Genomic DNA, 288,358 nt, shown 5'->3' with positions numbered 1-288,358 from the left:
ATTTAAAAGCATAGCCTTTAAAAATGGACACTGTGAATTGTAATTATAGACTCTAAAGCCCTTAATGTAAGATATTATAAATTGTAAATTACATACTCTAAAGCCTTTACCTTGAGCTATTATATACCAGTAATTACATACTCTAAACCTTTATCCTAAGCTATTACAAATTACTAGAATGTAAATTATAAAATTGGGGGCCCAAAATTTGTTAACACACATGTTCACACATATAAAGCTCCTGCGCTCCCCTCAAAATTTGTTAACACACATGTGCACACACATAAAGCCCATGTGCTCCCCTTAATTACACATCATTCATCACTGTAATTTCTAAAAAGAAGGAATATGTCAAGAATCTCAAAATTTAGCATGCAAAGTATGGGATGTGTATCTCAACTTCACTTAGTAATAAAAATTAAACACACTCAAATTTTATCATGCACAATGGTCACTCAATCCCAACCTCAACTTGATTGGTTATAAAAGATATTGATATTCTTTAGGTTTCATTAAAGGGACTAGTGATTCTGGAATCATGAGACTCTAAAAGAATCTTGAGTGATCACTTTCTACCATGTAGGCTGTCCCATATAGAACACTATTATAATTTGACTGGATAATATTACCAGCTAAGGAGAAACATATGGTTTAGGGGTGTGATGAGATGGGTCCTGTTTGTAGACTTGTCACCACAATCTTGATGGGGGAGTCCTTAATCCAATGATCAAAGGCATTGGTCTTGGAAACCTCATTTCGTTCTCCTAGGGCCTCACACACTTGATCAAAAACTTCCAAATGTCTCCTAGGATCACCATTGCTAGTGAACTTGTGGATTAGCTTGGCTATCAAAGCAACCTTCCCATGGCTTTTCCGCCCGCTACCGTTCTTCCTAAGGCCTGTGCAAAAGCAACTGGGTCTATGGGTAGAGTTGGTGCTGGCATAACTAGAGCAATGATTGGAGTAGGTGGAGGTGTGACACATGGCACTACATGAGGATGCATTGGTCTAAACCCTGGTGGGGGTAGATATGCGACATAAGGCATGTGTCCTACTGGTGCCCCAATAGGTGCTTTAGCCATGTGTCCTACTGGTGCCCCAATAGGTGCTTTAGCCATGTGGGCATTAAGTGTAATCGGTCTCACAAACAGGAGTTAGTAGCACACTCACTCTAGGAAGTGCACTAGAATAAGATGTGACTCCTCTAGGAACGGTCATACTAGATATGCCAGGTGCAGGGGGCTCCATGTGTGAAGTGGTGTTGGCTACCGGTGGTAACTATTGGCATGTGGCTCAAAGGAAATTCTACATCAGTTAACATAGGTGCCATAGTTGATGTGATGCCATCCACTAAAGGGGCAGTGAATTAGTATTATCTTGGGTAGGGGGGCAGCTCTGGGATCTAAGAAAGTGAAGCTCATGCTAGTCTACCCTTGAGTCCCTATAGCATAGCCTTGTGGGTTAGAGGATGTGGGTTGGTGTTCCATGGTATAGCCAAGTGATACGACAAAGGTAGGATCCATTGGGCTCACAGAAGGTATTACCATTTTGCTCATTGTGGGCATCCTTGCTTTGGATGTCCCAACTTGCACCATGGGTCTTTGGATCCTTTTATGTTCAATGACCCTATATATACAATCACAACAGATATACCCTACAACCGTTCCTCCTTTGTTGTGGCCCTGGATATGGATTGGACAATCCCTTTCCCAACTAACACCATATGCTTGGCCTATGATGAAATTTGCAAGAGTCTATGTGGATGCATCATACTCCTAAACATTTGTGAGAAGACATTGATCCATGATTTTCAAGCCTAGCTCTTTTCCAGAGGTAGATGCAATGTTATTGCTTGTATCAAGACTATCGGGCACTACTTGTGCAGTCTTGAAATGGGACTACGTAATCCTGGCATGGGACTCGTTTTGGGTGTATTGGGTTGTTAGTCGTGGTTGTGCCAATTGTAAGGTCTCTTCTTCCTTTGCTCTAGCAGCTTGGATCAATGCCTCTATCGCTTGCACTTCTTCTAATGTCCTCCCATAAGGCATAAGCACTTATGTAGGGGGTGGTTCGATGGTCACAGTTGTCGTAGAGGTGCAACAGGAGCTGTATGGACAGGGATATCAATACGAACGCTCCCTGTTTGCAATGATGAGAGTACACCAGGCGCTTCTCTAGAGTTAACCTCAACTCCTTCATCATATGGCTTGTAGGTCGTAAGGTTTTGCTCAGAGGTAGCGGTTGAGGCCGGATGTCTGAGGTAGCTAGCTAAATAGCCAAAAGACTGGTAGTTGGCTTGGCTGGTGAGACCTGGTTAGGGTTCTCACTTCTTGGGGCTAGGGATCCTTCCATTGAGTCGAAATCTGAAGATGTCTCATTGGTCCCTAGTAGAGATCCTTGTACAATGCTAAGCTGGGTTCCGATCAAAAGTCTTGAGCCTAGTGTACGATGTTGGTACATACCTAGTTTGATAAAGGCACTATCGTCTATTTCGGCCTCTAATACACACCTAGATCGTAGGTGCATGTGATTATAGGGTGCAAGAAGGTCATATAGGTGCCCTGGATAAGTATGAAAAATGTTTCTTTTTTCATTTTAAAAAATATATATTTTAAAAAAAAACTTCAATTTTTTTTGGATTGGCCAAAGCTTTTCCAAAACATGTGTTTTGTGTTTCTTTCGGGTGAGGCAAGCGCTGCAAGTGTTGGCTTCCATAATCTCAACTATGTAAAATTATATATATTTTTTTGGATGTCACACAAGTTGCGTCAATGTGATCGCAACAGCCTAAAACATATAATAGTCAAGCTTGTGCGAGCACTTTTCGAAAAAATTCTATGTTTTTCGCTCCCCCCAACCTTTTACTTCCCCCCTCCCCCCTCCAACCTTTTACCTTTCCCCTCTTACCTTTTCCCTTTTCACTTTTCAATTTTTATTTTGTATTTTTTTATGTTTCGCTTTAAATATTTACTCTTTACAATTTCACTTTTTGCTTTCACCGAAAATAGGGTTTCCCTAGAATCTTTGACTTGGGATTTGCATGCATTAAATGTGTCCAGTCACACAAAACAGAATTTAGAAATTTGTGGCTAGTGGCCTAAAAGCTTGCACGTATTAAATGCGGTCAGCGCATCAAGATGCCATGAATTAGGAAGAGGATTAAGTGTAATTAACCTGTGTTAATTACACTAATGCAAAATTATAGAAAATGTAAAAAAAAAACAAAAAATTTATGTGTGTGCCAAATCCTCCTCTAATTTCTAGTATTATCCCAATTTATCTGCATAATAAGGAGTCAAAATTAGGATAAATCCTATGTTAGGAAACTGATTCTATGTTCTATCTTACCCAATTCTTTCCATTTGATGCTTAATTTGATTGTTTTTAATTTCAAAATTGAAAAAACATGCAAAAACCAAAAATACAGAAATCAAAAATTGGACTTGCAATTGAAATATGGAAGAAGAATTGATCTAAATGAACTAATTGCAACTCACGAGACATGAAAAACAAGCAAAATTTAAACAATATGCGAGAATTCGCACAAAATGCAAAAATTGTAGGAAATTGCAGGAATCAACTAGAATGCAAACATTGCCACAAAATGGACACATTTCCATCTATTCATTTCTAACCCTCTTGCAAAAATAGAAAATAGAGTTAAAACAGAATTCCTTCATACTCACACACACATTCAAAATGCATTCTGGCTATGCAGTAGGATTATTCCCCAATAGCAGTGCCATTTATGGGAAGCCCTTGCACCATAGAAAAAGTGAAAGAACTAGCCAATGTCATGGGGCCTTGCCTCATCGCACTCGGGAGTATAAAATAGCTCAAACCGAGAGGTTAATCTATGTTCTCTCCCCATTCCATAATTAAACATAATTGGAACAAGGCGGCATCTGGTAAATCGTCATCAACTCCCATTGGGGATGCGTGACATATGGTCTGCCAAGACATGCTATGAGCCCTTTCACACTGTAATAGTGAAGTCAAACTCAAGTAAGATCAGCAACCATCTAGTGATTCTTCTTGTTGTGCACAGCTTGTTTACCAGATATAGAAGAGCTTGATGGTCTACAAAGAAGATAATGGCAAAACCTCTTAGCCGTGTAAACCATGGCCAACCCTTCGCTCTCAATTTTGGTATAATTTCATTCTACCTTGTTTAGTTAGAAGTTGGCAAAGCTGATGGGGAAATCCATCTTATGTTTGCCAAGTTGGGCCAGCACACCCAATAGCAAAGGCGGAGGCGTCGATGTGGACATGAAAGATGATGTCCCAATTGGGGGACCTCAGAATCGAAGCACTTGCCAAGGCTTTCTTAAGGGTGGTATAAGCATGTTGGCATTCCTTTGTCCACTCAAAGAGGATCAAGAATTTGTAAAGGGGACGAGCTATATCGGCATACATGAAATGAAACACCGATAATAGCCAATGTGTCCCATGAAGTGCTAGACTCCCTTAAAGTTGGTTGGTGGGGGCAACTCAAGAACGAGCTACACCTTGCTATTATCAGTGTGGAGATTCCTTGTTTGGAGACAATGTGTCCCGGGATAACTCCTTGCCTAGCCCAGAATTGGCATTTGAGAGGGTTTAATGAAATACGGTCAACTTGCATCTTTCTAGCACCTTTCGTAAACATTCGAGGTTTTCTTTCCACGTGGAATTGACACAGAGATCATCCATAAAGACCTCAAGGAATTTTTGAAGATACTCCTTGTAGGCTGTGCATATTAGACGCTGGAAGGTGCCGAGGGCATTGGTTAGCCCAAAAGGGATGACGCGGTATGCATAAGTTCCCCATTCGGTAGAAAAAGCGATTTTGTGGTTATCCTTGGGGTCGATTAGTACCTAATTATAGCCATAGAATCCATCCAGGAAGCTGTAGGATTCATGCGACTCGTTCGAGCATGTGCTTTGTGAAGGGTAAGGGATAGTGATCCTGTATAGTGGCGGCATTGACCTTTTTGAGGTCCACGCACACTCGCACCTTCCCATTCTTTTTGATGGGTGATACCCATTCTGTGTGCTCAATTTCACAGATGAATCCGCCGGTGATGATGAGTCGATCGATTTCTTCTTGGACCATCTTGGAGTACTATGGATTCATAGGGTAAGCTCTTTTCGTGACCGGTCTCGCTCCATCAACCATAGGAATGGTGTGTTTAACTACTTCAGGAGGTACACTCTTCATATATGTGTACTTCTAGACGAAGCAATCCTAGAATTTAGTGAGTTGAGCAATGATTTCAATCTCTTCCTCGATTGAGAGGTCATCCCCAATGTATATTGGCCTTGAGTCTTCACCTGGGGCTGCCAAGTTAATTTCCTTCACCTTGGCTGTTGGACTGTCTCATAAGAGGTCCTGGCTCTTTGTTGTCGGACCTTTGGACCGAGTCATATTGTACAAATCTATCAGCCATCTGGAAGGTCGTGAAGTGTTTGGGCACTTGTTTAGTCTCTTCTACCCTAGCGCTTTCCTCTTCTATCAATTTTTTGGCTTCTTTTTTCACCAGCGCTAACTTCTTGTTGTGTGCTTTGTGCGTAGAGCTACAAAGCTTTTGGGGTTTGGGTTGGGGGTCAATGGGTTCCATTGGCTTAGGGAGTTACTTGTGAACTCCTTTTGCCATATTTGGTTGAAGTGTTGATGTGCTTCAACTTCCCCTACGTATTTTAGCCTATGGGTGTCTGAATCAGTAGGGACGGCATAGCGTTCTTGGCCACGAAATCCATCGGGTTTGGGAGTTCTATGTGAGCGTGTTTTCCGTTATGGTTCCGCCTTCTCGGCCTTTTCAGGTTCATGAGTGGCGACATTAGGCAAGTATGCAGTGCTAAGCATGTAGAAAGATGTAATCTCCTACCCGTCGTGGCTCACTCATAAACGTGGTTCTCGTGCGCCTTGGAAGTATGTCCAAGGTAGCAAGGATATGCTTCCAATTCTTAGAGTCTTTTGGCTTGGGAAGAGGTGCACATTCCTCGCTATACTTTTCCTTGTCTATTTTTTATGGCATGTTTTAACACAGGTGGATTGCACTGGATCACGTAGTTGTTACATACTGAGTCCTTTGCGAAGGGTTGGCCACTCATGGGATGAACTTTCCATGTGCGTAGGTTGATCTGAACTGTTTGATCTTTCCTTTGAATTTAGATGTGGTCGGTATCCTGGTCATGGATCTTTTTTGTTTCCCTCATGAAGGGTCGTCCAAGGAAGTAGTCGTATGAAGGGATGAACCTTCCATGTGTGTAGGTTGATCTTAACTATTTGATTTTTCCTTCGAATGTGGATGCAGTATGTAGATGCGGTCGGTATCCCAGTCATGGATCATTTTTTTGCTTCCCTCATGAAGGGTCGTCCAAGGATGTAGTCGTTATGAAACTAGCTGTCGTCGGCGGCCGAAGTTCATCTCCACAAACGTGTGGTGGAAGGTGGTTCCAAGGATATTTATTTTTAAATCCTTCAAAAGACCAATGGGTTTAGTAGTGGCTCCAACGCGTTTTACCAATAATGCTGTGTCAAGGCTGTGTCATCCATGGGTGGTGACCCCCATTTTTCCCAACATTTTTTGGTGACAATAGTCACTCCCGCCCCCCCCCATCTAGGATCGTAGTGACCTGGAGGCCGTTGAAGGTTGTTGGCAATGCATCATTGAGTTCATCGCCTTCAAAATATTGTCCGAGTTTATTGACTCGAACTGTGGGGGTGCCAATGATCTCGTGGTTTAATGAGTTCATCTTCCTCAGTCTCATTAGAGCTATCTACCTCCACAGATTCCTGCATTCCTTCTCGAGGCGTCTCTCCATCCAATCTTTTAGAAATTTCTGTAAGCTTGGGCTACCTTGAAGCAAGGTGCCAATGGGAATCTAGATCTGAGAAGAGAGGAAGGAAGAGAGACCTGCTATGTCTGTTGGAGCAGATCTTGTTCCCTGAGGAAAGTCACCTTGGCTTTTCCTCAAGCTCTTATTCGTTAAGGTATTTAGTTTGGGACCTCTGTGTCTATTCTTTTGAGATGGTCATCCCCTAGGTTTTTGAGATATTCAGCTACCCGGTTTCCGTAGTGGGGGGTAGTTGGTAGTGGGTGCTGCTACTTTTGTTTCCCTATTAGGGGGTGACTACTTTGGGAGCTCTCTATTATATACCTGAGCCTCTTCAGTAGGTCGCATGTTGGAGACCGAGGGGCATGGCTCTAGGTAGGCTTTTGGAGGCTCATCTTCTATCTGAGCTTGGCAGTCCCTAACCAATTCTTGGGCTGCCAAGAGCCTTTCCTTTTCTTCAATGAGATTAGGGTATTCGGCCAGCTTTTTAGGGAGATGGTTAGTGTCAATTGGCTCCCTGGACGGGTGGCTAGAGGTAGCAGATGTTCCTATTCTCTGATGAAGAGGTTGATGCATGGGTGGTTTTGCCATATTTTGAACCACTTTTAATAACTACTCGGATATCCCCTTTGCCGATTTTCATGGTTTATTTTCTCGAGCATCTAGTTGTGCGTGCTTGTTTTCCAGGACATTCTTTGAAGATAAAACCTTTGCGTGTCCCTAGTTTTGCGAGTTCGATGCCTTTGCTGCAGTGTGAGCTGTAACCCTCTGCCTGTTTTGCAATCTGGTCATTGCGTTGAGAGGGACTGTATGGATGAAGCCGCCTCTTACACTCAGCAAGTTAATGTTGGTGCTAGGATTAGCTTCACGAACTTTTCGTGTTGACCCTGCTCTGAGCGGACAATCCTTCTACATGTGGTCTATCCCAAACCCAATGCATAAAGGGGTTAATGCAGAATCGCCTATAGAGGTACTTGCCATCCCTTTTTTGATTGGACACTCAGCTACTCGGTGAGGTCCTGCGCAATGGTAACTTGCATAGGTGGTCGTTTAGCCATAGTATTCATGTCCCGGTCCCGTGGAATCGGGGTGGCTAAGTATACAGGGAACATGTGGTCACTCTCCATCACATAGTGGGCTTTTTGGCTCCAAAGGCTCATAAGTGGGACCTTTAGAAACTTCTCCCTCGTCCCCTTCTTCAAAAATTTCCGTTAGGGTTAGCTGACGAACATGTGTGACTTGTGGCAATGGGGGTTGAGGTGGGAGTACTGGGGGTTGTACGGGCATCTCTGGTACCATAAGGATTCCTCTTTGGGCCACTTCCTAGCTTGGTTGAGGTGTGTTGTGAAGCACAGGTGCTGGCAAGGCCAAAGGTTGCCTTGGGTTAGTTGGCAAGGCTTGAGGTAGGGCAGCCCTTTGTTGATAGCAATTTGAGATTTTATGATTGCCATATCTTTGGCAATATGTACAGTAGAGGATGGGACGGGGTCGTAGATGTGGACATTCTGTGCTAGTGTGATTAGCTCGACAAATAGGACACCATACTAGCTCCCTCTCAAGGTAGAGATGGGGTTGACCAACCTGATCTCGGCCTTGGCCAGTTCTCCAATGTTGGGTCATTTGCTGCATTAATGTAGCTACCAGTTGTTTGACCTGTTGTAGGTGGACTCCTTGCTTTTTTCCTCAAATTTGGTGCTTGTGGTTTTGAATGAGACTTCAAATGTACCATTATGGAGTTCTTGGGAATGCGTTTCCTTGAAGTTATCCTCTAAGTCCATAGCACTCCTATAGCATTGTTCAAAGGAGGTATGGGCCAAGGTATACAAAGAATTGTATAAGGGTACGTCATCTAGGCCTTCCAAAAATATCCCAATTAGCCTTTCATCAGAGTATTTATCTCTGGCACCACAATGGGAGTGGAGATATCTTACCCTGTTGATGTAATCTCGGATGGTTTCAGCATCCTTTTGTTTAACATTGTGTAACTGCTCAACAGGACTCCATCTGGTTCCTTGACGGAAATATCCAACCTTGAAGGCCTCTTTCAAAGAAGGTGGCCTTATCTTCTCTCTTCAAAGACCTAAACCATTGGATGGCTTTCCCATCTAGGGTGAGGCCAAAGGCATTCACTTGATTTGGTCATCCACATGGCCAAAGGCTTCGCAAATCTGATTAAACATCTCTAAGTGCGATATGGGGTCTCCCGTCCCATCGAACTTAGTGATTAGTTTAGAGATCTTAGCGGGTTTTTTTTGCTCTTGTCTGGATCCTTGTGTAGTGAGCTGGTGTTGGGGGTGTGATGCTATCAGCTACCCCCTCCCTATTTCTATGGCTATCCTTAACATTTAAGGGTTAGCCTTGCCATGGCTAGAGCGGGTGCTGGTTGGGGAACAATAGGTGGAGGAGCTGGGCCAAGTGGATAGTAGACCATCGGGGGTCCTTGTCTCATGGGAGGATTGGGACATGCCTCATGTGGCGCCATATGGTACCTTGGATATACTCCCCAAGGTGGATATTGTTGGTATATTGGTGCCCCAGGCTAATATGACGGGGCCGAGTAGGCCCTTTCACTCATAGGATGTCTCAGGCCCTTTGAGAGTTGGTTTTGGCCTTGGGTTTAGTATTGATATCTAGGCTCATTATGAATTGGCCACCTCAGGTGGGCATGGCCCTCCAGACTGGTGGATGAGTTGGGGTTTGATTACTCTCACTTTGCCCGATTTTCACTCTAGGATCTAGAGGCGGCGTGGGCTCTGTTTCTTGTTGGTTTTCCATACCTCTGTCCTTTTGGGATGTGGCTCGTGTGACTGTGTGTTTCCCATGATAAAATTCTAGAGCCTCTAAGCAAGGCTTCTTTGTGAATGGGTAGGGAAGGTAGAGTCTTGCTCTAGGGCATGTGGTCTATCCATACACTGAGCCTCTAGTCCTCTTGTCTCTAGGTCAGGAGTAACTTATCCTATGTTGGGATGATCTTCACTCTCAACGGTGCTCTCAAAGACTAGCACCGTTGGCTCCAAGATGTGCTGACCGATGGGTATGACCTTATTAGAGAGGGAGTGTTACCAGAGTTTATATCATCAAATAGAGGATTGTTTTGCACCAAATTTCTTGAATGTAGGTGCGTGAATGTGTGGAATAGTAGTGTTGGACCTCCTTGTGAACAATGTGTTTTTTTATGTGTGTGTTTTTTTTTTGGGAATGGTATGGCCGTATGCTTTCAAGATGGTATGAGCGTACGCTTTGTTGAGGAGACGGGCATACGCTTTAGAAGGAACGGGCATGGTAGAGATGACACGGGCGTATGCTTCCTAAAAGACACGAACGTGGCTACAGGAAGGAATGAATGTGTGCTTGTGAAAGATGAAGGAACGAGCTTACGCTCCAGAAGGTACGAGCATGGAGAAGTTGCACGGGCACGGCAGAGTAGATGGGCACAGGCGTGGCAAAGTTGACACGGGCATACGCTTGCTGGGGCAGGGAAGAAGGAATGGGCGTGGCAAAGTTGCCACGGGCGTGGCTTCAGAGAAGGAACGGTCGTACGCTTCAGATGGTACTACCGTACGCTTTAAATGGTACGCTCGTATGCTTTTAGTTTACAGAGATTTTTAATGGTATAGGTGCTGATAGCCACCTACTGAGATTCCTTGACAGTGTAGCTGTACATCTTGTTTAATGCACTTTATGTCCAATTAATGCAAATTATTCCCTTTTAAATGCCCTTTGCCAAATTGAATGCTGGAGATATCAAACAATTATATTGGAGAAAGGAACGGACGTGGCAAAGTTGCCACACGGCCATGGCACTGAGAAGGGTATGGGCGAACGCTTCAGAAACCCTTCTAGAGTGAAAATTCTGCCTACTCTTCTCCTCAGATTTCTACTGATCCAGGTGCTTCACAAATGTTTTTTTGAGTCTTTATTTTTATGGGGGGCTAGAGCTAGTCCCTAGCTACCTAATGATACCTATAATGCTTAAGGAAATCTAGTTAATTGAGATTAATTGGATGATTAAGCTATTTGTGCAAACTTAACAAATGTTGAACAAAAATAAAAAATTGAATGAATCTCAAGAGCAAAATCTACTTGTGTCTCCCGCATCCGATGAAGACTTTGACGTTCCAATGCTCCATTGATCTCCATAGCTTCATAAACAAAATCAACAAACAAGAAACAAGCACATCAACGGGTGGACTTGCACTCCAACCGGGCAATGTAAAGGCTCTAGTAAATGAAATGTATGGAGGACCCTAAGCTAAATACTTATCCCTGCTGCCAGTAGTGCCAAAGATGTTAACCTAAGTATACTACCTTACACAAGAGAGAAGGAGAGAATGAAACCATGCAAGGGTCGCATTTAGCCAACCCTAAAGAGGGTTAACTCACCTATGTGAGGCTGCTAGGGGCTCACTCCACCACCACTTGTGTCACCCAAATGGAGATTCACAAGCTAGGTAAAGAGCAAAGAAGAAGGGAGCCTCCACTCAATGCCAATGTGCATGATGCAAGAGGGATCTTGATAGAAAGACAAGAGACAGGAGAGGAGAAGAGAAGCTAGATTAACACCATCCTCTCCATGCATACACAACAATCAAGCAAGCAAGCATTCACAAGCAACCATAAGCTCAAGAGAGTTAGTGAGTGAGAGAGAGAGCAAAAGTGAATTGTGAGACAAGTGGGATTGTCCCTTTCCATATTCCATAAAATGACTTATATACATGAGCTCACTTTTTACAATGGTCGACCGCCCATTTACAATTGGGGGCCCAAAATTGGCTTTCTAGCTCTATGTACATCTAGCTCATTCTTATGATCGGCATTACACAAGCCATAAGCTCGGTCATCCCATATATCTTTTATCGATAAGCGCTTTGCATGGTTACAAAAGAGGATAAGTTACAAGAAGCGTGACCACACTTGAAAAATGATGTTAACCGGAGTGGTTAACAGTCATGGACATCTGCTTGCATCGCTTCAACTCCTTGCCATCCTGAGTAAGCCAGCCGTCTACACCAAAGTACGATGTGAAATTCTGATCTATATTATTATGTCCATTCTTTTCCATTACAACCTCTTGTATATCGGGATGTGGATGTATGGATGTGAATGTGGATGTGTATGTATGGATGTATGCATGTAGATGTGGATGTATGAATGTGGATGTGGATGTATAGATGTGAATGTGGATGTGGATGTTGATGTATGGATGTGAATGTGGATGTGTATGTATGGATGTACGCATGTAGATGTGGATGTATGAATGTGGATGTATGGATGTGAATGTGGATATGTATGTATGGATGTATGCATGTAGATATGGATGTATGAATGTGGATGTGGATGTGGATGTATGGATGTGAATGTGGATGTGTACGTATGGATACTTCCCCAACGCCTTGGGCGTTGGGGGCTGGGTGCAGCCATGTCATAGGTTGGAACCCTTGTCACCAATTAATTAATAGTGAAAAGAATTTGGCACCCATATTTGATTGGATATAATTTTTGAGATTTTCTAACCTTGTGTTTTTCTTGCTCACTTCTTTGTTATTGTCGTGAAAATGCTTGCTCTAGTAGAGGGTGACACTTAGAGAAGCATTGATATGTCTGTTTGAACAGATTCTACCTCGAGTCATCAATCTATGAATTGTTTTATGACGGATCGACAATCTTATTTTTTGGTGTTCCAAGATTTGCTCCGCTCGGTATACCAGTGTTCATATGCCTTGCTTTATGCATTGTGACGGATGTAGCTCAACGAGGTGTGAAGATCATTGTAAAAACAAGAGAGAATAAAATATTTAATTGAAAGAAGATGTACATAGTTGTGCCAGAGGCAAAAAAGAAAAAAAGGTCCCCAATGTCTATTAATGTAGAGATTGTGGGTTCAAACCCATTTCTAATGTATGTTGTTTTGTGTGGTGACGGGGTGAACCAGCAGCAAACCCCCGGGTGGGAACAGCCTCTACTAGTCTCGGGTTCGGTCATTAGCGCGGCGGCGGGCGCCTCGGGATATGAAAAGATCACGAACTAAGAGACAAATAATGCATGTGAGGCAGTGTTCGAAAAAAACTATTTTCCCAAAAAGTAAAAAACCTTCATCTAAAAATTGTGAAATTATTTATAAAGAAAATTTTCAAATTTTGAAGGTTTTTGTTCTACAACCCCTCAAAATCTGTAGGTTTTTATACCCTTAAGTTTCAAATTTGAAGGTAATTTTAAAAATCTGCAAGTGCAAATTACACTATACCCCGGTTTTTTTCGAACACTGATGTGAGGGCAGAGCCGCGCACCAGCGGCCGCCCAACGCCGCAGCTTTTTAGGCGGTCACAACCAAATGCGACAAGGCGGCAAACACGCGGTTAATAAAAAGTTAAGAGCATTAATAAACGCCGACCCGGTGACGTCGCCGGTCGGCCACCGTGGGGGGGCTTGACTCGGTCGCACGTCAGTGTTCGAAAATAATTAAAAAAAAGTTTAAGATGGTTTGCCAGAAAAAGAAATGAAAAAAAGAAAGTATTAATATTAGTTTATGAAGAAGAGAGAGAGAGGGGGGGGGGGGGTATTAACGTCAGTAGAATGGAAGAGAAAGAGAAAGAGAAAGGAAAAGAAAGTAATTAAATAACTAAGGAGAGTGAAAAGAAAGTAATTACATAACTGAAATGATGAAATGAAAAGAGAGAAAGAAGGATGAGGATAACCCTCAATAATCCCCCTTCCTTGCAATGATAAAATACCCTCGGGAGTTCCCCTAGAGAATAACTCACCCGTGTGACAAGGTATCATGTTTTTTCCTTAGGGAAAAATATGAAACCAAACACTAAGGCCTTTGCTAACTGACAGGCCAAAAAGTATTTTCCTAAAAAGTGAAAAACTTTTATCTAAAAATTGTGAAATTATTTATATAGGAAAATCTTGAAATCTGAAGGTTTTTGTTCTATAACTTCTCGCAATCTGAAGGTATTTGTACCTCCAAGTTTTAAATTCGGAGGTATTTTTCAAAATATGCAAGTGTAAACTACGCTCAACTCGGGTTTTTTTCAAACAGTGTTTGAAAAAAAGTATTTTCCCATAAAGTAGAAAACCTTTATCTAAAATTTACGGAATTATTTATAAAGGAAAATCTTGAAATCTTAAGGTTTGAAGGTTTTTGTTCTATAACTTCTCAAAATGTAGAGGTATTTGTACCTTCAAGTTTTAAATTTGAAGGTATTTTTCAAGATATCTACACTAAAGTAGGGTTTTTTTCAAACACCGCTTGAGCCTAGAAAAAACAACTCCTAAATTTAAAAAATACCCACAAATTCTACAGTTAATAGTTGTTCTCATCGTTGATGGAGTGGGCCTCAGTAGGCCCATTATTTATTTCGCACGCCCCAAATATTGCTGAGCAACCCACCATCTTTTCTTCTCACAATGGGTTAGTCACACCACCAAAGCCACCGTTGGGTTTGAAAAATTACTTCCAAATTTAAGAATTAAGGTTTGCAAATTTTAAGATTTTGGTAGTTTTAGATATAAATGTATTTAAATTATAATAAATTTATAAAAAGTACCGCCAATATTTGGAGATGCCACTTGGTGGAGAAGTTTTTTTTGCATGTTAATCCGAACCCTCGTTGCTCCTCAAGGCTATTCCAAGTCATGATGCCACAATCATATCTTTTGAAAATTAGACAAGTTTGGATTTTTCCATGAGCCAACCCTTCCTTGTGCAAGTTGAGAGTTCTAGGTTTTTTTTTTTCACAAATGCATGAGTTGATACGATCAAACTCACAAAGCAAGAGATTTTGAAGTTTAGCATGTAGAAAAAAAGAGAAGTTGACAAGAATGAGCGAGGGCTAGGATTAGGGTACACGAACGTCACTATCGCCTTTGTCAAATCCCATGTCACATCAAGAAGCATAGCAGCTCTAGCTCTAGCCCCAATGGCTACAAGGCCAGGGGAGTGTCAAATGGTACTTCACCTAAGCACACAAAGCCACACAAAGAAACCCATTGAACAATCAGCATCCGGGTGGCTAGAAACATCACATCCAGTGTGAAAAGAAGAGCCCCTCTCCGTTAAAAGATACAACAACCCAGTTTGAACAGGCTCTAGGACGAAGCTCTCTGTTGCCCTCAACAGAGCAGACTAGTGTGTCCTCAGGTCCTCAGGGTGCACGAGTCCCCTAGGGGTTCCTAGAGAGGATGACCTCTTTGGAGTAGGAATGGCTTCATAATACGGCGCTGCATGCAAAAGGAGAATGGTAGATGCACATAGCATCCATGCATGATGCTAGACTTCCATTTCAGATCTCAAGTGAGTTTGGTGGGTAGTTGTCACACGTGGCTATGGTGCGTGTGGCCACCTTGCCCTTCCTAAACTTTGACTTTCCCCTGCTCCCGCAACACTCGTCTTCTCCTCTCCATTATTCTTCTCTCCTTTGCAACAACAAGAGCCACAAGTCCCCAATGAACTATGGAAAGTAGTGCATATGCAAGGAGGTGAAACCATATTACATAAAGGAGTCAGAGCTAGAACATCTAAAAGAGGTGTTGAAGAGGCCCCCAACCTATCCAAGGAAGAAATCAGCCCCAATCTATGTAGAGCGGATGTGATTAGCATGGTGGAGGAAGCCCTTGATGACGACAAGGTGGACATGGTAAGATTTTGGTCTCCCTCCTGGTTCAACTTGTACATGGTTTGGCAAAATATACTGAGGGAGAGCCCTAGTAGGCTTGTGTTATGGACCTCGTCCCCCCCCCCCCCCAACAAAGGTCCTTAGAGCTTGGATTAGAAACAATTGGGGCACTCAATGTCTGGTGGTCAAGCAGACAAAGTACCTCCCCAATAATTAGTTATGTTTCCTTTTCAAGGAAGAAGGAATGGTGGTGAATGCTCTAGGAGCAAGGCAATGGCTCCTTAGAAACTCTCCACTTTCTCTCTTTAGATGGACGACAAAATTTTCCCCATCAGGTTTGAAACCTTTGCTCTACCTAGTGTGGGTGGAATTCCCAAACCTACCCCTTAATAAAGGTGGAAGGGCCCCATTGTGTCCGAAACCTATTGCTAGGAGGAATTCCTAACCTACCCAAGCTTCTAGTTGAACACATAGGAAGACTCCTAGGCATACCATACAAATGTCTAATTTAAACCTCCCTAAGCTTTGGTAAAAGTAGATATTAGCAAGGATCTCCCCTCCTCCCTATGCATTAATGCGAGAGAAAGATGGTCGTTTGAATAGGACATCATTTTCAAAAACATCCTCGACACGTGTTTTCCACTATGGGGCTAAGGACCACTTTATTCAGCAAAGCTCCCTCCCTCCACAACAACAAAGGGAAGAGAAGCCCCCAACTGAAAATAAAAAACAAGATGATAATTAGATCTTTTAGATGGTAGGAAGAAAATCCAGAATTAACAACAAAAACCGAATAACTTCGGGTGAAAAAACCCTATAGGTACACCCCTTGCTGTGGTAGACCTATCAGGTCCTAAATATGCCAATGACTCCACTGGCACAAGTAGTGAAGGAGAGGAGGAGATGGTACCTAGCTCCCAACCTCAGGAAAACATGCTAGATAGAGAGATAGAAGATATGGACTTTCAAGAGGCTTGTGTAGAGCTAACCTTGAGGGTGGTACTTCTCAAGCAGATGAAGATTCCTAGAGGTGGCACTTCTCAAGCAGATGAAGAATCTCTTCTCAGAGAAAAGAAGAAATCGCCTTCATTGTATGCTCTTAAGAGTGATCTTAGGAACACCGTGTCCCAAATCACCTTCATTGTCTACTCTTAAGAATGATCTCAGGAACACCCTCGCCCAACAGGCCAGGGTGTTCTACTCTTAAGAATGATCTCAGAAACACCCTGTCCCAAACCAGCTTCATTGTCTACTCTTAAGAGTGATCTTAGAAGCACCCTGTCCCAAATCACCTTCATTGTCTACTCTTAAGAGTGATCTTAGGAGCACCCTGTCCCAAATCACCTTCATTGTCTACTCTTAAGACTGGCCCAACGGGCTAAAGACAATAGCATTTAAGAGAAGGCAGCCACAATAGGTTGGGGGAATCAGAAAAGGGACCCTAGGATAGCATTAAACCCACCCCCCGCCCCCCAAAAAATCAAAATAAATGAATGCTATCTCTTTCATTTCATTCAACACAAAAGGTCTAACATAATCAAGCAATGGTTATTACCTCACAACAGATTTCATTTGCCTACAAGAAATCAAGGCAACAAGATCCCAATATTTGCAAAAGGATCTTGAGAAGATATTAAGCAAGCACACATGGTTCAAACACCCAAGGGAGTGGGGGCACCATGGTGGGAGTTTTGGACAAGCGCGTATGCTATTAAACATGATTACAAAAACCCTTGGTACCAATGGGCAGCAGTCTAGAGGGACACATGTTTGGAAAGGGTGGGTCTAGTCTTAGTGTATGTGCAGTCCTGATAGTTCTAGACTAAACCTATCGGACTCCCTTTTGTATTTTGATGACCCGGCCCCATTAATTGTATGCGCAGTCCTGATAGTTCTAGACTAAACCTATCGGACTCCCTTTTGTATTTTGATGACCCGGCCCCATTAATTGTAGTGGGGAGTTTCAACATGGTGAAGTCTCTATCTCATAAGAAAAGTAAGACTAGACAGGTGCTACATATCCTCGGGCCTTAATAATAACTTCCTAAATTCCAAGGTCAAGTTGTTGAGAACACTTGTGCTTTCTAACCACTTCCTCATCTGGTGCATCTTGGAGAAAACCACCCAAAAAGTTATTCAAATATCAAGCTCAACTAGTGCTGTGGACATTGATCACCCGCCTAGGTGATAGCTTCCACGTTTACACTACTAGAACAGTTGATCAGATTATGGTTGATATGTCACCAGTGGATGATAGGCTGTGTAATAGCGCTTTGGAGTACTACAGTTATGGCATAGTTATAGACCTAGCTCATATAGTCAAGTTTACACTATGGCCTGACCATTGTAATTTATAGTAGGAGAGTACTTTCCCTCATAGAATGTACTCTTCCCTTATAGCATGTACTCTTCCCTTATAGCATTCTTATCTCTTTAGTTTAGAAGAAAATTCAGCCATCCATTTCTCTCTTGTGTCTTGCTCTTTCTTTTGTGTGTGCATGTGTGTTTGCTTGCAAGGAACTCAAGATCTCCCTCCTTTTGCCCTCTCCCCTACATTTTCTCTTTATGGTATGAGAGATCCGGTTCGTGTGAGAGCTAAGAAGGAAAGAAAGAGGCAAGAAGAAGGCAAGCAAGGAAGTGGTACATGGGTAAGGGTATTTTCATCTCTCTCCCTCTTTAATTTTGGAGCAACACCTTTGGTAGTTGTGAGAGCTACAGGTAGATAGGGAAGTCACTATCTCATATTGAGGGGCATCCTCCTACGTGAAGGAAGAAGACCATATATTGTGTGTAGTTAACTATATTAGCTACATTTTTGTGCGTTTCAACATGATTGAGGCCTTGTTTTGGATCTATAAGTTTTTCGCAAAAGCACTACGTGAAATGCCAATTTTGACTATGTATGCCCAATTTCTGGTTCGGTGGAAAGTTGTAACAAAAATTTGCTTATAGGGTCAGTTTGTGTAGAGAATCTAAGTGTTTTACAAGTATTAATGGATGAATGTTTATTTGACATACAGTGGCATTATAACAGGTTTACGGTACCGATGTTGAAGATTGCAGATTTGTTACAAAGTGTAGAAATTTTTTATAAGCATTGTTTGGTAAGTTCCATATTTTCTACAAGTGTAGAAGGTTTTTTATAAGCATTGTTTGGAAAGTTTCAGATTTGCTACAAGTGTATAAGGTTTTTTATAAGCATTGTTTGGTGAGTTTCTGTAAGTAAAGATGTCTATTAGATTGTCACAGATTGTGAGCGAGAATGTAAGATTCCTCCCTCTAGCTTTTGAGGTGTGCAGGTGTAAGAACCTTCCCTTCTGATCTTATAATTATTCCCCTCTTTGAAATAAAAGAAAGATCTTGTTTTACCCTGTTTTGGCTTGGAGAGAGAAAATGTCTAGAGGGAGATAATTCAAAATTGAGATATTTTTTTATATAAAAATCCTCCTAGTGTCTAAAATGGTTTCCCCTGAAACAAAAATTCAAAAAGAACTTTCCAATGTGCAATTGGAATTAATTGAAAATAGGTATAAAGGACCTTAGCCTAAGGGTCCAGATTTTTAGAAATTTTTGGATTATGGTCCAATTAAGGTTCCTATGGGCCAATAGGATCAATCCAAGTGTAGAGAGGAGATAAATTGAAGAATAAAAGAAAAACCCCCAAAAAATGAGTAAATGCTCACATAAGATGAAGAGTGGACTAAGAACCAAAGAAAAGAATTAAAAACTTAATTTTGACGCCTTAGTGTGGGGATCTCCCCTCATGAAGTAGGCGCCTTTTTCTCATCATTATCCCCAATTTTTAATCAATAAAATGAGATATTTTCATCTCTCCTCTCTCCTATTTCAAAACTAGATACAAAAAGTAAGCTGAACTGACCACCCAAAAATGGTAAAAAAAATTGACCAAACTGATCTGGAAAATTCTAGAATCAGTTTGCTTGGTTAGAGGATCACCTTTTTCTATAAATAGAAGCCTTCCCCTTCGTGAAAGCTTAATGGTGTTTATGCACTGTTACTCTACTCCTGTCCTGAGCCATCTACATTGAATTTTTTAATAATTCAATTGTTTTTGGCCTAATCCTCTCCAAAGTAAATTGGTGGCCACTACGGCTTCAAACAATAGTAGAACCCTCAATCCCTCAAGCCAAAAGAGAGCTTACAAGCTCCATGTAAGCTAATTTTCTTACTTTGTTTACAAATTTTAATGAAAAATCTATGGTTTTCTTGATTTTTATGAATTGCATTCAAATGCTATGCCTTTGATGAAAAGGCCACCCCCTTCTCTTCTTTACATTCCAACCCTTCTTAATCCTAGAAAGATTAACTAAGTGATTAATTAAACTCTTCTTATTGTTTACTCTCTTGAATTTAGAAAATTGTATAGATTAGAGTTCTATAATTCTAAATTGGGTTAATTAAGTTAATTGTAGAAAGATAAAAAAATGAGAAATGGTCAGCCATATAAAGGAGGTTATGGTTAAATTTTCCAGAATTTTGTGAAAAAGAAAGTTTGTTTTTATGTTATTCCAAAAGAGCAATTCCCATCATTTTGCATCTAAAAGAAATATTCTAATTACTCCATGTACATATTCAACTATGAATATGCATGGAGATCACTGATATTAATTATCAAATTTGATTTCTATGCATAGAAAGATGTATAAAGGAATTTTTTTAATAAAACTGTTATTCTTATTAAATTTGATTTCTATGCATAGAAAGATGCATAAAGAAATTTTTTTATTATAAAAGTGTTATTCTTATTAAATTTGATTCTATGCATAGAAAGGTGCATAAAGGAAATTGTTTTATTATGAAAGTGTTATTCTTATTAAATTTGATTTTTATGCATAGAAAGGTGCATAAAGGAATTTTTTTATACAAAAGTGTTATTCTTATTAAAATTGATTTCTATGCATAGAAAGATGTATAAAGGAAATTTTTTTAATTATAAAAGTGTTATTCTTATTAAATTTGATTTTTATGTATAGAAAGATGCATAAGAAAATTTTCTATTTATTACAAAAGTGTTATTCTTATTAAATTTGATTTCTATGCATAGAAAGTTGCATAAAGGAATTTTTTTAATTACAAAAGTGTTATTCTTATTAAATTTGATTTCTATGCATAGTAAGATGCATAAAGGAAAATTTTTTATTATAAAAGTGTTATTCTTATTAAATTTTATTTTTATGCATAGAAAGATGCATAAAGGAAAATTTTTTATTATAAAAGTGTTATTCTTATTAAATTTGATTTTTATGCATAGAAAGATGCATAAAGGAATTTTTTTATTATAAAAGCGTTATTCTTATAAAAATTATTTTTTATGCATAAATAGATGCATAAAGAAATTCTTTTTATTTTAAAAGTGTTATTCCTATTAAAATTGATTTTATGCATAAAAGAATTTTTTAATTATAAAAGTGTTATCCCCATTGAAGTTGATTTTTATGCATAAATAGATGCATAAAGAATTTTTATATCAAAATTAGAATTCTCTTAAATTCTATGAGTATTTGATAAATGAATAATTAAATACTCTAAGAGAGAAATTTCTATTGTTTTATATTCACACGGATTGTAAAAAAAAAATTCAGGAAATCTATCGAGATCGAAATATTCAGATAAATGATTCATTTATTCCTCATTGGAATTCGTAACTATTTTAGAAATCAGTTAAGTAAATATTCAAAGAAAGAAATTCAGTAAAACAGTAACTGAATTACCAAACCTTTTCGAGAAAGATAGTTCAGGAAAAATCTTATCCGACTCGAACCTTGAATCAGACTATGACCAAGACCAAACTCTTTCGTCAGTTTCGAGGAAAGAAGGTGTGACCAATTTAGAAAATACACTCAAAACTTTGCCAAAACTGAAACTAAGTTTGAGACCCTTCAAATTGATATGTGGATCAAGGTTATAGAATTCGAGGAATTCTGGTATAAAATTCAGAATTTCAATTAAGAAGTTTTAGGGATACCGATTCAAGAAATACTCCTTGTATTCAAAAGAAAATCAAACTGAAAACTTGCATAGAAACCCTGTTTTCTTAAAGGACGAGATATAATGTGATGTAAAGAGATGTGATGTGACATGAATATATGTGGATGTGAAGTGATAGATATGAATGTATGGATAGAGGTGGGTAGTCGTACATGTGAACGATTGGATGGATGTGGATGTGTATGTGATGAAAATGGATGTGAATGTGTATGTGAAAATGGATGTGAATGTGTATGTGAAGAATGGATATGGATGTGCATGTGATGAAAATGGATGTGAATGTGTATGCAAGAATGGATGTGAATGTGTATGTGAAGAATGGATATGGATGTGTATGTGAAGAATGGATGTAAATGTGTATGTGAAGAATGGATATGGATGTGTATGTGAATGTGTATGTGAATAATGGATGTGAATGTGTATGTGAAGAATGGATGTGGATGTGTATGTGATGAAAATGGATGTGAATGTGTATGTGAAAATGGATGTGAATGTGTATGTGAAGAATGGATATGGATGTGTATGTGAAGAACGGATGTGAATACAGTGTATGTGAAGAATGGATGTGAATGTATGTGAAAATGGATATGGATGTGTATTTGAAAATGGATATGAATGAATGAATGTGATGTGATGGATGTAAATGAATGTGATGGACGTGAATAGATGTGATGTGATGTGAATTGGGATGTGAATGAATGAGATGTGGTCATGTGAATCAGGATGTGAGTGAATGAGATATGATGTAAATTGGGATAGATGTGAATGGATGATATGTGATGTGATGAGATGTGGATATGGGTAGATGCGAGTGGATGAGATCTGATGTGCAGATAAATGCGGAAAGATGTGATGAGATGGAAAATGACGTGACGAGAATGGGAATACATATGAAATAAATGAGGATTTATGTGGAACAATGTGGAAAGACGAGAGTTCGTTATAGAAACTATATTTATGACCTATTTTTAAATGACTGTTTTATGTCAAGAATGCTGGGGAAGCATTTTGACCGTCTTGTGAACGAGGTCATGGGGTGAGACCTAACTGATAAAGTTGCAACAGCTGACGGAGAGTCCATGGAAGATGTCTCGCGTAGCAAGGTCATCGGCCGAGGTTTTGACCAGCCTTGGTTCGATTTAAATGGTGAGCTTCCGGTACGGTGGATGAGGGACCAAGGAAGCGCCCTATGAGTGAAGCGCTAGGTGACCTGCGAAGGATCCTAGAGGGTGCTAACCATACAGCGCTCGGGCTTTGGGTCACCGCTCGCGAAGATATCCACACGTGCGGCGAGGAAGATATTTTGGATCAAGGAGTAAGAGTTGTTTTCTGAATTCGGGCATGGATCTGGTTGATTGACCTTGCTGGTCCTCAACGAATGAGTCCATAGCTCTTTTATATGGATCTGTTGGTAGATCTTGCTGATCTTCAACGGAGATTCCATTTTGATTTTTATAAGTGAATATATTGCCGGGTACTATGAGCTAGGAACTATCAAAAAGGCCCTTGAGTGGATAGGTGGTGAGCGTTCTGGTTGCCCCAATGATGCCATAGGTACACCGATGAAGGAAAAATTGGAAATTAGGATTCAACCGGATATTTTGGAGGATTCAGCCGGATATTTTGGAGGATTATGATCAGTGATACTATAGTTTCATTAAAAGATTGTTTTAAAGACAGCCGAATATGTGAAAAAGGCAATTTCATATTGGGTGTGTAAGTGGTGTGACTAGTTTTAAGTTTGCATGAATATCCGGCTAGGGGACCTAGGAACTCTTTTCCCTTGTACCCGAGATAAAACCTAACCAAATTCTTAAATGGATCCCATCACTACAGTGGTTGGGCGGTTGGCTAACCCACGGGACTGGATGGGGATGGGGTTAGGTTGGACTGATGGATCCCTAAAATGAGACTCAATTATGTTATGGTACGATAGATGAAGTAAATCTTAGATAAAAATTATTCTATGGAAAAGAATCAACAGCTGTGCCTCTCAATGAGGAAAAAAGCGTTGGTCTCTATGATCCAAGTGCAAGTCTTTTCCTTGATCTGACTATGGGACTTACGGGTTTGGTCAGATCAGTTCAGTTAGTTAAGGCTCTTGGTTACGTTAGAGTAAAAATATATCTCAAAGGAATCGCCCGTGCTTTCCGGGCAAGGGAAGTTTTTCGGGTTCGGTTTTGGAAGAACCGAGGGATTAGTCTCTTGTCCAGATATACGTGGGCGAGGCCTTGAGAGTGAGGGACCCTGCCCCGCGTAAGAAGTGCTACTTCCGCTACTAGCACCCCAGAATTCGTTGCGTTTGTGAGGGGATAGGGATCTTTCAGAGAAGCTGGACAGTATAACTTCCAAGCATGGAAGTTTAGGATGACCAATTTCCTTATGGGGAAAGGATATTGGGAGTTCATCATCACAAGTGATGTGAAAAGTATCCAGAGATTGGTAAGGAAAATCCCACCCCTCACCCAAGCTCAGAAGATCTCGGGGGGCTCACTATATGTAAACTCTATATCACGTGCGTTCAAGGCCTAATTAAAAACCCCCTTATCTATAAATTTTTCATGAATAAAACACACCCTTTTTCTATTCAATCTGTAAATACCCCCTTTGGATGGTACCCTTCTGTATGTAAAAAATGTGTCAAAAAAGAATTTAAAAAACCCTTCTGCTGAACCCACATGCTATGCTTACATATTTATGAGTGACCCCTCCCCCCGCGAGCAGCTCAAGGGTGTTTTGTGGAAGACTTCAAAACTCAATGTTGCTTGGTTTTGCAAATGGGTAACAGAAATGGCAAGATGTTTCCTTTGGATGTAAACATGCTTGAGGTGAAGGCAACCATGTTTTCGCATGGGACATGTGTTATTGCCAATATTAACATATGGCACAAGTGTATTGGTCATGTGAATATATAGTGGCTAAAGTCTATGTAGGCCCAAAATATTGTTGCAAGTTTATCGAAGTTAAAAGTTGATGGTATGAACAAAGGATGTGAAGTATGCCAACTTGGTAAGTAGGTCAAACATGCTTTCACATATATAAAAAGCATGTTAGTGCAAGGCCATAAGATGTTACAGATGTATGGGGAATGACCAAAACTGCAACAATTGTGGGTACAGGTATTATGTTACATTCATTGATAATCACGCTAGGAAAGTCTGGGTTTATTTTATGGAAGAGAAAAGTGAGGCATTTGGTCACTTTTAGAGATTTAAAGCCTTGGTCACAAGTAGGAAAAAGGTACGTAGATCAAATACCTAAGATCAGATGGTGGGGGAGAGTATTTATCTAATGAGTTCAGTGATTTCTTGAGAAAGCAGGGAATCAAGAGAGAGTTCACATACAAGTACACTATATACCTATGCCATAACTTTAGTACTCCAAAGTGGGTGTCACATAGCTTGTCATTCATCTCACTGGAAGCATATTAACCATAATCTCACCAATCATGCTAGTGGCATAAGTGCAGAAGAGCTATCACCAAGGTGGGCCATCAATGTTCATAGACTAGTGGACCTTGATATCTCAACACCCTCTCTCAAGCTCAACTCCACACTCCAAGTAATATCCTAAACCTTTGAAGCTTCTTTGTACCACGTTCCTTTGTGAAGATGTCAACCACTTGATCCTCTATATTGACATATACCAAATCTACATCACCTGCTGCTAGAATTTTCTCCATCACAAAGTGATAATGCACCTTAATGTCCTTTGTCCTAGCATAGCATATACATGGTTACTGGCCAGCACTATGCTACTCATGTTGTCACAAATGACAATGGTTCTATCCACGGGCTCACCCATATCACCAAGTAGCTTCTAAAAATAAGCTACCTCAAAAGGTATCATAATAGCAGTGCCCCTGTACTCTTCTTTAGTACTCGACAAGGCAACTGTTAATTGTTTCTTGCTACTCCAACTCATAGTAGTACTCCCAACAAGAAAACATAAAGCTGTCTTGGTAGATTTCATGTCTACGACACTACTAGCTCCATCAATATCTGTATTGTGTACCCAAGTAGATGTATCTCTCATAGAAAAGTCCATAATCAAATATGGACTTTATGTACCTGAGAACCCATCTAGTCATATCCAAGTGTGGCTTCCTAGGGGCCTGTAAAAACTAACCCACAAGTCCAACAACATAACTCAAGTCTGGCCTAGTAATGGTCATGTAGATCAAGCTATCCACTATGCACTTGTACATAGTGGGATCCTCTAAAAGCTCACCAGTATCTATGAAAAGCTTTGTGTTCTGCTCCAATGGCACTGAAATAGGCTTACATCATGTCATACCATACTTGGACACATGTCCAAGACATACTTCATCTATAAACAACAAAATGCCATGAAGTGATCTCACCACCTCTATGCCCAAGAAATACCGTAACTCACCCAAATCATCTCAAAATTCTACTTCAAAATTGTTTTGACATCATGCATGTATGTCATCATCACTATCACCAGCCAGTCATCCATGTAAATGACTAATAGCATGATCCATCTATCTGTCTTTTTCACATAAAGTGAAAAATTTACGTTGGATATTTGAAATCTAATGGTAACAAGATACTCCCTGATCTTCTTTGACCATGCTCTGGGTGCTTGTTTCAAGCTATACAAGGCTTTGTGTAACCTACACACAAAATCTACATCACTCTCATAACCCAATGGTGGCTGCTGCATCTGTATACTTCTTCATTGCAAATAACTATGCCATTCTCATAATCAAGCTGAATGTCTCCTTATAATCAATGCCATAGGTGTGCGCTTAACCTTGGCAACCAATGAACAGGGTTGAAGTGGGGATCCTGTTTATAATGTAAACAACAGTTGTTGCTGCTTCTACCCAAAAATAATCTCTTTAGTTTATGGTTGTAGAGAAGAGGAGAAGATAGAAGAAAATTCAACCATCCATCTCTCTCTTATGTCTTGCTCTAGAATGGAGTGACCATAAGCTGAGATTTGGGACAAGTCATTATGTTGATTTAATATACAATTAGCAAGAAATCATACACAATGCCTTAGTGATTTGGCCTTTCACCAAAGGATGGAAATAGCTTGCAAAAGCATGGTAGCTCTAGGTTCCAATGTACATTCCAAAAGTCATATGATCAAAAAGTATCAAAGGTACAAATGAAGATCCATGAGCCCTTTTATAATTGAGCCCATGCCCATGCCCATGCCCTAACTAAAGTTCCTACTTTATTATAAACCATCCCTTCCCCAAAGCTTTTGTCCTCAAAATATATATACTAGATACATCCTCCAATATACATCAATGGAGAGGATGGTAATGATCTCATAATAGGCTGCAAATGCATCAATCAAGTAGCCAACATTCTCCTCAATGTATACACTCCTCATGATAACCATCAAAGTCCAATATCAAATGAGAAGAAGCCTTCAAATCAACTTCTACAAAATTTGTCTAGGAAATTCCAACATGTATACTTCCTCATGAAACCCTTGTAAATCCAAAGAAAATCATGACACATGGTCAAGAAACATCCTCCATAGATGAATCTTATTGTTGCATGTAAGAAAGTGGTTGCCATGTAGCCTCATCCAAGGGTAAATTCTTGAATTCTACGATCCTATTCCTCAATTCTCTTGTTCTCTTCCATCGAGATCAAAAGGAAATTCCCCATCTTCTTTTATGAAGGAGTGATTCTCAAGTGACTCATCATGTGCTTCTTTGTTGCAATCCTCAAATTCTTCTTCATCATGAGAGTCCCTGGTATGTTCCTCCTCATCTATGAGGATCATAGTAGCCACAACATTATTTGAATTGCGTTTGTGCCTGGGTGACCACCTTTCTTTGCATTTGAAACATAGACCTTTTCTCCTCAACTCTTCAATCTTAGGGTCATTTAATCTTTGAGTTTTATTGAAGGTCCTAAACTCTTCAATCTTAGGATCATCTACTCCTTGAGTTTTATCATCATGATGGGCTCCATTCTTGGGCTGTCCACCTCCATAAACTGTAGGGAATCTTGGAATGGATAATTGGGTTGAAGGAAGAGGGCTTTTGCCAAAGTAGGAAGGAGTGATGGTTGGCTTAGAAGATTCCTTTATGGTACCCATAGGTTGGGATCTCCTATATTTGGGTTTATAAAGCTTTGCCAATATCATGGCCTCTTTGATAGTGCTTGGTCTTTGGGTTGAAACATCTGCCTTGACATTGAAATCCAAACCATGTACAAACTTTTTCATCTTCACGTCCTCATTCAATCTGTCCATAAACATTGAAAGCTTCATGAAATTCTTGATGTACTCTCTCACAACATCCCTTTTTGAGATAGATCATACCACTCCTCATGGTATCTATTTATGTCTTCTGCCTGGCCTCTGGATCTAAGATTAATCATAAAAAATAGGGATAAAGTTCTTGATCCACTAGGAACTCCCTCACTAGTTGTTGGAGCAGGGCTGCATGACCATTCAAGAAGGCCAGGTATTTTGACTTTTGGGTATCCCCATACTCTTTAGAGTCACACTACACCAAATATGGATCTCGGTGATGGACAACGTCCATAGAAATTTTGACCAATGGAAGGGGTACTAGCAGGGCTTGCTGGTGTTGTTCTTAAACACATTCTTTTCCCTTCCCCTACTCTAGCTACTTCCTCTCCTACTGGAGACCCTCAGCTCTAGGGAAATGAAAGGGTTAAATACAATGTGTAGAAACTTCTTGATTAGTAGATATTGAGGTGTACAAAATCCCAAAAAGTGGTCTAGCAAACCCACACATCATCAGAGAATGAAGGGGGCCTAGGTGTGCCAAACATAGAAGAGGTTGCTAACAAGATGACAATGAAATGGATTATAAAGAAGCCTACAAAACAAGGAGGAGGAGTGGGCCATTCTACTTAATTAGAAGATTAGCAACTTTAGAATCGTAAATTGCCCTAAATGGAAGGAGATCCTGGTCATGGCCCTCTGTGTGGAAAGTCTAGTGGATATCAAGCCAATTGGGTAAAATCAATGTGGAGCGGCTTGGAATAGATGCAAAAAAGAGCTCTCCTACACTAGTAACCTCAAAAGGTTTGGGGGAACTATCCACCTAGAATCAATTTGGTTCTTGGTTGTCTTGAAAATTTACATCCCCAGAGAAAGAACGTGTCCAAGTGCATAAGCTTTCCAAAAAGGGGATAAGATGTTAGGGAGACTTATGGTGTGGCTCCTTCCAGGCCCACTAAAAGTAAAATTTTACCTAGATAGAAGGGATGAGAAACTTGTTAAGAGCCAAATCAAGCTATGGGACCCAGATATTGCTCCAATGCTACAAAACTAGGGGCCCTTTTTTATCATAGCCTTTTCTTGGAAAACCCAACGTAACCTACTCCCCATCCCCCAACTATACCTTATTAGGGCCCTACCTTGTGCACTGCAAGATGAATGAGAGATGGCACATACTATTTCAAGTCCTCCAAAATTTTCTCTTATTATTTTGCCGAAGAAGTCCCCTCTCCTATGGTTAATAATGCATAAAGCCCTATGGACCAATGGAAGAGCCTCTTGAATTAGCGTTGGGAGTGGATTATGTCCTAGATGTAATAAGGAGGTTGAACCAATTGCTCATTTGTTCATTACCTGTGTAACGTGGATATGCTGAGGCTTTTACATGAGTGCTTGAGTTGCCTAGTCGTGGACATGGAACTCACCTAGAAAGTGCTACTTCTTGGAGGGAATATTGAATGTTCCACAACACTATAGAATAGCATAAGAGTAGATAACTTTGGACGGTATGGGTGGATAGAAATGAGTGGTTATTTAACAAATAAAAAATTAACATGCAACATTATCTAAGAAGGGATTTGTCTGTGTGAATAAATATGACAATCAAAGCACATTTTAAGATATGCAAGTTTCAGTACACCATTGTCTGTGTGTGAATAAATATGACAATCAAAGCACATTTTAAGATATGCAAGGCTCAGTACACCATACACGATGCAGATGAGATGATTATTGAGACCAAAGATGATTTTGAGAACTGGATCGGAAGCATTCAACATGGGGTCTAATGAAGAGTTTGACCTAATGAGATAAGATTGAGAACAGGTAGGTATATCCAAAGCCTGCTGGCCCTAAAAGAGTATATTGAGTAGATTATTGCTAGGGCTTCTTATCCAAAGCTTGCTTGCCCTAAAAAAGTATATTGAGTAGATTATTGCTAGGGCTTCTTGGTTCTTTTATGCAAAAGTTATGCTTCTTTGGTTAAAATCATGATGTAATGGATGATCCTCTTTTTTTTGCTTTCTTAATATAATAAAATCATCTTTATAAAAAGAAAAGTTTCACACAATTTTAAAGTCAATCCTATTAGATATTTGGTAGTACTACACTGTAAGGAGATGTTCTTATGCCATGGGAGCTTTTATTCCATTGGCTTTTTTCCCATGACAAGCCCATGGCCATCCAGGTGTGAATATCTACCTTAGGGCTAGCTAGTATGTAAGCAACCTCATCCTCTATTTAGGGTTGCTGTTTATTTTATACTTCATTGTACCTTGGTCTCTTGCTCCTAGTAGTGAACTAGTCTTCTACACTCTCTCTCCCTCCCCTTGTGTTGTCTTTGATCTATGAGCATTGAGTGAGTGAGTGAGTTTTTGTAGCTTTGCTTCCATCAAAGGTAACTGTGGTATCAGAGCAAGGTTTTTTTCCATAGTTTACTTTCTGGTGTTTTTCTATACAATGTGTCCAAGGATTTTTCATAGCTTATTTTTCTCATTTTTAAGCTTCACATTTACTCCAAGCTTTCCATAGCTTTGGTTCCTATTCCAAGCTTTCACTACAGGAGGTACTCTATTTTGTGGGCTTCAGGTGGCTTTAATTTGAGTGTAGATTGTAGCATATAGTCGTGTAAACACACTATGAGGCAATAAGCTCTTCAAGGGCTACATCTATAATCAAACTACAATCCCATCAAATAGTTCATACAGTCAGGTGGTGTAGCTCAAACGAATGGGACTAGTGCAGTTCCATTGCAACATCGAGATTTTTGTCCATTAATTGATGAGACTGCTATCAATTTTTATTGAGTTATCCCCATCAACACTTGATGGTAGATAAAATTTGTCAATAATTTAACTATGCAATCACCTAGTTCTCTCTAATCACTCAATGCAGACAATGTAATCATTTTCTTGGTTCTCTAATTGGATAGCTTTTCCAATCATTGCTTCTTCCAATCATGACTTCTTCAATCATCCGATTGTTTTTCCAATCATATGATCAATGTTTTTCAATCACATAATTGATGTTTTTCAATCAATCGATATCACATAATTGATGTTTTTCAATCAATCGACTGTACATTTTTTTTAAATCATACTTCTCTAATAATCTGATCATGCTTCACCAATCGCCAAATCATCTCCAATTGTCTGATCGATGATCTTCCAGCTGTTTGATGTCACCTTCTCCAATTGATGATTCCTCTTGGAGTTTAATAGGTCATTCTTAATCTCTAATTCGATCAAAGCCTCCAATCGTGTGATCAGTGCCTCCAATCAACAATCTGATTGATATTTTCTAGCAACTTTCCAAAGAGTTCAATAGCATATCTACTGCCATCAGTTCAAGCTTTCTTTTAGCATATTTCTTTCTCAAATTCTCAAGCAGTCATGTATGGACAATAACTCTACAAATTATTTGCTTGGCATTCTTTCTAAAGAAGAGAAATTGGATGGGTCGAATTACTCCCTATGGAGTTTCATGGTTAGAAATATCCTCGTGGCCAAGGGCTTATGGGATCATGTCAGTGATGACAACCTTTGCCCTGGCACAATCGCTCTTGTTACCCCTCAAAGGGATTAGGGCCAACATACCTAGCAATAAGCTCTTCAAATTATTGTTGACTAAAGAAGATGGGATTCTCATGATGCTTAAGCTTTGGCATTGATTGCCTTGTCAGTTTAAAGGTCTATTGTTTTGCACATTCTCTCTTATAAAATATCCATGCTTGTACACTCTGTACTCCTCTAAGTTGTAGGCAAGACATAGCTCTTAGTTTTCACCCACAAGAAATTTCTAACTAGTTTCTACTTTAGGTAGCTATTTAAGAAGTTAATACTAAAAGATAAATGAGCAACCTTGTGGTTATGAACTCAACCATTGCCTTGGGTTGAGTTTACAACCAGTTGCCAGAATTGGTGAGCATCAATGCTCATAGAAAACCCTAAATAGTGACAACGAAATTGTAAATATTTTGGAGCTCACTTGTAAAAATTAAATTTGTAATTTTTTTAAAATTTCATAATTTGAGACCTAAAGTGAATCTCCTACAAGAATAGGTAGGTTTAAGGTTTCTTATAACACTAAATTTAACTACAAAGGTTTTACATGGCATAATATCTTTTAAAGAGGTCTTCTAGGAAATTTTTATTATTGAAGTTTTAAATTTAAATTCAAATCAAGTGGAATGTTAAATTATAAAATGATATTTTTTCTAAAGTTCATGTCAAGGATCAAATATTGTGGATTTTATTCAAAATATTCACATATAAAATTGGAAATGTAAAAAGTTTAACACACTGTGCATGTCAAGAACAAAAAAAGAAAAATTATTCAAAATCATATTAACATGATAAAATATCAATTAACGAACGAGCAATTTGCTGAATATTAAAAATCACAAGTATGTTAAGAGCAATCTCATTCCAAAATACACCTACGATCTTCATCACCTATGACCCTAAAAGAATGGTGAAAATGATAAATAAATTGGGACCACACATGGACACATTCTCCCCCTATCTGCATTCTTTTGTTCACCATGAAGCGTATCCCCATGGCCCCATTCATGAGTGCAAGTGCAATTGGGGAAAACCAAAAATAAGAGGACAAGATATAGGCATGGGAAAGGCTAACCCCGAGAGTTTATGTGGGCTAGGAATTTCTTTTGAAAGACATCCACACATGCAAAAGCCCATGACGGTCTATGTTAAAAGCTTATGATAGACCCTTAATAAAAATCTGAGAAAAAGAACTCACAAAGCTCAAAATAGATGAAAACTCTTGCATGCGACACAAGAATGGGTTAAATCTCCCCCACCATGAGAGTGGCTCACATCCTCTTCATGGTGTATTTAAATATATTTCCCTTGTATAAAAAGCAAGAGCCAAAAATACATGGTGCCAAAAATATGTATCTCCACTTTGGGCTTGCATAAATCTGAATACAAAAGTGTGAACACTCTAAGGTTCATCCATGGAATAAAACCATGACTATTGTATATAAAATGTTGCACACTAATGTGCACATAAAATATCACTGTCATTGCTGATCATAAATAATCACCACGCACCATGAGTCAATAAATATCTGTCAATATGCAAGCCCAGTGGATCCATGCACACCCCGCACACTAGCCTACCACTGATCTGCACTGACATGCACAATATAAGCTCAAAATATGTGACAAGTTATAGGTGATCAATCTCACTTGCACATAAAATAAATATCCATCAAATAAATCCATAAATGCCAAATAATTCCACAAACTATCCTCAGTTGCTAAACATGCAATACCTCAAAGTCGGTACCTTTGCATATTTAAGAAACTACATGCAATACCTCAATTTAGTGACCTTTGCACAAAAGAAAATATCAATTTCAAAATATCCACCAAAAAATCTGATTCCACAATATCAAAACCTTGTGCAATACCTCAATTTGGTGACCTTTGCATGGAAAATAACCATGTGTGATACCTCAATTCGGTGACCCACACATATCAATGCTAAATACTAAAATAAAATTCCAATCGTGTGATACCTCAATTCGGTGACCTTCACACAACTACACCGGTCTCAATACCAAGTGTAATATTCACTGCTGCTGCAACTGTCTATGAAAGGAGTCGATCATGGTAGAGTGTGTAACAAGGGAATGGTCTGGAATTCACTCATATTCTTCTACAGGATGATTCTTGTACTTTACCAAAATATCGAACATAAACATTACCTTTGTGAGTTGTAGTTTGCTCAAGAGTTGCTTCATGAACTAAAATTTATGTATCACTCTCTAGGAGAGGAGGGTCATATAAACTGGAGTAGAGGGGTGGTGCATCTTTAAAGGTCTAAGTAGACTAATGTGAAAGGAATTATGAATATTCCAATGGTCAAGAAGGGACAAACGATAAGCATTGTCATTGATCTTACCAATAATTCTAAAAGGCCCATAAAATCATGGAGATAATTTAATGGCTAGATGTTTCTCAATAGACTTTAATATGCGCTTTGCTATGCGAAGCTAAACTAAATCATTTTCTTCATCAAAAGTCTTTGGTCTTCTATGCTTGTTAGCCTGTCTAGTGTAAGCTTGTTGAGCCTTGAAAATAGACTCACGAGCTTCGATCAAAATACGGTTAAGTCACCACAAACTTCATTAGAAATTCTAGTAATTGGAGTAGGTAGTTTCTTACCATAGACAATCTCAGAAGGAGCTTTGCCAGTGGTTGTATGAGGTGTGTTATCATATGCAAATTGCGAAAGATGCAAATACTAATCCCAATTTGCAGGAGAAGAGATAGTGTAAGACCTTAAAAGATTCAAAATAGTGTTGTTTGTGGCCTCACTTTGTTCATTACTTTTTGGATGATATGCATGACTAAAATCAATCTTAGTGCCTAAGTTCGAAAACAATGCCATCCAAAAATGATTACAAAAATGAGAATCACGATCTGAAATAATAATTTTAGGTAAACCATGATTTGTTAAAATAGTTTTGATAAACAATTGTGGAGCATGTGAAGCATTCAATGTTTTACGACATGCGATGAAATAAGCTTGCTTACTAAACCTATCAACAATTGTCCATATCATATCATTTTGAGAAGATGTGACAGGTAAACTAGTTATAAAGTCCATAGAAATTTCTTCCCATGGTGCCGTCGGAATAGGTAAAGGCATTAGTAGCCCATGGATACGGTTTTCCTTGGCATCTTTTAACTCGTTGACATGTCACATATTCCGATACAAAAGAAGCAACGTCATGTTTCAATTGTGGCTGGTAAAAATATTCTTCTATGGTGCGAAGAGTGGGGAGAATGCCACGATGACCAACATATGGGGGACGATGCATCTCTTCAAGACCACATCGAAAAACTATACCTTTCTTAAGCAACATTGTCAAAGGAAGTGCTATCAATGAGAAATTACGAACAAAATTCCTATAAAAATAGCCAAATCAAGAAAAGATCTAACTTCTTTAACACATGTAGGAGTAGGCTAAGTCTCAATTACTTTTACCTTTTTCGGATCAACTTTGATACCGTCACTTGAAACAATGTGACCTAAGTATTGAACTTCATCTTGAAAAAAGAGACTTTTGTCCGGAATGGCATAAAGTTGATTTTCTTTAAGAAGATTAAACACTAATGCAAGATGCTCTTCATGTTTTGCATGATTTTTACTAAAAACAAGCAAGTCATCAAAGAAAACAATGACACAATTCTGATGGTTAAGAAATATACGATTCATCGTGTGTGCAAATGGAGCAGGTGCATTTGTTAGACCGAAAGGCATAAGAAAAAATTTATAATGATTAGTTTGAGTACGAAAAGCAATTTTATAAATATCAGAACTAGTCATTTGAACTTGATGATATCCAGATTTCAAATCAATTTTACTAAATACAGATGCACCTTTAAGCTTGTCTAGCAAATCGCCAACACGAGGGATGGGATATCTATTCTTAACTGTGACCTTATTTAGATCCCTATAATCAATGCACATTTAGTAAGTCTTATTCTTCTTTTCAACAAGAAGAACAGGAGCACCAAAAGGAGAACTACTAGGTCGAATAAGTTGCTTGTCTAATAATTCTCTAATTTGGCATTCTATTTCTTTTTGTTGAAGAGGATTTTGATGATAAGGAGCTCTATGAGGCGGTTGACTACTCGGAATAATCTATATAGAGTGGTCTTTAGGATGGGAGAGAGGTAAAGTAGGGGGTAAATCATCTGCAAAAAAATCATGAAGCCTAGCCATGAATGCTTGCTAAGAAGGAGTGAGATTATTTTCATATGCTTGTACTTCATTAACTAAAATCATGTATGCATGTGATTGCTTCCTAGGTGCACATTTAGCCTGGGTATGGGATAATAATGGGTACATCTTAAGATAATGATCACCAACTAATTTCATGAGAGTACCATTATGTGTGAAGTCCATAGTATGCATGGAATAATCAATATGTGGATTAAATTCATGTCGAAATGGCATACCAAGGATGATGTCACTAGAATGAAAAGGTGCAATGAGGAAGTTTTATTTTTTTTATAAGGTCCAATTTGTATCTCAAGGTCCAATTTGTATCTCAAGGTCACGGACTTCATAACAAGTACCCATGTATCGCATGCCTTGAAATACAGATTTAACCTTATAACATGAAGGATGAGTCAATAAACGCAACCTACGAACAACCTTTTCAAAAATAAAATCATGCGTACTACCATCATCATGCAAAATAGTAATATATTTTCCATTAATAATAAATCCTTTCATACGAAGCAAAGGGTGAGGAGCGATCAAAGTACCTGCTGATTCGCTTTGCATACCCACTTCTTCATTGTTGAGTTGATCTTCCGTCTAATCCAGAGCCGGATCACCATCACCATCATCGTATGCGCCTTCTTCTATATTGTGAAGTTGGACCACTTGAGTAGGACAAGAAGTACACTTGTTGGCGCGCGATGTCCCACTCGATGGCACTTGAAGCATGTAGGCACATTACCTCCTTGTTGACGAGGTTGGGAAGGGGTAGGACGAGGAGTGGGTGCATTACTAGTGTGACTAGAATTGGGTTTGGGGGCTACATTACTTGGGATAGTAGCATTAAAATTGTTCTTTACATTTGAATTTGAGAAAGTGCGTGTATTGTTACTACCATTACCAAATTTACCATTATTACCATTTCATAGATGTCGTTGTTGAGAAGAAGATTGATAAAATTGAGGGCGTTGAAATGAAGATCTAAAACTTTGATTCCCCACGAAAGAAGATTGCCAATCGGGTGGAGAAGCATACTAACCATTGTGAAATCGACGAGGGAAACCTTTCTTGCGCTCGAAATCATGAGCAAGAGAGATTGCATCATCAAGAGAAGTTGGCTTGAACATGTTCACATCCGCTCTTGAATGGTTGTCTCAAGGCCACCTTCATACTTTTGTTAAAGTGACTCTTCAGGAACATCCTCAAGCATACGAAGTATAAGAAGTGATTACCAAAATATCTCCGTGTACTGAGAAATAGTATCGTGATCCGCATGCGGAGAAGATTCCATGCTCGACAAGTGTTGAGGTGGAATTGTGGAGAAAGAAAAGAAAATTTAAATTTGTCTTGGAATTGATCCCACGTCAAAGGCTTGGTAGGACCCATGCAAAGTGCGTTCCACCACAATGAAGCTCAATCACTCAAATGATTAGTAGTACACTTTATTTTATCTTCCTTCGAGAAGTGTTCCACCAGCAAAATAATCATCAAATTGAGTCAACCAAGAAAGAACTAAATGACCATCTTTTTTACCGTAAAATTTAGAGAACGTGAATGTACAACAGCTGATCTTGTACTCCTTGTGTGTCCATCCATTGTTGCGAGTCGAAAACGGACTTAAGTATCTTGCTCAAGCGATCATCTTCGGGAGGCATGTCATCAGAGGATACTTCTTGAATGCAGTGGCATTTGCGTTGTTCTTCAAGTTCCATGTCGAGTAAACGAATGCATTCCTCAAAAGTAGGAGTGGGAAGAGGTGACACATTTAAGGTCGTCGAATGTTGAGTGCCATCATCGAAATCCATGGCTAAAAATGTAGATGTTGAAAATCCAAAATGCTGCAGAAAAATAAAGGCTCGCTATTGTTGAAAGTTGGCCTGCACAACGTGCTAAAAATAATTATGTTGAAGAAGCCGCAAAACCTTGGAAAAAAAACCTTAAAGAAGAGGCTCCAAAGCAACCTTGAATAGTAGGTAAACCTTTGAAGAAAACTTATATAAGGTGAAAAACAAAGATTTGAAAAGTCTTTCAAAAAGACTCTTCAAGCATAACAAAAGAACATAAGGCACATGATTCTATCCTGTTTGCAAGCAAAACAGAGTGCACAAGCCCAAGATGTAATGAGATGCATGACAACATTAGTTCAAGCATAACCAAAGTGTTCCGATGTGCAAGCTAGAAAATTAGAGAACATTTTTCATTTTTTTTGTGTTCTAATGGAAAAAAATACAGTCTCAAAAATAGCAGCACACATTCAAAGCTGTGTGTTATATAGCATGGGAATCATGGAGGCGTACGCGTTGTCGCGATAGAAAAAGATCATCACAAGAGATTGTGGGAGGAAACTGACCTCGTGTGCCATTTGTAATGGTGCGAGCCATGAATGAGGCGTACTTCTTGATGAGGCGCAGAGATCATGGTGCAATAGGCTGGAATGGAGCTCGAGATCACGGGGTGAGAATTAGTGTCAGAAATAAACTTTTTTTTCTAACCAGTGAAAAAAGGGATGACCTACAAGGCCAATCGATTTTTATTGAAAAATGCATAGATTAATCGATTTTATAACTAAAACTTAAAAAATTGAATCTTTAAATTCAAGGCTAGGCAAAATTATAATCGTTTTTTCTCAATTTCAACCGTGAAAATTACACTAAAGAATGGTTTTTTTCTAACACAAGTGAGAATGGTAGCTTGAGGCAGACCCTTCTTCCCTTGTATGTGCCAAACAATCGCGCAAGTTGCATGCAGTGACCCCGAAACGCTAGTAAATAGACAAGTGGAAATCGATTTTAGGAAGTGAATGTTCTAGCGCTATTTTTTGGGTGTGGGACTACGTTTAAGAATCGTAGTCCCTACCCACTAACGATACGTGGGTCGCGGCTCTAATATAAAGGTGGTGTCACTGGTTTACTAGTTGAAGGAGAAAAGACCGCGCAAGGAATGGGAGAGTTGGCGGACGACGCGTGTGAATAGACTCTAAACAGACCTCTGAATTTTAGCCTCTTCTGGGACAAGGTGTTTTCACCATTTCTGCCAGACCTTTATTTGTTGGCACACTATAATAATAATAATAATGGTGAAGTCATCGAGACCGGCTGCGCGGCGCTAGGTGGCAGGGGCAGGGGCATTTGAAGCTGGCGTGGGCCCGTGCGTGGGGGTCGGGACTCGGAAAGCGAGGTCTATTCAATGCGATTCGGTGGCTGCAGGCTGCAGCTGATTTATTGGTGGGTGTTTTGGGAGGAAAAGAGAATTAAGGCCCGTGTAAATTCAGATAAGTCGAGATATAATTTAAGAGTCGTGTACGCGCTTTCGCTGGCCACAGCCTACACTGGCCCTACAGGCCACAGGAACAGGAAAAGCGGCCGGCCCGCGGGGGATTGTACAGCGCTACAGTCTATTACTTATCCCTGCCGGTTTCTCGCTGACAGCTGGTGGTGGCCCGGTGGGCGGAGCCGCGGGAGGCGGCGGGACCAGCGAGTTGCGCGGGCGGCGCGCATTGGCAATGTAGGAAGTGGAGGGAGGTCAAATTTTCAAAGCTGTAGCGGTCGCAGGGATGGCGACACGTGGGCATGCACGAGTGCAATCCCGCGCGCCGCGAGTCCGCGACGCAGAAGTCGCACCGCGGACAAAAAGGACAAGTGGGAATAGGGATGCGTGCGGAATCGTTTGGCCTGTGGGCCCGGGGCCGCGGTAGTCTAAGTGGGGTCCACTGGTGCCGGCCCCAGCTACGTAGCCGGCGCCAGCACTCTCGAGATGCGCCCGCAGCGGCGGCGGGGCCCACGGCACAGTGGCACACGGATCTGTGCTGCTGAGCCCCTGCGCCGTGCGGCAGATGCGTGTCCACGTGTGGGGTAATGAGTGGATGACAGCGATACGGCTATCAAAAAGGGCGGATGACACTGCCCATGATCCGGAACCGGCAGCTGGCACTGCGATACATTTTGGTTATTTGTTGCCGCGTAGGGAGGCTACCGTCCGCCGCCAAGGTGGGTCCCTAGTTTGCACGCCGCGTTGTGTGAGCAAGCGGTTTGCTTCGACGTCGGCGGTCGGCCGGTTGCCGTGGATGGACCGTCACTGTGGACGGGTTTCACGAGGGGTGCCACTGAGTATAAATAGTTAAGTTCGGCCAACGTTCAACAGCGACCACCATCTCTGTGTCGAGCCTTTCCTCCCCAACCTTCTACACATCCGTTTACCATCTCCATCCTAGCCAAGTATGGCCCTAGACAGCCAACGGATCTTCGCAACCCCCCTCCCTTCTAGCCTTTCCTTGCTCCACGATGATATGACTGCAGCGCCCCTGCCATCTCCCCAGGCCAAGGAGCCCCACTACAGAGGTGTCCGCAAGCGCCCATGGGGCCGTTTCGCCGCGGAGATTCGTGACCCGTGGAAGAAGACTCGAGTTTGGCTGGGCACCTTCGACACAGCCGAAGAGGCCGCCAAGGCCTACGACAACGCTGCCCGAGCCCTCAGAGGCTCCAAGGCAAAGACTAATTTCGGCGGAGAAGACCAGAATGCTAGCACAACAGATCGCTCCTGGGCCGCCCCTAGCACTAACCCGGCTGGGCAGGCTCTTCCTGTGGTAACCCCGTCGGAGCCTTGGAGCGCCCTTCGTGCATCCAACAAGGCTTTCAAAAGGGGGCCTGTAGATGTAAATCAAAGCGGTGCCCATGGTCTTGCCTCGAACGGCGTTCGGGAGGAGCCGGCAAGCATGGTGCTGTCTCAAAGGTCCAATGGAAAGAATGACTTCGTCTCTGCTCTAGAGGGCAGCTTTGGGTCTGTTGCGTTGCCCTCCAGCAAGAGAATTAAGATGGAAAACTCCCTACCACAGTTAGATGGTAGGGTCATGGAGAGCTCTCTCAAGAGCTTCCATACAGAGAAGAGGGGACAAGGCTTTGTCCAATGGCTAGATACTACCCCTTCTAGCGAGGGCTCAGACTGTGATTCCTCTACCTCTGTTGTGTTGAACTCAGACGCCCCCCCTCCTCACCACCAAGTCATCAAACCCGTTCCTAGAACTGTGGCTTGGTTCGATCTGAACTTTCCCCCTCCCTGCACAGAGCAGCAGCTTAAAGGGTTGGTGAGCTTTAATCTAACCTTAGGACAAGCTCAATTGTGCGAGTAGAAAAAGTTAACCTTTATGCTCCACACCACAAATTTTACACCAATTCTAACATTTTTCAAATCCTATCGGCTCACGCCTACTATCTGCAGCCGTGCGTGTGTGTCCTTGTGTATACACCCCCCCCCCCCCCCCCCCCCCGGATGCTTCAATGATATCAAAAAGATGTCTTTCTATTTTATTCTGCTCCACTGTTGCGTGTCTTTCATACTCTCAATCTGCACCTTTTTTCTGGTTTTGTGGGATGAAGACGATTCTGTGGTAATCTAGTTTAAGATTTTGGCTCTGATTATTTAATTATGATTTACCTCATTATTTTTGTTTAGACATGCTCCCTCTTCAAGGTATCAGAGTGAAATTCAATTATAGCAAATGGAGAGGCTTTGGAATCCATTGCAGCCTTCAATTTTCATCAATGACCATAAGAAGGGGCTATCCCTTCCCAAATTTGAGGGTGGGAATCGACCCCATAAAGCTCATGGTTGGCCGAAAAAAAGCTTGTGGATGCGGAAGTGAAGCTTGTGCAGGAGCTTGCACTGCAAAAAAAAATTCCATGTCATATTTTGTAAATCGATGGTGCTTGGATGTGAAGCTGGAAGGATTGGTCAAATACCACCTACACCCACCAATTATATTGGCCTCATTGGTTGTCTTCAAACGTCAAAAAGGAATTGGGAGGATAAAGAAGCTGATTAAGAGAGGCCTACAAAACCCATGGAAATGTGGGGGTAGAGGGTTGGGTTTATTGATCACTTCAAAAGCTAAGGACCCGGGGGAAGAGGGTTGGGTTCATTGATTACTTCAAAATGCATTGAACTGGCATTGATCACTCAAGGCATGGAGTGATAACGTGGGTGTAGGAGCACCATTCATGAGCAAGAAGAAGGGCAAAACAGCCATCAAAGCTTGTTAGCTTGTAATTTGGATTAGTATAAGTTAATTGTGATCAGCAGTACACATTGGCCTATATACCATGGTCCCCTTGTCACACAATTGGCCTATATACCATGGTCCCCTTGTCACACAATTATTAATGTCCACCCTACTTGGCCTTTGGCCCATACACATGTGTCCCTCACTTACACTTGGCCCTTTGGCCCAATACAACTTAGGGTGTTTACACACTTGACTGGAAGCCCACGAAAAAGTGTTGCCCAACCAATAAGATCACCACAATCACCCGCCCGTCTGACATTTCTTACAGACTGTGATCACGTCCTCAACGCTGATGTGTTTGATAAATGGAGCCCAACAACCACCATTCCAATTTCGGGCGAAATAGCCTCCCACAACTCACTTGGCAGGACTCCTTTTCCGTGGGCAAACGAAACCATCCACACCCAAATATGTTTCATCCTCGAAACATGCACAAAGTAAAACCATAGTATGGATGGTTTGCATAAGCATCAACATGAACCACTTCACACTTCTTTGCCAAAGTTATTCACCAAAGTTATTCAAAAGAGCATGATTTGAGCCTTTGAGACCTCCAAAACTTCATGTAATGCTTCCCAACTCATTGTCAATCAAGGCTAAGAAGTGTATATGTCGATTGCATCCATTCGAACCTCTTTTATGCCTCATAACAATAAATTACAACAAACTATTTTTTTACTGTTTTGACTTAAGAATGCACCTCGGATGCATCAAAAAGGTGTTCCATCCTCTCCAACACAGAGGCGAGCTGCCATGTTGCTTCATCTTGAGGTAAACCTTTCCACTTGACAAGGTATTCACACAAAGTGCGGTTGAGTAACACCTTCTCTTTTTCTCCCAATGCCTTCTCGGGAATATACTCCACCATGCCATCTTTCTCTCATGGGTGAAAGCTCATCCAATACTTGCACCTCTGACCCACCATATGCCTTCAAATGTGATACGTGGAAGACATCATGTATCCTTGTAGTAGATAGAAGTAGCAATTGATAAGCCACTTCACTAACCCTTCTCAATACTTTGTATTGCCCATAATAACGAAGTGCAAGCTTTGTGTTGGTACTACCTTTGAGAGATCCATATCGAGTCTTAGGTATCCTCAAGAACACAAAGTCCCCTTCTTTGAATTCCAATGGCCTTCGATGTGCATCTTCATAATGCTTCATCTTCTCTTGAGACTTCTTGATGTTCTCTTTGCATGTTCGCAAAAGAATTTACATTCTTTCCGCTTCCTCCCTTGCATGTGGATTTGCATTCTCTTGCTTGAATGCTACGATCGGTACATGCACCTTGTAGCCATACATAGCCTCAAAAGGTGACATTCCAATACTACTATGATAGGTACTATTGTAGGCAAACTCTACCAAAATGCAACCAATCGTCCCATGCATGTTGCATTTCATAGCAATAATGCCTCAAGTAAGTCTCAAGCCACTTATTGACCCTCTCGATTTGACCATCGATTTCCAGATGATAGACCATGCTAGGAGTCAACTTGGTGCCCATGCTATCAACAAACAATGTACGCCAAAATGTGCCCATAAACTTCATATCTCGATCACTCACTATTTGCTGCAACATACCATGCAACTTAAACACCTTTTCCATGAATTGGTGTGTGCCACCATAGATGCCGAGTGTCTCACTTTTGTTGGTACAAAATGGGTAGTTTTTGTCAAATCGGTCAACTATCACGTAGATGTTATCCCATCCCTTATTGATAGAAGGCAAGCCGGTAATGAAATCCATAGCAATATGCGTCCATTAACCCTCCAGAATAGGTAAAAGATGAAGCTAACCACCGGGCTTGTGTGTGGGATCCTTGTTGCATACACTTAGCAACATACTCTTTGGCTTCCTTCCATTGGCCTTTCCAATGAAAGCTCTTCCTTATGGCATCATAAGTTTTGAACAAACCCAAATATCCCGCCATGGGAGTAGAATGCATCTCATCCATGACCTTTTTCTTGAAGGATGAGTGGGGTACAAGATACACCCTTTCCTTGTGATAGAGGAGACCATTTTCTAACTGGAAATGAGGTAAATCATCACAAACACCATGTTGTAATGTTTGCACTATTTGTGAAGCCTTGTCATCAAGCATATATTCCTCTTGAATCTCTTCAATCCAATCGTTATGCACTTCCGTGATGGTCGATAATGAACATGCCCACATTCTAGAAAGTGAATCCACCACCCACCACATTTTCCTTTCCCTTCGTATATGTGATGTCAAAATCATATTGTTGAAGGGTAGCCAACCACCTTCTTTTCTTAGGTGAAGGATTTGATTGTGATAGGAAGAATTGAAGAATCCTATGGTCACTTTACACATAAAACTTACTTTCATAAAGATAGTGATGCCATTTCTTGATTGCATGTAAAGTAGCAATCATCTCTTGGTCATACACATGCATTTCCATCTCTTTGTCATCAAGTTTGTGGCTTTCATAAGCAATGACCCCATGGTCTCGATACAACACGGCACCAATGCCTCTTCCACATGCATCCACTCTAATAGTGAAAGGCTTGGAGAAATCCAGGCATACCAAGATAGGTACCGAAGTAAGCATTCTTTTCAGCTCATCAAAACTCTTTTGTGCCGTTATATCCCAAAAAATTCCTCCTCCTTCAACTTATCCATCAAAGGAGCCGCTATATCTGCATACTTCTCAATGAACCAACAATAGAATGATGAGAGACCTAAGAATCCCCTCATTTGAGTCAAATTGGTGGGAGTATGCCAATTCTTCACACATTCCACGTTCTTGGGGTCCACCTTTATGCCATCAATGCTCACTATGTGACCAAGTCATTCCACCTCTTTTGCCCATGAATGTACACTTGGTTTCTTTGGCATACAATTGTTTGGCTCTCAATGCATCAAATAATTCCTTCACATGAACCAAGTGCTTCTCTTCACTCTTGCTATACACCAATATGTCATTGAAAAACACCAATATACAAATTTGAATTGGAATGGCTGTAGCACTTTGTTCATCAATGCTTGAAAAGTGGCTGGTGCATTACATAGCCCAAACGGCATCATAATGAAATGATAGAGACCTCTTTTAGTATGAAATGACGTCTTATGCTCATCCCCATTGTCATTCTTATTTGGTGGTAGCCAGCAAGTCAATCTTGGTGAAGAACTTGGCACCCTTCAATTCATCTAAGAGATCATCAATTCTTGGGACTGGGTACCTATTCTTGATGGTGATTTTATTGACATCCCGATAATGTATGCACATTCTAAAAGTCCCATCCTTCTTCTTCATCCTTCTTCTTCACCAATAAAACGGGCGATGCAAATGGTGATTGACTCGATTCCACCCAACCTATATCAATGAGCTCTTTAACGTGCTTTGCCACTTCATCTTTCTCCACTTTTGATAATCTATACAGAGGTTTGTTGACCGGCCTTGCATTCAGCTCTAACTCAATGGCATGATCTACCTCCCTCATCGGTGGCAAGCACTTGGGCATATGGAACAGATCTTCATACTCCTTAAGTAGCTTCTCCATACTCAGATGTGTAACTTTTCTCTCTTTTTTATTGTCCTCATCCTTACAAAGCTGCAAAATGTACATATAGCCACTCCTTTTCAATTCTCTCTTGAGTTTTGTGCTATTGATCAAGGCTAACGGGGGTTAAAGGCAATAAAAGGAATAGTTATCATGAAAAGTTCATGCAGCATTATTGTCATGCTGACTACGTGCTCTCTCTCTCTCTCTCTCTCTCTCTCTCTCTCTCTCTCTCTCTCTCTCTCTCTCTCTCTCTCTCTCTCTCTCTCTTCTCATATGGTTGTCTCTTGTAGATCTATGGAGATGACAGGTGAGCTCTTGTTTCTCTTGTGCTTGGCTTCTTCATCTCCGTCCTTGTGGCTCACAAGAGTTTTGCTATATTCATGAGATCTTTCTCTCTCTGCTACACACACACAAAAAAGTGTGTCTCCCTCCACTTATCTCCTTGTGCTCTCCTAATGTTTTCAGGTCGATGAAACTTGCAAAGTATAGTTGGTCAGGGTCAAAAGGTCCAGTAGTACTTTAACCTCATTTCAGGATGAATATTGATGGGCATGCAATGGGACAAGATCAGTTTTTGCACAAGTAAAGGGAGGCAGGGTTATTCTTGGTCAAGAAGGCACTAAGAAATTTAGGCAATATTGGGCTACAAAGCAAAGGGAGCATCGACAAAAATCCAAGGAGAATCCTGAAGAGAATAGTTCCATCGATGAGAAGGAAAGAAAGAAGATTTGTAGAGTTATAGCTAACTCCTAGTATGAGCAGACGAAGGGCCTCGACAAAGCTACTGGTACGCAAATATTTGAAGAACTCCTCCTTCTCAGGGATGTTGAACCTGAAGGAATGGATTGCAAAGGAGCTATGCTGGCCAACATTCACAACACTTTGACACAAGTCAAAGTGCCCCAATCAAAAGATGAGATTTTCTTGAAGAGGTCATCTCTAAGGATGGTACTTAATGGTAATGGTTTCAATGGACATGGTGGCAACAATAAATCTATTAGCTTCGCAAAGGTAGCAAAGGTTATAGGTATCCACCAGAGAAACCTTTGTGCATCCAATGCTCGCCTACAATTAGAAGAGGACGGAGTCTTGCCCGTGGAAACATGCTAAAGACAGCAGCCTCAAAGGAACAACATCACACACAAGGTTAAAGATCTTGTTTTTGAATTTTAGACACTAGAGACACGAGTCTCCCCCAACAAAAAAGATGTTTGTAGAAAGAGGATGGGGAGATGTGATATAAAGCACCCCATACATTTGCTTGATGAGCCTCAGGTTCGTACTCTACTTTTATCAAAGCAAAATCAAAAGCAGTCCTAGAGCACTTTAAGACACTCTCAAACTTGTATAAAGTAGACTTAAAGTAGTTTACATTGGCCCTAAAACACCTTTAACAGATTTGAAGCATTTTTTGGTGGTTCTACAGAACTTTCAATAGTAGAAAAGAACTTATAAGTATTTTAAAATAATACTGAAGTACTTCCAAGTTATCTTAAAAAACTTGTACATGGTTCTAAAGTACTTTACACTAGCCCTAAAGTTCTTTTAATAGCTCTGAAGCACTTTTAGGTTGTCCTGCAGAACTTTCAATGGCACAAAAGAACTTGAAAAAAATCTAAAGTGATACTGAAGTACTTCGAAAGTACTTTAGTACCACTTGGAAAAACTTGAGTATCACTTGAAAATACTTACAAGTACTCTTGTGCCATTGAAAGTTCTGTAGGACCTTCTAAAGTGCTTCAGAGCTTTTAAAAATACTTTAGGGCTGATGTAAATTACTTGAGGAGCATGTATAAGTACTAATACATGATCCTTAAGTAGTTTGCAAAGTCCATGAAGTACTTTTAATAGCTCTAAAGCACTTTTAGGTGCTAGGTGGTCCTAAAGTGTTTACAATATCAGAAAGAACTTATAAGTACTTTAAAGTGATCTTGAAGTACTTCCAAGTGATCTTGAAGTACTTCCAAGTGGTCCTATAGAACTTATACATGATCCTAGAGTACTTTGCAAAGGCCTCTCTACTTTTAATAGCTCTAAAGTACTTTTAAGTCATCCTAAAGTACTTTTAATAATAGCTCTGGAGAACTTGTATGATTTTCAAGGTGACCCTTTTCTATCAAGTGGTCCTAAAGTACTTATATCTAATCCTAAAATCTTTTGCAAAGGCCATGAAGTACTTTTAAGGACTGGTCCTAAAGTATCTTTTCCTAGTCCTGAACTGCTTTAAACTGGTCCTAAACTTCTCCTAAGTGGTCCTAAATGTTGAAAGAACGGTAGAGGGGAAGGAGACACACACACAGGAGAAAACCCTAATGTATATTGCAAACCCTAACCATAGAGGGAAGCCATGTCCACTCTCACACAAAGCATAATGCACTAATCCATAATCCACACAACACACAATGAGTTGTGTCCACACTCTACTAACCCTAGCTAATGTCCACACACTATGACCAGCTGGACACGCGGTCATTTATGTCTCACACATGTTCCTACCTAATCTGCCAGCACATAGCATAGCTGGCTCACACTGACATCGAGCTTGAATCTCAACAGCCCCTCTCAAGCTCATGATGTACTACCGATGAAGATGTAGATGAGCTTGGGATATCAAGACTCTCAACACTCCGTAGAGGGGAAGGAGACACACACACAGGAGCAAACCCTAATGTATATTGCAAACCCTAACCATAGAGGGAAGCCATGTTCACTCTCACACAAAGCATAATGCACTAATCCATAATCCACACAACACACAATGAGTTGTGTCCACACTCTACTAACCCTAGCTAATGTCCACACACTATGACCAGCTGGACACGCGGTCATTTATGTCTCACACATGTTCCTACCTAATCTGCCAGCACATAGCATAGCTGGCTCACACTGACATCGAGCTTGAATCTCAACAGCCCCTCTCAAGCTCATGATGTACTGCGGATGAAGATGTAGATGAGCTTGGGATATCAAGACTCTCAACACTCCCCCTCAAGCTCATCCCATGTACTCCCAACATAGTCCGGAAGTACTCGAACTTCTCCCTGCTAAGTGGCTTCGTGAAGATGTCTGCCACCTGCTCATCAGTCTTCACATAGTGAAGATCAACTGTACCATCCAGCACCTTCTCTCTGACAAAGTAATAATGGACCTCTATGTGTTTGGTCCTCGCATGAAACACTGGATTCTTTGCCAACTGTATACTGCTCATGTTGTCACAATGAATGACAACTTTCCCATCAAGAGGCTCACATAAATCTGCCAAGAGACTCTTTAACCATATAGCCTCACAAGTAGCAATGGCTGCACCCCTGTACTCAGCCTCTGTACTGGATAAAGCAACTGTAGGTTGCTTTTTGCTACTCCAACTCACCACAGCACTTCCAAGTGTAAAAGCATATCCACTAGTAGACCTCCTGTCATATGCACTACCTGCCCAATCAGCATCTGTGTAGCCATGTATGTCCAAGCTTTTACCACTCTCATAAAATAAACCATAATGTGCTGTGGTCTTCACATATCTCATGATGCGTCTCACTGCATCCAAATGTGGTTTCCTGGGGCTCTGCATAAACTGGCTGACTAGCCCCACAGCATAACTCAAATCCGGGCGTGTGATAGTCATGTATATGAGACTACCAACCATCTTCCTGTACATAGAAGGATCATCCAATTCCTCGCCATAATCAGCCCGCAACTTCACATTTTGCTCCAATGGTGTACTCACAGGCTTACACCCTGTCATGCCATACTTTGCCAACATATCCAATGCATATTGGCGCTATACTAACCAAGTACCTGCATGATCTTTCACCACTTCAATGCCAAGGAAATATCTCAACTCACCAAGATCTTTCATGTCAAATTTCCCACTCAAAGCTTTCTTGACATGCATCACATCTGCACCATGATCACCTGTGATAATCAAATCATCCACATAGATGACTAGTAAAACAATCCCATGCTCTGTCTTCTTTACATAGAGTGAAGAATCTGCTGTAGAAATCTGAAAACCAAGTGAGATAAGATATCTGCTCATCTTATCACTCCAAGCACGTGGTGCTTGCTTTAGACCATACAATGCCTTTTTCAATCTGCATACGTGAGTGGGATATCTAGGGTGTACATACCCTTCTGGCTATGCCATGTACACTTCCTCTTGTAGATCTCCATTCAGAAATGCATTCTTAACATCCATCTGATGCATTTCCCAGCCATTAGCTGCAGCCATAGCAATGACTGCTCTCACTGTGCCCATCTTAGCCACTGGACTAAACGTCTCATCATAATCCAATCCTTGGGTCTGTGCATAACCCTTTGCTACAATCTTGCTTTGTGTCTCTCAATAGAACCATCAGATTTGCACTTCACTTTGTAAACCCATTTACATCCAATAACATTCTTGTCCTTTGGTAGTGCAACCAAGTCCCATGTATCATTATGGACCAATGCGTCCATCTCCACATCCATTGCTTTTTCCCATACATGCTCTCCAATAGCCTCTGTATAGCATGTAGGTTCCACATGCTTTACCATAGATGTCATATATGCATAGTGCATAGCAAAATCTCTATATGTCAACCTGTCAACAGGATATCTGACTCTCTGGGATCTCCGCAATGCCTGCGGGTCACTCTGTACACCTGTAACTCTAGCATGTGGTGGCACATATCTGTCCTGTCTAGCACCAGGTGTGCGTAAAACAGGTATGCCAAGCTCCTCATCCAAACTCTCGGAACTAGATGACTCATAACCTGTGATTCCAATTCCTTCGACTTTCTTCTTTCCTTTGTCCATAGCACTACTCCCAGTGCTTACACTCTCATGCCTCAAACGTCCTGACCATGGACGTACACTGCTACTCTCAGCTTCTGTTGCTGGCCCAGACATAGTAGTAGAACTAGAACTTGCTTGTGGTGGCAAGTTCACATGAACATCAGCCTCAAGTGACTCAATAACACCCTCATCTTTTGCTTTGTACCAACTAGCAAGCTCATCAAACACCACATCACGTGAGATGACCACTTGTCTAGTTTATGGATTATAACATTTGTATGCCTTTCGATCCTGTGCATATCCAACAAATACACATTTCTCTGCTTTAGGATCCAACTTCCTTCTTCTTTCATCAGGCACATGTACATAAGCTATGCATCCAAAAACTTTAAGATGTCCAATGTCTGGCCTGTAACCTGTGAGCCGCATCTCTGGCGTGCTTCCATGAATGGCTGCTGTAAGTGTTTTGTTCAATATATACACTGCAGTAGCACATGCTTCTGCCCAATAGTAATCTGGCATGCTCTTTTCATTGAGCATCGCCCTTGCCACTTCACATATAACTCTATTCTTTCTCTCAGCCACACCATTCTGCTGAGGTGTATACCTGCAAGTCAATTGTCTTCTTATTCCATGCTTCCTCAAGAAATGCTCAAAAGCTTTTGAGGTGTATTCACCACCTCCATCTGTCCTCAGACATTTAATCCAACAGCCATACTGCTTTTCTGCAAAAGCTTTGAAATCCATGAATTTTTCCAACACTTCACTCTTCTCTTTCAGAAAGTATATCCATGTCATCCTGCTGAAGTCATCTATGAATGTAACATAGTATAAACTGCCTTTGATAGATGGGTTTTGTGCAGGACCCCATACATCACTGTGTACTATCTCAAGTGGCCTGTTACTCATATTTCCTTCTCTAGGAAACCTCAACCTTGCCTGCTTCCCAAACATGCATATGTCCATCATATTTGAACCTAGGCAATCCATTGACAATGCCTCTTGTTTGCATGTTCTTTAATCTCTGTATATTGACATGGCCAATCCTCTTGTGCCACATATCAATGTCCTGTACCACATTCCTTGTTACATTCCCGTAACGCCGCTACGGGCATTACCACAAGAGGGGACGGCCTCTGGCTCACCACCCAGCCATAGAGGAAGAATGAGGATTGCCCCTCATCCCCCAGGCTATATAGTGTGTGGCCTGCCGTCCACACTAGCCTGGTCGCCCATGACTCTGCATGGGCGTCCTCTCCCACTGAACCCCGGACATGGCCATCCGGTTTGCCGTCGGTCCACAGGCATTACAGCCTACGTGACATTACCCCCCCCTTAAGAAGAGTTTTTGTCCTCGAAAACAAACTGGGGAAACCTTTTGGAAATTGCACTACGGCGTTCCCAGGTTGCTACTCCTCATCCCTATCTGTCCATTTAACAAGTACCTCCTGGTACACTTTACGTCGGGTTTGTCTGTCACGATACTATAGAATCTTTTCAGATTCATGTGGTATCTTTGGTGGCTCTATCAAGTCCACCAAAATCTCTGGAGAAACTGCGTTCTCTAACCCGTGAACTGATTTCTTCAGTTTACTGACATGGAAGACAGGATGAACTTGAGAACTCTCCGGTAACTCAAGTTTGTAGGCTACGTCCCCAATTTTCTTAAGGATTTTAAAAGGACCACAATATCTCGGAGAAAGTTTATCAAACTTTCCCGTTTTCATGGTTTCTGACTGCGCAGGAACCTTGAGAAATACAAAGTCACCTTCTGCAAAGGTCACCTTTCTTCGTCCTTTATCCGCATAAGTTTTAGGGCGATCCTGACTGCTACAGATGCTCTCGCGTGCAGCTTTGAGCATATCATTCATTTATTCAAGGAACTCCTTGACAGATTGAATCTTCTCCTTTTCCAGGCCTACAGCCATCGGAGATCTCGGCTGGAATCCATACATTAACATGAATGGTGTAAATCCAGTCGCTGAGTGTTTGGAGCTGTTATAGGCAAACTCCAATAAGGGCAAGTACTCTTCCCAATTAGATTGCTTCTTATTAACATAAGAACGCAACATATCCTCGAGTATTTGGTTAACTTTTTCAGTTTGACCATCAGACTCCGGATGATCTACCATACTCATACTCAGAGTAGTATCCATTTTTTTTTTGAAGACTTCCCTTCAAAAATGACTGTTGAACTTTCTATCTCTATCCGACACTATATCTGCGGACAGGCCATATAGCTTGTAGAGATGTTCAATAAAGAGTTTTGCCAACTCTGGCGTTTTTACAGTTTTCTTTGTGGTAATAAACTTTGCCAGTTTAGTTGTCCACTACTACCCACACCGAGTCATTCCCTCGACTCGTCTTGGGTAAACCTGTAATGAAATCCATGGAAATGCTTTCCCATTTCCCTTGAGGAATCTCCAGCGGATGGAGTAGTCCTCCAACTTTAAGACGTTCTGTTTATTGACTTGGCACTTACTGCATTTCAGCACATAAGTCTGGACGTTTTAAACAAACTAGGCCAATAAAACTGTCTTTTTACTAGTGCATAGGTCTTCTGAATCCCAGGGTGACCCGCACTTGGACTATTAAAACTATACCCCGAAGACTCGGCTAGCCTCTCCGGACTAACTCTCGCTTCGCTACCCGTCGCACCTACGGCCAGTCTCTCCGGACTAGCATTATGTGCCGGCGAGGAAGGTGGGCGAGGCTGTGACAAAGTGCGTACGCGTACAGCACACCAGACCTCTGTAAAGACAGGATCATGCTCACACAAGCCATGATTTGGTATTTCAACCAAAACCTTAAGGCAAATTTCATGCCTTGATTTTGCATCATGTCATTAGCACAGAAGCTAATGTACTGGAGAGCACTCTAGTAGCGCAATTTCTCAGACCATGCTACTAGATATTTGTAGACTACGCTACCATGTTGCATCACCAACTTGTTAAAACTTCTCGTTGGAAAGCTCTACGGCCATAGGAGAAATAAAGTAGAGCCAATTTAATCATGCATCACAAGGATTAGTTCCAAAGCTGAGAGATACTTTTCTCTTAGAGTAACATCTTTGCACAAGCATATGCTCTAGAATCTTGTTGAGTTTCTAACTACCATCAATCTACGGATGGTTAAACTCCACTCTAGCTCAGAGTAAATGTAAGTTTTGAAGATTTCCCTTCAAATATAACAATCAAACTTCCTATCTCTTATGCCATACTACATCTGCGAGCAAATCATATAGTATGTGGAGATGTTTGATAAAGATTGTTGCACCACTACGGGTGTCTCGAGTTACATCCAATCACTTACAACTCTTTGTTGCTATTACCAGACACATCCCTTCAAGTATTGTCTGGACTCACACAACTATTCAAGTTTATGTGATATTTGAGGATATCCCTCCTTTCCCTCAAGAAAGGTTTTTGTCCTCAAAAACTCTACTGTCAAGCGGACTACGCGCTAGTGTCATAGGTCCAAGAACAAATCTAGACCATGTTTAATATATTTTTATTCTTGAGTCCTTCCAAGAAACTTTTAAACGTCTTGCACCGAAGATGTGATATAGTGTCTACGCACATATGGTGGTACTATTGATAAACTGCTTTGCAACAGATCAGTGGTTTCACACTTTTAACAAAGTGCTTATTGTTGCATATTATTACCCTTCATAAGCGGTTACACACTTATGAATCATTTGGGTGGGTCGTACCATCTATCAAGAAAAATTTCAAACTACTAATAACCACATTATCAATCCACAGATAATGACTGAGCTTGCTGCAAAGCCATAAGTTGCTAGATAATTGATGGTAATTACACAAGCCCAATGTCTCATTACATCATACATTCAATATAAATGCAAACATCACAGTACTTCGTGATGATGAACTTAGGAATTTCATCTTATCCCTGTTTGGTGTTGGTATGAAGTATAACTATGAGAACATTATTTGCTGCCTCCTCATTATAGCGGCAAAGCTACCTACCCATCACAGGTGGCAATCTCTACCAAGCTATAACCAATGACAAGCAAATAAACGAGTACTCTTGTAAGAACTTCATAACCATATATCACACCCAACTCATAATCACTACGGATTAAATGCCAAGGCTTGCAAATTGAATGTTATCTGATAGGTAGAGGGGATCATCAAACTACGGATGACCTCGACAACGCACTAGCACTAGTGATGTGTAACTTTTAAGTTACTCCACTCTCCTTGCTTATTCCATACCATCGAACAAATCGGTCCCTCGATTTGAGCAACGTCAACATATTTATAAGTACCTCGATACTCATGTATTGTGGTTCGGTAATTTAAAATGTTGATCTAGAGTATTTTTACTCGAGGATCTTAATTATTAGCAGTTATATAGTAGTGAGTAACTACGTACCCACTATCATCACACTAGTAGCTCCATACTAGTCTGTGAGTAACTCCGTACCCAATGGCGTACCTCCCCCGAGTGGGAGTACCATATACAACCATGTATAACAAGATGCTTAAGTCACTTGCTGCTAAGAAGTGACTACACAAATTGACCCCTCCATTGCACATTGCAGTACAATTTCTGGTATTACAACACGAATTTTTGGACGTCCTTATCATAGAGGTCAACTTAAAAACTAGTGCATAGGTCTTGTGGAGTCTCGACTGACCTAACCACACCACTGGTGACTTCCTACAAAAATGTGGTGCCGAAGTCACCACCTATGTACTTTAACTCCGTAAAGTACATGGTCTTCAAGTTGTAAAACATTCCTGCGATGGAATTTTATCACCCTAAAATTATTGTGCACTATTTTAGTGTGAAGAGCTTTTTTCCTGGGTACCATGGTTCACCCCAAGCTCATCTTTTGCTAAATTCTCCGATTTAACAAAAGATATGTCTGCCTCCGAACACTCCGGTTCAGCCCCCCCAGACTTTGAGTTTACTTCTTAACACTCCGGTTAAGATAAAACTCACCAGATACAGTAGGATTTACCACTAAGCTCTCTAGCTTAGCCTTCTATCCTAACTCAGCCCGAGTTTATGTACACCTCATATGTCGGATCCGATACTAACAACAACCAGGCTCATCTGGAGTGAGATACTACTCACTATTGCCATGTAAAACCTTATTAAATCCTAGAAATGCTCCACTCATTCCCAGGGGTCATACGACTTATAGGGTTTACACGAACATGAACTTGTAAGCAAAATAGCCGGTCATGCAATATTACAATTGCTTATGTAGGAAAGTAATATATTTTCCAAATTCATATGGTAGCAACTAAAATGTGCTCACAATCGCACACTTATGTTGAACATAGGCAAGACTACACTTGCAAAATGCTATAGGGCGTCCCCCATTCATGAAACTGTCCAACCAAACTAGTCTTACTGCTAACCTCTAGATTTAGATCACTCCGGAACTAAATCACTCTGTTAGAACTAGTACACCATCATGGTCTTGCTACCTAGAGCTTCTCCGAACTCTGTAACTGGGTTTTATCCCAAGTCATGGCTATATTTGTAATTGTCAAAGTTCAAATTTTATCTTGCACACTTTATCACTACGGACAAGTGTACATACAACCTGCCAAAGAGTCAAGTGACATGCACAAGCCTTGGCGTCCCATTCCACCCAGACTACAATTGATTCCGTGAGAATTTGATGTCCCATACCATCAAATTACCACCCAACCAACTGATGTGACATATAAAAAGGCTCTTTCCCCCCTCGAAAGATCACCACAAACTCTCGAGCAGTGGGATGTCAACGCATGGCAATAAAAAGAAGAGAAAATCATGCTAGTAAGTTTAAGAACAGTTCTCTTCGATCAAATTGTATAAGGGCATTGAGCATTACATCTCAAGACTATACCCCTTCAGATTTGTTTGTCACTACAAAACAAACACAAATTTGTCCGAACAAAACTTTAACTCTAGCAAGACGACGCTCGCAAAAGTGGAAATTGAAATCTGGCGAGGCTATGCTCCCAGAGTCTAACACTAGTCATGTCTAGAGAGTACGTTGCTAATGGGGTCATGTGATCAAGGCTACTAGCAGAAAACGCGACCTCAATCCCAACTATCTTAAATGCCATTGACCAATTTTAGAAGTCATGACCATGGCAAGACTGCGCTTGCAAAAGTGTCTCTACGGACTACATTTGTTCGTCACAATGGACCACATCCAAGTAGACATTTTTCATTGGGTCTAAGCACATTGGAGCCACGAACTCTTCTTGTGGACTTTCAACAAGAACAATGTGTCTGATCTGCTCTCATATTTACTTTGTGGTAAACCACATGGTTAAACCACTAACAGAGAGAATTTATATCATGTATTTATGTATTGTCAACAAATACTTCTCAAACTACGCGAGAACATTACCATCGATTTCCCTCTTGCCACCTTTTTTAAAAAAAAAATTCTAGTGCACTACGGCACAATGTGGGTATGAGTGCACTTACGACGTGACACCAACATGTGCACGCCATGACATGACGTGTGTGCAAGACTGTCAATGGTTCAGCAGACATGGGCACGCTACGGCACCCTTAGACGTACGTGCACCGCACGAGCAAGTGCGTTACGCCACAAATGGCCAGGGTGCACTACGGCACGACTGGGTTGGACTCTACCAATGCGTCCACAACTGGTACCAAACATTGGAGGATGCAGGCATTGCGCATATTCTCGCGGGCTACGGTCATAGACGTGTTCAATAGGCACAACGGCCATAGAACGGCTTTGTCTTGAAGGACTCGGCACTACGGCCGTGGGATTTGTCTCTCTCTTAGCACGCGGTGGGTCTCTTTCGTGGAAAACGGGCAATACGGCCACACGGCGCGACGGCCGTGTTGGGTTTGTTTCGTGGGGTGTACCGTTGTTTTGTGTGTTTTTTTAAAATAATAATAAAATAAAATAACGGGCCGGGCCGGCCCTCGCCGCTTCGGGCGTGGCCGCCCGCCCGTTGGGAGTGTTCACAATAGGCCCTATTCTGGCCGGTCGTCCGTGTGCCAGCTCGCTGGGCATACCCATATGTGGTATCAAGGGTTGGCCGCCTATATTTTCATTATTCATAAAAATGAATAATTAAAAATATATTTAAAAAAATAAATGGTTTTTTTTAAAACCCTTTTTTTTTCTCTTTTTTCTTTTTTCTGTTGCTGTCGCTGGTGCCTGCAGCGCTTGCTGGTTGGTGGCTGGCCTGGCCGCCCAAGGCTGGCCGTGGCCCTGGCCGCCCTCTGGGCGACCGCCGCCCACTGGCTGGCTTGGCCTGCTGCCTGGGCGCCGCCGTGGGTGGGGTTGGCTGCCGCCGCCCTGGCCGCCCGCTGGCATGGCCGCCCACCACTGGCTGGCTTGGCCTGCCTAGGCGCCGCCGTGGGTCGCCCCCCCCATTTGACGGCTTGCACGCTTCTAAGGCCAGTATTCACAGTCGAGGCTGGGGGCTGCGTTCGCCCCCCCACACTGGTCAAATCATTTCCTCGCTTACTGTCAAGTCTTCGCCCCCTCCCACAGTGCTCTTACGTGAGGCTGGGGGCTGCGTTCGCGTTTCCAAGGCAAGCCTTTACTCATTTTCAACTTCTTGACAGGCAATGGGGCTGCTCTTTGCCCCTTCCACCTCCCCCGCACACAGTTTATGAAACGAATTTCAACGCAGATATTCAATTCAGAAAAAATTCAATCGCTTACAATAATTGCTTACCTGCGATACTCCTTCGTGTGTGTGACGGGGAGAGAGAGAGAGAGAGAGAGTTCTTCCCCTCCATTCTTCCATGGCTGCCTCCCTCCACACCCTCCATTCGAGATAAGGATAAGGAGACGAATGGTCGAAAACCATCGAGTGGGCTCCGGTCCCCCGGTCACGCGCGGGCTCTGACAATCCCATCGAACCACGCTCTGATACCAGTGTTACATTCCCGTAACGCCGCTACGGGCATTACCACAAGAGGGGACGGCCTCTGGCTCACCACCCAGCCATAGAGGAAGAATGAGGATTGCCCCTCATCCCCCAGGCTATATAGTGTGTGGCCTGCCGTCCACACTAGCCTGGCCGCCCATGACTCCGCATGGGCGTCCTCTCCCACTGAATCCCGGACATGGCCATCCGGTTTGCCGTCGGTCACAGGCATTACAGCCTACGTGACATTCCTGCTCTTTGAGAACATGGCTGATTTTAGCTCAGGAATTCCAGCATCCAGCTTAAACAATCTTCCTTCTTTCTTGCCTTTAGCAATCACTCTACATCCATGATTGCCTTTAGCAATCACTCTACATCCATGTTTGAAATCTTCAACGAAGCATCCATGCTCGTTGAAACAAACCTGTAATCCCTGTTCCACCATTTGACCAACTGAGGCCAAGCTTTTAGTGATTGAAGGCACATACAGCACATCTGACATAGACTTTGTCTGACCATTATGCATGACCAATGGTACACTTCCAACATGTGTAATGACATGCTGGGTATCATCACCTGTTTCCACATAGCCTTTTACATCCATAGGTTTCATATGCTCAAACCATTCACCATGACATGTCATATGGTTTGATGCTCCTGAGTCCATGTACCATGTATCATCATTCTCAGCATTTGTCGTCATAGAACCCACAACATGCTTCATGGCAAACAAATGATTTGCAGTTCCATCATTGCTACTTGATGCATAGTTACCACCATGTTGTGCATAGTTTCCACCATAATGACCACCACGCTGTGCTCTTTCCCCTCTCAAATCATTCTGTTTGCGGAAACAATCTCTCGCCATATGACCATATTTGCCACAATAATGGCATTCCACATCTTGCATAGAATTTTGTTGGCCTTGCCAACGTCCTCGACCACCACGGGGGTACCTCTACCTCGCTGAGGTGCATATCCACAACCACCTCGAGCACCATATGAAGGCTGAAAATTCTGTTGTGGAGGCCTGTCCTGCCATCCACGACCATTACCACCACGTCCACGTGATGCAAATCTCCCCCTGCCTCTAAAGCCTCTCTGCGAGTAGAAAGCCTGATTTCTGCCATCATCATGGCTAGTAGATGCATCCAGAAATGAATCACTGAGCTTGATTTCCTCAACCAACAAGAGGGAAACCAACTCATCGAAGTCGGGTAAACCTGTACTCCTCACTGAGATAGATGTATCAAATGATTTGTATTCCTTGCCAAGACCACGCAAGGTAATATCCACCAAATCATCATCAGGCATAGGGGCATTTATTGTGGCCAATGCATCTGCAAACTTCTTGATTTCTTGCACATAATCATGTATGCTCCTTTTATTCCTTTTCACATTGTGTATCTGCTGTCGCAATTGAGACTTGCGAGCACTCGTATCTATATCAAACATTTTGACCAAAGTATCCCATGCATCTTTGGGATTCTCAGCATCCTGAATGTGTATGAGCATAGCATCAGAAATACATATAGACAAATAATGCAGCACTTTGAATGCTCTCTCTGACCATTGCTTATGAGCAATAAGCTGCTGCTGTGTAGGTTGCCGAGGTAACTCAGGCTCTGGCTCAGCACCTGTAATGAGATTCCAAAATCCTTTTCCTTTCAAGAAACTCTTTATCTTGTACTTCCATGCCTGGAAGTTCTTCCTATCCAGCTTTTCACCAACAATCTGAACTGGATTATCCGACATGTTGCTCAATGCGTACACCTTCCGCACTCGTCCAAATCTAAAACCGAGCCTTCCTCATCTCAACCACACTCCAATGAATGTTCCAGATACTCCAAGATAGCCAACAAACTCCAAATTTGATGTAGAAAATCAACCTGTAATCATCCAAGATGAACTGACTCACTCAGTGCGGGATACCCTGAATTGACACGCCTTCCAAGGCTCCAAATCGCAATGTAATGGTGCAATCAAGTCTAGGCAACTTGCATTGACACCTAATGAACCTCAATGTTGAGTATCAACTCCATCTGACATGTGTAATTATCAATTTTTGAAAACCCCTTTTTCTGTTTTTGGAAAAACCAGAAAAACCAGTAATGATTTGGCTCTAATTTCTTCAATATTTCACCAAATTGAGCAACCAGGCATTCATTGGCTTAGCAATAGTGTCCATCAACTCCGTGTAAGAGGAATTTGTCCAATTGTAAAACACCAAAGATTAATTACTCAATTAAAATGCTCTGTTTCTCTGCAACCAGTGGACAACCCGTTTTAATCAGCTCATTCCCAGCTCAATTAAGCATCATTGACCAACCAAATCACATAGCCCTCTTCTCCAAGGTGTAAAGCATCCAATTGCTAAAGTAAACTTGAAAGGTATCAACCAACCAATGAGAATCGGATCTCCTCGTAGGCAAAATGATCAAAATCTGCACAGTTTCCTCTGTTCTGGCTGCGCCGCCTGCTGTAGGGGGGTTTAGGAGGGTTTGTGATGCTAATTGAAGATGGTTTTAAGTCCCCAAGACACCTAGGCATGTGTGTGACCCATCAATGCTTTGATTTTTACCAAAAATGTGCTCCAAATGCTTCAATTTTTGACTTGTTTTTCTCTGTTTTGTGTGAGCTCAAAAACCAGAGATTTCCATACATTTAAATGCTTCCAAAATGCTCCAAAATCACAATAGGGCTTGCATAAGAGTTGCCATTACATCCCTCATTGTCAAATACATATGTCTTTTGCCAGAATCACTTATATTTCCACCATACATCAATGTTCCCAAGCTTTAATGGAAAGCTTCAAAAACCAGAATTTTGCTTTGCTTTGATTTGCTCTATTTTGCTTTGCTTTTGCCTGTTTCACCTGCAATCCGCTCAAGGATGTTTAGAAGACCTTACCCGATAGGCCAAGCTCTCAGATCTAATAGTATTTGGTGTGCTCCAAGCTTCACAGCTCCAATGGCAAGCTTCACAGCTTCTTCTTCTCCCTCTTCACTCACTCACTCATAAACCCTAATAAACAGCACAAGGCTCTGATACCATGTTGAAAGAACGGTAGAGGGGAAGGAGACACATACACAGGAGCAAACCCTAATGTATATTGCAAACCCTAACCATAGAGGGAAGCCATGTCCACTCTCACACAAAGCATAATGCACTAATCCATAATCCACACAACACACAATGAGTTGTGTCCACACTCTACTAACCCTAGCTAATGTCCACACACTATGACCAGAGCTGGACACGCGGTCATTTATGTCTCACATATGTTCCTACCTAATCTGCCAGCACACATAGCATAGCTGGCTCACACTGACATCGAGCTTGAATCTCAACACTATCTCAGTGGTGCTATTAAGTGGTCCTTAAGTGCTATTAAGTGGTCCTTAAGTACTATTAACTGGTCCTTAAGTACTTCTAACTGGTCCTTAAGTACTTCTAAGTGATCCAGAATTACTATTAAGTGGTCCTTAAGTACTATCAAGTGGTCCTTAAGTACTATTAATTGGTCCTTAAGTACTTCTAAGTGGTCCATAAGAATTATTAAAGTGGTTTGAAAGTATCATTAAGTGATGCAAAAGTACCATAAGTGGTACAAAAGTACTTTAAGACTTAAAAACAACCTTTGCATTAACAATGACCTTGTTTTGTGGTAGGTGGATTCTTTAAAAGATTCAAGGCCCGCTATCCACAGCTCAAGATTTCTCAAAGATGCTTTGAGGGCCTCAAGCTCTTTTTGTGCACAAGTTAAAGGATTGGTACACTTCTTACTGTATTTCACACGTGCAAATGATATTTTTGAAGGAATCATTCAATTACATGCGGTAGAAACAGTTCGGGCTTCATGGGACAACATGCACATGTGCCTGCTCTGTTTGTGTTCAGTGCACAAGAAATTTTATGTGTGAAGCTGTGTAGTCTAGTTACAACAGTGTCACAAATCTTTGGAAATCCTTGCTATGCCTAAAGCCAGTAGACTCATTGTTCCCATAGTTATAAATGCATAATGGGGCTGTGTGGTGAATGTGGCATAAGAAGAATGGTGCTATGTCCTTGCTACGAGACAATAGATAATAACTTACTCCTCCCTATGTGGAGGTATTTCAAGATATAGAGACAGGAAAACTTAATGAAGATGGTGGAAAGAAAAAGAGAAAGGATCTTGTGGTGCAATAGATGAAACACATTGAATTTTTATCCTTGTTTACACAGCAGATCAAGAGTTTCATTCAACGCAACTTCATTTGTAGTGGCAGGCAACAATACAGAGATTGTATTGAGAACTTTCCAAATGATGTTGTGGTCTCAAAAATTGACTTTGCTGAGAATTATTCCTTTAAAGAGTAGAATGAAATATAGTCCATGCACTAGTATTGTAATCAGGTTACCATCTTAGTGCACCACATATGTGCGCACTGATTCAGGTGATGTTAGGAAAAGTCTCCATTTCTATATTTTAGATGACAAGACACATGACACCCTCTTTGGGAAACATTTCTTTCTCTTACATGACCAACGGCTTAAACATCAGGGTCTTGCACTAAAACATCATTGGGTGTGGTCCAACGGATGTGTAGTCTAGTTCAAAGCCAAGTGCCCTTTCTACTTTATTGCTAGGCACTTTAGCCTAACTGGTATAGAAATGTTATGGAGCTTTCTAGCTTCAGGCCATGGGAAAGGAGAACACAATGGAGCTAGGGCTATCATTAAGAGAGAGCTTACACATGAGCAACTGAAACCAAATGGATGGACTTTAAAGTGTGTGGCTGATGTCATGAATTTTCTAGTGGCCAGGTTTTGTGGTAGTGAGGTGAACACAGTCTTTTGGGAAATCAAAGAGGATGAAGTACAAAGAGATAATTAGTGGGGATGCAAGCATGGGGGAGATGTGTGGGAGCTGCTTGTTGTCAAACGAACCTCCTATTCTCATGTACACACACCTAGTGCGGGACATCAAATTTCATATGGAGCCCATACTAGGAGAGGAAAATCTATTCAAGCTATCACCTGAGGTTGAAGAAAATATATATAACAGCATGCCTTTCATCAACTAGCTAAGTGCAAATTTGTGCAGCTGTCTTCTAGCAGGAGAAAAATTCTTCAATTTTGTGACATCATAGATTAGAAGTTCCACACTTACAGCTGCAGCATGATGTGTCTTTGACATTGGGTAAATGAATGTCCAACTGTTCTGAGTCTGTGAAGCTTTGAATATTTTGACAAGTTTGTCCAAAAATATGTATGATTTTGGGATATCAATGGATAAGTGAGTTGCGGTGATTGGTTTTGGGTATATGATACCTGATGTTTCTCATGTTCTATGAATGGTTAACATGTGGGTTAACTGGTTACACTCTAGATATGGGTGAGTCTGTACAAGAAACTTGGGCTCTATGGATCTAGCTAGTCTTCACTAAAAAAAGAACTTCCAAACTTACAAAATCTTATTGTGTGTGTCCATGGAAGTACCTTATAGCACTTGACTAATAAACTATAAAACACTTTCCACTTTTTACCATTGCATTTTAAGAATTTCACATTAGTTTACACATTAAAGTACATTTGCAGTACTCATATTAATAACATCAAATTATGCAAGAAAAAACATTGGCACCAAGAAGTCACACATTAAAGTACATTAATGCCAGCAACTTCTTGTATTGATACCAGCAAACTATAACAAATTACATTGTAAGTGTTTACATGGTCAATGTAACATATTTACATAAGGTATAAGGAGGGGTATATAAATTTATCTTCACCTCCTTCTCTTTCTTCTTTGACTAGCATGTTCCATGTTGCACCATTCTTCATAAGGCATAATATTTCCTCCTTTGAGCAGAGACTCCTTGTACTCTTCTTCAACCGTACCCCGCACATGAAAGGTGTTCATTGATGCCCATTCCACATGATCAATAATAATAGCCACTTATACAACCATGGCCCAAGCTCTTTCATCATGAAACTTTTCTGTTGTGCTTCAAATTGATCCTCCATCTTTGATACTATCACATACGTGCCATGACTATTTCGGCTACACTTGTATGGAGAGTCATCCAACAACAGAGTGTTGGACTCATTGAACTGTAGGTACAACTACCAAAACTTCCTGAGGTGCTTAAAAAAGACAGGTTTCCCTATTGGAAATGTGAAATCTGTAACCAAGCAAGTTTCTTGCACCATCCAATCAGACAACAAGCCTATAGCTCTTGGAAAGCACTTTCATATCTTACGTTCTACATTAGCAAGCATTCCAATGCTCTAGATAAACACATTGGCGTACGTACTCGCTCTATAGCCAAAAACAGCTCTGCATCCTTTCGCACAAAGTACTTCACCATGTGTTCTTCGATAATCTTTACACAATTAATTCTCAAATCTACAGGATCACCCCTCCTAGGGTCAAAAGTCATCATCAACACATTGCTCATGTCAATGATGAGGGCTAGTTTTCCCTTCCAATCATCCTCTCTAAACTTTCACGTACCGTTTGGCAGCGCCCTATCAATCTCTATCTTTTCCAATTTCTATCTTTTCAATTTCTGGGGCTTGAACTTGTGCTTTTTTTTTGTGCCCTGAGCCCTATACAAATGTACCATATTAGAAAATACACATGCTTAATAATGTATGTTTATATACTTTTAAAACAGTCCTTTAAAAGAAAACAGAGGTTCTATACAAGTAAAATTCTCGGTTTGAGATTGGTTCCACAAAACCCTTTTTCCTTAATCCATAATTTCTTAATGAGAATCATTGATCTCTCATCAAGGTAATCTACCCATCATTTGACTGAATGTCCAACTACATTCTTGGTGATTTCGGTCAAGGGAAAACTAGGTTAATTCAACGGTAGTCTATTCTTTCTATTAAGAACTGGAATTGGTCACACGAAGTTTTTGCTTGATTTAGATCGAGAGATGGACAACTAGTTTACCGACCGTCCCTCTCATAGTTGTGGTCTAACCAAAATCATTCCGTTTAGTTCTAACAAGGATTTTCTTCAGATAAACATCTACTAAACTTCTAACCATAAGAAAATTCTAACTTTATGAATTTCAATCCTTCTTAACCACCATAATAGATTAAGAAATGGTTTTATATGAGAATATCGGATTTTTATGAAAATACTCTTCTTCCATTTAATCTAATTTTGGGAAATATCAATTTGGTAAATTATTCACATAAATATCTAAAGATATTCTTTCTACTCTTTAAATTCAAATTAAAATATCCATTAATTCAATTATGCCAAGAATTCCACTTTTACCATTTATATAATTGAATTCCAAATGTCATGGGAATTACTCTTTTATCATTTAAATTTTCTCATGCATAAAATAAATTTATCTAAAATTTCTCTTTAAATTTAAATAAAATATTTATTATTTTAATATATCAAATTTTCTCTTTTTTCATAAAAATAAAAATATTAAAAATTCCTCTTTTCTCGAATGAATTATTTATGCATAAATACTAAAAATTAGTTTTCCATGAATGTGATGGAAATTATTCTTTTAGCATAGGATGTCCAATCCTAGAATATGGTAGGAAGTTCTCTTTTCACATTATGCATAAAAATGAGTTATGTATTAATTTCTAAAAGTTTTGCCATGCTATTACTAATAATTTTTTATATTTCTAGAAAGAATAAGTCTTTGTAATACAATTATGATAGAATAACTATCTTTAGACTTAAATCCAATCTATGGAATTAAATCATAAGTTTACCATAATTTTATTAGCATAAAAGCATAAAAAATCCATTTTCTTAACCTCTAGCTTAACTAGCATAGAGTTTGATTTTTGAATTGAGAATTTATCAATGAGAAGCATCCATTTGAATAAAGAATTAGTCATAGAAATGACTATTCTTTTGGGAGAGAGAGATTCTTTTGGGAGAGAGAGAGACATACATAAAAAGCATCCTAATTAATCCAATATCAAAATTTGATTCACAAAAGTCATTCTTTTTAGTCCATCCGAATCTTCCTCGACGCACGCATGGGTGTTATAGCAACAGAAAGCGAGCCCGTGCATCACCTGGTCAGAAAGCTCTAGGATCCTACTTAGGTGTCCTAGCACTTCACTTAGGGACCGCTTCGTCGATCCTTGCCCATCGTACCGAAAGTGCACCATTTTAACCATACTACCGAGGTTGGTCAAGACCTCGGCAGCCTTTGCCGCGAGAGTGATCTCTCATCAGGGTAATCTACCCATCATTTGACTGAATGTCCAACTAGTTTCTTGGTGATTTCGGTCAAGGGAAAATTAGGTTAATTCAACGGTAGTCTATTCTTTGTATTAAGAACTGGAATTGGTCATGAAGTTTTTGCTCGACTCAGATCGAGAGATGGACAAGTAGTTTACCGACCGTCCCTCTCATAGTTGTGGTCTAACCAAAATCATTCGGTTTAGTTCTAACAAGGATTTTCTTCAGATAAACATCTACTGAACTTCTAACTGTAAGAAAATTCCAACTTTATGAATTTCATTTCTTCTTAACCATAATAGATTAAGAAATGGTTTTATATTAGAATATTAGATTTTTATGAAAATACTCTTCTTCCATTTAATCTAATTTTAGAAAATATCAATTTGGTGAATTATTCACATAAATATCTAAATATATTCTTTCTACCACTTTAACTTGTCAACTCTAATTCTCTAGGTGCAATTTTGGTGAAAATTTCTCTTTTGTCCAAAAATTAATTCAAATCTTTCTCTACTTAAATACCATAAAAATTCTTCGTTTAACTAAATACCAATATCCATTTTTTTGAATAAGCTTAAAATTCTTCTTTTTCTCATTTAATGATTGGATTCCAATTGTCATGGGAATTATTCTTCTATCATAAAATAAATTTATTTAAAATTTCTCTTTAAATTAAATAAAAATATTCATTATTTCAATTATATCAGAAATTTCAATTTTACCATTTAAATGATTGAATCCCAAATGTCATGAGAATTCCTCTTTTATCATTTAAATTTTCTCATGTATAAAATAAATTTATCTAAAATTTCTCTTTAAATTTAAATAAAAGTATCTATTAATTCAATTATGCCAAAAATAACACTTTTACCATTTGAATGATTGAATTCCAAATATCATGGAAATTCATCTTTTATCATTTAAATTTTCTCATGCATAAAATAAATTTATCTAAAATTTCTCTTTAAATTTAAATAAAAATATTCATTATTTAAATATATCAAATTTTTTCTTTTTTCATAAAAATAAAAATATTAAAAATTTCTCTTTTCTCTAATTAATTATTTACACAAAAATACTAAAAATTAATTTTCCATGAATGTGATGGAAATCGTTCTTTTAGCATAGGATGTCCAATCCTAGAAGATGGTAGGAAGTCGTCTTTTCACATTATGCATAAAAATGAGTTATGTATTAATTTCTCAAGCTTGAGAGGGGTTGAGAAGTGAAATCTTTTGAGAATATTAATGAAAACCATGAAATTACTTTCTTACCTCTAGATTTGGCTTGCTTCTTTATCTTAGAAGGAAGCCCCCAACAACCAATCAATTGGTTTAGTGTGCTAAGAAGAAAGCTCCAAGGATTGTTGAAGAGAGAGAGAAGCTCCAATCTCTCCAAAAGTAGAGGATTTTTAAGGGATAATAGAAAATATGAGTATTTTAATGTAATACTGGCATGGTATAGTTCACAGATGAGAATACAAAAGCATGAGGGTCTATTTACAGGTGAGGGAGGCTGATAATTGAGTCCAACTAAGTTCTAGAATTTTCCAGTGTCAGTTTGGCTGAATTTGAACAAGATTTAAACCATTTTAGCTCCCATTTTGACCCAGTTTGATCCAGGAGAGAGGAGAGATAAAAATATCTTAATATTTTTGAATTAAAAACCCTCACACATATGTGAAGGAGGAGCCTACCTCAAAGGTTTCCCCTTCCTTACCAAGGTGTCAAAAATTCATCATTTCTCTAAAATATTTCATTTTCTCATGTGTCCTAAGTTTTCTGGATTCATAGGCTGCTGCATGATCTTCATGCATAAGAGCACCGGCCTAAGGCAATGGCCTAAGGTAAACCCACTAGCATCAGTATAACTACCTCAAAAGGTTTGGTAAAATCTGGCAATTTAAGGACAGGGTTAGTGTAAGATTCCTCCCCAGCCCCTCAAGATATCTAGTTTCTTCCCCTGTAATCAATCCCCTTTTTAAAATAATAAAAGATCTTGTTTCTACCTGTTTAGGCCTAGAGAGAAAAAATATTCTAGAGAGAGAGGTAATTCAGTTTTTAGATATCTTTGGATGGAATAATATCTCTTCTTATTAAAATAAATTCCTCCAAAATAAAAGTTTAAAAAGAAATTCCTAAGGTGCATTAAAAATAAATTATAATGTGCACAAAAAAAGACCTTAGCCTAAGGGCCCTCTAAGAATATCTTGCATAAGACGATTAAATGTCGCCGGGACATTAGTCAATCTAAACGGCATGACTGTGAACTCATAATGCCCATATAGCGAGTATTGAATGCTGTCTTCGGGATGTCATGTTCCTTGATTCTGATCTGGTAGTACCCGAATTTAAGATCTATCTTTGTGAACATTTGGGTTCCACTTAACCGATCCAGAAGTTCATCAATCCTAGGGATAGGATATTTATTTTTAATTGTTAATTGATTTAATCCTCTGTAGTCAATACAGAGTCTTAACGTTCCATCTTTTTTCTTTTGAAAGAGAATGGGTGCACCCCAAGGTGAGACACTGGGTCTGACGAATCCCTGCTCTAACAGTTGTCTTAATTTCTCCTTAAGTTCTATGGCTTTAGGGACTAGCACTTTGTATACACGCTGGGCTACTGGCTGAGCTCCGGGGGTTAACTCGATCTCATAATCTACTTCGCGAGACAGAGGCATCTCAGTCAGCTCTTCGGGGAATACATCTGCATAATCACTTAACCACTCTGGTCCTTTAGCCTTTCATTTTATGTCTACCGGATTCATCTTAACGACATAAACAGCTTGCCTCTTTCTGAGCCCATTTAATAATTTAGAATTCATTAGGAATTTTTTGGACCCAAAAAGGGCCTCCTAAGGATTCTTAATTTTAAGGGATTAGAGCTTAAAAAGTTGGGCTTAAGGGAGACAAAGGCTATGATGACCCCTATTTTTTGCCTTGCCACATCAGCCATACCCCCCTAGTTTCACTTTTTAAAGGAAATATTCTCATACTCTCTCTCTTACTTTTTGACTTTTCTCATACTTTCTCTCTTACTTTTTGAATTTTTTATCTTCACTCTATAAATTGAATCTTTCTTGTCAGTTTGAAATCTCCTTTCTCATTAACTCCCACCATATCTCCCTTCCACATCAGCAAAACATTCTCGTATGTAGGTGGGCCCCAAAAAGTGAAAATTTTTTATTTATTATTTTTTTTACATTTTGAGGTGAAAAAAACACCACCCAACCAATATGTATGATGAAAATAATTTTTTTCCTCCAAAAATCTTGTAATTCAAGGGTCACGTCAGAAGCCTGTCATCAGGAGCCAATACATCTATAACTGTCAGGTCCCCACAACCCCATAAACATAATTAACTGTCAGATCTCGAAATTGTGGGGACCCCAAAAATTATTATTTTTTATTTTTCTCATAAATGTAATTTATTGATGGAAAACTCCATGTTAGTATATTTGTATATCAAAAATATCATTTTCTACTTAGAAAAACGGATTTGTGTTAAACCTGTAACAACAAAGCTTTAATAGTCTCTCTCACTCACTCTCTCTCTCTCTCTCTCTCTCTCTCTCTCTCTCTCTCTCTCTCTCTCTCTCTCTCTCTCTATGAGGATCTCTCTGCTTTAGCTTCTTCCTCTACTTAGCTATGGAGCCTTTGCAGCAGCTGTGTGTGTAGCCGCTTGTGAAGCTAGAAAACGGAAGGTTGATTTACACATTCGTATTCCTTAAGAGTATGGAAGCTCTAAAAAAACCCATCCTACTGATGCACCATCTGTCCAAGCTCATAGGATAGCTAAGGAGAAAAATGTAGATCTTTGGGTTGATGGGCATCTCTATCCAGTTGACCCTCCATTAAGAGCAAACCCTCTTTTCCGTAATTTATCATCTTTTATGCAATTTGTTGGTGAAGGAGAGCTTGGCTTGTTAGGATACTGCAGAAGATTGACTACAAGTGGAGCTTGGCAAAGCCATATTCTCCAATCTCAATTGTAAGCATCACAATTCAGCCATCATCAGATAAAATGAAAGAGATCCTTGCAGAGAATGTGGAGAAGGATGCAAAGATTCAAAGGCTAGAGGAACTTATCAAACGACTCAAAGCAATGCCAAATGGTGCTCGTGAATGCAAAAAGACATTGGCTAGTATAGAATCTCTTGCGTTTAAAGGTGGAGCATGGAAGAAAAGGATTCGTACAACAAAGTATGTAACATAAACTTTCATTATGCACTCAGTGATTTAAACAAAATAGTCATGATTTGTGTTCTGCCAAGAATTTTCTGCAACAAGAGGTGTGTGGTTCTAATGAAGAGGGATGGAAGGATTCAGTCAAAGCCATTCTGAATACCAAGGATATTCTCTCAATTATTACTGACCCTCATCATCCTAAAATACGCCAAGGTATTGTCAGCAATGTAGTGAGCGAGATTACCACCTCCATCGATTCAGTCAAAGCCATTCTGAATACCAAGGATATTCTCTCAATTATTACTGACCCTCGTCATCCTAAAATACGCCAAGCTGTTGTCAGCAATGTAGTGAGCGAGATTACCACCTCCATCGATTCTTCATTAATTCAACATGCTTGTGATGCGGCTGAAATCAGCGTGAAAGGGTACCAAGCAATCTGTCAGGTTGTAAAAGATGCATTTCTAAGACAAGGAATCACTAGCACTTTATTTCCTACACTCAAGGTGATTCACCATGTCAAGAGCGTATCAATAATGATGATGTGCAGCGAGCTATAGGACAGTTTTATCACGTTGAGGGCACACTAACATTAGACACAGGGTCGAGCAGAAAGAAAATCAAGACAACAAGTACAGAATTTCACTATGATGTTTACAATAACGTCTTTGTTCATATTGAGAGACTACAAAACAACAAGCTATGGTGAAGTTCTATGGTCTTTCACCCCACAGAAGGTGAGAACTTGCAACTGCTACTATTCATGTTTTTCAGTAGAAAATGAAGACGATTATTTTGTTTTGAATATTGTAAATTACCGTTTATTTGCAGTTTTGGGGAGCACAATTTAATTTGTGCTCAAGCTAGATGAGTGTCAAACCAAGTTTTAGTGTGCAATCTGAGAAAGAGGTCTGGTGGCTTGGTGCATTTGAGGTACCGAAGGAGACACATGAGGTATTGACATGGATGTTTGAAAGGACTCCCTGGATAACAGATGTAATCAAAAAGCAAATTGATGGTCAACTTTTAGATGTAGAAAACATCGGAAAGTTCAAGGTGGATTGGCATCTTGGGGGAGATTTGAAGACAATTAAATGCATGATGGGTTGTGCTCAAGGCGCAACATCAAGATAGCCTTGTCCATACTGCAATGCTCAGATTGATATTCCTAAGCAGAAAAAGACAAATGGAAAAGGTATACAGAAGGTTGGTTCTATTGGGAAGGATGCCTTGAAAGGTCCCAAGAAAGGGAAGAAGCAACAAGAAGATGCAGTAGATCCAACCGAGTCAACTGATGTGATGAAGATGAGGAACAACCAAATGCAAGATGGGTGGAAGGTCTCATGTCTCGTGATATGCTAGGAGAACCAAACAGGAATTCAAATTGGAGCCCCATCATTAATTTTTCACTAAAGAATATTCACTTTTGCACACTTCATGCATTCATGAGAATCTTTGATCGATTGCTTGAGTGCCATATCGATTATGCATTCACAATGCCTACACAAGAGAGGAAAGTTGAAACCCTTGGTAAATTAAAGCATCTTTTGAATTCTCTGGGCTGCCATGGCGAAAACGTGAAAATTGAAGTGAATAAGCAGGCCTCTGGTATGTCACACGAGGTTTCTCAAAAGGTCTCTATGACTGGATCAAAGGCAAGGAGATTTTCGGAGAAGCCAGCAAACATAGAGAATTCAAAGAAGACTTGGGGACTCTGGAGCGACCTGTGTACAATCACCACAAATGTAGATTGTCCAATGCCAGCTCTTGTAAATATGCGCAAACAGCTTTGGATAAATTTCAATAACATGGTTCGCATTATGAATCAAAGTAGCACAACTGCCCAAGAACGAGCATCATTCCAACAACATATCATAGAATTCACCAAAAGTGTGCTAGGTGCTTGGGGAGAGAGTAAAGTAACACACTATATGGTGAGTTGTATAGTAAAAAAATAAACTGGTGTTTTAAACTTGACTTTTTCTAATTAAATTCTATTGTCATGTGTACAACACATAGTTTATGTGCATGGTGCGTATTTCATGAACAAGTATGGATCGCTCGACATGTGGAGTACCCAAGGGATGGAGAAATCACATTATAAAGCAAGAGGGGTTTATTTCAAAAATACAAGACATGGAGGTGGAGCTTCTGCAGGAGGAACACGTACAAACTATCTACAAGAGATGTTCAATTGGTTTTATTGCACAACCTTTGGAAGGGTATTGGTTAGGGAGCGGGCCCAACAATCTAAGCTTGCACAAGAGGCATGCAAGGTTGCAAAAAATCATGCTTGGCTTGAATGGTTGCAGACCAATGCTCCCCATAGGCATGGTGCTTGGCATGCACGAATGAGGAGACAAGGGAGGCATTGGGTTATGCACGCACCAGCATAAATCTAGATGTAATAAGGCTAAGAAAATAAGTTTATTTAGGTTTTTTTTCCCTTTAAAAAACTATTAATAGTTCCTTCTCTCACTTCATTTTCATTTCACTTTTTTAGAGAGCTTAAGCTCAAGATCTACGTAGACACCCACGTAAGGACACTAGCACATCACCACGTTAGCATAGTCGTACATGGATATGGCATGCACCAAGAACACCACGTGTGTTACCATGCCTTCACAAAACACAGTGCAAGGCACCCAACGACCACATACTCGGGGCGACACCATGGAAGAGAGTGACCCCTTAGATTCTAGGACACGCCCAATGGGATCACCAGAGACCAACCCTCCTCCCATAGCAACACTAGCGCACACACATGCAAGCCCTTCTAGTGGGAGAAAGCGTGTGAAGAAGAACCCACAATGTAGCCATCCCAGAGATCAAGACAGAGAGGCCGATGATGAGCAATTCGACTGGGTTGGTGAAAACATTCCTACATTGCGCAGCACCATAGGTGGCAAGACCCTACTACCAGGATAGGGTCCCCTAACTACCCGGGAGGAACTTGATACGCAGGTACCACAGCAACAAGAGGAGGAGGATTCAGACTATGAGAGAGACCAAGAGGAGGTTCCTGCAAGTGCGCGTAAGCGTAGAAAGGTCAAGCTCTTCAAGCTAAGGAAGTCTCAACCTCGCCAACGCACTAACATAACACAGAGAGCTGCAAGGAGAAGGATGCGCCAAGGGCATAGGGCTCTACAAGAAATCAAGTTTTATCAGAGCAACACTCAGTTGCTGACAAGAAGAGAAGAAGCCTCCGAGGCTTACCTTGTTGGGCTTTTTGAAGACACCAACCTCCTTGCAATACGTGCAAAGAGGATTACCATATCTGCCAAGAACATGCAACTAGCTCGGTGCATTCGAGGCGAGCGAGACACGATCTAGAGATCTTAGATGTTAACCTTTTTTTTGAAGCAACTCTTTTGTTTCAAACCCCTTTTTTTGTAACAAGCCTATCTGGCTTCATTTGTAACCTTTTGATAGTTAAAATTTTAAGTTTCTCTTACAATGTCTCGATGTCATCATGTTTGTTTAACATGGAGTGTCTATCATGTGCCAGTTTGTCACCCAAGGCATCAAAAATACTCCTAGAGGACTAAGGAAGCTCTGCCAGAACAACAGTGCGAATTTGGCCTCTGCAAAGGCGATGTAGGCTCAAAATTTGCACTGTTCTGGCACTTCTCCCCTAGCCACTCAGGATCATTTCTGATGCATTTATAATGAAGTTGAGCACACTAATTGTGAGAAATAGTAGTTTATAAGATAAAAACACCTTTAATCATGTGTAAAAATATAGTGTTTATCATCCAATGCATCAGAATTGCTCTTGGAGGAGGACTAGGGAAGCTATGCCAAAACAGTGTGAATTTAGGCTCTGCAGAGCGGCGGTGCAGGCTCAAAATTCGCACTGTTCTAGCACTGCTCCCAAGATCATTTCTGATGCATTTGTAATGAAGCTGAGCACACTAATTGTGAGAAATAGTAGTTTATAAGATAAAAACACCTTTAATCATGTGTAAAAATATATTGTTTATCATCTAATGCATCAGAATTGCTCTTGGAGGACTGGGGAAGCTATGCCAGAACAGTGTGAATTTAGGCTCTACACCGGCGGTGCAAGCTCAAAATTCACACTGTTCTAGCACTGCTCCCCCAGCCACTGAGGATCATTTCTGATGCATTTATAATAAAGTTGAGTACACTAATTGTGAGAAACAATAGTTTATAAGATAAAAACAGCTTTAATCATGTGTAAAATTACATTGTTTGTCATCCACTGCATCAGAATTGCTCCTAGAGGACTGGGGAAGCTATGCCAGAACAGTGCAAATTTAGGCTCTGCAGCCGGCGGTGAAGGCTCAAAATTTGCACTGTTCTGGCACTACTCCCCCAGCCACTTCAGGATCATTTATGATGCATTTATAATAAAGTTGAGCACACTAATTATGAGAAATAGTAGTTTATAAGATAAAAACACCTTTAATCATGTGTAAAAATATAGTGTTTATCATCCAATGCATCAGAATTGCTTTTGGAGGACTGAGGAAGCTATGCAAAAATAGTGCGAATTCAGGCTCTGCAACGGCGGTGCAAGCTCAAAATTCGCACTGTTTTGGCACTGCTCCTCCAACCACTCAGGATCATTTCTGATGCATTTATAATGAAGTTGAGTACACTAATTATGAGAAATAATAGTTTATAAGATAAAAACAACTTTAATCATATGTAAAATTACATTATTTATCATCCAATACATTAGAATTGCTCCTGGGAGGACTAGGGAAGCTATGCCATAACAGTGCGAATTTAGGCTCTGCAGCGGCGGCGGTGCAAGCTCAAAATTCACACTCTTCTGGCACTGCTTCCCCAGCCACTCAGGATTATTTCTGATGCATTTATAATAAAGTTGAGTACACTAATTGTGAGAAACAATAGTTTATAAGATAAAAATAGCTTTAATCATGTGTAAAATTACATTGTTTGTCATCCAATGCATCAAAATTGCTCCCGGTGTGGAGGACTGAGGAAGCTATGCCAGAACAGTGCGAATTTAGGCTATGCAGCGGCGGTGCAGGCTCAATATTTGCACTGTTCTGGCACTGCCCCCTTGCCACTCAGGATCATTTTTGATGCATTTATAATGAAGTTGAGTACATTAATTATAAAAACAGTAATTTATAAAATAAAAATATCTTTAATCATGTATAAAAATACATTATTTGTCATCCAATGCATCAGAATTACTCCTGGAGGGTTGGGGAAGCTATGCCAGAAAAGTGCGAATTTGGGCTCTACAGCAGCGGTGCAGGCTCAAAATTTGCACTGTTCTGGCACTACTCCCCCAGCCACTCAGAAACATTTTTGATGCATTTATAATCAAGTTGAGTACATTGATTATGAGAAACAGTAATTTACAAGATAAAAATACCTTTATCTACATTGCACTTGTACACATCACCTTGATGTGACCCCTCATTAACCTCCCAACCCTCTCCTAGTAATCCTTGAATGAGGTCAGACCGTACCTCCTTACAAATATACATTGTTTTTGTTTAGTGCATTGGCATGGAATTGAACATGTGCACAAAAACATGTAAAGGACAAAACCAATTTAGCCCTACTGACCTAGATGCCATTGAAAACTTGAGTGATATCTTGATATCACTTACCATCTTAAACTTTAAGCATAAGATGGTCCAAGCATCAGGTTTGGGCCATTCGGGATTGTTAAGAGGGGGGTTGGGGATCTCTTCTAGCTTGCCAAATAAACCTGGTTTTTTATCTACAAAATATGAGTGAGAAAAGAAAAAGATATTGTTCTGTACAAGATCACTTGGGCTTTGAGATACAAACATTGCCTCTCCAATGGATGCATGCATAGCATAGAAAACTCCAATGAGGCTTTGGAGTGGTTGTTCCTCAACATATTTAGAGGGGAAAATATCTGCAGAGAGAGACATAAGAAAATGGAGAATCATAAGAAAATTTGAAACAAAAAATTCAATATTAGCATGTTGTTAAAGCTGTGTTTATGTTACACTGACAATTTGAAGGAAACCTTGGTCGTTGGCCTTGAATGTGCAAGTCTTCAAGGGTATACACATGTTGCACTATGGCAACCAATCCTTCCTTCTTAGTATGCTTGAAGCCTTGTAGCCACCCCTTCCAATGATGTAGCATATTCCCGACTTGACGTACTCGATGTGGTCCCTAAGAGCTTGGCTGCATGTAGACCCAAGCCCCAACCCTAAATCTTGTTAGAGCCCAAACTCCATTCTCATCTCTTGTGTTATGCAACACAAGCTCTTCCACCTTCTCCCTAGGTCTTCTCACATTACTGGAAGAGGCCATGGTGGTAAGAAAAAAGAAGAAGGGAAAAGAAAAGCTTGTTTTACAACAGAAGAGTGGAGAGGAGAGAAAGTTCAGTGTAGCAATGGAAAGCTTAAAAGCGGGTTAGAGTTTGAGAATAGGCTTCCTGAACCTAGAGCAGACTAAAGAGGGATAAAGTTTTTGTAGCAATGGAGAGGGAGGAATCTTGAGAGAGAGAGAGGGAGATTGAGAGGGAGGGAGCTTGAGAAGGAGGGAGAGCTTGAGAGAGGGATGGAGTTTTCGCAGCAATGGAGAGCTTAGAAAAGGAAGAAAGAGGGAGAGGTAGCTTGAGACTGAGGGAGCTTGACAAGGAGGGAGAGCTTGAGAGGTATGGAGTTTCTGCAGCAATGGAGAGCTTAGAAGAGGAAGAAAGGTTCAAAATGAGCTTTCCAAACCTAGAGTATGTTGGGGGGAAGTTTGAGAGGGAAAACACACTTTTGGGAAAATATTGAAAATTTTCAATTTTTAGGGTTTTTAATCTGCATGATTCTAGGTGGGGGGGACCTCTAAGTTTGGGCCCAAGAGGTAGGAGGACAAGAGTAGTAATTAGGCCCCATTAGCAAACCAAAGCCTAGGCCCCATAGGGTCAAAGAAGTCAAAAATGTGCACCCAACCCTCTTCCCAACCATTGGTCCATTCCTAATCAAAAGTTAATCCAAGAGGCCCTCTTTGGGTCCAAAAAATTCCTAATGTGCAGCACTTGGGATCCGAAAATTCAAATTCCTTGAAATTTATTCCCGTGAAGGTCGAGGAAAGAGATGATTCCTTTGTGACAATGAATATCAGCTTGATTCTTATGGAGCCAATCCATTCCAAGGATTCCATCATAGACTCCCAAGGGTAGGACTATGAACTGGTACTCTGTTACGTTCCCATCTAGACTAAACTGAATAAGGTTTGTCTCAAGGTGTGTGAAAAGAATCTTTCCACTGGCCAATTCCACTTGCATAGGTTTCCATGATTTTTGATTTAGGACTAATTTACGTAGGCATCCTGGGGAAATAAAAGAATAAGTACTTGCCTGAATCAATCAAAAGCTTAAATTACTTACCCTGGTACTTTGCTGGAGTCTGAGGACTAAAAATTGATGATTATTTCCCTGATATTCTATTGCAACATAGATCTGTCCTTTTTCTTCCTCCACTTCCTTAGCTATAGTGACGGCTCTAGCTGCTGCAGTCTGAGGTGGAACTATCTCTCTTTGGTTTCTTCAATTCTAGGAGGGAGTTCGGAGACTGCTTTGCATGGAGGTTGTAGGCTGAGCTGGCACTCTTTTGGGGTTGCCCTGATTTTTGCGCGGGGAACCCTGATTGGATTGATATGAAGGAGTCTGTCTTTGAATTCTGGGACCCTAGCTTCCTTGGTCCACAGAAGGAGATGGGCAATCCTTGAGCTAGTGTCCAAACCCCTGACATTCGAAGCACCTATTCTCACTTCGAAGCTCTTCCCTTTGCATTCTTGAAAGGGCCAGAGTTCCTGAGAAAGTACTTTGAGGAAAAGGTCTTCCTTCATTCCTAAGACTTCCCGACTCCAGATTCTGGTTGGGACCTTGGTGTCTCTTTGGAGGCGGAAGGTTGGAAGAACTTCCGGGTGTCTGGAATCTCTTGAAGGATGAGAGGGTTGGCTTTGGCAGGACTCTTACGATGAAAGCTTTGGCGAAGTCCTTTGCCATTCTTACAACTTCTGCCATCATGGAGACTGGTTTGGCATTCTTGACCAGTGTGTCTAAGGGTTTGTTCATTTCCTGAATGAACCTGGCCATGAGTTGCTCTTCGTCTAGCGGTGGTGAATACTTGAGGAGAAGACCAAATGCCTGATCATATTCTTCAATGGTTTTTCTCCCCTGGTTTAGCTCTAAAAAATCATCTTGGTTTCTAAAAATCCGAGGGGACAAAATATCTTCCTTAGATAGGCTTTAAGATCATTCCAAGACTAGATATTCCTATCTAGATGGTTAGTGTCGCAATGGTTTCTCCATGCCACTGTTATATGCACATTTTATGTACATATACTAGGAGGCTAACCCATGTTAGGCTTGTGAGCATGGAAGCATGGGAACAAGCTCTAGTGTCGCAATGGTTTCTCCATGCCACTGTTATATGCACATTTTATGTACATATACTAGGAGGCTAACCCATGTTAGGCTTGTGAGCATGGAAGCATGGGAGCAAGCTCTAGTGGAGCATGGGTTAGGACTAACCTTAAGGGTTAAGGTTAGGGCCAGGCATCCAAGGGTCACACATGGGAAATGGAGAGTCAAGAGTCACTTGAGGGCCCTCCTATATAGTAGGGGCATGGGGCACACTCAAGGGAGGCTTGGAGGCTTGGAGCTTGTGAGGCCAAGGCTATGTTATGCTCTCTTGTGTGTAGAGGATCATATCTACTCACCTACTATTTCACACTATAGCTACATGCTATTGGATTGGAGTTATACCTCTTGATGGTATGGGACATCAAGGTAGAGGTATGATGTATTTCATTATATTTCATGTGTGCATCCCTTGGGCTCAGGGGTGGTTAGATGGATGAGTATATGCCTGATTTATGCATGTTTATGCATAACAATTATCTAGAGAGATCTTAGGTTTTAACAGTGGTATCAGAGTAATCTCTAGTTAATTATTGTTATTTTTCTTTTTTATTGTAATATTTAGTTTTTTTAAGTAAATTTTAATATTTACTAAATAAAAATATTATTTTATTAATTTTTGTTGATAATTTACACGTGGATCATCGATATGGCGATTGGAACGCGTGTTACTACTATTCAATGGATAAATCGACGTTGTGAGAGAATTCTGTGCGTTTAATGCTTTTTTTTTCTATTTTTTGTGGTTTAAAATAAGCATTAATGGAATTTTTTACAAAAATACCACATATTTTACTGTGGATATTTTTGGTAGAATGGATTCCCTAAATTTCTAGAATTTTTAGAAATTTTTTCCTAATTTTTTAGAGCATTTTTATTGTTAAAAATGTAGTTTTATACATTTTTGCGGGTTTTTCCACGGGTATGCGATCAAATTTTTGTCGATTTTCTGCTAAAATTCAGTATAGGGGCAGCATGTTGATGCATGGAATGCTCTCCCATGTGCATGGGATCCTCTTCCTCTCTCAATTCTGAATTTTCCTCTCACGTGTATAAACCTCTCTTAAAAAAACATATTTTTTATTAATATTAATCATAATTATGATTAAAAAGGTTAATTAGAAGTTAATGAAATGTTAACCTCTCTGATTAACAGAGAGAGAAGAGATGGGAGGAGAGAGAATGGAATGGAGAAGAAGGAGAGGAGAGAGGGGAGAAGGGAGAGAACTCCATCTCTCCCTCTCTTGGTTTTTGGCGCACGCAGGGGAGGTGGGGGGGGCTGCGCTGCCGTCAGGGGAAAATCGCCCCCCCCTCCCCCCAACTTTTTTTTTTACATAAGCTTTTAGCTAGAGCTTATTAAAGTTATTTTCTTTGTTTTTTTAAAATAAAAAATGAGTTTTTTTAAACAAAAAAGCTTTTGATTTTTTTTCAAAAAAAGCTTGGAAAAAAGCCTTAAAAATAGAGAAAATTTTGACATTTGAGAAAAAAAAATCTCTGGAAATTTCTGAAATTTTTTCTCTCAAAAACTTTTGGCTTTTCATCCTCCGGGAAACCTTTTGGCTTTCCGCTTTCCCAAAACCTTTTGGCTTTCTGAATTTTGGAAAAACTTTTGACCTTCCGTATTTCGAAAACTTTTGACCTTTTCACATTCCTTTTTTTTTTGTCTTTTTTTTTCCCAAAACTGTTGGCTTTCCGTATTCTGGGAAAACTATTGGAATTCTGAAATTTTTTGACCGTTCGTATTCTAAATGCGTTCGGGATAAATTAAAAATTTTAAAAAATTCCTAAAAATTAGTGGAAAATTAGACAAACGTTATTTTAAATTTCAAGAAAATGTGGGATTGGTGTTTGGCATGTGGTGTGTCCATTTGGGCGCCCGTGACCATTCAAATTCCTTTATAAATATATTTTTTAACCCAAAAATTTAGAAAATCCATTAAAATTATAAATTTTCATTGGATTTCAGAATTGTCGGGCAGAATTGAAAATTTTGTGAACGATGGGATTCTCAAGAAAAATAAGAAATATTTTAGAAATTATTTTTAGAAATCCTAAAAATTGGTATTTTTAAAATATCAATGGCATTTTGGCAAATCTAATTGTTAAAATTTTTTTGGAAAAATATAGGTGCTCTATGTAAGCAAATTCTTACTTATTTTGAATTTTTAAATTTATGGTTTTCTCAAATTTTATGCTTTGTAAATGTTGAATTAAAATCTGATGCTATGCCTTGATGGAAAGGCCACCCCCTTCTCTTCTTTATAATTCAGTCCTTCTCAATCCTAGAAAGTTTAATTAAAAGATTGATTAAACTCTTTTCATTGTTTACTCTCTTGATTCTTGAAAAATGGAGTAGATTAGAGATATTAGAATTCAAATTGGATTAATTCAAGTCATAAATTGAATGATAAAATTGAGAAATGGTCAGCCATACAAAGGAGGTTATGGAAAAATTTTCTTAAATTTTGTGAAACTAAAGTTTATCATTAGGTTATTCTAAAAGAGTAATTCCCTCCGTTTGTGCATTCTAAAAGATTTATTTTTATTTCAAAAGTGTCATTCTCATTCAAATTAAAATTATGCATAGGAAGATGCATAAAAGATTTATTTTTATTTCAAAAGTGTCATTCTCATTAAAATTAAATTTATGCATAGGAAGATGCATAAAAGATTTATTTTTATTTCAAAAGTGTCATTCTCATTAAAATTGAATTTATGCATAGGAAGATGCAAAAAAGATTTTTTTTAATTTAAAAAGTGTCATTCTCATTAAAATTGAATTTATGCATAGGAAGATGCATAAAAGATTTATTTTTATTTCAAAAGTGTCATTCTCATTAAAATTGAATTTATGCATAGGAAGATGCATAAAGGATTTAATTTTATTTTAAAAGTGTTATTTTCCTTAAAATTGAAATATGCATAAATAGATGCGTAAAGAATCTTTATATCAAAAATTAAAATCCTCTTAAATTCTATGTTTAAATTCTGTGAATAGAAGTGATGAGAATGTGAGGTGAATAGATGTGATGAGATAAGATGTGAATAAGATAGATGATTGGATAGATGTGATGTGAATAGAACTGATGAGAATATGAGGCGAATAGATGTGATGAGATAGATGATTGGATGGATGGGTGTGATGTGAATAGAGGTGATGAGATGTGAGGCAAATAGATGTGATGAGATAAGATGTGAATCAGATAGATGATTGGATAGATGTGATGTGAATAGAAGTGATGAGAATATGAGGTGAATAAATGTGATGAGATAAGATGTGAATTAGATAGATGATGATTGGATGGATGGATGTGAGGTGAATTAGATAAATGCGAATGGATGGATGAATGTGATGTGAATAGAAGTGATGAGAATATGAGGTGAATAAGTGTGATAGGAATTAGATAGATGAGAATATGAGGTGAATAAGTGTGATAGGAATTAGATAGATGAGAAGAATGGATGGATGGATGTGGTGTGAATAGAGGTGATGAGAATATGAGGTGAATAGATGTGATGAGATAAGATGTGAAACAAATAGATGATGATTGGATGGATAGATGTGATGTGAATTAGATAGAGCATTTTGATTGTCTTGTGAATGAGGTCGTGGAGACCTAATCTTAAAGTTGCAATAGCTTATGGAGAGTCATTAGAGGATGTCTCATGTAGCAAGGTCGGGAGGTCTTGACCATTAAAATGGTGAGCTTCCAGTGTACGGTGGATGAGGGACCAAGGAAGCGGCCTATGAGTGAAGCGCTAGGTCACCTGTGAAGGATCCTAGAGGGTGTTGACTATACGGTGCTCGGGCTCTAGATCGCCGACGATACCCACACGTGTGTCGTGGAAGATATTAGAACAAGGAGTAAGAGTTGTTTTCTGAATTCGGGCATGGATCTGGTTGATTGACCTTGCTGGTCCTCAATGGATGAGTCCATGGCTCTTTTATATGGATCCATTGGTTGATCTTGTTGATCTTCAACAAAGATTCCATTTTTGATGTCTGAATATATTACCGGTTCCTATGAGCTAGGAACTATCGAAAAGGCCCCTGGGTGGTGAGCGTTCTGGTTGCCAATGATGCCATAGGTACACCGATAAAGGAATGATTGAAAATAAGGATTCAACCGAAGATTTTGAGGATTATGATCAGTGACAAAGTGGTTTTATTAAAAGATTATTTTTTTTAATAGTTGATTATGTGAAAAAGGCAATTTCATATTGGGTGTGTAAGTGGTGTGATTAGTTTTAAGTTTGCATGAATATCCAGCTAGGGGGCCTGGGAACTCTTTTTCCTAGTACCCGGGACAAAACCTAACCAAATTTTTAATTGGATTCCATCACTACAGTGGTTGGGCGGTTGGCTAACCCACGGGATTGGATGGGGTTAGGCTCAACTGATGGATCCCTAAATTGAGACTCAATTCTGTTATGGTACGATAGATGAAGTAAATCCCGGATAAAAATTGTTCTATGGAAAAGAATCAACGGCTGTCCCTCTCAATGAGGAAAAAAGCATTGGTCTCTATGATCCAAGTGCAATCTTTTTCCTGGTCTGACTATGGGACTTACAGGCTCGGTTAGATCAGTTCAGTTAGTTAAGGCTGGTTTTGGAAGAACCGATGGATTAGTCTCTTGTCAGGATATCCGTGGGGGCGAGGCTCCAAGTGTGAGACCTTGCCTAGCGCAAGAAGTGCTACTTCGGCTGCTAGCACCCCTGAATTCATTGTGCGGTGGGGACGGGGATCTTACAGCTAGTATCAGAGCAAATTGGCTAATGAGGATCAACCAAGAAGCCAAAAATGTCAAAAATTTATGAAGAAGCAGTAAAAGATTGTAATTGCATGATAAAATTCATACAAATTGTTATTTAGGCTGAAATTCATAAATTAGTAATTGGGTCTTCAAATGAAAGTACCGCAATTGCATGCAATCCTTGACTTGCTTGAGGCCTAGACATAATGGTACTTACCTTATAATTCCAATGATCGTGACTACTCGTATATATCGAGGGTATAACTGCAGCTCTTTACTAGTAGTATATACGGAAAAAATCTCAGACTTGAAATTATAAGCATTAATGCTTTCCAAATGATGAATTCGAATGTGGTTGATATGATTTTTTAAATTCTGGTTGAGAACTGATGAATTGAAGTGGATTCTGATTGAAAAATAATGATTCCTGAATTTTGATTGAAATGTAATAAGCTGAGCAAAACCATAATGAGGATGAATGGGACGAGTCCCTGATGATGTTCATAACTGGAATGACGTTAATGACTTCAGCAAATCACTATGAGATTAGTGGATTGTTCTTGACAGATTGCTGCTGTTAACACTTGACCCAGTAGATCAAGTTAAGGGATGCCAAATCAAAAATCTGTATAATTGAAAATTCCCATGGAGGACTGTTCAGATAGAAAGTTCGCTCTAATGGACCATTATTGTGATAAGGATTTGAATGTTATAATCTGAGTGAATTGTTATCTAATGAAGAGTTCTATATAAGGGATCTTTATCCCAGGATTTTGTTGGGTTCACCAGACTATAAGGAACCCCAGGATCAGTCGGATCTTAAGGAAAAGAGTTATCCTCTAATTTTGCGAGATGAGGATATCTCGCGTTTTTTAAGTGGGGTAGGATGTAAGATTCCTCCCTCCAGCTTTTGAGGTGTATAGGTGTAAGAACCTCCCCTTTTGATCTTATAATTATTCCCCTCTCTAAAATAAAAGAAAGATCTTATAATTATTCCCCTCTCTAAAATAAAAGAAAGATCTTGTTTTGGCTTAGAGAGAGAAAATGTCTAGAGGGAGGTAATTAAAAATTGAGATATTTTTGGATATAAAAATCCTCGTAGTGTTTAAAATGATTTTCCCTAAAACAAAAATTCAAAAAGAGATTTCCAATGTGCAATTGGAATTAATTAAAAATAGGTAAAAAGGACCTTATCCTCAGGGTTGAGTTTTTCTGAAAATTTTGGTTTAAGGTTCCTATGGACCAATAAGATTAATCCAAATGTAAGGAGGAGATAAATTGAAGAATAAAAGAAAATCTCCCAAAAATGAGTAAATACTCACATAAGATGAAGAGTTGACTAAGGACAAGGTTTATTAGTTAAAAAAGAAGAGATATTTAGAGGAAATGATGCATTTTTGACACCTCAGTGTGGGGAATTCCCCTCATGAAGGAGGCACCTATTTCACATGTGTGGATGAGTTTTAAACTCACAAAAATAATGAGATATTTTCATCTCTCCTCTCTCCTGTTTCAACTAGATCCAAAAGTAAGCTAAACTGACCTAAAAATGGTCAAAAAGTGACCAAACTGATCTGGAAAATTCTAGAATCAGTTTGCTTGGTTAGAGGCTCACTTTTTCCTATAAATAGAAGCCTCTCCCTTTTTAAAAGCTTAATGGTGTTTATGCACTATTACTCTGCTTCTGTCCTGAGCCATTTAACATTGAATTTCTTGATAATTCAATTGTTTTTTTTGGCCTAATCCTCTCCAAGTGAATTTGGTGGCCACTCTTGCTGCAAACAAGAGTAGAACCCTCAATCCCTCAAGCCAAAGGAAAGCTTACAAGCTCTATGTAAGCTTAATTCTTACTTATTGTGAATTTTTAAATTTACAATTTTCTCAAATTTTATGCTAAATGTTGAATTAAAATCTGATGCTATGCCTTGATGGAAAGGCCATCCCCTTCTCTTCTTTACAATTCAGCCCTTCTCAATCCTAGAAAGTTTAATTAAAAGATTGATTAAACTCTTTTCATTGTTTACTCTCTTGATTTTTGGAAAATAGAGTAGATTAGAGATATTAGAATTCAAATTGGATTAATTCAAGTCATAAATTGAATCATAAAATTGAGAAATGGTCAGCCATGCAAAGGAGGTTATGGGAAAATTTTCTTAAATTTTGTGGAATAGAGGTGATGAGATGTGGTGTGAATAGAGGTGATGAGAATATGAGGTGAATAAATGTGATGAGATAAGATGTGAATCAGATAGATGATGATTGGATGGATAATTGTGATGTGAATTAGACAGATGTGAATGAACGGATGGATGGGTGTGATGTGAATAGAGGTGATGAGATGAGAGGTAAATAGATGTGATGAGATGTGATGTGAATTAGATAGATGTGAATGGATGGATAGATGTGATGTGAATAGAGGTGATGAGATGTGAGGTGAATAGATGTGATGAGATAAGATGTGAATCAGATAGATGATGATTGGATGGATAATTGTGATGTGAATTAGACAGATGTGAATGAATGGATGGATGGGTGTGATGTGAATAGAGGTGATGAGATGAGAGGTAAATAGATGTGATGAGATGTGATGTGAATGGATGGATAGATGTGATGTGAATAGAGGTGATGCGATGTGAGGTGAATAGATGTGAGATGTGATGTGAATCGGATAGATGGGAATGAATGAATGGATGGATGTGAGATGTGAATAGATGTGAGATGTGATGTGAATCAGATAGATGGGAATGAATGAATGGATGGATGTGATGTGAATAGAGATGATAAGAATGTGAGGTGAATAGATGTGATGAGATGTGATGTGAATCAGATAGATGGGAATGAATGGATGAATGGATGTGATGTGAATAGAGGTGATGAGATGTGAGGTGAATAGATGTGATGAGATGTGATGTGAATCAGATAAATGTGAATGAATGGATGAGATTTGTTGTCATGTGAATCACAATGTAAATGAATGATATGAGATGTGAGTGAATGTGTATGTGAAGAATGGATGTGAATGAGTATGTGAAAGAATGGATAAGGATGTGTATGTGAGGAATGGATGTGCATGTGTATGAGAAGAATGGATGTGAATGAGTATGTGAAAGAATGGATGTGGATGTATGTGAAAGAATGGATGTGGATGTATGTGAAAGAATGGATATAGATGTGTATGTGAAAGAATGTGATGTGATGTAAAGAGATGAGATGTGACATGAATATATGTGGATGTGAAGTGGTAGATATGAATGTAGGGATAGATGCGAGTAGTCGTACATGTGAACGATTGGATGGATGTGGATAAATAAGATGAGATGTGTATGAATGAGATATGTGGATAGAAGTGATGTGATAGAATGGTGATGAGAATGAATGTTGGATATGAATGAAAGTGAATGTGATGGATATGAATGAATGTGATGTGAATCGGGATAGATGTGAATGAATGAGATGTGAGGTAAAATGATTGAGATGTGATGTGAGTGAATGTGATGTGGTCTGAATGGATGAGATTTGAGTGAATGTGATGTGTTTTGAATGGATGAGATGTGTTCTGAATGGATGAGATGTGAATGAATGTGATCTGATGAGATGTGGTTATGGATAGATGTGAGTAGATGAGATCTGATGAGGATAAATTGAGGAAAGATGTGATGAGATGAAAATGATGTGACTGGATGAGAATAGAAATACTTATGAAATGGTTGTGGAATTAATTAATGTGGTTTGATATGGAGTAATGTGGAAAGACGAGAGTTCGTTATAGAAACTGTAATTTTGATCTGTTTTTAAATGACTATTTTATGTCACGAATGCTGGAGAAGCATTTTGACTATCTTGTGAATGAGGTCGTGGAGACCTAATCTTAAAGTTGCAACAACTGACGGAGAGTCATTGGAGGACGTCTCTCGTAGCAAGGTCGGCCGAGGTCTTGACCAGCCTCAGTTTGATTAAAATAGTGAGGTTCTAGTATGATGGATGAGGGACCAAGGAAGCGGCCTATGAGTGAAGCGCTAGGTTACCTGCGAAGGATCCTGGAGGGTGCTGACCATACGGTGCTCCGGCTCTGGGGGGTTGCCGACGATACCCACACATGCATCGTGGAAGATATTGGAACAAGGAGTAAGAGTTGTTTTCTGAATTCGGGCATGGGTCTGGTTGATTGACGTTGCTGGTCCTCAACAGATGAGTCCATGGCTCTTTTATATGGATCCGTTGGTTGATCTTGCTGATCTTCAACGGAGATTCCAGTTTTGATATGTGAATATATTGCCGGTTACTACTATGAGAGCTAGGAACTATCGAAAAGGCCCCTGAGTGGATAGGTGGTGAGCGTTCTGGTTGCCAATGATGCCATAGGTACACCGATGAAGGAATGATTGGAAATAAGGATTCAACCGGAGATTTTGATGATTATCATCAGTGACACAATGGTTTCGTTAAAAGATTGTTTTTTTTAAAGATAGTTGATTCTATGAAAAAGGCAATTTCATATTGGGTGTGTAAGTGGTGTGACTAGTTTTAAGTTTGCATGAATATCCGGCTAGGGGGGTTGGTAACTCTTTTCCCTGGTACTCGAGACAAAACCTAACCAAATTCTTAATTGGATCCCATCAATACAGTGATCGGGCAGTTGGCTAACCCACGGGACTAGATGGGGCTAGGCTGGGACTAATGGGTCCCTAAATTGAGACTCAATTCTGTTATGGTATGATAGATGAAGTAAATCTCGGATAAAAATTGTTCTATGGAAAAGAATCAATGGCTGTCCCTCTCACAATGAGGAAAAAAGCATTGGTCTCTATGATCCAAGTGCAATCTTTTTCCTGATCTGACTATGGGACTTACGGGTTTGGTCAGATCAATTCAATTAGTTAAGGCTTTTGACTACGTTAGAGAAAAATTTATCCTGGAGGAATCACCCATGCTTTTCGGGCAAGGGAAGTTTTTCTGGGTTCAGTTTTGGAAGAACCGATGGATTAGTCTCTTGTCCGCATATCCGTGGGTGAGGCCCCGAGTGTGAGACCCTACCCCACGCAAGAAGTGCTACTTCCGTTGGGGGTGGTCAAAAAGCGAGCCAAGAGCAGCGAGCACAAAGCAATGAGTAGAGCTCATGTTCTTGTGAAAGTGAGCAGGTAGGGGCATGGTATGATGTTAAGCGAGCATGAAATGTTAAAGAGAAGAGTGGAACCACAGTGCAATTCTGTAGCAATCAAACAAAGAAGACATGAAATGTTCTAAAATGACCATTGCAATAATTTTTTTTTTTCGAACCAATGGTGCAGATACAAAAAATCACTATTAAACCCATATTGCTTGGCTCGCTAAAAAGATGTTGAATCTATAGTATTCACAATGTTGGAGAGCCATTAGCAAACAAAAGACAATAGACAAGAAAATTTATAAAATAACCAAAACATTTCCAAAACAATAACTAATAAACTCATACTACGGTTCAGCTGGTATGACATGACCCCCATACATATTTCAACTAAAGTGGGTTGCAGGTTCCTAAAGCTGTTGAGGATGACTTCTAATAGACTTAGTTAGCATGTCTTTTACAATTCTCTCAGAAATACAAACTTGATGAATATGCATATTGTTGTTCACATCCTGTCCAAGAATCATTAAGAACACAAAGTATATGTGCTTGCATGCAAGATATGGTCTTTTCTTGGCCACTCTATCTCTAAACTCCACACATGAACACATTGGATTCTTCTGAATAGTGACCTCTATCAGAGGTGTGTCTTGGCTCCCATTGGTCAATGGATTAATACTAAATGTTTCCTTTACCCCTTCCATATGTATATGGGTGCCTACAACTTCTGCATGCATATCTAAGGCCGCAGTGATTTGACCAAATGCAGCCTTTGAAATTTCTCGTCGATATGGAAATTGTTTCACCTCCTTGTTTGTCTCACTAGTGCCTTTTGCAAGCTCCTTTTCTAGAAAAAACTCAAGAGGAATACCAATGTCATATCCTGCTCTAATAAGCTTGCACGCTTCTTTCACTTGTAACTTGGTACCTTTAGCAATGGGCCAAACACAAGGGACATCCTCTGGTGGATGTAATGTTGTCTTTGTAATTTTCCAAGTGTGCCTAACATCTGTATTACAAAAATAGCAATACTTCTCCTTTTTCCAGGAGGATAATTGACAATCACTCCAAAAACAAGGACTGGCATCACCCCCTCGCAACCTTGAGCTACACTTTTTCCCCGATGCCCAGTGGTTGCACTCAACTCGATTCACTGTTGGTATCCTCCGCAAGGCCCACTTTGTATCATGCACATCACTTTCAAGGCTCTCTAAAACTTTGCATTGCTCATCGACCTCTATTGCAGGCTCTAACCTCTCTCTTGTCACATAGTTAAACTCAGGCCTATGGCTAGAGTTGCCAAAGTTTTCTTCTGTCGAGTCGTGTAGTGGCCTTTTGGCTCGAATAGTTTTATTCTCACCCTTGAATTTTACCCTATTTGAAAACATAGGGGTCCCCACCACTGCATCATCCACTGCTCGTGAGGTAGCTATTGGGGATGGACTTGCTTTCTGTCGAGAAAGATCTCTCTCAACCAAAAGCTCGTGAGGTAGCTATTGGGGATGGACTTGCTTTCTATCGAGAAAGAGCTCTCTCAACCAAAAGCTCCAATGTAGGCCCACAACCTGTGTATTTTCCTTCCAAGAAAGCCATTTGTCTGGCACATTGGAAGTAAGCATTGATTAGATCTGTCACACAAGCATCATAAAGACTAATCTTTTGCCTATACCCCTCCCCTGCCAACCAGCTTGCATGCTTGGTCTCTGACATATTTGTCCTTGGGACAAGAGCATTGACAATAGGCTCTCCATCCTACAAGAGAGTGGTAGAAATTGATTAAAAACAATGCAGTGCACATAAGTAGGAGGCACACAATAATACAATGAATAATCTCTTACAAACATTACCTTTAAAATGAAATGACCCCATCGACTAACCCTATAGTGCCACCAACTCAACCAGCTAAGAAGCTTAGGGATGTTTCTATCAGCTACCTTGCCAGTTGCCCACCATGCTCGTATCCTGCGAAATTGCTGAAGGGCACTTTCTTTGTTTGGGGCAGTCCTCCACTTCTCACACATCTCCCTGTGCTTTTCTTGATGTGGGCTATAGATGTACCTCTGCGTGTGGACACGAAGGTTGTCTTCCCAATGCCATAAACATGACCTTTCCCTTTCAATCATCTCCTTTCCATCCGTTGAAGACACGTCTCACTGCATTCCAGTTAGCGCCAGCCTCATCTGCCAAACCCAAAAAAATTTGCTACCTTCCCTGTGTGCTCCACCATTACCAAATTCATATTTTCCCAAAACATGACTTGAGCATCTGCCAAACCCAAAAAAATTTGCTACCTTCCCTGTGTGCTCCACCATTACCAAATTCATATTTTCCCAAAAACATGACTTGAGCATCCTCATCCTCTTCTCTAAATTCACAAGTTGCTATTGTCAATAGCTCACCAATCCTGCATGCCACAAATGGAAACAGAGTTATATTAAAGACACAAATTAAGCAATGCTCTCTACCGCTTGTAACTTACATGTGGTCATAAACATGTGCTCCCATTGTATGCCATCCACTCGATGCACATGATCAAAGCAGACCCATGCTTGATTAAGATCCCCATTACCATCCTTGTCCATTTGCCGAACCATGTCAATCCCAGAACCAGGTCCAGTAGTAGACATCTTAAAGATAAAGCAACGCTCAGTAGTAGTGGTGGCTTGCAATGGAAATCGAGAACCATGGAAGAACTCAAAATGGCATGTTCTTTTTAGATTAAGAATGGCTTCATATCCTTCACCCAGAGGCCATGTTGTTTTTCGTGTTTGCATTACCATCTGCTTCACCCTGCATTCATAAAGCATACTTAGTGTATTAAAGATGAAAATTGCATTCTATTCTTTGCTAAATTGCACTTCCTACGTACTTTTTGACATTTATCAAACTTTGCAACTCTTGCGACATCTCCTGTAGCTCCCTCTTTGTCATGAATTCTCCCTGTGCCTTGTCATCATCAGTGAATGCTCTTAGAACCACCTCCCTTGCCACAATCATTTGTACCTTTCTGGGCCCAGCGTTGTGGTCGATGCCCACTGCACGTGCTACAAAGGCCTTGATATTTCGTATCGATGCTCGGCACATTCCCTTGGAAACCATGTGTGTATGTTTGCCATAATGAATAAATAGTCTGCTGTGCATTGATTCTTTTGGCATAAAATAATAGACACAAGCAGGACATTCTTTAAGACACATTGGCACATGCTTGCAGAAAAAACACTCAAGGTTCCCGAAGCTCCCAATTGCTAAATTCCCATATTTTGGAGATTTTATCAGCTACCCATTCCAATGGAGTTTGTTTGGTTGATTCATATGTGTCCTAAAGGAGCAGTGCTCATTCATGCATTGGAAGGTTCCCCCGCAGAAGCTCTTCCTAAGAACAAAAGTTTTATTGGCCCTAGTTTGTGTTTGTGGCTTTGTCCAAATGTTGCCCTCGTATTTTTGCTCCATCCCTTCCATACCTTTCCCACCTTCAAGCTCATATGTACTGAACTCTGGGTACACCTTGGGAAGCTCTTTTACCTTGCCTTTGTAATCACAATCATGGATTAAAGTGTGCAAGACATCAGTAGGAGGTAACATGCGGATTATTTGAAAGCAAGAGACCGAAGTATCAAACTGAACATCTTCCTCTTCCAAATGTTGAAAGCACTTTTCCACAGGAGAGACCTCTATCTCCTCTTGCAATGACCCATGTGCTTGGACATTGATTTCTTCTATCTCTTCAGTGTCCAAGTCACTGTTGCAAAGCACAATGCTCTCTAATTCAATGCACAATGCAAAACAAAAAATGTCAAAGTCAAAGTTAATGCCACTTACATTGGAGTACTCTTTCAAGAACCGGGAGGAAATATAGTTGAGGGGCCTTGTTCTGGGGTCTCAAAATAATTCTCTGATCTGGCAATATATACAGAGGACAATGAATGCTCCAGGATAAAATATGCCTCGTCTCCAATCCCTGCATACAAGTGTAAAGGACAAATGGGCTCATACTCTCCTCCAATTTCAAGTAAGGCCTCCACATTTATCCCACCAATAATTCCAAGCTTCCCCCGGATCATGTTGATTGACACAAGACATTTGCCATTCGAGAAGGGGACTCGGATGCATGCACCCATTGTAGAATGGAGGAAAACACGAGCCTCCCTGCATAATGCAATCACAACAAGAATTAAGGAATTTACATTGAATATTAGCCAAAAATATTTTAATACTAGATGTTCTTGCTCTAATCAATAGCATATACTAGCCATAATACAATTTTACCAGGCTCATTTTAAGACTATGGGTAGAAGCAAATAAAAATATTTATTGCAAAAACAGTCATAATGAAGGGTATCAAAAAGAGTACATGTATATACGTATATATGTTTGTGTATGTGTGTGTATGTATACACACACGCACACACACACACACACACACACACATATTTGCTTTGTGTTAGTTCTTGTGCTTTTTCATAATCTCCTATTAGATTTCAAAAACTCTACCAGTTGGATGCCATAGCATAACTGTGCTATAGATTTAAAAAAATCGGAAAAATAATGACCAAACCCTTAAATTTTAGTGTTGAAATTCATTAGTGTTAGGATAAAAAATTTGTCCAGTGCCTAACTTAGGGTTTTTAGTAGTTGGCTACTTCTTATGAAGCAATTACTTAAGGCTTTTAGTCGTCCTCCACACAGAAGCATCTTCCCTCGAACACACATGCAGAGAAGCGATCATGAAGCATCATACGTCTCCCCAGCAAAGAAACGCTGGTCTCATGCGCAGGGCCCTCTCCCCACTCCAATCTTTCTCCCCAACAAACAGACACAGAAAGGTATCATCATCCATGAATTTGTGCTATTTTACCTGAATGAATTTGTGCGCTCAGCGCACAAAATAATAGGATGTTTTGATGCCGCCACACTCCACACATAGTAGTATGAGATATGCGGCGTTACTTCTTGCTATTTTTCTTGAATGAATTTGTGCGCTCAGCGCACAAAATAATAGGATGTTTTGCTGCCGCCACACTCCACACACAGTATGAGATGTGCGGCGTTACTTCTTGCTATTTTTCTTGAATTAATTTGTGCGCTCAGCACACAAAATAATAGGATGTTTTGCTGCCGAGCATTGAAAAAATCATCACGATTTTGAGTTTGTTTCAAGCTTCGGCCGGCAGAAATTTGGAGAGAGTAGTGTAAGAACATGCTATCTATATGGTGCTGTCTCAAACACATTGCATAGACTGTCTCTCTTACTACTGTCTATATTATGCAGACTTTATGTATACAAGAAGCTCAAAAAACTCACATTTGATGTCTTCTTGGTTGAGAAACGGCTCACACAGTCGAGAGAGGAGACCAGCAAACATGTGCATCTAAAGAACAATAGCACAAAATGAAAAACGTTTGTCCTTAAAAAAGTGTTGGATTGCGAAATATCACTTCTAAAGTTTATTAGTACTCAATATTGAATGCCTTCAGATTTGGGCTACCAAATCTTTATATATTTTCCAATAAATTTGAATGCCTTGAATTGAACACCTGAAAAGGGCTCCGTAAATATTTTCCAATGAAGATTTTTTTAAAATATTCAATATGGCTTTGAATGCCTTGGAATTTGGGCCAAAGCACTCCATATGATAATCTCAAAGATATTCTGTTCGTTAATGAGTTGGCCGTTTTGTTGGATAGTGAATGTGCCACCTTTGTTTGATGATTGTGTTGCAGTACTGAATTTAATCTCTTTAGTGAATGTGCCACCTTTTCTTTAAGTTTGTGTCGTATTATTGAATTTGCTGTTAAAATAATCAATTAATTATACAATATGAGTAGAATACTATTTGAAGATTTGTTCTTGTATTTTTGCATAGCTATCTGGTTTTCAAATGAGTTCGAGTCATTTCACTAGAGCATCTTGCTTGAAAGGTTCTTGTTGTGCAAAAATGGATGAGTTACCTCTTGCTAAGCGGAAAAAGAGTGTGCAGGTTGGCCCAGGTGAGAGCTCATCGAGACACACAAGGAGGCAAGCTGATTTTTCCAGCACTTTGGAGCAAGCCGCCTCCTCAAACCCTACTACGGAGCATGCGGTACATATCATAGATGACACTAACCTAGAGGTGGATATGGATAGGCAGCATCTACATAGTGATGAAAGAAATGAGGAGGATGGACAAAATGTAGTGGGGGCAATTGAGGAAAATAAAGGTGATCAAAATGAGGGTGAGAATACTCAAGGTGGTGATAATGAGGATGAAGGTGAGAATACTGAGGATACTGGGAGAGAGATAGAGGGGGAAGAGAACACACATCCACTAGAGGATCAAGAAGAAACAGTTGTCACAACCCAAACTGAAGGAAGCAAGCAGAAAAAAAATAAGGTTGATATTTTTGGGAAGATTCTTGAGACATCTACTCCACAAGCCTTTTTAGATAGGATAGGAGTCAAATTTAGGTCTCCACCTCCACATGTTCCTCTCTGTAGGATGATCCAGACGGAGGCAATCCGAAAGGTTTCTCCCTCAACAGATAAGTCTCTTACTCGAAGCTTCAAAAAACTAGGTGGGTACATTGAGAGCATGAGAGCTTTCACAGTATCAATTATGGACTTGGAAGGGGAGGAGACACCATTGACACAAGAGAGGGAGGAATCTTGGGATGAGCATTGGAGGACTGTGAATCAACAATTTGAGGAAACTCTTGCACTTGACCCCGATTGGGGTCCGTACTTGAGCCGAAAAATGGTGCATATTCTTGATGGTAATAATCGACACAATGCTTGGATGGACTGCATTTCTACAGGTGAGTTCTCATTGGGATGTTATAGTTTCTTATGCTTCTTTGTCCTTCCTAATTTTGTGTTTTATTACAGGGTTTCAAGGGGATTTGTCCATGCATTGTTGTGTTCTCTGTAAATTTTATGTGTTCGAGCGGAGGGATGTGGGTGAGCTTTTGTTTTCATTGTCCAGGTTGAACAAGTAAGTTAATTTGTTATCAGAGTCTCCTTCTATGTCAAGTAAGTTGTTTGTACTCAAGAATATTAACATATTTTTTCTTTGTTTTGTAGGACACATGATTATGCATTTGTGCCAACCACATTTGGTGATCGTCTATTTCAACTAAGAAGATTGGGAGAGTCCGACCTAACAACTCTCATGGCACATTTGGACAATGAGGACAAGCTGTGGGTTGAGAGAGAGATGCAGAGTGCATCTGCCAGAGGAAGGCCCACCAGTTGGCTTCATTTGCCAATCCAGATTATGACGGCTCTTGTTCAAGGACGAGATGGAGCAAAAAATTGATGAGGCATCAAATGGACCACTTGCCGAGTCTGCTAGGGAGAATGTGACTCGAAAGGTAGAAGTTCTCTACAGAGGAAAAACATCAAAATATGCAAGGATTGCTGATCCCTCCAACGGTGGGGCCTTTTGGTGTGCGGTGCTCTCCCTCCCATGGCACGCGTCAACCAATCATATGGCCACAGAGGAAAAGCTCAATATGATAGGTTCTGCTTGCATCAGAGACACAGATAAGGCTCACATTGTCAAGCTATTGGACAACTCTCAGGCTGCAGTACTTGAGGGTATGCCAAATGATAAGACAAAGGTTAGGGAATGGCTGCACATGTACTCCTACTGGCTTCAGATCACGGAGCTGGGTTTGAGAATCCAAAATGATATTAAAAATGCCGATCGAGTCACGTTTCCAGGTGAGAGCCGATTCACCTCTTTTGTTGTTCTATGCTGAAGAAAGTACTTCAAAAGGGCTTTCAAAGTGCACGAAGGAGGCATAAAATTTAGCCATGATATTGACCATCAACCAGGCCTACAAAGTGCTGCACGAGTCGTTTATAGGTTTCCAGGTGAGAGCCGATTCACCTCTTTTGTTGTTCTATGCTGAAGAAAGTACTTCAAAAGGGCTTTCAAAGTGCACGAAGGAGGCATAAAATTTAGCCATGATATTGACCATCAACCAGGCCTACAAAGTGTTGCACGAGTCGTTTATAGGTTTTCCTACAACATAACCCAGATATTCCTTGTTAAAAAACATGCATGCTTCTTTCTGTGTGTTGTTTTATCATTTGGGCTTTGGCTTGCAGATGGTTGCTTTCTGAAATTGAGGAGCACCAATTGGATATTTTACCCCCTCTCGCTAGTGTGTGGCTTTGTGTTGACAATCAATCTTATATGTATGCCGATTCGAAGGTTGGAAGAGTAAGTGATTGAATTTGTCATTTTGAATCCATGATTGAGAAACATGTTCATATTGAGGGTGAGTTGTGTTTACCCATGTTTGTCATTGAATAGGCCATGTCAAGCATAGAGTCTCGTTTCTGCCCGTGGTGGTGGTTGGACCTTGAAAGAAACCATGTGCCTGAGGAAGAGCTTGATCTGTATCGCCAACATAAGTCTATATTGGAGCTTCGTAGCCAGCAAATTGATCATAATGAGGCCACATCCACATCACATGCAACATCGATTGCATCGGCTTCTTTTCGTAAGTCATTGCCAGTGAATTTAGGGAGGGAAATAGTGAATCGTGCATTGGAGGTGAATCGAGCAATGGAAGCAAATAGGGAGCAGAGTCAACAACAGACATCCAATAGTAGTGCAGGTGGGATACAACCAACTGACATCATAACCAAGACATTGCAAGCTCCAGGTATGTGAGCTTCCTACCTCATCTCTATCGTGATCCGATTGTTTTGACTTGAGACTATGTGTGTTAAATGTCAAAAACCTGTCTATAGGAACCATTTATGCCTTCAATGTCAGTATTGAGGACCATTTATGCCTTCAATGTCAGTATTGAGGACCTTGCAGCTACTTTTGTGAACATGGAGGATGCACCCTCATTGGGAAAGCAAGTGCTTGATGCCATGAATGTTATTTGCACAGTAGGGAATGTCAAGAGTAGAGGGTCCGATTACTGTGTGGAGTTGATATTTGCAGACTTCCCCTCAAATATCATCATTGGAGGTTGTGTTGCAAACAAGGTTCCATATTGGAATAAGATTGGGGATGGCATGTATGACTCTACTTTTAAAGTTGTTGATTCTTGTCTCTCGGATCGAGGCTTCTTTACATGCCTTTACACTATGGAAGAAGGAGTGACCATTGAGCAGGTTGCACAGAGCGTTGGGTTTGGCATTTATCATAGACAGGTTGTGAGGTGTACTCCACCTATTGGGAAGAAGATGGGGCAAATGATTACTACCCAGGTATTGGTGTTGTTCTCTTTGGGGCTGTCATTTGTGCAAATCTTCTTTGTCCCATTTAAGGTGAAAATGCATGAATAACCAATGTGTCTTTGCTTGTAGGTCACTTGTCTAATATTGGCTGTTTTTGTTCGCTCAACATCTCCTGCTATACAAGCTTTGTGATGCATGGGGATCAACTAAGGGATTTGGCACTAGGTGATGATCTTGATGTAGGGCAAGATCTTATCTTTGACATGTATGTATGCATTCAAATCAAGATATAATTTAAAATGATTTTCGGTGATCTTTATGGAATATGGTTAATGGTTTGTGTGCATTTTCAAGAGTGCCATTGGAGGATCTGGTGAAGAGAAAGGGTAGACCATGGCGGGGCGGTTGTCAGAGAGGTCAGCGGCTTAGCAAATACATCATCTCCCTCTTCAGTCGTCCTGGGGACACGATTTTGGATTTGTTTGCTGGCACTGGAACTCTTGGGCTAGTGGCAGCATTTATGGATCGCAATGTCATAATGTTAGACAAGGATGAGCGGATCTATGATCACCTGTTAGAACCATACTCAGCAAAGGTATGCATGTTGAAAAGATAAATATGTTAGTAGAGAATAATTTTGTATTGATAAAGCTTATTTTCTTTTCTTTGTGTCTCTTGCAGTTATGAGGATCACATGTCTACATCAGAATGCCATTAGAGATAGTCTTTTTTTTAATTGAGACAATCATTTTTTGGGACTATTGGAAGTAATGTTTTGATGGATGTTATGCTTCTGAATGTTTTTTACAATAGCATGTAGCTGATTGTTGGACAATTTTTATTTGGATTATAAAATTTTTAAATCCTATGGTTATGGTTTCTAAAGAGTATTATATTGTTGTGTCAGTGGTATGGCTATTAAAATTGGTGTGCATTTTAATGGCTTGATTTCTATGCTCTCTGGTCGCTGTGGTTTCCATGTGGTTGCAACAATAGTTTGTTTCTATTAGTAGCTCAATGACCAATTCAACGTCTTTTTAGCGAGCCAAGTAGTATGAGTTTTGTAGTGATTTTTTATATCCGCACCATTCATTTGAAAATGCTTTATTTGCAATAGTCATTTTTAAACTTTTTTAGTCTTCTTTGTTCTGTTCATTATAGAGTTGCACTATGGTTTCACTCTTCTCTTTAACATTACATGCTCGCTTAACATCATACCATGCCCCTACTTGCTCACTTTCACAAGGACTTTATTTCTACTCACTGCTCTGTGCTCACTGCTCTTGGCTCGCTAAATAGATGCACCCCTTCTGCTGCTAGCACCCCTGAATTCATTGCACGGTGGGGACAGGAATCTTACAGTTGGTATCAAAGTGAATTGGCTAATGAGGATCAATCGAGAAGCCAAAAATGTCAAAAATTTATGAAGAAGCAGTAAAAGATTGTAATTGCGTGATAAAATTCATACAAATTGTTATACTGAAATTCATAAGTTAGTAATTGGGTCTTCAAATAGAATTATCGCAATTGCATGGAATCCCTGACTTGCTTGAAGCCTAGACATGATGGTATTTACCTTAGACTACCCGTATATACCGAGGGTATAACTACAGCTCTTTATTGTGGCAGTATATACGAGTAAATCTAAGACTTGAAATTATAAGCATAAATGCTTTCCAGATGATGAATTCAAATGTGGTTGATATGATTTTTAAATTCTAGTTGAGAACTGATGAGTTGAAGTGGATTCTAATTGAAAAATAATGATTCCTGAATTCAAATGTGGTTGATATGATTTTTAAATTCTAGTTGAGAACTGATGAGTTGAAGTGGATTCTAATTGAAAAATAATGATTCCTGAATTTTGATTGAAATGTAATAAGCTGAGCAAAACCATAATGAGGATGAATGGGACGAGTCCCTGTGATGATGTTCATAACTGGAATGACGTTAATGACTTCAGCAAATCACTATGAGATTAGTGGATTGTTCTTGACAGATTGCTACTGTTAACACTTGACCCAGTAGATCAAGTTAAGGGATGTCAAATTAAAAATCTGTATAATTGAAAATTCCCATGGAGGACTGTTCAGATAGAAAGTTCGGTCTAATGGACCATTATTGTGATAAGGATTTGAATGTTATAATCTGAGTGAATTGTTATCTAATGAAGAGTTCTATATAAGGGATCTTTATCCCAGGATTTTTTTGGGTTCACCAGACTATAAGGAACCCCAGAATCAGTCGGATCTTAAGGAAAAGAGTTATCCTCTAATTTTACGAGATGAGGACATCTCGCGTTTTTTAAGTGGGGTAGGATGTAAGATTCCTCCCTCCATATTTTGAGGTGTACAGGTGTAAGAACCTCCCCTTTTGATCTTATACTATTCCCCTCTCTGAAATAAAAGAAAGATCCTATTTTACCCTATTTTGGCCTAGAGAGAGAAAATTTCTAGAGAGAGAGAATTCAAAATTGAGATATTTTTGGATATAAAAATCCTCCTAGTGTTTAAAATGAATTCCCTTGAAACAAAAATTCAAAAAAAACTTTCCAATGTGTAAGTGGGATTAATTGAAAATAGGTAAAAAGGACCTTATCCTGAGGGTCCAGATTTTTTGAAAATTTTGGATTAAGGTTCCTATGGACCAATAAGATTAATCCAAATGTAAGGATGAGATCAATTGAAGAATAAAAGAAAATCCCCCAAAAATGAGTAAATACTCACATAAGATGAAGAGTTGACTAAGGACAAGGTTTATTAGTTAAAAAAGAAGAGATATTTAGAGGAAATAATGCATTTTTGACACCTCAGTGTGAGGAATTTTCCTCATGAAGGAGGTGCCTATTTCACATGTGTGGATGAGTTTTAAACTCACAAATAATCAGATATTTTCATCTCTCCTCTCTCCTGTTTTAACTAGATCCAAAAAATAAGCTAAACTGACCTAAAAATGGTCAAAAAGTGACCAAACTGATCTGGAAAATTCTAGAATCAGTTTGCTTGGTTAGAGGCTCACTTTTTCCTTAAAAAAGAAGCCTCCCCCTTTGTAAAAACTTAATGGTGTTTATGCACTATTACTCTGCCTCTGTTCTGAGCCATTTAACATTGAATTTCTTGATAATTCAATTGTTTTTTTTGCCTAATCCTCTCCAAGTAAATTTGGTGGCCACTCTTGCTGCAAACAAGAGTAGAACCCTCAAGCCAAAGGAAAGCTTACAAGTTCTATGTAAGCTTAATTCTTACTTATTTTGAATTTTTAAATTTATGGTTTTCTCAAATTTTATGCTTTGTAAATGTTGAATTAAAATCTGATGCTATGCCTTGATGGAAAGGCCACCCCCTTCTCTTCTTTACAATTCAGCCCTTCTCAATCCTAGAAAGTTTAATTAAAAGATTGATTAAACTCTTTTCATTGTTTACTCTCTTGATTCTTGGAAAATGGAGTAGATTAGAGATATTAGAATTCAAATTGGATTAATTCAAGTCATAAATTGAATGATAAAATTGAGAAATGGTCAGCCATACAAAGGAGGTTATGGAAAAATTTTCTTAAATTTTGTGGAACTAAAGTTTATCATTAGGTTATTCTAAAAGAGTAATTCCCTCCGTTTGTGCATTCTAAAAGATTTATTTTTATTTCAAAAGTGTCATTCTCATTCAAATTGAAATTATGCATAAGAAGATGCATAAAAGATTTATTTTTATTTCAAAAGTGTCATTCTCATTAAAATTAAATTTATGCATAGGAAGATGCCTAAAAGATTTATTTTTATTTCAAAAGTGTCATTCTCATTAAAATTGAATTTATGCATAGGAAGATGCAAAAAAAGTTTTTTTTTTTTAAATTTCAAAAGTGTCATTCTCATTAAAATTAAATTTATGCATAGGAAGATGCATAAAAGATTTATTTTTATTTCAAAAGTGTCATTCTCATTAAAATTAAATTTATGCATAGGAAGATACATAAAGGATTTAATTTTATTTCAAAAGTGTTATTTTTCTTAAAATTGAATTATGCATAAATAGAGTTAAAATGGTGCGCTTTCGGTACAATGGACGAGGGCCGACAAAGCGATCCCTGAGTGAAGTGCCAGGACACCTAAGGAGGATCTTGGAGGGTTCTGACCAGGCGATGCACGGGCTTGCGGTGCCTAGGAAACTCATGCATATGTTGTGGAAGATATATATGATGGACGAAATGATTATTGTAATCTGTTTACTGTATCTCGTTTGCTGACCAGCTGGTCTCAACGGAGAGTCCAGAGTGATACTGTTTTTTTTTTTAAGAAACAAGGGACTGGATGGAAGTTTTGAGTTATGACATCGGTAACCAATAACTATTTGTCAATGGATTGTTTTATAAGTTAAAGTTTTAAAGAAGAGTGTGTGCGTATCTATATTTGAAAAAGCAAAAGTTAAGAAAGGCATTCAATTATGGGTGGGTGAGTAATTGTCTGGTTCTACTGATTCCAGTGGTTGGGTGGTGGCTAACCCATGGGCCGAATGGGGTTAGGCTGGAATCAGTGGAGTATTAATAAAATGAAATTCAAATAATAAGAATACACTTAGAATTCAAGTAGATGAATGGATGGATGGATGTGCTGAGAATAGAAGTGATGAGAATGAGAGGTAAATAGATGTGATGGGATGGGATTAGCCCCGCGCAAGAAGTGCTACTTCCGCTGCTAGCATCCCAAAATGTGTTGCGCTGAGGGGACAGGGATCTTTCAGCTTGTATCAGAGCGAATTGGCTAAAGTGGATCAATCAAGAAGACAAAAATATCAAAAATTTATGAAGTAGTAGTAAAAAGTTGGAAATGTGTGATGAAATTCATACAAATTGATATTCAGACTGAAATTCATAAATTAGTAATTGGGTCTTCAAATGGAAGTACCGTAATTGCATGGAATCCCTAACTTGCTTGAGGCCTAGACATGATGGTGTTTACCTTATAATTCCAAGGACCGTGACTAGCCGTATATATTAAGGGTATAATCGCAGCTCTTTACTGGCAGTATATACGAGTAAATCTAAGACCTTGAAATTATAAGCAAAAATGCTATCCAGATGATGAATTCGAATGTGGTTGATATGATTTTAAAACTCTGGTTGAGAACTGATGAGTTGATTTGGATTCTGATTGAAAAATGATGATTCTTGAATTTTGGTTGAAAAGCGATAAGCTGAGCAAAACCACAATGAGGATGAATGGGACGAGTCCCTGTGATGATGTTCGTAACTGGAATGACAATAATGACTTTAGCAAATGAGATTAGTGGATTGTGCTGACAGATTGCTATTGTTAACACTTGACCTAGTGGATCAAGTTAAGGGATGACAAATTAAAAATCTGTATAATTGAAATTCCCATTGAGGACTGTTTAGATGGAAATTTTGATCTAAAGATATATGCATCTTTCTATGCATAGAAATCAATTTTAATAAGAATAACACTTTTATAATAATAATAAATTCCTTTATGCATCTTTTTATGCATAAAAATCAAATTTAATAAGAATAACACTTTTGTAAACAAAAAAATTCCTTTATGCTTCTTTCTATGCATAGAAAGAATCAAATTTAATAAGAATAACACTTTTATAATAAAACATTTTCAATTATGCATCTTTCTATGCATAGAAATCAAATTTAATAAGAATAACACTTTTGTAATAAAAAACCTTTCTTTATGCATCTTTCTATGCATAAAAATCAATAAGAATAACACTTTTGTAATAAAAAAATTTCCTTTATGCATCTTTCTATGCATAGAAATCAAATTTAATAAGAATAACACTTTTGTAATTAAGAAAATTCCATTATGCATATTTTTATGCATAGAAATTAAATTTAATGAGAATAACATTTTTATAATAAAAAAATTCATTATGCATCTTTCTATGCATAGAAATCAAATTTAATAATTAATATCAGTGATATCCATGCATATTCATAGGTGAATATGTACATGGAGTAATTAGAATATTTCTTTTAGATGCAAAAATGGTGGGAATTACTCTTTTGGAATAACATAAAAACAAACTTTCTTTTTCACAAAATTCTGGAAAATTTTGCAATAACCTCCTTTGTATGGCTGACCATTTCTCATTTTTATCTATCTTTAATTAATTTAATTAACCCATCTCAGAATTATAGAACTCTAATCTACACAATTTTCTAAATTCAAGAGGGTAAACAATAAGAAGAGTTTAATTAATCCCTTAGTTAATCTTTCTAGGATTAAGAAAGGCTGGAATGTAAAGAAGAGAAGGGGGTGGCCTTTTCATCAAAGGCATAGCATTTGAATTTCATTCAATCAATTTCAAAACATAAAAATCAAGAAAACCATAGATTTAGAACTCGTAAACAAGTAAGAAAATTAGCTTACATGGAGCTTGTAAGCTCTCCTTTGGCTTGAGGGATTGAGGGTTCTACTCTTGTTTAAAACAAGAGTGGCCACCAATTCACTTTGGAGAGGATTAGGCCAAAAACAATTGAATTATTAAAAAATTCAATGTAGATGGCTCAGGGGCAGGAGTAGAGTAACAGTGCAGGAGGCTTCTATTTATAGGAAAAAGTGAGCCTCTAATCAAGCAAACTGATTCTAGAATTTTCCAGATTAGTTTGGTCAATTTTTGACCATTTTTGTGTTAGTTCAGCTTACTTTTTGGATCTAGTTTTGAAACAGGAGAGAGGAGAGATGAAAATATCTCATTTTATTGATTAAAAATTGGGGGTAATGATGAGAAAAATGTGCCTACTTCATGAGGGGAGATCCCCACTCAGAGGTGTCAAAATTTAGTTTTTTAATTCTTTCCTTTGGTCCTTAGTCCACTCTTCATCTTATGTGAGCATTTACTCATTTTTGGGGGGTTTTTCTTTTATTCTTCAATTTATCTCCTCCCTACATTTGGATTAATCTTATTGGTCCATAGGAATCTTAATTGGACCATAATCCAAAATTTTTAGAAAATCTTGACCCTTAGGCTATCTTTTGTGCACATTATAATTTATTTCTAATGCACCTTAAGAATTTCTTTTTAAACTTCTATTTCGGGGGAATTTATTTTAATAAGAAGGGATATTTTTCCATCCAAAGATATCTAAAAACTAAATTATCTCTCTCTAGAATATTTTCTCTCTCTAGGCCAAAATAGGTAGAAACAAGATCTTTTAGTATTCTTAAAAGGGGATTGATTACAGGGGAAGAAACTGGACATCTTGAGGGGCTGGGGAGGAATCTTACATCCTCTCCCACTTGAAAAATGAGAGATGTCCTCATCTCGCAAACTGGGGGTCAGTTTGGCTTCTTTCTCCCAGGTGGCATCTTCAAAAGGATAAAACTTCCATTTGACTAATAATTCTCTCAGAATTCTGTTCCTGAGAACCTTCTCTCGAACATCAAGGATTTCTTCAGGTTGGAGTTCCATCTGCCCTTAGGTTGAAGAAGTTTTTTAAGAGTTCATCATTAAGCACATGATTCAAGCTCGGTACATACTTCTTAAGTAGGCTGACATGAAATACATTATGTACTTTGAGATGAGGAGGTAGAAGAAGTTCATAGGCTAAGTCACCTACTTTCTTTGTAATCAGATATGGCCCACAGTATCTGGGGGATAACTTCTTGTACTTCCCAACAGATAGAGAACTTCTTTTGGGGCGTACTCGAATAAAGACCATATCTGCTTCTTCGAATTTTCTATCTAATCTCTTCTTATCTACATACTGCTTCTGTCTATCCTAGGCAGCTTTTATATCCTTGCGGATTGACTGCATCTGCTGCTCCATGATGTCATCAAGCATCTGTCTAGACATCTCGACCCTAATCAATGGGTCGGAGCAAGTTAATGGTGTTATGCAGTCTTGTTCGTACAGAGCTTTGAAAGGGCTCATCCCGATACTTCGGTGATAAGAAGCATTGTAGGAAAATTTGACTAGGTGCAGATAGCTTAGCCACTTCTTGGGTTCCCTACCACAGCATGACTGAAGTATATCTTTGATTACTTGGTTCACCCTTTCTGTTTGACCCCATCGATCTCGGGGTGGTAAGCTGTGGTGAGATCGAAGAAAGTTCCTACTGCTTCAAAGAATGCAGTCCAGAATCTTAACGTGAATTTGGGATCTCAATCACTTACTATTCTCCTGGGTAGGCCATGCAATCTGAAGATTTCCTTGAGGAACACTCTAGCCACATCCACTACAGTGTAGGTTTCTTTTACTAAAATCAGATGGGCTTTGGTTAGTCTGTCAACTACCACGACGAAGATGGGCTTTGGTTAGTCTGTCAACTACCACGAAGATGGAGTTGTAACCTGATTGCACTGAAGGTAGTCTAGTAATAAAATCCATATTGATACATTCCCACTTCATCTAGGGGATGTCTAATGGATATAACTTCCGAGACATTTTTACTCTCTTATCTTTGACTTTCTGACATATCAGGCATTGACGTACATGATTAAGTACATCCTTTTTTAGTCCAATCCAAAAGAAGCTTTTCTTTATAGACATGTAGGTCTTGATGAAATCTGGATGTCCTGCTATAAGGCTATCATGGGCTTCATTCAAAATTTGACCCTTAGTTCCCTCATCATTGGGAATGCATAGCTTGCTATTATAATACATAATTCCTTCATCCAGGCTGTACCCTTGAACTCCATGCAACTCCCTAAGGAGTTTTGCTTTCCTGCATAAGTAGGGTAGCAATAGGGCTAAATAATCTATCCTGCATGATCTTCTCTCTTGCTTCATTAATCAGTGGATTTGACACCACTGTGATTGCAAGCAAGGAGGCTTTTCTGCTGCTAAGGGCATCTGCTACCACATTTTCTTTGCCTGGGCCATACTTGATTTCAAAGTCAAATTCCTGCAGGGTCTGCATCCACCTTCTTTGATGTATGTTGAGATCCTTCTGAGTGAAGATCCACTTTAAGCTCTGATGATCTATCATCAAAGTGAATCTTTGACCCAGTAGGTAATGTCTCCATAACTTCAGGGCATAGACTACTGAAAGTAGCTCGAGGGGGTGGACAACATAATTTCTCTCATGCATTCTGAGTTTTCGGGATTCATAGGCTATTGCATGACCTTCCTGCATGAGCGCACCTCCTAGGGCAAAACCACTTGCATAAGTTACTACCTCAAAGGTTAGAGAGAAATTTGGCAACTTCAAAATGGGATTGGTTACCAAGGTGGTCTTTAGCTTATCAAAAGCGCTCTGACACTTGGTAGACCATTAAAACGGGGTATTCTTCTTGAGAAGATTAGTCAGGGGGGAAGCTATAAGAGCATACTTAGGTATAAAAATTCTATACCAACCAGTTAATCCCAAGAATCCCCTGACTTCTTTCACTATCTTAGGTTCAGGCCAATCTATGACTGCTTGGACTTTTGCAAAATCTGAAGAAATTCCATCTTTGGATACCAGAAAGCCCAAGTATTCAACATGGTCGGCGAGACAGAGAAAGTGCATTTGCTCTTTTTTGCAAAGAGTTGGTGCTTCCTTAGAATCTCAAGAACTTTACAGACGTGAGCTTCATGGTCAGCTGCATTCTTTAAATCAGAATATCATCAAAGAAAACAAGAACAAAATCATCCAAGTATTCTCTAAGAATGTCTTGCATTAGGCGATTGAATGTAGCTGGGGCATTTGACAATCCAAATGACATGACAGTAAATTCATAGTGCCCATAGCGAGTATTGATGGCTGTCTTCGGGATATCTTGATCATTAATCCTAATCTGGTAATACCCTAATTTGAGATCTATCTTTGTAAAGATCTAGGCTCCATTTAGCCTATCCAAAAGCTCATATTTTTGTCAACTTAACTTTGTCATCACATTTATGACTATTTAATTTTTGAGATTTATTTCTTAAACAAATAAATATTCCATCATAATTCTTCAAAACAAGATTCACTCTGATAATTTTATTAACCAATATTCACAACCATGAAAATAATTTGGAATCTTTTGCAAAACATCATTCAAAAGTTTTTGATATATACATAGAGTGTCTCGGCTCCAAAAGTCAATCGCGTATACATAAAAAGGTGATACTGCGATGGAGACATGCTATGATATACATGATTCATCCACTGATAATGGTGTTGTAATTCTTCTCCTAGGAATAAAGCGGCTAAGAAGTCTAAAAATACGACAAGAAATTCTAAAATTTCAGAGTGAATGATTATAGAGTTGTACATAATGAGCAACTCCTAGCCTTATCAAGATCATGGCTAGCAAGATATTCTATCTGAATCTCTACTGTTGATTGGTATTGACGCGAATACTTCGCCCTCCAGAGAACCACATATGCTGACGTTGCTCTACTGGATCAGGAAAGTATAGATCCTCAAAGTGACAAGCGAGTCTCACTCTGCTTTCTCGTGTTATAGTAGAGTTGATGAGATTTTCGAAGGCAAAGGCGATCATATCCTGACTCTAGGAGAGTCCAAGAATGCTAGACAGACTTGGGGTATTCATCTAAAAATCTAGTTCAATTTATGAGTTTTCATTTTATGAAGTTCATTTTATGAAGTTCATTTCAAACATAATCTTAACAAGTGAAAACATTATTTCCCAGATTTACTTTAGAATTTTTAGGCAATTTCTGCTGCTGCTGTTTCGTAAGTTTACAACAGCGCTCTGATACCAGCTGTTTGTGAGACCCCTCTGCCCCCTCCACACACCGGATTCCCGATTGCTAGTAGCGGAAGTAGCTTCCTCTTACACGGGGCAGGGTTTCCCACTCGGGGCCTCGCCCTCGAATGTTCGGACACGAGACTAATCTAGTGGTCATTCCGAAACCGAAACTGGGAAAATTTTCCTTGCCCAGAAAATGGGGACGATTCCACCTTTTTGATTTTCTTAATGAATTTTCTAACGGGTTCAAGAAACTAAACTTTCCTTCAACCAGATAGAAAGAAAACTATCACACTGACTTAGTTTGAAGAAATCAACGTTTTTTTCCTAACCGAAATCAGGCACAGCCATTGATCTAATCATTTGAGGAATTCTTCAAGTTTTTATTTAACTACTTGAATTCTAAGCGTATTCCTATTATTTTAATTTAATTATTAAAACTCCACTGATTCCAGCCTATCCGACCCATGGGTTAGCCACCACCCAATCACTAAAATCAGTAGAACCACACAATTACTCACCCACCCATAATTGAATGCCTTTCTTAACTTTTGCTTTCGATTATAAATACGCACACACTCCTCTTTAAAACTTTAACATATAAAATAATCCATTGACAGATGTCATAACTCAAAAATTCCATCCAGTCCGCCGGTCCAGAACCCTCTAGGATCCTCCTTAGGTGTCGTGGCACTTCACTTAGGGACCGCTTCGTCGGCCCTCATCCATCGTACTGGAAGCGGACCATTTTTCAACCATACCAAGGCTGGTCATCAAGACTTGGGCAGGCTTTGCCATGTGAGCTATCCTTAGAACACTCCTCGCCAGAGCTGTTGCAACCAAACTTCCCTTAGAAAACCATATACCAAATGCTCCCTCCAGCATTTTAGCATAAGACATTCCTTTAAGAAAACAAGGTTTCTACGCAAGTTTTCAGTTTGATTTTCTTTTGAATACAAGGAGTATTTCTTGAATCAATATCCCCAAAACTTCTTGATCGGAATTCTAAATTTCATACCAGAATTCCTCGAATTCTATAACCTTGATCCATAGATCAATTCGAAGGGTCTCAAAATTAGTTTCAGATTTGGCGGGAGTTTTGAGTGTATTTTCTAAACTGGTCATACCTTCTTTTCACGAAATTAGCGAAAGAGTTTGGTCTTGGTCATAGTCTGATTCAAGGTTCGAGTCAGATAAGATTTTTCCTGATCTATCTTTCTCGAAAAGGTTTGATAATTCAGTTACTATTTTTTGAATATCTTTCTTTGAATATTCACTTAATTGAAAAATTCCTTTATGCATCTTTCTATGCGTAGAAATCAAATTTAATAAGAATAACACTTTTATAATAAAAAAATCCATTATGCATCTTTCTGCATAGAAATTAAATTTAATAAGAATAATACTTTTATAATAAAAAATTTCATTATGCATCTTTCTATGCATAGAAATCAAATTTAATAATTAATATTAGTGATATCCATGCATATTCATAGGTGAATATGTACATGGAGTAATTAGAATATTTCTTTTAGATGCAAAAATTATGAGAATTACTCTTTTGGAATAACATAAAAACAAACTTTCTTTTTCACAAAATTCTAGAAAATTTTACCATAACCTCCTTTGTATGGTTGACCATTTTTTATTTTTATCTATCTTTACTTAATTTAATTAACCCATCTCAGAATTATAGAACTCTAATCTACATAATTTTCTAAATTCAAGAGAGTAAACAATAAGAAGAGTTTAATTATTCCCTTAGTTAATCTTTCTAGGATAAAGAAAGGCTGGAATGTAAAGAAGAGAAGGGGGTTGTAACGTACCCATCTTCACTAATAAAGAAATGTCCATGTAATTATGAGTTTTTATGGTATAAATATCAATAATTTTATTATTTGAGTCATTTCCACTTAGAATCTTCAAATTTTGAGCCCAAATTTGAAATCTGTGCGCGATTTTACCCCAATATAGGATTTTACAGCATCCAAAACGGACACCGGATCAAGCCTATACGCTAATTTCAATCATTTTAATTAAAAAACGGCGATCTTTAAACCTTAATAAATACACGACCGCATGTCCGATTGACGAACGGTCTGAACCACTGCGACCAAGAGAACCTCCCGGACAAAAAAAAATTCGCCCCCCGGGGCGGTCCGGCACGCAAATCGAGGCGGACGTCCCAAATTTGGGTACCCCGCCCCAAAAATTTGGTCCATACACACTTACTAGGGCGCCCGTACAATGGCCGCCCAAGAACCAAAGGACAGCCGCCCACTGTTTGGTCCACGCGTACCCTTGGGCGGACACCCAGACCGGATAAGGTACATGCGTACCACTCCTTTCCCAGACAACCGACACCGTACCTTTCCGGTAGACCCATGCAGGCCACTGATCCATAGCCTTTGAAGGTACACCGTCCTTTCGTCCCTGCTTTGCGCAGCGCCCGTAACCTCACCCCTCAGCTATATAAACCCCCGGGGTGCTCCTCAGTTGGCACGCACTTCTGTGTAGCGTATGCCCTATTGTGCCGCCGTCCGTACCGCCGTAGCGTACTTGCTGCAAGTACAGCCGCCCTTGCAGCCACCCCTCTCATACCCCCTCATTTGGCTCTTTTCAGATAAGCCAATTTTCCTCCATCCTCCTCTTGCCATGGACCAGTGTCCTTAACTCTTCTCCCCCCACCCCCCCCCCGTGTGAATAGACTTACAGAGAGGCTTGCAGCAACCCCTCCCAGCCCTCTCCACGTTTTTGCCTTTGGCCTTAAGGACATCTCACAAATTCCCCCCCCCCCATTTGCGTAGACTTTAGAGTAAGGGATTTTTGGCTCAAGCGAGGGTTCGTGCGCCATATTCTTTTGCTCATACGGTGAGCAAACGAGCTCGGAATTCAGATCTGACTGAAGCGTTTCGATCGCAGCAGCGAGCTCTACAAGGCGACGCCTAAGATGGCCTCATCCCAGAGACGGCAAAATATTACCTCAAGAGCCGCACGTAACAACGAGATGGAGGGAGATGCGCCCAATGCGGCTCCAGTCCTCCCTTTTCAAGTCCCTCAAGGAAACAGTGGCCAGGTTAGCTTGGTTAATTTTCAAAAGAAGAGAATTTTTCTTAAATTAGTATTAATGAATGGTGTCTTTTTCTTTTAAAACGAGGACATAAAAGTTATATGAAATTACGAATTATGTGATGTTGTTTTCGATAAAATTGCGTTGAAATTGCTATCTTCATGAATTGTGAATGCTATACTTAGAAAATTGCATTGAAGTTGTTATCTTTGGAATTCAAGATTTCTTTTGGCTTCAAACGCTAACTCCGTTCCGTGCTTGTGTAGCCGGGCGGCGTCATTAGCAAAGCCCGGGAATGGCCCAAGGTATCCCTCATACCTTTGGGAGAATAAGGATCGCCGATTGAGGCGAGAGATTATGAGGCTGCCTAGTTCTGAGGGCCCAGGCTAGTGCGGTAAATAAGCCCACCCTAGTGCGCAGACATCCCTCTGAGGGGCGGGAGGATCGAGCGATGGAGCCTGAGAGGGCGACAGGCCGGCTTGAGTCCTCGCCAGTGGCCGACGATGAGGTGTATGGTCCCGTAGGGTTTTGCCCAGCATGTAGAGGCTGGAAGGCCGAATTCTAGATCATCGGCAGAATAAGAATAAGAGAGCCGGATTGGCTTGTATGGAAATGGATTCATGTATAAACTTTTTATATAATTGCATCTTGTCTTTGGTATGATTGTATTGTGTAAGAAGGCTGTTATAACGAACCTTGTGAAGAAGGGCCCTAATTAAGGAATATGCTTATTTATGTCAAACAGTGTGGTAGTATTAATTAGAAAACAAATTGATGCGTGAGTAGGGTGGAAAGTGGGAGGATGGAATGCCCTGACGGCACCATCCTACGGATGGGTGGACCCGATTAGTCGGGTAGCTTTCCAACAAATTAAATGAAAGCCCTACGTTAGATAGTTAGGTTCTTGGGCAACCCTATTCAAGAAGACTAGGCCAGCGGCGGCTGTGCCTTGCATAAGATGAGGAAAAAAGCGTTGTCCCTAGAAATCAAGTCTAGTAGTTGCCCAATTTTTGATCAATTGACCTATGGGTGATTTGATGTTTAGGAAATCACGCTCCCCCTGCGGGATAGAGCTAGGTCATACCTATAAATCGTATCCTTGAATCTCTACAGGGTCAAGGTGTCGATGAATAGGAAATTTTTCCCAAGATAAGACTTAGCGGACTATCTTAAGTGTTTCTCCCATTTTTAAAGGGAGGAACCTTACAATTGGTATCAGAGCCTGTTTGGCTCCTAGGAATTGCTGTTTAAGGACTGTTTTGTAATAAATGTTTTACCTAACGAAATGCAATTTAGAAAAGATATCCTACTTAAACAAATAAGTTAAATTGATGTTTGAATGATTGTAGGAAGAGGAAGATGCCTACTCCAAATTTCTAGTTTTCCAATGCATCTTCGAGACTGCTAGTCACTCCTCGAATTTCGAGTTCCGCGACACCATGGTGCAGATATTAGAGAAGATATCCCTCCCTCATTTCTCTCGTATTCAAAGAGGATGGGGTAGAGATTTCTGGAGTCGTGGGCCGAGATACTTCATCATCCGAGCAGATCAGATTGGGAACCTCACCACCGACCTTAAGCGGATTCGTTGGATTGAGAAGCTAAAGATGGTCCGCTTATTTTGGTTCGTCGGTACCCCCAGGGACGACACCTCGGTGACTATAGATGGGGTTCCCATACCTCAAGATCGTTGGGTGTATGACAAAGTGATGCAGGTCTTACCTGCTGATAGAGTAGCAGTGTTGGGACCCACCCCAATCCAGAGTTTACCACCCTTACCATCAGTTTTTAGAGTCTTAGAAACTACAGCGGAACCCCCATATTTCACATATGTGGACCGCTCTACCCTTATGTCACAGTGAAGCCTAGGAATTTCCCTTGATGTCAAATAAGACTAATTATATTAGTCTCAGATCTTTGTAATAAAACTTGTCCTTGTAAATATTTGGAAATAAAATAATTTCAATGGTTTTGCTCTCCAAAAATTAAGCGTTGTGCAAATATGAATCTTGTAATCTTAAAAATTGTTTTTACGATGATGGCCAGGATGACCACCCTCCACTTCCCAATGCGCTTTATACCGATACCCAGGAGAAGAAGCTCCTGCTCAAGCAAATGCAGCCTCCCTCCTTTAAAGGAGAAGGTTCAAAGGTTGAGAAGGATGCTGAAGTCTGGATTGAGGCGATGGACGATTATTTCTCTGCTGCCGGTACTGGAGTAGCAAATCAGTCTATGCTCGCACGGTTTCGCCTCACTGGAGATGCTAAACTCTGGTGGAAACAGTGGTGCCGTGACAAGGAAGTCATCGAGCATTCCCAAACGTGGGAAGACATCAAGCAGGCAGTGAAGGAAAGATATCTTCCTCCATCCCATGAATCCATAAAGATGAATGAGTTCTTTAGTCTTAGACAGTGCAGCTTAACTCTTGAGGACTACTATTCCAAATTCATTACCCTTCGGAAGTATGCCCCAGCCATGACTACTTCCCAGCAAGTGGCCCGTTTCTGCCAAGGGCTAAATGAACCCCTAGATTCCCGCCTTGAAGCAATGAGGCCAAGCACTTTACAGGATGCTCTCATACGAGCAAAGCCCCTTGTGAAAGAGATGAAGACTAACAAACCGAAGAATCAAAAGGGATCTTACCCTGAGGCAAACCTTAGAGATCAACCCTACAAGAAACCTCAACAGAATTTCCCCTACTATAACAAAGGGCGACAAGCCAACTCTTTTGCCCCCCGCTCGTATGCTGCTTCTTCCAGAGAAGGCCCTCTGTGTTTTGAGTGCAATGAGCCGGGACACTTTAGAGCCAATTGTCCCAAGATGGCAACATCATTCCCCCAAGGTAACAGAGGAAATCAAGGCCGTGGAACCCCTACCCACCAAGGTGCAAGAGGCAGTGGACATGGCAGAGGCCGCGGAGGAACAGTTGCTAGAACTGCCTGTGTTATAAGTGAAGAACCAACCTTGGAAGAGGCTGAAGAAGAGCGCGCCACCGTCCATGCGGCAGTAGAACACCAAGGTCCGAATAAACAATTTGGTGTAATCCAAGCCCCCGCCACTCATCACGGTAAGCCATTTCAGCTTTTGATTAATTGTGGCAGTACCCATTCATTCCTTTCTCCTAGGTGCTTGCAAAAATTAAACTTAAGTCAAAAATCAGCTAGAAAAATGATTGTAGAGTTAGCCAGTGGGAAAGAAGTAGTATCTCGCCACTCTATAGGAAACCTTGATTTTGAGCTGGGTAATGAGCAAACTCATGGTCACTTTAGAGTCTTGCCACTAGGAATTTATGATGGAATCCTTAGGATGGATTGGTTAATTGCGAACAAAGCTAGCATTCATTGTAACCAGGGGAGTATCACTTTTGAAAATGAGCATGGCCAAGTAATATCTGTTCAGGGGATCACAGGAAAACCTAAGTCTAGGGTAGTCAAGGCAAAACATCTTCTCAAGGGAACACGTAAGGGTCAGCAAGTTTTCTTAGTCAAACTCAACAAAGTCTTTGAACCTAGTATGGAGACAGAACCCTCTTGGCTCCAAGAATTCTCTGACATCTTCCCTGACGAGCTTACAGGGTTACCGCCTCCTCGAGAAGTAGACCATGAAATCGAGGTGATCCCTGGAGCTCAACCCGTCTCAAAAACTCCCTATAAAATGTCCCTTCCTGAAGCCATTGAACTTAAGGAGCAACTTTCCCAACTCATTGAACAAGGATTTGTACGCCCCAGTAGCTCTCCGTGGGGAGCACCTGTTCTTTTCCAAAAAAAGAAGGACGGGACTCTCCGCCTCTGCATAGATTATCGAGGGCTAAATCAAGTCACTGTCAAGAATAAGTATCCTATCCCTCGCATCGATGAACTTCTTGACAGGCTTCATGGGGCCAAAGTCTTCTCAAAAATAGATTTGAGGTCTGGTTACTATCAGATCAAAGTCAAGGAAGCAGATATACCCAAAACAGCCTTTAATACCCGTTATGGCCACTATGAGTTTACTGTAATGTCATTCGGGTTAACCAATGCTCCTGCAACCTTCAACCGCATAATGCAAGATATATTCCACCCGTACTTGGATGAGTTTGTGCTTGTTTTCTTTGATGACATCCTAATCTACTCCAAATCAATGGAAGAGCATGAGGAGCATGTGCGTAGAGTTCTGCAATTGCAGCGCAGACACAAACTCTATGCCAAGAAGAGCAAATGTACCTTCTTTACTCATCAAATTGAGTATCTTGGATTCATCGTCTCCAAAGATGGCATCTCAGTAGACCCTGCCAAAGTCAAGGATATTCTAGAATGGCCACCCCCTAAATCAGTTCGTGAAGTTCGTGGATTCTTGGGAATCACGGGTTGGTATAGGATTTTTATCAAGATTATGCCTTGGTAGCTGCACCCTTGACAGATCTTCTTAAGAAGGATTGCAAAATAGTGTGGCTGCCAATCCATCAAAACAGCTTTGATCAGCTGAAAGTCATTATTACTTCTGCCCCAGTCTTAAAGCTTCCTGATTTCTCCAAGGAATTTGAAGTGGTTACCGATGCTAGTAGTCTAGCACTTGGTGGTGTCTTAGGCCAAGAAGGAAGACCAGTCGCTTATACTTCCCGCAAGCTGAAGCAATATGAAGCAAACTATGCCACCCATGATTTGGAACTCTTAGCAGTTGTTCATTGTCTCAAATTATGGAGACATTATCTCTTGGGAGGCAAATTCCAGCTTGTAACTGACCACAAAAGTCTAAAGTGGATCTTCACCCAGCCTAACCTCAACATGCGGCAAAGGAGATGGATTGAAATTCTACAAGAATATGATTTTGACATCAAATTCCACCCTGGGAAAGAAAATGTGGTAGCTGATGCACTTAGCCGCAAATCTTTCTTGAATGCAATTTCAATGCCAAATAATCCCATACTGGTCAAGGTGGAAGAAGTCTCATCTCATGACCCAGATTATCAGAGGATGATAAAGTTAGTAGAAGAAGGGGGACATTCGGAGAAAGAGAAGAATCTAATCAAGGGATACTCCACTCATGAAGGAAGCCTCTACTTCAAGGCTGAAAGGGTCAAGATGCCTGAAAGCTTCAACCCTTAGATATTCCCCAAATGAAGTGGGAGTGCATTAGTATGGATTTTGTCACAAGTCTCCCCACTGTTCAAGGAGGATATGACTCCATTCTAGTAGTAGTGGACTTACTTACCAAAGTAGCTCACCTTATACCAGCAAAAAAGACCTTCAAAGCCTCTGATGTTGCTCGAATATTCATCAAGGAAGTCCTCAAACTTCATGGTCTCCCAAAAAGGATAGTAAGTGATCGGGATTCTGACTTCACTTCAAAATTCTGGCAGTCTTTATTTCAAGCTCTGGGGACTCAACTTTGCTTTAGCACAGCTTATCACCCAGAGACCGCGATGGCCAGACTGAAAGAGTCAATCAAGTAATTGAAGACATTCTCAGAGCATACTGTGGACGGGAACCCAGAAGGTGGATTCAATACCTTCCTCTGGTAGAATTTGCCTACAATGCGTCTTATCATCAAAGCATAGGAATGTCACCATTCAAAGCACTCTATGGGCAAGAATGCTTGTCTCCTCTAAATTTCTCTGATCCGACCATAAGAGTTGAGGCATCCAGGAAAATGCTCGAAGAGATGGAGGAACAAACCAAGGCTATCCAAAAGGATATTAATGCTGCCCAAGATCGACAAAAGCATTATGCTGACAACAAGAGGTCTGAAAGGATCTTCAAGGAAGGAGACAAAGTTCTTCTACGAGTGCGACCCAAACGAAGTTCTCTATCACTTGGGAAATATAAGAAGCTCAGCCCTAGGTATTGTGGTCCTTAGTGTCTAGGTAAAAGTGCCTATAAACTCCAACTTCCAGCCCATATCAAAGTCCATAATGTATTTCATGTAAGTTTGTTAAAGCCATATGTCCCCAGTCTCGATCATATTCTTGATGATGAACAAGTTGTAATCCCTACTCAAGGAGTCCTTGAATTACAGCCCAGTAGCATCATAGATTCTAGGGAAAGGCAACTCCGAAATAGAACTCTTGTAGAACATCTAGTTCAGTGGAAAGATTACCCTGAAGAGGATGCAACTTGGGAAGATGAAGCTACACTCTTAAAGGATTATCCCCAATTCATGACGAGATGAGGACATCTCGATTTCTTTAAGGGGGGAAGGATGTAACGTACCCATCTTCACTAATAAAGAAATGTCCATGTAATTATGAGTTTTTATGGTATAAATATCAATAATTTTATTATTTAAGTCATTTCCACTTAGAATCTTCAAATTCTGAGCCCAAATTTGGAATCTGCGCGCGATTTTACCCTAATATAGAATTTTACAGCATCCAAAACGGACACCAGATCAAGCCTATACGCTAATTTCAATCATTTTAGTTAAAAAACGACGACCTTTAAACCTTAATAAATACACGACCGCATGTCCGATTGACGAACGGTCTGAACCACTGCGACCAGGAGAACCTCCCGGACAAAAAAAAAAATTTCGCCCCCCGGGGCGGTCCGGCACGCAAATCGGGGCGGGCGTCCCAAATTTGGGTATCCCGCCCCAAAAATTTGGTCCGTACACACTTACTAAGGCGCCCGTACAATGGCCGCCCAAGAACCAAAGGACGGCCGCCCACTGTTTGGTCCACGCGTACCCTTGGGCGGACACCCAGACCGGATAAGGTACATGCGTACCACTCCTTTCCCAGACAACCGACACCGTACCTTTCCGGTAGACCCATGCAGGCCACTGATCCATAGCCTTTGAAGGTACACCGTCCTTTCGTCCCTGCTTTGCGCAGCGCCCGTACCCTCACCCCTCAGCTATATAAACCCCCGGGGTGCTCCTCAGTCGGCACACACTTCTGTGTAGCGTATGCCCTGTTGTGCCGCCGTCCGTACCGCCGTAGCGTACTTGCTGCAAGTACAGCCGCCCTTGCAGCCACCCCTCTCACACCCCCTCATTTGGCTCTTTTCAGATAAGCCAATTTTCCTCCATCCTCCTCTTGCCATGGACCAGTGTCCTTAACTCTTCTCCCCCCCCCGCCGTGTGAATAGACTTACAGAGAGGCTTGCAGCAACCCCTCCCAGCCCTCTCCACGTTTTTGCCTTTGGCCTTAAGGACATCTCACAAATTCCCCCCCCCCCCCCGCCCCCCCCATTTGCGTAGACTTTAGTAAGGGATTTTTGGCTCAAGATATTCTTTTGCTCATACGGTGAGCAAACGAGCTCGGAATTTAGATCCGACTGAAGCGTTTCGATCGCAGCAGCGAGCTCTACAAGGCAACACCTAAGATGGTCTCATCCCGGAGACAGCAAAATATTGCCTCAAGAGGCACACGTAACAACGAGATGGAGGGAGATGCGCCCAATGCGGCTCCAGTCCTCCCTTTTCAAGTCCCTCAAGGAAACGGTGGCCAGGTTAGCTTGGTTAATTTTCAAAAGAAGAGAATTTTCCTTAAATTAGTATTAATGAATGGTGTCTTTTTCTTTTAAAACGAGGACATAAAAGTTATATGAAATTACGAATTATGTGATGTTGTTTTCGATAAAATTGCGTTGAAATTGCTATCTTCATGAATTGTGAATGCTATACTTAGAAAATTGCATTGAAGTTGTTATCTTTGGAATTCAAGATTTCTTTTGGCTTCAAACGCTAACTCCGTTCCGTGCTTGTGTAGCCGGGCGGCGTCATTAGCAAAGCCCGAGAATGGCCCAAGGTATCCCTCATACCTTTGGGAGAATAAGGATCGCCGATTGAGGCGAGAGATTATGAGGCTGCCTAGTTCTGAGGGCCCAGGCTAGTGCGGTAAATAAGCCCACCCTAGTGCGCAGACATCCCTCTGAGGGGCGGGAGGATCGAGCGATGGAGCCTGAGAGGGCGACAGGTCGGCTTGAGTCCTCGCCAGCGCGGCCGACGATGAGGTGTATGGTCCCGTAGGGTTTTGCCCAGCATGTAGAGGCTGGAAGGCCGAATTCTAGATCATCGGCAGAATAAGAATAAGAGAGTCGGATTGGCTTGTATGGAAATGGATTCATGTATAAACTTTTTATATAATTGCATCTTGTCTTTGGTATGATTGTATTGTGTAAGAAGGCTGTTATAACGAACTTTGTGAAGAAGGCCCCTAATTAAGGAATATGCTTATTTATGTCAAACAGTGTGGTAGTATTAATTAGAAAACAAATTGATGCGTGAGTAGGGTGGAAAGTGGGAGGATGGAATGCCCTGACGGCACCATCCTACGGATGGGTGGACCCGATTGTTTAGGAAATCACACTCCCCCTGCGGGATAGAGCTAGGTCATACCTATAAATCGTATCTTTGAATCTCTAAAGGGTCAAGGTGTCGATGAATAGGAAATTTTTCCCAAGATAAGACTTAGCGGACTATCTTAAGTGTTTCTCCCATTTTTAAAGGGAGGAACCTTACAGGGGTGGCCTTTTCATCAAAGGCATAGCATTTGAATTTAATTCAATAAATTTCAAAACATAAAAATCAAGAAAACCATAGATTTAAAATTCGTAAACAAGTAAGAAAATTAGCTTACATGGAGCTTGTAAGCTCTCCTTTGGCTTGAGGGATTGAGGCTTCTACTCTTGTTTGAAACAAGAGTTGCCACCAATTCACTTTGGAGAGGATTAGGCCAAAAACAATTGAGTTATTAAAAAATTCAATGTAGATGGCTCAGGGCAGGAGTAGAGTAACAGTGCATAAACATCATTTAGCTTTTACAAAGGGGGAGGCTTCTATTTATAGGAAAAAGTGAGCCTCTAACCAAGCAAACTGATTCAGATCAGTTTGGTCAATTTTTGACCTTGTTGGGTTAGTTCAGCTTACTTTTTGGATCTAGTTTTGAAACATGAGAGAGGAGAGATAAAAATATCTCATTTTATTGATTAAAAATTGGGGGTAATGATGAGAAAAAGGTGCCTACTTCATGAGGGGAGATCCCCACTCTGAGGTGTCAAAAATCAGTTTTTTTTATTCTTTTCTTTGGTCCTTAGTCCACTCTTCATCTTATGTGAGCATTTACTCATTTTTGGGGGGTTTTTCTTTTATTCTTCAATTTATCTCCTCCCTACATTTGGATTAATCTTATTGGTCCATAGGAACCTTAATTGGACCATAATCTAAAATTTTTAGAACCCTTAGGCTAAGGTCTTTTGTGCACATTATAATTTATTTCTAATGCACTTAAGAATTTCTTTTTAAACTTCTGTTTCGGGGAAATTTATTTTAATAAGAAGGGATATTTTTCCATTCAAAGATATCTAAAAATTGAATTACCTCTCTCTAGAATATTTTCTCTCTCTAAGCCAAAACAGGTAGAAATAAGATCTATTATTATTCTGAAAAGGGGATTGATTTACAGGGAATGAAACTAGACATCTTGAGGGGCTAGGGAGGAATCTTACATTCCGGATTCGGTTTTGGAAGAACCGAGGGATTATCTCTTGTCAAGATATACGTGGGTGAGGCCCCGAGTGAGGGACTCTGCCTGCGCAAGAAGTGCTACTTCCGCTGCTAGCACCCGAGAATTCGTTGCGCTGAGGGGACAGGGATCTTTCATTTGTGCTTCCTAGAACTGCTACTTTAGTTTTTGCAGGGCATAGGGGTGGTAACCTGTGTTCCAAGAGTAGAACCCTCAATCCCTCAAGCCAAAGAAAAGCTTACAACTCCATGTAAAGCTAAAATTTTCTTACTTTTTAATTTTAAATCTATGGTTTTCTTGATTTTCTTATTTCATATTTGATTGAAGTAAATTCTAATGCTATGCCTTGATGAAAAGACCACCCCCCTTCTCTTCTTTACAATTCAGCCCTTCTTTATCCTATTATGATTAACAGAAAGATTAATTAAACTTTTCTTATTGTTTACTCTCTTGAAAATTAAAAATTGTGTAGATTAGAGTCCTTCACATCTAATTGGGGTTAATTTAAGTTGAAAATAGAATGATAAAAATGAGAAATGGTCAACCATACAAAGGAGGTTATGGAAAAATTTTCTTGAATTTTGTGAAAAAGAAAGTTTATTTTTATTTATTCCAAAAGAGTAATTCCCACCGTTTGTGCATTCTAAAAGAAATATTCTAATTTACTCCATGTACATATTCACCTATGAATATGCATGGATATCACTGATATTAATTATTAAAATTAGTTTCTATGCATATAAAGATGCATAATGGAAATTTTTATTATAAAAGTGTTGTTTTCATTGAATTTCATTTCTATGTATAGAAAGATGCATAATGGAAATTTTTATTATAAAAGTGTTATTTTCATTGAATTTAATTTCTATGCATAGAAAGATGCATAATGAAAATTTTTTATTATAAAAGTGTTGTTTTCATAGAAAGATGCATAAAGGATTTATTTTTATTTTAAAAGTGTTATTCTGATTAAAATTGATTTTAAGCATAGAAAGATGCATAAAGGATTTATTTTTATTTCAAAAGTGTTGTTCTCATTAAAATTGATTTTATGCATAGAAAGAAGCATAAAGGATTTATTTTTATTTCATGAATGTATAAGTGAAGAATGGATGTGGTTATGTATGTGAAGAATGGATGTGAATGTATATGTGAAGAATGGATGCGAATGTGTATGTGAAAGAATGTATATGGTTATGTATGTGAAGAATGGATGTGGATGTATGTGAAAGAATGGATGTGGATATGCATGTGAAGAATGGATGTGGATGTATGTGAAAGAATGGATGTGGATGTGTATGTGAAAGAATGTGATGTGGATGTGTATGTGTATGTGAAAGAATGTGATGTGATGTGATGTAAAGAGATGTGATGTGACATGAGTATATGTGGATGTGAAGTGATAGATATGAATGTATGAATAGATGTGGGTAATCGTACATGTGAATGATTGGATGGATGTGGATGAATGAGATGAGATGTGTATGAATGAGATATGATGTTGATAGATGTGATGTGATGTTATGTATGTGATGGGATGGCGATGAGAATGAATGTGATGGATATGAGTGAATGTGATGTGAATCAGGATGTGAATAAATGAGATGTGATGTGAATAAATGAGATGTGATGTCATGTGAATCGGGATAGATGTGAATCAGGATGTGAATAAATGAGATGTGATGTCATGTGAATCGGGATAGATGTGAATGATTGAGATGTGAGGTAAAATGATGTGATGTGATGTGTATCGGGGTAGTTATGAATGGATGTGATGTGAATGAATGTGATGTGATGAGATGTGGAGATGGGTAGATGGGTAGATGCAAGTGGATGAGATCTGATGAGATGTGGAGATGGGTAGATGCGAGTGGATGAGATCTGATGAGATGTGGAGATGGGTAGATGCGAGTGGATGAGATCTGATGAGGATAAATGAGGAAAGATGTGATGAGATGAAAATGATGTGATTGGATGAGAATGGGAATACATATAAAATGAATGTGATTGGATGTGATTGGATGTGATGAGATGAAAATGATGTGATTGGATGAGAATGGGAATACATATAAAATGAATGTGATTGGATGTGATTGGATGAGAATGGGAATACATATGAAATGAATGTGATTGGATGTGATTGGATGAGAATGGGAATACATATGAAATGAATGTGATTTAAATCAGGTGGATTGATGTGGAACAATGTGGATAGACGAGATGCTTAAGGGAGATGAAAAAACATAGGAGCTCGATACAAGGCTATGGCATAGCTATATCCAACCAGCTCAGACGGTGGCCCCAATGCTTCCGAGAAGTACTCAGCTCTCCATGAAAAGTTCCAAAAGATTTTTCTTCAGGACAATCTCCCTCCCAAACTCCCCCCATCCAGACCTGAGGACCACAAGATTGACCTCCTCCCAGGCACGAAAGAGTAAGTTTCCATATCGCCTTTCCAAGGCTATGGAATCAGAGTTGGACCGCCAATTCCGTTGCAACCTGGCTTCATCTGCCCTAACGCGTCGCCATTTTGCAGCCCCAATCTTATTTGTCAAGAAGAAAAATGGGTCTTCCCGTTTATGTGTTGATTATCGTGCACTCAATAAGTTGACTACTCAATTGAGTGACACGTCAATAGGAGGCTTGATCATTCACACATATACTCAATTGAGTGACACGTCAATAGGAGGCTTGATGTCTACAATCACGCAAGCGTGAGGTTCAGCACACAAGTGACCGCACGCTTCTCAGAGCTATTTTTGTCATTCTCATATGGTAGCCAACACAGAAGCACATGGTGAAGTAAAATGTATTTCCCTCAAACCCATGTATTCTCGCAGCAAGAAGCAGCCAATGAAGCGTATAAGATAACGTTAGATAAATAAATAATCACTTTAAATAAATAAAAGAAAACTTTATTTTCTTAAGAGGTATTCACATGGACCTTATATTTTTAGCACTCATAAGATGGCCAAAGTCTTCAGCATCGACATGGGCCGCACTATTGTAGGTTTTTCACTAGCATGGTCATCATCGCCCTTTCACTAACATTTTTAAATGTGGCCAAATGAGCGTGCTAACATGTGTTTGTGTGTATCAAACACTATCCTAAGCATGCCCAGAGCACAAGTGCATGATATGACCACAGCATGGCATCTACACTAAATGCATCAAAGGAACCATCAAAGTATAAACAAATCATAAGTGGCAACAAACATGAAGTCTACACCAAAGGCATAACGATGAAGAAGCAAGGACAAGAAATGAAGCACCAGAGTCAAAGCTAAGATCAAAAGACCATGAGACAAAGTAGCAACACTAAGCTACATCATGATACCAATCACTACCCTAACCTAAATCAAATGGTGTAAGCCACCAAATGAGTGGGAAAATTAATATGTTTTGAGCATGCTTTACCACCTAAGAGTAGCCAAAGAGAACCTAGGGGAAGTGATGTAAGATGCTATGTTTTAAGCATGCTTTACCACCTAAGAGTAGTTAGAGAGCACCTAGGGGAAGTGATGCTAATGTAAATATTCCTGACCACCTAAGAGTAGTTAGAGAGCACCTAGGGGAAGTGATGCTAATGTAAATATTCCTGACCACCTGAGAGTAGCTAATCAAGAACCCAAGGGGGGAGATGTTCCATGTCCAAATCCAAATGTCAATCCACCTACCACCTACATTAAGGGAGGAAAAGTATGTGTAAATCTCACACCTGACCACCTTGCAGTAGCCTAAAAAATATGGCACCAAGGGGTGTTGAGAAATGCGGTGCCATTTAGAACAAGGAAGAGGTAGGGAGTGAGAATGAGTAGCCAAGGAAGAGAAAAGTCTAGCGTGATGCCACATGAGCAAAGAGAATTATCCCACATTAATGTGAAAACCAAAGGTGTACCTCCTCATATAAAAGGGGACCATTTTCAAGAAATGAACATATCACTTACACTTATCGCAAGTCTCTTTATGTATCCAAGCTAATTCATCTTGGTGTATAATTGTGCTTGAGTGCATATTAATTAGCACAAAGCCATGATGATTTTTCTTCACTTTAATTTATCTTAGATTAGTATTATCATTAGTGTAGGATTAGCTTTTGATTAGGTAGATGTCTTTTATTTAGGAGAGCTCGATCCATGTTTCTCAACAAATTTTGGTTAAATCTTTAGGAAATATGTCAGCATTAGGCTTCGTAGTATCTGACTCTTTTCTTGTAAGAATAAGCTTAACAACATAAATTGTATGCTTCTTCCTAAATCCCTTTTCAATAGTTTAGATGCCTTTACAATTTATAGGGTAGGACCTCCAATTACTATAATCCCTTGCACCTTAAATGAATAATTCTCGTCATATCCATGGAAAATTAATTTTGAATGTTTATGTATAAATAGTTAATTAGAGAAAAAGATGAATTTTTAGTAATTTCATTTTTATGATAAAAGAGGAATTCCCATTATAATGGAGATCCATGAATTTCAATGGAGACAGAGAAAAATTAGAATATTAAAATAATGGATATTTTATTAAAAATTAAAGAGAATTTTTAGTTAAATTTATTTTTATGCATGAATAAATTTAAATGATGAAAGAGGAATTTCCATCATATTTGGAATTCAATCATTTAAATGAGAAAGTGGAATTCTTAGTGTAATGGAATTAATGGATATTTTTATTTAATTTTAAGAGAAATTTTAGTTAAATTCTTTTTTATGTATAAGAAAGATTTAATGATAAAAGATGAATTCCCATCATATTTGGAATTCAATCATTTAAATAGAAAAAGTGGAATTCTTGTCATATTAGGATTAATGTATATTTTTATTTAATTTTTAAGAGGAATTTTAGTTAAAATTATTTTATGCATGAATAAATTTAAATGATGAAAGAGGAATTCCCATTATATTTGGAATTCAATCATTTAAATGGAAAAAGAGAAATTCTTGGTATATTTGAAATAATGCATATTTTTATTTAAATTGAAGAGAAATTTTAGATAAATTTGTTTTATGATAAAAGAGGAATTCCCATGACATTTGGATTGCACTCATTAAATGAGAAAAAGAGGAATTTTAATCTTATCTTTAAAAAATGGATAATTATATTTTTATTAAAAGAATAATTTTTATGATATTTAAGTAGAGAAAAACTTGATTTAATTTTTAATGAGACAAAAGAGGAATTTTGACCATAATTCCACCTAGGGAATTAAGGTTGAGAAATTAAATGGCAGAAAGAATATCTTTAGATATTTTATGTGGTTAAATCACTAAATTGGTAATTATCCAAAAATAGATGTTTATCTGAAGAAAATCCTTGTTAGAACTAAACCGAATGATTAGACTACGAGAGGGACGAACTGTAAACCTACTTGTCAATCTCTCGATCTGAATCAAGCAAAAACTTCGTGACCAATTCCAATTCCTAAATACAAAGAATAGACTACCGTTGAACTAAACTAGTTTTCCTTTGACCAAAATCACCAAGAATCTAGTTGGACAATCAGTCAAATGATGGATAGAGTACCCTGATGAGAGATCAAGGATTCTCATTATGAAACTGGGAATTATGGAAAAAGAGGTTTTATGGAACCAATCTCAAACTAGGAATTTTACTTGCATAGAACCTCTGTTTTTCATTTAAAGGACTGTTTTATGCCAGAATGCTAGAGGAAGCATTTGGCATGTGTTTTACTAAGAGAAAATTTGTTGCAACAACAGTTGGCAGGGAGTCGTCGATGTTGCCATATATATAGGCAGTGATGTGTGTGAACACACTTAGGACCACTGGGGCACTTTTTCCCTCTTTAGGAGGTTTTTTCCCTCGGCTTGTATATACTCCCATCACTCTAGGGCTAACTTATCTTTTGTACATTGACACAATCTAATACACTTTGTGTTGTGTGCATTCTTGCTTCTTCTTCTCCAAGCTTTGTGTGCTTTCCTGCAACCCTAATTCCAACAATTGGTATCAGAGCAGGCATCGGCTCCCAGGGCTACGCCGCCAGCACCCTCCGACTCACGTTCTCCGATTGAGGTGAGTTTTCACGAGCGCTTGCAGGTCCCTATACTCTGCAAATTAGCCCGTAGAGCTCTGCGTTTTCAGAATTTGCATCTGAGGTCGTTTCGGGCTCCGTTTTTGCATTTCAAGTTCTGCACAGGTGTTTTTGTCATTTTCTGCAGAAATTTCGACAGTGTAGTTTTTTGCAAAACAGGCATAAGTGTTCTATTGTGGACCGTGCTACATAGCACAAGTTGTCTTCTGTTCAGTCTTTGCTTCATTACAGGTAGCTTTTGCATCAGTTTCAGTCAGTGGCCATGGCTGATAACAACAATGATGTATTTCGCATGTTGTCTGCTGAAGATAAACTGGATGGAGACAGCAACTACCCACTTTGGGCATACATGATGCAGCATGTTTTGGTTGCAAAAGGAGTGTGGAACATTGTGCAGAGGGTATGGATGTACGTCCAGGTTCTGTGGATGTAGGATCTGTTGAGGATGTTGCAGGATCTAGCAGCTCTACTGTTGCTGCTGTTTAACCCACTACTGAACAAGCTCGTTGGGATGGTAAAGATGCGCAGGCTCATGCCTTGATTGCACTTTCTGTCAAACGTAACATCACCCCACATATTCGTTCAGCTAAAACAGCAAAACGGGCTTGGGATATTCTAGCTGGTTTGTATGCAGGTCGTAATAACGAGGCAAAAGAATTGAAGATTATGCAAGAAGATGATGACATGAATGTTTTTCTTGCTGAGATTAAAGATCTCAAAGAACAATTGATTTCTGCAGGTTAGATTATTCCTGATCATTCTCTTGTGCAGACTGTTCTTGATGCTTTACCTGAGACATATCAGACTTTTGCTTCCACATGGAGACTTCTTGCTGAGGACAGACCTGATGCTGTCAAGTATGATACTTTAGTCAACAAGCTCTTGCAAGAAGCGTAGTCCAGGCAAAATAGGGCCAGGCAGCGTGCAGTTGATCAAGCATTTATTGCTGCCCAGTAGTAGCAGAGAAGAAGTGGTAAGGCAGCCCCTTCCATTGTTTCTTCTCCTATTAGTAGGTCTGTAACTTCTTCTCCTTCCACAGGTAACAACAATAAGTCTAAGAAGGCTCTTGATAAAGGCAAGAAAAAGACCAGGTGCAACTATTGTAAGGCAAATGATCATGTCATTAAGAATTGCCCTAAGATAAAGGCTAAAGAGGCAAAGAAGAAAGAGTCAAATGCAGCCACAATAGCGAATGCTTCTACAAATGCAGATTCTGCAAATGTTGTGCAGGATACAGAATGGGCGTTTAGCGTGTATTGCCAGTATGACCCATCTGTACATGATGCATGTTTGGCAGTTTTTGTTGACTCTCATGTATGGTATTTTGACAGTGGTGCTACAAAGCACATTACCTCGCATCGTGATATGTTCACTTCTCTTGAGGCTGTCCCTAATGGGAATACTGTCACATGTGCCAATAATGCTTCTTACCCAGTGAAGGGCATTGGTAAAATTATGCTTACTGCTGCAAATGGTAGCGCTTTCACACTTTCAGATGCTTTGTATGTGCCAGGGATAAAGAAGAATCTATTGTCTGTCTCTGCGCTTGCTAGACTTGGACTTGTAGTCAAATTTGTGGATGACAGATGTACTGTTCATGATTTGACTTCTGGTGATATGATTATTGTATCTGGCACATAGGCTCAATTCTTATGACAAGTGTGTGGAAGATTCAGCAAATGCAGTTTCTGATAAAAAGGCGGTTTCAGATGCAAAACTATGGCATGCTCGTTTTGGTCATCTGAACTTTGCTAGTTTGCTGCGTTTGCAAAAATTTGATATGGTTGCTTCATTGCCCCCTCTTGAGGCACCATTGAAACATGTTTGTGAAGGCTGTATTTTGGGCAAAATGCAGCGTTCTGCGTTTCCAAAGGATGGTTTTGTGCGGGCCACTCGCAAATTGCAGCTTGTACATAGTGATGTATGTGGGCCTATGCAAACTCCGTCATTTGGTAAACACTTGTACTTTGTGACTTTCATTGATGATTACTCAAGGCATGCATGGGTATATCCACTGAAGGCAAAGTCCAAAGTGTTTTTGTGCTTCAAACAGTTTATGCTTATGGTTGAAAATGTATCCAATTGTACCGTGGGCACCCTCCGTTCTGATCGAGGGGGGCAGTACATGTCTAAAGAGTTTGATGCATTTCTGGCTAGTCGTGGGATAAAACACCAATGTACAGTGCTGTATACTCCTCAGCAAAATGGTGTTGCTGAGAGGAAGAACAGGTCACTTATGGAGATGGCACGATGTATGGTCAAGAGCCAAGCTTTGCCACATGCGTTTTGGCTTGAGGCTGTTATGTGTGCTGCATATGTACTCAACAGGTGTCCCACTAAGGCCTTACAGTCTATTACTCCATACGAAGCTCGGCATGGCAGGAAGCCTTCTGTTGGTCACTTGCGTGTCTTTGGTTGCTTGGCCTATGCTTTAGTGCCTGTGCAACAACGCAGAAAATTGGATGATAAGGCTATCAAATGCATTTTTGTTGGTTACAGTGCTGAAAGCAAGGGTTACAGATTGTATCATCCGCAGTCAAAGCGTATCTTGATTAGTCGAGATGTTGTTTTTGTGGAAGATGCTGTGCAGCCCTTGTTATCATGTACCAAAGAGACAGGTGTGAGCTCACGGGATGTATTTGATACGTTGCCTCTCTTTACAGGTGGGAATTCAAATGTAAGTACTGATGAGGCAAATATTCAGCCTATGCAGATTTCAAACGACATCATAGGTCAGCCTATTTCTGATGCAGATTTACAGGATGTAATTCATGAGGATAGGGCTGAAAATGAGCAGGCTAGAGGTATGCCTAAATGGCTGGTGCAAACCTTGCGTGATAGTAAGATTGATGCACCTATGACTAGTCGTACTCGTTCAGGTTTTCAGCATGCCTCTTCTGCATCAGATTGTTATGCTTTGGCTGTGTCTAGTATGTGTGAAGAGGAAGAACCTCTTTCATTTGATGAGGCACAAAATTCTTGGTTGGCTGCAATGCAAAGTGAATATGATGCTATAATGAAGAATGGTACATGGTCTTTGTGTGATTTGCCTATTGGTAAAAAGGCCATTAGATGTAAGTGGGTTTTTAAATTGAAACGAAAGCCAGATGGCAGTGTTGATCGCTATAAGGCTAGACTTGTTGCAAAGGGTTATGCTCAAGAAAAGGGCATTGATTTTGATGAGACCTTTGCTCCCACTTGTCGTATGACTACCATTCGTAGCATTTGTGCATTGGCAGCTCATAATGGTTGGAATGTACATCAGTTGGACATAAATACTGCGTTCTTGAATGGAGATTTGCATGAGGAGGTGTATGTATCGCAGCCTCGTGGTTTTGTTCAAAGAGGGCAGGAATACAAAGTGTGCAGGTTGAAAAAGGCTTTATATGGTTTAAAGCAAGCTCCACGAGCTTGGTATGAAAAGATACATGCATATTTGACTGCACATGGTTTTCAGAATAGTCCAACAAAAAGCACTTTGTATGTTAAACATGTGGATGATGTACATCTAATCATTGCTCTCTATGTCGATGACATGCTGCTCACAGGACCAAATGAGAGTCAAATTGCTGATTTTAAGGCTGATTTGAATGCCTCTTTTGAGATGTCAGATTTGGGGCATTTGCATCATTATTCGGGGATACAATTTAAGCAATGTGATGGAGGTATTGCTTTGTGTCAGGCAAAGTATATTGAGACATTGCTGCGGAGATTTGGCCTTGAAGACTGCAAGCCTATTGCTACTCCAATGGAGACAGGTTTGAAGTTGAGTCTTCATGATGCTGGAGATCACTTTGATGTCACACTCTATCAGACAGCTGTTGGTTTGCCTCATTTATGTATGCATTACAAGGCCAGACATTCAGTTTGCAGTCTCACAGGTGAGCAGGTTTATGCATAGCCCAGGGTCTCAGCATTGGAAGGCAGTTATACGCATCTTTCGCTACTTGAGTGGCACCATACATCTTGGGTTATTTTATCCCAAGGGGGATCATTGCCGCCAGATTTACATGCTTTTTCGGACTCAGATTGGGCTGGTTGCTATGACACAAGAGTGTCTGTAAGTGGTTTTTGTTTCATGCTCGGTAGCTCATGCATATCTTGGTTGAGCAAGAAGCAACCTACTGTGGCCACTTCTAGTTGTGAAGCTGAGTACAGGGCAGCTTTCATAGCTACGGTTGAGTGTGTGTGGCTCAGACGGCTTATGGTTGACTTGGGTGTTGGACAGGAGTCTGCCACCTCTATCTTCACTGACAGTCAAAGCACATTGGCAGTTGCGAGAAACCCAGTTTTTCATGCTCGCACAAAGCACATTGAGGTGCATTATCACTATGTCAGGGAGAGACTCTCAGCAGGAGAGATCAGTTTGACCTATGTGCCAACACAGGACAACCTCGCCGATCTTTTCACAAAGGCGCTTCCTAGTGAGAAGTTTGAAGCTTTTCGCAAAGCTTTGGGCTTGCTCCCCTTTGTGGATTGATCTACTTCGGGCATGGCACTCCCCTATACATGAGTGCCAGTTCTCGTTCCCACCATCACTCCCAGGGGGGATTTGTTGCCATATATATAGGCAGTGATGTGTGTGAACACACTTAGGACCGCTGGGGCACTTTTTTCCTCTTTAGGAGGTTTTTTCCCCCGGCTTGTATATACGCCCATCACTCTAGGGCTAACTTATCTTTTGTACATTGACACAATCTAATACACTTTGTGTTGTGTGCATTCTTGCTTCTTCTTCTCCAAGCTTTGTGTGCTTTCCTGCAACCCTAATTCCAACAGTCGAGGGATGTCACTTGTGGCAAAGCCTGCCGAGGTCTTGACCAACCTCGATACAGTTAAAATGGTGCGCTTCCGATACGATGGGCGAGGACCGATGAAGCGGTCCCTGAGTGAAGTGCTAGGACACCTAAGTAGGATCCTAGAGGGTTCTGACCAGGTGATGCACGGGCTCGTGGTTGCTAGGATACCCATCCGTGCATCGAGGAAGATTCAGAGATGGACTAAAAATGACTTTTGTGAATCAAGTTTTGATATTGGATCTCATTGGTTGGCCAGCTCGTCTTCAACTAAGAGTCCAGAGGACACATTTGTAATACAATGGACTCAGAATTTTGGAGGATGATGATCAGTATTATTATGATTTTCATTGAAAAGACAATTGAATCTGTTTATAAATGGCAATTTCATATCGGGTGTGTACATGGTATGCCTACTTTAAATTTTGCTTGAAAATCGGCTAGGGGGCCTAGGAACTCTTTTCCTCGATACCCGAGCAAAACATAACCAAATCTTTATAAAGGAATCCCACCAATACAGTGGTTGGGTGGTCGGATAACCCATGGGCCAGTAGGCTTGATTGGGAGATTCCTACAAAACAATTAAGATACAATTAGTTACGTTAGTTAGATTAAGTCCTGAGAGAAGACCCTTGTTCTGTGGGAGGGAATCAGCGGCGGCTGTGCCTCATTAAAGGAGGAAAAAAGCAGTGATTCTATGGACCAAGTGCAAGTCTCTTCTTTGATCTGGCCATGTGACTTCAGGAGTTCAGTCGGATTAGTTTAACTAGTTAATACTGGACTCGTTAGATTAATTCCCCCGTAAAAAGATTTTCCCATGGCGGAATTACCCGTGCCTTCCGGGCGAGGGAAGTTTTTTCGGGCTCGGTTTCGGAGAAACCGCCGGGCTAGTCTCTTGTCCGGACATCCGCGGGCACAGCCCCAAGGGTGGATCCCTGCCCCGCACGAGAGGCTGACACTGCTTCCGCTGCCAGCGCCCTCGGAGGGGGACCGTGGAGGGGGCAAGGTTCTCATAGCTAGTATCAGAGCTTTTTAAAAATCTAATAAGGACAAATGAACTCTTATTAAGAATTGATAATAAAAACTCGGAAAGAGCATTTACATGTTTTATTTTCATTCCATAAGCCTCGTTAATGAAGATTTTTAATCAAAGAATTTGATTTTATAGATGGAAGTTCCACACTTATCTAGTGTTCCCGACCTCACCCAGTCTCACAGGACATGACTGCATTTGCCTTCGAGCATCTCATCTCTTTCGCTACAACTCGAACGAGCCAAGCCAGACTCGCAAGCCATTTCAAGGATCTATATTTTCCTGACCCTGTGGAGAGACGATAGCACAAGTGGTTTGCAAAGCAGTATGTCCACACCTCTTGTGACCAACATGCAATGCTGAGGCAGAATCTCTCATTGACCATGATTTTGATGAAGCTAAAAGTAATACATGGTGTTATTTTATATCACTCAAGGCCTCGAATTTTCAAACTTTCTTGCCAAATCTACAGACTCCTTAGTCACTTTATTCCTAAGGAGAAGATAGTAGCTCCCTTGACAGTAAGGGAACATTTATATTAGGGCATGTCTATAGCCCAGTACCGTCGTCTTATGCATCTCTCGATAGGAGATTTTGACTTCTGGAGCCGAGCTGCTCTATGTACATATTGCAACCTTTCTATAAATAAAGAAATGTTTTGTGGAAAATTTCCTTATTATATAAGTGATTGTTTATTGACGAATTGATGAAGTAAAATCTGTTACCGGACATATGTCATAGATCTCCAATAATATCATTTATCTTGTTTAAGAAATTATTTTTCGAACCTCTTAAGTCTTAGGATCTCGTGGACGATATCAAAATAAAAATTTAATAATATATCATTTTTGGCAGAATCATGAGGCGAGGAAACCGTGGCCATCAGAGCCAGACCCTCTCTCTGAAGAAGAAGAGCTTGACCCCGACGTTCACAAGGCTCTTCATAGAACTCAGCCCCAAGACCCTTAAAAGGATAAGGGGAGAACCTGGGCAAGGCTGTGGAGAAATGGGTGGAAGCTATGGAAGAGTATTTTGATGTCACAGGCTACAATGATAGGAGCAAAATGCCTCTTGCCAGGCTGAAAATTGTGGAACCAGCCAGGGTGGCATGGAGGAACCATTGTGACACCAACCATTTGGATAGGAATACCCAGTCCTAGAACGATCTTAAAGCCTATTTAAGGAAGAGGTTTTGTCCCCTTAGGTTCTTAGAAACCAAAATGAATGAATTTTTAGAGCTAAACCAAGGGAGCAAAACCATCAAAGAATATCACCAGGCATTTGCTCTTCTACTCAAGTATTCACCACCTCTAGACGAAGAGCAACTTATGGCCAAGTTCATTCGGGGAACGGATGAATCCTTAGACACACTGGTCAAGAATGCCAAGCCAGTGTCCATGGCAGAAGCTATCAGAATGGCGAAGGACTTTGCCAAAGCCTTCATCGTGAAAGTCCCCGCCCAAAGCCAGCTCCCTCATCCTTCAAGAGATTCTAGACACCGGGAAGTTCTTCCAACCTTCCACCTCCAAAGAGACACCAAGGTCCCAACCAGAATCTGGAAACGAAAAGTTTCAGGAATGAAGGACCTTTCCCTCAAAGTTCTTTCTCTTCGGCTCTCTCAGGAATGCAAAAAAGGGAAGAGCTTCGAAGTGAGAACAGGTGCTTCAGATGTCAGGGGTTTGGGCACTAGCTCAAGGATTGCCCATCTCCTTCTGTGGGCCAAGGAAGCCAGGGTCCCAGAGTTCACAAAACAGACTCCTTCGTATCAGTCCAATCAGGGTCCCCCGCTCCAAAATTAGAGCAACCCCAGAGAAGAGCGCCAGCTCAGTCTACAGCCTCCATGCAAAGCAGTCTCTGAACTTCCTCCTAGAATTGGAGTAACCAAAGAGAGAGAGTTCCACCTCAGACTACAGTAGCTAGAGCTATCACTATAGCTGATGAAGTGGAGGAAGAAAAAGGACAGATCTATGTAGCAATAGAGCATCAGGGGAATAACCATCAATTTTCAGTGCTCCAGACTCCAGCAGAGTACTAGGGTAAGCAATTCAAGATTTTAATTGATTCATGCAGCACTCATTCTTTTATTTCCTCAGGATGTCTGTGTAAGTTAGTCCTAAATCAAAAACCAAGGAAACCTATGCAAGTGGAATTGGCCAGTGGAAATATTCTTTTCACACACCTTGAGATAGACCTTATTCAGTTTAGTCTAGATGGGAACGTAACAGAGTGCCAGTTTTTAGAGTCCTACCCTTAGGAATCTATGATGAAATCCTTGGAATGGATTGGCTCCAAAAGAATCAGGCTAACATTTATTGTCACAAAGGAACCATCTCTTTCCTTGACCTTCATGGGAATAAAGTTCAAGGAACTGGAATTTCTAGATCCCTAGTGCTATAATTATTCAAGGCTTCCAAATTATTAAAAGGGCTCAGAAAGAGGCAAGCTATTTATGTCATTAAGATGAATCCAATAGACATAAAATGCAAGGCTAAAGAACCAGAGTGGTTAAGTGAGTATGCAGATGTGTTTCCTGAAGAGCTGACTGAGATGCCTCCGTCTTGCGAAGTAGATCATGAGTTTGAGTTAACCCCTGGAGCTCAGCCAGTGGCCCAGCATGCATACAAAATGCCAGTCCCTGAAGCCATAGAACTTAAGGAGCAGTTAAGACAACTGTTAGAGCAGGGATTCGTCAGACCCAGTGTCTCACCTTGGGGTACGCCCGTTCTCTTTCAAAAGAAGAAAGATGGAATGTTAAGACTCTGTAGTATTGACTATACAGAGGATTGAATCAATTAACAATTAAAAATAAGTATCCTATTCCTAGGATTGATGAACTTCTAGATTGGTTAAGTGGGACCCAAATGTTCACAAAGATAGATCTTAAATCTGGGTACTACCAGATCAGAATCAAGGAGCAGGACATCCCAAAGACAGCATTCAATACTCGCTCTGGTAGTACCCAGATCTTAAATCTGGGTACTAGCAGATCAGAATCAAGGAGCATGACATCCCAAAGACAGCATTCAATACTCGCTATGGGCATTATGAGTTCATAGTTATGCCGTTTGGATTGACTAATGCCCCAGCAACATTTGATCGTCTTATGCAGGATATTTTCAGAGAATACTTGGATGATTTTGTTCTTGTCTTCTTTGATGATATCTTGGTATACTCAAAGAATGCTGCAGATCATGAAGATCATGTGCGCAAGGTCCTGGAAATCCTAAGGAAACACCAACTCTTTGTAAAAAAGAGCAAGTGTTCTTTCTCTGTTAACTAGGTGGAATACTTGGGATTCATAGTGTCAAAAAATGGGATTTCTCCTCACCCACAAAGATCCAAGCAGTCGTAGAAGGGCCATAAGCTAAGACAGTAAAGGAAGTCAGAGGATTCTTAGGATTAACCGGATGGTATAGGATCTTTATACGTAGGTATGCTCAGATAGCATCCCCTTTAACTAACCTTCTCAAGAAGAGTACACTTTTTCAGTGGAGTGCAATGTGTCAGAGTGCCTTTGATAAACTGAAGACAGCCTTAGTAACCAAGCCTGACCTTAAGTTACCAGATTTTACCAAACCCTTTGAGGTAGTTACTGATGCCAGTGGGTTTGCCTTAGGCGGTGCTCTGATGCAGGAAGGTCATGCAGTGGTCCATGAATCCAAAAAACTCAGAACACATGAGAGAAATTTTGTCGTTCCCATGACTTGGAGTTACTCTCAGTAGTGTATGCTCTGAAGTTGTGGAGACATTATCTTTTGGAACAAAGGTTCACCTTGATGATAGATCATCAAAGTCTTAAGTGGATCTTCACCCAAAGGGATCTCAACATATGTCAAAGGAGATGGATGCAAACCCTGAAGGAATTCGATTTTGAAATTATTGACCGGGGAAAGAAAATGTGGTTGCAGATGCACTCAGCAACAAAAAAGCCTCCTTGCTTGCAATTACAATGGTGTCAAATCCATTGATTTTAGTGAAGAAAAGAAGAAAATCATGCAGGACAAATTCTTTTCCCCTATTGCTACCCTTCTGATGCAGGAAAGCAAGACTCCTCAAGAAATGAGTCAAGTTCTTGGGTACAAATTGGATGAAGGATGCATGTATTATAATAATCGGCTATGTATCCCCAATGATGAGGGAATAAAAGAAAGAATTCTGAGAGAAGACCATGATAGCCTGATAGCTAGACATCCAGGGTTTATAAAAACCTATATGTCTATGAAGAAAAGCTTCTTCTGGCCAGGACTAAAAAAGGATGTACTTGATCATGTGCGGAAATGCTTAATGTGTCAGAGTCAAGGCAGAGAGAGTCAAGATGCCAGGGAAATTGCAGCCTCTAGACATTCCACAAATGAAGTGGGAATGTATCAGTATAGACTTTGTCAGTGGATTACCTTCAGTGCAATCAGGTTACAACTCCATTTTTGTGGTAGTTGACAGGCTAACCAAAGTTGCCCATTTGATTCCAGTGAAAGAAACATACACTGTAGTGGATGTTGCCCAAGTTTTCCTTAAAAAGATCTTCAGATTACATGGCTTACCCAGGAGGATAGTAAGTGACAGAGATCCCAAATTCACATCAAAATTCTGGACTACATTCTTCAAAGCAGTAGGAACTTTCTTGGATCTCAGCACAGCCTATCACCCCGAAACAGATGGCCAAACTAAAAGAGTGAACCAGGGAATAGAAGATATCCTTTGGTCATGCTGCGGGGCAGGGAACCCAAGAAGTGGTTAAGCCATTTGAATCTAGTCAAATTTTCTTACAATGCTTCTTATCATGGAAGCATTGGGATGAGTCCTTTCAAAGCTTTGTATGGGCAAGATTGCCTTACACTGTTGACTTGGTCTGACCCATTGATCAGAGTCAAGATGTCCAGACAAATGTTTGATGACATGGACCAGCAAATGCAATCAATCTGTAGTAAATATATAAAGGCAACCCAAGATCGGCAAAAGCAGTATGCAGATAAAAAGAGATCAGAGAGAGAGTTTGAAGAATCAGATATGATCTTCATTCGCGTACGACCAAAAAGAAGTTTCTTATTCTTAAGGAAGTACAAGAAGCTCTCTCCCAGATACTGTGGGCCATATGCTGTTATAAAGAAAGTGGGTGATCTAGCCTATAAACTTCTTCTGCCTCCCTATATCAAGGCTCCCCATCTCAAGTTACATAATGTATTCCATGTCAGTTTGCTTAAGAAATATGTACCCAGCCCGAGTCATGTGCTTGATGATAAACAATTGATCTCTCCGACTCAAGGCCAGATGGTACTCCAACCTAAGGAAATCCTTGACGTGCAGAGTCCTCTGAGAATTTTTAGTAAAGTGGAAGTCTTCCCTCTAGAAGACACCACTTGGAGAAAGAAGAGTTGGCAAAAGATTACCCCCACTTTGCGAGATGAGGACATCTCACGTTTTTTAAGTAGGAGAGGATGTAAGATTCCTCCTCAGCCTAAATAATGAATAAGCCTTTACTTCAATCCCCTGTAATCATTTCCTATTTCTGAATACAAGAAAATATTATTTTTCCTTGTTTTTGCCTAGAGAGATGAAAAATTCTAGAGAGTGGCAATTTAATATTGAGATATTTTTTGATATAAAAATTCTACAAATATCAAAAATATATTTTCCTGAAATAGAAAATCAAAATAAATTTTCCAAGGTGCATTAGGAATCAATTAAAAATGATTTAAAAGACCTTAGTGCCTAAGGGTCAAATTTTTTTGAAAATTTTAGATTATGGTCCAATTAAGGTTCTTATGAACCAATAAGATTAATCCAAGTGTTGGAATGAGATAAATCCAATGAATAAAAGAAAATGCCCAAAAATGAGTAAATGCCCACATAAGATGAAGAGTTGACTAAGTACAAGGTTCATTAGTTAAAAACTATGAGATATTACTAAAAAAATGAGATATTTTGGAGTAATCATACAATTTTGACACCTTGGTAAGGAAAGGGGGAGAATTCAAGGAGGTTCCTATTTCACACATGTGAATGAGTTTTAAATTCAAAAATATTAAGATATTTTTATCTCTCCTCTCTCTAGATCAAACTAGATCAAAAAGGGAGCTAAACTGGTCCAAATCTTGTCCAAATTCAGCCAAACTGAAGCTGGAAAATTCTAGAACTTAGTTGGACTCAGTTAGTGGCCTCCCTCACCTATAAATAGACCCTCATTCTTTTTTATTCTCATCTGTGAACTAGACCATGCCAATATTACATTAGAATAAATATATTTTCTATTATCCTGTAAAAATCCTCTACATTTTGGAGAGATTGGAGCTTCTCTCTCTCTTCAACCTTCCTTGGAGCTTTCCTCTCAACATACTAACCAATTGATTGGTTGGGGGCCTCTTCTAAGAATAGAGAAGCAAGCAAAACAAGAGGTAAGAAGTGACTTTATGGTTTTTTCGCTACTATTCCAAATGTTTTTCACTTCTTAACCCCGCTCAAGCTTGAGAAGTATTCAAATGAATGGTTTTTCAATGCAAATGAAGCTCTCTAATGATAAATCATAAAAAGTTTACATTTATGCTTAATTTAGGATGCTTTTTAAGTATATCTCTCTCTCCCCCAAAGAATGGTCATTCCTATGACAAATTCTCTATTCAAATGTTGTATCTCTATGCTAGTCAAGCTAGAGGCTAAAGAAATGTCTTTTTAATGCTTTTATGTTACATAAATTATGATAAAATTATGATTTAGATCCATAAATTAGATTTAGATCTATTGATAGTTAAGCTGTCATAAGTGTATTACTAGTCTTATGCTTTTAAAAATTATTAAAAATTAACTATCAATAGATTTAGATCTATTGATAGTTAAGCTATCATAAGTGTATTACTAGTCTTATGCTTTTAAAAATTATTGAAAATTATCAATAATAGCAGGGGAGCTATGGAAAAAATTTTAGAAATTAACACATAAATCATTTTTATGCATAATGTGAAAAGAGGACTTCCTACCATATTCTAGGATTAGTCTCCTATATTAAATGAATAATTCTCATCATATCCATGGAAAATTAATTTTGAATGTTTATGTATAAATAGTTAATTAGAGAAAAAGAAGAATTTTTAGTAATTTTATTTTTATGATAAAAGAGGAGTTCTTATGACAATGGAGATCCATGCATAATAATGGAGAAAGAGAAAAATTAGAATATTAAAATAATGGATATTTTAGTTAAAATTAAAGAGAAATTTTAGTTAAATTTATTTTTATGCATGAATAAAATTAAATGATGAAAGAGGAATTCCCATCATATTTGGAATTCAATAATTGAAATGAGAAAAGTGAAAATTTTAGTGTAATGAAATTAATGGATATTTTTATTTAATTTTAAGAGAAATTTTAGTTAAATTTATTTTTATGCATAAGAAAAATTTAAATGATAAAAGAGGAATTCCCATCATATTTGGATTTTAATCATTTAAATAGAAAAAGTAGAATTCTTGTTATATTAAGATTAATGTATATTTTTATTTAATTTTTAAGAGAAATTTTGGTTAGAATTATTTTATATATGATTAAATTTAAATCATGAAAGAGGAATTCCCATCATATTTGGATCTCAAACATTTAAATGGAAAAAGAGAAATTCTTGGTATATTTGGCATAATGCATATTTTTATTTAAATTGAAGAGGAATTTTAGATAAATTCATTTTATGATAAAAGAGGAATTTCCATGACACTTGGATTGCACTCATTAAATGAGAAAAAGAGAAATTTTAAGCTTATTTTAAAAAAATGGATAATTGTATTCAATTAAAAGAATAATTTTTATGATATTTAAGTAGAGAAAAACTTGAATTAATTTTTATGGGCAAAAGAGGAATTTTTCCCATAATTCCACCTAGGGAATTAAGGTTGAGAAATTAAATGGTAGAAAGAATATCTTTAGATATTTATGTGGTTAAATCACTAAATTGGTATTTACCCAAAAATAGATGTTTATCTAAAGAAAATCCTTGTTAGAACTAAATCGAATGATTTGACTACAAGAGGGACAGACAGTAAACCTACTTGTCCATCTCTCGATCTGAATCAAGCAAAAACTTCATGACCAATTCCAGTTCCTAAATACAAAGAATAGACTACCGTTGAACTAAACTAGTTTTCCTTTGACCGAAATTACCAAGAATCTAGTTGGATAATCAATCAAATGATGGGTAGATTACCCTGATAAGAGATCAAGGATTCTCATTTTATGAAACTAGGAATTATGGAAAAAGGGGTTTTGTGGAGCCAATCTCAAACTGAGAATTTTACTTGCATAGAACCTCTATTTTCATTTAAAGGAATGTTTTACGTCAGAATGCTGGAGGAAGCATTTGGCATGTGTTTTACTAAGAGGAGGTTCGTTGCAACAGCTGGCGGGGAGTCGTCGAGGGACGTCGCTCGCGGCAAAGCTTGCTGAGGTCTTGACCAACCTCGGTACGGTTAAAATGGTGCGCTTCCGGTATGATGGGCGAGGACCGGCGAAGCGGTCCCTGAGTGAAGTGCTAGGACACCTAAGTAGGATCCTAGAGGGTTCTGACCAGATGATGCACGGGCTCACGGTTGCTAGGACACCCATGCGTGCGTCGAGGAAGATTCGGATGGACTAAAAAGAATGACTTTTGTGAATCAAATTTTGATATTGGATCTCGTTGGTTGGCTAGCTGGTCTTCAACGGAGAGTCTAGAGGACACATTTGTAATACAATGGACTCAGAATTTTGGAGGATGATGATCAATAATATTATGATTTTCATTGAAGGATTATTTTTAAAGACAGTCAAATCTGTTTATAAATGGGAATTTCATATCGGGTGTGTACGTTGTATGCCTACTTTAAATTTTGCTTGAAAGCTAGCTCCTCAGTACCGGGCAAAACAACATAACCAAATCTTTATAAAGGAATCCCACTAATACAGTGGTTAGGTGGTTGGCTAACCCATGGGCCCGCGGATCGGGGGATTCTTGCGAAACAATTAAGATACGATTAGTTACGTTAGATTAAGTCCTGAGAAGACCCTTGTTCTGTGGGAGGAAATCAGCTCGTTACAAAGGAGGAAAAAAGCGGTGATTCTATGGACCAAGTGCAAGTCTCTTCTTTTATCTGACCATGTGACTTCAGGTTTGGTCAGATTAGTTTAACTAGTCAAGAGACTAGACTCGTTAGATTAATTCCCCCTTTAGAAGATTTTCCCATGGCGGAATCGCTCATGCCTTCCGGGCGAGGGAAGTTTTTTCGGGCTCTGTTGTTTCAAAGAAACCGCCGGGCTAGTCTCTTGTCCGAAGATCCACGGGCGAGGCCCCGAGTGTGGATCCCCACCCCGTACGAGAGGCTGACGCTGCTTCCGCCGCCGCAACGCCCTCGGAGGGGGCAGGGGTCTCACAACTGGGGTTGGGCCGTGAAACGGCAGACATGGATTGGGCCGTGAAACAACAAACTACTATTTCACGTTGCCCAACTTGTATGAATTTTTGGTGTTATGATGGTTTATCCATGCAATCAATGCAAGAATAGATAAAAAGATAATCAAGAAAATGAAAAGCAACAACATTTGTGTGCAAGAATGGTGATTCAATTTGTGAAAAGAAGCATATCATAATAATTGAAGATTTAAAGCATGAGCTCCTACCTGAGAATGAATGAGGCTGAGGTGATGAGAGGCTAGAGCACAATGACGATCAAGAGCAGCGGATGAGAGCAAAGATGCAAGGAAGATGATCCCCCTTTATGCTATGAGAACTCTTCCCTTGTTGTCTTGTGTATGAGAGAGAGAGAGAGAGAGAGAGAGAGAGAGAGAGAAGAGAGAGAGAGAGAGAGAGAGCACTCTAGTGCATGTGCCTCTTTCATGCTTGTGTGTGAGAGAGTGTACTCACAACAAACGTGGGTTGTGCCATGAAATAGCAGAATGTTGTTTCACGTTGCCCAACTTGTATGAATTATTAGTGTTGTGATTTTGTCCATGCAAGAAATGCAAGGATAGATAAAAATATAATCAAGAAAATGAAAAGCAACAACATCTGTGTGTAGGTATGGCAATTCAATTTGTGAAAAGAAGTATATCATAATAATCAAAGATTTGAAGCATGAGCTCCTACCTAAGAACGAATGAGTCTGAGGTGATGAGACACCAAAGCGCAAACAATGATCACGAGCAATCGGTGAGAGTGAAGATGCGAGGAAGACGATCCACCGCGAGTGAAGAGAATGAGCAAAAGTGCCCGAAAAGGGAAAGGCAGTGTATTTATGCACTAGCCATCAGCTCGACAAGTGTCTTAATTGGCCCTTCCACGTGACCATAAAAGATTGGTTGGACTCATGTGACCATTTCATGACGTGAATAAATCTGTAATGCTTCACACGTGAAGTAGCTTGAAGCGTTTCACGACTAAAGTAGCCCCCCCAGGCATTTCACAACATGAAGTATACTCAGGTGTTTCACGACGTGAAGTAGCCTTTGCCATTATCCATGAAATTGGTGATACCCTAAGGAGTCCTATATGCTCAAGCATTCCAAGTTCAACAAAGGAGAACTAAGCTTTTTTAGAGGCTCTCGCCTCTGCCCACTTAGTGAAGTGATCTGTGGGGCAACGATCACATAACGAGATTGTGATGGGTGTGCTGCTGGACTAATGGGTCCAACAAAATCAATACCCCATTTCTCAAAAGGTTACCTCACATTACAGCTCACAATTATAGAGGTAGGTGGCATCGTGTCTTTTTGTTGTGGAATAGCAATTTGTTGACATTCTTCGCATCTCTTTATAAATTCTATGGCATCTCCGAATGACATAGGCCACCATAGTCCTGCTTAAAGCACCTTGCGAGCTATAACTTCCCAGCAATGTCCTCCGATTATTCTTGAGTGTGCTTCTTCTAATACCATGACAAACTCATCTTCTCACACACATCTTCTCAGGATATTGTCTTTGCCCTGCTTATGTAGTTCTCCCACAATCAATTGATATGGTGCGGCCACCTTAATAAGCCGATGCATTTTATCCTTGTTCAAAGGCCGATCTTGTGAAAAACCATTAGCCAGGTACTCAGATATTTCCTAGCTCCATTTAGGCACCATGTCAATTTGAACAGGCATGCATCTGGAAGATCATCGTGCACCCCAATTGCAGGTTCTCCATTTGGAATTCTTGACATATGGTCTACCAAGACATATTGTGATCTTTTTCTTATAGTGACTGTAAAGTCAAATTTCAAAAACAATCTAGTGATTCTTCCTGTAGTGCATGGCTTGTTCATCACATCCCATCCATCCATTCATTCAAATCTATCTGATTCACATGACATCTCATCACATCTATTCACATCACATCTATTCACATCACATCCCATCCATCCATTCACATCACATCTAATTCACATCACATCTCATCACATCTATTCACATCACATCTCATCACAACTATTCACATCACATCTCATCACATCTATTCACATCACATCCCATCCATCTATTCACTTAGGGACTGCTTCGTCGGCTGTAAGAAAGCATTATGGGCCCAAGGCCATGGACAACTAGTAAGTAGGTGTGAACTCTTGGGTGGAGTATAAATACCAATGTAAATGGGATTATGGGTCATTCATGATAATGTTATCTGTTCCAAGAATCAATGGTGAGCTTCTCCCGTGAGATGCTAAGTGGTGACTCCTTCATGAGCCACTCCCTTGGTGAGGGACTAACCCACCCCTGTTACTTTCATTGGTATCAGAGCATGGCTTTTGATCCATGATTTTTAATTTTTCTTTTCTTCTTCTCATTTCGTGAAATTTCTGCTTCATTTGATTCATGGGGGAAGGGAATATGGCTAAGGTAGAGTTTGTGGTTCAAATCTGAGCACATGGACCTATTTTTTTTGAATGAGTAGACCAAATTGGAAAAAATTTCTAATCTTGATTAGCAGTTGTTAATCAAAAACGTTTTTTTGTTTGGGAGCTTTCTTGCAAACCCTAGCCATGGAATCTCAACATGAGCAAAGGGCATTGAGTCTCTCATGTATCTAGCAATGTTTTATGAAGTATTTCACCTATTTTCCATGAGCAATGGGGCTCCCAATGTGGCTGAAAATCACTACCAAAGCTGCCCACGTTTTTCACCAAAGTGACCCTAATCTTCATCTCCTTCAACAAATTCAAGCATTAAGGCTTCCCGGGTGACATTGGTGAGTTGCTCCATCACTTCCTTACAATTTTGAAGCATTCTTTCAAGCTATGGAGTGAATTAGGGTTTTATTACACATAAAACCCTAATTTTCAGAAATTGGACTTTAATCATGGCCATTCATGCTGCTCTTTATGCATTATGAATGCTTGAATGCTACACATAGCCATTCAATGCTATGCCTTGCATATTGGCATAAGTGAGCATAGCTTTTGGCACATTTGGGGGATTGAATAAAATGTTTTGGATTGGAAGCCCACTTTTTGGTGACACCATTTTCCATTTGCCGGTTGCACGTTTTTGGTCATAACTCTCTCATACAAACTCTGTTTTTGGAGTTCTAGTACTCAAAACGACCGGCTCGTCGTCCTCTTTGAGACGAGCTATAGGTCTTGAGGTGCAGGATTCAGCAAGTGCTCTTTGTTTTCACTTTTGTACTGGATTTTCTAGTCCCGAGCAGGAACTCGCGCCCAGAACACGACCCGAGATCACCGCTCCGTGACACTTGGATGTTGTTGATGTATGTGGAAATGTATTGACATTGCCATGAGTGGATGTGATGAAGGAAGCACTATGAACCATGTATTATGATATAAATGAGCATGAGTCATGCTATAAATCAATTGTAAGTCAACTCTACTCATTCATTTGAGCTTGTAACTCACGATTTTATTCCTAGAATCTAGAATGAAGTAAGGGTACCTTGGCATTTGGAGGAGAGGCCAAGGGGAGAATGTCTTGAATCTTCCTTGCCGTTAGTGCCCCGGGTAACGCGGTAAGGAAGAGGATTAGGTACTTGGTGGTAAAGAAATGGCCTCAACCTTCACCTTGGATGTAAACTTGGTGAAGGGGTGAGAACTGCTTGGCCGGGAGATCGGCAAGCATCGACGCGCTTCATCGACCACTTTATTCGACTTGAGCAAACAAGCAAATCCTCTACATCGACTTCTTATGCAAAAGGATAAAATTGATGCCATAAGGTCACATGCTCAGATGGAAAAATGATTGAGGATTGATTTGCTTACAGTGGTCAAATGCATAAGGATTTTAATACTTGATTGAGATGCTTTGATTTGATTGAGATTTGGTGCAAAAAGAGGGGAGACCATGGTAAAATTTTTACAAAATTTGCCTACTTGCAGCCAGGACAAATCCTTGAATTTCTAGGTTTTTCAAAAGCTTTTCAAATCTGTCCTGAAATCTCTTCAATCTACCCGAAAACCTCTTTCAAACAAGCTAAAGATCACTCAAATCGGAGTAGTATTGAGCGGTCAAAGTTAAGAGTTGACTTTCAGCTAGAACAGTTGACTGGTCAAAGGCTGTTGACTTTTTCAAATCTATTTTTGGGGATCCTTACTTGTCTCGTCAAGAGCTTCGCATCGATATAAAGATCACCCAAATCGGATAAGAATTGAGCGGTTAACATCAAGAGTTGACTTTCAGCCGGTACAGTTGACTGGTCAAAGGCTGTTGACTTTTTCAGATCTGTTTTTGGGGATTCTTATTCGTCTCGTGAAGAGCTTCGCATCGATATAAAGATCACCCAAATCGGATACCGTTTGAATAGAGAGAAAAAAATCAAGTAAGTGGTCTTTGCAAGGAGGGATCAATTACGCGCATGGAAATGACTAGAGGAGGTCAAAACAAGGGAGCCCGGAATGAAAATGATCAAAGACAACCGGAAGCAATGATGGCAACGAGTTCATCAACGAGAAATGAAGAAAGTTCAACCATAAAAGCACCATCTCCAGATGAATCTCAGCCAGTGGAAATGCCTCAATCTTTGGGAACTACTCCGCTAACAGTGGACATGATGTTAATGGCTACGGAGAGTATGTTTCAAAGGATTAAAAATAACCAAACAAATCGGCAACAACAATTTGGTGAACACCTCATGGAACGGTTCGACAAGCGACACCACTACCTGGATGACGTGATGCAAAGAAAGTTAAAAGACTTGGAGAAAGCCATTAGTGCATTGGCTCCTCTCAAGCTCAACCAAGAAGCCGATATGAATGCAATGGATGGTGTACATTATGATGCCAAACATGATGGAAAGCCTTCTATGCCAGAAGAGAACAAAGTAAGACAAATGATGCCACCTCAAATGATGCCACATTCTTCTTACATGGACAAGGGCAAGAGACCTATGGGTGATGCTTCTTATGAGAGATCCAATGCCAGTATTCCAAGAACTTCATTCTTTATGCAAGATGCAAGAAGAGGGTATGAACAGAAGGGATTTAAAGATGCAGGTGATTGGCAATTGGAAGATGAGCAAATGCATAGACACTTGGGTGAAGGAAGAGGATTTGATGATCCAAGAGCACAGCAGAGGGGTTCAAGAATGCATGGTGATTTTGACAATGCTGTGAAGGACAAAATCATATTTAATAAGTTCAAAGGAGAATCAAATTCTATCGAAGACTTTGAAGAGTGGGCAAACAAGATGGATCTCTACTTCGAAATCAGCCCAAGGAGCGAGATTGCCAAAGTCTACTTCGCCTCACTTCATCTTGAAGGTTTTGCTCACACTTGGTGGAGGAGGAAGCAATCTCATGGTTATGTCATCACTACTTGGGAAGAATTCAAGAATGACATGGCAGAAGAGTTTACTTCTCGCATGCAAAGGAACAATCACATTGTGGAATGGGACAAGCTAGAGCAAATCACTACCGTGAAGGAATATTCTCATAAGTTTCTAAAGCTTCTATTATACTTGGACGACTTTGATGAGCATTATCTTGTTGTCAAGTATATAAGGGGCTTGAAAGCTCCTATTGGTGGTGATGTCAAGTCTCATGAACCCGCCACTTTGAAGAAGGCAATGATGCTTGCAGAAATTCATGAAGAGAAGTACTTGACAAAGTGGGCTAGCAAAGGGAATATCAAAGGGAAAGTGATCACAAGGACTGACATGGGTTCTCATGCAAACACAAGACCTAATCTTCCAAGATTTCCTACCGTGTATGGTAGAGGGTCTAATAGACTTCCATTTAAACCACCATTTATGTCCAACAAAGCTACATACAATGAGTCCAAGCCAGCAAATGGGGGTTCAAAAAGCAAGGTTATCAAGGAGGACCGTTTGCATGAAATGAGGCTCAAAGGTCTATGTTTCAAATGTGGAGAAAAATGGAACAAGGATCACTTCAAAGTATGCAAATCCAAGGATATGTCCATAAGCTACATTATCACTGAGGACAATGCTAATCATGAGGAGGAGGAATTCCTTGAATGCAATGATGCCTTAGGATGGGGAGATCCTCATGAGGGTGGAGGTTCTCATGATGATGGTTTTGATGAAGAAAATCCCGAGTTTCCTTTTGATCCGGGTGGGAAACTAAAGTTTGCTCTTGACAAAATGGATGATGGGATGCCTCTATGCGTGTGGAATGAAAACAATAGTGCACATACTACCTTGTGTACAATCTCTCATGATGCTTATGCAGGAAGTAAGGGTGCCAACACATTGAGATTGAAGATCAAGGTGAATGGGAGAACAGCATATGCACTCATTAATACTGGAAGCACGCATAGTTTTGTCAATAAAAGGTCTTTGAACACTCTCAAAATGCAACCAACTTCTTTACCAAACAAGCACATGGTGCAAGTGGCCAATGGTGATTCAATGGGTTGTAATATGAAGTGTCAAAGTACAGAATTGGAGTTGTCCAAGAGCTACTCTTGCAAAGTTGATCTTTTGGTGATTGAGTTGGGACCAATTAACATAGTACTTGGATGTGATTGGCTGTCCACTTTGAACTCTTTTACCATGAACTTACAGAAAAGTTTCATGAGTTTTGTGCATCATGGAGGGGTTATTACATTGAATGGAATGCAAGGGTCCAAGCTCTTCATGATCAATGCTACTCAAATGAAGAAAGAGTTCAAGAAAGAGGGCTATGTTTATGTACTACAGCTTTGCAAAGAGGAAGATAATAGCAAAAAGGATTGCATCGAAAATGTGGACATGGTTAAGCTACTCAAGGATTATGAAGATGTGTTTACCATGCCAAAATCAATGCCGCCAAAGAGGAGTGTTGATCATGCTATTGATTTGGAACCAAATGCCAAACCAATCAACAAGCCTCCCTATCGTTTGTCAAAGGTTGAAAAGGAAGAGGTGGCAAAGCAAGTCAAAGAACTCATTGACATGGGATGGGTTGAACCAAGTCAATCTCCTTTTGCTTCTCCGGTGCTACTTGTGAAGAAAAAGGATGGTACTTTCCGCATGTGCATTGATTACCGTGATTTGAATAAGATCACCATCAAAAATCGTTTTCCAATACCAAGGGTGGATGATCTTTTGGATGAGTTGAAGGGTGCCACATGCTTTTCAAAGATTGATTTGCATTTCGGATACCATCAAATAAGGATGAAAAGTGGTGATGAGTTCAAAACAGCATTTCGTACAGAAAGGGGTCTTTACCAATTCATGGTTATGCCGTTTGGATTATGCAATGCACCGGCAACTTTTCAAGCATTAATGAACAAATTGCTTCAACCTTTCCTCTACAAGTTTGTATTGGTCTTTTTCGACGACATACTTATCTATAGCAAACATGAGGAAGTGCATTTGAAGCACGTGAAAGAGGTTTTGGAGGTCTTGAGGCAAAACAAGTTGTATGTTAAGGAGACAAAATGTACCTTCATGGCACATGAGGTGGAATATTTGGGTCACATTGTGAGCAAGGATGGCATTTGTGTGGATCCAAAGAAAGTGGAATGTATTAGGAATTGGCCGGTTCCTTCAAACACTACTCAATTGAGGGGATTTTTGGGGTTATCTTCATTCTATAGGCGCTTTATTGCCCACTATGCAGAAATTGCAGCCCCAATGACGGACAAATTGAAGAAAGAAACCTTCTTTTGGGATGCCATTGCCAACAAAAGCTTTGAAGATATGAAGAAGATGCTCACATCAGCACCTATTTTGGTATGTCCAGACTTCACCAAACCTTTCACAATAAGGGCGGATGCAAGTGGAAGAGGGATTGGTGCGGTACTTTACCAAGACCATGGAGTCATTGCTTATGAAAGTAGAAAGCTGAATGACAAAGAAAGAGAACTCCATGTGTATGAGCAAGAGATGATTGCTATACTCCATGCTATCAAGAAATGGCACCATTACTTATATGGGAGTCATTTTTATGTGAGAAGTGATCATAGGGTGCTGAAGTATTTCCTCACACAACCCAATTTGTCTCCTAAGCAAAGAAGGTGGGTAGCAACACTACAAAACTATGATTTTGAAATCACATACACAAAGGGCAAAGAAAATGTGGTTGCCGATTCCTTGTCTCGTATGTGGGCCTGCTCATTGTATGCTATTTCTGAGGTGCATAAAGATTGGATCATGGAGATACAAGAAGAGTACTTGTTTGATGAAGAAACCTCACAAATAGTGCAGAAATTACAGCAAGGTGTATGTGAAGAGTTACCCCATTATGAGCTGAAAAATGGTCTCCTCTACTACAAAGGAAAAGTCAACTTGGTTCCTACTTCATCATTTATCAAGAAGATCATGGAAGAGATGCATTGTACTCCTATGGCTGGTCATTTGGGTGTCTACAAAACCTTTGATGCAATAAGGAAAAGTTTCTTTTGGAAGGGGATGTGGAAGAGCATTCATGCTTATGTAAGTGGGTGCCGGTCATGTCAATTGAACAAGGATCCTACACATAAACCGGGGGGTTTGCTTCAGCCATTGCCCATTCCCGAAGGCAAATGGAGTCATATATCAATGGATTTCATTACTAACCTTCCGCGCACAAAGAAAGGGTGGGACAGCTTGTATGTTGTGGTGGATAGATTGACCAAAGTGGCCCATTTCATTCCTTCCAAGGTCACATATTCAGCCCAAAATGTTGCCAAGCAATTTGTTGATGGGGTTTTCAAGTTACATGGTATGCCGTCACAAATTGTGAGTGATCGCGATGTCAAATTCATGAGCACTTTTTGGAGAACATTGTTTGAATATATGGGAACCAAGCTTACTCCAAGCACCGCCTATCATCCCGAAACCGATGGTCAAACAGAAAGAGTAAACAAATGGGTGGAAACATATCTACGCCACTATTGTCATGATACTCAAAGCACATGGGATGATTGGTTACCTTTGGTTGAGTTTGCTTACAACTCAACATATCATGTGAGCATTGGCATGTCACCCTTTGAGGCTTTATATGGTTACAAGGTCAATTTGCCTATGTGGATGGGTACATATGAGACTTCTAACCATAATGCCAAGGAGGAAGCTGAAAGGATGCAAGCTTTGTTGCAACAATGCAAAAGTAATTTTAAGGTTGCACAAGAGAAAATGAGACAATATGCCAATGTTCATCGAAGACCATTGGAATTCAAAGTGGGAGATTGGGTTCTTTTGAGAATACCAAAGTCAAGATATGCGTCTTTGAAGGGAAGCACCAACACCAAACTAGCTCATCGCTATTATGGTCCTTATCAAGTGATACGAAGAGTTTATTGGCCCATAGGAACCTTAATTGGATCATAATCCAAAAATTTCCGAAAATCTAGACCCTTAGTCTAAGGTCCTTTATACATATTTTCAATTAATTCCAATTGTACATTGGAAAGTTCTTTTTGAATTTCTGTTTCAGGGGAAACCATTTTAGACACTAGGAGGATTTTTATATGCAAAAATATCTCAATTTTGAATTACCTCCCTCTAGACATTTTCTCTCTCCAGGTCAAAACAGGTAAAACATGATCTTTCTTTTATTTCAGAGAGGGGAATAATTATAAGATCAGAAGGGGAGATTCTTACACCTGCATACCTCAAAATCTGGAGGGAGGAATCTTACATCCTACCGCACTTAAAAAACTCGAGATGTCCTCATCTTCACAAACTAGAGGACAACTCTTTCCCTTAAGATCCAACTGATTCTGGGGTTCCTTATAGTCTGGTGAACCCAACAGATTCCTGGGATAAAGATCTCTTATATAGAATTCATCATCACATAACAATTTATTCAGATCATATCATTCATATCCTTAACACAATAATGGTCCATTAGACCAAAATTTCCATCTGAACATTCCTCCATGGGAATTTCAATTATACAGGTTTTTAATTTGTCATCCCTTAACTTGATCCACTGGGTCAAGTGTTAACAGTAGCAAGCTGTCATCAGCACAATCCACTAATCTCATAGTGATTTGCTGAAGTCATTATTGTCATTCCAGCTACGAACATCAACACAAGGACTCGTCCCATTCATCCTCATTGTCGTCATTCCAGCTACGAACATCAACACAAGGACTCGTCCCATTCATCCTCATTGTGGTTTTGCTCAGCTCATTGCTTTCAACCAAAATTCAAGAATCATCATTTTTCAATCAGAATCCAAATCAACTCATCAATTCTCAACCAAAATTTTAAAATCATATCAACCACATTAGAATTCATCATCTGGATAGCATTTTTGCTTATAATTTTAAGGTCTTAGATTTACTCGTATATACTGCCAGTAAAGTACTGCAGTTATACCCTCGGTATATACGGGTAGTCACGGTCCTTAGAATTTTAAGGTAAATACCATCATGTTTAGGCCTCAAGCAAGTCAGGGATTCCATACAATTGTGGTACTTCCATTTGAAGACCCAATTACCAATTTATGAATCTTCATTCTAAATATCAATTTGTATGAATTTCATCACACAATTATAACCTTTTACTGTACTTCATAAATTTTTGACATTTCTGGTTTCTCAATTGATCCACTTTAGCCAATTTGCTCTGATACGAGCTGAAAGATCCATGTCCCCTCCGCGCAACGAATTCTGGGGTGCTAGTAGGGAGCGAAAGTAGCACTTCTTGCGCGAGGCAGGGTCCCTCACTCAGGGCCTCACCCACGTATATCCAGACAAGAGACTAATCCCTCGGTTCTTCCAAAATCAAACCCGACAAAACTTCCCTCGCTCGGAAAGCACGGACGATTCCTCCATGATATTTTTACTCTAGCATAGTCAAGAGCCTTAACTAATTGAACTGATCTGACCAAACCCGTAAGTCCGATAGTCAGATCAAGGAAAAGACTTGCACTTGGGTCTCATAGAGACCAACGCTTTTTTCCTCATTGAGAGGCACAAGCATTGATTCTTTTCCATAGAACAATTTTTACCCGGGATTTACTTCATCTAGATATGATGAGATGTGATGTGAATCAAATAGATGTGAATGAATGGATGAGATGCAATGTGATGTGAATCGGGATGAATGAATGAGATGTGATGTGAATGAATGGATGAGATGCAATGTGATGTGAATCGGGATGAATGAATGTGATGTGATGTGAATGAATGGATGAGATGGAATGTGATGTGAATCGGGATGAATGAATGAGATGTGATGACATGTGAATCAGATAGATGTGAATGAATGGATGAGATGTAATGTGATGTGAATCGGGATGTGAATGAATGAGATGTGATGTGAATCAGGTAGATGTGAATGAATGGATGATATGTAATGTGATGTGAATCGGAATGTGAATGAATTAGATGTGATGACATGTGAATGAATTAGATGTGATGACATGTGAATCAAATAGATGTGGATGAATGGATGGATGGGATGGGATGTGAATCAGATAGATGTGATGACATGTGAATCGGAATGTGAATGAATTAGATGTGATGACATGTGAATCAGATAGATGTGGATGAACGGATGGATGGGATGGGATGTGAATAGATGTGATGAGATGTCATGTGAATCAGATAGATATGCATGAATGGATGGATGGAATGTGATGTGAATAGATGTGATGAGATGTGATGTGAATAGATGTGATGAGATGTCATGTGAATCAGATAGATGTGAATGAATGGATGAGATGTAATGTGATGTGAAATGGGACGTGAATGAATGAGATGTGATGTCATGTGATGTGAAATGGGACGTGAATGAATGAGATGTGATGTCATGTGAATCAGGATGTAAATGAATGATATGGGATGTGAATGGATGATATGTGATGTGAAACAGGATAGATGTGAATGAATGAGATGTGATGTGAATGGATGAGGTGTGATGAGATGTGAATATGGGTAGATGTGAGGGGATGAGATGTGATGAGATGAAAAATGATGTGATTGGATGAGAATGGGAATACATATGAATTGGATGTAGATTAAGTAATGTGGATTGATGAGATGTGACTAGATGAGAATGGGAATACATATGAATTGGATGTGGATTAAGTAATGTGGATTGATGTGGAACAATGTGGAAAGACGAGAGTTCGTTATAGTAGAAACTGTATTCATGACCTATTTTTTTTAAATGACTCTTTTATGTTAATAATGTTGGGGAAGCATTTTGACCGTCTTGTGAATGAGGTCATGGTGGAGACCTATCTATTAAATTTGCAACAACTGATGGAGAGTCAACGGAGGACGTCTCACGTAGCAAGGTCGACCGAGGTCTTGACCAGCCTCGGTTCGATTTAAATGGTGAGCTTCCGGTACAGTGCATGAGGGACTAAGGAAGCAGCCTATGAGTGAAGCGCTAGTTGACCTGCAACAACAAAGGATCCTAGAGGGTGCTGACCATACGGTGCTCTAGGTCACTGAAGATACCCACACGTGCATCGTGGAAGATATTGGAGCAAGGAGTAAGAGTTGTTTTTTGAATTCGGGCATGGATCTCATTGATTGACCTTGCTGGTCCTCAATGGATGAGTCCATGGCTCTTTTATATGGATCTATTGGTTGATCTTGTTGATCTTCAACGGAGATTCCATTTTGATTTTTATAAGTGAATATATTGCCGGGTACTATGAGCTAGGAACTATTGAAAAGGCCCCTGAGTGGACAGGTGGTGAGCGTTCTAGTTTTGCCAATGATGCCATAGGTACACCGATGAAGGAAAATTTGGAAATTAAGATTCTTCACATCACATCCCATCCATCCATTCATTCACATCTACATCACATCACATCTCATCACATCTATTCACATCACATCACATTCCATCCATCCATTGATTTACATCTATCTGATTCACATGACATCTCATCACATCTATTCACATCACATCCCATCTATTCACATCACATCCCATCCATCCATTCACATCACATCTCATCACATCTATTCACATCACATCCCATCCATCTATTCACACTCAGGGACCGCTTCGTCGACCCTCATCCATCGTACCGGAAGCTCGCCATTTTTCAACCATACCGAGGCTGGTCAGGACCTGGGTAGGCTTTTCCGCGTGAGCCGTCTTTTGAACACTCCTCACTAGCTGATTACAACCGAACTTCCCTAGAAAAACATATACCAAATGCTCCCTCTAGCATTCTGGCGTAAGATGGTCCTTTTAGAAAACAGGGTTTCTATGCAAGTTTTTAGTTTGATTTTCTTTTTTGAATACAAGGAGTATCTCTTGAATCAGTATCCCCAAAACTTCTTAATCGAAATTCTGAATTTCATACCACAATTCCTCGAATTCTATAACCTTGATCTACATATCATTTAGAAGGGTCTCAAACTTAGTTTCAGATTTGGTAGGAGTTTTGAGTGTATTTTTCTAAAGTGGTCACACCTTCTTTCCTCTCGAAACTAACAAAAGTGTTTGTTCTTGGTCATAGTCTGATTCAAGGTTCGAGTCGGATAAGATTTTTCCTGAACTATCTTTCTCGAAAAGGTTTGATAATTCAGTTACTATTTTACTAAATTTCTTTCTTTGAATATTCACTTAACTGATTTCTAAATTAGTTACGAATTTTCATGAGGAATAAATTAATCATTTATCTGAATATTTCAATCTCGATAGATTTCTTGAATTCTCTTTTTACAATCCGTGTGAATATAAAACGATAGAAATTTCTCTCTTAGAGTATTTAAATATTCATTTATCAAATACTCATAGAATTTAAGAGAATTCTAATTTTGATATAAAAATTCTTTATGCAGCTATATATGCATAAAAATTAACTTCAATGGGAATAACACTTTTTAAAAAAATCCTTTTATGCATCTATTTATGCATAAAATCAAATTTAATAGAGATAACACTTTTAAAATAAAAAGAATTTCTTTATGCATCTATTTATGCATAACAATCAAATTTAATAAGAATAACACTTTTGTAATTAAAAAAATCCATTATGCATCTTTCTATGCATAGAAATCAAATTTAATAAGAATAACACTTTTATAATTAAAAAAATTCCTTTATGCATCTTTCTACGCATAAAAATCAAATTTAATAAGAATAACACTTTTATAATAAAAAAAATTCCATTATGCATCTTTCTATGCATAGAAATCAAATTTAATAAGAATAATACTTTTATAATAAAAAAACTCCTTTATGCATCTTTCTATGCATAAAAATCAAATTTAATAAGAATAACACTTTTGTAATAAAACAAGCTCCATTATGCATCTTTCTATGCATAGAAATCAAATTTAATAGGAATAACACTTTTATAATTAAAAAAATTCCTTTATATATCTTTCTATGCATAAAAATCAACTTTACTAAGAATAACACTTTTATAATAAAACAAATTCCTTTATGCATCTTTCTATGCATAAAAATTAAATTTAATAAGAATAACACTTTTGTAATTAAACAAATTCCATTATGCATCTTTCTATGCATAGAAATCAAATTTAATAAGAATAACACTTTTATAATAATAAAATTTCCTTTATGCATCTTTCTATGCATAAAAATCAAATTGAATAAGAATAACACCTTTGTAATAAAAAAATTCCATTAGGCATCTTTCTATGCATAGAAATCAAATTTAATAAGAATATTACTTTTGTAATTTTAAAAAATCCCTTTATGCATCTTTCTATGCATAAAAATCAAATTCAATAAGAATAACACTTTTGTAATAAAAAAATTCTTTTATGCATCTTTCTATGCATAGAAATCAAATTTAATAATTAATATCAGCGATATCCATGCATATTCATAGGTGAATATGTACATGGAGTAATTAGAATATTTTTTTTAGATGCAAAAATGGTGGGAATTACTCTTTTGGAATAACATAAAAACAAACTTTCTTTTCACAAAATTCTGAAAATTTTTGCCATAACCTCCTTTGTATGGCTAACCATTTCTCATTTTTATCTTTCTTTATTTAATTTAATTAACCCAATTTAGAATTATAGAACTCTAATCTACACAATTTTCTAAATTCAAGAGAGTAAACAATAAGAAGAGTTTAATTAATCACTTAGTTAATCTCTCTAGGATTAAGAAAGGTTCGAATGTAAAGAAGAGAAGGGGGTGGCCTTTTCATCAAAGGCATAGCATTTGAATTTAATTCAATCATTTGAAAAACATAATAATGAAGAAAACCATATATTTTTCATTAAAATTTGTAAACAAAGTAAGAAAATTAGCTTACATGGAGCTTGTAAGTTCTCCTTTGGCTTGAGGGATTGAGGGTTCTACTATTGTTTGAAGCAATAGTGGCCACCAATTCACTTTGGTGAGGATCAGCCAATGTAGATGGCTCAAGAGAGGAGTAGAGTAACAGTGCATAAACACCATTAAGCTTTTACAAAGGGAGAGGCTTCTATTTATAGGAAAAAGTGAGCCTCTAACCAAGCAAACTGATTCTAGAATTTTCCATATTAGTTGGTCAATTTTTGACCATTTTTGGGTCAGTTCAGCTTACTTTTTGGATCTAGTTTTGAAATAGGAGAGAGGAGAGATGAAAATATCTCATTTTATTGATTAAAAATTGGGGGTAATGATAAGAAAAAGGTGCCTACTTCATGAGGGGAGATCCCCACACTGAGGTGTCAAAATTCAGTTTTTTAATTCTTTTCTTTGGTCCTTAGTCCACTCTTTATCTTATGTGAGCATTTACTCATTTTTGGGGGGTTTTTCTTTTATTCTTCAATTTATCTCCTCCCTACACTTGGATTGATCCTGTTGGCCCATAGGAACCTTAACTGGACCATAATCCAAAAAACAAATTCTGGGGGTGCTAGTAGCGGAAGTAGCACTTCTTATACGAGGCAGGGTCCCTCACTCGGGGCCTCGTCCACATATATCCGGACAAGAGACTAATCCCTCGGTTCTTCCAAAATCAAACCCGGAAAAACTTCCCTCACCCGAAAAGCACGGGCGATTCCTCCAAGATATTTTTACTTTAACTTAGTCAAGAGCCTTAACTAACTGAACTGATGATCTGACCGAACCCATAAGTCCGATAGTCAGATCAAGGAGAAGACTTGCACTTGGGTCATAGAGACCAACGCTTTTTTCCTCATTGAGAGGCACAGCCATTGGTTCTTTTCCATAGAATGATTTTTATCCAGGATTTACTTCATCTATCGTACCATAACAGAATTGAGTCTCATTTTAGGCCATCAGTCCAGCCTAACCCCATCCAGTCCTGTGGGTTAGCCAGCTGCCCAACCCTTGTAGTGATGGGATCCATTTAAGAATTTGGTTAGGTTTTGTCTCGGGTACCAGGGAAAAGAGTTCCCAGGCCCCCTAGCCGGATATTCATGCAAACTTAAAACTAGTCACACCACTTACACACCCAATATGAAATTGCCTTTTTCACAAATTCAGCTATCTTTACAACAATCTTTTAATGAAACTATGGTATCACTGATCATAATCTTTCAAAATATCCCGTTGAATCTAAATTTCCAAATTTTCCTTCATCGGTGTACCTATGGCATCATTGGCAAAACTAGAACGCTCACCACCTGTCCACTCAGGGGCCTTTTCAATAGTTCCTAGCTCATAGTGGCAATATATTCACTTATAAAAATCAAAATGGAATCTCCGTTGAAGATCAACAAGATCAACCAACAGATCCATATAAAAGAGCCAGGGACTCATCCGTTGAGGACCAGCAAGGTCCATCAATGAGATCTATGCCCGAATTCAGAAAATAACTCTTACTCCTTGCTCCAATATCTTCCACGATGCACGTGTGGGTATCTTTGGCGACCCAGAGCCTGAGCACCGTATGGTCAGCACCCTCTAGGATCCTTTGCACATCACCTAGCAGTTCACTCATAGGTCGCTTCATTAGTCCCTCATCCACCGTACCAGAAGCTCACCATTTATATCGAACCGAGGCTTGTCAAGACCTCGACCGACCTTGCTATGCGAGATGTCCTCCGTTGACTCTCCGTTAGCTATTGCAAATTTAACAGATAGAAAATGCTTCCCCAGCATTATTGACATAAAACAGTCATTTAAAAAAAACATGTCATAAATACAGTTTCTATAACGAACTCTCATCTTTCCACATTGTTCCACATCAATCCACATTACTTAATCCACATCCAATTCATATGTATTCCCATTCTCATTCAATCACATCATTTTCCATCTCATCACATCTTTCCTCATTTATCCTCATCACATCTCATCCCCTTGCATCTACCCATATTCACATCTCATCCCCTTGCATCTACCCATATTCACATCTCATCACACCTCATCCATTCACATCACATCTCATTCATTCACATCTATCCTGTTTCACATCACATCACATACATCACATCACATCTCATTCATTCACATCTATCTTGTTTCACATCACATGTCACGCATTCACATCCCATATCATTCATTTACATCCCGATTCACATGACATCACATCTCATTCATTCACGTCCCGTTTCACATCACATTACATCTCATCCATTCATTCACATCTATCTGATTCACATGACATCTCATCACATCTCATCACATCTATTCACATCACATCCCATCCATCTATTCATTCACATCTATCTGATTCACATGACATCTCATCACATCTATTCTCATCACATCTATTCACATGACATCTCATCACATCTATTCACATCACATCCCATCCATCCATTCATCCACATCTATCTGATTCACATGTCATCACATCGCATTTATTCACATCCCAATTCACATCACATTACATCTCATCCATTCATTCACATCTATCTAATTCACATCACATCTCATTCATTCACATCTATCTGATTCACATCACATCTCATTCATTTACATCCCAATTCACATCACATTACATCTCATTTAATCATTTACATCTATCTGATTTACATCTATCTGATTCGCATGTCATCACATCTCATTCATTTATCCCGATTCACATCACATTACATCTCATCCATCCATTCACATCTATCTTATTCACATCACATCCCATCTATCCATTCATTCACATCTATCTGATTCACATGACATCTCATCACATCTATTCACATCACATCCCATCCATCCATTCACATCTCATCACATCTATTCACATCACATCCCATGCATCCATTCACATCTATCTGATTCACATCACATCTCATCACATCTATTCACATCACATCTATTCACATCACATCCCATCCATCTATTCACTCAGGGACCGCTTCGTTGGCCCTCGCCCATCATACCGAAAGCTCACCATTTTTCAACCATACCGAGGCTGGTTTCAGGACCTGGGCAGGCTTTGCCGCATGAGCCGTCCTTTGAACACTCCCCGCCAGAGCTGATTGCAACCGAACTTTCCTTACAAAAACATATACCAAATTCTCCCTCTAGCATTCTGGTGTAAGACAGTCCTTTTAGAAAACAGGGTTTCTATGCAAGTTTTCAGTTTGACTTTCTTTTGAATACAAGGAGTATCTCTTGAATCAATATCCCCAAAACTTCTTGATCGGAATTCCGAATTTCATACCAAAATTCCTTGAATTCTATAACCTTGATCCACTTATCAATTAGAAGTGTCTCAAACTTAGTTTCAGATTTGGTAGGAGTTTTGAATGTACGTTTCTAAACTGGTCGCACCATTCCTCGAAACTGATGAAACAGTTTGGTCTCGGTAATAGTCTGATTCAAGGTTCGAGTCGGATAAGATTTTCCCTGAACTATCTTTCTCGAAAAGGTTTGATAATTCATTTACTATTTTACTGAAGTTCTTTCTTTGAATACTCTCTTAACTGATTTTTAAATTAGTTATGAATTTCAATGAAGAATAAATTAATCATTTATCTGAATATTTCGATCTCGATAGATTTCTTGAATTTTCTTTTTACAATCCGTGTGAATATAAAACGATAGAAATTTCTCTCTTAGAGTATTTGATTATTCATTTATCAAAATCAAATTTAATAAGAATAACACTTTTGTAATAAAACAAATTCCATTATGCATTTTTCTATGCATAGAAATCAAATTTAATAAGAATAACACTTTTATAATTATAAAAATTCCTTTATGCATCTTTCTATGCATAGAAATCAAATTTAATAAGAATAACACTTTTATAATAAAACAAATTCCTTTATGCATCTTTCTATGCATAGAAATCAAATTTAATAAGAATAACACTTTTATAATTAAAAATTTTCCTTTTTGCATCTTTCTATGCATAGAAATCAAATTTAATAAGAATAACACTTTTGTAATTAAAAAAAACCCTTTATGCATCTTTCTATGCATAGAAATCAAATTTAATAAGAATAACACTTTTATAATTAAAAAAATTCCTTTATGCATCTTTCTACGCATAAAAATATAATTTAATAGGAATAACACTTTTGCAATAAAAAAAGTTTATTATGCATCTTTCTATGCATAGAAATCAAATTTAATAAGAATAATACTTTTATAATAAAAAAATTCCTTTATGCATCTTTCTATGCATAAAAATCAAATTTAATAAGAATAACACTTTTGTAATAAAACAAATTCCATTACGCATCTTTCTATGCATAGAAATCAAATTTAATAGGAATAACACTTTTATAATTAAAAAATTCCTTTATATATCTTTCTATGCATAAAAATCAACTTTAATTAGAATAACACTTTTATAATAAAACAAATTCCTTTATGCATCTTTCTATGCATAAAAATTAAATTTAATAAGAATAACACTTTTGTAATTAAACAAATTCCATTATGCATCTTTCTATGCATAGAAATCAAATTTAATAAGAATAACACTTTTATAATAATTAAATTTTCTTTATGCATCTTTCTATGCATAAAAATCAAATTGAATAAGAATAACACCTTTGTAATTAAAAAAATTCCATTATGCATCTTTCTATGCATAGAAATCAAATTTAATAGGAATATTACTTTTATAATTTAAAAAAATCCCTTTATGCATCTTTCTATGCATAAAAATCAAATTCAATAAGAATAACACTTTTGTAATAAAAAAATTCTTTTATGCATCTTTCTATGCATAGAAATCAAATTTAATAATTAATATCAGCGATATCCATGCATATTCATAGGTGAATATGTACATGGAGTAATTAGAATATTTCTTTTAGATGCAAAAATGGTGGGAATTACTCTTCTGGAATAACATAAAAACAAACTTTCTTTTCACAAAATTCTGGAAAATTTTGCCATAACCTCCTTTGTATGGCTAACCATTTCTCATTTTTATCTTTCTTTATTTAATTTAATTAACCCAATTTAGAATTATAGAACTCTAATCTACACAATTTTCTAAATTCAAGAGAGTAAACAATAAGAAGAGTTTAATTAATCACTTAGTTAATCTCTCTAGGATTAAGAAAGGTTCGAATGTAAAGAAGAGAAGGGGGTGGCCTTTTCATCAAAGGCATAGCATTTGAATTTAATTCAATCATTTGAAAAACATAATAATGAAGAAAACCATATATTTTTCATTAAAATTTGTAAACAAATTAAGAAAATTAGCTTACATGGAGCTTGTAAGTTCTCCTTTGGCTTGAGGGATTGAGGGTTCTACTATTGTTTGAAGCAATAGTGGCCACCAATTCACTTTGGTGAGGATCAGGCCAAAAACAATTGAATTATTAAAAAATTCAATGTAGATGGCTCAGGAGAGGAGTAGAGTAACAGTGCATAAACACCATAAACACCATTAAACTTTTACAAAGGGGGAGGCTTCTATTTATAGGAAAAAGTGAGCCTCTAACCAAGCAAACTGATTCTAGAATTTTCCATATCAGTTGGTCAATTTTTGACCATTTTTGGGTCAGTTCAGCTTACTTTTTGGATCTAGTTTTGAAATAGGAGAGAGGAGAGATGAAAATATCTCATTTTATTGATTAAAAATTGGGGGTAATGATAAGAAAAAGGTGCCTACTACATGAGGGGAGATCCCCACACTGAGGTGTCAAAATTCAGTTTTTTAATTCTTTTCTTTGGTCCTTAGTCCACTCTTTATCTTATGTGAGCATTTACTCATTTTTGGGGGGTTTTTCTTTTATTCTTCAATTTATCTCCTCCCTACACTTGGATTGATCCTGTTGTCCCATAGGAACCTTAACTGGACCATAATCCAAAAAAATTTGAAAATCTAGACCCTTAGGCTAAGGTCCTTTTTACGTATTTTCAATTAATTCCAATTGCACATTGGAAAGTTCTTTTTGAATTTCTGTTTTAGGGGAAACCATTTTAGACACTAGGAGGATTTTTATATCCAAAAATATCTCAATTTTGAATTACCTCCCTCTAGACATTTTCTTTCTCCAGGCCAAAACAAGGTAAAACAAGATCTTTCTTTTATTTCAGAGAGGGGAATAATTATAAGATCAGAAGGAGAGGTTCTTACACGTGCATACCTCAAAATCTGGAGGGAGGAATCTTACATCCTACCCCTTTTAAAAAACACGAGATGTCCTCATCTTCGTAAACTAGAGGACAACTCTTTCCCTTTAAGATCCAACTGATTCTGGGATTCCTTATAGTCTGGTGAACCCAACAGAATCCTAGGATAAAGATCCCTTATATAGAATTCATCATCAGATAACAATTCATTCAGATCATATCATTTATATCCTTAACATAATAATGGTCCATTAGACCAAAATTTCCATCTGAACATTCCTCCATGGGAATTTCAATTATACAGGTTTTTAATTGGTCATTAACATGATCCACTGGGTCAAGTGTTAATAGTAGCAAGCTGTCACCATAATCCACTAATCTCATAGTGATTTGCTGAAGTCATTATCGTCATTCTAGTTACGAACATCATTAGGCAAAGGGACTCGTCCCATTCATCCTCATTGTGGTTTTTCTCAGCTTATCGCTTTTCAACCAAAATTCAGGAATCGTCATTTTTCAATCAGAATCCAAATCAACTCATCAGCTCTCAACCAGAATTTTAAAATCATATCAACCACATTCGACTTCATCATCTGGATAGCATTTTTGCTTATAATTTCAAGGTCTTGGATTTACTGCCAGTAAAGAGCTCCAGTTATACCCTCGGTATATACGGGTAGTCACGGTCCTTGGAATTTCAAGGTCAATACCATCATGTCTAGGCCTCAAGCAAGTAAGGGATTCTATACAATTGTGGTACTTCCATTTGAAGACCCAGTTACCTATTTATGAATCTTCATTCTAAATATCGATTTGTATGAATTTCATCACATAATTATAACCTTTTACTGCTACTTCATAAATTTTTGACATTTTTTGGTTTCTCGGTTGATCCACTTTAGCCAATTCGCTCTAATACCACCAGCTGAAAGATCCCTATCCCCTCCGTGCAACAAATTCTGGGGGTGCTAGTAGCGGAAAGAGCACTTCTTGTGCGAGGCAGGGTCCCTCACTCGGGGCCTTGCCCACATATATCCGGACAAGAGACTAATCCCTCGGTTCTTCCAAAATCAAACCTGGAAAAACTTCCCTCACCCGAAAAGCACGGGCGATTTCTCCAGGATATTTTTACTTTAACTTAGTCAAGAGCCTTAACTAACTGAACTGATGATCTGACCGAACCCATAAGTCCGCCGATAGTCAGATCAAGGAGAAGACTTGCACTTGGGTCATAGAGACCAACGCTTTTTTCCTCATTGAGAGGCACAGCCATTGGTTCTTTTCCATAGAATGATTTTTATCCAGGATTTACTTCATCTATCGTACCATAACAAAATTGAGTCTCATTTTAGGCCATCAGTCCAGCCTAACCCCATCCAATCCTGTGGGTTAGCCAGCTGCCCAATCCTTGTAGTGATGGGATCCATTTAAGAATTTGGTTAGGTTTTGTCTCGGGTACCAGGGAAAAGAGTTCCCAGGCCCCCTAGCCGGATATTCATGCAAACTTAAAACTAGTCACACCACTTACACACCCAATATGAAATTGCCTTTTTCACAAATTCAGCTATCTTTACAACAATCTTTTAATGAAACTATGGTATCACTGATCATCTTTCAAAATATCCCGTTGAATCTTAATTTCTAAATTTTCCTTCATCGGTGTACCTATGGCATCATTGGCAAAACTAGAACGCTCACCACCTGTCCACTCAGGGGCCTTTTCAATAGTTCCTAGCTCATAGTGGCAATATATTCACTTATAAAAATCAAAATGGAATCTCCGTTGAAGATCAACAAGATCAACCAATAGATCCATATAAAAGAGCCAGGGACTCATCCGTTGTTGAGGACCAGCAAGGTCCATCAATGAGATCTATGCCCGAATTCAGAAAATAACTCTTACTCCTTGCTCCAATATCTTCCACGATGCACGTGTGGGTATCTTTGGCGACCCAGAGCCTGAGCACCGTATGGTCAGCACCCTCTAGGATTCCTCGCACATCACCTAGCAGTTCACTCATAGGTCGCTTCCTTAGTCCCTCATCCACCATACCAGAAGCTCACCATTTATATCGAATCGAGGCTTGTCAAGACCTCGACCGACCTTGCTATGCGAGATGTCCTCCGTTGACTCTCCGTTAGCTATTGCAAATTTAACAAATAGGTCTCCACAACCTCATTCACAAGACGGTCAAAATGCTTCCCCAGCATTACTGACATAAAACAGTCATTTAAAAAAAACATGTCATAAATACAGTTTCTATAACGAACTCTCATCTTTCCACATTGTTCCACATCAATCCACATTACTTAATCCACATCCAATTCATATGTATTCCCATTCTCATTCAATCACATCATTTTCCATCTCATCACATCTTTCCTCATTTATCCTCATCACATCTCATCCCCTTGCATCTACCCATATTCACATCTCATTCCCTTGCATCTACCCATATTCACATCTCATCACACCTCATCCATTCACATCACATCTCATTCATTCACATCTATCCTGTTTCACATCACATCACATACATCACATTACATCTCATTCATTCACATCTATCCTGTTTCACATCACATCACATACATCACATGTCACGCATTCACATACCATATCAGTCATTTACATCCCGATTCACATGACATCACATCTCATTCATTCACGTCCCGTTTCACATCACATTACATCTCATCCATTCATTCACATCTATCTGATTCACATGACATCTCATCACATCTATTCACATCACATCCCATCCATCCATTCATTCACATCTATCTGCTTCACATGACATCTCATCACATCTATTCTCATCACATCTATTCACACGACATCTCATCACATCTATTCACATCACATCCCATCCATCCATTCATCCACATCTATCTGATTCACATTTCATCACATCGCATTTATTCACATCCCAATTCACATCACATTACATCTCATCCATTCATTCACATCTATCTAATTCACATCACATCTCATTCATTCACATCTATGTGATTCACATCACATCTCATTCATTTACATCCCAATTCACATCACATTACATCTCATTTAATCATTTACATCTATCTGATTCGCATGTCATCACATCTCATTCATTTATCCCGATTCACATCACATTACATCTCATCCATCCATTCACATCTATCTTATTCACATCACATCCCATCTATCCATTCATTCACATCTATCTGATTCACATGACATCTCATCACATGACATCTCATCACATCTATTCACATCACATCCCATCCATCCATCTATCTGATTCACATGACATCTCATCACATCTATTCACATCACATCCCATCCATCCATTCACATCTATCTGATTCACATCACATCTCATCACATCTATTCACATCACATCCCATCCATCTATTCACTCAGGGACCGCTTCGTTGGCCCTCGCCCATCATACCGAAAGCTCACCATTTTTCAACCATACCGAGGCTGGTCTCAGGACCTGGGCAGGCTTTGCCGCATGAGCCGTCCTTTGAACACTCCCCGCCAGAGCTGATTGCAACCGAACTTTCCTTACAAAAACATAAACCAAATGCTCCCTCTAGCATTCTGGTGTAAGACAGTCCTTTTAGAAAACAGGGTTTCTATGCAAGTTTTCAATTTGACTTTCTTTTGAATACAAGGAGTATCTCTTGAATATCCCCAAAACTTCTTGATCGGAATTCCGAATTTCATACCAGAATTCCTTGAATTTTATAACCTTGATCCACATATCAATTAGAAGTGTCTCAAACTTAGTTTCAGATTTGGTAGGAGTTTTGAATGTACTTTTCTAAACTGGTCGCACCTTTCCTCGAAACTGATGAAACAGTTTGGTCTCGGTAATAGTCTGATTCAAGGTTCGAGTCGGATAAGATTTTTCCTAAACTATCTTTCTCGAAAAGGTTTGATAATTCATTTACTATTTTACTGAAGTTCTTTCTTTGAATACTCTCTTAACTGATTTTTAAATTAGTTATGAATTTCAATGAAGAATAAATTAATCATTTATCTGAATATTTCGATCTCGATAGATTTCTTGAATTTTCTTTTTACAATCCGTGTGAATATAAAACGATAGAAATTTCTCTTTTAGAGTATTTAATTATTCATTTATCAAATACTCATAGAATTTAAACATAGAATTTAAGAGAATTCTAATTTTGATATAAAAATTCTTTATGCATCTATTTATGCATAAAAATCAACTTCAATGGGAATAACACTTTTAAAAAAAATCCTTTTATGCATCTATTGATGCATAAAATCAAATTTAATAGGAATAACACTTTTAAAATAAAAATAATTTCTTTATGCATCTATTTATGCATAAAAATCAAATTTAATAAGAATAGCACTTTTGTAATTAAAAAATCTGTTATGCATCTTTCTGTGCATAGAAATCAAATTTAATAAGAATAACACTTTTATAATTAAAAAATTTCCTTTATGCATCTTTCTATGCATAAAAATCAAATTTAATAAGAATAACACTTTTGTAATAAAAAATTCCATTATGCATCTTTCTATGCATAGAAATAAAATTTAATAAGAATAACACTTTTATAATTAAAAAAAATTATGCATCTTTCTATGCATAAAAATCAAATTTAATAAGAATAACACTTTTGTAATAAAACAAATTCCATTATGCATTTTTCTATGCATAGAAATCAAATTTAATAAGAATAACACTTTTATAATTATAAAAATTCCTCTATGCATCTTTCTATGCATAGAAATCAAATTTAATAAGAATAACACTTTTATAATAAAACAAATTCCTTTATGCATCTTTCTATGCATAGAAATCAAATTTAATTAGAATAACACTTTTATAATTAAAAATTTTCCTTTTTGCATCTTTCTATGCATAGAAATCAAATTTAATAAGAATAACACTTTTGTAATTAAAAAAAACCCTTTATGCATCTTTCTATGCATAGAAATCAAATTTAATAAGAATAACACTTTTATAATTAAAAAAATTCCTTTATGCATCTTTCTACGCATAAAAATATAATTTAATAGGAATAACACTTTTGCAATAAAAAAATTTTATTATGCATCTTTCTATGCATAGAAATCAAATTTAATAAGAATAATACTTTTATAATAAAAAAATTCCTTTATGCATCTTTCTATGCATAAAAATCAAATTTAATAAGAATAACACTTTTGTAATAAAACAAATTCCATTACGCATCTTTCTATGCATAGAAATCAAATTTAATAGGAATAACACTTTTATAATTAAAAAAATTCCTTTATATATCTTTCTATGCATAAAAATCAACTTTAATAAGAATAACACTTTTATAATAAAACAAATTCCTTTATGCATCTTTCTATGCATAAAAGTTAAATTTAATAAGAATAACACTTTTGTAATTAAACAAATTCCATTATGCATCTTTCTATGCATAGAAATCAAATTTAATAAGAATAACACTTTTATAATAATTAAATTTCCTTTATGCATCTTTCTATGCATAAAAATCAAATTGAATAAGAATAACACCTTTGTAATTAAAAAAATTCCATTATGCATCTTTCTATGCATAGAAATCAAATTTAATAGGAATATTACTTTTATAATTTAAAAAAATCCCTTTATGCATCTTTCTATGCATAAAAATCAAATTCAATAAGAATAACACTTTTGTAATAAAAAAATTCTTTTATGCATCTTTCTATGCATAGAAATCAAATTTAATAATTAATATCAGCGATATCCATGCATATTCATAGGTGAATATGTACATGGAGTAATTAGAATATTTCTTTTAGATGCAAAAATGGTGGGAATTACTCTTCTGGAATAACATAAAAACAAACTTTCTTTTCTCAAAATTCTGGAAAATTTTGCCATAACCTCCTTTGTATGGCTAACCATTTCTCATTTTTATCTTTCTTTATTTAATTTAATTAACCCAATTTAGAATTATAGAACTCTAATCTACACAATTTTCTAAATTCAAGAGAGTAAACAATAAGAAGAGTTTAATTAATCACTTAGTTAATCTCTCTAGGATTAAGAAAGGTTCGAATGTAAAGAAGAGAAGGGGGTGGCCTTTTCATCAAAGGCATAGCATTTGAATTTAATTCAATCATTTGAAAAACATAATAATGAAGAAAACCATATATTTTTCATTAAAATTTGTAAACAAATTAAGAAAATTAGCTTACATGGAGCTTGTAAGTTCTCCTTTGGCTTGAGGGATTGAGGGTTCTACTATTGTTTGAAGCAATAGTGGCCACCAATTCACTTTGGTGAGGATCAGGCCAAAAACAATTGAATTATTAAAAAATTCAATGTAGATGGCTCAGGAGAGGAGTAGAGTAACAGTGCATAAACACCATAAACACCATTAAACTTTTACAAAGGGGGAGGCTTCTATTTATAGGAAAAAGTGAGCCTCTAACCAAGCAAACTGATTCTAGAATTTTCCATATCAGTTGGTCAATTTTTGACCATTTTTGGGTCAGTTCAGCTTACTTTTTGGATCTAGTTTTGAAATAGGAGAGAGGAGAGATGAAAATATCTCATTTTATTGATTAAAAATTGGGGGTAATGATAACTACATGAGGGGAGATCCCCACACTGAGGTGTCAAAATTCAGTTTTTTAATTCTTTTCTTTGGTCCTTAGTCCACTCTTTATCTTATGTGAGCATTTACTCATTTTTGGGGGGTTTTTCTTTTATTCTTCAATTTATCTCCTCCCTACACTTGGATTGATCCTGTTGGCCCATAGGAACCTTAACTGGACCATAATCCAAAAAAATTTGAAAATCTAGACCCTTAGGCTAAGGTCCTTTTTACGTATTTTCAATTAATTCTAATTGCACATTGGAAAGTTCTTTTTGAATTTCTGTTTCAGGGGAAACCATTCTAGACACTAGGAGGATTTTTATATCCAAAAATATCTCAATTTTGAATTACCTCCCTCTAGACATTTTCTTTCTCCAGGCCAAAACAAGGTAAAACAAGATCTTTCTTTTATTTCAGAGAGGGGAATAATTATAAGATCAGAAGGAGAGGTTCTTACACGTGCATACCTCAAAATTTGGAGGGAGGAATCTTACATCCTACCCCACTTAAAAAACACGAGATGTCCTCATCTTCGCAAACTAGAGGACAATTCTTTCCCTTTAAGATCCAACTGATTCTGGGGTTCCTTATAGTCTGGTGAACCCAACAGAATCCTAGGATAAAGATCCCTTATATAGAATTCATCATCAGATAACAATTCATTCAGATCATATCATTTATATCCTTAACATAATAATGGTCCATTAGACCGAAATTTCCATCTGAACATTCCTCCATGGGAATTTCAATTATACAGGTTTTTAATTGGTCATTAACATGATCCACTGGGTCAAGTGTTAATAGTAGCAAGCTGTCACCATAATCCACTAATCTCATAGTGATTTGCTGAAGTCATTATCGTCATTCTAGTTACGAACATCATCAGGCAAAGGGACTCGTCCCATTCATCCTCATTGTGGTTTTGCTCAGCTTATCGCTCTTCAACCAAAATTCAGGAATCGTCATTTTTCAATGAGAATCCAAATCAACTCATCAGCTCTCAACCAGAAATTTAAACTCATATCAACCACATTCGACTTCATCATCTGGATAGCATTTTTGCTTATAATTTCAAGGTCTTAGATTTACTGCCAGTAAAGAGCTCCAGTTATACCCTCGGTATATACGGGTCGTCACGGTCCTTCGTCACGGTCCTTGGAATTTTAAGGTCAATACCATCATGTCTAGGCCTCAAGCAAGTAAGGGATTCTATACAATTGTGGTACTTCCATTTAAAGACCCAGTTACCTATTTATGAATCTTCATTCTAAATATCGATTTGTATGAATTTCATCACATAATTATAACCTTTTACTGCTACTTCATAAATTTTTGACATTTTTGGTTTCTCGGTTGATCCACTTTAGCCAATTCGCTCTAATACCACCAGCTAAAAGATCCCTATCCCCTCCGTGCAACAAATTCTGGGGGTGCTAGTAGCGGAAGTAGCACTTCTTGTGCGAGGCAGGGTCCCTCACTTGGGGCCTCGCCCACATATATCCAAACAAGAGACTAATCCCTCGGTTCTTCCAAAATCAAACCCGGAAAAACTTCCCTCACCTGAAAAGCACGGGCGATTCCTCCAGGATATTTTTACTTTAACTTAGTCAAGAGCCTTAACTAACTGAACTGATGATCTGACCGAACCCATAAGTCCGATAGTCAGATCAAGGAGAAGACTTGCACTTGGGTCATAGAGACCAATGCTTTTTTCCTCATTGAAAGGCACAGCCATTGGTTCTTTTCCATAGAATAATTTTTATCCGGGATTTACTTCATCTATCGTACCATAACAGAATTGAGTCTCATTTTAGGCCATCAGTCCAGCCTAACCCCATCCAGTCCTGTGGGTTAGCCAGCTACCCAACCCTTGTAGTGATGGGATCCATTTAAGAATTTGGTTAGGTTTTGTCTCGGGTACCAGGGAAAAGAGTTCCCAGGCCCCCTAGCCGGATATTCATGCAAACTTAAAACTAGTCACACCACTTACACACCCAATATGAAATTGCCTTTTTCACAAATTCAGCTATCTTTACAACAATCTTTTAATGAAACTATGGTATCACTGATCATAATCTTTCAAAATATCCCGTTGAATCTTAATTTCCAAATTTTCCTTTATCAGTGTACCTATGGCATCATTGGCAAAACTAGAACGCTCACCACCTGTCCACTCAGGGGCCTTTTCAATAGTTCCTAGCTCATAGTGGCAATATATTCACTTATAAAAATCAAAATGGAATCTCCGTTGAAGATCAACAAGATCAACCAATAGATCCATATAAAAGAGCCAGGGACTCATCCGTTGTTGAGGACCAGCAAGGTCCATCAATGAGATCTATGCCCGAATTCAGAAAATAACTCTTACTCCTTGCTCCAATATCTTCCACGATGCACGTGTGGGTATCTTTGGCGACCCAGAGCCTGGGCACCGTATGGTCAGCACCCTTTAGGATCCTTCGCACATCACCTAGCAGTTCACTCATAGGTCGCTTCCTTAGTCCCTCATCCACCATACCAGAAGCTCACCATTTATATCGAACTGAGGCTTTGTCAAGACCTCGACCGACCTTGCTATGCGAGATGTCCTCCGTTGACTCTCCGTTAGCTGTTGCAAATTTAACAGATAGGTCTCCACAACCTCATTCACAAGACGGTCAAAATGCTTCCCCAGCATTATTGACATAAAACAGTCATTTAAAAAAAAACATGTCATAAATACAGTTTCTATAACGAACTCTCATCTTTCCACATTGTTCCACATCAATCCACATTACTTAATCCACATCCAATTCATATGTATTCCCATTCTCATTCAATCACATCATTTTCCATCTCATCACATCTTTCCTCATTTATCCTCATCACATCTCATCCCCTTGCATCTACCCATATTCACATCTCATCCCCTTGCATCTACCCATATTCACATCTCATCCCCTTGCATCTTTCCTCATTTATCCTCATCACATCTCATCCCCTTGCATCTACCCATATTCACATCTATCCCCTTGCATCTACCCATATTCACATCTCATCACACCTCATACATTCACATCACATCTCATTCATTCACATCTATCCTGTTTCACATCTATCCTGTTTCACATCACATCACATACATCACATGTTACGCATTCACATCCCATATCATTCATTTACATCCCGATTCACATGACATCACATCTCATTCATTCACGTCCCGTTTCACATCACATTACATCTCATCCATTCATTCACATCTATCTGATTCACATGACATCTCATCACATCTCATCACATCTATTCACATCACATCCCATCCATCCATTCATTCACATCTATCTGATTCACATGACATCTCATCACATCTATTCTCATCACATCTATTCACATGACATCTCATCACATCTATTCACATCACATCTCATCCATCCATTCATCCACATCTATCTGATTCACATGTCATCACATTGCATTTATTCACATCCCAATTCACATCACATTACATCTCATCCATTCATTCACATCTATCTAATTCACATCACATCTCATTCATTCACATCTATCTGATTCACATCACATCTCATTCATTTACATCCCAATTCACATCACATTACATCTCATTTCATCATTTACATCTATCTGATTCGCATGTCATCACATCTCATTCATTTATCCTGATTCACATCACATTACATCTCATCCATCCATTCCCATCTATCTTATTCATATCACATCCCATCTATACATTCATTCACATCTATCCCGATTCACATCACATTACATCTCATCCATCCATTCACATCTATCTTATTCACATCACATCCCATCTATCCATTCATTCACATCTATCTGATTCACATGACATCTCATCACATCTATTCACATCACATCCCATCCATCCATTCACATCTATCTGATTCACATCACATCTCATCACATCTATTCACATCACATCCCATCCATCCATTCACATCTATCTGATTCACATCACATCTCATCACATCTATTCACATCACATCTTTTCACATCACATCCCATCCATCTATTCACTCAGGGACCGCTTCGTTGGCCCTCGCCCATCATACCGAAAGCTCACCATTTTTCCACCATACCGAGGCTGGTCTCAGGACCTGGGCAGGCTTTGCCGCATGAGCCGTCCTTTGAACACTCCCCGCCAGAGCTGATTGCAACCGAACTTTCCTTACAAAAACATAAACCAAATGCTCCCTCTAGCATTCTGGTGTAAGACAGTCCTTTTAGAAAACAGGGTTTCTATGCAAGTTTTCAATTTGACTTTCTTTTGAATACAAGGAGTATCTCTTGAATATCCCCAAAACTTCTTGATCGGAATTCCGAATTTCATACCAGAATTCCTTGAATTTTATAACCTTGATCCACATATCAATTAGAAGTGTCTCAAACTTAGTTTCAGATTTGGTAGGAGTTTTGAATGTACTTTTCTAAACTGGTCGCACCTTTCCTCGAAACTGATGAAATAGTTTGGTCTCGGTAATAGTCTGATTCAAGGTTCGAGTCGGATAAGATTTTTCCTAAACTATCTTTCTCGAAAAGGTTTGATAATTCATTTACTATTTTACTAAAGTTCTTTCTTTGAATACTCTCTTAACTGATTTTTAAATTAGTTATGAATTTCAATGAAGAATAAATTAATCATTTATCTGAATATTTCGATCTCGATAGATTTCTTGAATTTTCTTTTTACAATCCGTGTGAATATAAAACGATAGAAATTTCTCTCTTAGAGTATTTAATTATTCATTTATCAAATACTCATAGAATTTAAACATAGAATTTAAGAGAATTCTAATTTTGATATAAAAATTCTTTATGCATCTATTTATGCATAAAAATCAACTTCAATGGGAATAACACTTTTAAAAAAAATCCTTTTATGCATCTATTGATGCATAAAATCAAATTTAATAGGAATAACACTTTTAAAATAAAAATAATTTCTTTATGCATCTATTTATGCATAAAAATCAAATTTAATAAGAATAGCACTTTTGTAATTAAAAAATCTGTTATGCATCTTTCTGTGCATAGAAATCAAATTTAATAAGAATAACACTTTTATAATTAAAAAATTTCCTTTATGCATCTTTCTATGCATAAAAATCAAATTTAATAAGAATAACACTTTTGTAATAAAAAATTCCATTATGCATCTTTCTATGCATAGAAATAAAATTTAATAAGAATAACACTTTTATAATTAAAAAAAATTATGCATCTTTCTATGCATAAAAATCAAATTTAATAAGAATAACACTTTTGTAATAAAACAAATTCCATTATGCATTTTTCTATGCATAGAAATCAAATTTAATAAGAATAACACTTTTATAATTATAAAAATTCCTCTATGCATCTTTCTATGCATAGAAATCAAATTTAATAAGAATAACACTTTTATAATAAAACAAATTCCTTTATGCATCTTTCTATGCATAGAAATCAAATTTAATTAGAATAACACTTTTATAATTAAAAATTTTCCTTTTTGCATCTTTCTATGCATAGAAATCAAATTTAATAAGAATAACACTTTTGTAATTAAAAAAAACCCTTTATGCATCTTTCTATGCATAGAAATCAAATTTAATAAGAATAACACTTTTATAATTAAAAAAATTCCTTTATGCATCTTTCTACGCATAAAAATATAATTTAATAGGAATAACACTTTTGCAATAAAAAAATTTTATTATGCATCTTTCTATGCATAGAAATCAAATTTAATAAGAATAATACTTTTATAATAAAAAAATTCCTTTATGCATCTTTCTATGCATAAAAATCAAATTTAATAAGAATAACACTTTTGTAATAAAACAAATTCCATTACGCATCTTTCTATGCATAGAAATCAAATTTAATAGGAATAACACTTTTATAATTAAAAAAATTCCTTTATATATCTTTCTATGCATAAAAATCAACTTTAATAAGAATAACACTTTTATAATAAAACAAATTCCTTTATGCATCTTTCTATGCATAAAAGTTAAATTTAATAAGAATAACACTTTTGTAATTAAACAAATTCCATTATGCATCTTTCTATGCATAGAAATCAAATTTAATAAGAATAACACTTTTATAATAATTAAATTTCCTTTATGCATCTTTCTATGCATAAAAATCAAATTGAATAAGAATAACACCTTTGTAATTAAAAAAATTCCATTATGCATCTTTCTATGCATAGAAATCAAATTTAATAGGAATATTACTTTTATAATTTAAAAAAATCCCTTTATGCATCTTTCTATGCATAAAAATCAAATTCAATAAGAATAACACTTTTGTAATAAAAAAATTCTTTTATGCATCTTTCTATGCATAGAAATCAAATTTAATAATTAATATCAGCGATATCCATGCATATTCATAGGTGAATATGTACATGGAGTAATTAGAATATTTCTTTTAGATGCAAAAATGGTGGGAATTACTCTTCTGGAATAACATAAAAACAAACTTTCTTTTCACAAAATTCTGGAAAATTTTGCCATAACCTCCTTTGTATGGCTAACCATTTCTCATTTTTATCTTTCTTTATTTAATTTAATTAACCCAATTTAGAATTATAGAACTCTAATCTACACAATTTTCTAAATTCAAGAGAGTAAACAATAAGAAGAGTTTAATTAATCACTTAGTTAATCTCTCTAGGATTAAGAAAGGTTCGAATGTAAAGAAGAGAAGGGGGTGGCCTTTTCATCAAAGGCATAGCATTTGAATTTAATTCAATCATTTGAAAAACATAATAATGAAGAAAACCATATATTTTTCATTAAAATTTGTAAACAAATTAAGAAAATTAGCTTACATGGAGCTTGTAAGTTCTCCTTTGGCTTGAGGGATTGAGGGTTCTACTATTGTTTGAAGCAATAGTGGCCACCAATTCACTTTGGTGAGGATCAGGCCAAAAACAATTGAATTATTAAAAAATTCAATGTAGATGGCTCAGGAGAGGAGTAGAGTAACAGTGCATAAACACCATAAACACCATTAAACTTTTACAAAGGGGGAGGCTTCTATTTATAGGAAAAAGTGAGCCTCTAACCAAGCAAACTGATTCTAGAATTTTCCATATCAGTTGGTCAATTTTTGACCATTTTTGGGTCAGTTCAGCTTACTTTTTGGATCTAGTTTTGAAATAGGAGAGAGGAGAGATGAAAATATCTCATTTTATTGATTAAAAATTGGGGGTAATGATAACTACATGAGGGGAGATCCCCACACTGAGGTGTCAAAATTCAGTTTTTTAATTCTTTTCTTTGGTCCTTAGTCCACTCTTTATCTTATGTGAGCATTTACTCATTTTTGGGGGGTTTTTCTTTTATTCTTCAATTTATCTCCTCCCTACACTTGGATTGATCCTGTTGGCCCATAGGAACCTTAACTGGACCATAATCCAAAAAAATTTAAAAATCTAGACCCTTAGGCTAAGGTCCTTTTTACGTATTTTCAATTAATTCTAATTGCACATTGGAAAGTTCTTTTTGAATTTCTGTTTCAGGGGAAACCATTCTAGACACTAGGAGGATTTTTATATCCAAAAATATCTCAATTTTGAATTACCTCCCTCTAGACATTTTCTTTCTCCAGGCCAAAACAAGGTAAAACAAGATCTTTCTTTTATTTCAGAGAGGGGAATAATTATAAGATCAGAAGGAGAGGTTCTTACACGTGCATACCTCAAAATTTGGAGGGAGGAATCTTACATCCTACCCCACTTAAAAAACACGAGATGTCCTCATCTTCGCAAACTAGAGGACAATTCTTTCCCTTTAAGATCCAACTGATTCTGGGGTTCCTTATAGTCTGGTGAACCCAACAGAATCCTAGGATAAAGATCCCTTATATAGAATTCATCATCAGATAACAATTCATTCAGATCATATCATTTTTATCCTTAACATAATAATGGTCCATTAGACCGAAATTTCCATCTGAACATTCCTCCATGGAAATTTCAATTATACAGGTTTTTAATTGGTCATTAACATGATCCACTGGGTCAAGTGTTAATAGTAGCAAGCTGTCACCATAATCCACTAATCTCATAGTGATTTGCTGAAGTCATTATCGTCATTCTAGTTACGAACATCATCAGGCAAAGGGACTCGTCCCATTCATCCTCATTGTGGTTTTGCTCAGCTTATCGCTCTTCAACCAAAATTCAGGAATCGTCATTTTTCAATGAGAATCCAAATCAACTCATCAGCTCTCAACCAGAAATTTAAACTCATATCAACCACATTCGACTTCATCATCTGGATAGCATTTTTGCTTATAATTTCAAGGTCTTAGATTTACTGCCAGTAAAGAGCTCCAGTTATACCCTCGGTATATACGGGTCGTCACGGTCCTTGGAATTTTAAGGTCAATACCATCATGTCTAGGCCTCAAGCAAGTAAGGGATTCTATACAATTGTTGTACTTCCATTCGAAGACCCAGTTACCTATTTATGAATCTTCATTCTAAATATCGATTTGTATGAATTTCATCACATAATTATAACCTTTTACTGCTACTTCATAAATTTTGACATTTTTGGTTTCTCGGTTGATCCACTTTAGCCAATTCGCTCTAATACCACCAGCTAAAAGATCCCTATCCCCTCCGTGCAACAAATTCTGGGGGTGCTAGTAGCGGAAGTAGCACTTCTTGTGCGAGGCAGGGTCCCTCACTTGGGGCCTCGCCCACATATATCCAAACAAGAGACTAATCCCTCGGTTCTTCCAAAATCAAACCTGGAAAAACTTCCCTCACCTGAAAAGCACGGGCGATTCCTCCAGGATATTTTTACTTTAACTTAGTCAAGAGCCTTAACTAACTGAACTGATGATCTGACCGAACCCATAAGTCCGATAGTCAGATCAAGGAGAAGACTTGCACTTGGGTCATAGAGACCAATGCTTTTTTCCTCATTGAGAGGCACAGCCATTGGTTCTTTTCCATAGAATAATTTTTATCCGGGATTTACTTCATCTATCGTACCATAACAGAATTGAGTCTCATTTTAGGCCATCAGTCCAGCCTAACCCCATCCAGTCCTGTGGGTTAGCCAGCTACCCAACCCTTGTAGTGATGGGATCCATTTAAGAATTTGGTTAGGTTTTGTCTCGGGTACCAGGGAAAAGAGTTCCCAGGCCCCCTAGCCGGATATTCATGCAAACTTAAAACTAGTCACACCACTTACACACCCAATATGAAATTGCCTTTTTCACAAATTCAGCTATCTTTACAACAATCTTTTAATGAAACTATGGTATCACTGATCATAATCTTTCAAAATATCCCGTTGAATCTTAATTTCCAAATTTTCCTTTATCAGTGTACCTATGGCATCATTGGCAAAACTAGAACGCTCACCACCTGTCCACTCAGGGGCCTTTTCAATAGTTCCTAGCTCATAGTGGCAATATATTCACTTATAAAAATCAAAATGGAATCTCCGTTGAAGATCAACAAGATCAACCAACAGATCCATATAAAAGAGCCAGGGACTCATCCGTTGTTGAGGACCAGCAAGGTCCATCAATGAGATCTATGCCTGAATTCAGAAAATAACTCTTACTCCTTGCTCCAATATCTTCCACGATGCACGTGTGGGTATCTTTGGCGACCCAGAGCCTGGGCACCGTATGGTCAGCACCCTTTAGGATCCTTCGCACATCACCTAGCAGTTCACTCATAGGTCGCTTCCTTAGTCCCTCATCCACCATACCAGAAGCTCACCATTTATATCGAATCGAGGCTTGTCAAGACCTCGACCGACCTTGCTATGCGAGATGTCCTCCGTTGACTCTCCGTTAGCTGTTGCAAATTTAACAGATAGGTCTCCACAACCTCATTCACAAGACGGTCAAAATGCTTCCCCAGCATTATTGACATAAAACAATCATTTAAAAAAAAACATGTCATAAATACAGTTTCTATAACGAACTCTCATCTTTCCACATTGTTCCACATCAATCCACATTACTTAATCCACATCCAATTCATATGTATTCCCATTCTCATTCAATCACATCATTTTCCATCTCATCACATCTTTCCTCATTTATCCTCATCACATCTCATCCCCTTGCATCTACCCATATTCACATCTCATCCCCTTGCATCTACCCATATTCACATCTCATCCCCTTGCATCTTTCCTCATTTATCCTCATCACATCTCATCCCCTTGCATCTACCCATATTCACATCTATCCCCTTGCATCTACCCATATTCACATCTCATCACACCTCATACATTCACATCACATCTCATTCATTCACATCTATCCTGTTTCACATCTATCCTGTTTCACATCACATCACATACATCACATGTTACGCATTCACATCCCATATCATTCATTTACATCCCGATTCACATGACATCACATCTCATTCATTCACGTCCCGTTTCACATCACATTACATCTCATCCATTTATTCACATCTATCTGATTCACATGACATCTCATCACATCTCATCACATCTATTCACATCACATCCCATCCATCCATTCATTCACATCTATCTGATTCACATGACATCTCATCACATCTATCTGATTCACATGACATCTCATCACATCTATTCTCATCACATCTATTCACATGACATCTCATCACATCTATTCACATCACATCTCATCCATCCATTCATCCACATCTATCTGATTCACATGTCATCACATTGCATTTATTTACATCCCAATTCACATCACATTACATCTCATCCATTCATTCACATCTATCTAATTCACATCACATCTCATTCATTCACATCTATCCTATTCACATCACATCTCATTCATTTACATCCCAATTCACATCACATTACATCTCATTTCATCATTTACATCTATCTGATTCGCATGTCATCACATCTCATTCATTTATCCTGATTCACATCACATTACATCTCATCCATCCATTCCCATCTATCTTATTCATATCACATCCCATCTATACATTCATTCACATCTATCCCGATTCACATCACATTACATCTCATCCATCCATTCACATCTATCTTATTCACATCACATCCCATCTATCCATTCATTCACATCTATCTGATTCACATGACATCTCATCACATCTATTCACATCACATCCCATCCATCCATTCACATCTATCTGATTCACATCACATCTCATCACATCTATTCACAGCACATCCCATCCATCCATTCACATCTATCTGATTCACATCACATCTCATCACATCTATTCACATCACATCTTTTCACATCACATCCCATCCATCTATTCACTCAGGGACCGCTTCGTTGGCCCTCGCCCATCATACCGAAAGCTCACCATTTTTCCACCATACCGAGGCTGGTCTCAGGACCTGGGCAGGCTTTGCCGCATGAGCCGTCCTTTGAACACTCCCCGCCAGAGCTGATTGCAACCGAACTTTCCTTACAAAAACATAAACCAAATGCTCCCTCTAGCATTCTGGTGTAAGACAGTCCTTTTAGAAAACAGGGTTTCTATGCAAGTTTTCAATTTGACTTTCTTTTGAATACAAGGAGTATCTCTTGAATATCCCCAAAACTTCTTGATCGGAATTCCGAATTTCATACCAGAATTCCTTGAATTTTATAACCTTGATCCACATATCAATTAGAAGTGTCTCAAACTTAGTTTCAGATTTGGTAGGAGTTTTGAATGTACTTTTCTAAACTGGTCGCACCTTTCCTCGAAACTGATGAAACAGTTTGGTCTCGGTAATAGTCTGATTCAAGGTTCGAGTCGGATAAGATTTTTCCTAAACTATCTTTCTCGAAAAGGTTTGATAATTCATTTACTATTTTACTGAAGTTCTTTCTTTGAATACTCTCTTAACTGATTTTTAAATTAGTTATGAATTTCAATGAAGAATAAATTAAACATTTATCTGAATATTTCGATCTCGATAGATTTCTTGAATTTTCTTTTTACAATCCGTGTGAATATAAAACGATAGAAATTTCTCTCTTAGAGTATTTAATTATTCATTTATCAAATACTCATAGAATTTAAACATAGAATTTAAGAGAATTCTAATTTTGATATAAAAATTCTTTATGCATCTATTTATGCATAAAAATCAACTTCAATGGGAATAACACTTTTAAAAAAAATCCTTTTATGCATCTATTGATGCATAAAATCAAATTTAATAGGAATAACACTTTTAAAATAAAAATAATTTCTTTATGCATCTATTTATGCATAAAAATCAAATTTAATAAGAATAGCACTTTTGTAATTAAAAAATCTGTTATGCATCTTTCTGTGCATAGAAATCAAATTTAATAAGAATAACACTTTTATAATTAAAAAATTTACTTTATGCATCTTTCTATGCATAAAAATCAAATTTAATAAGAATAACACTTTTGTAATAAAAAATTCCATTATGCATCTTTCTATGCATAGAAATAAAATTTAATAAGAATAACACTTTTATAATTAAAAAAAATTATGCATCTTTCTATGCATAAAAATCAAATTTAATAAGAATAACACTTTTGTAATAAAACAAATTCCATTATGCATTTTTCTATGCATAGAAATCAAATTTAATAAGAATAACACTTTTATAATTATAAAAATTCCTCTATGCATCTTTCTATGCATAGAAATCAAATTTAATAAGAATAACACTTTTATAATAAAACAAATTCCTTTATGCATCTTTCTATGCATAGAAATCAAATTTAATTAGAATAACACTTTTATAATTAAAAATTTTCCTTTTTGCATCTTTCTATGCATAGAAATCAAATTTAATAAGAATAACACTTTTGTAATTAAAAAAAACCCTTTATGCATCTTTCTATGCATAGAAATCAAATTTAATAAGAATAACACTTTTATAATTAAAAAAATTCCTTTATGCATCTTTCTACGCATAAGAATATAATTTAATAGGAATAACACTTTTGCAATAAAAAAATTTTATTATGCATCTTTCTATGCATAGAAATCAAATTTAATAAGAATAATACTTTTATAATAAAAAAATTCCTTTATGCATCTTTCTATGCATAAAAATCAAATTTAATAAGAATAACACTTTTGTAATAAAACAAATTCCATTACGCATCTTTCTATGCATAGAAATCAAATTTAATAGGAATAACACTTTTATAATTAAAAAATTCCTTTATATATCTTTCTATGCATAAAAATCAACTTTAATAAGAATAACACTTTTATAATAAAACAAATTCCTTTATGCATCTTTCTATGCATAAAAGTTAAATTTAATAAGAATAACACTTTTGTAATTAAACAAATTCCATTATACATCTTTCTATGCATAGAAATCAAATTTAATAAGAATAACACTTTTATAATAATTAAATTTCCTTTATGCATCTTTCTATGCATAAAAATCAAATTGAATAAGAATAACACCTTTGTAATTAAAAAAATTCCATTATGCATCTTTCTATGCATAGAAATCAAATTTAATAGGAATATTACTTTTATAATTTAAAAAAATCCCTTTATGCATCTTTCTATGCATAAAAATCAAATTCAATAAGAATAACACTTTTGTAATAAAAAAATTCTTTTATGCATCTTTCTATGCATAGAAGTCAAATTTAATAATTAATATCAGCGATATCCATGCATATTCATAGGTGAATATGTACATGGAGTAATTAGAATATTTCTTTTAGATGCAAAAATGGTGGGAATTACTCTTCTGGAATAACATAAAAACAAACTTTCTTTTCACAAAATTCTGGAAAATTTTGCCATAACCTCCTTTGTATGGCTAACCATTTCTCATTTTTATCTTTCTTTATTTAATTTAATTAACCCAATTTAGAATTATAGAACTCTAATCTACACAATTTTCTAAATTCAAGAGAGTAAACAATAAGAAGAGTTTAATTAATCACTTAGTTAATCTCTCTAGGATTAAGAAAGGTTCGAATGTAAAGAAGAGAAGGGGGTGGCCTTTTCATCAAAGGCATAGCATTTGAATTTAATTCAATCATTTGAAAAACATAATAATGAAGAAAACCATATATTTTTCATTAAAATTTGTAAACAAATTAAGAAAATTAGCTTACATGGAGCTTGTAAGTTCTCCTTTGGCTTGAGGGATTGAGGGTTCTACTATTGTTTGAAGCAATAGTGGCCACCAATTCACTTTGGTGAGGATCAGGCCAAAAACAATTGAATTATTAAAAAATTCAATGTAGATGGCTCAGGAGAGGAGTAGAGTAACAGTGCATAAACACCATAAACACCATTAAACTTTTACAAAGGGGGAGGCTTCTATTTATAGGAAAAAGTGAGCCTCTAACCAAGCAAACTGATTCTAGAATTTTCCATATCAGTTGGTCAATTTTTGACCATTTTTGGGTCAGTTCAGCTTACTTTTTGGATCTAGTTTTGAAATAGGAGAGAGGAGAGATGAAAATATCTCATTTTATTGATTAAAAATTGGGGGTAATGATAACTACATGAGGGGAGATCCCCACACTGAGGTGTCAAAATTCAGTTTTTTAATTCTTTTCTTTGGTCCTTAGTCCACTCTTTATCTTATGTGAGCATTTACTCATTTTTGGGGGGTTTTTCTTTTATTCTTCAATTTATCTCCTCCCTACACTTGGATTGATCCTGTTGGCCCATAGGAACCTTAACTGGACCATAATCCAAAAAAATTTGAAAATCTAGACCCTTAGGCTAAGGTCCTTTTTACGTATTTTCAATTAATTCTAATTGCACATTGGAAAGTTCTTTTTGAATTTCTGTTTCAGGGGAAACCATTCTAGACACTAGGAGGATTTTTATATCCAAAAATATCTCAATTTTGAATTACCTCCCTCTAGACATTTTCTTTCTCCAGGCCAAAACAAGGTAAAACAAGATCTTTCTTTTATTTCAGAGAGGGGAATAATTATAAGATCAGAAGGAGAGGTTCTTACACGTGCATACCCCAAAATTTGGAGGGAGGAATCTTACATCCTACCCCACTTAAAAAACACGAGATGTCCTCATCTTCGCAAACTAGAGGACAATTCTTTCCCTTTAAGATCCAACTGATTCTGGGGTTCCTTATAGTCTGGTGAACCCAACAGAATCCTAGGATAAAGATCCCTTATATAGAATTCATCATCAGATAACAATTCATTCAGATCATATCATTTATATCCTTAACATAATAATGGTCCATTAGACCGAAATTTCCATCTGAACATTCCTCCATGGGAATTTCAATTATACAGGTTTTTAATTGGTCATTAACATGATCCACTGGGTCAAGTGTTAATAGTAGCAAGCTGTCACCATAATCCACTAATCTCATAGTGATTTGCTGAAGTCATTATCGTCATTCTAGTTACGAACATCATCAGGCAAAGGGACTCGTCCCATTCATCCTCATTGTGGTTTTGCTCAGCTTATCGCTCTTCAACCAAAATTCAGGAATCGTCATTTTTCAATGAGAATCCAAATCAACTCATCAGCTCTCAACCAGAAATTTAAACTCATATCAACCACATTCGACTTCATCATCCGGATAGCATTTTTGCTTATAATTTCAAGGTCTTAGATTTACTGCCAGTAAAGAGCTCCAGTTATACCCTCGGTATATACGGGTCGTCACGGTCCTTGGAATTTTAAGGTCAATACCATCATGTTTAGGCCTCAAGCAAGTAAGGGATTCTATACAATTGTGGTACTTCCATTCGAAGACCCAGTTACCTATTTATGAATCTTCATTCTAAATATCGATTTGTATGAATTTCATCACATAATTATAACCTTTTACTGCTACTTCATAAATTTTTGACATTTTTGGTTTCTCGGTTGATCCACTTTAGCCAATTCGCTCTAATACCACCAGCTAAAAGATCCATATCCCCTCCGTGCAACAAATTCTGGGGGTGCTAGTAGCGGAAGTAGCACTTCTTGTGCGAGGCAGGGTCCCTCACTTGGGGCCTCGCCCACATATATCCAAACAAGAGACTAATCCCTCGGTTCTTCCAAAATCAAACCCGGAAAAACTTCCCTCACCTGAAAAGCACGGGCGATTCCTCCAGGATATTTTTACTTTAACTTAGTCAAGAGCCTTAACTAACTGAACTGATGATCTGACCGAACCCATAAGTCCGATAGTCAGATCAAGGAGAAGACTTGCACTTGGGTCATAGAGACCAATGCTTTTTTCCTCATTGAGAGGCACAGCCATTGGTTCTTTTCCATAGAATAATTTTTATCCGGGATTTACTTCATCTATCGTACCATAACAGAATTGAGTCTCATTTTAGGCCATCAGTCCAGCCTAACCCCATCCAGTCCTGTGGGTTAGCCAGCTACCCAACCCTTGTAGTGATGGGATCCATTTAAGAATTTGGTTAGGTTTTGTCTCGGGTACCAGGGAAAAGAGTTCCCAGGCCCCCTAGCCGGATATTCATGCAAACTTAAAACTAGTCACACCACTTACACACCCAATATGAAATTGCCTTTTTCACAAATTCAGCTATCTTTACAACAATCTTTTAATGAAACTATGGTATCACTGATCATAATCTTTCAAAATATCCCGTTGAATCTTAATTTCCAAATTTTCCTTTATCAGTGTACCTATGGCATCATTGGCAAAACTAGAACGCTCACCACCTGTCCACTCAGGGGCCTTTTCAATAGTTCCTAGCTCATAGTGGCAATATATTCACTTATAAAAATCAAAATGGAATCTCCGTTGAAGATCAACAAGATCAACCAACAGATCCACATAAAAGAGCCAGGGACTCATCCGTTGTTGAGGACCAGCAAGGTCCATCAATGAGATCTATGCCTGAATTCAGAAAATAACTCTTACTCCTTGCTCCAATATCTTCCACGATGCACGTGTGGGTATCTTTGGCGACCCAGAGCCTGGGCACCGTATGGTCAGCACCCTTTAGGATCCTTCGCACATCACCTAGCAGTTCACTCATAGGTCGCTTCCTTAGTCCCTCATCCACCATACCAGAAGCTCACCATTTATATCGAACTGAGGCTTTGTCAAGACCTCGACCGACCTTGCTATGCGAGATGTCCTCCGTTGACTCTCCGTTAGCTGTTGCAAATTTAACAGATAGGTCTCCACAACCTCATTCACAAGACGGTCAAAATGCTTCCCCAGCATTATTGACATAAAACAGTCATTTAAAAAAAACATGTCATAAATACAGTTTCTATAACGAACTCTCATCTTTCCACATTGTTCCACATCAATCCACATTACTTAATCCACATCCAATTCATATGTATTCCCATTCTCATTCAATCACATCATTTTCCATCTCATCACATCTTTCCTCATTTATCCTCATCACATCTCATCCCCTTGCATCTACCCATATTCACATCTCATCCCCTTGCATCTACCCATATTCACATCTCATCCCCTTGCATCTTTCCTCATTTATCCTCATCACATCTCATCCCCTTGCATCTACCCATATTCACATCTATCCCCTTGCATCTACCCATATTAACATCTCATCACACCTCATACATTCACATCACATCTCATTCATTCACATCTATCCTGTTTCACATCTATCCTGTTTCACATCACATCACATACATCACATGTTACGCATTCACATCCCATATCATTCATTTACATCCCGATTCACATGACATCACATCTCATTCATTCACGTCCCGTTTCACATCACATTACATCTCATCCATTCATTCACATCTATCTGATTCACATGACATCTCATCACATCTCATCACATCTATTCACATCACATCCCATCCATCCATTCATTCACATCTATCTGATTCACATGACATCTCATCACATCTATCTGATTCACATGACATCTCATCACATCTATCTGATTCACATGACATCTCATCACATCTATTCTCATCACATCTATTCACATGACATCTCATCACATCTATTCACATCACATCTCATCCATCCATTCATCCACATCTATCTGATTCACATGTCATCACATTGCATTTATTCACATCCCAATTCACATCACATTACATCTCATCCATTCATTCACATCTATCTAATTCACATCACATCTCATTCATTCACATCTATCTGATTCACATCACATCTCATTCATTTACATCCCAATTCACATCACATTACATCTCATTTCATCATTTACATCTATCTGATTCGCATGTCATCACATCTCATTCATTTATCCTGATTCACATCACATTACATCTCATCCATCCATTCCCATCTATCTTATTCATATCACATCCCATCTATACATTCATTCACATCTATCCCGATTCACATCACATTACATCTCATCCATCCATTCACATCTATCTTATTCACATCACATCCCATCTATCCATTCATTCACATCTATCTGATTCACATGACATCTCATCACATCTATTCACATCACATCCCATCCATCCATTCACATCTATCTGATTCACATCACATCTCATCACATCTATTCACATCACATCCCATCCATCCATTCACATCTATCTGATTCACATCACATCTCATCACATCTATTCACATCACATCTTTTCACATCACATCCCATCCATCTATTCACTCAGGGACCGCTTCGTTGGCCCTCGCCCATCATACCGAAAGCTCACCATTTTTCCACCATACCGAGGCTGGTCTCAGGACCTGGGCAGGCTTTGCCGCATGAGCCGTCCTTTGAACACTCCCCGCCAGAGCTGATTGCAACCGAACTTTCCTTACAAAAACATATACCAAATGCTCCCTCTAGCATTCTGGTGTAAGACAGTCCTTTTAGAAAACAGGGTTTCTATGCAAGTTTTCAATTTGACTTTCTTTTGAATACAAGGAGTATCTCTTGAATATCCCCAAAACTTCTTGATCGGAATTCCGAATTTCATACCAGAATTCCTTGAATTTTATAACCTTGATCCACATATCAATTAGAAGTGTCTCAAACTTAGTTTCAGATTTGGTAGGAGTTTTGAATGTACTTTTCTAAACTGGTCGCACCTTTCCTCGAAACTGATGAAACAGTTTGGTCTCGGTAATAGTCTGATTCAAGGTTCGAGTCGGATAAGATTTTTCCTAAACTATCTTTCTCGAAAAGGTTTGATAATTCATTTACTATTTTACTGAAGTTCTTTCTTTGAATACTCTCTTAACTGATTTTTAAATTAGTTATGAATTTCAATGAAGAATAAATTAATCATTTATCTGAATATTTCGATCTCGATAGATTTCTTGAATTTTCTTTTTACAATCCGTGTGAATATAAAACGATAGAAATTTCTCTCTTAGAGTATTTAATTATTCATTTATCAAATACTCATAGAATTTAAACATAGAATTTAAGAGAATTCTAATTTTGATATAAAAATTCTTTATGCATCTATTTATGCATAAAAATCAACTTCAATGGGAATAACACTTTTAAAAAAAATCCTTTTATGCATCTATTGATGCATAAAATCAAATTTAATAGGAATAACACTTTTAAAATAAAAATAATTTCTTTATGCATCTATTTATGCATAAAAATCAAATTTAATAAGAATAGAACTTTTGTAATTAAAAAATCTGTTATGCATCTTTCTGTGCATAGAAATCAAATTTAATAAGAATAACACTTTTATAATTAAAAAATTTGCTTTATGCATCTTTCTATGCATAAAAATCAAATTTAATAAGAATAACACTTTTGTAATAAAAAATTCCATTATGCATCTTTCTATGCATAGAAATAAAATTTAATAAGAATAACACTTTTATAATTAAAAAAAATTATGCATCTTTCTATGCATAAAAATCAAATTTAATAAGAATAACACTTTTGTAATAAAACAAATTCCATTATGCATTTTTCTATGCATAGAAATCAAATTTAATAAGAATAACACTTTTATAATTATAAAAATTCCTTTATGCATCTTTCTATGCATAGAAATCAAATTTAATAAGAATAACACTTTTATAATAAAACAAATTCCTTTATGCATCTTTCTATGCATAGAAATCAAATTTAATTAGAATAACACTTTTATAATTAAGAAATTTCCTTTTTGCATCTTTCTATGCATAGAAATCAAATTTAATAAGAATAACACTTTTGTAATTAAAAAAAACCCTTTATGCATCTTTCTATGCATAGAAATCAAATTTAATAAGAACAATACTTTTATAATTGAAAAAATTCCTTTATGCATCTTTGTACGCATAAAAATCAAATTTAATAGGAATAACACTTTTGCAATAAAAAAATTTTATTATGCATCTTTCTATGCATAGAAATCAAATTTAATAAGAATAATACTTTTATAATAAAAAAATTCCTTTATGCATCTTTCTATGCATAAAAATCAAATTTAATAAGAATAACACTTTTGTAATAAAACAAATTCCATTACGCATCTTTCTATGCATAGAAATCAAATTTAATAGGAATAACACTTTTATAATTAAAAAAATTCCTTTATATATCTTTCTATGCATAAAAATCAACTTTAATAAGAATAACACTTTTATAATAAAACAAATTCCTTTATGCATCTTTCTATGCATAAAAATTAAATTCAATAAGAATAACACTTTTGTAATTAAACAAATTCCATTATGCATCTTTCTATGCATAGAAATCAAATTTAATAAGAATAACACTTTTATAATAATTAAATTTTCTTTATGCATCTTTCTATGCATAAAAATCAAATTGAATAAGAATAACACCTTTGTAATTAAAAAAATTCCATTATGCATCTTTCTATGCATAGAAATCAAATTTAATAGGAATATTACTTTTATAATTTAAAAAAATCCCTTTATGCATCTTTCTATGCATAAAAATCAAATTCAATAAGAATAACACTTTTGTAATAAAAAAATTCTTTTATGCATCTTTCTATGCATAGAAATCAAATTTAATAATTAATATCAGCGATATCCATGCATATTCATAGGTGAATATGTACATGGAGTAATTAGAATATTTCTTTTAGATGCAAAAATGGTGGGAATTACTCTTCTGGAATAACATAAAAACAAACTTTCTTTTCACAAAATTCTGGAAAATTTTGCCATAACCTCCTTTGTATGGCTAACCATTTCTCATTTTTATCTTTCTTTATTTAATTTAATTAACCCAATTTAGAATTATAGAACTCTAATCTACACAATTTTCTAAATTCAAGAGAGTAAACAATAAGAAGAGTTTAATTAATCACTTAGTTAATCTCTCTAGGATTAAGAAAGGTTCGAATGTAAAGAAGAGAAGGGGGTGGCCTTTTCATCAAAGGCATAGCATTTGAATTTAATTCAATCATTTGAAAAACATAATAATGAAGAAAACCATATATTTTTCATTAAAATTTGTAAACAAATTAAGAAAATTAGCTTACATGGAGCTTGTAAGTTCTCCTTTGGCTTGAGGGATTGAGGGTTCTACTATTGTTTGAAGCAATAGTGGCCACCAATTCACTTTGGTGAGGATCAGGCCAAAAACAATTGAATTATTAAAAAATTCAATGTAGATGGCTCAGGAGAGGAGTAGAGTAACAGTGCATAAACACCATAAACACCATTAAACTTTTACAAAGGGGGAGGCTTCTATTTATAGGAAAAAGTGAGCCTCTAACCAAGCAAACTGATTCTAGAATTTTCCATATCAGTTGGTCAATTTTTGACCATTTTTGGATCAGTTCAGCTTACTTTTTGGATCTAGTTTTGAAATAGGAGAGAGGAGAGATGAAAATATCTCATTTTATTGATTAAAAATTGGGGGTAATGATAACTACATGAGGGGAGATCCCCACACTGAGGTGTCAAAATTCAGTTTTTTAATTCTTTTCTTTGGTCCTTAGTCCACTCTTTATCTTATGTGAGCATTTACTCATTTTTGGGGGGTTTTTCTTTTATTCTTCAATTTATCTCCTCCCTACACTTGGATTGATCCTGTTGGCCCATAGGAACCTTAACTGGACCATAATCCAAAAAAATTTGAAAATCTAGACCCTTAGGCTAAGGTCCTTTTTACGTATTTTCAATTAATTCTAATTGCACATTGGAAAGTTCTTTTTGAATTTCTGTTTCAGGGGAAACCATTCTAGACACTAGGAGGATTTTTATATCCAAAAATATCTCAATTTTGAATTACCTCCCTCTAGACATTTTCTTTCTCCAGGCCAAAACAAGGTAAAACAAGATCTTTCTTTTATTTTAGAGAGGGGAATAATTATAAGATCAGAAGGAGAGGTTCTTACACGTGCATACCTCAAAATTTGGAGGGAGGAATCTTACATCCTACCCCACTTAAAAAACACGAGATGTCCTCATCTTCGCAAACTAGAGGACAATTCTTTCCCTTTAAGATCCAACTGATTCTGGGGTTCCTTATAGTCTGGTGAACCCAACAGAATCCTAGGATAAAGATCCCTTATATAGAATTCATCATCAGATAACAATTCATTCAGATCATATCATTTATATCCTTAACATAATAATGGTCCATTAGACCGAAATTTCCATCTGAACATTCCTCCATGGGAATTTCAATTATACAGGTTTTTAATTGGTCATTAACATGATCCACTGGGTCAAGTGTTAATAGTAGCAAGCTGTCACCATAATCCACTAATCTCATAGTGATTTGCTGAAGTCATTATCGTCATTCTAGTTACGAACATCATCAGGCAAAGGGACTCGTCCCATTCATCCTCATTGTGGTTTTGCTCAGCTTATCGCTCTTCAACCAAAATTCAGGAATCGTCATTTTTCAATGAGAATCCAAATCAACTCATCAGCTCTCAACCAGAAATTTAAACTCATATCAACCACATTTGACTTCATCATCCGGATAGCATTTTTGCTTATAATTTCAAGGTCTTAGATTTACTGCCAGTAAAGAGCTCCAGTTATACCCTCGGTATATACGGGTCGTCACGGTCCTTGGAATTTTAAGGTCAATACCATCATGTCTAGGCCTCAAGCAAGTAAGGGATTCTATACAATTGTGGTACTTCCATTCGAAGACCCAGTTACCTATTTATGAATCTTCATTCTAAATATCGATTTGTATGAATTTCATCACATAATTATAACCTTTTACTGCTACTTCATAAATTTTTGACATTTTTGGTTTCTCGGTTGATCCACTTTAGCCAATTCGCTCTAATACCACCAGCTAAAAGATCCCTATCCCCTCCGTGCAACAAATTCTGGGGGTGCTAGTAGCGGAAGTAGCACTTCTTGTGCGAGGCAGGGTCCCTCACTTGGGGCCTCGCCCACATATATCCAAACAAGATACTAATCCCTCGGTTCTTCCAAAATCAAACCCGGAAAAACTTCCCTCACCTGAAAAGCACGGGCGATTCCTCCAGGATATTTTTACTTTAACTTAGTCAAGAGCCTTAACTAACTGAACTGATGATCTGACCGAACCCATAAGTCCGATAGTCAGATCAAGGAGAAGACTTGCACTTGGGTCATAGAGACCAATGCTTTTTTCCTCATTGAGAGGCACAGCCATTGGTTCTTTTCCATAGAATAATTTTTATCCGGGATTTACTTCATCTATCGTACCATAACAGAATTGAGTCTCATTTTAGGCCATCAGTCCAGCCTAACCCCATCCAGTCCTGTGGGTTAGCCAGCTACCCAACCCTTGTAGTGATGGGATCCATTTAAGAATTTGGTTAGGTTTTGTCTCGGGTACCAGGGAAAAGAGTTCCCAGGCCCCCTAGCCGGATATTCATGCAAACTTAAAACTAGTCACACCACTTACACACCCAATATGAAATTGCCTTTTTCACAAATTCAGCTATCTTTACAACAATCTTTTAATGAAACTATGGTATCACTGATCATAATCTTTCAAAATATCCCGTTGAATCTTAATTTCCAAATTTTCCTTTATCAGTGTACCTATGGCATCATTGGCAAAACTAGAACGCTCACCACCTGTCCACTCAGGGGCCTTTTCAATAGTTCCTAGCTCATAGTGGCAATATATTCACTTATAAAAATCAAAATGGAATCTCCGTTGAAGATCAACAAGATCAACCAACAGATCCATATAAAAGAGCCAGGGACTCATCCGTTGTTGAGGACCAGCAAGGTCCATCAATGAGATCTATGCCTGAATTCAGAAAATAACTCTTACTCCTTGCTCCAATATCTTCCATGATGCACGTGTGGGTATCTTTGGCGACCCAGAGCCTGGGCACCGTATGGTCAGCACCCTTTAGGATCCTTCGCACATCACCTAGCAGTTCACTCATAGGTCGCTTCCTTAGTCCCTCATCCACCATACCAGAAGCTCACCATTTATATCGAACTGAGGCTTTGTCAAGACCTCGACCGACCTTGCTATGCGAGATGTCCTCCGTTGACTCTCCGTTAGCTGTTGCAAATTTAACAGATAGGTCTCCACAACCTCATTCACAAGACGGTCAAAATGCTTCCCCAGCATTATTGACATAAAACAGTCATTTAAAAAAAACATGTCATAAATACAGTTTCTATAACGAACTCTCATCTTTCCACATTGTTCCACATCAATCCACATTACTTAATCCACATCCAATTCATATGTATTCCCATTCTCATTCAATCACATCATTTTCCATCTCATCACATCTTTCCTCATTTATCCTCATCACATCTCATCCCCTTGCATCTACCCATATTCACATCTCATCCCCTTGCATCTACCCATATTCACATCTCATCCCCTTGCATCTTTCCTCATTTATCCTCATCACATCTCATCCCCTTGCATCTACCCATATTCACATCTATCCCCTTGCATCTACCCATATTCACATCTCATCACACCTCATACATTCACATCACATCTCATTCATTCACATCTATCCTGTTTCACATCTATCCTGTTTCACATCACATCACATACATCACATGTTACGCATTCACATCCCATATCATTCATTTACATCCCGATTCACATGACATCACATCTCATTCATTCACGTCCCGTTTCACATCACATTACATCTCATCCATTCATTCACATCTATCTGATTCACATGACATCTCATCACATCTCATCACATCTATTCACATCACATCCCATCCATCCATTCATTCACATCTATCTGATTCACATGACATCTCATCACATCTATCTGATTCACATGACATCTCATCACATCTATCTGATTCACATGACATCTCATCACATCTATTCTCATCACATCTATTCACATGACATCTCATCACATCTATTCACATCACATCTCATCCATCCATTCATCCACATCTATCTGATTCACATGTCATCACATTGCATTTATTCACATCCCAATTCACATCACATTACATCTCATCCATTCATTCACATCTATCTAATTCACATCACATCTCATTCATTCACATCTATCTGATTCACATCACATCTCATTCATTTACATCCCAATTCACATCACATTACATCTCATTTCATCATTTACATCTATCTGATTCGCATGTCATCACATCTCATTCATTTATCCTGATTCACATCACATTACATCTCATCCATCCATTCCCATCTATCTTATTCATATCACATCCCATCTATACATTCATTCACATCTATCCCGATTCACATCACATTACATCTCATCCATCCATTCACATCTATCTTATTCACATCACATCCCATCTATCCATTCATTCACATCTATCTGATTCACATGACATCTCATCACATCTATTCACATCACATCCCATCCATCCATTCACATCTATCTGATTCACATCACATCTCATCACATCTATTCACATCACATCCCATCCATCCATTCACATCTATCTGATTCACATCACATCTCATCACATCTATTCACATCACATCTTTTCACATCACATCCCATCCATCTATTCACTCAGGGACCGCTTCGTTGGCCCTCGCCCATCATACCGAAAGCTCACCATTTTTCCACCATACCGAGGCTGGTCTCAGGACCTGGGCAGGCTTTGCCGCATGAGCCGTCCTTTGAACACTCCCCGCCAGAGCTGATTGCAACCGAACTTTCCTTACAAAAACATATACCAAATGCTCCCTCTAGCATTCTGGTGTAAGACAGTCCTTTTAGAAAACAGGGTTTCTATGCAAGTTTTCAATTTGACTTTCTTTTGAATACAAGGAGTATCTCTTGAATATCCCCAAAACTTCTTGATCGGAATTTCGAATTTCATACCAGAATTCCTTGAATTTTATAACCTTGATCCACATATCAATTAGAAGTGTCTCAAACTTAGTTTCAGATTTGGTAGGAGTTTTGAATGTACTTTTCTAAACTGGTCGCACCTTTCCTCGAAACTGATGAAACAGTTTGGTCTCGGTAATAGTCTGATTCAAGGTTCGAGTCGGATAAGATTTTTCCTAAACTATCTTTCTCGAAAAGGTTTGATAATTCATTTACTATTTTACTGAAGTTCTTTCTTTGAATACTCTCTTAACTGATTTTTAAATTAGTTATGAATTTCAATGAAGAATAAATTAATCATTTATCTGAATATTTCGATCTCGATAGATTTCTTGAATTTTCTTTTTACAATCCGTGTGAATATAAAACGATAGAAATTTCTCTCTTAGAGTATTTAATTATTCATTTATCAAATACTCATAGAATTTAAACATAGAATTTAAGAGAATTCTAATTTTGATATAAAAATTCTTTATGCATCTATTTATGCATAAAAATCAACTTCAATGGGAATAACACTTTTAAAAAAAATCCTTTTATGCATCTATTGATGCATAAAATCAAATTTAATAGGAATAACACTTTTAAAATAAAAATAATTTCTTTATGCATCTATTTATGCATAAAAATCAAATTTAATAAGAATAGAACTTTTGTAATTAAAAAATCTGTTATGCATCTTTCTGTGCATAGAAATCAAATTTAATAAGAATAACACTTTTATAATTAAAAAATTTGCTTTATGCATCTTTCTATGCATAAAAATCAAATTTAATAAGAATAACACTTTTGTAATAAAAAATTCCATTATGCATCTTTCTATGCATAGAAATAAAATTTAATAAGAATAACACTTTTATAATTAAAAAAAATTATGCATCTTTCTATGCATAAAAATCAAATTTAATAAGAATAACACTTTTGTAATAAAACAAATTCCATTATGCATTTTTCTATGCATAGAAATCAAATTTAATAAGAATAACACTTTTATAATTATAAAAATTCCTTTATGCATCTTTCTATGCATAGAAATCAAATTTAATAAGAATAACACTTTTATAATAAAACAAATTCCTTTATGCATCTTTCTATGCATAGAAATCAAATTTAATTAGAATAACACTTTTATAATTAAGAAATTTCCTTTTTGCATCTTTCTATGCATAGAAATCAAATTTAATAAGAATAACACTTTTGTAATTAAAAAAATCCTTTATGCATCTTTCTATGCATAGAAATCAAATTTAATAAGAACAATACTTTTATAATTGAAAAAATTCCTTTATGCATCTTTGTACGCATAAAAATCAAATTTAATAGGAATAACACTTTTGCAATAAAAAAAATTTATTATGCATCTTTCTATGCATAGAAATCAAATTTAATAAGAATAATACTTTTATAATAAAAAAATTCCTTTATGCATCTTTCTATGCATAAAAATCAAATTTAATAAGAATAACAATTTTGTAATAAAACAAATTCCATTACGCATCTTTCTATGCATAGAAATCAAATTTAATAGGAATAACACTTTTATAATTAAAAAAATTCCTTTATATATCTTTCTATGCATAAAAATCAACTTTAATAAGAATAACACTTTTATAATAAAACAAATTCCTTTATGCATCTTTCTATGCATAAAAATTAAATTCAATAAGAATAACACTTTTGTAATTAAACAAATTCCATTATGCATCTTTCTATGCATAGAAATCAAATTTAATAAGAATAACACTTTTATAATAATTAAATTTTCTTTATGCATCTTTCTATGCATAAAAATCAAATTGAATAAGAATAACACCTTTGTAATTAAAAAAATTCCATTATGCATCTTTCTATGCATAGAAATCAAATTTAATAGGAATATTACTTTTATAATTTAAAAAAATCCCTTTATGCATCTTTCTATGCATAAAAATCAAATTCAATAAGAATAACACTTTTGTAATAAAAAAATTCTTTTATGCATCTTTCTATGCATAGAAATCAAATTTAATAATTAATATTAGCGATATCCATGCATATTCATAGGTGAATATGTACATGGAGTAATTAGAATATTTCTTTTAGATGCAAAAATGGTGGGAATTACTCTTCTGGAATAACATAAAAACAAACTTTCTTTTCACAAAATTCTGGAAAATTTTGCCATAACCTCCTTTGTATGGCTAACCATTTCTCATTTTTATCTTTCTTTATTTAATTTAATTAACCCAATTTAGAATTATAGAACTCTAATCTACACAATTTTCTAAATTCAAGAGAGTAAACAATAAGAAGAGTTTAATTAATCACTTAGTTAATCTCTCTAGGATTAAGAAAGGTTCGAATGTAAAGAAGAGAAGGGGGTGGCCTTTTCATCAAAGGCATAGCATTTGAATTTAATTCAATCATTTGAAAAACATAATAATGAAGAAAACCATATATTTTTCATTAAAATTTGTAAACAAATTAAGAAAATTAGCTTACATGGAGCTTGTAAGTTCTCCTTTGGCTTGAGGGATTGAGGGTTCTACTATTGTTTGAAGCAATAGTGGCCACCAATTCACTTTGGTGAGGATCAGGCCAAAAACAATTGAATTATTAAAAAATTCAATGTAGATGGCTCAGGAGAGGAGTAGAGTAACAGTGCATAAACACCATAAACACCATTAAACTTTTACAAAGGGGGAGGCTTCTATTTATAGGAAAAAGTGAGCCTCTAACCAAGCAAACTGATTCTAGAATTTTCCATATCAGTTGGTCAATTTTTGACCATTTTTGGATCAGTTCAGCTTACTTTTTGGATCTAGTTTTGAAATAGGAGAGAGGAGAGATGAAAATATCTCATTTTATTGATTAAAAATTGGGGGTAATGATAACTACATGAGGGGAGATCCCCACACTGAGGTGTCAAAATTCAGTTTTTTAATTCTTTTCTTTGGTCCTTAGTCCACTCTTTATCTTATGTGAGCATTTACTCATTTTTGGGGGGTTTTTCTTTTATTCTTCAATTTATCTCCTCCCTACACTTGGATTGATCCTGTTGGCCCATAGGAACCTTAACTGGACCATAATCCAAAAAAATTTGAAAATCTAGACCCTTAGGCTAAGGTCCTTTTTACGTATTTTCAATTAATTCTAATTGCACATTGGAAAGTTCTTTTTGAATTTCTGTTTCAGGGGAAACCATTCTAGACACTAGGAGGATTTTTATATCCAAAAATATCTCAATTTTGAATTACCTCCCTCTAGACATTTTCTTTCTCCAGGCCAAAACAAGGTAAAACAAGATCTTTCTTTTATTTCAGAGAGGGGAATAATTATAAGATCAGAAGGAGAGGTTCTTACACGTGCATACCTCAAAATTTGGAGGGAGGAATCTTACATCCTACCCCACTTAAAAAACACGAGATGTCCTCATCTTCGCAAACTAGAGGACAATTCTTTCCCTTTAAGATCCAACTGATTCTGGGGTTCCTTATAGTCTGGTGAACCCAACAGAATCCTAGGATAAAGATCCCTTATATAGAATTCATCATCAGATAACAATTCATTCAGATCATATCATTTATATCCTTAACATAATAATGGTCCATTAGACCGAAATTTCCATCTGAACATTCCTCCATGGGAATTTCAATTATACAGGTTTTTAATTGGTCATTAACATGATCCACTGGGTCAAGTGTTAATAGTAGCAAGCTGTCACCATAATCCACTAATCTCATAGTGATTTGCTGAAGTCATTATCGTCATTCTAGTTACGAACATCATCAGGCAAAGGGACTCGTCCCATTCATCCTCATTGTGGTTTTGCTCAGCTTATCGCTCTTCAACCAAAATTCAGGAATCGTCATTTTTCAATGAGAATCCAAATCAACTCATCAGCTCTCAACCAGAAATTTAAACTCATATCAACCACATTCGACTTCATCATCCGGATAGCATTTTTGCTTATAATTTCAAGGTCTTAGATTTACTGCCAGTAAAGAGCTCCAGTTATACCCTCGGTATATACGGGTCGTCATGGTCCTTGGAATTTTAAGGTCAATACCATCATGTCTAGGCCTCAAGCAAGTAAGGGATTCTATACAATTGTGGTACTTCCATTCGAAGACCCAGTTACCTATTTATGAATCTTCATTCTAAATATCGATTTGTATGAATTTCATCACATAATTATAACCTTTTACTGCTACTTCATAAATTTTTGACATTTTTGGTTTCTCGGTTGATCCACTTTAGCCAATTCGCTCTAATACCACCAGCTAAAAGATCCCTATCCCCTCCGTGCAACAAATTCTGGGGGTGCTAGTAGCGGAAGTAGCACTTCTTGTGCGAGGCAGGGTCCCTCACTTGGGGCCTCGCCCACATATATCCAAACAAGAGACTAATCCCTCGGTTCTTCCAAAATCAAACCCGGAAAAACTTCCCTCACCTGAAAAGCAGGGGCGATTCCTCCAGGATATTTTTACTTTAACTTAGTCAAGAGCCTTAACTAACTGAACTGATGATCTGACCGAACCCATAAGTCCGATAGTCAGATCAAGGAGAAGACTTGCACTTGGGTCATAGAGACCAATGCTTTTTTCCTCATTGAGAGGCACAGCCATTGGTTCTTTTCCATAGAATAATTTTTATCCGGGATTTACTTCATCTATCGTACCATAACAGAATTGAGTCTCATTTTAGGCCATCAGTCCAGCCTAACCCCATCCAGTCTTGTGGGTTAGCCAGCTACCCAACCCTTGTAGTGATGGGATCCATTTAAGAATTTGGTTAGGTTTTGTCTCGGGTACCAGGGAAAAGAGTTCCCAAGCCCCCTAGCCGGATATTCATGCAAACTTAAAACTAGTCACACCACTTACACACCCAATATGAAATTGCCTTTTTCACAAATTCAGCTATCTTTACAACAATCTTTTAATGAAACTATGGTATCACTGATCATAATCTTTCAAAATATCCCGTTGAATCTTAATTTCCAAATTTTCCTTTATCAGTGTACCTATGGCATCATTGGCAAAACTAGAACGCTCACCACCTGTCCACTCAGGGGCCTTTTCAATAGTTCCTAGCTCATAGTGGCAATATATTCACTTATAAAAATCAAAATGGAATCTCCGTTGAAGATCAACAAGATCAACCAACAGATCCATATAAAAGAGCCAGGGACTCATCCGTTGTTGAGGACCAGCAAGGTCCATCAATGAGATCTATGCCCGAACTCAGAAAATAACTCTTACTCCTTGCTCCAATATCTTCCACGATGCACGTGTGGGTATCTTTGGCGACCCAGAGCCTGGGCACCGTATGGTCAGCACCCTTTAGGATCCTTCGCACATCACCTAGCAGTTCACTCATAGGTCGCTTCCTTAGTCCCTCATCCACCATACCAGAAGCTCACCATTTATATCGAACTGAGGCTTTGTCAAGACCTCGACCGACCTTGCTATGCGAGATGTCCTCCGTTGACTCTCCGTTAGCTGTTGCAAATTTAACAGATAGGTCTCCACAACCTCATTCACAAGACGGTCAAAATGCTTCCCCAGCATTATTGACATAAAACAGTCATTTAAAAAAAACATGTCATAAATACAGTTTCTATAACGAACTCTCATCTTTCCACATTGTTCCACATCAATCCACATTACTTAATCCACATCCAATTCATATGTATTCCCATTCTCATTCAATCACATCATTTTCCATCTCATCACATCTTTCCTCATTTATCCTCATCACATCTCATCCCCTTGCATCTACCCATATTCACATCTCATCCCCTTGCATCTACCCATATTCACATCTCATCCCCTTGCATCTTTCCTCATTTATCCTCATCACATCTCATCCCCTTGCATCTACCCATATTCACATCTATCCCCTTGCATCTACCCATATTCACATCTCATCACACCTCATACATTCACATCACATCTCATTCATTCACATCTATCCTGTTTCACATCTATCCTGTTTCACATCACATCACATACATCACATGTTACGCATTCACATCCCATATCATTCATTTACATCCCGATTCACATGACATCACATCTCATTCATTCACGTCCCGCCGTTTCACATCACATTACATCTCATCCATTCATTCACATCTATCTGATTCACATGACATCTCATCACATCTCATCACATCTATTCACATCACATCCCATCCATCCATTCATTCACATCTATCTGATTCACATGACATCTCATCACATCTATCTGATTCACATGACATCTCATCACATCTATCTGATTCACATGACATCTCATCACATCTATTCTCATCACATCTATTCACATGACATCTCATCACATCTATTCACATCACATCTCATCCATCCATTCATCCACATCTATCTAATTCACATGTCATCACATTGCATTTATTCACATCCCAATTCACATCACATTACATCTCATCCATTCATTCACATCTATCTAATTCACATCACATCTCATTCATTCACATCTATCTGATTCACATCACATCTCATTCATTTACATCCCAATTCACATCACATTACATCTCATTTCATCATTTACATCTATCTGATTCGCATGTCATCACATCTCATTCATTTATCCTGATTCACATCACATTACATCTCATCCATCCATTCCCATCTATCTTATTCATATCACATCCCATCTATACATTCATTCACATCTATCCCGATTCACATCACATTACATCTCATCCATCCATTCACATCTATCTTATTCACATCACATCCCATCTATCCATTCATTCACATCTATCTGATTCACATGACATCTCATCACATCTATTCACATCACATCCCATCCATCCATTCACATCTATCTGATTCACATCACATCTCATCACATCTATTCACATCACATCCCATCCATCCATTCACATCTATCTGATTCACATCACATCTCATCACATCTATTCACATCACATCTTTTCACATCACATCCCATCCATCTATTCACTCAGGGACCGCTTCGTTGGCCCTCGCCCATCATACCGAAAGCTCACCATTTTTCCACCATACCGAGGCTGGTCTCAGGACCTGGGCAGGCTTTGCCGCATGAGCCGTCCTTTGAACACTCCCCGCCAGAGCTGATTGCAACCGAACTTTCCTTACAAAAACATATACCAAATGCTCCCTCTAGCATTCTGGTGTAAGACAGTCCTTTTAGAAAACAGGGTTTCTATGCAAGTTTTCAATTTGACTTTCTTTTGAATACAAGGAGTATCTCTTGAATATCCCCAAAACTTCTTGATCGGAATTCCGAATTTCATACTAGAATTCCTTGAATTCTATAACCTTGATCCACATATCAATTAGAAGTGTCTCAAACTTAGTTTCAGATTTGGTAGGAGTTTTGAATGTACTTTTCTAAACTGGTCGCACCTTTCCTCGAAACTGATGAAACAGTTTGGTCTCGGTAATAGTCTGATTCAAGGTTCGAGTCGGATAAATTTTTTTCTGAACTATCTTTCTCGAAAAGGTTTGATAATTCATTTACTATTTTACTGAAGTTCTTTCTTTGAATACTCTCTTAACTGATTTTTAAATTAGTTATGAATTTCAATGAAGAATAAATTAATCATTTATCTGAATATTTCGATCTCGATAGATTTCTTGAATTTTCTTTTTACAATCCGTGTGAATATAAAACGATAGAAATTTCTCTCTTAGAGTATTTAATTATTCATTTATCAAATACTCATAGAATTTAAACATAGAATTTAAGAGAATTCTAATTTTGATATAAAAATTCTTTATGCATCTATTTATGCATAAAAATCAACTTCAATGGGAATAACACTTTTAAAAAAAATCCTTTTATGCATCTATTGATGCATAAAATCAAATTTAATAGGAATAACACTTTTAAAATAAAAATAATTTCTTTATGCATCTATTTATGCATAAAAATCAAATTTAATAAGAATAGAACTTTTGTAATTAAAAAATCTGTTATGCATCTTTCTGTGCATAGAAATCAAATTTAATAAGAATAACACTTTTATAATTAAAAAATTTGCTTTATGCATCTTTCTATGCATAAAAATCAAATTTAATAAGAATAACACTTTTGTAATAAAAAATTCCATTATGCATCTTTCTATGCATAGAAATAAAATTTAATAAGAATAACACTTTTATAATTAAAAAAATTATGCATTTTTCTATGCATAAAAATCATATTTAATAAGAATAACACTTTTGTAATAAAACAAATTCCATTATGCATTTTTCTATGCATAGAAATCAAATTTAATAAGAATAACACTTTTATAATTATAAAAATTCCTTTATGCATCTTTCTATGCATAGAAATCAAATTTAATAAGAATAACACTTTTATAATAAAACAAATTCCTTTATGCATCTTTCTATGCATAGAAATCAAATTTAATAAGAATAACACTTTTATAATTAAGAAATTTCCTTTTTGCATCTTTCTATGCATAGAAATCAAATTTAATAAGAATAACACTTTTGTAATAAAAAAAATCCTTTATGCATCTTTCTATGCATAGAAATCAAATTTAATAAGAACAATACTTTTATAATTGAAAAAATTCCTTTATGCATCTTTGTACGCATAAAAATCAAATTTAATAAGAATAACACTTTTGCAATAAAAAAATTTTATTATGCATCTTTCTATGCATAGAAATCAAATTTAATAAGAATAATACTTTTATAATAAAAAAATTCCTTTATGCATCTTTCTATGCATAAAAATCAAATTTAATAAGAATAACACTTTTGTAATAAAACAAATTCCATTATGCATCTTTCTATGCATAGAAATCAAATTTAATAGGAATAACACTTTTATAATTATAAAAATTCCTTTATATATCTTTCTATGCATAAAAATCAACTTTAATAAGAATAACACTTTTATAATAAAACAAATTCCTTTATGCATCTTTCTATGCATAAAAATTAAATTCAATAAGAATAACACTTTTGTAATTAAACAAATTCCATTATGCATCTTTCTATGCATAGAAATCAAATTTAATAAGAATAACACTTTTATAATAATTAAATTTTCTTTATGCATCTTTCTATGCATAAAAATCAAATTGAATAAGAATAACACCTTTGTAATAAAAAAAATTCCATTATGCATCTTTCTATGCATAGAAATCAAATTTAATAGGAATATTACTTTTATAATTTAAAAAAATCCCTTTATCCATCTTTCTATGCATAAAAATCAAATTCAATAAGAATAACACTTTTGTAATAAAAAAATTCTTTTATGTATCTTTCTATGCATAGAAATCAAATTTAATAATTAATATCAACGATATCCATGCATATTCATAGGTGAATATGTACATGGAGTAATTAGAATATTTCTTTTAGATGCAAAAATGGTGGGAATTACTCTTTTGGAATAACATAAAAAAAAAACTTTCTTTTCACAAAATTCTGGAAAATTTTGCCATAACCTCCTTTGTATGGCTAACCATTTCTCATTTTTATCTTTCTTTATTTAATTCATTTAACCCAATTTAGAATTATAGAACTCTAATCTACACAATTTTCTAAATTTAAGAGAGTAAACAATAAGAAGAGTTTAATTAATCACTTAGTTAATCTCTCTAGGATTAAGAAAGGTTCGAATGTAAAGAAGAGAAGGGGGTGGCCTTTTCATCAAAGGCATAGCATTTGAATTTAATTCAATCATTTGAAAAACATAATAATGAAGAAAACCATATATTTTTCATTAAAATCTGTAAACAAAGTAAGAAAATTAGCTTACATGGAGCTTATAAGTTCTCCTTTGGCTTGAGGGATTGAGGGTTCTACTATTGTTTGAAGCAATAGTGGCCACCAATTCACTTTGGTGAGGATCAGGCCAAAAACAATTGAATTATTAAAAAATTCAATGTAGATGGCTCAGGAGAGGAGTAGAGTAACAGTGCATAAACACCATTAAGCTTTTACAAAGGGGGAGGCTTCTATTTATAGGAAAAAGTGAGCCTCTAACCAAGCAAACTGATTCTAAAATTTTCCATATCAGTTGGTCAATTTTTGACCAATTTTGGGTCAGTTCAGCTTACTTTTTGCATCTAGTTTTGAAATAGGAGAGAGGAGAGATGAAAATATCTCATTTTATTGATTAAAAATTGGGGGTAATGATAAGAAAAAGGTGCCTACTTCATGAGGGGAGATCCCCACACTGAGGTGTCAAAATTCAGTTTTTTAATTCTTTTCTTTGGTCCTTAGTCCACTCTTTATCTTATGTGAGCATTTACTCATTTTTGGGGGGGTTTTCTTTTATTCTTCAATTTATCTCCTCCCTACACTTGGATTGATCCTGTTGGCCCATAGGAACCTTAACTGGACCATAATCCAAAAAAATTTGAAAATCTAGACCCTTAGGCTAAGGTCCTTTTTACGTATTTTCAATTAATTCCAATTGCACATTGGAAAGTTCTTTTTGAATTTCTGTTTCAGAGGAAACCATTTTAGACACTAGGAGGATTTTTATATCCAAAAATATCTCAATTTTGAATTACCTCCCTCTAGACATTTTCTTTCTCCAGGCCAAAACAAGGTAAAACAAGATCTTTCTTTTATTTCAGAGAGGGGAATAATTATAAGATCAGAAGGAGAGGTTCTTACACCTGCATACCTCAAAGTCTGGAGGGAGGAATCTTACATCCTACCCCACTTAAAAAACACGAGATGTCCTCATCTTCGCAAACTAGAGGACAACTCTTTCCCTTTAAGATCCAACTGATTCTGGGGTTCCTTATAGTCTGGTGAACCCAATAGAATCCTAGATAAAGATCCCTTATATAGAATTCATCATCAGATAACAATTCATTCAGATCATATCATTTATATCCTTAACATAATAATGGTCCATTAGACCGAAATTTCCATCTAAACATTCCTCCATGGGAATTTCAATTATACAGGTTTTTAATTGGTCATTAACATGATCCACTGGGTCAAGTGTTAATAGTAGCAAGCTGTCACCATAATCCACTAATCTCATAGTGATTTGCTGAAGTCATTATCGTCATTCTAGTTACGAACATCATCAGGCAAAGGGACTCGTCCCATTCATCCTCATTGTGGTTTTGCTCAGCTTATCGCTTTTCAACCAAAATTCAGGAATCGTCATTTTTCAATCAGAATCCAAATCAACTCATCAGCTCTCAACAAGAATTTTAAAATCATATCAACCACATTCGACTTCATCATCTGTATAGCATTTTTGCTTATAATTTCAAGGTCTTAGATTTACTGCCAGTAAAGAGCTCCAGTTATACCCTCGATATATACGGGTAGTCACGGTCCTTGGAATTTTAAGGTCAATACCATCATGTCTAGGCCTCAAGCAAGTAAGGGATTCTATATAATTGTGGTACTTCCATTTGAAGACCCAGTTACCTATTTATGAATCTTCATTCTAAATATCGATTTGTATGAATTTCATCACATAATTATAACCTTTTACTGCTACTTCATAAATTTTTGACATTTTTGGTTTCTCGGTTGATCCACTTTAGCCAATTCGCTCTAATACCACCAGCTGAAAGATCCCTATCCCCTCCATGCAACAAATTCTGGGGGTGCTAGTAGCGGAAGTAGCACTTCTTGTGCGAGGCAGGGTCCCTCACTCGGGGCCTCACCCACATATATCCGGACAAGAGACTAATCCCTCGGTTCTTCCAAAATCAAACCCGGAAAAACTTCCCTCACCCGAAAAGCACAGGCGATTCCTCCAGGATATTTTTACTTTAACTTAGTCAAGAGCCTTAACTAACTGAACTGATGATCTGACCGAACCCATAAGTCCGATAGTCAGATCAAGGAGAAGACTTGCACTTGGGTCATAGAGACCAACGCTTTTTTCCTCATTGAATTTTTATCCGGGATTTACTTCATCTATCGTACCATAACAGAATTGAGTCTCATTTTAGGCCATCAGTCCAGCCTAACCCCATCCAGTCCTATGGGTTAGCCAGCTGCCCAACCCTTGTAGTGATGGGATCCATTTAAGAATTTGGTTAGGTTTTGTCTTGGGTACCAGGGAAAAGAGTTCCCAGGCCCCCTAGCCAGATATTCATGCAAACTTAAAACTAGTCACACCACTTACACACCCAATATGAAATTGCCTTTTTCACAAATTCAGCTATCTTTACAACAATCTTTTAATGAAACTATGGTATCACTGATCATAATCTTTCAAAATATCCCGTTGAATCTTAATTTCTAAATTTTCCTTCATCGGTGTACCTATGGCATCATTGGAAAAACTAGAACGCTCACCACCTGTCCAATCAGGGGCCTTTTCAATAGTTCCTAGCTCATAGTGGCAATATATTCACTTATAAAAATCAAAATGGAATCTCCGTTGAAGATCAACAAGATCAACCAACAGATCCATATAAAAGAGCCAGGGACTCATCCGTTGAGGACCAACAAGGTCCATCAATGAGATCTATGCCCGAACTCAGAAAATAACTCTTACTCCTTGCTCCAATATCTTCCACGATGCACGTGTGGGTATCTTTGGCGACCCAGAGATTGGGCACCGTATGGTCAGCACCCTCTAGGATCCTTCGCACATCACCTAGCAGTTCACTCATAGGTCGCTTCCTTAGTCCCTCATCCACCGTACCAGAAGCTCACCATTTATATCGAACCGAGGCTTTGTCAAGACCTCGACCGACCTTGCTATGCGAGATGTCCTCCGTTGACTCTCCGTTAGTTGTTGCAAATTTAACAGATAGGTCTCCACAACCTCATTCACAAGACGGTCAAAATGCTTCCCCAGCATTATTGATATAAAACAGTCATTTAAAAAAACATGTCATAAATACAGTTTCTATAACGAACTCTCATCTTTCCACATTGTTCCACATCAATCCACATTACTTAATCCACATCCAATTCATATGTATTCCCATTCTCATTCAATCACATCATTTTTGATCTCATCACATCTTTCCTCATTTATCCTCATCACATCTCATCCCCTTGCATCTACCCATATTCACATCTCATCCCCTTGTATCTTTCCTCATTTATCCTCATCACATCTCATCCCCTTGCATCTACCCATATTCACATCTATCCCCTTGCATCTACCCATATTCACATCTCATCACACCTCATACATTCACATCACATCTCATTCATTCACATCTATCCTATTTCACATCTATCCTGTTTCACATCACATCACATACATCACATGTAGCGCATTCACATCCCATATCATTCATTTACATCCCAATTCACATGACATCACATCTCATTCATTCACGTCCCGTTTCACATCACATTACATCTCATCCATTCATTCACATCTATCTGATTCACATGACATCTCATCACATCTCATCACATCTATTCACATCACATCCCATCCATCCATTCATTCACATCTATCTGATTCACATGACATCTCATCACATCTATCTGATTCACATGACATCTCATCACATCTATTCTCATCACATCTATTCACATGACATCTCATCACATCTATTCACATCACATCCCATCCATCCATTCATCCACATCTATCTGATTCACATGTCATCACATTGCATTTATTCACATCCTAATTCACATCACATTACATCTCATCCATTCATTCACATCTATCTAATTCACATCACATCTCATTCATTCACATCTATCTGAATCACATCACATCTCATTCATTTACATCCCAATTCACATCACATTACATCTCATTTAATCATTTACATCTATCTGATTCGCATGTCATCACATCTCATTCATTTATCCCGATTCACATCACATTACATCTCATCCATCCATTCACATCTATCTTATTCACATCATATCCCATCTATACATTCATTCACATATATCCCGATTCACATCACATTACATCTCATCCATCCATTCACATCTATCTTATTCACATCACATCCCATCTATCCATTCATTCACATCTATCTGATTCACATGACATCTCATCACATCTATTCACATCACATCCCATCCATCCATTCACATCTATCTGATTCGCATCACATCTCATCACATCTATTCAGATCACATCCCATCCATCCATTCACATCTATCTGATTCACATCACATCTCATCACATCTATTCACATCACATCTATTCACATCACATCCCATCCATCTATTCACTCAAGGACCGCTTCGTTGGCCCTCGCCCATCATACCGAAAGCTCACCATTTTTCCACCATACCGAGGCTGGTCTCAGGACCTGGGCAGGCTTTGCCGCATGAGCCGTCCTTTGAACACTCCCCGCCAGAGCTGATTGCAACCGAACTTTCCTTACAAAAACATATACCAAATGCTCCCTCTAGCATTCTGGTGTAAGACAGTCCTTTTAGAAAACAGGGTTTCTATGCAAGTTTTCAGTTTGACTTTCTTTTGAATACAAGGAGTATCTCTTGAATCAATATCCCCAAAACTTCTTGATCGGAATTCCGAATTTCATACCAGAATTCCTTGATTCTATAACCTTGATCCACTTATCAATTAGAAGTGTCTCAAACTTAGTTTCAGATTTGGTAGGAGTTTTGAATGTACTTTTCTAAATTGGTCGCACCTTTCCTCGAAACTGATGAAACAGTTTGGTCTCGGTAATAGTCTGATTCAAGGTTCGAGTCGGATAAGATTTTTCCTGAACTATCTTTCTCGAAAAGGTTTGATAATTCATTTACTATTTTACTGAAGTTCTTTCTTTGAATACTCTCTTAACTGATTTTTAAATTAGTTATGAATTTCAATGAGGAATAAATTAATCATTTATCTGAATATTTCGATCTCGATAGATTTCTTGAATTTTCTTTTTACAATCCGTGTGAATATAAAACGATAGAAATTTCTCTCTTAGAGTATTTAATTATTCATTTATCAAATACTCATAGAATTTAAACATAGAATTTAAGAGAATTCTAATTTTGATATAAAAATTCTTTATGCATCTATTTATGCATAAAAATCAACTTCAATGGGAATAACACTTTTTAAAAAAATCCTTTTATGCATCTATTGATGCATAAAATCAAATTTAATAGGAATAACACTTTTAAAATAAAAATAATTTCTTTATGCATCCATTTATGCATAAAAATCAAATTTAATAAGAATAGCACTTTTGTAATTAAAAAATCTGTTATGCATCTTTCTGTGCATAGAAATCAAATTTAATAAGAATAACACTTTTATAATTAAAAATTTTCCTTTATGCATCTTTCTATGCATAAAAATCAAATTTAATAAGAATAACACTTTTGTAATAAAAAATTTCATTATGCATCTTTCTATGCATAGAAATAAAATTTAATAAAAATAACACTTTTATAATTAAAAAAAATTTATGCATCTTTCTATGCATAAAAATCAAATTTAACAAGAATCACACTTTTGTAATAAAACAAATTCCATTATGCATATTTCTATGCATAGAAATCAAATTTTAATAAGAATAACACTTTTATAATTATAAAAATTCCTTTATGCATCTTTCTATGCATAGAAATCAAATTTAATAAGAATAACACTTTTATAATAAAACAAATTCCTTTATGCATCTTTCTATGCATAGAAATCAAAATTAATAAGAATAACACTTTTATAATAAAAAAATTTTCTTTTTGCATCTTTCTATGCATAGAAATCAAATTTAATAAGAATAACACTTTTGTAATAAAAAAAGCCCTTTATGCATCTTTCTATGCATAGAAATCAAATTTAATAAGAATAACACTTTTATAATTAAAAATTTTCCTTTATGCATATTTCTACGCATAAAAATCAAATTTAATAAGATTAACACTTTTGCAATAAAAAAATTTTATTATGCATCTTTCTATGCATAGAAATCGAATTTAATAAGAATAATACTTTTATAATAAAAAAATTCCTTTATGCATCTTTCTATGCATAAAAATCAAATTTAATAAGAATAACATTTTTGTAATAAAACAAATTCCATTATGCATCTTTCTATGCATAGAAATCAAATTTAATAGGAATAACACTTTTATAATTAAAAAAATTCCTTTATATATCTTTCTATGCATAAAAATCAACTTTAATAAGAATAACACTTTTATAATAAAACAAATTCCTTTATGCATCTTTCTATGCATAAAAATTAAATTTAATAAGAATAACACTTTTGTAATTAAACAAATTCCATTATGCATCTTTCTATGCATAGAAATCAAATTTAATAAGAATAACACTTTTATAATAATTAAATTTCCTTTATGCATCTTTCTATGCATAAAAATCAAATTGAATAAGAATAACACCTTTTGTAATAAAAAAAATTCCATTATGCATCTTTCTATGCATAGAAATCAAATTTAATAGGAATATTACTTTTATAATTTTAAAAAATCCCTTTATGCATCTTTCTATGCATAGAAATCAAATTCAATAAGAATAACACTTTTGTAATAAAAAAATTCTTTTATGCATCTTTCTATGAATAGAAATCAAATTTAATAATTAATATCAACGGTATCCATGCATATTCATAGGTGAATATGTACATGGAGTAATTAGAATATTTCTTTTAGATGCAAAAATGGTGGGAATTACTCTTCTGGAATAACATAAAAACAAACTTTCTTTTCACAAAATTCTGGAAAATTTTGCCATAACCTCCTTTGTATGGCTAACCATTTCTCATTTTTATCTTTCTTTATTTAATTTAATTAACCCAATTTAGAATTATAGAACTCTAATCTACACAATTTTCTAAATTCAAGAGAGTAAACAATAAGAAGAGTTTAATTAATCACTTAGTTAATCTCTCTAGGATTAAGAAAGGTTCGAATGTAAAGAAGAGAAGGGGGTGGCCTTTTCATCAAAGGCATAGCATTTGAATTTAATTCAATCATTTGAAAAAAAATAATAATGAAGAAAACCATATATTTTTCATTAAAATTTGTAAACAAAGTAAGAAAATTAGCTTACATGGAGCTTGTAAGTTCTCCTTTGGCTTGAGGGATTGAGGGTTCTACTATTGTTTGAAGCAATAGTGGCCACCAATTCACTTTGGTGAGGATCAGGCCAAAAACAATTGAATTATTAAAAAATTCAATGTAGATGGCTCAGGAGAGGAGTAGAGTAACAGTGCATAAACACCATTAAGCTTTTACAAAGGGGGAGGCTTCTATTTATAGGAAAAAGTGAGCCTCTAACCAAGCAAACTGATTCTAAAATTTTCCATATCAGTTGGTCAATTTTTGACCATTTTTGGGTCAGTTCAGCTTACTTTTTGGATCTAGTTTTGAAATAGGAGAGATGAAAATATCTCATTTTATTGATTAAAAATTGGGGGTAATGATAAGAAAAAGGAACCTACTTCATGAGGGGAGATCCCCACACTGAGGTGTCAAAATTTAGTTTTTTAATTCTTTTCTTTGGTCCTTAGTCCACTCTTTATCTTACGTGAGCATTTACTCATTTTTGGGGGGTTTTTCTTTTATTTTTCAATTTATCTCCTCCCTACACTTGGATTGATCCTATTGGCCCATAGGAACCTTAACTGGACCATAATCCAAAAAAATTTGAAAATCTAGACCCTTAGGCTAAGGTCCTTTTTACGTATTTTCAATTAATTCCAATTGCACATTGGAAAGTTCTTTTTGAATTTCTGTTTCAGGGGAAACCATTTTAGACACTAGGAGGATTTTTATATCCAAAAATATCTCAATTTTGAATTACCTCCCTCTAGACATTTTCTTTCTCTAGGCCAAAACAAGGTAAAACAAGATCTTTCTTTTATTTCAGAGAGGGGAATAATTATAAGATCAGAAGGAGAGGTTCTTACACCTGCATACCTCAAAATCTGGAGGGAGGAATCTTACATCCTACCCCACTTAAAAAACACGAGATGTCCTCATCTTCGCAAACTAGAGGACAACTCTTTCCCTTTAAGATCCAACTGATTCTGGGGTTCCTTATAGTCTGGTGAACCCAACAGAATCCTAGGATAAAGATCCCTTATATAGAATTCATCATCAGATAACAATTCATTCAGATCATATCATTTATATCCTAAACATAATAATGGTCCATTATACCAAAATTTCCATCTGAACATTCCTACCCCACTTAAAAAACACGAGATGTCCTCATCTTCGCAAACTAGAGGACAACTCTTTCCCTTTAAGATCCAACTGATTCTGGGGTTCCTTATAGTCTGGTGAACCCAACAGAATCCTAGGATAAAGATCCCTTATATAGAATTCATCATCAGATAACAATTCATTCAGAACATATCATTTATATCCTAAACATAATAATGGTCCATTAGACCAAAATTTCCATCTGAACATTCCTCCATGGGAATTTCAATTATACAGGTTTTTAATTGGTCATTAACATGATCCACTGGGTCAAGTGTTAATAGTAGCAAGCTGTCACCATAATCCACTAATCTCATAGTGATTTGCTGAAGTCATTATCGTCATTCTAGTTACGAACATCATCAGGCAAAGGGACTCGTCCCATTCATCCTCATTGTGGTTTTGCTCAGCTTATCGCTTTTCAACCAAAATTCAGGAATCGTCATTTTTCAATCAGAATCCAAATCAACTCATCAGTTCTCAACAAGAATTTTAAAATCATATCAACCACATTTGACTTCATCATCTGTATAGCATTTTTGCTTATAATTTCAAGGTCTTAGATTTACTGCCAGTAAAGAGCTCCAGTTATACCCTCGATATATACGGGTAGTCACGGTCCTTGGAATTTTAAGGTCAATACCATCATGTCTAGGCCTCAAGCAAGTAAGGGATTCTATACAATTGTGGTACTTCCATTTGAAGACCCAGTTACCTATTTATGAATCTTCATTCTAAATATCGATTTGTATGAATTTCATCACATAATTATAACCTTTTACTGCTACTTCATAAATTTTTGACATTTTTGGTTTCTCGGTTGATCCACTTTAGCCAATTCGCTCTAATACCACCAGCTGAAAGATCCCTATCCCCTCCGTGCAACAAATTCTGGGGGTGCTAGTAGCGGAAGTAGCACTTCTTGTGCGAGGCAGGGTCCCTCACTCGGGGCCTCGCCCACATATATCCGGACAAGAGACTAATCCCTCGGTTCTTCCAAAATCAAACCCGGAAAAACTTCCCTCACCCGAAAAGCACGGGCGATTCCTCCAGGATATTTTTACTTTAGCTTAGTCAAGACCCTTAACTAACTGAACTGATGATCTGACCGAACCCATAAGTCCGATAGTCAGATCAAGGAGAAGACTTGCACTTGGGTCATAGAGACCAACGCTTTTTTCCTCATTGAGAGGCACAGCCATTGGTTCTTTTCCATAGAATAATTTTTATCCGGGATTTACTTCATATATCGTACCATAACAGAATTAAGTCTCATTTTAGGCCATCAGTCCAGCCTAACCCCATCCAGTCCTGTGGGTTAGCCAGCTGCCCAACCCTTGTAGTGATGGGATCCATTTAAGAATTTGGTTAGGTTTTGTCTCGGGTACCACGGAAAAGAGTTCCCAGGCCCCCTAGCCGGATATTCATGCAATCTTAAAACTAGTCACACCACTTACACACCCAATATGAAATTGCCTTTTTCACAAATTCAGCTATCTTTACAACAATCTTTTAATGAAACTATGGTATCACTGATCATAATCTTTCAAAATATCCCGTTGAATCTTAATTTCCAAATTTTCCTTCATCGGTGTACCTATGGCATCATTGGCAAAACTAGAACGCTCACCCTTTGTCCAATGAGGGGCCTTTTCAATAGTTCCTAGCTCATAGTGGCAATATATTCACTTATAAAAATCAAAATGGAATCTCCGTTGAAGATCAACAAGATCAACCAACAGATCCATATAAAAGAGCCAGGGACTCATCCGTTGAGGACCAACAGGGTCCATCAATGAGATCTATGCCCGAATTCAGAAAATAACTCTTACTCCTTGCTCCAATATCTTCCACGATGCACGTGTGGGTATCTTTGGCGACCCAGAGCCTGGGCATCGTATGGTCAGCACCCTCTAGGATCCTTCGCACATAACCTAGCAGTTCACTCATAGGTCGCTTCCTTAGTCCCTCATCCACCGTACCAGAAGCTCACCATTTATATCGAACCGAGGCTTTGTCAAGACCTTAACCGACCTTGCTATGCGAGATGTCCTCCGTTGACTCTCCGTTAGCTGTTGCAAATTTAACAGATAGGTCTCCACAACCTCATTCACAAGACGGTCAAAATGCTTCCCCAGCATTATTGACATAAAACAGTCATTTAAAAAAAACATATCATAAATACAGTTTCTATAACGAACTCTCATCTTTCCACATTGTTCCACATCAATCCACATTACTTAATCCACATCCAATTCATATGTATTCCCATTCTCATTCAATCACATCATTTTCCATCTCATCACATCTTTCCTCATTTATCCTCATCACATCTCATCCCCTTGCATCTACCCATATTCACATCTCATCCCCTTGCATCTACCCATATTCACATCTCATCCCCTTGCATCTTTCCTCATTTATCCTCATCACATCTCATCCCCTTGCATCTACCCATATTCATATCTATCCCCTTGCATCTACCCATATTCATATCTATCCCCTTGCATCTACCCATATTCACATCTCATCACACCTCATACATTCACATCACATCTCATTCATTCACATCTATCCTGTTTCACATCTATCCTGTTTCACATCACATCACATACATCACATGTCACGCATTCACATCCCATATCATTCATTTATATCCCGATTCACATGACATCACATCTCATTCATTCACGTCCCGCCGTTTCACATCACATTACATCTCATCCATTCATTCACATCTATCTGATTCACATGACATCTCATCACATCTCATCACATCTATTCACATCACATCCCATCCATCCATTCATTCACATCTATCTGATTCACATGACATCTCATCACATCTATCTGATTCACATGACATCTCATCACATCTATTCTCATCACATCTATTCACATGACATCTCATCACATCTATTCACATCACATCCCATCCATCCATTCATCCACATCTATCTGATTCACATGTCATCACATTGCATTTATTCACATCCCAATTCACATCACATTACATCTCATCCATTCATTCACATCACATCTCATTCATTCACATCTATCTGATTCACATCACATCTCATTCATTTACATCCCAATTCACATCACATTACATCTCATTTAATCATTTACATCTGTCTGATTCGCATGTCATCACATCTCATTCATTTATCCCGATTCACATCACATTACATCTCATCCATCCATTCACATCTATCTTATTCACATCACATCCCATCTATCCATTCATTCACATCTATCTGATTCACATGACATCTCATCACATCTATTCACATCACATCCCATCCATCCATTCACATCTATCTGATTCACATCACATCTCATCACATCTATTCACATCACATCCCATCCATCTATTCACATCTATCTGATTCACATCACATCTTATCACATCTATTCACATCACATCTATTCACATCACATCCCATCCATCTATTCACTCAGGGACCGCTTCGTTGGCCCTCGCCCATCATACCGAAAGCTCACCATTTTTCAACCATAGCGAGGCTGGTCTCAGGACCTGGGCAGGCTTTGCCGCATGAGCCGTCCTTTGAACACTCCCCGCCAGAGCTGATTGCAACCAAGCTTTCCTTACAAAAACATATACCAAATGCTCCCTCTAGCATTCTGGTGTAAGACAGTCTTTTTAGAAAACAGGGTTTCTATGCAAGTTTTCAGTTTGACTTTCTTTTGAATACAAGGAGTATCTCTTGAATCAATATCCCCAAAACTTCTTGATCGGAATTCTGAATTTTATACCAGAATTCCTTGAATTCTATAACCTTGATCCACTTATCAATTAGAAGTGTCTCAAACTTAGTTTCAAATTTGGTAGGAGTTTTGAATGTACTTTTCTAAACTGGTCGCACCTTTCCTCGAAACTGACGAAACAGTTTGGTCTCGGTAATAGTCTGATTCAAGGTTCGAGTCGGATAAGATTTTTCCTGAACTATCTTTCTCGAAAAGGTTTGATAATTCATTTACTATTTTACTGAAGTTCTTTCTTTGAATACTCTCTTAATTGATTTTTAAATTAGTTATGAATTTCAATGAGGAATAAATTAATCATTTATCTGAATATTTCGATCTCGATAGATTTCTTGAATTTTCTTTTTACAATCCGTGTGAATATAAAACGATAGAAATTTCTCTCTTAGAGTATTTAATTATTCATTTATCAAATACTCATAGAATTTAAACATAGAATTTAAGAGAATTCTAATTTTGATATAAAAATTCTTTATGCATCTATTTATGCATAAAAATCAACTTCAATGGGAATAACACTTTTTAAAAAAATCCTTTTATGCATCTATTGATGCATAAAATCAAATTTAATAGGAATAACACTTTTAAAATAAAAATAATTTCTTTATGCATCTATTTATGCATAAAAATCAAATTTAATAAGAATAGCACTTTTGTAATTAAAAAATCTGTTATGCATCTTTCTGTGCATAGAAATCAAATTTAATAAGAATAACACTTTTATAATTAAAAAATTTCCTTTATGCATCTTTCTATGCATAAAAATCAAATTTAATAAGAATAACACTTTTGTAATAAAAAATTCCATCATGCATCTTTCTATGCATAGAAATAAAATTTAATAGGAATTACACTTTTATAATTAAAAAAAATTTATGCATCTTTCTATGCATAAAAATCAAATTTAATAAGAATAACACTTTTGTAATAAAACAAATTCCATTATGCATTTTTCTATGCATAGAAATCAAATTTAATAAGAATAACACTTTTATAATTATAAAAATTCCTTTATGCATCTTTCTATGCATAGAAATCAAATTTAATAAGAATAACACTTTTATAATAAAACAAATTCCTTTATGCATCTTTCTATGCATAGAAATCAAATTTAATAAGAATAACACTTTTATAATTAAAAAATTTCCTTTTTGCATCTTTCTATGCATAGAAATCAAATTTAATAAGAATAACACTTTTGTAATAAAAAAATCCTTTATGCATCTTTCTATGCATAGAAATCAAATTTAATAAGAATAATACTTTTATAATTAAAAAAATTCCTTTATGCATCTTTCTACGCATAAAAATCAAATTTAATAAGAATAACACTTTTGCAATAAAAATTTTTTATTATGCATCTTTCTATGCATAGAAATCAAATTTAATAAGAATAATACTTTTATAATAAAAAAATTTCTTTATGCATCTTTCTATGCATAAAAATCAAATTTAATAAGAATAACACTTTTGTAATAAAACAAATTCCATTATACATCTTTCTATGCATAGAAATCAAATGTAATAGAAATAACACTTTTATAATTAAAAAATTCCTTTATATATCTTTCTATGCATAAAAATCAACTTTAATAAGAATAACACTTTTATAATAAAACAAATTCCTTTATGCATCTTTCTATGCATAAAAATTAAATTTAATAAGAATAACACTTTTGTAATTAAACAAATTCCATTATGCATCTTTCTATGCATAGAAATCAAATTTAATAAGAATAACACTTTTATAATAATAAAATTTCCTTTATGCATCTTTCTATGCATAAAAATCAAATTGAATAAGAATAACACCTTTGTAATAAAAAAATTCCATTATGCATCTTTCTATGCATAGAAATCAAATTTAATAGGAATATTACTTTTATAATTTAAAAAAATCCCTTTATGCATCTTTCTATGCATAAAAATCAAATTCAATAAGAATAACACTTTTGTAATAAAAAAATTCTTTTATGCATCTTTCTATACATAGAAATCAAATTTAATAATTAATATCAACGATATCCATGCATATTCATAGGTGAATATGTACATGGAGTAATTAGAATATTTCTTTTAGATGCAAAAATGGTGGGAATTACTCTTTTGGAATAACATAAAAACAAACTTTCTTTTCACAAAATTCTGGAAAATTTTGCCATAACCTCCTTTGTATGGCTAACCATTTCTCATTATTATCTTTCTTTATATTATTTAATTAACCCAATTTAGAATTATAGAACTCTAATCTACACAATTTTCTAAATTCAAGAGAGTAAACAATAAGAAGAGTTTAATTAATCACTTAGTTAATCTCTCTAGGATTAAGAAAGGTTCGAATGTAAAGAAGAGAAGGGGGTGGCCTTTTCATTAAAGGCATAGCATTTGAATTTAATTCAATCATTTGAAAAACATAATAATGAAGAAAACCATAAATTTTCATTAAAATTTGTAAACAAAGTAAGAAAATTAGCTTACATGGAGCTTGTAAGTTCTCCTTTGGCTTGAGGGATTGAGGGTTCTACTATTGTTTGAAGCAATAGTGGCCACCAATTCACTTTGGTGAGACCCGAAAAGCACGGGCGATTCCTCCAGGATATTTTTACTTTAACTTAGTCAAGAGCCTTAACTTACTGAACTGATGATCTGACCGAATCCAAAAGTCCGATAGTCGGATCAAGGAGAAGACTTGCACTTGGGTCATAGAGACCAACGCTTTTTTCCTCATTGAGAGGCATAGCCACTGGTTCTTTTCCATAGAATAAGTTTTATCCGGGATTTACTTCATCTATCGTACCATAACAGAATTGAGTCTCATTTTAGGCCATCAGTCCAGCCTAACCCCATCCAGTCCTGTGGATTAGCCTGCTGCCCAACCCTTGTAGTGATGGGATCCATTTAAGAGTTTGGTTAGGTTTTGTCTCGGGTACCACGGAAAAGAGTTCCCAGGCCCCCTAGCCAGATATTCATGCAAACTTAAAACTAGTCACACCACTTACACACCCAATATGAAATTGCCTTTTTCACAAATTCAGCTATCTTCACAACAATCTTTTAATGAAACTATGGTATCACTGATCATAATCTTTCAAAATATCCCGTTGAATCTTAATTTCCAAATTTTCCTTCATCGGTGTACCTATGGCATCATTGGCAAAACTAGAATGCTCACCACCTGTCCACTCAGGGGCCTTTTCAATAGTTCCTAGCTCATAGTGGAAATATATTCACTTATAAAAATCAAAATGGAATCTCCGTTGAAGATCAACAAGATCAACCAACAGATCCATATAAAAGAGCCAGGAACTCATCCGTTGAGGACCAGCAAGGTCCATCAATGAGATCTATGCCCGAATTCAGAAAATAACTCTTACTCCTTGCTCCAATATCTTCCACGATGCACGTGTGGGTATCTTTGGCGACCCAGAGCCTGGGCACCGTATGGTCAGCACCCTCTAGGATCCTTCGCACATCACCTAGCAGTTCACTCATAGGTCGCTTCCTTAGTCCCTCATCCACCGTACCAGAAGCTCACCATTTATATCGAACCGAGGCTTTGTCAAGACCTCGACCAACCTTGCTATGTGAGATGTCCTCCGTTGACTCTCCGTTAGCTGTTGCAAATTTAACAGATAGGTCTCCACAACCTCATTCACAAGACGGTCAAAATGCTTCCCCAGCATTATTGACATAAAACAGTCATTTAAAAAAAACATGTCATAAGTACAGTTTCTATAACGAACTCTCATCTTTCCACATTGTTCCACATCAATCCACATTACTTAATCCACATCCAATTCATATGTATTCCCATTCTCATTCAATCACATCATTTTCCATCTCATCACATCTTTCCTCATTTATCCTCATCACATCTCATCCCCTTGCATCTACCCATATTCACATCCATCCCCTTGCATCTACCCATATTCACATCTCATCCCCTTGCATCTTTCCTCGTTTATCCTCATCACATCTCATCCCCTTGCATCTACCCATATTCACATCTATCCCCTTGCATCTACCCATATTCACATCTCATCACACCTCATACATTCACATCACATCTCATTCATTCACATCTATCCTGTTTCACATCACATCACATACATCACATGTCACGCATTCACATCCCATATCATTCATTTACATCCCGATTCACATGACATCACATCTCATTCATTCACGTCCCGTTTCACATCTCATCCATTCATTCACATCTATCTGATTCACATGACATCTCATCACATCTCATCACATCTATTCACATCACATCCCATCCATCCATTCATTCACATCTATCTGATTCACATGACATCTCATCACATCTATTCTCATCACATCTATTCACATGACATCTCATCACATCTATTCACATCACATTCCATCCATCCATTCATCCACATCTATCTGATTTACATGTCATCACATTGCATTTATTCACATCCCAATTCACATCACATTACATCTCATCCATTCATTCACATCTATCTAATTCACATCACATCTCATTCATTCACATCTATCTGATTCACATCACATCTCATTCATTTACATCCCAATTCACATCACATAACATCTCATTTAATCATTTACATCTATCTGATTCGCATGTCATCACATCTCATTCATTTATCCCGATTCACATCACATTACATCTCATCCATCCATTCACATCTATCTTATTCACATCACATCCCATCTATCCATTCATTCACATCTATCTGATTCACCTGACATCTCATCACATCTATTCACATCACATCCCATCCATCCATTCACATCTATCTGATTCACATCACATCTCATCACATCTATTCACATCACATCCCATCCATCCATTCACATCCATCTTATTCACATCACATCTCATCACATCTATTCACATCACATCCCATCCATCTATTCACTCAGGGACCGCTTCGTTGGCCCTCGCCCATCATACCGAAAGCTCACCATTTTTCAACCATACCGAGGCTGGTCTCAGGACCTGGGCAGGCTTTGCCGCATGAGCCGTCCTTTGAACACTCCCCGCCAGAGCTGATTGCAACCGAACTTTCCTTACAAAAACATATACCAAATGCTCCCTCTAGCATTCTGGTGTAAGACAGTCCTTTTAGAAAACAGGGTTTCTATGCAAGTTTTCAGTTTGACTTTCTTTTGAATACAAGGAGTATCTCTTGAATCAATATCCCCAAAACTTCTTGATCAAAATTCCGAATTTCATACCAGAATTCCTTGAATTCTATAACCTTGATCCACATATCAATTAGAAGTGTCTCAAACTTAGTTTCAGATTTGGTAGGAGTTTTGAATGTACTTTTCTAAACTGGTCGCACCTTTCCTCGAAACTGACGAAACAGTTTGGTCTCGGTAATAGTCTGATTCAAGGTTCGAGTCGGATAAGATTTTTCCTGAACTATCTTTCTCGAAAAGGTTTGATAATTCATTTACTATTTTACTGAAGTTCTTTCTTTGAATACTCTCTTAACTGATTTTTAAATTAGTTATAAATTTCAATGAGGAATAAATTAATCATTTATCTGAATATTTCGATCTCGATAGATTTCTTGAATTTTCTTTTTACAATCCGTGTGAATATAAAACGATAGAAATTTCTCTCTTAGAGTATTTAATTATTCATTTATCAAATACTCATAGAATTTAAACATAGAATTTAAGAGAATTCTAATTTTGATATAAAAATTCTTTATGCATCTATTTATGCATAAAAATCAACTTCAATGGGATTAACACTTTTTAAAAAAATCCTTTTATGCATCTATTGATGCATAAAATCAAATTTAATAGGGATAACACTTTTAAAATAAAAATAATTTCTTTATGCATCTATTTATGCATAAAAATCAAATTTAATAAGAATAGCACTTTTGTAATTAAAAAATCTGTTATGCATCTTTCTGTGCATAGAAATCAAATTTAATAAGAATAACACTTTTATAATTAAAAAATTTCCTTTATGCATCTTTCTATGCATAAAAATCAAATTTAATAAGAATAATACTTTTGTAATAAAAAATTCCATTATGCATCTTTCTATGCATAGAAATAAAATTTAATAAGAATAACACTTTTATAATTAAAAAAAATTTATGCATCTTTCTATGCATAAAAATCAAATTTAATAAGAATAACACTTTTGTAATAAAACAAATTCCATTATGCATTTTTCTATGCATAGAAATCAAATTTAATAAGAATAACACTTTTATAATTATAAAAATTCCTTTATGCATCTTTCTATGCATAGAAATCAAATTTAATAAGAATAACACTTTTATAATAAAACAAATTCCTTTATGCATCTTTCTATGCATAGAAATCAAATTTAATAAGAATAACACTTTTATAATTAAAAAATTTTCTTTTTGCATCTTTCTATGCATAGAAATCAAATTTAATAAGAATAAAACTTTTGTAATTAAAAAAATCCTTTATGCATCTTTCTATGCATAGAAATCAAATTTAATAAGAATAACACTTTTATAATTAAAAAAATTCCTTTATGCATCTTTCTACGCATAAAAATCAAATTTAATAAGAATAACACTTTTGCAATAAAAAAAATTTATTATGCATCTTTCTATGCATAGAAATCAAATTTAATAAGAATAATACTTTTATAATAAAAAAATTCCTTTATGCATCTTTCTATGCATAAAAATCAAATTTAATAAGAATAACACTTTTGTAAGAAAACAAATTCCATTATGCATCTTTCTATGCATAGAAATCAAATTTAATAGGAATAACACTTTTATAATTAAAAAATTCCTTTATATATCTTTCTTTGCATAAAAATCAACTTTAATAAGAATAACACTTTTATAATAAAACAAATTCCTTTATGCATCTTTCTATGCATAAAAATTAAATTTAATAAGAATAACACTTTTGTAATTAAACAAATTCCATTATGCATCTTTCTATGCATAGAAATCAAATTTAATAAGAATAACACTTTTATAATAATAAAATTTCCTTTATGCATCTTTCTATGCATAAAAATCAAATTGAATAAGAATAACACCTTTGTAATAAAAAAATTCCATTATGCATCTTTCTATGCATAGAAATCAAATTTAATAGGAATATTACTTTTATAATTTTAAAAAATCCCTTTATGCATCTTTCTATGCATAAAAATCAAATTCAATAAGAATAACACTTTTGTAATAAAAAAATTCTTTTATGCATCTTTCTATGCATAGAAATCAAATTTAATAATTAATATCAATGATATCCATGCATATTCATAGATGAATATGTACATGGAGTAATTAGAATATTTCTTTTAGATGCAAAAATGGTGGGAATTACTCTTTTGGAATAACATAAAAACAAACTTTCTTTTCACAAAATTCTGGAAAATTTTGCCATAACCTCCTTTGTATGGCTAACCATTTCTCATTTTTATCTTTCTTTATTTAATTCATTTAACCCAATTTAGAATTATAGAACTCTAATCTACACAATTTTCTAAATTTAAGAGAGTAAACAATAAGAAGAGTTTAATTAATCACTTAGTTAATCTCTCTAGGATTAAGAAAGGTTCGAATGTAAAGAAGAGAAGGGGGTGGCCTTTTCATCAAAGGCATAGCATTTGAATTTAATTCAATCATTTGAAAAACATAATAATGAAGAAAACCATATATTTTTCATTAAAATTTGTAAACAAAGTAAGAAAATTAGCTTACATGGAGCTTGTAAGTTCTCCTTTGGCTTGAGGGATTGAGGGTTCTACTATTGTTTGAAGCAATAGTGGCCACCAATTCACTTTGGTGAGGATCAGGCCAAAAACAATTGAATTATTAAAAAATTCAATGTAGATGGCTCAGGAGAGGAGTAGAGTAACAGTGCATAAACACCATTAAGCTTTTACAAAGGGAGAGGCTTCTATTTATAGGAAAAAGTGAGGGGGTTTTTCTTTTATTCTTCAATTTATCTCCTCGCTACACTTGGATTGATCCTGTTGGCCCATAGGAACCTTAACTGGACCATAATCCAAAAAAATTTGAAAATCTAGACCCTTAGGCTAAGGTCCTTTTTACGTATTTTCAATTAATTCCAATTGCACATTGGAAAGTTCTTTTTGAATTTCTATTTCTGGGGAAACCATTTTAGACACTAGGAGGATTTTTATATCCAAAAATATCTCAATTTTGAATTACCTCCCTCTAGACATTTTCTTTCTCCAGGCCAAAACAAGGTAAAATAAGATCTTTCTTTTATTTCAGAGAGGGGAATAGTTATAAGATCAGAAGGAGAGGTTCTTACACCTGCATACCTCAAAATTTGGAGGGAGGAATCTTACATCCTACCCCACTTAAAAAACACGAGATGTCCTCATCTTCGCAAACTAGAGGACAACTCTTTCCCTTTAAGATCCAACTGATTCTGGGGTTCCTTATAGTCTGGTGAACCCAACAGAATCCTAGGATAAAGATCCCTTATATAGAATTCATCATCAGATAACAATTCATTCAGATCATATCATTTATATCCTTAACATAATAATGGTCCATTAGACCGAAATTTCCATCTGAACATTCCTCCATGGGAATTTCAATTATACAGGTTTTTAATTGGTCATTAACATGATCCACTGGGTCAAGTGTTAATCGCAGCAAGCTGTCACCATAATCCACTAATCTCATAGTGATTTGCTGAAGTCATTATCGTCATTCTAGTTACGAACATCATCAGGCAAAGGGACTCGTCCCATTCATCCTCATTGTGGTTTTGCTCAGCTTATCGCTTTTCAACCAAAATTCAGGAATCGTCATTTTTCAATCAGAATCCAAATCAACTCATCAGCTCTCAACCAGAATTTTAAAATCATATCAACCACATTCGATTTCATCATCTGGATAGCATTTTTGCTTATAATTTCAAGGTCTTAGATTTACTGCCAGTAAAGAGCTCTAGTTATACCCTCGGTATATACGGGTAGTCACGGTCCTTGGAATTTTAAGGTCAATACCATCATGTCTAGGCCTCAAGCAAGTAAGGGATTCTATATAATTGTGGTACTTCCATTTGAAGGCCCAGTTACCTATTTATGAATCTTCATTCTAAATATCGATTTGTATGAATTTCATCACATAATTATAACCTTTTACTACTACTTCATAAATTTTTGACATTTTTGGTTTCTCGGTTGATCCACTTTAGCCAATTCGCTCTAATACCACCAGCTGAAAGATCCCTATCCCCTCCGTGCAACAAATTCTGGGGGTGCTAGTAGCGGAAGTAGCACTTCTTGTGCGAGGCAGGGTCCCTCACTCGGGGCCTCGCCCACATATATCTGGACAAGAGACTAATCCCTCGGTTCTTCCAAAATCAAACCCGGAAAAACTTCCCTCACCCGAAAAGCACGGGCGATTCCTCCAGGATATTTTTACTTTAACTTAGTCAAGAGCCTTAACAAACTGAACTGATGATCTGACCGAACCCATAAGTCCGATAGTCAGATCAAGGAGAAGACTTGCACTTGGGTCATAGAGACCAACGCTTTTTTCCTCATTGAGAGGCACAGCCATTGGTTCTTTTCCATAGAATAATTTTTATCCGGGATTTACTTCATCTATCGTACCATAACAGAATTGAGTCTCATTTTAGGCCATCAGTCCAGCCTAACCCCATCCAGTCCTGTGGGTTAGCCAGCTGCCCAACCCTTGTAGTGATGGGATCCATTTAAGAATTTGGTTAGGTTTTGTCTCGGGTACCAGGGAAGAGAGTTCCCAGTCCCCCTAGCCGGATATTCATGCAAACTTAAAACTAGTCACACCACTTACACACCCAATATGAAATTGCCTTTTTCACAAATTCAGCTATCTTTACAACAATCTTTTAATGAAACTATGGTATCACTGATCATAATCTTTCAAAATATCCCGTTGAATCTTAATTTCCAAATTTTCCTTCATCGGTGTACCTATGGCATCATTTGCAAAACTAGAACGCTCACCACCTGTCCACTCTTCAGGGGCCTTTTCAATAGTTCCTAACTCATAGTGGCAATATATTCACTTATAAAAACCAAAATGGAATCTCCGTTGAAGATCAACAAGATCAACCAACAGATCCATATAAAAGAGCCAGGGACTCATCCGTTGAGGACTCATCCATTGTTTGAGGACCAGCAAGGTCCATCAATGAGATCTATGCCCGAATTCAGAAAATAACTCTTACTCCTTGCTCCAATATCTTCCACGATGCACGTGTGGGTATCTTTGGCGACCCAGAGCCTGAGCACCGTATGGTCAGCACCCTCTAGGATCCTTCGCACATCACCTAGCAGTTCACTCATAGGTCGCTTCCTTAGTCCCTCATCCACCGTACCAGAAGCTCACCATTTATATCGAACCGAGGCTTGTCAAGACCTCGACCGACCTTGCTATGCGAGATGTCCTCCGTTGACTCTCCGTTAGCTGTTGCAAATTTAACAGATAGGTCTCCACAACCTCATTCACAAGACGGTCAAAATGCTTCCCTAGCATTATTGACATAAAACAGTCATTTAAAAAAAACATGCCATAAATACACTTTCTATAACGAACTCTCATCTTTCCACATTGTTCCACATCAATCCACATTACTTAATCCACATCCAATTCATATGTATTCCCATTCTCATTCAATCACATCATTTTCCATCTCATCACATCTTTCCTCATTTATCCTCATCACATCTCATCCCCTTGCATCTACCCATATTCACATCTCATCCCCTTGCATCTTTCCTCATTTATCCTCATCACATCTCATCCCCTTGCATCTACCCATATTCACATCTATCCCCTTGCATCTACCCATATTCACATCTCATCACACCTCATATATTTACATCACATCTCATTCATTCACATCTATCCTGTTTCACATCACATCACATACATCACATGTCACGCATTCACATCCCATATCATTCATTTACATCCCGATTCACATGACATCACATCTCAGTCATTCACGTCCCGTTTCACATCACATTACATCTCATCCATTCATTCACATCTATCTGATTCACATGACATCTCATCACATCTCATCACATCTATTCACATCACATCCCATCCATCCATTCATTCACATCTATCTGATTCACATGACATCTCATCACATCTATTCACATGACATCTCATCACATCTATTCACATCACATCCCATCCATCCATTCATCCACATCTATCTGATTCACATGTCATGACATCGCATTTATTCACATCCCAATTCACATCACATTATATCTCATCCATTCATTCACATCTATCTAATTCACATCACATCTCATTCATTCACATCTATTTGATTCACATCACATCTCATTCATTTACATCCCAATTCACATCACATTACATCTCATTTAATCATTTACATCTATCTGATTCGCATGTCATCACATCTCATTTATTTATCCCGATTCACATCACATTACATCTCATCCATCCATTCACATCTATCTTATTCACATCACATCCCATCTATCCATTCATTCACATCTATCTGATTCACATGACATCTCATCACATGACATCTCATCACATCTATTCACATCACATCCCATCCATCCATCTATCTGATTCACATGACATCTCATCACATCTATTCACATGACATCTCATCACATCTATTCACATCACATCCCATCCATCCATTCACATCTATCTGATTCACATCACATCCCATCCATCCATTCACATCTATCTGATTCACATCACATCTCATCACATCTATTCACATCACATCACATCCATCTATTCACTCAGGGACCGCTTCGTTGGCCCTCGACCATCATACCGAAAGCTCACTATTTTTCAACCATACCGAGGCTAGTCTCAGGACCTGGGCAGGCTTTGCCGCATGAGCCGTCCTTTGAACACTCCCCGCCAAAGCTGATTGCAACCGAACTTCCCTTACAAAAACATATACCAAATGCTCCCTCTAGCATTCTGGTGTAAGACAGTCCTTTTAGAAAACAGGGTTTCTATGCAAGTTTTCAGTTTGACTTTCTTTTGAATACAAGGAGTCTCTTGAATCAATATCCCCAAAACTTCTTGATCGGAATTCTGAATTTCATACCAGAATTCCTTGAATTCTATAACCTTGATCCACAGATCAATTACCACAGATCAATTAGAAGTGTCTCAAACTTAGTTTCAGATTTGGTAGGAGTTTTGAATGTACTTTTCTAAACTGGTCGCACCTTTCCTCGAAACTAACGAAAGAGTTTGGTCTCAGTAATAGTCTGATTCAAGGTTCGAGTCGGATAAGATTTTTCCTGAACTATCTTTCTCGAAAAGGTTTGATAATTCATTTACTATTTTATTGAAGTTCTTTCTTTGAATATTCTCTTAACTGATTTCTAAATTAGTTATGAATTCCAATGAGGAATAAATTAATCATTTATCTGAATATTTCGATCTCGATAGATTTCTTGAATTTTCTTTTTACAATCCGTGTGAATATAAAACGATAGAAATTTCTCTCTTAGAGTATTTAATTATTCATTTATCAAATACTCATAGAATTTAAACATAGAATTTAAGAGAATTCTAATTTTGATATAAAAATTCTTTATGCATCTATTTATGCATAAAAATCAACTTCAATGGGAATAACACTTTTTAAAAAAATCCTTTTATGCATCTATCGATGCATAAAATCAAATTTAATAGGAATAACACTTTTAAAATAAAAATAATTTCTTTATGCATCTATTTATGCATAAAAATCAAATTTAATAAGAATAGCACTTTTGTAATTAAAAAATCCATTATGCATCTTTCTGTGCATAGAAATCAAATTTAATAAGAATCACACTTTTATAATTAAAAAATTTCTTTTATGCATCTTTCTATGCATAAAAATCAAATTTAATAAGAATAACACTTTTGTAATAAAAAATCCATTATGCATCTTTCTATGCATAGAAATAAAATTTAATAAGAATAACACTTTTATAATAACAAAAATTATGCATCTTTCTATGCATAAAAATCAAATTTAATAAGAGTAACACTTTTATAATAAAACAACTTTCATTTTGCATTTTTCTATGCATAGAAATCAAATTTAATAAGAATAACACTTTTATAATTATAAAAATTCCTTTATGCATCTTTCTATGCATAGAAATCAAATTTAATAAGAATAACACTTTTATAATAAAACAAATTCCTTTATGCATCTTTCTATGCATAGAAATCAAATTTAATAAGAATAACACTTTTATAATTAAAAAATTTCCTTTTTGCATCTTTCTATGCATAGAAATCAAATTTAATAAGAATAACACTTTTGTAATAAAAAAAATCCTTTATCCATCTTTCTATGCATAGAAATAAAATTCAATAAGAATAACACTTTTGTAATTAAAAAAATTCCATTATGCATCTTTCTATGCATAGAAATCAAATTTAATAAGAATAACACTTTTATAATAAGAAAAATTCCTTTATGCATCTTTCTATGCATAAAAACCAAATTTAATAAGAATAATACTTTTGTAATAAAAAAATTTCTTTATGCATAGAAATCAAATTTAATAATTAATATCAACGATATCCATGCATATTCATAGGTGAATATGTACATGGAGTAATTAGAATATTTCTTTTAGATGCAAAAATGGTGGAAATTACTCTTTTGGAATAACATAAAAACAAACTTTCTTTTTCACAAAATTCTGGAGAATTTTGCCATAACCTCCTTTGTATGGCTGACCATTTCTCATTTTTATCTTTCTTTATTTAACTTAATTAACCCAATTTAGAATTATAGAACTCTAATCTACACAATTTTCTAAATTCAAGAGAGTAAACAATAAGAAGAGTTTAATTAATCGCTTAGTTAATCTTTCTAGGATTAAGAAAGGTTGGAATGTAAAGAAGAGAAGGGGGTGGCCTTTTCATCAAAGGCATAGCATTTGAATTTAATTCAGTCATTTGAAAAACATAAAAATCAAGAAAACCATATATTTTTCATTAAAATTTGTAAAACAAAGTAAGGAAATTAGCTTACATGGAGCTTGTAAGCTCTCCTTTGGCTTGAGGGATTGAGGGTTCTACTATTGTTTGAAGCAATAGTGGCCACCAATTCACTTTGGAGAGGATTAGGCCAAAAACAATTGAATTATTAAAAAAATTCAATATAGATGGCTTAGGACAGAAGTAGAGTAATAGTGCATAAACACCATTAAACTTTTACAAAGGGGGAGGCTTCTATTTATAGGAAAAAGTGAGCCTCTAACCAAGCAAACTGATTCTAGAATTTTCCAAATCAGTTTGGTCAACTTTTGACCATTTTTGGGTCAATTCAGCTTACTTTTTGGATCTAGTTTTGAAATAGGAGAGAGGAGAGATGAAAATATCTCATTTTATTGATTAAAAATTGGAGGTAATGATGAGAAAAAGGTGCCTACTTCATGAGGGGAGATCCCCACACTGAGGTGTCAAAATTTAGTTTTTAATTCTTTTCTTTGGTCCTTAGTCCACTCTTCATCTTATGTGAGCATTTACTCATTTTTGGCGGGTTTTTCTTTTATTCTTGAATTTATCTCCTCCCGAAGTACTAAGTTCCTCAACTGTCATGTTGCCAACTTGCTTGTTCTTGGATCCCGCATCATCCTGATGAGACTTGTGATACTGCTACCACCAAAGCTGTCTTAGTGTCTTCCGGTTGTTTTGCAGAGCAACTCTAGAATGTTATCCTCATATTCAATTGCCAACTTAGAGCACATATCTAGAGTAGTCGGTCGGGCTAACACCAGATAATCATGCATCTTATGATCTCGAACTCCTCTCCAGAACTAAGGCAATAACTGATAATCAGTTAGCATTTTCCTCAGTTTGCATCTTGAGTCCAAGTGTTTGAGCCGAGAAACATAATCCTACATGGACTCATTTTCTTTTTGCTTGATGTTGTGGAGTTGTGCCATAGGACTCCATTTGTCACCACTTCGAGAGCAAAGCTCAATACGAACACATTCTTAAGCGGAGTGAAATTGACTTTATCCTTAGGTTTTAAGGTTTGGTACCATTGGTAATTATTCCCTTCTAGGGTCAGAGAAAAAGCATGTGTATCATGGTTACATCGCTTTACCGGCCCACATGTTTTGCAGGTTGACTCAAAAATATCTATGTGCTAGATCGAGTCCCCATCTTCCGAGAACTTTTGCACAAGCTTCGAAATGATGTGTGGCTTCATATGAGATGGTATAGATTCAAGAGTAGTGACTAAGTCCCTGACCATGCCTCTGCCCATTTCTACGACCATATTCAATAAATCTGCCCTCGTGGTGGCTGTAGTTAAGTCTGCGTGGAGCTACCCCCTACCTAGACCTCGTCCTCTTCCTATATAGGTTCTTTTACTCAATTTGGGTCTATGACTAGGTCTGAGCACATCCTCGTCACTTGGCTCATCATTAGCAGCCTTAGCCTGCCTTTATTGAATTAGAAGTTCCATGCTTTGCAGGAATGTGAGGGATCATTGACCATTTCATGTATATCTCTCTCGTGTAGATCCAATCCTCTCCTCCTACAAATGCCCTAGGTAGATTGTCCCCTTCTTATTGTGTTTCAAGGACTTCCTCAGCCTTGGGTTCCTCGTTTATGGGTTCTAAGGCTAGTATACCTCCTTTTGTCATTCCCATTCACATTCACATGTTATCAATGGCATTTCTAGATGTTTCTAGTTCCTTGCCATGTGATCGAAACAGATTCAAATTATCAATTTCCCTCTGTTCTGCCATCATTCTTTACGTATTGAGCTCTTGCCTTTTTAAGCCTAGTAGTCGCAATTTGCACTCAACTTCACCTAGCTTCATGTCAATGTCCACTTCCTCCGATAGGGGGGAGGAGATTTGACCCATCCAGGCAGCATTTTCCTTATCCCTCCTAACCTTGTGTTAAACCTAACATGCTACCTTGCACAGGGAGATATAATAGAAGAGAGGCAACATGCAAGGGTTAAGTCTAGAGAGTTGCACTTAGCCAACCCTAATAAGGGTTAACTCCTTGATGTGAAGCCGCCGCTAAGGGCTCACTCGTGTCACCCAAGTAGAGATTCAATGGCTAGGTAAAGAGCAAGAAGGAGGGAGCTATGGAAAGCTCAACCTTCACCTCATGCCATATGCATGCAAGAGGGACTTGGTAGAGAGCAAAGAGAGGGAAGAGAAGGAGAGAGGTTAGAGCATCACCATCTCTACAAGCACATACCAACAATCAAGTATGCAAGCAAGCATACATCCACAAGCTCAAATGAAAGAGAGAGAGAAGAGGCAAAGCTAAAATGAGACTAATGGGATTTTCCCTTTTCATATTTCATAATGTCTTATATACACGAGCTCATAGTTACAATGGCCAACCGCCCATTTACAATTGGGGGCCCAAAATTAGTGTTCCTAGCTCTATGTATTCCTCATCATCATGACTGGCATTGCACAAGCTTTAAGCTCAGTCATCCCATGTCTCTTTTACATTAAGTGCTTAGCACGGTTACAAAAGATTAGTACAATAAGCGTAGCCACGCTTGCAAAAGAAATGTTAACCCGAGTGGTTAACCTACCCCCCTCCCTAATTCAGGTCCATCCTTGGAGCTGGCCGAATCTATCTAAAGTAGATCAAATATGTTCGAATGACATCGAGGCGCGAGGTTGGAGTAGGGGGGACTTGATGGAAGACTCTATAGCTGGTCCAAAATGTTGTCTCCATCATGTCTTCAAAAGTTTGTAGTCTCCATGCGGGCATCCACATGATGCGCTCATAATATCCAAAAATCTACTTTAGCGTTAGCTCTCAGTGGTAGTAGCAACAGTAACAATCACAACAACAGCATCAAAGCATGTGCAATATTAGAAGTAGCAATAGTAGCAGGAGCAATAGCAGTAGTAGTGGCCACAACACAGCAGTGCAATAACAGTTAATAGGCCAGATTCTAATGTGATTCTAATACAACATTGCTAATTAAGTAATATCTTTTGTTTATTATTTGTGAGACAACGCATTATTATAAGTAAGTTATTCTATTTTTTTGTAAGATACCCTCCCCTCCAATGGTAGCTCTAGGAACAATTGGCATGGTTCTCTTGCCCCCCAAACAACATAAGCTACACTTACAACGATGACCTTGATTTTAGGCCTTGATGAGATGCCTTTCACAAATGGACCCCTAGCTGCGGGAGTTATATCCTAAAGTGAACTTTATTATAGGAAAACCTTGGTTAAAGGGGGAAGAGATTGGGTGACACACTTAAAGCTTTCCACATGATGACCTCTAGCTATGGGAGCAATATCCTAAAGTAAACTTTGTGATTAGGAAAACCTTTGCCAAGGGGGAAGAATTTGGGTAGCACACTCATAAATTTCCACATGATAGACAACCCAATCCTCTAATTCTTTAGACAGAGGCACTTAAATCTCTCCACATGATATCTGCTCAATCCTCCAATCATTTAAGGTGGAGCATCTCCCCTCAACCATAAGGATATGGGAGCTTTTAGGAAAACCTTTCCTAAGGGGGAAGAATTTGGGTAGCACACTCAAAAATTTACACATGATAGACTACCCAATCCTCCAATCGTTTACGGTGGAGCATCTCCCCTCAACCATAAGGATACAGGAGCTTTTAGGAAAACCTTTCCTAAGGGGGAAGAATTTGGATAGCACACTCAAAAATTTACCCATGATAGAGTACCCAATCCTCTAATTCTTTAGAGAGAGGCACTTAAATCTCTCCACATGACATCTGCTCAATCCTCCAATCCTTTAAGGTGGAGCATCTCCCCTCAACCATAAGGATATGAGAGCCTTTATAGTGTCCCATTTCTTATCATAAACCCTCCATTTATGAAGGCTTGGGTTTACTTGCGGGTAGAAAACAATTTTCTCCAAATTTCAAGATTTCAAAAATAGAGTCTCTTAAGGGATAGAGTCTCAAAGGATAGACCTAAGAAACCAATGGCGTTGCACAAAAATATGGGAATGGTAAACATACTTTTACTCGAAGAAAGTTAGCATGCCCATTTAAAATAACCATAGGGAAGGAAACTGTGACTTTAGTTATTGTATCAGCATTCAAGTAAGGTGAAGAGATGGGATGAGACATGCTATATGGAGATGTGTTAAAGGTGGTGAATATGCATGCATCCACATGCTCTATTAGCCAACATAGTCCACCATTTCAATGATCCTATATTCAAGCGCTTTATTGGAGCTCCATATTTAATTAATATGATAATGGATTAATTTTGGTGTGTCTGCGAAAGCAGTGAGAATGATAGTTCACATGCAAGCTCTAGCACATTTGACCATCCTAGTTCGCCATGCAAGCTCTAGTACATTTGACCATCTTAAATAAGAGATTCTTCATGCAAAGACACTTTTCTAGTCACTTAACTGGTTCTTTAGTCTTTATGTTTATTGTGTCTTTGTAAAAGGAAAGATTTAAGTGATACTTCTTTTTTTTTTTGCTTAAGGAGTTTGAAAATTATACTATGCCAAAAGACCCCTTGGCCAAGATTTATGAAGCAATCCTGGAGGCTCATATTATCTTATGAGTAGAGGGACTTTGACATAGGACACTGACATAGGTCAAGGCGAGAGCTATTTGACCCTAGACCATATATTTATAATATGAGCTGCCATTAAGGAGGTGAGAGTATGAAAGAAATGTGTATTTTATTACTTCAATGTCGATATCATATCTTTTTGCTCACCTATACGAGCTCCACTTTTCATTAGAGATGATGTGGGGGCTATGAGTAAGTGGCTAGCCGGGTTCGAGCTCTGGGTGGTATGTTAGGTGAGATTTGTAGCACCATTGGGGTAAAAAAGGGTTTCCCACTCTCTTCCACACTTGTAGATATATCATATTTTATTAACATATTGGGGGTATAGGGTTGCAGATAGCCCAAAGAATAGTGCCCATTCTCTTTCATGTTGGAGATGACAAGGTGCATACCTGCTATACAACAGATGAAACAGGCACCCCTTAGATCTTTGATCTAAGTAGGCTCTGACTAGCTCTTGAGTGGCATTAATCTCATATTCAAACAAGGGGTTGAAAATACATATGCATGCATTAATCTCATATTCAAACAAGGGGTTGAAAATACATATGCATGCACTTCATACTTTTGTAAGAAGAGGGATATCATAGGATCTCATACTAAATCTTAGTAAAAGCTCTTTATTAACACTGTTACAATCAAACACTTCTTTTCATACAAAGCCAAGGTCAAGAAGATAGTTACTTCATAAGTCTATCTAGGGATCACTTCAGTGGTCATATCTTCACCATGTGGAGAGTAGTCATTCTCCGAGCAAAACTTTTTGAGTGAGGAAAAAATCAAGCAGCACGTTTCAAGGAACAAGCATACAAGAAAGCTAAGGCCAGTAATGAGAACACCATAGGTGTGCAACACAAATTCAACACATCTAAGAATGGATTACATGTGTTTTTGTATAGAATGTTTCCTCCACAAATACTACACCTTCATACTTCATTAGTAAATGGAAAGTTGCATGAAAATCATTACGATTCAAAATTAATTACACCATCACAGTGAGCACTTCGAAGTTCGAACCAACACCAAGATATGTGTATCGAGATTGAAACATATGACAACAAAAGAGAACACAACAAAGCGTACAACACTTTTCAAACTTCCTTAATAACATCGCAAGTGGCAACTTTCCAAAAATGCATCAACTCTAATCGATTACAAAAACATAATGTGGATAGGAAGGCATAGCCCACCTAAATAACATAGGTGCAATTACAAGGATGAATATTAGTAGAGCCCCAAATGTGGCACATAAATACCAAGATGGATTGTGAGATGACAATATCAAGGAGCAATGTTATGGCATCTCCCACCGAGTTCTTGAAATAACTCCACCTTAGTTAGCGTAGCTTGGTGCATGAACTCATGTGCCACAGGCTCCAAGCCAAGCACCTAGATGTAAATATAGTAAATATGCTTGCATGGGACACATGTCAGCTTTTTGCTCTCTCTTTTCTGGAATCCTTCGCATGAGCACCTAGGGAACTCAGTGATTGCTGAATAGGTCAATCTCACGGCCCTTGACCCTTCTGTGCTAACATAAAACACATGAGACTCATTACAAACTGCAATGCTTCTCTAATGACATGTGCATCCAATGTTCTACCTTTCTTAATATTTTCATGAAAATCCTTGGTGAGTTTGTTCCTCCACTTGACAATCTTTCCATCCCTGAATTTGGATCAAAAGGATGAAGAAAACTTCTCCGTATTCTTGGTGGTACCCTGCAAAGGAGACACACAAGGAGTAATACCCTGCAATACAAACCCATTCAAAGTGAGCATTTCTATCTCCTAGGGTTGAAAAGATGTACCCTCCTCCACTGGCCAAACTCCTAGAGTGAATCCCGGCATCCCAATAACTTGATTCTCATCGACAATCCAAGAATGCTTTGGTGTACTCTTACAAAACCAAAGAAATCCTCCCACCGTTCCACCAGGGTATTGTCAACGTCCCCAAAAACAAGGTGTTGGAGCTCATACTTCTTTAGCCCTCTCATTAATATATCTTCCACATCTTGCATTATGTCCAAGTGGAATCCCAAAGCAAGTCATTTCTTTCCTCGGCCCAACCTAATGAATTGCCCACATTGTCTTTACCAGTTTGGCTTCAACAAGAGTCTGGTTTTGTCCTCCTTTCTCCTCTTTTGACCCAACTCTACTTCTCTCTCATTAGTGACAGTAACATACTCAAGTCTATGGCTATCATCTTCTAACTCCACTCCAAAGGAGACCACTTTCTACGAACACTCCTTTTGCTCGCATGGTCTGTATGCATTTCTGGAGAATGCACCTCCATCTCTTGCATGGAAGAGTGAGTGAGATCAACAAGTCATTTAGCAATTGACTTACTTGAATTTTTTTAACTTTGAAATCTATTCACATGCTTGGTCTAGTCCCCTAATGAGTGCCTTTCAAGTATGCATTGAGGAGCACTTCTCCATTTGCAACAAAATACTTTATGCTCTCTTGGAAAGCTAGCCTAATACAATTCATTGTATGTCAGACCATACTCTGCTCCCAATGGAATATAGATGACCTCTTCTTCTCTCGCATTTTCTTCTTTTCCCCTCCAAAGTAAGCAGATTGCAATCTAGTTGGCATTGGCTTCATCTACCATAAAACCTCTGAATTTTGGTTTTGCAAACCATTGTCCTGAACCACTTTATTAAGCATCCTCCAGAATCTTACTTGGGCATTCCTATCCTCAACCCTAAATTCGCAAGTGGCAATGGTAAGAAGGTCCCTCTCACAAATGGATCGTACATGAAGTTTGACATGGTTGGCCATCCTTGCACTCTGTGCACATGGTCAAAATGAATCCACACACTCTCTAAATTTCCACCTGGTTGCATCCTGTTAACCAAGTCAAGCCCACTTCTGGGGCCCATAGTTGACATTTTAAACACATGGGGTTCATGTTCAGGGCCTAGCTAACCAAGAAACAGGACACTATGAATGAATGGAAACCTAAATTTTATTTTCAAATGAAGGACAACATCCAAGCCATAACTATGGCCATTCTTCCCCTTCCTTGCATCTTCTAAATACCGCTCAATTCTTTTTCTATTTGAAAGTGGAATCACACTATCTAGAAGCTCACTTTACTCCTCCTCCCCAATACCTATAGAGGCTCCACCCTTCTCATCAACAAGCATATTGAATATCACATTCTTAGTTACATTTGTCTCTATATGTTTGACTTTAGTAAATGGATTGAAGTTTACCTTAAATGAAACCATATCTTCAACGCTTTGCTACAATTTTCTGCTTCGTCCTTCCTCATATGGATGACTATGATGACCCAAGTGTATTGCACATCTGCTAGTACCTTTATGGTCTCTGAGTAAGCAGTAATATATCATAGCATGACACAAGCTGGCAATTGGTCACAATGTCTGCAGAGCAAAGAAGGTTTCTATACTCGGGGCCAATCAACCTTGTGAGAAAACTCTTTTTAAATCTACCCTTCCACTATGTTTCATTGTGATAACTAAGCCTAGAGTAAAAAGGACAATCAATGTTCACACAACGCAAGTGGCATGAGCATCTACGAAACTGAACTTGTCTCGGGAAACAATCACTTGAACATGTATTATATTCAACCCACTGATGACAATCATACTTATGTTCCATCCCATACATTACTGACTTCTCCAAACATGGAGGTAGTTCAAATGCTACATACCCATCATAGACCCTAGGCATCTCGAAGCTGCATGTAAACTACTATTTAGAGGCAATGCTCTTATTAAATGCAGAACACTGTTTACATTACCTCTGCAGTTGCTCACTTTGTCTAGATTATCAAGCTCCTCATTGTTTACTCTAGTAGTCACTGCAACCACTTTGTAAAGCTGGTGTTGCATGGCGTCAAGACTGAAACCCTCTTCTCTATTTTGAAAGCAACACCGGCTCAAGCTTCACTTCTTCACCTCCCAGCATCAGAGGTCACAAAGAAATATGCGTTCCTTCCAAACCAAAATGGGTTTTCAGCCATACTAAACTAATAGAAACTAGTGTGTCACTTGACAAAAGCACTAGTTTTTGTCTCGGCTCTGGGCAATAGATGGTAATATGGTGCGACATTGGATTCGTGGGCCAAACAAGAATGAAGAAAAGGAGAGGAAGACCTTGTAGCAATCAAAAAAGCATTTTTGAGGAAGGACAGATAAACATTAATAGCTTGGTTGATCGCGAATCATTAATTTAATATTTATATTACTAAAATTCAATGTTAATAAACATGTCCCTGTGATGATAATAATGTAATAAATATTCTATAACAACTAACAAAATACAATTCCCAACAGTAAAATTGAAATTAATTATTTTTATTTGTCAGTATTAGATATGTATAAGAGTTTCATAGTATATAAATATTATTACACGAGAAACAAATAATAGTAATAGAATTATAGTAATTTTTATAAATGGTAACATATAGTAATAATATTATTATAGTAATTTATAGTATTATAATTTTAAAATATTATAATATTATAGTATATCATTATTATACTATAATTTTAATAGTATTATAATAATTTTTATAAATTATTATAGTAATCAATAATTTTAAAACCAGTAATCAAAAGTCCCTCCATAGGAGGTAACAATCCTAACCTCTTTACAAATGTGCACCTTCTATTATTTTGAAAGTCCCTTGCATTGAATAGGAGATACTATTGGTAAGGTGGAGCGCTACTGTCGTGTCTCTGACTTGGAGATATCGAGGAGAGTTTTTGTGATGAATCCCTCCACGTATGGCTATTACGAGACTATGCATCAAGGTAATTGCTTCGCGATGGGTCACTTTTTTGCATAGTCAACTTTGCATGATTGGAAAATGTTTACAATGTCTTCTTGTGTCCTTTGTAGTATTGTACCTCCATGATGTTCGTAGCACGGAGGCGTGGGATGGTTGCAGCTTCATTTCACTAGGAGAGCGTGCCTTGCTTTGAGGCTTTGGCATGAAGCCCAAGGATTCTGTACTCTATCATCACTTGCCATCCGATGTGAGGGCCAAGTCACCTATGGGGAAGGAGTTGCGTGGTGGGATAGAGTGTAGTACATGTATCCTTCATAGCATGCTTCATGGAGATCCTTTCTTCACCAGATGGTATATGCTTGGAGCTCGGTTGTGGGGCAATGCCACTTTTCCGAGTATGTTTGTGCAGCTGTTTTGATAGGGATGAGCATATCATCTCTACCTTTATGATCCCTATGCTGCATAGGAGTCTAGGGAAGCAGGCAGATGTAGGTACCTTAGGGGATGTTGGAGATGATATAGATGTACATGTTGGAGAGAACCCCTATGACTAGTGAGCTTGAACATATCATCTCTACCTTTGTGATCCCTATGCTGCATAGGAGTCTAGGGAAGCAGTAAGATGTACCTTAGGGGATGTTGGAGATGATATAGATGTACATGCTGGAGAGAATCCCTATGACTAGTGAGCTTCCCCATGCCACTTGGTTTTAGATTGCCATATTTTACTAGATTACATTATGGATTTGTGGATTTATGTTTCTCCTTTGTTTGAATATTCCGTTGAGTTATGTGCGACATAAATTTATTCTCCCCTTTCCTTTTGTTGTTGAAGTATACTGCCTGAGTATGCAGAGGTGATGGCTTTAGCTATGGCAGTTGATCGACGTTATGATGCAGATACTTGAGAGTCCTCCTCAAGATGCAATCCCTTTGTTGTTGAAGTGTACTGCTAGAGTATGCAGAGGCAATGGCTTCATCTATGGTAGCTGATCAACGTTATGATGTAGATACTCGATAATCCTCCTCAAGATGCAATCCCTTTGTTAATGATGAATGTACATCTGATTGATTGACACATATGGATACATGCCATACTTAGCATTCTATGTTTTATTTTGACTATATCTTTTTTGTATTGTGGCTTGTCTATTTAGAATTTGACTTGGCTTATAAGGATACATGTAGTGTCTCAAAAAACATAATGTTTAAAAATCGATATGTGCTTGTGTTATTGTCATTTTGTGGTGAATTTATGTTGCACACCTTTGGTGTTCTCATTACCTATGGTGTTCACTTAAATATTGTCACTCGCTTTTTTCTCATTACCTATAGAGCGCTATTGTTATGACCCATTTCTTGAAATATGTCGCTCGATTTTTTCCTCGCTCAAAAAGTTTCCCTTGGAGAATGGGAGGACTCCACATGGGAAGACTCCACCACGTACCTGGATGCACAAGCCCACTTAACATAAGGATATGATACTTTGGCTTGTTTTGAGAGGCAATGCTTCTAGGCCCACATCTAGGAACACAACACAAAGGGTTGGTTGTTTTACACATTGGCAAGACTAGCGATAAGGCTCCATTTTGGGGATGTGATTTGGGAGAGGAAGACATAAAGAGAGTGAAAGTGATGATTTTTTCACATATAATGAGGAGTCAGCCCTTTGTATCCCTTGTATCACATAATCTCAGCCGAGTTTAGGGTAGCACCGTTGGTGGTTGATTCTCTCTTTTAGACCATCACCTAGACAAGGATGCCTTTCTAGGATGGCATTTGATTCTTTTAGACATCTTGGATGTCATTGATTCTTCTAGATAGCTATCAAAGGCCATAGTAGGTCTTGGTACTCAACAAATCTTCAATTAGTTTGATGTTTGGCCTTTAGATCTCCCTCAAGAGATCAACTACATTGTTAGTATGTACTTAACCCACCTTCACACAAGTCGGACATGGGTGTTCCCACGAAGCTCTAGTTCTACATAGCACTTCCTTAGGATTTGAAAGGATGGCTTCCTAGACACATGTCGCATGTAATGAGGATCATTGTTAGGTAGTTAAGGGTATCCTCCCACCACCTTTGAATTGAGTTTGGGAGAATTGGAGAGAGGGCATAGTCTCTCCAAAGAACTAGATGCCCCCCCGTCCTTGGAGATTTAGACTATGCGGATTTAGAACATAAGGATATGTAGTGCCACAAGAGGTGGAGAATGTTGCACTATACACCATTTAGGAGGCAGATGACATCTATTAAGCTTTTTATACAAGGGTCCACATAGTACATGGTCCTATTTCCTTTGGTAGATGTTTCTTTATGGATCACATGTACTCATTGCCACTCTCATAGACCCTTTTGGATCTTTTGTAGATGTGCTATATAATCATTTGTTTTTACTCTCTCTCTCTCTCTCTCTCTCTCTCTAGTCAAGAAGGCATGCCTCCTAGAAAGCTTCTTCTCTTGAGCGTTCTTCAGCATATGTGATGGAAAAACTGGGATCATTGTAAATTAATCCTCAATCCTTTGTACATAAAAGTATTTTGACACGTGTATTCAACCATAAGTGTCATACAAATTTATTTGACATTATCACGAAGGATCTTGTAAAGTGTTTTCCAACTTGGGGCAAAAGGTTTAACGAGTCATCTTCCATATTCCAACGTAATATAAAAAGCTGCTCATTTAACACACCGAGAGATCTGTTGCTCGCAAGACGATGCTCCTATTTTTCGCACGGAGGACGAAACAACAAGCATTGAAATCTAAGAGAGAAACCCAGGGCAAGCTTGTAGTCATGGATGCCTGCGCTAAAACAGCACAACGGGATGGCTTGTGCACGGACAAGGTAAGAGAGCTTCTGCTGATCCGTTGCGTTACACAGAGAGAGAGAGAGAGAGTTTCGTGAGAGAGAGAGAGAGAGAGAGAGAGAGAGAGAGAGAGAGAGTGTTTTTAATAACAGATCTCTACTTTTGTTGGCATATGAAGACACTGCAAACCCTAGCGAGGATGCTTTCCTTCTGGCTAGGCCACTTTCAACGGCAGCAATGAAACAATAGTAGATCCCTCTTAAAGACTGGCCAAATGTGAATGACAGCATGGATCTAGAGGCTGTTTTCACCATGGCAGATAACATACCCATGCCTTCTGCAGATCCCCTCGGTTTTCATGTCACAAAGGGACAGTTCCTAGGCGTCGACTTCTCGTTTTTGCCTGTGAGCCATGCCTCCCCTATTAAAACAGACCCTATGCCAACCGGGGTAACGCAACTTCAGCACAGTGAGCCTTCTGATTTGATTGATTCAGATGATGACTTTGGTGACTTCAAATCTGTTCCAGCTGATGGATTTCATATTGCCAATGAGTTTCCAAACCTACTCCCAGAGGTCTCTGCTGTCAAGTCTACTCAGGAACTTCAGGGTTCCTTTGATATGTTCAAATCTTTCTCGGCTTCATCGAATGCACAGAATAGTACTGTTCCCAAGGACCTTTTCGGCCATTTTTCTGCTGCAACTGAGAGTTTGTCGTTTCCATCAGACAAAGCAAGGAGTGATTTTGAGGCGGTCATTGTCAAGTCGTTGGAGATCAGCTCTGATGATGACTGGGGGGATTTTGTAGAGCATCCGACTCCAGCAGTTCAGGATAACTCACAGGTATTTGATTGGTTTGAGACAACTCAACATAGTGGAGAGGAAATATTGCCTGCAAAAGTTGTTTCTGGTAATGCAAATGGCATATCAGAGAATTTTGGTGCATGTGAAAATTCTAGTGGCATAGACACGCCTGAAGTAAAACCACAGGCCTTGGAAGAAAAAGGCACAAAAATCAGGTTTGACGACTTTGGCTTTTTTGGTGGAGGCAGTACACTAAATATGGAAGGGAATGATAGTTTTTGGCCAGAGAGATTTCATGCACAAGGTTTTGGTATTGGCACTAATGATGTCATAGCACAACCAAAGGCATCAGTACTACAGCGGACACTTTCTGGACAGAAAATGAGGTATAACGGGAAAGCTTCTTTAATTGAAATTACTTCTACACCAATTCCATTGTCATTATTCGGTGAAGAGGAGCTGGAAATTGAGAAACCAAGGGAGGAGCTTGCAGATCCGGTTGCAAGACATTTCCAAGGGCATTCCAGGAGTAAAGCTCTGAGCAGTGGCTCATTGCCATCAGGTGGAGGGAACTTTTCTGACTTGATTGCATCTCTATATACAGAATCTCAACCAGAATCCCACATTAAGGATGCAGTTACCATGCACAATGGGGGTCCAAAAGAAATTAAGAACGATGTGGACAAGGTTAAGACCGGCAGAAATTTGGTTGACAATGTAGATGACAGTGATAGGCTGTTTGCAAACAATTCATCTACCTTTCAGAGCATTAGAGGTGCTGAAAGCAGCAGCTTGGAAGAATGCCTTTTTGATTTGAAATTATGCTTGAGGCCTTCCTCAGATCTAGGTTCCGTACAGGTACAGACCTCTTTGTTTTCTATGAGTTGATGTAACCATTTTCCTTGCTTAATCTTGGGCTTGTAGAGTGATTTTAGTACAATTGTCTTGTAGGAAGCATATGATGCAGCAGTGGATGCATCAGATCGCAATCAATCAACATCTATTCAACGAGAATTGGAGGTATGAATTTTTTTCTCCTATTTATCACGTTGACAAACTTACTAGCTGCATGTTCCTGCAAAGCTCTCTCAATTACTGAAATAAGTCGGTAGAAATCTCGGTGAACGACAAAGTATTCACCTCTTTAATTCGACTAAGCGCATCTACAACACTATTCATGGACCTTTTTCGATAACGAATCTCAAAATCAAAATCTTGTATTAACTCAATCCAATGAGCTTTCCTTCCTCTCCAATTATCCGCATCACACACATACTTGATTGACTGATGATCAGTCAATACCACAAACTTGGAGCCATATAAATAATGTCTCCAAACCTTGAGAGCATGAATCACAGCATAAAGCTCCTTCTCAAGGGTTGGCCAACGAGATTGAGTGTCGTCTAGCTTTTTACTTTCAAAAGCAATCGGTCTACCATCTTGAAATAGAGCAACCCCGATGGCATAGTTACTGGCATGAGTTTCAAGAACATAAGGCCGACTAGGATCGGGTAATGCTAAGATAGGTGCTTCCTTGACTTTATCTTTCAAAAGTCTGAAGGCCATATCCAAATCGTTATTTCAAGTGATAGGCTGATTTGACTTACGTCCACGACCTTTCAATAAGTCGATCATCGGTAGCGTGAGCTGAGAGTACTCCCGCACAGATCTTTGAAGAAAACAACAAAACCGAGAAAAGAACGAAGTTGTTTCACTGTTCGCGGTATAGGCCAGTCCAGAATCTTCTGAACTCGGTCATAGTCAATGCTCAATCCATCTCTAGTGATCTTGTGTTCCAAGTAAATGATGTCTGTCATAAAAAACTCACATTTACTTAACTTAGCATATAGTCGATTCTGTCTTAAAATAGATAAGACAATCGTGAGGTGTCTAACATGATGCTTAAGAGTACAACTATATATCAAAATATCATCCAGGAACACCACCACAAATTTTCCCAAATGTTCACGAAAAAGATCGTTCATCATTTGTTGCTGGAAAGTGGCTGGAGCATTGGTTAACCCAAAAAGTAATACAAGAAACTCGTAATGGCCATACCTAGTCCAAAAGGCGGTTCTTTCGACATGCCTTTCATGAATACGTATCTGGTGATAGCCAGTACGTAAATCTATCTTCGTGAAATATTTCACTCCTACTAATCGGTCAATCAGGTCATCTGATTTAGGGAGAGGATAACGGTTCTTAATAGTCAGCTTGTTCAATCTCTTATAATCTATACACATTCTCCAGGTGTTGTCCTTCTTTCTCCTAAGCAACACAGGTGCACTCCAAGGTGATTTACTTGGACGGATCTGGTCCATCCTCAAATAATCTTCGAGTTGTTTAACCAACTCATCGTTCCCAGCTTGGCTCATCGTGTAAGGTGGAATACTAACAGAATGAGCATCAGGGATCAAGTCAATACGATGATCTATTGCCCTTTCAGGTGGTAAACTCGATGGCAGTTCCTTAGGAAATACATCTTGAAACGAATAAAGTATCTTCTGTAATTCTTTGCTTTCAAACACACTTAATTCATTGTCATCCATGGAAGGTATGAGAAATGAAGTAAGTGGAATCAATACACAATGGAAATGTGGTATACAAAGAAGAATCCATTATATTTCCAAAATCAAATGTATTTACAAGAGGTCCCTGAGAGGGATGTATACAATCACCTAAAATACTATACTGGGTGTTCCTATGTTGAAAAGAAAAAATATGACTAGACCAATCTATCTGGACTTGAAGAGTCTTAAACTACTCAATCCCTAATAACAAGTCTACATGTTCTAGGTAGGTGCATAATATAGCATTCCAAAATATCTTTGTAGTCCTGAATCTGGATTGGTAGCATCTCCACCGCTCAATCCCATACTTGTCGACCCGCAGGTAGGCGTACCTCATAGGTATGATCGCTGGGTGACGTATCAAGACTCAATTTGTGCACAAGTTTGTAGTTAACAAAGTTGTGTGAGCTGCCAGGGTCTAGAAGAATGTGGATTCTATGGCCATTCACTTCTCCATACACTCGGAGAAGATCATGCAAGCCAAAAACTTTAGAGTTGAACAGACAATCAGAACATAAACTACGGCGAGAAAGTACAGTAATTGACGTACCTGTCAAAGACAACTGGTTAGCTGCCTTTGGCTTGGGTCTTGCGTTGGTCTTTGCACCCTTTTGCTTCGGGCACTCGTCCTTTTTTCGTCCTTTTTCTTCGCAGATGAAACGTCGTTCCCCCTTCTTGAGCTTCAAAGCCTTAAGGAGTCGTTTCTTCTTCGCTGGTATCGAACTTGGATTCTTCGAAGGTTGGTCCGAAGACTTTCTTTCAGTCGTGTTAGCCATAGGTGCGGAGAACTTTCTTTTGTGCTTGTTCCCCTGCTCGGTAAAACGGGTTTAGACTTGGAAGAGACCATTGTATCATCATAGATGCGAGCTGAATGAATGACTTCGTCCAAAGTTTTGCATTTGTTATTTTTAACCTATAAACGGTATGAGTCTGGTAAACCAGCTACGAAGAACTCCAAAAGAGTAGTGGGATCCATCTTTGTAGCTTTCATCTGTAAGTCCCTAAACTTCTGGAGGTAGATCTTATAAGTGAGGTGTTGCGAGGTCATGGTCAAAGCGGTAAACCGGGCAACAACATCATAATCAACCTTATAAGTGAGGTGCTGCGAGGTCATGGTCAAAGCGGTAAACCGGGCAACAACATCATAATCATCCTCTTTCCTGAGGAATTCCTTCTTGAAGACGTCTTCAAATTGTGCCCAAATCGTTGGCTTAGGGTTGAGTTACTTCCCCCAAAGCAAAGCTTTGCCTGAGAGGAAACCTGCTGCTAACTGGATCTTTTTTCCATCATCATATGGATGAAACTGAAAATGGACCTGCCACTTATGTAGCCAAGTGTCCACGATCTCCTTGGTACGTTGCTTTTGCTCGCCCCCAAACTGTTCTGGAGTAATGTTGGGGCCTAAAGCAGAGGCCAAGGTATCCATACCTGAAAGAGTAGATAGGGTAATGGTCAAGAGAGAGATGGAGTTTTGCAAAGCTTGCATCTGGGCGGCGATTTGTGCCTGACGTTCCGAAGAAGAAGCTTTGAGAGCTACTTTGAACTCTTGGAAATTTGATTTTGACACAAAATCGCAAAAAGATCGGCATCGGTATCGTCTGTAGCCGGCAAGCCTTCACGTTCGACAAGGGGCTTCAACTTGGATTCTTGGGTCGACATCTTGAAGAGAGCAAGTGGAGAGAAAATTCGATCTTGCACAAGAATAGTGTGAGAGAACTTGAGAGCTTGAAAACTTGAGAGATGTGTGGCAAGAAGCCCACTTAAGGGGTTTATATAATCTTCCCCAAAAGCAACTTGAGCTTTTGCTTTTGTGTTGATATATATATATATATATATATATTCTATTTTCTTAAAAAAAAACACCTTTAAACCTTAGGGGTCTTTAAACTCTTAAAAAAAAAAGTTTAATGTAAAAAAAAAAAACGAAAGCACCCAAATCGGCAGAATGCGTTTACTGTTCTTTTTTCTTCATGGAATTAGTGCCGCCGGCTTTGCCATGCTGCCGTCACCTGCGCTGCTGCCGGGTGTCCATGGCCGCTTGCGCCAGGCTGTCTGCGTAGGCCTGGCCACAAGCCGGCGTAGGCCTGGGCGCCTGCCAGCCTGGCCTAGGCGCTTGCCTGTGTAGGCCTGGGCGCCAGCCTACGTAGGCTTGGCCGGCTGCCTACACGCCTGTCCGCTTGTTCGCTGGCGCCTCCAACATCCTGTATCCCACGACCAGTACATGACCAGCACTGCCAACGATCCCCATCTCGTGCTCTCTCTCTCTCGTTCAACCAAAAGCGAAAACGTTAAAAAAAAAAAGTTTTCTCGCACGACTTGTTCATGCGACTGCACAAACATCTTCAGCCTTCTTCTTGCAAAGTAAAACATCCCTACCAAACCACCCACCCTCATCACGGGTTCTTTGATGAAAAAGCACATACTATCTGAAAAAACCAGCACAGCAAGCTTCTTGAACACATACCTTTCTTCGACCTCATCTTCTCTACCTACCGACTTGCTCGTTCATGAGGCACGCTCTGATACCACTGTCAAATCCCCATAGATCTCCTCGTAGAACGCTCTCGGCTCGAGACTCGAAACCTGCAAACAAATAAATAAACAAGAAGAGGGTGCATGCCTGACTCACCTCCCAACCACGACAGCCGTGGGCAAGGCCAATGTCTTGGCTGTCCCCATCGAGCCACGAGCTGAGCTAACTAGATGGACGTACCGACCAATCTCTACCTCGCGACGTCCCATACCGCCACGAAGCTACCCTCGCGGGCCTCGAGACTGCTGCCAGCCTCGGCTGCGTAAAGCAGGTGCACGTCTGCACTAGATCCAGGCTCCAGACCATAGAGCTCTCACAAATCTCGCGACTAACCTTGGCCACCCTTTTATAAGCTCATCGGGCGTCCTCACTTGGGTGCCCGTCCGTCCATACTTGGGTGCCCGCCCGTTAGTCTATCCCTAACTCAGCTCGCCAATCAGCTTGCCTAGCTCCAAGCTTTCCCAAACCTCGAAGCTAGTCTTGCGTGCGTGTAGCACACGGTAGATAACACTGTGCCCATGACACTTGGGGCACACGAGGAAAGGGTTTTAGGCAACGGTTCCAGGGGAGGATGATCCTCCAAGGGGTCGAGTGAGAGTGCCAGACTCAATACTTAGGAAAGAAGACCAGAGACAGTGTTTAGGGACAGGGCAAGAATTGAAAGGGGACAAGATGGAACAAATGCATAGATCTTCATCTGAGTTGGAGTGCATTTGGAGATTGGGCAAGGTTTTCAATGAAAAGGTTGCTAGGAAGGGAAGGATGACAGGGAAACTCTAGGAATAGACAATGGGATGATGACAGTCATCCAAGAACATAGATTGGAATCCCGTCATCAAGTTCAGCAGAGGTGGATGTCATGTGCAAGACATGCACTGGCTAATCCTGAAGCGATAACAAGAACTAGATTAGAGCTTGTGCTACTAGTTTTGGGCAGGAGAACCTTGTGGAAAAGGACAGGAAGCTGTTTGCTAGGTGTGAAGGAGTTGCTCCTATCAGCTACAGTGAAAAGAGGATTAGTTTGTCCTGGAGTTGGCCGACAGCAAGTCGGCTAGTCCACGAGGGGTTTTCAGCCCTATAAATGGTCACTTTGGCTCGATGATTAGAACATTCAACTCTTTATGAGTTGAGTCTTAGACTTGGGTATAGAATAGGGTGTATTACCTTTTCATGAAGGCAGCCTATGGTGTACATCCTTTTTGTACCATATGAATATATTGAATACTCAGCTATCTCTGTCTCTCTCTCTTCTCTCACTCTATATGCGTTTTGCATCAGCATGTTCCAAGATGGTGTTTAGGGCTGAAAGAAGACTCCCAGAGCTTCCGCATGTAACAGCCGATCCGTGCTTGCATCCACAAGATTAATTTTGGGGTCCTCCTGTGCCCTGCTCATGTCCTAATTGATCTGTTTTTTTTTGTTGCCCTTTAGGGATAAGCCCTAAGATGAGCATGTCTATGTGCATACACATGACAAAACATCTCTTATTTGCAAATTCAACCACCAACCTTGATTGGTTATGGCTAAGACAGAGAGCAGATTTTTCTTGATCCTTGGAACATACAATACATTTGTCATGCATACATTTGCACCATTGGCTGCAACAAGCATGACCTTGCCTATCCCTTTCATTGGATAAGTAGAAATATCCGCACATGATACAGTGCGGCCATCAAAAGTATAAACCAAGTGTTGAAATACATCTTTGGAAGTAGTGATATTGCTCGAAGCACCTCTATCAAAACGCCAAATTACATCCTTACAATCAAAGACATATCTTGTTCTGTAGCACTTGGTGTGTCACTATTGCATGTGACCAAAAAATGTCCACTCTTCACGGACTAGAGTAGTAGACTTCTCTGCTTTGTCATTAGAAGTATCAGCTACTGCATTACCTACATCTTTCTTCCTCTCTTTTGCCATCTGCTTTGTACATTCATTAGGCTTATGACGGTAGTGACATTTTCCCTTCTTTTTGGGCTTGTTGGCATGCCCTTTTTCAGAGGTATCACCTCCAGAAGAGGGTTGTCTGTGACCAACCTTATTGGATTGGTGTCCTCCATGCTTAACGCTCTTTGCTTTCCCCTTGTCCTTGGTTGAAAATGCCCTGTCACCACCACGGTTACTTGATAGATTTGCTCTTGTTTGTTCTTCTTGCAAGAGAAAACCCACCAACTTCGTCAAAAGCGACAGGTTCAATACCTCTCATAGAGAGATTGAGAGAGGTATGAATGCCCAAATACGAGGGCCCAAATATGAGGGAGGCAAAGAATGCTTAGTATTGGTGACCAGCTGATTGTTTGGGATAACCTCATCAATGTTCAGCAAATGTTCTTGCAAAGGTGATTTGTCGTAGAGTCACCCTCATCCATAAAAAGAGTATCCAATTACCTCTTTAAGTAAGCAACCCTTGTTTCGTTGCGTACCTGATACTTTGCTTCCAAGGTGTCCCATGTTGGGGATAAAGGCACAATGTGCTATCCCTTGTGGTACTTATAATGCCATGTCATCACCTTATCTATTCTTTGTGTTAAAGGCAATAAGGGAAGTCACAGTCTAAGACTTTTGCTTCCCACAAAACTCGTGCTCTCTCTTTTTCTCTCTCACCCTTCTCCCTCTCCCTCTTGCTTCCGCTCCTTTTGCTCCCATCAATTGGTATCAGAGCCTCCTTACCCACCAGCTCCTCCTCGTTCCCTAGCCTCCCCTCGCACTGTGTGACCTTTCCATTGCGGGAAGTCACTTGTTCTTGCTGCCCACGCAGTCCAGCCACTCTCCCTCGCTGCCCCCAGCTGTCTCGTGGAGTTTCATCGCGGGAATCACTTCTATTCTCATGCTCCTTAGCTGGAGACACCTTTTGGGTGAGTGTACTTGCTGTTTTTCAGCATTTTTTGACTGTTTTTTGGGCTGTAGCAAGCGAAATACAGCGAGAAAGTGGTCAAGGACACTTTCCAGTTGGAGCTCTTGGTATTGCCACACCTCCTACAGCAGGGCAACTGCATTTGCATCATTTTTCGTCAGATTTGGTGCAGTTTAAGCTGGGCGACATTTTTTCAGCCACACAGGAGCTGAATTTCGCCTGTCATTTTGGGGGTTTTCCTCCAGTTTTTTTTTTTGCACTAAATCTGGTCGCCTACACCTGTAGAGGAATCCTGCCAAGTTTGGTTGGATTTTGCCTGCCCGTTGTTGCGAAGTTCTTGCTGTTTTTCAGTTTCCAGCCACAGGGCAAGTTGCAGAACTGTGGATTTCGCACATTCTACTGCTGATTTGACATCATAAAAGTGGTCGCCTACTTGAAGGGACACTGTCTGCCAAGTTTGGTTGACTTTCGCCCTTCGTGGTGCTGAGATATCATCACTTTTAGGGTTCAGCCTATCAAAAAGTGACACGTGGCAGTGGATAAGGCTGAGAATTTTGGGGCTTTTGCAATTTTATGCATTGGAAGGCTTGCTCTTGCACATTGAAGCAAGAAATTTTCAGTTTGGGACACATTGGAAGAGGGAATCTCAAAGAATTCATAATATTCCAAGAATATTCCTTGAGCTTGATGCCAGAGGTTATGCCTTTGTGAAGCAGTGCTTGAAGCACTTGGATGCATTGACATTGTTACAACAACTTTTTGTGACACTGGAATAGTGTCTTGGATGCCAATTTGGATGCTTTTGTGTTGAGAAAAACAAGAATATTGTTTGCTGCAGATTTATGACTGTTTTTACTGTCATTTTGGGACAGTTTCTCCGAGTTTTGGATGCCTCTATCTCTGTCACAAGTTGGGACAGATTTTTGAGTGAGTTGCACTCACTTTTGCAGGCATATTTGGCTCAGTTTTGGAGTCATAGTGGTGCAGGAAATTCATTACAGTTTTGGGACTGTTTATGCATTCAAAGGTGGAAGGTATATTGGTTGCAAGTTCTCTCCTGTAGAGGACAGATTTTGGTTGCTATTTTATTTGGCTTTTGCTGTTTTTTATTTGCTCAGACATGGCTTCAAGTGGGAGTGAAGGTGGTTCACTTCTTAACATCAAGAAGTTGGAAGGAGCACACAACTTTGCCATTTGGCAAAAGGAGTGCTATAATGTGCTTCTTCAAAAGCACCAAGCCCGTCCTATCAAGGAAAAGGGGGTGAAGCCAGATAATATATCAGATGATGATTGGGAAAGTGTTGACGAATTGGCACGTTCCACAATTATGCTTTCTATTTCAGATGTGCTCTTGTTCAATGTTGAGAATGAGGACACTGCATGGGATATGTGGAGAAGGTTGGAAGATTTGTATGCTCAACAAAGTGCAACAAGCAAGGTTTATTGGCTCAAGAAGCTCATGGATCTCCGGATGAAGGAGGGCATGACTATGAGTGTGCACCTAAATGAGTTTAACTCTATCATCAAGCAGTTGGCAAATCAGAAATTCAACATTGATGATGAGTTTAAAGCAACTTTTTGCTTTGTACTCTTCTTGAGAGTTGGGATATTTTCAGGACAGCTTTGAGCAATTCAAATCCTATTCTTGTGTATGCAGATGTTGAGAGCCAGCTCCTCATGGAGGAGATGAATAGGAAGAACAATGCTTCAAGTAAGTCTTCCACTGCCCTTAACACAAGGGGAAGACCTCAGTATAGAGGTAATGACAGCCAAAGGAACAAATCCCGTAGTAAGTCACGTCCTAAGAAGGACATTGAATGCTTTCATTGTGGAAAGAAGGGCACATGAAGAAAGATTGCTTCAAGTGGAAAAAGGAGCAAAAGAAGGGCAGCAACAACAATCAAGATGCCAAAAATGACAAAGGCAAGCAACGTGCAGAGAGCAGTAACAGTGGTGTTAAGATTGAAGAGATAAATGCAGTCACTCATGAGAGTGAGGATGACATTTTTTTTGTTTCATCACTTGATGCACATGCTTTGATCACTGATGATGATAGTGATATGACCACTTGGATCATTGATTCGGGTGCTTCTTTCCATGTGACACCACACAGGGAGTGGTTTTGCTCATATAATGGTGGTTCACAGGGTGTTGTGCATCTTGGAAACAATTATGCATGCTCTATTGAAGGGATTGGAGATGTGAAACTTGTATTTGCTGATGGCACACATTTTATGCTTCATGATGTTAGGCATGTGCCAAAGCTGAAAAAGAACTTGGTTAGTACTGGTCAATTGGATGATCAAGGCTACTACACTGTGTTTGGTGATAGTAGGTGGAAGATAACCAAGGGAGCCAGAGTCATTGCAAAAGGGTATAAGTGTGATACTTTGTATGCTTTGCATGTTTCTGATGTAAAGAATCATGTGGTTGCCGTAACTGAGGTGCCAAAGGTTTCATTGTGGCATGGCCGGTTAGGACACATGAGTGTTAAAAGAATGCAAGCACTGTCTCAATTGGGTTATTTACCGTCTCTGAAATTTTCAAAATTTAAGCATTGTGAGCATTGCATTTTTGGTAAGCATTCACAGTCACCACATAAAGTGACATTGCAACAAAGATTGACACCCTTAGATTTGGTACATAGTGATGTATGTCAAATGCCTCAGTTGTCTATGGGTGGTCATGAATACTTTGTTACATTTATAGATGATGCCACAAGGAAAGTGTGGGTCTATTTCATCATGAGGAAGGATGAAGTTTTTGGTGCATTTCAAAAGTTTGTTGCCTCGGTTGAAAATCAGACAGGCAAGAAGTTGAAATGCTTACGCTCTGATAATGGAGGAGAATATGTACCCAAAATATTTCAGGAATTTTGTGACAGGAAAGGGATAAAGAGGGAACTCACAAGCCCTCATAATCCTCCACAGAATGGAGTTGCAGAGCGAACAAATCGAACTATTCAAGATAGAGTCTGTGGTATGCTGTCTCATGCTGCCTTACCCCATGGTTTTTGGGCAGAGGCTGTTCAAACTGCCATTCATGTCATCAACAGGTCACCGAATAAGCGGTTGGATGGTAAAGTACCTGAGGAACAGTGGTATGGCAAGCCACCCTCATATAAACACTTGAGAGTGTTTGGCTGTGATGCGTATGTGCACGTACGAAAAGATCAGCGCAACAAACTCCAACCAAAGTCAAATAGATGCATCTTTATTGGATATGGTGATAGTGGTGAAATGGGGTATAGATTGTGGGATCCCGTTGGAAGGAAGATTATACGCAGCAATGACGTGATTTTTCATGAGGAAAGCATGCACAAGCAGCCCACACAAAAATCAGAAAATAGGAAGGTTGTCTTTGAAGAAATCATTGTGAATAGACAGCAAAATATGCCCAATAATATGCAGCAAGGTACTGCTGCAAATGTCCCTAATGCAGAGGGAATAGAGGCTGAGAATCAGCCTAATCAAACTGCCTTTGATATGCGACAAATAGAGCCACATCTTGGTGATGTAGGACAGCCAGAGGAGGTGGTACAACCACATATTATGGCTGATATGCAGGCTGAACAGCCAGCCAATCAAGATGATTGGGTAAGGAGATCCACTAGAGTCTCCAAACCTCCTGATAGGTTTGTTCCAGGACAGAACTACGTGGCTGATTTTGTCATGCTGACAGATTGTGGTGAGCCTTCATGCTATCAGGAAGCAATGAGAAGGCATGATAAGAGAAAGTGGGAGAAGGCCATGCATTCAGAAATGGATTCTCTTATCAAAAATAAAACATGGGATTTGGTGAAACTACCAACTGGAAAGAATGCCTTACCATGCAAATGGGTTTATAAGATCAAGGTCACTCCTAATGCTGAGAACAAATACAAGGCAAGATTGGTTGCCAAGGGGTTCAAGCAACAGAAGGGCATTGACTTTGATGAAATCTTTTCCCCTGTGGTGAAAATGACAACATTGAGGGCTGTTTTGGCATTGGTTGCACATGAGGACATGGACTTGTGTCGGATGGATGTCAAAACTTGGTGATCTTCATGAGGAGATTTTTATGGTACAGCCAGAAGGGTTTGTCAGGGAAGGCAAAGAAAAGTTGGTATGTAAGCTGAAAAAGAGCTTATATGGGTTGAAGTAGGCTCCAAGGGAGTGGTACTTCAAATTCCATACTTTCATGCAATCTTAGGGGTTTAGGAGAAGTGATGTTGATCACTGTCTCTATACCAAGAAAGCAAAGGATGGTAGCCTTATTTTGCTCATCATTTATGTTGATGACATACTTATTGCAGGCAAATCTCGGTATGAGATTGATGCACTGAAGATGGGACTGCCCTTTGATATGAAGGATCTTGGTGATGCAAATCACATCTTAGGGATGCGTATCATACGGGACAGAAATCAGAAATTGCTCTATTTGTCTCAGAAGGAATACATTGAATACGGAGGGAGGAAAGATTCTTAATACTCCATTGCCTCCATATGTGAAACTCAGTCAGAAAGACAGCCCACAATCAGATGATGAGAGGGCTGAAATGGCCAAGACTCCTTATGCATCCGCAGTTGGTAGTCTCATGTATGCAATGGTGGCTACACGTCCAGATATTGCCTTTGCAGTGGGAGTTGTCAGTAGATACATGGCAACACTTGGCAAGAAGCATTGGGAAGCCGTGAAAGGTATAATGAGATATCTTAAGGGCACAATGCATGTGTGCATTTGCTTTGGGAAGAAAGACTTGGTTCTTCATGGGTTCACAGACTCAGATTTTGCAGGATGTGTAGACAAAAGAAAGTCTACTACAGGATATGTTTTCACCTTAGGTGGTGGTGCTATTTCATGGATCTCTCGGTTGCAAAAATGCATTGCGTTATCTACCACAAAGGCAGAATATGTGTTGGGGTAAAGGCATTATGCCCACCCTTGTAGTGTGTACAAGCCCATAAGTTATAGTACATAGTACACTTAGTACTTTTAATGTACTAAGTGCACTATGTGTACTAGTGCAATATACATGTGTGATAGGGGAGTCACACACTCTCACTTGGTGAGTTGACTTATCTCCACAACTCTCTCTCTCTCTCTCTCTCCCTTCTTCTCTCTGTGTGTATGTCTCCCACATGAAAACCTAACCCTAATTCTCCCATTCAACTGGTATCAGAGCTTAGGCTACAGGAGATCCCTGTGGTAGAGAGTCGGTTTGTTAGGTTTTGTGTAGTGTGCAGCGACTGTGTCCCCTTGCATTGAACCATTCGCAGGCAGGTGGGCTGAAAGAGAAGGAGTCGAGGGTAGCCATTTCTCCTTCAGCAGATAGGCGGAGGCGGCGAAGGTAGCAACGCGTTGGGCAAGCAGGCGTGTGCTGTCTGGGTCAGCATTGAACGCTGGGCGTCCATACTCAGGCGAACACACAAGGCGTGAGCAAAGCACTCAAGCGGACACGTAAAAGCATCAAGAAGCAGGCGGTGAAGAGCTATTGTGTACAGAACAGGGCAAACCAATTCGTTGGAGACAGCGCGCAAGGAAGCTTAGCAGCACGTCATCATTGCCACGCGTTAGACGCCTGGCCACAAGGCGTAAAATCTATCAACGGGTAGATAGGAGGAAGTCCCGTCGCGTGTAGCTGTGGCCACGGCGGAGGCTGTTCCGGCACTTCTGCTGATTGCGCCCTACCCTGCCCCCTACGCCCACGCCTGGTAGCTCTGGTTGGCTCGCTTTTCAGCCAGCCCTCGGCATTTTTCCCTTCGAGGCCTTCCAACTCCTCGGCATTTCTCGCCCAGCCTCCCCAGTCGCATGCAGCTGCACTCCTCTGCGCCACAAGAGCTCCTCAGCTCTATCGCCCACCTGCACAGCAACAGCTTCTTCATAAATCATCAAATTTGACACCCCCCTTTTCCTGCATCAGAAATAAAAAATTAAGAGGTATTTGCTTCAATTCTTTGGAAATTTCTTATCAATTTAATCAATTGAGCAGGTACAGGTGCCAAAATTGCTCAAATTTTGAGCAAAATTGGCAAAATTGGGTGACATTGGTCACAACCAGGATCAATTTGCAGGAAATTGGATGTCAAAATTTGGGGCTTTTGATGTAATTGTGCAATTAAGCATTCATACATGCTGTATGATGTGAGAAATTGCACATTCGGGCAAAATTGCAGCAAATTGCATTGCAGATCAAAGGGCTTTTGTGCCGATTGGATTGATTTGCATGCAGGCAATCGCATTTGATGCTTTGGGCAATGTGTTGATGCCTGACAAGCACTCAATGTGCCTGTAAATCAAGGGGCTTTTATGTACTGGATGTTTATGTGGCCAGGGGGAAGCATTGCGAAGACTCTGGATGCCTTCATGTGCGCTAATGTACCATGTATGATCAGAAATTGATCTTAAATCAAGGGACTTTTCAAGATTTTATGCTTGTTGAGCTTGGCAAAGCAGCAGGCAAGACTTTTATGCCTTGAATCCTCAGAAATCCACTTGCAGTCAAGGGGCTTTTGCCCAATTTCCGTTCGGGATTGTTGTATGCAGTGGTGGGGACTGTAAAAGTCTGATTTTCACTCATTTGGACAGCCAGGAGAGCATTTATTGCTACTGTACCTGCTGGTACAGCTTTGTACAAGTTTTGGCATGGCTGCACATTGATTTGAGTGAGCAAAAATCTCATTTTCAGCTGCTGTACTTGTCGGTACAGATTTGGTACATGATTGGTGAGCACTTAGTACTGCTGTACAGTACTTTGGAAGGGCAACAGAGCACATTTAAGGTGCTGTCCTAAATCTGCAGCAACCAGATTTTGGTGATTTCATCACATTCAGTGGGAGTAGAGTTGCATTTGTGCTTCCGCAGTGGGAGATAAACTTTGGGAGAACAACTGTGAGCACTTTGTGTGCTTTTGGTGCAGTGTTTGCACATTTTGCAGGGAGTCAGGCATTGACAGGTTGCATATTGCTATGGCAACCACAGGTGAGAGCTCTTCATTGCTTCACATCAAGAAGCTTGAAGGCTCACATAACTATGATATTTGGCAAACCCAGTGCCATAATGTGTTGCTCCAGAAGAAGCAGCACAAGCCTATCAAAGAAAGGGGTGTAATGCCCGCTTCTCTTACTGCTGAAGAGTGGGAAGATATGGATGAGTTGGCAAGATCTACTATCATGTTGTCTGTGTCAGACTCTTTACTTTTCAGCATTCGTGAAGAGAAGACAACTTGGGGAATGTGGCTGAGATTGCAGGACTTGTATGCCCAGTAAAGTGCCTCAAGCAAAGTGTATTGGTTGAAGAAACTCATAGGTCTTCAAATGAAGGAAGGGGCGTCTATGGCAGCCCATCTAAATGAGTTTAATGGTATTGTCAGCCAAGTTATAAATCAAAAGTTGGCAATGGACGATGAGTTCAAAGCCACCTTTCTCTTATGCACTTTGCCAGAGAGTTGGGACACATTCAGGACAGCCACTAGCAATTCGAATGCTATGCTGTCATATGCAGATGTTGAGGGTGCTCTCCTTCAAGAGGAGATGAACAGGAAAAACAACTCTGTTGGAAAGTCCAATGCAATGAATGCACGTGGGAGATCCCAGCAAAGGGGTAAAAGCCAAGAACGGGGAAGGAGCAAGTCCCGCTCCAAAAAGGACTTGGAATGCCATTATTGTGGCAAGAAGGGACACATCAAAAAGCAATGCTACAAATGGAAAAATGATCAAAAGGAAAAGGGAAAAGGCAAAGACAAAGACAAAGATGAAGCCAAAGATGTAAAGCCAAAGGGCAAAAGTGGAGTCAAGATTGAAGAAGTCAATGTGTCACATGCAGGTGACAGTGAGGATGAGGTCCTATTTACGTCTTCACTTGATGCCCATTCACTTCTTGCAAGAGATGGTCATGGTATGCACTCATGGATCATTGATTCAGGTGCCTCCTTTCATGTCACAGGTTGCAGAGACTTGTTTGTCAGGTATACTGCTGGCAATGAAGGAGTAGTTTATTTGGGTGATAACCATGCATGCAAGATTCTTGGCAGAGGTGATGTGAGGCTTGTGTTTTCAGATGGCTCACAGCTTATGCTCCACTATGTCAGGCATGTGCCTGAGATCAAGAAGAACCTGCTTTCTACTGGACAGCTTGATGATGCTGATTATGTTACCACATTTGGTCGTGGAAAGTGGAAAATTAGTAAGGGCTCACTGGTTGTTGCCAGAGGCTCTAAGGTGGACACTCTTTACTTTATGCATGCAGGTGTTTGTCACCATGCTAATGTAAATGCAACCGAGCTGCCGGAAATCTCTGTGGCATAGCCGGTTGGGACACATGAGTGTCAAGGGAATGGAGCAATTGTCTCGTTTTGGTTACTTGCCTTCTCTAAAGTTTTCAAGTTTTCAGTTTTGTTAGCATTGTATATATGGCAGGCAACTCCAGTGCCCCCACAAGAAAGCTCTTGGACAGAAAGATGCTCAGTTAGAGCTTGTGCATACAGATGTATGTGAGATGCCTCAGCTTTCTTTGGGAGGGGCAAAATATTTTGTGTCCTTTATTGATGATGCCACACGTAAGGTGTGGGTTTATCCTCTTCGTTTGAAGAGTGATACATTTTCAGTGTTTGAGAAGTTTGTTGCTCTTGTTGAGAATCAAACTGGCAAAACACTGAAGGCTTTGTGTTCTGACAATGGTGGAGAGTATATGTCCAAACAGTTTCAGGACTTTTGTGATGCTAAAGGCATCAAGAGGGAGCTCTCTACTCCTTATGATCCTCCACAAAACAGGACAGCAGAGAGGATGAACAGGACCATTCAGGAGAAGGTCCGTTCTATGTTGTCACACGCTGCGTTACCTCATGGTTTTTGGGCTGAAGCTGTTATGACAGCCGTTCATCTTATAAACAGGTCACCTAACACGAGGCTTGGTGGGAAAGTGCCCGAGGAAGTATGGATAGGGAAGCCTCCGTCATACAAGCACTTGAGAGTGTTTGGTTGCGTTGCGTACGTGCACATACGCAGGGAAATGCGCACCAAACTTGATCCTAAGTCTCACAAATGCATATTCCTAGGATATGGTGACAGAGGTGAAATGGGGTATAGACTTTGGGATCCAGTGAATAGAAAGATTATACGCAGCAATGATGTCATTTTTGATGAAACATGCATGTATAAGGAGCCTGCAAGGCAACAGGAGCCTGGCAGAGTCATCTTTGATGATGATGGATATCATGGACAACAACCAAGGGCTGTAAATCAGCCATTATAGCAGCAAAACCAGCCCTTAAATGGTGCTGAAAATGGTCCAAATGGACAGCCAGAGATGGCACAAGATATCCCTATGGATATACCACAATCAGAGGAGATACCGGGCATAATTTTTCAGCCTTATGGCATGGAACAGGAGCCACCAATAGGTGATATGCAGGCTGGACAGCAACCTGCAAATGATGGTCATTGGGTACGGAGGTCCACAAGACCCTCCAGAGCCCCTGACAGGTTTGTTCCAGGGGTTGACTACTTGATGCTCACTGACTGTGGAGAGCCCTCATGTTATAAGGAGGCTTTACAGAGGGCAGACAAGGCTCTTTGGGAGCGTGCCATGAAGTCAGAGATGGATTCTCTGCACAAAAATGGAACATGGAAGTTGGTGCATTTGTCTACAGGCAAGAAGGTTTTGCCATGCAAGTGGATTTACAGGCTCAAAGTTGCACCTGATGCAAAGCCAAGATACAAAGCCAGGTTAGTGGCTAAGGGCTTCAAGCAGGAATATGGTGTGGACTTTGATGAGATCTTCTCTCCAGTGGTCAAAATGACCACACTTAGAGCTGTATTAGCTTTGGTTGCTCATGATGATCTGGATTTGATTCAGATGGATGTGAAGACTGCTTTTCTTCACGGTGATCTCCATGAGGAGATATATATGCAACAGCCAGAGGGTTATGCAGTGAGTGGAAAGGAGAAGCTTGTATGTAAGCTGAAAAAGAGTCTTTATGGACTCAAACAGGCACCAAGAGAATGGTATCACAAATTTGATACATTCATGAAATCACAGAATTTCAGGAGGAGTGACATAGATCACTGCTTATACACCAAGAAAGCTTTGGATGGCAGTCTATTGATCCTCATCTTGTATGTTGATGATATGTTGATTGTCGGGAAATCTCGTAAAGAGATGGATGCCTTGAAGAAGAGGTTGCATCAAACCTTTGATATGAAGGATTTGGGTGATGCAAATCACATTTTGGGTATGCGGATACTTCGGGACAGAAATCAGCATGTGTTGTATTTGTCTCAGAAGGAATACATTGGCAAAGTTTTGCAGAGGTTCAATATGGACGGGGGGAAGAAGACTAGTACTCCTTTGCCTCCATATGTGAAACTCAGTGCTATGGACAGCCCACAGTCAGATAGTGGCAGGGCTGATATGGCCAAGATTCCGTATGCTTCAGCTTGTGGCAGTCTCATGTATGCCATGGTTGCTACTAGGCCGGACATTGCATTTGCAGTGGGAGTGGTTTCTAGATACATGGCCAACCCTGGCAAGAAGCATTGGGAAGCAGTGAAAGGTGTCATGAGATACTTGAAGGGCACACAGGATATGTGCATTTGTTTTGGCAAACAGGATGCATTAGTGCATGGTTACACGGATTCGGATTATGCCGGTCATCCAGATAACCGGAAGTCTACTACCGGTTATGTGTTTACATTCACAGGAGGTGCTGTGTCATGGATATCCAGGATGCAGAAGTGCACTGCCTTATCTACTACAGAGGCCGAGTATATTGCAGCCACAGAGGTTTGCAAGGAGGCATTATGGCTATCTCGGTTAGTGGTTGATTTGGGTTATACAGGGGATATTCCATTGTTGCATTGTGATAGTCAGAGTGCCATCCAGTTGGCAAAGAACCCTGTCTTTCATGCAAAGACGAAGCATGTGGATGTGAAGTATCAATTCATGAGCGAGGTGATAGAGAACAAGCAAATTCAGCTTGTTAAGATTCATACGGATGACAACCCGGCTGATCTGTTGACAAAGAGTTTGCCTCCGGAGCGGTTTGCTCATTGCAGACACTTGATGGGCATTGGATGAGGCCAGTTTCAGCCTTGATATGGCCTTGTATATTATCATGTACATGCTGATTTTTTCTTTTCCTTCATTTAAGGGCACTTTGCCTTTAAGTGGGAGGTTGTTGGGGTAAAGGCATTATGCCCACCCTTGTAGTGTGTACAAGCCCATAAGTTATAGTACATAGTACACTTAGTACTTTTAATGTACTAAGTGCACTATGTGTACTAGTGCAATATACATGTGTGATAGGGGAGTCACACACTCTCACTTGGTGAGTTGATTTATCCCCACAACTCTCTCTCTCTCTCTTCCTTCTTCTCTCTGTGTGTATGTCTCCCACATGAAAACCTAACCCTAATTCTCCCATTCAATATGTTGCAGCCACAGAGACGTGCAAAGAAGCCATATGGTTATCTCGTCTAGTGGGAGATATTGGTTTATAAGGAGAGGTTCCTATTTTGCATTGTGATAGTCAGAGTGCTATTTAGCTAGCACGTAATCTTGTGTTTCATGCCAAAACGAAACACATTGAGGTGAAATATCATTTTATCAGACAGATACTTGAGGATAGGCGCATTCGGCTTGTCAAAGTGCACAATGATGACAATCCTGCAGATCTTTTGACCAAGAGTCTTAACCCGCAACGCTTTGCACATTGCAGAGTACAGATGGGTGTTGGCTGAGTTTCTCATGTTGAGATTCTCTTGTATTTTGTGTATATGTTTTTATGTACACTTCTTTCTCTCTTTTTTGGGCACATTGCCTATAAGTGGGAGATTGTTGGGGATAAAGGCACAATGTGCTATCCCTTGTATAAGTGGTACTTATAATGCCACATCATCACCTTATCTATTCTTTGTATAAAAGACAATAAGGGAAGTCACACTCTAAGACTTTTGCTTCCCACAAAACTCGTGCTCTCTCTTTTGCTCTCTCACCCTTCTCCCTCTCCCTCTTGCTTCGGCTCCTTGCTCCCATCATCCCATGCAAGCTTTGTTGTCTTGTAGGACCAAATGTGCAGAATGATAGACCTTTTGACAGAAAGGGCTATCAAAGACATGGCCTGTGCATCCTTGGAATCCCATCTTCTCTGCTCTTGTGTAGGAGCGAGATGTTCTACCTCAGGTCGTGGAGCTCTTTGAGCAGCTCCCCTCTAAGGTGTTGCTGGCTGCAAGGTAGGTGGGCGTGTGTCATCACCCCACACAATGCCCCAAAGCCCTTTGGCTACTAGCAGATTCCGAATCATGAAACTCCGTGAGAGTGCATTCTGGTCATGATTGCTTTAGCTGTGCTCCGGTTCAGCTACTTCTGTGGTATACCCTCATCTGTTGTCTCTTTGGCTTTGTGCTGACGTAATCATGAAACTCCGTGAGAGTGCATTCTGGTCATGATTGCTTTAGCTGTGCTCCGGTTCAGCTACTTCTGTGGTATACCCTCATCTGTTGTCTCTTTGGCTTTGTGCTGACCTACGTTTTGAATAAAAGATGTGACTATGATGCTTTCATCCCCATAGTCTATTTTTGTCTCTGTTTCTCTTTTACTATAGGGCCACTCATCTTTGATTCTCGTACTTAATGATCTGGCAAAGACGGCCAATTCTCTCTTGGAACAAGCATTGGAATCTCCCTCAAAGCTTATAACGTTCTGGGCTTCACACAGGACGAAATGCTCCTGTAGTTCTCTCTTGCATGTCAAACATTGGGTCCGTAGCTAGCAGTTCTCATGTGTCACATCTACCTCTCTTCTTGTTCAGGTGTAGAGCTTGTGTAATGGGATCCTAACGTGGCAATTGTTGCTGAAATATGCTCCTATAGAAAACTTATCTACCTCAAGCCCAACACCCAAGGGTCTTGGGATGCACATACATCATGTGCCCGTCAAGGATTTTCAATGTTGCAAGCTAACAGTGTCTTGCATATTTATGCTACCATTAGAAGGTTGGAAACACAGTTTATATTGGCTTATCAAATCTTTTGAACTATCATGTTTATGGTTCATTGCCAATCTGTGAAGATCTCTCTCTCTCTCTCTCTCTCTCTTTCTCTCTCTCTCTCTCTTTGCAGGTACACGTGTGCCATGTACTGGCCTTTATGGTGGGTATTTCCATTCTATTTAAGTAACTTGGCACATGCATGTCATTTGTTTACCTTTTTTAATTAAGTAATCGCTCAATTATACTTGCTAGCAACTTTTGCAGCACAGTTGATTGTCCAAGACCAATGGGGCATGGTTCATGTGCAGGCAAAAAGTGACATAGCTGCTGCAGCAGAGCTCCACTCACAGGAAGCCACCATGCTTACACTATTGGGTTCTGCTTCTACTGACGATCAGTACTCATTTGTGAAGGCTTGGGCAGCCGTCTTGGCAGTTTGTGCTTCTGAGCTTGAACATGCCTCGAATGTGTGGAAGCGAGCACAGAATGCAGATGCCCATCTAGCATTGCTGGCTGACCTTCAAGGTAGTTTTTATGAGTTGTTGGATCTCTGTGGGTGTAGCCATATTTGAACATGTCAGAAATCTTTTCCTTTGCATGAGTATTGTGCATAACATGTTTAAGATTTCAGAGTCCTTTTAACCTTTTCAGGTAAGAGGTACTTTGCTGCTGTTGGACAAATATATGTAGTTGCTTTGATTCTGGCCGTAGCTTCAAACTTCTACAAGCCCTGGTTGGCAGTGGCTGCCAAGGAAGGTGAGAACCTAGAAGCAAGCTTAGGGCGTTGCAAGGCAGCCTGGCTGCAAACTGATCTGAAGGAAGCTGTTCGTCTCGCACTCTGTGGACTAGAAGGCTTGCTGCCAAGCTCAGTAGTGTCCTGGAAAGGCATAGAGGGCTTTGCTGCAATTGCACATAGGGCGTCTATACAGGCTGCAAATGTTTCTGGTCCTCCACACTCCGTTTGCGGATTATCATTATTGCCTTTCCTTCCTTTCAGTTGTGAGTACTAGCTAAACTCTAAATAAACCCATCATTAAGCATAAAAGATTCTTGTGTTTGATGACATATAAATTCTAGGCTCATCTTTTGATGCAAATTTAAGGTATTATTGATGAAGATTGCAATCATATCAGCTAGGTTATTTCTGATTTAATAACCGTACATTGATGGTGCTCTTGTTGTAGACACAGGTTTATCCTCTGTACAATGGTCTGGATCCAGTTATCTTCTGCCTTTGGCCAATATGTGGGCCAATTGTGTGTCGCACGATCCACTGACATTGCCCTCGCTTCAGCTAAAAGAAAGTGTGATTGGTTGACACAGCGGACGTACTCATCTGTACTACTGGGTACGGACAACTAAGGTTGTTGATAGAGTCTATGTGCATGACAGGAAGGTGGACAGGCTATGCCAAGAAATTAGAGTGCAATGCCTCAGACAATGATGCAAACACAAAAGATACCTCACCTAGTGCTCTCTGATTGGTACATCTGGCCATGCGACTTTTGACCAGTTGTGGGGATTCTGAATGACCTTGGTATTGACAGTGGACGGTTTCAGAAGATGCAATATTTTGAATTCATACTTGGAAGTTGGGCATGGTGTTTCTTGTAGTTGAGAGTGGAAACAGCCAGTGTGTTTCTTTGCAATGAGCTTTTTGTATATTACGAGGCCAGGTCTGGGTACCGTACTAATGTGGACACCATTTTGGGAGCAATTGGTTTATTCCCATCTTGGGTGTGGTAGAATGACTATTGTCTATTATGATTGCTTGGGGTCACTTAATTTTCAAACCGGCATATCTTATTCATGTCAAACAGTACGAGTTGGCCAGAGTAGTCATGATTCTAGATGTACAAATAAATGTTAGAAATGCTGTCAGAAATAATTTATTTCTGTTTTCTTGGTACTTTAAAGGGGTTCTAGCTTCACTATACAAGCTACAAAGGTACTCCCATTGTGGGCAGCGACTTTTGACTAACGATGGTTATAAATATACTCTGTTTATTATAATAACCTTCCAAGAGCACGATTTTTTTTTGAGTAAGTTGGTAAATTTTAGATTTATTCACCCAGCTTTGAAATTGGTCATCAAGAAATTCGCATTTATGTTTCGGTGACCTACTCGTGTAGAATGCAACCATTACCCGTCACTAGGAGAGTCATTTAGTCAAAGGTGTATTAATCCAAATAACCTTAGTGGCACTCAAACTTTGTATAAGATAGGAACCAAGTAAAATCCTTCATTTCTACATAGGAACTCTATATAAAATTAAGTAGGAAAAAATTAAGTAGGAAGAAAGAACAAATGAGCCCATCTTGAATCTAGCTGAAGGTCTGTAATTTGGGAGAGAAAAATGAGAAAGTGAGTAATGGAGAAATCATAGAGGAATTACACAAATAACTTAGGCTTAGCTAAACCTTGCTCGTGAAGAAAGTTGAAATCGTGCTAAGGCTAGTGTAATCACATGATTAGTATATGTTAAAGGAGACTAAGTATAAAAAAAAATCATAAAGATAATTAGCACACTATGCAAAGTAGACAAGATAGACATACTCAACTAATATCTATTGTAATGTGTTATAAATCATACAATGAGAGGCTTCTCATATAGAGTCATTAGTCCAATCTTCTTTTTACATGTATCATGCTATGTGATAATTTCTTTTTCACATTTTTCATGTGGCTATTACCATTCACACAGTATCTCATGTGGCAGTCTTATCTTTCCACAACACAAGATAATATCTTACATCTCTAAGGTGTGTTTACACATTCAACCAAATAACCCTAGTGTACATATTTCAACATTATAATGTCCTTATAAAAGAGGCTCCTTTTTATGAATTAAGCGGATTATGTTTATGTCTTAATCTTTTATGAGTTTGATTAGTGTTTCATTAGTTTAATTAATATCATTAACTCTTAATCTTTTAAAAGTTTGAGTAGTATTTTATTAGTTTAATTAATATTATTAACTCTTAATTATATTACTAATCATGCTATCTTCTCATTATGATCTACCAAACTATTCATAATGCTACACATTCTTCCATAAGCATTAGTAGCCAGGTTGTCATTACTTACGGGGCACTCCGTCCCTTGGGCTATTTTATGATAAGGGGAGGTGATATTTAGCTGTGCAAAGCTTTGGGCTTATTACCATTTGGAGATTGATCAACCATATGATCTTTGTAGTTCATGTTCACATAATCACTACAGGAAAAATTTATAACCATTTATATGGTAGTGATGTGTGGATGTACGCTAATAATGGGTTGGGGTACTTTTTTCCTCCTTAGGAGGTTTTTTTTTCCTTGAGTGTGTGTACACACTTTTATAAGTGAGGGTGCAAGTAACCTTATCATGTCGTTTCACTTTTACTTCACTCATTCTTATTAATCTACTTTGAGTAGTTTGCTTCTCTTTCTCTCATTGCATCTATGTGTGTGTTGCTACCTCTGTATCCACTCCAACATCTTTGACAAGAGCCTATTTTTACACTTTGCATGTAATGGTGATAATTATAAAGAAATTAGTATATGAGTGTGTTTTCATTACAAGATGCGACCTGCTTCTTGCTTCTGATGCTTAAACCAGTTTATCAGAGATTAGATTACATTGAGGCCAAGCGAAAATCAAGAAGGATGAACCATATAAGCCATATTTTAGAGAAGAAAAGGCAAGGAAATTTCTTTCTGCACCAAGGAATACACGCGGTGAATTGTTAGTGTGCGACAACCAGAGAAGAATGATGCATGGAAGAAGTTGCATATGGCTATTCTTGATCGGAGTAATGGAGGAAGGATGAGGATTAGCAAAGGAAAATATGTGGATTGCATTTGACAAATTGGTCTTAGTTTCTATAAAAGATGACATTTACATTGGATGATGCAAGAGAATTTAGCTTAGCGCTTATTACATTTTACAATTTAATGATAAAAGCGTGGACTTCAAGTAGTATCAGACATTACACGATAGGAGTCGTTTACAATTTTAGTATTGTACACGTGTACATATTATTTAGTGTTTTAATTGTGCATATGTTGATGCACCACAACTTGGAGCCTCATGGTCCTTACTTCAGAAATGAGGAAAGTTTGGCAATATGTTCTCCACAAGGCATGGATCGATCTCATTGGCATAGAGACTACGTGACGCTAATCCCATGAGATAATTGGTTGAGTGGCATCATAGAAGGATAGAGATAAGATACGAGGAGAAGATGTTGACGTAGTCAAAAGAAATCTACAGAGCAAGATGTTTTGTCAAAAATAGCACGCTATAAAAACTTGACAATGAGAGAACGCCATGCCAATTTGTTGAGAACTCAAGAAAGATTTAGCACCAAGATGTTTTGTCAGAAAAAGCATGGTATAAGAACTTGATAATAACGAGAGAACACCATGCCAATTGGTTGAGAACTCAAGAAAGATTTAGCATCAAGTGGAAATGCCAAGAACAATCTAATGATTGTAATGTTTAATTATTTTAAAGATAATGACATTAATGCAGAGAACGATTTGATAATTATTTTAAAGAGAATGATGTTAATACTTTGCTAATGCAACACACATAGTAATCCAACGATGCTAAAGTTATTGTTCTTGTATATAAGTATGAGTATGTTACTTTATTTTTTGTTGAACACTTTTTGTACTTTACTGTTTATATTTAATTATATAAGTGAGTATAAAAAGTGTGAGAGATTATATCACTTCACTCTCTTTGCTTGCAAGTCCTAGGATAGTGTGGTACATCCAAAGGAGTGTGCTCATAAAACCCTATTAAGATACAACCATAAGCATCTCTCCTGATCTTTCCAATGAAACCAATAGTGAACATGCTCAATCCAACAACGGTACTGCTTCACCATATAATCCACCTCTAGCTCAAAAGGACCCTCCATGACCACCTCACACAAAATAAAGCTTGAAACCGGGCATATTATCTCTCTTTGAGAGAAGGAAGTACTAGCAATCTGCAGATAGCAATCTGCAGAGTTGATGATAGCAAATGCACCTTTTGCAAGGCTAGTCACATGAAAGTAATGTGAGATCTATAGAGGTCCTCCATAAGTAGATTCTTCACACAACATTGCACTAACTCCATTGATTGTTGATTGGCTCGCTGCCAAAACACTAATGGCTTAACAACTAAAGGTTATTTGGTGGATTTGTTACATGATGGCCAACTTGCAGCCATTCATGCCAATCATATCACCATCAAAGACAAGGATTTGCAACAATAGAGATTGTTAATCCCACTATGGATTAACAAAGATTCTCCTCCATTTGAGGACATTAATAAGTGTTATATAATTTTGTGCTTGTTTTTGTTTTTTGATGGAGCATTGAAGGTTGATCGAGTATTGGAGCATTGAGATCTTCACCGAGCACGGGAGAAGCAGGTAAGTGCTCAACATTGCCCTTAACATTCATGCAACTCTTTGTTTTTTTTTCTTTCTTCATCAAGTTTGCACCTTACTTTAATCCATAAATTAGTTAGATTCCATTAGGCATCCATTAAATTGGGCATAAAGAGCATTCAATTGCATTCAACCAAGTTGGTACAATTGATTTTGTCAAGGAATATAGTGGGTGATTGTCAGGCCGCCGGTAATCTTAAATTCCCTGAAAAATCTTAAAAATCTCTGAATCTGACAATGCCACAGCCATTCCTTTTGTGCCACGGTCGTTCCTTCCTGAAGGGTACGCCCATTCCAGAGCATTCATTGTGTTTGCCATGGCTGTGTCAATTTTTTCACGCTCATGCCATTCTCTTTTGCACTTGATTCAAAAAGTGTACGTTTGTTCCACTTGTGCCATGTTCATCCTACTTGTCTTGTCCAAAGTGAACGCTCGTACCAGTTGTTTTGCATGAAGTGTATGCCTGGCAAAACCTACCATGCCCGTTCCCTTCTTGGCCCTTCGTACACCTATTCCAACAACTGCCATGCCCATATCTTCTCCATTCCAAAGAGCATGCCTGTTCCTTTGTTGACTTTCAAAAAGTGAACATCTGTGCCATCTGCCCTTTGAGGAGCGTGCACCCATTTCCTTCAGCTTTTGAAAGTGTATGCCCATACCATCCCAAAGCATACGACTGTACCATTCCCACAAAAAAAGAAAAAGAGATACTTTTCACAGGGGGTTCTGCCTAGTAGTTCCACATTTCCATGCACCTACGTTTGGGTAAATTGGTGTGAAATAACCCTCTTTTCGACGAAGTGAACTCTCCTCCCGAAGCTCCCTCACTTATAAGGTCGGACTCATTGGTCAATACCACGTGGAGTGAAACGGTGCTTGTCTTTGACAACACCAACGAAAGCGAAGACCACCCTAGTAGTTACGGGATGAGAAACTCCTGATCTCGAGACAGGAGAGCCTAAACCTCAGTGCATAGACAGACCACTTGTCCACCACCAAGAGCAAGCTCCTACCTCTCCCACACAATCACAGAGAAGCCTTGCTTCGAGGCTCCGCAATTTTATCCTAGGAAACACACTGTCTGAAGAACCACAACCCAGGGTAAGAGGTATGGACCAATCCACAAGAAAGTGAGCCCACGCTATCTCTAGATCCTAGAGTAGAAGTGGGGCATAGTGATAGCCATCAGACCCAGACTGAACCACCAGTCTGGAGAGCCGTGCCTGTTTCAGGAGTGGCTGATTCTTATAGGGCCCAAAGACCTGTACAAAACCTAGGGCCAGGTTCGTCATCTCAAGGACTAGAAACCTCGTACCAAAGAGAAAGGGTCTACCCATGCCCTTCATATCAGCCCAGTCCGCTTGTATATCAGCCATACCCACCACAGGGAGCATAGGTTCGTCATCTCAAGGACTAGAAACCTCGTACCAAAGAGAAAGGGTCTACCCATGCCCTTCATATCAGCCCAGTCCGCTTGTATATCAGCCATACCCACCACAGGGAGCATACCCTGGGTATCACAAGGGGCACAATCTAACCCACCTATAAGGCAAGGGCATCCAATGGTATATTATCCTCCTGGCCTCGCTCCTCCTCCAACCTTTTCTCAACCTACACCCCCTTTAGCCATGATAGGGCTTACCCCAGAAATGCTAAAAGTAGCCATGGAAATAGGGAGGGGGTGGCTGCAGGCATCACGCCCCCAACACTAGTGCAACCTGCACTTGCACCAAGATTAGAGTGGAACAAGCCCACCAACATCTCAAAGCTTATCACTAAGCTTGATGGGACTGGAGATCCCATTCCACATTTGGAAGATTAGGTTAAGGTGAGTGCCTTCGGCCTCACCCTCGATGGTAAAGTAGGCCAATGGTTTAGGTCCTTGAAAGCTAAGGATAAGGCCACCTTTTAAGCCTTGAAAGAGGATTTCAAGGCAGGATATTCTTGCCAGGGCACCAGATGGAGTCCAATCGAACAGTTACACAATGTCAGACAAAGGGATGGTGAAACAATCCGAGATTATATCAATAGAGTCATATATCTCCATTCTTGTTGCAGTGCCAAAGACAAGTTCTTTGATGAAAGACTCATAGGGAGATTCTTGGAAGGTATGGATGATGTACCCTTGCACAATTCATTATATGCCATGACCCATACCTCCTTTGAGCAATGCTGTAGGCGTGCTATGGACTTTGAAGACAATTTCAAGGGAACACATTCCCAAGAACTTCATGAGGGCATATTTGAAGCCTCTTTCAAGACCACCGATACGAAATCTGATGGAAAAAGAAAAGAGTCCACAAGCGGACAACATGTTGAGCAGTTGGCCGCTGCATTAATGCAGCAAATGACCCAACATTAGAGAGTCGGCCAAGGTCGAGATCGGGTTGGCCAACCCCATCTCTATCCAAAGAGGGAGCTTGTATGGTGTCCGATCTGTCTCGCTAACCATACCAGCATGGAGTGCCCACATTTGAGACCCCATCCTAACCTCTACTACACATATTGCCAAAGATGGGGAAATCATGAAGTTACAAACTACTATCATTAGAGAGCTACTCAAGCCCGTGCTCTACCTCAGGCCTTGCTAGCCAAGGCAACCGCTGGCCTTGCCTCATCATAATGCACATCAACTAGGCCAAGAAGTGGCCCAAAGAGGAATTCTCAAGGTACCTCAAATTCCCTTACCACCCTCGATTCTCCCACCTCAACCCCCATTGCCAAGAACCACACCAGTTTGTCAGCTAACCCTGATATAAATCTTTGAAGAAGCGGACAAGGGGGAAATTCCAGAAGTTCCTACCTATGAAACCATGGAGCCAACAAGCCCACCCTCACAAATTCTAAGTCACTATGTTATGGAGGGAGACCAAATGTACCCAGTGTACTTAGCTGCCCCAATGCCACGGGCTAGAGACATGAATACGATGGAAAAATGAGTGCTATAATTGTGCAGGACCTCACCGAGTGGCTGAGTGTCCTAACAAGAAAGGGATGGCGAGTACCTCTGTAGGTGCTCCCGAATTAACTACCTTGTGTGTAGGGTGTGGAATTAACCATATGTATAAAGATTGTCCGCTAAGACCTAGAGCAATGGGGAAGGCTCATGAAGCTAATCCAAGCACCAGCATTAACCTGTTGAGTGTGAGAGATGGCTTCATCCACACAATTCCTCCTAATGCCGTGACCAGACTACAACGAGCCATAGCTCATGCTGCAGAAGCATCTACCTCATGATCCCAGAGACAAGCCAAGATCATATCCTCAAAGAATGTCCCTGAGCAAGCATGAGTGACTAGATGCTAAAAGAAGAAAACCACAAAGATCGGCAAGGGAGACTGCCATGTAGTTATTCAAGGTGGTTTGGAAGACGGCACGACAACTCATGCATCAACTTCTTTGTTAGAAGAGGAAGATCTAATATGCGTAGCCACCCAAGCTCAAGAACCGATTGACGCTACCTAGCTCTCCTGAAGAAGCTTGCTAAATATCATAACCTCGTAGAGGAGAAAGAAAGATTGACAGCAGCCCAAGAATTGGTCAAGGATTGCTAGCACAAATGGAAGACAGACCTCCTACTGCCTACCTTGAGCCTTGTCCGTCGGTTTCCAACATGAGACCTGTGGAATATGCTCAGGTATATTCTAGAGATCTCCCAGACATGTCACCCCCCATAGAGGTCAATAGAAGCTGCAAAACCCACTGCAGTAGCTACCGCCCAGCAGGAAACTGGGTAGCAAAATATCTCAAATATCTGGGGGATGACCACCGTAAAACGAATGGATACAGAGATCCTTATCCATATTTCATACACTCAAAAGAGCTTAATATTAAGCCAAACCAACCTTCCTCATGGAATAGCCTCCGCCCTTAGAGACATTGATGGTCTCTCTTCCTTCCTTTCCTCTCAGATCCAGATCGCTATCGGCACCTTGCTTGAAGGTAGCCCAAGCTTATGGAAAGATATGAAGGGCTAGATGGAAGGATGCCTAGGGGCAGGCATACACGAATCCATGGAGCAAGACAACTTTAATGAGTCTGAGGAAGATGAACCCGTTATACCCCACAAAATAACGGGCACCCCCACAGTCCGAGTAAATAAGCTTGGATGGTACTTCTTCGAAGGACACGAATTGAATGCAGTTTTGCCGATAACCTTCCACGGTCTCCAGGTCATAGCAATCCTGGATGGGAGAGTAGGAGTGAGCATTGTTACAAAACAATCCTAGGAAAAATGGGGAGCACCTGCCATGGATGACACCACATTGCTAGTCAAACTCATACAGGTAGACCCATTGGTCTACTAAAGGATATGAAGATAAAGATCCTTGGAACCACTTACTGCCACCTTTGTGGTGATGAACTTTGGATGTTAGCCTATTTATTATGATTGCATCCTTGGACGACCGTTCATGAGAGAATCAAAGATGATCCACAACTAGGATACCGACCACATTTACATTGGAAGAAATGGTCAAACTGTAAAGATCAATCTATGCATGTGGAAGTTACACCCAATGAGTGGCAGACCATTCGTAGAGGGACTTAATCACAACAACCTGATCTTCTATAGTCCATCTGTGTCAAACGTGCCACAAGATACTCAATGATGAAAAGGACAGTGAGGAATGTGCACCTCTTCCGAACCCAGAAGACACCGAGAATTAGATGCATATCCTAGACATTCTACCCAGAAGAGGTTTTCTATGGTAGACCGACAGGATATCACATCTCTATATATGCTTAGCTGAGTATACTTGCCTAGCGTTGCGGCTCAGACTTGGAGTGATCCTGGGACACATTGTCTCCAGGCAGGGTATCTCCACAGACGATAGCAAAGTGTAGCTCATCCTTGAGCTTCCCCCACCCACTAACTTTAAGGGAGTCCAACGCTTCATGGGATATGTCAGCTATTATAGGTGATTCATTTTTATGTATGCGGATATAGCTCGACCTCTTTATGGACTTTTGATAGTTTGTGAGTGGACGGAGGAATGCCAACAGGCTTATACAACACTCAAGAAAGCCTTAGAAATTAAATGTATATAAGGCATTTTCTCATAATGAAAAGACACAATCCCCTTTGTGCTATAGAGAGATCTTCCTTGTGTCTTGAGAGAGATTGAGAGAGAGAGAGCATTCTAGCATTGTTCCTCTTCTATGCTTGTGTGGAAGAGTGATAGAGAGAGTGATTGCCTTATGCGACGGTGCGAGCGACTCTACGGTGATAGCATGGAGGTGGAGCTTAACAAGAGAGCTTGGAGGTCTCAACAAGGGACTCAAGTTCGAAGCATTGGTAAGTGCCCTATGACAGTTGTGATCTATTGCTCATCCTTTAGGTGAATGTGTTGAGTTCCTTCTTGGAGGTGTGGTAGCCCATAACATTTTTGGCGCCGTTGTTGGGGAAACACCTTTGTTTCTTCCATCCTCTTGGAGTTTCACCTTCCATTACATAAGATTCATGATTGCCCTTGCATTCTGGTAGTGCATTATGTAGAAAATGAATGGATAAGATTTGTGTGGTAGGAAAAAATTGTGAGAAATTGGTTGTGATGTGTATGTGTGTGGTGGAGTGGTCTTAGGATAGAGCTTCACTGTTTTTTCTTGTTAATTTGATATTTGCATTATTGGAAACACCAACGTGAACGAATAGTTTGGTGTTCTATAAAATAAAAAACCATTCCTTAGGCGTGGCACAATCAATTTGGGATCATTTGGATAAGTATTTCACACCTAAAAACATAACTTTCGACGTGGGAAGTTCCACGTGAAACTGAAGAAAAAAATGTTTACGCCCTGAACTTTTTCTGCAACTTCACGTCGCGAATTGCTCCTGAAATCAGCGCCGCAATTAATGTCACAAATCATGGGATTGCCTTGCATAAAACAGGCAACCTTATCCTGACACCTGTGACGCCACAAAGTCTATCAAAATTTTTGATCACGTCAAAGTTCAGAAAAACGTTCACACCGTGAACGTTTTCAGAAAATCTTCATGACATGAACCCCTTTGAAAATCTTCACGATGTCAACCCCTTTGGTGTTCACAACATGAACTTTTTCTGCAGACTCATGGCAATCCAACGAATAGTCAGAGGCCAAGGCCATGAAGGTTGGTAAGGGAGGGCAGCCTATAACAAAGAGAGGGGGTCTGACCCTAAAAGCAAAAATCCTTGAGCACGTGAAAGTGCAGAAGAACGTTCATGCCGTGAACCTTTTTCTGACACTTCACGCCGTAAACCATTCTCTGTAGTTTTACAGCTTCAGAAACAGAGCAATAGAATCGAAAGAAAGGCTTTGTCGTCGACTAGCTGTTCCAACGATCCTCCTCTTAGTAAAACACATGCCAAATGCTTCCTCCAGCATTCTGGCATAAAACAGTCCTTTAAATGAAAAATAGAGGTTCCAATGCAAGTAAAATTCTAGTTTGAGATTGGTTCCAAAAACCCCTTTTTCCATAATTCCCAGTTTCATAATGAGGATCCTTGATCTCTCATGAGGGTAATCTACCCATCATTTTGTCTGTTTGTCCAACTAGATTCTTGGAAAAACTAGTTTAGTTCCGGTAGTCTATTCTTTGTATTTAGGAACTGGAATTGGTCACGAGGTTTTTTGCTTGATTCAGATCAAGAGATGAACAAGTAGGTTTACTATCCATCCCTCTCGTAGTCTAACCAAATTCATTCGGTTTAGTTCTAACAAGGATTCCCTTCAGATAAACATCTAGTTTTGGGTAAATATCAATTTAGTGATTTTTTCAATTAAAATATCCAAAGATAATCCTTATGCCACATAATTTCTCGACCTTAATTCATTAGGTCGAATTATGGTGGAAATTCATCTTTTGACACTAAGATTTAATTCAAATCCATCTTTTCTTAAATATCATAAAAATTCTTCTTTTAACTAAATACCAATACCTATTTTTTTGAATAAACTTAAAATCCCTCTTTTTCTCATTTAATGAGTGCAATCCAATTATCATGGGGAATTCCTCTTGTACCATAAATTAAATCTATCTAAAATTCTTCTTAAAAATTACATAAAAATATCCATTAATTCCATTAAGCTAGAAATTCTACTTTTCTCATTCAAATGATTGACTTCCAAATATGGTGGGAATTCCTCTTTCATCATTTAAATTTATCTATGCAAAAAGATAAATTTAACTAAATTTTCTCTTAAAAATTAAATAAAAATCTCCATTAATTCCTTTACACTAGAAATTCCATTTTTCTCATTTAAATGGTTGAATTCAATTATGGTGGGAATTCCTCTTTCATCATTTAAATTTATCTATGCAAAAAGATAAATTTAACTAAATTTTCTCTTAAAAATTAAATAAAAATCTCCATTAATTCCTTTACACTAGAAATTTCATTTTTCTCATTTAAATGGTTCAATTTCAATTATGATGGGAATTCCTCTTTCATCATTTAAATTTATCTATGAAAAAAGATAAAATTCCACTTTTCTCATTTAAATGGTTGAATTTCAATTATAGTGAGAATTCCTCTTTCATCATTTAAATTTATCTATGCAAAAAGATAAATTTAACTAAAATCCTTCTTTAATTTTTAAATAAAATATACATTATTTTAGTATCCAATTTTTCTCTTACTTCATTGGAATACATGGGTTTATATTGTCATGGAAATTCCTCTTTTATGATAAAAATGAATTACTAGAATTTTCTCTTTTTCTAATTAACTATTTATGCATAAACATTAAAATAAAATTTTCCATGGTTATGATGAGAATTATTCAATTAATCTAGAATGATTAATCCTAGAATATGGTAGGAAGTCCTCTTTTCATATTATGAATGAAAATGATTTATGTGTCAATGCTCCGCTGCTATTACTGATATTTTTTTAATAATTTTGAAAGCATAAAGTTTTAGTAATACAATATGATAGAATAACTATCATTAGGATCAATATCCAATTATGGACTTGATTCCTAAGTTTTTTATAATTTAAATAGCATAAAAGCATTAAAAAGCCACTTCTTTGGCCTCTAATTTGACAAGCATAGAAATTACTTTTAGATTGGAGAATTGCTTCATGAGAAGCATCATTTGAATATAGAATAGGTCGTTGGAATGACCATTCTTTTGGGGAGAGAGAGATATGCTTAAAAAACATTTCAATTTAAACATAAATAGAAACTTTATAAGATTTATCACTAAAATTCATTAGAGAGTTCCAATTGCATTATAGAGCCATTCAATTGAATGCTTCTCAAGCTTGAGAGGGGTTGAGAAGTGAGAAACATTTTGAGATTAAGAAAAAAGACCATAAACCACACTTTACCTCTTAATTTTCTTGATTCTTTAGTCTATGGAGAGGCCCCCAACCAATCAATTGGTTTAGTATGTTGATGAAGACTCCAAGGAAGGTTGAAGAGAGAGAGAAGCTCCTATCTCTTCAATTTGTAGAGGATTTTTAGAGGATAATAGAAAATAAGCTTATCTTAGAGTAATACCAGCATAGTTTAGTTCACAGATGAGAATACAAAAGAATGAGGGTCTATTTATAGGTGAGGGAGGCCACTAACTGAGTCCAACTAAGTTCTAGAATTTTCCAGCTTCAGTTTGGCTGAATTTGGACAAGATTTGGACCAGTTTGGCTCCCTTTTTTATTTGGTTTGATCCAAGAGAGAGGAGAGATAAAAATATCATATTATTTTTTAGTTTAAAACTCCTCCATACATGTGAAATAGGTGCCTCCTTGAAGGCTCCCCCTTTCCTTACCAAGGTGTCAAAAATGAATGCTTACTCCAAAATATCTCATTTTTAGTAATATTTCATAAACTAATGAATCCTGTACTCATTCAACTCTTCATCTTATGTGGGCATTTAATCATTTTTGGGTATTTTCTTTTATTCATTGGATTTATCTCATCCCAACACTTGGATTAATCTTATTGGTCCATAGAAACCTTAATTGGACCATAATCTAAAATTTTCAAAAAATCTTGACCCTTAGGCTAAGGTCTTTTAAATCCTTTTTAATTAATTTCAATTGCACCTTGGAAAATTTATTTTGATTTTCTATTTTAGAAAAATATATTTTTTAATTTGTAGAATTTATATATCCAAAAATATCTCAATATTGATTTACCACTCTTTAGAAATTTTTATCTCACTAGGCAAAACAAGAAAAAATAATATTTTCTTGTATTCAGAAATAGGGAATGATTACAGGGTAATGAAGTAAAGGCTTATTCATTATTCAGGCCGAGGAGGAATCTTACATGTGAAGTTAACCTTATCCTTAGGCTTGAGGGTTCGGAACCACTGATGAGCTTTTCCTTCCAAGGTCAGCGACGATGAGAAGGCATGAATCATTGTCACATGACAGGCCTGCAGGTTTCACATGTCGATTCAAAAATCTCTACATGTTGGATAGGATCTCCATCTCCCTAAAGAATTTTTAGACAAGTTTGGAAATGATATGTGGTTTCATTTGGGAGGGTTGAGATTCTAGGGCAGTGCCTAGTTCCCTGACAATTCCTCAGCCCATCTTTACTGCCATATTTAGTAGGTCTGTCCTTGTGGCTAGCCGCATTAAGGTCCATGGTTGGATCCATCCTTGGCCTTTGAGGAATTGCTCCCCCCCTTCCTAGACCTCGTCCCCTTCCTGTATTGGCTCTTCTAGGTATTTCTGGTCGATGGGATGGTCCTGCCGGTGTACCTTGGAGTGGCTCATCATTAGTTGCCTCCGTACGTCTTTGAAGAATCAAAAGTTCCATGTCTTGTAGGAACGTAGGGTGATTGATCATCTACTCAATATCCTTTTTGGTGTACAGATGGTGGTCCTCTACTTCACCCGCCGCTCTTGCTAGGTTATCCTCCTCTTCTATGGTTATAAAAACTTCCTCCGGTCTAGATTCCTCATTTATGGGTTCCAAGATTGGAATTTCTCCTTCACTGCTTCCCATAACCAATTATGGTTCCTTACCTCATGACTGGAGTGGGTTTACACTTCCCGTTTCCTTTTGCTCAGCTTTCATCCTTCGAGTATCGAGCTCTTGTTTCCTTAAACTCAATTCTCGTAAGCTGTCATTCCACCTCCCTCCTAAGATCTAAATCTACTTCCTCAGATGTGGGGAAGAATATTTGACTCATCCTGGCTGCACTTTCCATGTCCCATCTTATTCGGGGTGCCGGTATTCAACAGCCTAGAATTCGACGTTTGGATAGGCACTTCTTATCGTGGACCGAGTCCAGTGCTGGTTGATGGACCCATGCTCGCAGATTGCGTTTCTTCATCACATGACTGGTTTGGAGACCAAAAAATCCCCGAGCGATATCAATGATACCACTGGACTTGGTTGGGGAGGGTGGTTTCTCCTCTTCCCCCAACCTAGTGTATCTTAGCCCTTCTTCCATGGACTCTTTGCTACTAGTTTCAGCGGTGGTCAGGTTTCTTAAGACACATGTGTGTGCTTGCGGAATGTCATAATCCCACACTTCTTAAGAAGATCCTAGGTGATTCGATGCACTAACGTCAGGTGTAAGATCCTCTCCGATGAGTTTTTCGGATCTTAAGTGCATGTATGTATGATTTGATAAGCTACTTTGTCATCCCAATTTGATCAGCCTCGGTACGATTAAAATGGTGCGCTTCTGGTACGATGGGTGAGGACCGACAAAGCGATCCCTGAGTGAAGTGCTAGGACACCTAAGGAGGATCCTACAGGGTTTTGACCAGGCGATGCACGGGCTCGCGGTTTCTAGGACACCCATGCGTACGTCGCGAAAGATTTCGGATGGACTAAAAGGAAAGATTTTTGAGAACCAAATTTTGATACTGGATCTCGTTGGTTGGCCAGTTGGTCTTCAACGGAGAGTCGAGAGGACACATTTTGTAATACAATGGACTCAGAATTTTGGAAAATGATGATCAGAAATATTATGATTTTTATTGAAGGATTGTTTAAGGCCAGTCGAATCTGTTATAAATGGCAATTTCATATTGGGTGTGTACGTGGTATACCTACCTTAATTTTTGCATGAATCGTCGGCTAGGGGGTCCCAAAAAACTCTTTTCCTTGGTACCTGGGTAAAAACACAATCAAATCTTTATAAAGGAATCCCACCAATATAGTGGTCGGGTGGTTGGCTAACCCATGGGCTGGATGGGGTTAGGCTGGTTTGGATTATGAAACAACTAGATACGATTAGTTACGTTAATTAAATTAAATCTTGAGAACACCTTGTTCTATGGGAGGAGATCAGTGGGGCGGCAGCGGCGGCGGCTGTGTCTCGTAAATGGGAAAAAAATCGGTGATTCCATGGACCAAGTGCAAGTCTCTTCTTGATCTGACCATGTGACTTCAGGTTTGGTCAGATTAGTTTAACTCGTTAAGACTTTGACTCGTTAGAGTAATTCCCACCTTAGAAGATTTTCCTATGGAGGAATCGCCCATGCCTTTCGGGCAAGGGGAGTCTTTCCGGACCCACGGTTTCGGAGGAACCGCCCGGGCTAGCCTCTCCTCCGGACATCCGCGGGCGAGGCCCCGAGTGTGGATCCCTGCCCCGCGCCTGAGGTCGATGCCACTTCCGTCGTTGCAGCCCCGAAGAGGGGGATCTCACATCACAAGACTCAAGAACATTTTTGTGCCCAGTTTTGCTCGAAGTGGTGACAGATGAAGCCCTGTGACACAGTTACATAATATTAAACAAAAGGAAGTTGAGTCGATGAGAGATTATGTGTCTCATCTTAAGCATTTAAATTCAAGGTGTAAACTTTAAGAGAGGTTAACTGAGTGCCTTGCTTCCGGAGAGGGGTTAGAGGTTAACTGTGATCAGTTATTGCCTTGCTTCTTTCGGAGAGGGGTTAGAGACCGCAAAATGCATGATTGTACTAGCCTAACCTACTACTCTTGATGCATGTTGCAAATTGACAATTGAATATGAAGATAATATCGTGGAATTTTTACAACCGAAAGATGTCAAAACATCTTTTAAAACTACGACTTCACGTGTCTCGAGTCACCAAGAAATTGGAACTCGAAGCAAGAAAGTCGAAAACATGACGGTGGATGAGCTGAGTAATGTCATATTAGAGAAATTGAAAGTAAAGGAGGGAAGAGAAACATTTGGGCATGGGCATAATCATCTTTACCCCCGTAGGGAATTGGTGTGGTGCTCTATGTGTAGATTGAATCACACTACCATCGAGTGTCCACAGTTAAGAGAAAGGCCATTACTCTATTGTGCCCACTATGTAAAATTAAGAAATCATGACACTTCAATGTGTAGATTTCCAAGATTTTAAAATGTTGCACAGCTACCAGCACACTTAGAGCTCCATTGGCTTTACTTGCGCCACCTATATAGACCGCTACTGCTGGACAACCCAACTCTTCCTACCTAGGGAAATGTTCTGGGTACAAGATGCTTCACCTCTGCCACCACTAGTTCTACCACCATATGCTAAAATCAATCAAGTATTGATTGAAGAGCCATTAGAAGAAGATATTGATATGGTGTGTGAAGTAGAGTTTAGCGGAGAGTACTATAAGAAAATGCCAGAGGTCATATTTGAGTATTACATCCTATAATAATAATACGCCAGTACCTGTGTTTCAAACCACGGGACAATGGAAGGGCAAGGACATGAACTTGAACCTGAGAAGAGGACCGCTACAATGTTTTGGCTGCGGGAGGGCCGCATCAAGCCACCGATTGCCTAAACAAGAATATGGTTCATGTGCACCAACCCCAACAAGTGGTCGCTACACCCAATGACATGCCAATACTCATCTGTACTAAATGTGGGATTGATCATTTGATCAAGGATTGTCCATACCACGCAAGTGGTTTGACTTCTACTACCAATCAAGCCACCATCCTCCAGACCATTAGTGTACAACTTGGAAATATCACACCACTCAATGTCCTAACAAGAGCTCAAGCTCAATTTGGAGATAAGGGAAAGAACCTAGTGGAGGCGAAAAAAGTGGGTAAGGGTGACACAAGGGTCACAATCCAAGATGGATCCAAAGAAGACACAATCGACAGCAGATCCACCCAATCAAGGGAAGAGGGGAATCAAAGGATCAATCACAAGGGGCGAGACCAAGAAGAGCAAAGGCAGCAACCAAAAACTCCTAAAGGGGTCGGTAAATACCCCAATGCCAAGACAAGGAAATAAGAAAGCTCGAAGATGCTAGGGCCTTAGTTGAAGAGTGCCAACGGCTTCACGAAGCCAAAGCTAAGGGCCAACCGGGTCAGGGGGGATACAATTTATCCACGAAATGAGCCAACCAGAGAAAGGGAATAGGACGTGTCTACCCCAATTCTGGAAGAAACAGAAGAGGGATCCCAAGCAAACACACTGTCTAGAATGCTTGAGGAAAATGTGTTAGGGGAGTCCATCCATTCCTTCCCTATGGAGGAATATGAGGCACATACATGGGGAGAACCCTCTATCTCCAAAGAACCTTGAGACATAGGAAGTCTTGCGGCTGTGCTGTCCACGTCAATGCCATTACGAAAACTGTTACGCAATTCACCAACCCTACCCGTGGAAAGAAATAAAAGAATGGGTAGTAGAAGGCGGACTAAATCCAGCTGATCCTATAGATGAGACTCTGCCACCTCTGGTAGAAAGAACCTTGAGACACATAAGGAAAACCTGTGTCGTTTTAAGATACCAGTTAATCAATTGGGCTGTTACTACTACAAAAGCGACGACACAAATGCTACCATCTCGATTCATCATAATGGGTACTAGGCACTGGTTATCCTGGATGGTAGGGCAGGGGTTAGCATCATCACAAAACATTGCTGGGAAAACTGGGGGAAACTTGATCTAAAAAAAGCAGATCTAATCATTAAAATGGCTGATGGAACACTTCGAGGCCCATTGGACTTCTGAAGAATGTGAAATTCAAACTCTTTACGTTTCGCTACCATCATACATCTGTGGTCATGGACTTCCTACGATTCATATGACATAATATTGGGGAGACCCTTCATGAGGGAATCCAAATTGGTGCATGATTGGGCCTTAGATCACGTGTATGTACGTAGGGATTCACAAATTTTAAAGATTGATCTGAGAACATGGAAAGCACACCCCATAGAAGGGCAATTGTTCGGTAACGATTCGGTGATAATGGAATGTACCACCTCTGTACAAATATGCCACCCTCGGTGGAAAATTCCAAGAAAAAAGAGAAAATGGAAATGTATGCGTCACTTCCTTTGGCGTCACTTCCTCCTCCGGACTTCAGTGAAAAATTGGATGCATGTGTTGGCCACCATAGATGTGATGCAACCCAGGGAGACCCAGTATGTGGAATCTGGAACCGTCCCATGACCTCTATCTATATGGTTACTTGGCAGACCATTGATGAAGCATTAGAAGAGGAGACATCGAGTACAGAAGGGACCATAGCATGAGGCCGTATCAATGCTCAACACCTCACACGGTGGCAAAAAACAAAAACGATATATAACCCGATGAAATGCCCTATTACGAAGAAAACCCAGGAGTGCCCAGTGGTTGAGATACCTTGAGGCCACTAAGGTACACGATGAGTTCTCCAAGGATTGGGGTGAGGAGTTGAGTAAGATATCACTAGAGGGAAGACACAAGGAGAAAGTTACCCTTCAAGAGTTAGAAACACCCAAGCTTACAAAAGCTGGGTGCCGAAAACGCAACAAAGCCTTGGCAAAAGCAGAATTTGAGGCTAGAAAGATCATGGCTAAAACCAAAAGTGAAAATGAGGACAAACCGAACTTGCTCTCAGTCCCCGACCACTTCAAAACTTATACTTTTTGCGAACGGAACATGGTCTGACTGTTGACAACAAGGGTTAAGGAAGATGGACTATCCAAATTATACGATGGCCCGACCGAAGTCAAGGAAGTGGATATTGCAAAACCAAGGGAGGAAGCCCAACCCATATACATTGCTTAAGGACTTGACTTCGGCTGAAGAAGATGAGCTCATCGCTCTCCTTCACGAATTTAAGGACTTTTTTGCATGGAATTACAAGATGAAGGGGGTATCACCTGAGGTAGTGCAACATACGATTCCAATCATGGAAGAAACCAACCAGGAAGAAACCATGATGAATCCTAAGTATGCAGCAATCGTAAAGGAGGAAATAGAAAAGCTTATTGCTGTGCAGATTTCATCTATGAAATCGAACATATGGATTGGTTGTCACTAATTGTGATAGTGTAAAAAAAGAACGAAAAACTTAGGGTATGTGTTGATCTTAAAAAGGTTAATGCAGCCACTAGGAAAGACCATTATCCACTGCCCTATACGGAACATGTTTTGAAAAGAGTGGATGGGAAAGAAGCTTACAACTTCTTAGATGGATTCTCCGGTTACAATTAGGTGTCCATAGCACCAGAAGACCAGTACAAGACAGCTTTCAATATAATGTGGGGGACATTTGCATATAGTTATGCCCTTCGGCCTCACCAATGCCCCAGCAACATTTCAACGGCGGTTAAGGTGCACAGCCTTCAAGGATTACTTGCAAAAGTGGTTGGAGGTATTCATTGACCATCTGTGTGTGCACTCTCGATGGGCAGACCATCTGGCTTGCTTGAGGAAAGTGTTCGAGCGATGTCGATTATATTGCATATCCCTTTAAAGTGTCAGTGTTTTGGGTCAAGCATGGTGTGATATTGGGACACATTTTCTCAAAGAATGGTATATCCACTGATGATAGCAAGGTCAAGCTGATATTGGAGCTGCCACCGCCCACCAATTATAAAGGTGTGTAAAGATTTATGGGCCATGTGGGATATTATCGCCGCTTCATAATTTTCTATGCTAAAATAGCCAGACCATTGTACAAGCTCCTCATTGTCTTTGAATGGATTGAGGAATGCCATGAAGCATTTGAAAAATTGAAGCAAGCATTGGCTAGCGTGCCAATTCTACGACCCCCCAATTGGGATCTCATATTTTACGTGCATATTGATGCTCAAATTTTGCTATTGGTTGTGTACTAGCCCAGCCTAGTGAGTTCAAATTGGACTATCTAGTTTGCTTTGCTAGTTGTTAGCTAAATGATGTGGAGGTGAACTACAACACCACACACAGAGAGGGAAGGATTAGCCATGGTTTACACCATCAAGAAATATCGACATTACCTCTTGGCCAACAAATTCGTATTCTTCATGGACCATCAAGACTTATTATACGTGGTGTGAATAAGCTTTGCACCACAGGGAGAATCACACGATGGTTGCTATTATTGTTGGAATTCGCCTTTACAGTCACGGTAAGAAAAGGAACATAGCATGTGTTAGCCGATCACGTCAAGAATTCCAAATGGGAAACCAATAACTGGTGTTGATGATGATCTCCCTGATGCTTGCTTGTTCAAGTTGGATATGGTACCCGAATGGAGTGAGGAAATCTCAGATTATCTAGCTTATGTTTTTTCACTGGAAATACCTATGAACAAAGATAAAATGCAGCGGCTTATCAAGCTTGCTGCACCTTATCAACTGATTGGTGGGAGAACTATATAAAATCTAGGAAAAGATAATGTGCTCAGAAGATGCGTTAGAGAAGATGAGTTTGTCACCATATTGGAAGAAGCTCATTCAGGGATAGTAGGCAGGCATTTTGCTGGAGAAATCATAGCTCAAAAAGTGCTTCAAGCAGGACTATGGTGGCCTATGTTATTCGGAGACGCCATAGAATTTTTCAAAAGATGCGAAGAATGTCAACGTTTTGCTATCCCCCCACAACAAAAGGACAAGATGCCGCTCACCCCTATAATTGTAAGACAATCATTCAAGAAATGGGGAATAGATTTTGTGGGACCTATTAGTCTAGTAGCACATCCATCCCAAGCTCGATACGTGATCGAGGCCACGGACTATTTCACAAAATGGGCAGAAGCTAGAGTCTCAAAGAGAGC

General features: G+C 38.4%; 3 protein-coding genes across 4 annotated transcripts; all 3 read left to right on the top strand.

Moving 5' to 3' along the window:
• Nucleotides 1-39,578: 39,578 nt before the first annotated feature.
• On the top strand, nucleotides 39,579-40,638 carry LOC147605821 (uncharacterized). The gene has a single exon (XM_086792496.1). It carries the CDS (start codon nucleotides 39,667-39,669, stop codon nucleotides 40,573-40,575), a length of 909 nt encoding a protein of 302 aa, XP_086648622.1. The 5' UTR covers nucleotides 39,579-39,666; the 3' UTR covers nucleotides 40,576-40,638.
• A 54,443-nt stretch (nucleotides 40,639-95,081) lies between these two features.
• On the top strand, nucleotides 95,082-242,383 carry LOC147605820 (uncharacterized). Its single transcript, XM_086792555.1, has 7 exons — nucleotides 95,082-95,181; nucleotides 95,252-95,357; nucleotides 95,447-95,563; nucleotides 96,743-97,041; nucleotides 97,332-97,600; nucleotides 242,078-242,160; nucleotides 242,311-242,383. Exons 1-7 carry the CDS (start codon nucleotides 95,121-95,123, stop codon nucleotides 242,381-242,383), a joined length of 1,008 nt encoding a protein of 335 aa, XP_086648681.1. The 5' UTR covers nucleotides 95,082-95,120.
• A 1,701-nt stretch (nucleotides 242,384-244,084) lies between these two features.
• Nucleotides 244,085-268,030, top strand: LOC147605819 (uncharacterized). 2 transcript variants are annotated; one of them, XM_086792945.1, is made up of 6 exons: nucleotides 244,085-244,321; nucleotides 244,462-245,945; nucleotides 246,039-246,107; nucleotides 266,323-266,539; nucleotides 266,666-267,013; nucleotides 267,199-268,030. In XM_086792945.1, the coding sequence occupies exons 2-6, from the start codon at nucleotides 244,572-244,574 to the stop codon at nucleotides 267,330-267,332; spliced, it is 2,142 nt and encodes a 713-aa protein (XP_086649071.1). In that variant the 5' UTR covers nucleotides 244,085-244,321; nucleotides 244,462-244,571; the 3' UTR covers nucleotides 267,333-268,030. The 2 variants fall into 2 exon arrangements, with proteins under 2 accessions (XP_086649071.1, XP_086649072.1); XM_086792946.1 differs by having other exon boundaries at nucleotides 244,087-244,321; nucleotides 267,205-268,030.
• The last annotated feature ends 20,328 nt before the right edge of the window (nucleotides 268,031-288,358 follow it).

The sequence above is a fragment of the Cibotium barometz genome, chromosome 58 (assembly GCF_041138505.1).
Source record: "Cibotium barometz isolate CiBa-2024 chromosome 58, ASM4113850v1, whole genome shotgun sequence".
Classification (NCBI taxonomy): domain Eukaryota; kingdom Viridiplantae; phylum Streptophyta; class Polypodiopsida; order Cyatheales; family Cibotiaceae; genus Cibotium; species Cibotium barometz.
This window is presented reverse-complemented; position numbering and strand designations above follow the sequence as displayed.

Coding starts and splice junctions, on each gene's coding strand:
- LOC147605821 (XM_086792496.1), top strand. CDS start 39,667: ATGGCCCTAGACAGCCAACGGATCTTCGCAACCCCCCTCCCTTCTAGC.
- LOC147605820 (XM_086792555.1), top strand. CDS start 95,121: ATGGTGCATATTCTTGATGGTAATAATCGACACAATGCTTGGATGGAC. Junction 97,601..242,077: donor GGCAAATGATTACTACCCAG/GTATTGGTGTTG, acceptor TATGCTGCATAG/GAGTCTAGGGAAGCAGTAAG. Junction 242,161..242,310: donor GGAGAGAATCCCTATGACTA/GTGAGCTTCCCC, acceptor TTGTTGTTGAAG/TATACTGCCTGAGTATGCAG.
- LOC147605819 (XM_086792945.1), top strand. CDS start 244,572: ATGGATCTAGAGGCTGTTTTCACCATGGCAGATAACATACCCATGCCT. Junction 245,946..246,038: donor CAGATCTAGGTTCCGTACAG/GTACAGACCTCT, acceptor ATTGTCTTGTAG/GAAGCATATGATGCAGCAGT. Junction 246,108..266,322: donor CTATTCAACGAGAATTGGAG/GTATGAATTTTT, acceptor GTTCATGTGCAG/GCAAAAAGTGACATAGCTGC.